The 288,358-nt window shown below is 51.9% G+C and overlaps 1 protein-coding gene across 2 annotated transcripts; it reads left to right on the top strand.

The window, feature by feature from the left end:
- Window positions 1-69,009: 69,009 nt before the first annotated feature.
- On the top strand, window positions 69,010-216,574 carry LOC132385640 (receptor activity-modifying protein 2-like). Of its 2 annotated transcripts, XM_059957825.1 has the most exons (5): window positions 69,032-69,112; window positions 74,270-74,344; window positions 76,695-76,775; window positions 84,843-84,957; window positions 215,866-216,574. In XM_059957825.1, exons 1-5 carry the CDS (start codon window positions 69,067-69,069, stop codon window positions 216,128-216,130), a joined length of 582 nt encoding a protein of 193 aa, XP_059813808.1. In that variant the 5' UTR covers window positions 69,032-69,066; the 3' UTR covers window positions 216,131-216,574. The 2 variants fall into 2 exon arrangements, with proteins under 2 accessions (XP_059813809.1, XP_059813808.1); XM_059957826.1 differs by lacking the exon at window positions 74,270-74,344 and having other exon boundaries at window positions 69,010-69,112.
- Window positions 216,575-288,358: the final 71,784 nt, after the last annotated feature.

Below are 288,358 nucleotides of genomic sequence, written 5' to 3'. Positions count from 1 at the left end.
TCACTGGGATTTCGAATCACCGACTGTACCACGGGGGTTCCGGGTACCAGACTGTCTCACTGTGATTTCGAGTCCCCGACTGAACCCCGGGGGTTCCGGGTACCAGACTGTCTCACTGGGGTTTCGAGTCCCCGACTGAACCACAGGGGTTCCGGGTACCAGACTGTCTCACTGGGGTTTCGAGTCCCCGACTGAACCACAGGGGTTCCGGGTACCAGACTGTCTCACTGGGATTTCCAGTCCCCGACTGTACCACAGGGGTTCCAGGTACCAGACTGTCTCACTGGGGTTTCGAATCCCCGACTGTACCACTGGGGTTCCGGGTACCAGACTGTCTCACTGGGATTTCGAATCCCCGACTGTACCACAGGGGTTCCAGGTACCAGACTGTCTCACTGGGATTTCGAGTCCCCGACTGAACCACGGGGGTTCCGGGTACCAGACTGTCTCACTGGGGTTTCGAGTCCCCGACTGAACCACAGGGGTTCCGGGTACCAGACTGTCTCACTGGGGTTTCGAGTCCCCGACTGAACCACAGGGGTTCCGGGTACCAGACTGTCTCACTGGGATTTCGAATCACCGACTGTACCACGGGGGTTCCGGGTACCAGACTGTCTCACTGGGATTTCGAATCCCCGACTGTACCACGGGGTTTCCGGGTACCAGACTGTCTCACTGGGATTTCGAATCACCGACTGTACCACGAGGGTTCCGGGTACCAGACTGTCTCACTGGGATTTCGAGTCCCCGACTGAACCCCGGGGGTTCCGGGTACCAGACTGTCTCACTGGGGTTTCGAGTCCCCGACTGAACCACAGGGGTTCCGGGTACCAGACTGTCTCACTGGGGTTTCGAGTCCCCGACTGAACCACAGGGGTTCCGGGTACCAGACTGTCTCACTGGGATTTCCAGTCCCCGACTGTACCACAGGGGTTCCGGGTACCATACTGTCTCACTGGGATTTCGAGTCCCCGACTGAACCACGGGGGTTCCGGGTACCAGACTGTCTCACTGGGATTTCGAATCCCTGACTGTACCACAGGGGTTCCGGGTACCAGACTTTCTCACTGGGATTTCGAGTCCCCAACTGAACCACGGGGGTTCCGGGTACCAGACTATCTCACTGGGATTTCGAATCCCCGACTGTACCACAGGGGTTCCGGGTACCAGACTGTCTCACTGGGATTTCGAGTTCCCGACTGAACCACGGGTGTTCCGGGTACCAGACTGTCTCACTGGGATTTCGAGTCCCCGACTGAACCACAGGGGTTTCAGGTACCAGACTGTCTCACTGGGATTTCGAGTCCCCGACTGTACCACAGGGGTTCCGGGTACCAGACTTTCTCACTGGGATTTCGAATCCCCGACTGTACCACAGGGGTTCCAGGTACCAGTCTGTCTCACTGGGGTTTTGAGCCCCCGACTGTACCACGGGGGTTCCGGGTACCGGACTGTCTCACTGGGATTTCGAGTCCCCGACTGTACCACAGGGGTTCCAGGTACCAGACTGTCTCACTGGGGTTTCGAATCCCCGACTGTACCACGGGGGTTCCGGGTACCAGACTGTCTCACTGGGATTTCGAATCCCCGACTGTACCACAGGGGTTCCAGGTACCAGACTGTCTCACTGGGATTTCCAGTCCCCGACTGTACCACGGGGGTTCCGGGTACCAGACTGTCTCACTGGGATTTTAAGTCCCCGACTGTACCACGGGGGTTCTGGGTACCAGACTGTCTCACTGGGATTTTGAGTTCCCGACTGTACCACAGGGGTTCCGGGTACCAGACTGTCTCACTGGGAATTCGAATCACCGACTGTACCCCGGGGGTTCCGGGTACCAGACTGTCTCACTGGGATTTCGAATCCCCGACTGTACCACAGGGGTTCCGGGTACCAGACTGTCTCACTGGGATTTCGAGTCCCCGACTGTACCACGGGAGTTCCGGGTACCAGACTGTCTCACTGGGATTTCGAGTCCCCGACTATACCACAGGGGTTCCGGGTATCAGACTGTCTCACTGGGATTTCGAGTCCCCGACTGAACCACAGGGGTTCCGGGTACCAGACTGTCTCACTGGGATTTCGAGTCCCCGACTGAACCACGGGGGTTCCGGGTACCAGACTGTCTCACTGGGATTTCGAATCCCCGACTGTACCACGGGGGTTCCGGGTACCAGACTGTCTCACTGGGATTTCGAATCACCGACTGTACCACGGGGGTTCCGGGTACCAGACTGTCTCACTGTGATTTCGAGTCCCCGACTGAACCCCGGGGGTTCCGGGTACCAGACTGTCTCACTGGGGTTTCGAGTCCCCGACTGAACCACAGGGGTTCCGGGTACCAGACTGTCTCACTGGGGTTTCGAGTCCCCGACTGAACCACAGGGGTTCCGGGTACCAGACTGTCTCACTGGGATTTCCAGTCCCCGACTGTACCACAGGGGTTCCAGGTACCAGACTGTCTCACTGGGGTTTCGAATCCCCGACTGTACCACTGGGGTTCCGGGTACCAGACTGTCTCACTGGGATTTCGAATCCCCGACTGTACCACAGGGGTTCCAGGTACCAGACTGTCTCACTGGGATTTCGAGTCCCCGACTGAACCACGGGGGTTCCGGGTACCAGACTGTCTCACTGGGGTTTCGAGTCCCCGACTGAACCACAGGGGTTCCGGGTACCAGACTGTCTCACTGGGGTTTCGAGTCCCCGACTGAACCACAGGGGTTCCGGGTACCAGACTGTCTCACTGGGATTTCGAATCACCGACTGTACCACGGGGGTTCCGGGTACCAGACTGTCTCACTGGGATTTCGAATCCCCGACTGTACCACGGGGTTTCCGGGTACCAGACTGTCTCACTGGGATTTCGAATCACCGACTGTACCACGAGGGTTCCGGGTACCAGACTGTCTCACTGGGATTTCGAGTCCCCGACTGAACCCCGGGGGTTCCGGGTACCAGACTGTCTCACTGGGGTTTCGAGTCCCCGACTGAACCACAGGGGTTCCGGGTACCAGACTGTCTCACTGGGGTTTCGAGTCCCCGACTGAACCACAGGGGTTCCGGGTACCAGACTGTCTCACTGGGATTTCCAGTCCCCGACTGTACCACAGGGGTTCCGGGTACCATACTGTCTCACTGGGATTTCGAGTCCCCGACTGAACCACGGGGGTTCCGGGTACCAGACTGTCTCACTGGGATTTCGAATCCCTGACTGTACCACAGGGGTTCCGGGTACCAGACTTTCTCACTGGGATTTCGAGTCCCCAACTGAACCACGGGGGTTCCGGGTACCAGACTATCTCACTGGGATTTCGAATCCCCGACTGTACCACAGGGGTTCCGGGTACCAGACTGTCTCACTGGGATTTCGAGTTCCCGACTGAACCACGGGTGTTCCGGGTACCAGACTGTCTCACTGGGATTTCGAGTCCCCGACTGAACCACAGGGGTTTCAGGTACCAGACTGTCTCACTGGGATTTCGAGTCCCCGACTGTACCACAGGGGTTCCGGGTACCAGACTTTCTCACTGGGATTTCGAATCCCCGACTGTACCACAGGGGTTCCAGGTACCAGTCTGTCTCACTGGGGTTTTGAGCCCCCGACTGTACCACGGGGGTTCCGGGTACCGGACTGTCTCACTGGGATTTCGAGTCCCCGACTGTACCACAGGGGTTCCAGGTACCAGACTGTCTCACTGGGGTTTCGAATCCCCGACTGTACCACGGGGGTTCCGGGTACCAGACTGTCTCACTGGGATTTCGAATCCCCGACTGTACCACAGGGGTTCCAGGTACCAGACTGTCTCACTGGGATTTCCAGTCCCCGACTGTACCACGGGGGTTCCGGGTACCAGACTGTCTCACTGGGATTTTAAGTCCCCGACTGTACCACGGGGGTTCTGGGTACCAGACTGTCTCACTGGGATTTTGAGTTCCCGACTGTACCACAGGGGTTCCGGGTACCAGACTGTCTCACTGGGAATTCGAATCACCGACTGTACCCCGGGGGTTCCGGGTACCAGACTGTCTCACTGGGATTTCGAATCCCCGACTGTACCACAGGGGTTCCGGGTACCAGACTGTCTCACTGGGATTTCGAGTCCCCGACTGTACCACGGGAGTTCCGGGTACCAGACTGTCTCACTGGGATTTCGAGTCCCCGACTATACCACAGGGGTTCCGGGTATCAGACTGTCTCACTGGGATTTCGAGTCCCCGACTGAACCACAGGGGTTCCGGGTACCAGACTGTCTCACTGGGATTTCGAGTCCCCGACTGAACCACGGGGGTTCCGGGTACCAGACTGTCTCAGTGGGGTTTCGAGTCCCCGACTGAACCACAGGGGTTCCGGGTACCAGACTGTCTCACTGGGGTTTCGAGTCCCCGACTGAACCACAGGGGTTCCGGGTACCAGACTGTCTCACTGGGATTTCGAATCACCGACTGTACCACGGGGGTTCCGGGTACCAGACTGTCTCACTGGGATTTCGAATCCCCGACTGTACCACGGGGGTTCCGGGTACCAGACTGTCTCACTGGGATTTCGAATCACGGACTGTACCACGGGGGTTCCGGGTACCAGACTGTCTCACTGTGATTTCGAGTCCCCGACTGAACCCCGGGGGTTCCGGGTACCAGACTGTCTCACTGGGGTTTCGAGTCCCCGACTGAACCACAGGGGTTCCGGGTACCAGACTGTCTCACTGGGGTTTCGAGTCCCCGACTGAACCACAGGGGTTCCGGGTACCAGACTGTCTCACTGGGATTTCCAGTCCCCGACTGTACCACAGGGGTTCCAGGTACCAGACTGTCTCACTGGGGTTTCGAATCCCCGACTGTACCACGGGGGTTCCGGGTACCAGACTGTCTCACTGGGATTTCGAATCCCCGACTGTACCACAGGGGTTCCAGGTACCAGACTGTCTCACTGGGATTTCCAGTCCCCGACTGTACCACGGGGGTTCCGGGTACCAGACTGTCTCACTGGGATTTTGAGTCCCCGACTGTACCACGGGGGTTCTGGGTACCAGACTGTCTCACTGGGATTTTGAGTTCCCGACTGTACCACAGGGGTTCCGGGTACCAGACTGTATCACTGGGAATTCGAATCACCGACTGTACCCCGGGGGTTCCGGGTACCAGACTGTCTCACTGGGATTTCGAATCCCCGACTGTACCACAGGGGTTCCGGGTACCAGACTGTCTCACTGGGATTTCGAGTCCCCGACTGTACCACGGGAGTTCCGGGTACCAGACTGTCTCACTGGGATTTCGAGTCCCCGACTATACCACAGGGGTTCCGGGTACCAGACTGTCTCACTGGGATTTCGAGTCCCCGACTGAACCACAGGGGTTCCGGATACCAGACTGTCTCACTGGGATTTCGAGTCCCCGACTGAACCACGGGGGTTCCGGGTACCAGACTGTCTCAGTGGGGTTTCGAGTCCCCGACTGAACCACAGGGGTTCCGGGTACCAGACTGTCTCACTGGGGTTTCGAGTCCCCGACTGAACCACAGGGGTTCCGGGTACCAGACTGTCTCACTGGGATTTCGAATCACCGACTGTACCACGGGGGTTCCGGGTACCAGACTGTCTCACTGGGATTTCGAATCCCCGACTGTACCACGGGGGTTCCGGGTACCAGACTGTCTCACTGGGATTTCGAATCACCGACTGTACCACGGGGGTTCCGGGTACCAGACTGTCTCACTGGGATTTCGAGTCCCCGACTGAACCCCGGGGGTTCCGGGTACCAGACTGTCTCACTGGGGTTTCGAGTCCCCGACTGAACCACAGGGGTTCCGGGTACCAGACTGTCTCACTGGGGTTTCGAGTCCCCGACTGAACCACAGGGGTTCCGGGTACCAGACTGTCTCACTGGGATTTCCAGTCCCCGACTGTACCACAGGGGTTCCGGGTACCATACTGTCTCACTGGGATTTCGAGTCTCCGACTGAACCACGGGGGTTCCGGGTACCAGACTGTCTCACTGGGATTTCGAATCCCCGACTGTACCACAGGGGTTCCGGGTACCAGACTTTCTCACTGGGATTTCGAGTCCCCGACTGAACCACGGGGGTTCCGGGTACCAGACTATCTCACTGGGATTTCGAATCCCCGACTGTACCAGAGGGGTTCCGGGTACCAGACTGTCTCACTGGGATTTCGAGTCCCCGACTGAACCACGGGGGTTCCGGGTACCAGACTGTCTCACTGGGATTTCGAGTCCCCGACTGAACCACAGGGGTTTCAGGTACCAGACTGTCTCACTGGGATTTCGAGTCCCCGACTGTACCACAGGGGTTCCGGGTACCAGACTTTCTCACTGGGATTTCGAGTCCCCGACTGAACCACGGGGGTTCCGGGTACCAGACTGTCTCACTGGGATTTCGAATCCCCGACTGTACCACAGGGGTTCCGGGTACCAGACTGTCCCACTGGGGTTTCGAGTCCCCGACTGTACCACAGGGTTTCCGGGTACCAGACTGTCTCACTGGGATTTCGAGTCCCTGACTGTACCACAGGGGTTCCGGGTACCAGACTGTCTCACTGGGATTTCGAATCCCCGACTGTACCACAGGGGTTCCGGGTACCAGACTGTCTCACTGGGATTTCCAATCCCCGACTGTACCACGGGGGTTCCGGGTACCAGACTGTCTCACTGGGATTTCGAGTTCCCGACTATACCACAGGGGTTCCGGGTACCAGACTGTCTCACTGGGATTTCGAATCCCCGACTGTACCACGGGGGTTCCGGGTACCAGACTGTCTCACTGGGATTTCGAGTCCCCAACTGTACCACGGGGGTTCCGGGTACCAGACTGTCTCACTGGGATTTCGAATCCCTGACTGTACCACGGGGGTTCCGGGTACCAGACTGTCTCACTGGGATTTCGAATCACCGACTGTACCACGGGGGTTCCGGGTCCCAGACTGTCTCACTGGGGATTTCGAATCCCCGACTGTACCACGGGGGTTCCGGGTACCAGACTGTCTCACTGGGATTTCGAATCCCTGACTGTACCACCGGGGTTCCGGGTACCAGACTGTCTCACTGGGATTTCGAATCACCGACTGTACCACGGGGGTTCCGGGTCCCTGACTGTCTCACTGGGATTTCGAATCCCCGAATGTGCCACAGAGGTTCCGGGTACCAGACTGTCTCACTGGGATTTCGAGTCCCCGACTGAACCCCGTGGGTTCCGGGTACCAGACTGTCTCACTGGGATTTTGAGTCCCCGACTGTACCACAGGGGTTCCAGGTACCAGACTGTCTCACTGGGGTTTCGAATCCCCGACTGTACCACGGGGGTTCCGGGTACCAGACTGTCTCACTGGGATTTCGAATCCCCGACTGTACCACAGGGGTTCCAGGTACCAGACTGTCTCACTGGGATTTCCAGTCCCCGACTGTACCACGGGGGTTCCGGGTACCAGACTGTCTCACTGGGATTTTAAGTCCCCGACTGTACCACGGGGGTTCTGGGTACCAGACTGTCTCACTGGGATTTTGAGTTCCCGACTGTACCACAGGGGTTCCGGGTACCAGACTGTCTCACTGGGAATTCGAATCACCGACTGTACCCCGGGGGTTCCGGGTACCAGACTGTCTCACTGGGATTTCGAATCCCCGACTGTACCACAGGGGTTCCGGGTACCAGACTGTCTCACTGGGATTTCGAGTCCCCGACTGTACCACGGGAGTTCCGGGTACCAGACTGTCTCACTGGGATTTCGAGTCCCCGACTATACCACAGGGGTTCCGGGTATCAGACTGTCTCACTGGGATTTCGAGTCCCCGACTGAACCACAGGGGTTCCGGGTACCAGACTGTCTCACTGGGATTTCGAGTCCCCGACTGAACCACGGGGGTTCCGGGTACCAGACTGTCTCAGTGGGGTTTCGAGTCCCCGACTGAACCACAGGGGTTCCGGGTACCAGACTGTCTCACTGGGGTTTCGAGTCCCCGACTGAACCACAGGGGTTCCGGGTACCAGACTGTCTCACTGGGATTTCGAATCACCGACTGTACCACGGGGGTTCCGGGTACCAGACTGTCTCACTGGGATTTCGAATCCCCGACTGTACCACGGGGGTTCCGGGTACCAGACTGTCTCACTGGGATTTCGAATCACCGACTGTACCACGGGGGTTCCGGGTACCAGACTGTCTCACTGTGATTTCGAGTCCCCGACTGAACCCCGGGGGTTCCGGGTACCAGACTGTCTCACTGGGGTTTCGAGTCCCCGACTGAACCACAGGGGTTCCGGGTACCAGACTGTCTCACTGGGGTTTCGAGTCCCCGAATGAACCACAGGGGTTCCGGGTACCAGACTGTCTCACTGGGATTTCCAGTCCCCGACTGTACCACAGGGGTTCCAGGTACCAGACTGTCTCACTGGGGTTTCGAATCCCCGACTGTACCACGGGGGTTCCGGGTACCAGACTGTCTCACTGGGATTTCGAATCCCCGACTGTACCACAGGGGTTCCAGGTACCAGACTGTCTCACTGGGATTTCCAGTCCCCGACTGTACCACGGGGGTTCCGGGTACCAGACTGTCTCACTGGGATTTTGAGTCCCCGACTGTACCACGGGGGTTCTGGGTACCAGACTGTCTCACTGGGATTTTGAGTTCCCGACTGTACCACAGGGGTTCCGGGTACCAGACTGTCTCACTGGGAATTCGAATCACCGACTGTACCCCGGGGGTTCCGGGTACCAGACTGTCTCACTGGGATTTCGAATCCCCGACTGTACCACAGGGGTTCCGGGTACCAGACTGTCTCACTGGGATTTCGAGTCCCCGACTGTACCACGGGAGTTCCGGGTACCAGACTGTCTCACTGGGATTTCGAGTCCCCGACTATACCACAGGGGTTCCGGGTATCAGACTGTCTCACTGGGATTTCGAGTCCCCGACTGAACCACAGGGGTTCCGGGTACCAGACTGTCTCACTGGGATTTCGAGTCCCCGACTGAACCACGGGGGTTCCGGGTACCAGACTGTCTCAGTGGGGTTTCGAGTCCCCGACTGAACCACAGGGGTTCCGGGTACCAGACTGTCTCACTGGGGTTTCGAGTCCCCGACTGAACCACAGGGGTTCCGGGTACCAGACTGTCTCACTGGGATTTCGAATCACCGACTGTACCACGGGGGTTCCGGGTACCAGACTGTCTCACTGGGATTTCGAATCCCCGACTGTACCACGGGGGTTCCGGGTACCAGACTGTCTCACTGGGATTTCGAATCACCGACTGTACCACGGGGGTTCCGGGTACCAGACTGTCTCACTGTGATTTCGAGTCCCCGACTGAACCCCGGGGGTTCCGGGTACCAGACTGTCTCACTGGGGTTTCGAGTCCCCGACTGAACCACAGGGGTTCCGGGTACCAGACTGTCTCACTGGGGTTTCGAGTCCCCGAATGAACCACAGGGGTTCCGGGTACCAGACTGTCTCACTGGGATTTCCAGTCCCCGACTGTACCACAGGGGTTCCAGGTACCAGACTGTCTCACTGGGGTTTCGAATCCCCGACTGTACCACGGGGGTTCCGGGTACCAGACTGTCTCACTGGGATTTCGAATCCCCGACTGTACCACAGGGGTTCCAGGTACCAGACTGTCTCACTGGGATTTCCAGTCCCCGACTGTACCACGGGGGTTCCGGGTACCAGACTGTCTCACTGGGATTTTGAGTCCCCGACTGTACCACGGGGGTTCTGGGTACCAGACTGTCTCACTGGGATTTTGAGTTCCCGACTGTACCACAGGGGTTCCGGGTACCAGACTGTATCACTGGGAATTCGAATCACCGACTGTACCCCGGGGGTTCCGGGTACCAGACTGTCTCACTGGGATTTCGAATCCCCGACTGTACCACAGGGGTTCCGGGTACCAGACTGTCTCACTGGGATTTCGAGTCCCCGACTGTACCACGGGAGTTCCGGGTACCAGACTGTCTCACTGGGATTTCGAGTCCCCGACTATACCACAGGGGTTCCGGGTACCAGACTGTCTCACTGGGATTTCGAGTCCCCGACTGAACCACAGGGGTTCCGGATACCAGACTGTCTCACTGGGATTTCGAGTCCCCGACTGAACCACGGGGGTTCCGGGTACCAGACTGTCTCAGTGGGGTTTCGAGTCCCCGACTGAACCACAGGGGTTCCGGGTACCAGACTGTCTCACTGGGGTTTCGAGTCCCCGACTGAACCACAGGGGTTCCGGGTACCAGACTGTCTCACTGGGATTTCGAATCACCGACTGTACCACGGGGGTTCCGGGTACCAGACTGTCTCACTGGGATTTCGAATCCCCGACTGTACCACGGGGGTTCCGGGTACCAGACTGTCTCACTGGGATTTCGAATCACCGACTGTACCACGGGGGTTCCGGGTACCAGACTGTCTCACTGGGATTTCGAGTCCCCGACTGAACCCCGGGGGTTCCGGGTACCAGACTGTCTCACTGGGGTTTCGAGTCCCCGACTGAACCACAGGGGTTCCGGGTACCAGACTGTCTCACTGGGGTTTCGAGTCCCCGACTGAACCACAGGGGTTCCGGGTACCAGACTGTCTCACTGGGATTTCCAGTCCCCGACTGTACCACAGGGGTTCCGGGTACCATACTGTCTCACTGGGATTTCGAGTCTCCGACTGAACCACGGGGGTTCCGGGTACCAGACTGTCTCACTGGGATTTCGAATCCCCGACTGTACCACAGGGGTTCCGTTTACCAGACTTTCTCACTGGGATTTCGAGTCCCCGACTGAACCACGGGGGTTCCGGGTACCAGACTATCTCACTGGGATTTCGAATCCCCGACTGTACCAGAGGGGTTCCGGGTACCAGACTGTCTCACTGGGATTTCGAGTCCCCGACTGAACCACGGGGGTTCCGGGTACCAGACTGTCTCACTGGGATTTCGAGTCCCCGACTGAACCACAGGGGTTTCAGGTACCAGACTGTCTCACTGGGATTTCGAGTCCCCGACTGTACCACAGGGGTTCCGGGTACCAGACTTTCTCACTGGGATTTCGAGTCCCCGACTGAACCACGGGGGTTCCGGGTACCAGACTGTCTCACTGGGATTTCGAATCCCCGACTGTACCACAGGGGTTCCGGGTACCAGACTGTCCCACTGGGGTTTCGAGTCCCCGACTGTACCACAGGGTTTCCGGGTACCAGACTGTCTCACTGGGATTTCGAGTCCCTGACTGTACCACAGGGGTTCCGGGTACCAGACTGTCTCACTGGGATTTCGAATCCCCGACTGTACCACAGGGGTTCCGGGTACCAGACTGTCTCACTGGGATTTCCAATCCCCGACTGTACCACGGGGGTTCCGGGTACCAGACTGTCTCACTGGGATTTCGAGTTCCCGACTATACCACAGGGGTTCCGGGTACCAGACTGTCTCACTGGGATTTCCAGTCCCCGACTGTACCACAGGGGTTCCAGGTACCAGACTGTCTCACTGGGATTTCGAATCCCCGACTGTACCACGGGGGTTCCGGGTACCAGACTGTCTCACTGGGATTTCGAGTCCCCGACTGTACCACGGGGGTTCCGGGTACCAGACTGTCTCACTGGGATTTCGAATCCCTGACTGTACCACGGGGGTTCCGGGTACCAGACTGTCTCACTGGGATTTCGAATCACCGACTGTACCACGGGGGTTCCGGGTCCCAGACTGTCTCACTGGGGATTTCGAATCCCCGACTGTACCACGGGGGTTCCGGGTACCAGACTGTCTCACTGGGATTTCGAATCCCTGACTGTACCACCGGGGTTCCGGGTACCAGACTGTCTCACTGGGATTTCGAATCTCCGACTGTACCACGGGGGTTCCGGGTCCCTGACTGTCTCACTGGGATTTCGAATCCCCGAATGTGCCACAGAGGTTCCGGGTACCAGACCGTCTCACTGGGATTTCGAGTCCCCGACTGAACCCCGGGGGTTCCGGGTAACAGACTGTCTCACTGGGATTTCGAGTCCCCGACTGTACCACGGGGGTTCCGGGTAACAGACTGTCTCACTGGGATTTCGAGTCCCCGACTGTACCACGGGGGTTCCGGGTAACAGACTGTCTCACTGGGATTTCGAGTCCCCAACTGTACCACGGGGGTTCCGGGTAACAGACTGTCTCACTGGGATTTCGAGTCCCCGACTGTACCACGGGGGTTCCGGGTAACAGACTGTCTCACTGGGATTTCGAGTCCCCGACTGTACCACGGGGGTTCCGGGTAACAGACTGTCTCACTGGGATTTCGAGTCCCCAACTGTACCACGGGGGTTCCGGGTACCAGACTGTCTCACTGGGATTTCGAATCCCTGACTGTACCACGGGGGTTCCGGGTACCAGACTGTCTCACTGGGATTTCGAATCACCGACTGTACCACGGGGGTTCCGGGTCCCAGACTGTCTCACTGGGGATTTCGAATCCCCGACTGTACCACGGGGGTTCCGGGTACCAGACTGTCTCACTGGGATTTCGAATCCCCGACTGTACCACAGGGGTTCCGGGTACCAGACTGTCTCACTGGGATTTCCAATCCCCGACTGTACCACGGGGGTTCCGGGTACCAGACTGTCTCACTGGGATTTCGAGTTCCCGACTATACCACAGGGGTTCCGGGTACCAGACTGTCTCACTGGGATTTCCAGTCCCCGACTGTACCACAGGGGTTCCAGGTACCAGACTGTCTCACTGGGATTTCGAATCCCCGACTGTACCACGGGGGTTCCGGGTACCAGACTGTCTCACTGGGATTTCGAGTCCCCAACTGTACCACGGGGGTTCCGGGTACCAGACTGTCTCACTGGGATTTCGAATCCCTGACTGTACCACGGGGGTTCCGGGTACCAGACTGTCTCACTGGGATTTCGAATCACCGACTGTACCACGGGGGTTCCGGGTCCCAGACTGTCTCACTGGGGATTTCGAATCCCCGACTGTACCACGGGGGTTCCGGGTACCAGACTGTCTCACTGGGATTTCGAATCCCTGACTGTACCACCGGGGTTCCGGGTACCAGACTGTCTCACTGGGATTTCGAATCTCCGACTGTACCACGGGGGTTCCGGGTCCCTGACTGTCTCACTGGGATTTCGAATCCCCGAATGTGCCACAGAGGTTCCGGGTACCAGACCGTCTCACTGGGATTTCGAGTCCCCGACTGAACCCCGGGGGTTCCGGGTAACAGACTGTCTCACTGGGATTTCGAGTCCCCGACTGTACCACGGGGGTTCCGGGTAACAGACTGTCTCACTGGGATTTCGAGTCCCCGACTGTACCACGGGGGTTCCGGGTAACAGACTGTCTCACTGGGATTTCGAGTCCCCAACTGTACCACGGGGGTTCCGGGTAACAGACTGTCTCACTGGGATTTCGAGTCCCCGACTGTACCACGGGGGTTCCGGGTAACAGACTGTCTCACTGGGATTTCGAGTCCCCGACTGTACCACGGGGGTTCCGGGTAACAGACTGTCTCACTGGGATTTCGAGTCCCCAACTGTACCACGGGGGTTCCGGGTACCAGACTGTCTCACTGGGATTTCGAATCCCTGACTGTACCACGGGGGTTCCGGGTACCAGACTGTCTCACTGGGATTTCGAATCACCGACTGTACCACGGGGGTTCCGGGTCCCAGACTGTCTCACTGGGGATTTCGAATCCCCGACTGTACCACGGGGGTTCCGGGTACCAGACTGTCTCACTGGGATTTCGAATCCCTGACTGTACCACCGGGGTTCCGGGTACCAGACTGTCTCACTGGGATTTCGAATCACCGACTGTACCACGGGGGTTCCGGGTCCCTGACTGTCTCACTGGGATTTCGAATCCCCGAATGTGCCACAGAGGTTCCGGGTACCAGACCGTCTCACTGGGATTTCGAGTCCCCGACTGAACCCCGGGGGTTCCGGGTAACAGACTGTCTCACTGGGATTTCGAGTCCCCGACTGTACCACGGGGGTTCCGGGTAACAGACTGTCTCACTGGGATTTCGAGTCCCCGACTGTACTACGGGGCTTCCGGGTAACAGACTGCCTCACTGGGATTTCGATCACCGACTGTACCACGGGGGTTCCGGGTACCAGACTGTCTCACTGGGATTTCGAATCCCCAACTATACCACGGGGGTTCCGGGTACCAGACTGTCTCACTGGGATTTCGAATCCCCGACTGTACCACGGGCGTTCCGGGTAACAGACTGTCTCACTGGGATTTCGAATCCCCGACTGTACCACAGGGGTTCCGGGTACCAGACTGTCTCACTGGGATTTTGAGTCCCCGACTGTACCACGGGCGTTCCGGGTAACAGACTGTCGCACTGGGATTTTGAGTCCCCGACTGTACCACGGGGGTTCTGGGTACCAGACTGTCTCACTGGGATTTCCAGTCCCCGACTGTACCACGGGGGTTCCGGGTACCAGACTGTCTCACTGGGATTTCGAATCCCCGACTGTACCACAGGGGTTCCAGGTACCAGACTGTCTCACTGGGATTTTGAGTCCCCGACTGTACCACAGGGGTTCTGGGTACCAGACTGTCTCACTGGGATTTCGAGTCCCCGACTGTACCACAGGGGTTCCGGGTAACAGACTGTCTCACTGGGATTTCGAATCCCCGACTGTACCACGGGGGTTCCGGGTACCAGACTGTCTCACTGGGATTTCGAGTCCCCGACTGTACCACAGGGGTTCCGGGTACCAGACTGTCTCACTGGGATTTTGAGTCCCCGACTGTACCACGGGGGTTCCGGGTACCAGACTGTCTCACTGGGATTTCAAGTCCCCGACTGTACCATGGGGGTTCCGGGTACCAGACTGTCTCACTGGGATTTCGAGTCCCCGACTGTACCACAGGGGTTCCGGGTACCAGACTGTCTCACTGGGATTTCCAATCCCCGACTGTACCACGGGAGTTCCGGGTACCAGACTGTCTCACTGGGATTTCGAGTCCCCGACTGTACCACGGGAGTTCCGGGTACCAGACTGTCTCACTGGGATTTCGAATCCCCGACTGTACCACAGAGGTTTCGGGTACCAGACTGTCTCACTGGGATTTCGAATCCCCGACTGTACCACAGGGGTTCCGGGTACCAGACTGTCTCACTGGGATTTCGAGTCCCCGACTGTACCACGGGAGTTCCGGGTACCAGACTGTCTCACTGGGATTTCGAGTCCCCGACTGTACCACAGGGTTTCCGGGTACCAGACTGTCTCACTGGGGTTTCGAGTCCCCGACTGAACCACAGGGGTTCCGGGTACTAGACTGTCTCACTGGGATTTCGAGTCCCCGACTGAACCACGGGAGTTCCGGGTCCCAGACTGTCTCACTGGGGTTTCGAGTCCCCGACTGTACCACAGGGGTTCCGGGTACCAGACTGTCTCACTGGGATTTCGAGTCCCCGACTGCACCACAGGGGTTCCGGGTACCTGACTGTCTCACTGGGATTTCGAATCCCCGACTGTACCACAGGGGTTCCGGGTACCAGACTGTCTCACTGGGATTTCGAGTCCCCGACTGTACCACAGGGGTTCCGGGTACCAGACTGTCTCACTGGGATTTCCAGTCCCCGACTGTACCACGGGGGTTCCGGGTAACAGACTGTCTCACTGGGATTTCCAGTCCCCGACTGTACCACGGGGGTTCCGGATACCAGACTGTCTCACTGGGATTTCGAGTCCCCGACTGAACCACAGGGGTTCCGGGTACCAGACTGTCTCACTGGGATTTCGAATCACCGACTGTACCACGGGGGTTCCGGGTACCAGACTGTCTCACTGGGATTTCCAGTCCCCAACTGTACCACAGGGGTTCCGGGTACCAGACTGTCTCACTGGGGTTTCGAGTCCCCGACTGAACCACAGGGGTTCCGGGTACCAGACTGTCTCACTGGGATTTCGAATCACCGACTGTACCACGGGGGTTCCGGGTACCAGACTGTCTCACTGGGATTTCGAATCCCCGACTGTACCACGGGGGTTCCGGGTACCAGACTGTCTCACTGGGATTTCGAATCACCGACTGTACCACGGGGGTTCCGGGTACCAGACTGTCTCACTGGGATTTCGAGTCCCCGACTGAACCCCGGGGGTTCCGGGTACCAGACTGTCTCACTGGGGTTTCGAGTCCCCGACTGAACCACAGGGGTTCCGGGTACCAGACTGTCTCACTGGGGTTTCGAGTCCCCGACTGAACCACAGGGGTTCCGGGTACCAGACTGTCTCACTGGGATTTCCAGTCCCCGACTGTACCACAGGGGTTCCGGGTACCAGACTGTCTCACTGGGATTTCGAGTCCCCGACTGAACCACAGGGGTTCCGGGTACCAGACTGTCTCACTGGGATTTCGAGTCCCCGACTGTACCACAGGGGTTCTGGGTACCAGACTGTCTCACTGGGATTTCGAATCCCCGACTGTACCACAGGGGTTCCGGGTACCAGACTTTCTCACTGGGATTTCGAGTCCCCGACTGAACCACGGGGGTTCCGGGTACCAGACTATCTCACTGGGATTTCGAATCCCCGACTGTACCAGAGGGGTTCCGGGTACCAGACTGTCTCACTGGGATTTCGAGTCCCCGACTGAACCACGGGGGTTCCGGGTACCAGACTGTCTCACTGGGATTTCGAGTCCCCGACTGAACCACAGGGGTTTCAGGTACCAGACTGTCTCAATGGGATTTCGAGTCCCCGACTGTACCACTGGGGTTCCGGGTACCAGACTTTCTCACTGGGATTTCGAGTCCCCGACTGAACCACGGGGGTTCCGGGTACCAGAATGTCTCACTGGGATTTCGAATCCCCGACTGTCCCACAGGGGTTCCGGGTACCAGACTGTCCCACTGGGGTTTCGAGTCCCCGACTGTACCACAGGGTTTCCGGGTACCAGACTGTCTCACTGGGATTTCCAATCCCCGACTGTACCACGGGGGTTCCGGTTACCAGACTGTCTCACTGGGATTTCGAGTTCCCGACTATACCACAGGGGTTCCCGGTACCAGACTGTCTCACTGGGATTTCCAGTCCCCGACTGTACCACAGGGGTTCCAGGTACCAGACTGTCTCACTGTGATTTTGAGTCCCTGACTGTACCACGGGGGTTCCGGGTACCAGACTGTCTCACTGGGATTTCGAATCACCGACTGTACCACGGGGGTTCCGGGTCCCTGACTGTCTCACTGGGATTTCGAATCCCCGACTGTGCCACAGAGGTTCCGGGTACCAGACTGTCTCACTGGGATTTCGAGTCCCCGACTGTACCACGGGGGTTCCGGGTAACAGACTGTCTCACTGGGATTTCGAGTCCCCGACTGTACCACGGGGCTTCCGGGTAACAGACTGCCTCACTGGGATTTCGATCACCGACTGTACCACGGGGGTTCCGGGTACCAGACTGTCTCACTGGGATTTCGAATCCCCAACTGTACCACGGGGGTTCCGGGTACCAGACTGTCTCACTGGGATTTCGAATCCCCGACTGTACCACGGGCGTTCCGGGTAACAGACTGTCTCACTGGGATTTCGAATCCCTGACTGTACCACGGGGGTTCCGGGTACCAGACTGTCTCACTGGGATTTCGAATCCCCGACTGTACCACAGGGGTTCCAGGTACCAGACTGTCTCACTGGGATTTCCAGTCCCCGACTGTACCACGGGGGTTCCGGGTACCAGACTGTCTCACTGGGATTTCGAATCCCCGACTGTACCACAGGGGTTCCAGGTACCAGACTGTCTCACTGGGATTTTGAGTCCCCGACTGTACCACGGGGGTTCTGGGTACCAGACTGTCTCACTGGGATTTCGAGTCCCCGACTGTACCACAGGGGTTCCGGGTAACAGACTGTCTCACTGGGATTTCGAATCCCCGACTGTACCACGGGGGTTCCGGGTACCAGACTGTCTCACTGGGATTTCGAGTCCCCGACTGTACCACAGGGGTTCCGGGTACCAGACTGTCTCACTGGGATTTCGAGTCCCCGACTGTACCACAGGGGTTCCGGGTACCAGACTGTCTCACTGTGATTTTGAGTCCCCGACTGTACCACGGGGGTTCCGGGTACCAGACTGTCTCACTGGGATTTCAAGTCCCCGACTGTACCACGGGGGTTCCGGGTACCAGACTGTCTCACTGGGATTTCGAGTCCCCGACTGTACCACAGGGGTTCCGGGTACCAGACTGTCTCACTGGGATTTCCAATCCCCGACTGTACCACGGGAGTTCCGGGTACCAGACTGTCTCACTGGGATTTCGAGTCCCCGACTGTACCACGGGAGTTCCGGGTACCAGACTGTCTCACTGGGATTTCGAATCCCCGACTGTACCACAGAGGTTTCGGGTACCAGACTGTCTCACTGGGATTTCGAATCCCCGACTGTACCACAGGGGTTCCGGGTACCAGACTGTCTCACTGGGATTTCGAGTCCCCGACTGTACCACGGGAGTTCCGGGTACCAGACTGTCTCACTGGGATTTCGAGTCCCCGACTGTACCACAGGGTTTCCGGGTACCAGACTGTCTCACTGGGGTTTCGAGTCCCCGACTGAACCACAGGGGTTCCGGGTACCAGACTATCTCACTGGGATTTCGAGTCCCCGACTGAACCACGGGAGTTCCGCGTCCCAGACTGTCTCACTGGGGTTTCGAGTCCCCGACTGTACCACAGGGGTTCCGGGTACCAGACTGTCTCACTGGGATTTCGAGTCCCCGACTGTACCACAGGGGTTCCGGGTACCTGACTGTCTCACTGGGATTTCGAATCCCCGACTGTACCACAGGGGTTCCGGGTACCAGACTGTCTCACTGGGATTTCGAGTCCCCGACTGTACCACAGGGGTTCCGGGTACCAGACTGTCTCACTGGGATTTCCAGTCCCCGACTGTACCACGGGGGTTCCGGGTACCAGACTGTCTCACTGGGATTTCCAGTCCCCGACTGTACCACAGGGGTTCCAGGTACCAGACTGTCTCACTGGGGTTTCGAATCCCCGACTGTACCACGGGGGTTCCGGGTACCAGACTGTCTCACTGGGATTTCCAGTCCCCGACTGTACCACGGGGGTTCCGGGTACCAGACTGTCTCACTGGGATTTCCAGTCCCCGACTGTACCACGGGGGTTCCGGATACCAGACTGTCTCACTGGGATTTCGAGTCCCCGACTGAACCACGGGGGTTCCGGGTACCAGACTGTCTCACTGGGATTTCGAATCACCGACTGTACCACGGGGGTTCCGGGTACCAGACTGTCTCACTGGGATTTCCAGTCTCCAACTGTACCACAGGGGTTCCGGGTACCAGACGGTCTCACTGGGATTTCGAATCCCCGCCTGTACCACAGGAGTTCCGTGTACCAGACTGTCCCACTGGGGTTTCGAGTCCCCGACTGTACCACGGGGGTTCCGGGTACCAGACTGTCTCACTGGGATTTCCAGTCCCCAACTGTACCACAGGGGTTCCGGGTACCAGACGGTCTCACTGGGATTTCGAATCCCCGCCTGTACCACAGGAGTTCCGTGTACCAGACTGTCCCACTGGGGTTTCGAGTCCCCGACTGTACCACAGGGATTCCGGGTACCAGACTGTCTCACTGGGATTTTGAGTCCCCGACTGTACCACAGGGGTTCCAGGTACCAGACTGCCTCACTGGGATTTCGAATCACCGACTGTACCACAGGGGTTCCGGGTTCCAGACTGTCTCACTGGGATTTCGAGTTCCCGACTGTACCACAGCTGTTCCGGGTACCAGACTGCCTCACTGGGATGTCGAGTTCCCGACTGTACCACAGGGGTTCCGGGTACCAGACTGTCTCACTGGGATTTCGAGTCCCCGACAGTACCACAGGGGTTCCGGGTACCCGACTGTCTCACTGGGATTTCCAGTCCCCGACTGTACCACGGGGGTTCCAGGTACCAGACTGCCTCACTGGGAATTCGAATCACCGACTGTACCACAGGGGTTCCGGGTACCAGACTGTCTCACTGGGATTTCGAGTCACCGACTGTACCACAGGGGTTCCGGGTACCAGACTGTCTCACTGGGATTTCGAGTCCCCGTCTGTACAACAGGGGTTCCGGGTACCAGACTGTCTCACTGGGGTTTCGAGTCCCCGACTGAACCACAGGGGTTCCGGGTACCAGACTGTCTCACTGGGATTTCCAGTCCCCAACTGTACCACAGGGGTTCCAGGTACCAGACTGTCTCACTGGGGTTTCGAATCCCCGACTGTACCACAGGGGTTCCGGGTACCGGACTGTCTCACTGGGATTTCGAGTCCCCGACTGTACCACAGGGGTTCCAGGTACCAGACTGTCTCACTGGGGTTTCGAATCCCCGACTGTACCACGGGGGTTCCGGGTACCAGACTGTCTCACTGGGATTTCGAATCCCCGACTGTACCACAGGGGTTCCAGGTACCAGACTGTCTCACTGGGATTTCCAGTCCCCGACTGTACCACGGGGGTTCCGGGTACCAGACTGTCTCACTGGGATTTTGAGTCCCCGACTGTACCACGGGGGTTCTGGGTACCAGACTGTCTCACTGGGATTTAGAGTTCCCGACTATACCACAGGGGTTCCGGGTACCAGACTGTCTCACTGGGATTTCGAATCACCGACTGTACCCCGGGGGTTCCGCGTACCAGACTGTCTCACTGGGATTTCGAGTCCCCGACTGTACCACGGGGGTTCCGGGTACCACACTGTCACACTGGGATTTCGAATCCCCGACTGTACCACAGGGGTTCCGGGTACCAGACTGTCTCACTGGGATTTCGAATCCCCGACTGTACCACGGGGGTTCCGGGTACCAGACTGTCTCACTGGGATTTCCAGTCCCCGACTGTACCACGGGGGTTCCGGGTACCAGACTGTCTCACTGGGATTTTGAGTCCCCGACTGTACCACGGCGGTTCTGGGTACCAGGCTGTCTCACTGGGATTTCGAGACCCCGACTGAACCCCGGGGGTTCCGGGTCCCAGACTGTCTCACTGGGGATTTCGAATCCCCGACTGTACCACAGGGGTTCCAGGTACCACACTGTCTCACTGGGGTTTCGAATCCCCGACTGTACCACAGGGGTTCCGGGTACCAGACTGTCTCACTGGGATTTCGAATCACCGACTGTACCACAGGGGTTCCGGGTACCAGACTGTCTCATTGGGATTTTGAGTCCCCGACTGTACCACAGGGGTTCCAGGTACCAGTCTGTCTCACTGGGGTTTTGAGCCCCCGACTGTACCACGGGGGTTCCGGGTACCGGACTGTCTCACTGGGATTTCGAGTCCCCGACTGTACCACAGGGGTTCCAGGTACCAGACTGTCTCACTGGGGTTTCGAATCCCCGACTGTACCACGGGGGTTCCGGGTACCAGACTGTCTCACTGGGATTTCGAATCCCCGACTGTACCACAGGGGTTCCAGGTACCAGACTGTCTCACTGGGATTTCCAGTCCCCGACTGTACCACGGGGGTTCCGGGTACCAGACTGTCTCACTGGGATTTTGAGTCCCCGACTGTACCACGGGGGTTCTGGGTACCAGACTGTCTCACTGGGATTTTGAGTTCCCGACTGTACCACTGGGGTTCCGGGTACGAGACTGTCTCACTGGGATTTCGAATCCCCGACTGTACCACAGGGGTTCCGGGTACCAGACTGTCTCACTGGGATTTCGAGTCCCCGACTGTACCACGGGAGTTCCGGGTACCAGACTGTCTCACTGGGATTTCGAGTCCCCGACTATACCACAGGGGTTCCGGGTACCAGACTGTCTCACTGGGATTTCGAGTCCCCGACTGAACCACGGGGGTTCCGGGTACCAGACTGTCTCACTGGGATTTCGAGTCCCCGACTGAACCACGGGGGTTCCGGGTACCAGACTGTCTCACTGGGATTTCCAGTCCCCAACTGTACCACAGGGGTTCCGGGTACCAGACGGTCTCACTGGGATTTCGAATCCCCGCCTGTACCACAGGAGTTCCGTGTACCAGACTGTCCCACTGGGGTTTCGAGTCCCCGACTGTACCACAGGGATTCCGGGTACCAGACTGTCTCACTGGGATTTTGAGTCCCCGACTGTACCACAGGGGTTCCAGGTACCAGACTGCCTCACTGGGATTTCGAATCACCGACTGTACCACAGGGGTTCCGGGTACCAGACTGTCTCACTGGGATTTCGAGTTCCCGACTGTACCACAGCTGTTCCGGGTACCAGACTGCCTCACTGGGATGTCGAGTTCCCGACTGTACCACAGGGGTTCCGGGTACCAGACTGTCTCACTGGGATTTCGAGTCCCCGACAGTACCACATGGGTTCCGGGTACCCGACTGTCTCACTGGGATTTCCAGTCCCCGACTGTACCACGGGGGTTCCAGGTACCAGACTGCCTCACTGGGAATTCGAATCACCGACTGTACCACAGGGGTTCCGGGTACCAGACTGTCTCACTGGGATTTCGAGTCACCGACTGTACCACAGGGGTTCCGGGTACCAGACTGTCTCACTGGGATTTCGAGTCCCCGTCTGTACAACAGGGGTTCCGGGTACCAGACTGTCTCACTGGGGTTTCGAGTCCCCGACTGAACCACAGGGGTTCCGGGTACCAGACTGTCTCACTGGGATTTCCAGTCCCCAACTGTACCACAGGGGTTCCAGGTACCAGACTGTCTCACTGGGGTTTCGAATCCCCGACTGTACCACAGGGGTTCCGGGTACCGGACTGTCTCACTGGGATTTCGAGTCCCCGACTGTACCACAGGGGTTCCAGGTACCAGACTGTCTCACTGGGGTTTCGAATCCCCGACTGTACCACGGGGGTTCCGGGTACCAGACTGTCTCACTGGGATTTCGAATCCCCGACTGTACCACAGGGGTTCCAGGTACCAGACTGTCTCACTGGGATTTCCAGTCCCCGACTGTACCACGGGGGTTCCGGGTACCAGACTGTCTCACTGGGATTTTGAGTCCCCGACTGTACCACGGGGGTTCTGGGTACCAGACTGTCTCACTGGGATTTTGAGTTCCCGACTATACCACAGGGGTTCCGGGTACCAGACTGTCTCACTGGGATTTCGAATCACCGACTGTACCCCGGGGGTTCCGCGTACCAGACTGTCTCACTGGGATTTCGAGTCCCCGACTGTACCACGGGGGTTCCGGGTACCACACTGTCACACTGGGATTTCGAATCCCCGACTGTACCACAGGGGTTCCGGGTACCAGACTGTCTCACTGGGATTTCGAATCCCCGACTGTACCACGGGGGTTCCGGGTACCAGACTGTCTCACTGGGATTTCCAGTCCCCGACTGTACCACGGGGGTTCCGGGTACCAGACTGTCTCACTGGGATTTTGAGTCCCCGACTGTACCACGGCGGTTCTGGGTACCAGGCTGTCTCACTGGGATTTCGAGACCCCGACTGAACCCCGGGGGTTCCGGGTCCCAGACTGTCTCACTGGGGATTTCGAATCCCCGACTGTACCACAGGGGTTCCAGGTACCACACTGTCTCACTGGGGTTTCGAATCCCCGACTGTACCACAGGGGTTCCGGGTACCAGACTGTCTCACTGGGATTTCGAATCACCGACTGTACCCCGGGGGTTCCGGGTACCAGACTGTCACACTGGGATTTCGAATCCCCGACTGTACCACCGGGGTTCCGGGTACCAGACTGTCTCATTGGGATTTTGAGTCCCCGACTGTACCACAGGGGTTCCAGGTACCAGTCTGTCTCACTGGGGTTTTGAGCCCCCGACTGTACCACGGGGGTTCCGGGTACCGGACTGTCTCACTGGGATTTCGAGTCCCCGACTGTACCACAGGGGTTCCAGGTACCAGACTGTCTCACTGGGGTTTCGAATCCCCGACTGTACCACGGGGGTTCCGGGTACCAGACTGTCTCACTGGGATTTCGAATCCCCGACTGTACCACAGGGGTTCCAGGTACCAGACTGTCTCACTGGGATTTCCAGTCCCCGACTGTACCACGGGGGTTCCGGGTACCAGACTGTCTCACTGGGATTTTGAGTCCCCGACTGTACCACGGGGGTTCTGGGTACCAGACTGTCTCACTGGGATTTTGAGTTCCCGACTGTACCACTGGGGTTCCGGGTACGAGACTGTCTCACTGGGATTTCGAATCCCCGACTGTAGCACAGGGGTTCCGGGTACCAGACTGTCTCACTGGGATTTCGAGTCCCCGACTGTACCACGGGAGTTCCGGGTACCAGACTGTCTCACTGGGATTTCGAGTCCCCGACTATACCACAGGGGTTCCGGGTACCAGACTGTCTCACTGGGATTTCGAGTCCCCGACTGAACCACGGGGGTTCCGGGTACCAGACTGTCTCACTGGGATTTCGAGTCCCCGACTGAACCACGGGGGTTCCGGGTACCAGACTGTCTCACTGGGGTTTCGAGTCCCCGACTGAACCACAGGGGTTCCGGGTACCAGACTGTCTCACTGGGGTTTCGAGTCCCCGACTGAACCACAGGGGTTCCGGGTACCAGACTGTCTCACTGGGATTTCGAATCACCGACTGTACCACGGGGGTTCCGGGTACCAGACTGTCTCACTGGGATTTCGAATCCCCGACTGTACCACGGGGGTTCCGGGTACCAGACTGTCTCACTGGGATTTCGAATCACCGACTGTACCACGGGGGTTCCGGGTACCAAACTGTTTCACTGGGATTTCGAGTCCCCGACTGAACCCCGGGGGTTCCGGGTACCAGACTGTCTCACTGGGGTTTCGAGTCCCCGACTGAACCACAGGGGTTCCGGGTACCAGACTGTCTCACTGGGGTTTCGAGTCCCCGACTGAACCACAGGGGTTCCGGGTACCAGACTGTCTCACTGGGATTTCCAGTCCCCGACTGTACCACAGGGGTTCCGGGTACCATACTGTCTCATTGGGATTTCGAGTCCCCGACTGAACCACGGGGGTTCCGGGTACCAGACTGTCTCACTGGGATTTCGAATCCCCGACTGTACCACAGGGGTTCCGGGTACCAGACTTTCTCACTGGGATTTCAAGTCCCCGACTGAACCACGGGGGTTCCGGGTACCAGACTATCTCACTGGGATTTCGAATCCCCGACTGTACCACAGGGGTTCCGGGTACCAGACTGTCTCACTGGGATTTCGAGTCCCCGACTGAACCACGGGGGTTCCGGGTACCAGACTGTCTCACTGGGATTTCGAGTCCCCGACTGAACCACAGGGGTTTCAGGTACCAGACTGTCTCACTGGGATTTCGAGTCCCCGACTGTACCACAGGGGTTCCAGGTACCAGACTTTCTCACTGGGATTTCGAGTCCCCGACTGTACCACAGGGGTTCCAGGTACCAGTCTGTCTCACTGGGGTTTTGAGCCCCCGACTGTACCACGGGGGTTCCGGGTACCGGACTGTCTCACTGGGATTTCGAGTCCCCGACTGTACCACAGGGGTTCCAGGTACCAGACTGTCTCACTGGGGTTTCGAATCCCCGACTGTACCACGGGGGTTCCGGGTACCAGACTGTCTCACTGGGATTTCGAATCCCCGACTGTACCACAGGGGTTCCAGGTACCAGACTGTCTCACTGGGATTTCCAGTCCCCGACTGTACCACGGGGGTTCTGGGTACCAGACTGTCTCACTGGGATTTTGAGTTGCCGACTGTACCACAGGGGTTCCGGGTACCAGACTGTCTCACTGGGAATTCGAATCACCGACTGTACCCCGGGGGTTCCGGGTACCAGACTGTCTCACTGGGATTTCGATTCTCCGACTGTACCACAGGGGTTCCGGGTACCAGACTGTCTCACTGGGATTTCGAGTCCCTGACTGTACCACGGGAGTTCCGGGTACCAGACTGTCTCACTGGGATTTCGAGTCCCCGACTATACCACAGGGGTTCCGGGTACCAGACTGTCGCACTGGGATTTCGAGTCCCCGACTGAACCACAGGGGTTCCGGGTACCAGACTGTCTCACTGGGATTTCGAGTCCCCGACTGAACCACGGGGGTTCCGGGTACCAGACTGTCTCAGTGGGGTTTCGAGTCCCCGACTGAACCACAGGGGTTCCGGGTACCAGACTGTCTCACTGGGGTTTCGAGTCCCCGACTGAACCACAGGGGTTCCGGGTACCAGACTGTCTCACTGGGATTTCGAATCACCGACTGTACCACGGGGGTTCCGGGTACCAGACTGTCTCACTGGGATTTCGAATCCCCGACTGTACCACGGGAATTCCGGGTACCAGACTGTCTCACTGGGATTTCGAATCACCGACTGTACCACGGGGGTTCCGGGTACCAGACTGTCTCACTGTGATTTCGAGTCCCCGACTGAACCCCGGGGGTTCCGGGTACCAGACTGTCTCACTGGGGTTTCGAGTCCCCGACTGAACCACAGGGGTTCCGGGTACCAGACTGTCTGACTGGGGTTTCGAGTCCCCGACTGAACCACAGGGGTTCCGGGTACCAGACTGTCTCACTGGGATTTCCAGTCCCCGACTGTACCACAGGGGTTCCAGGTACCAGACTGTCTCACTGGGGTTTCGAATCCCCGACTGTACCACGGGGGTTCCGGGTACCAGACTGTCTCACTGGGATTTCGAATCCCCGACTGTACCACAGGGGTTCCAGCTACCAGACTGTCTCACTGGGATTTCCAGTCCCCGACTGTACCACGGGGGTTCCGGGTACCAGACTGTCTCACTGGGATTTCGAGTCCCCGACTGTACCACGGGGGTTCTGGGTACCAGACTGTCTCAGTGGGGTTTCGAGTCCCCGACTGAACCACAGGGGTTCCGGGTACCAGACTGTCTCACTGGGGTTTCGAGTCCCCGACTGAACCACAGGGGTTCCGGGTACCAGACTATCTCACTGGGATTTCGAGTCCCCGACTGAACCACGGGAGTTCCGGGTCCCAGACTGTCTCACTGGGGTTTCGAGTCCCCGACTGTACCACAGGGGTTCCGGTTACCAGACTGTCTCACTGGGATTTCGAGTCCCCGACTGTACCACGGGGGTTCCGGGTACCAGACTGTCTCACTGGGGTTTCGAGTCACCGACTGTACCACGGGGGTTCCGGGTACCAGACTGTCTCACCGAGATTTCGAATCCCCGACTGTACCACGGGGGTTCCGGGTTCCAGATTGTCTCACTGGGATTTCGAGTCCCCGACTGTACCACAGGGGTTCCAGGTACCAGACTGTCTCACTGGGGTTTCGAATCCCCGACTGTACCACGGGGGTTCCGGGTACCAGACTGTCTCACTGGGATTTCGAATCCCCGACTGTACCACAGGGGTTCCAGGTACCAGACTGTCTCACTGGGATTTCCAGTCCCCGACTGTACCACGGGGGTTCTGGGTACCAGACTGTCTCACTGGGATTTTGAGTTGCCGACTGTACCACAGGGGTTCCGGGTACCAGACTGTCTCACTGGGAATTCGAATCACCGACTGTACCCCGGGGGTTCCGGGTACCAGACTGTCTCACTGGGATTTCGATTCTCCGACTGTACCACAGGGGTTCCGGGTACCAGACTGTCTCACTGGGATTTCGAGTCCCTGACTGTACCACGGGAGTTCCGGGTACCAGACTGTCTCACTGGGATTTCGAGTCCCCGACTATACCACAGGGGTTCCGGGTACCAGACTGTCGCACTGGGATTTCGAGTCCCCGACTGAACCACAGGGGTTCCGGGTACCAGACTGTCTCACTGGGATTTCGAGTCCCCGACTGAACCACGGGGGTTCCGGGTACCAGACTGTCTCAGTGGGGTTTCGAGTCCCCGACTGAACCACAGGGGTTCCGGGTACCAGACTGTCTCACTGGGGTTTCGAGTCCCCGACTGAACCACAGGGGTTCCGGGTACCAGACTGTCTCACTGGGATTTCGAATCACCGACTGTACCACGGGGGTTCCGGGTACCAGACTGTCTCACTGGGATTTCGAATCCCCGACTGTACCACGGGAATTCCGGGTACCAGACTGTCTCACTGGGATTTCGAATCACCGACTGTACCACGGGGGTTCCGGGTACCAGACTGTCTCACTGTGATTTCGAGTCCCCGACTGAACCCCGGGGGTTCCGGGTACCAGACTGTCTCACTGGGGTTTCGAGTCCCCGACTGAACCACAGGGGTTCCGGGTACCAGACTGTCTGACTGGGGTTTCGAGTCCCCGACTGAACCACAGGGGTTCCGGGTACCAGACTGTCTCACTGGGATTTCCAGTCCCCGACTGTACCACAGGGGTTCCAGGTACCAGACTGTCTCACTGGGGTTTCGAATCCCCGACTGTACCACGGGGGTTCCGGGTACCAGACTGTCTCACTGGGATTTCGAATCCCCGACTGTACCACAGGGGTTCCAGCTACCAGACTGTCTCACTGGGATTTCCAGTCCCCGACTGTACCACGGGGGTTCCGGGTACCAGACTGTCTCACTGGGATTTCGAGTCCCCGACTGTACCACGGGGGTTCTGGGTACCAGACTGTCTCAGTGGGGTTTCGAGTCCCCGACTGAACCACAGGGGTTCCGGGTACCAGACTGTCTCACTGGGGTTTCGAGTCCCCGACTGAACCACAGGGGTTCCGGGTACCAGACTATCTCACTGGGATTTCGAGTCCCCGACTGAACCACGGGAGTTCCGGGTCCCAGACTGTCTCACTGGGGTTTCGAGTCCCCGACTGTACCACAGGGGTTCCGGTTACCAGACTGTCTCACTGGGATTTCGAGTCCCCGACTGTACCACGGGGGTTCCGGGTACCAGACTGTCTCACTGGGGTTTCGAGTCACCGACTGTACCACGGGGGTTCCGGGTACCAGACTGTCTCACCGAGATTTCGAATCCCCGACTGTACCACGGGGGTTCCGGGTTCCAGATTGTCTCACTGGGATTTCGAATCCCTGACTTTACCACAGGGGTTCCGGTACCAGACTGTCTCACTGGGATTTCCAGCCCCGACTGTACCACGGGGGTTCCGGGTGCCAGACTGTCTCACTGGGATTTCGAATCCCCGACTGTACCACAGGAGTTCCGTGTACCAGACTGTCCCACTGGGGTTTCGAGTCCCCGACTGTACCACAGGGGTTCCGGGTACCAGACTGCCTCACTGGGATTTCGAATCACCGACTGTACCACAGGGGTTCCGGGTACCAGACTGTTTCACTGGGATTTCGAGTTCCCGACTGTACCACAGGGGTTCCGGGTACCAGACTGCCTCACTGGGATGTCGAGTTCCCGACTGTACCACAGGGGTTCAGGGTACCAGACTGTCTCACTGGGATTTCGAGTCCCCGTCTGTACCACAGGGGTTCCGGGTACCAGACTGTCTCACTGGGATTTCGAGTCCCCGACTGTACCACAGAGGTTCCGGGTACCAGACTGTCCCACTGGGATTTCGAGTCCCCGACTGTACCACAGGGGTTCCGGGTACCAGACTGTCTCACTGGGATTTCGAGTCCCCGACTGTACCACAGAGGTTCCGGGTACCAGACTGTCTCACTGGGATTTCGAATCCCCGACTGTACCACAGGGGTTCCGGGTACCAGACTGTCTCACTGGGATTTTGAGTCCCCGACTGTACCACAGGAGTTCCGGGTTCCAGACTTTCTCACTGGGATATCGAATCCCCGACTGTACCACAGGGGTTCCGGGTACCAGACTGTCTCACTGGGATTTTGAGTCCCCGACTGTACCACAGGAGTTCCGGGTTCCAGACTTTCTCACTGGGATATCGAATCCCCGACTGTACCACAGGGGTTCCGGGTACCAGACTGTCTCAATGGGATTTCCAGTCCCCGACTGTACCACAGGGGTTCCGGGTTCCACACTGTCTCACTGGGATTTCGAGTCCCCGACTGTACCACGGGGGTTCCGGGTGCCAGACTGTCTTACTGGGATTTTGAATCCCCGACTGTACCACGGGGGTTCCGGGTACCAGACTGTCTCACTGGGATTTCCAGTCCCCGACTGTACCACAGGGGTTCCGGGTACCAGACTGTCTCACTGGGGTTTCGAGTCACCGACTGTAACACGGGGGTTCCGGGTACCAGACTGTCTCACCGAGATTTCGAATCCCCGACTGTACCACGGGGGTTCCGGGTTCCAGACTGTCTCACTGGGATTTCGAATCCCTGACTTTACCACAGGGGTTCCGGTACCAGACTGTCTCACTGGGATTTCCAGTCCCCGACTGTACCACGGGGGTTCCGGGTGCCAGACTGTCTCACTGGGATTTCGAATCCCCGACTGTACCACAGGGGTTCCGGGTACCAGACGGTCTCACTGGGATTTCGAATCCCCGACTGTACCACAGGAGTTCCGTGTACCAGACTGTCCCACTGGGGTTTCGAGTCCCCGACTGTACCACAGGGGTTCCGGGTACCAGACTGCCTCACTGGGATTTCGAATCACCGACTGTACCACAGGGGTTCCGGGTACCAGACTGTTTCACTGGGATTTCGAGTTCCCGACTGTACCACAGGGGTTCCGGGTACCAGACTGCCTCACTGGGATGTCGAGTTCCCGACTGTACCACAGGGGTTCAGGGTACCAGACTGTCTCACTGGGATTTCGAGTCCCCGTCTGTACCACAGGGGTTCCGGGTACCAGACTGTCTCACTGGGATTTCGAGTCCCCGACTGTACCACAGAGGTTCCGGGTACCAGACTGTCCCACTGGGATTTCGAGTCCCCGACTGTACCACAGGGGTTCCGGGTACCAGACTGTCTCACTGGGATTTCGAGTCCCCGACTGTACCACAGAGGTTCCGGGTACCAGACTGTCTCACTGGGATTTCGAATCCCCGACTGTACCACAGGGGTTCCAGGTACCAGACTGTCTCACTGGGATTTCGAGTCCCCGACTGTACCACGGGAGTTCCGGGTACCAGACTGTCTCACTGGGATTTCGAATCCCCGACTGTACCACAGAGGTTTCGGGTACCAGACTGTCTCACTAGGATTTCGAATCCCCGACTGTACCACAGGGGTTCCGGGTACCAGACTGTCTCACTGGGATTTCGAGTCCCCGACTGTACCACAGGGGTTCCGGGTACCAGACTGTCTCACTGGGATTTCGAATCACCGACTGTACCACAGGGGTTCCGGGTACCAGACTGTCTCACTCGGATTTCGAGTCCCCGACTGAACCCCGGGGGTTCCGGGTACCAGACTGTCTCACTGGGGTTTCGAGTCCCCGACTGAACCACAGGGGTTCCGGGTACCAGACTGTCTGACTGGGGTTTCGAGTCCCCGACTGAACCACAGGGGTTCCGGGTACCAGACTGTCTCACTGGGATTTCCAGTCCCCGACTGTACCACAGGGGTTCCAGGTACCAGACTGTCTCACTGGGGTTTCGAATCCCCGACTGTACCACGGGGGTTCCGGGTACCAGACTGTCTCACTGGGATTTCGAATCCCCGACTGTACCACAGGGGTTCCAGCTACCAGACTGTCTCACTGGGATTTCCAGTCCCCGACTGTACCACGGGGGTTCCGGGTACCAGACTGTCTCACTGGGATTTCGAGTCCCCGACTGTACCACGGGGGTTCTGGGTACCAGACTGTCTCAGTGGGGTTTCGAGTCCCCGACTGAACCACAGGGGTTCCGGGTACCAGACTGTCTCACTGGGGTTTCGAGTCCCCGACTGAACCACAGGGGTTCCGGGTACCAGACTATCTCACTGGGATTTCGAGTCCCCGACTGAACCACGGGAGTTCCGGGTCCCAGACTGTCTCACTGGGGTTTCGAGTCCCCGACTGTACCACAGGGGTTCCGGTTACCAGACTGTCTCACTGGGATTTCGAGTCCCCGACTGTACCACGGGGGTTCCGGGTACCAGACTGTCTCACTGGGGTTTCGAGTCACCGACTGTACCACGGGGGTTCCGGGTACCAGACTGTCTCACCGAGATTTCGAATCCCCGACTGTACCACGGGGGTTCCGGGTTCCAGATTGTCTCACTGGGATTTCGAATCCCTGACTTTACCACAGGGGTTCCGGTACCAGACTGTCTCACTGGGATTTCCAGCCCCGACTGTACCACGGGGGTTCCGGGTGCCAGACTGTCTCACTGGGATTTCGAATCCCCGACTGTACCACAGGAGTTCCGTGTACCAGACTGTCCCACTGGGGTTTCGAGTCCCCGACTGTACCACAGGGGTTCCGGGTACCAGACTGCCTCACTGGGATTTCGAATCACCGACTGTACCACAGGGGTTCCGGGTACCAGACTGTTTCACTGGGATTTCGAGTTCCCGACTGTACCACAGGGGTTCCGGGTACCAGACTGCCTCACTGGGATGTCGAGTTCCCGACTGTACCACAGGGGTTCAGGGTACCAGACTGTCTCACTGGGATTTCGAGTCCCCGTCTGTACCACAGGGGTTCCGGGTACCAGACTGTCTCACTGGGATTTCGAGTCCCCGACTGTACCACAGAGGTTCCGGGTACCAGACTGTCCCACTGGGATTTCGAGTCCCCGACTGTACCACAGGGGTTCCGGGTACCAGACTGTCTCACTGGGATTTCGAGTCCCCGACTGTACCACAGAGGTTCCGGGTACCAGACTGTCTCACTGGGATTTCGAATCCCCGACTGTACCACAGGGGTTCCGGGTACCAGACTGTCTCACTGGGATTTTGAGTCCCCGACTGTACCACAGGAGTTCCGGGTTCCAGACTTTCTCACTGGGATATCGAATCCCCGACTGTACCACAGGGGTTCCGGGTACCAGACTGTCTCACTGGGATTTTGAGTCCCCGACTGTACCACAGGAGTTCCGGGTTCCAGACTTTCTCACTGGGATATCGAATCCCCGACTGTACCACAGGGGTTCCGGGTACCAGACTGTCTCAATGGGATTTCCAGTCCCCGACTGTACCACAGGGGTTCCGGGTTCCACACTGTCTCACTGGGATTTCGAGTCCCCGACTGTACCACGGGGGTTCCGGGTGCCAGACTGTCTTACTGGGATTTTGAATCCCCGACTGTACCACGGGGGTTCCGGGTACCAGACTGTCTCACTGGGATTTCCAGTCCCCGACTGTACCACAGGGGTTCCGGGTACCAGACTGTCTCACTGGGGTTTCGAGTCACCGACTGTAACACGGGGGTTCCGGGTACCAGACTGTCTCACCGAGATTTCGAATCCCCGACTGTACCACGGGGGTTCCGGGTTCCAGACTGTCTCACTGGGATTTCGAATCCCTGACTTTACCACAGGGGTTCCGGTACCAGACTGTCTCACTGGGATTTCCAGTCCCCGACTGTACCACGGGGGTTCCGGGTGCCAGACTGTCTCACTGGGATTTCGAATCCCCGACTGTACCACAGGGGTTCCGGGTACCAGACGGTCTCACTGGGATTTCGAATCCCCGACTGTACCACAGGAGTTCCGTGTACCAGACTGTCCCACTGGGGTTTCGAGTCCCCGACTGTACCACAGGGGTTCCGGGTACCAGACTGCCTCACTGGGATTTCGAATCACCGACTGTACCACAGGGGTTCCGGGTACCAGACTGTTTCACTGGGATTTCGAGTTCCCGACTGTACCACAGGGGTTCCGGGTACCAGACTGCCTCACTGGGATGTCGAGTTCCCGACTGTACCACAGGGGTTCAGGGTACCAGACTGTCTCACTGGGATTTCGAGTCCCCGTCTGTACCACAGGGGTTCCGGGTACCAGACTGTCTCACTGGGATTTCGAGTCCCCGACTGTACCACAGAGGTTCCGGGTACCAGACTGTCCCACTGGGATTTCGAGTCCCCGACTGTACCACAGGGGTTCCGGGTACCAGACTGTCTCACTGGGATTTCGAGTCCCCGACTGTACCACAGAGGTTCCGGGTACCAGACTGTCTCACTGGGATTTCGAATCCCCGACTGTACCACAGGGGTTCCAGGTACCAGACTGTCTCACTGGGATTTCGAGTCCCCGACTGTACCACGGGAGTTCCGGGTACCAGACTGTCTCACTGGGATTTCGAATCCCCGACTGTACCACAGAGGTTTCGGGTACCAGACTGTCTCACTAGGATTTCGAATCCCCGACTGTACCACAGGGGTTCCGGGTACCAGACTGTCTCACTGGGATTTCGAGTCCCCGACTGTACCACAGGGGTTCCGGGTACCAGACTGTCTCACTGGGATTTCGAATCACCGACTGTACCACAGGGGTTCCGGGTACCAGACTGTCTCACTCGGATTTCGAATCCCCGACTGTACCACAGGGGTTCCGGGTACCAGACTGTCTCACTGGGATTTCGAATCCCCGACTGTACCACAGGGGTTCCGGGTACCAGACTGTCTCACTGGGATTTCGAGTCCCCGACTGTACCACAGGGGTTCCGGGTACCAGACTGTCTCACTGGGATTTCGAGTCCCCGACTGTACCACGGGCGTTCCGGGTACCACACTGTCTCACTGGGATTTCGAATCACCGACTGTACCACAGGGGTTCCAGGTACCAGACTTTCTCACTGGGATTTCGAATCCCCAACTGTACCACGGGGGTTCCGGGTACCAGACTGTCTCACTGGGATTTCGAATCCCCGACTGTACCACAGGGGTTCCGGGTTCCAGACTGTCTCACTGGGATTTCGAGTCCCCGACTGTACCACAGGGGTTCCGGGTACCAGACTGTCTCACTGGGATTTCGAGTCCCCGACTGTACCACAGGGGTTCCGGGTACCAGACTGTCTCACTGGGATTTCGAATCCCCGACTGTACCACAGAGGTTCCGGGTACCAGACTGTCTCACTGGGATTTTGAGTACCCGACTGTACCACTGGGGTTCCGGGTACCAGACTGTCTCACTGGGATTTCAAGTCCCCGACTGTACCATGGGGTTTCCGGGTACCAGACTGTCTCACTGGGATTTTGAGTCCCCGACTGTACCACAGGGGTTCCGGGTACCAGACTGTCTCACTGGGATTTCCAGTCCCCGACTGTACCACGGGGGTTCCGGGTACCAGACTGTCTCACTGGGATTTCGAATCCCCGACGGTACCACAGGAGTTCCGGGTACCAGACTGTCTCACTGGGATTTCGAGACCCCGACTGTACCACGGGATTTCCGGGTACCAGACTGTCTCACTGGGATTTCGAATCCCCGACTGTACCACAGAGGTTTCGGGTACCAGACTGTCTCACTGGGATTTCGAATCCCCGACTGTACCACAGGGGTTCCGGGTACCAGACTGTCTCACTGGGATTTCCAGTCCCCGACTGTACCACGGGGGTTACGGGTACCAGACTGTCTCACTGGGATTTCCAGTCCCCGACTGTACCACATGGGTTCCGGGTACCAGACTGTCTCACTGGGGTTTCGAGTCACCGACTGTACCACGGGGGTTCCGGGTACCAGACTGTCTCACCGGGATTTCGAATCCCCGACTGTACCACGGGGGTTCCGGGTTCCAGACTGTCTCACTGGGATTTCGAGTCCCCGACTATACCACGGGAGTTCCGGGTACCAGACTGTCTCACTGGGATTTCGAATCCCCGACTGTACCACAGGGGTTCTGGGTACCAGACTGTCTCACTGGGATTTCGAATCCCTGACTGTACCACGGGGGTTCCGGGTACCAGACTGTCTCACTGGGATTTCGAATCCCCGACTGTACCACAGGGGTTCCGGGTACCAGACTGTCTCACTGGGATTTCGAATCCCCGACTGTACCACAGGGGTTCCGGGTACCAGACTGTCTCACTGGGATTTCGAATCCCCGACTGTACCACAGGGGTTCCGGGTACCAGACTGTCTCACTGGGATTTCGAGTCCCCGACTGTACCACAGGGGTTCCGGGTACCAGACTGTCTCACTGGGATTTCGAGTCCCCGACTGTACCACAGGGGTTCCGGGTAACAGACTGTCTCACTGGGATTTCGAATCCCCGACTGTACCACAGGGGTTCCGGGTACCAGACTGTCTCACTGGGATTTTGAGTACCCGACTGTACCACGGGGGTTCCGGGTACCAGACTGTCTCACTGGGATTTCCAGTCCCCGACTGTACCACGGGGGTTCCGGGTACCAGACTGTCTCACTGGGATTTCGAATCCCCGACTGTACCACGGGAGTTCCGGGTACCAGACTGTCTCACTGGGATTTCGAGTCCCCGACTGTACCACGGGAGTTCCGGGTACCAGACTGTCTCACTGGGATTTCGAATCCCCGACTGTACCACAGGGGTTCTGGGTACCAGACTGTCTCACTGGGATTTCGAATCCCTGACTGTACCACGGGGGTTCCGGGTACCAGACTGTCTCACTGGGATTTCGAATCCCCGACTGTACCACGGGGGTTCCGGGTACCAGACTGTCTCACTGGGATTTCCAGTCCCTGACTGTACCACGGGGGTTCCGGGTACCAGACTGTCTCACTGGGATTTCGAATCCCCGACTGTACCACAGGGGTTCCGGGTACCAGACTGTCTCACTGGGATTTCGAATCCCCGACTGTACCACAGGGGTTCCGGGTACCAGACTGCCTCACTGGGATGTCGAGTCCCCGACTGTGCCACAGAGGTTCCGGGTACCAGACTGTCTCACTGGGATTTCGAGTCCCCGACTGTACCACAGGAGTTCCGTGTACCAGACTGTCCCACTGGGGTTTCGAGTCCCCAACTGTACCACAGGGGTTCCGGGTACCAGACTGTCTCACTGGGATTTCGAATCACCGACTGTACCACAGGGGTTCCGGGTACCAGACTGTCTCACTGGGATTTCGAGTCCCCGACTGTACCACAGGGGTTCCGGGTACCAGACTGTCTCACTGGGATTTCGAATTCCCGACTGTACCACGGGGATTCCGGGTACCAGACTGTCTCACTGGGATTTCGAGTCCCCGACTGTACCACAGGGGTTCCGGGTACCAGACTGTCTCACTGGGATTTCGAATCCCCGACTGTACCACCGGGGTTCACGGGTACCAGACTGTCTCACTGGGATTTCGAATCCCCAACTGTACCACGGGTGTTCCGGGTACCAGACTGTCTCACTGGGATTTCGAATCCCCGACTGTACCACAGGGGTTCCAGGTACCAGACTTTCTCACTGGGATTTCGAATCCCCAACTGTACCACGGGGGTTCCGGGTACCAGACTGTCTCACTGGGATTTCGAATCCCCGACTGTACCACAGGGGTTCCGGGTACCAGACTGTCTCACTGGGATTTCGAGTCCCCGACTGTACCACAGGGGTTCCGGGTACCAGACTGTCTCACTGGGATTTCGAGTCCCCGACTGTACCACAGGGGTTCCGGGTACCAGACTGTCTCACTGGGATTTCGAATCCCCGACTGTACCACAGGGGTTCCGGGTACCAGACTGTCTCACTGGGATTTTGAGTACCCGACTGTACCACGGGGGTTCCGGGTACCAGACTGTCTCACTGGGATTTCAAGTCCCCGACTGTACCATGGGGGTTCCGGGTACCAGACTGTCTCACTGGGATTTCGAATCCCCGACGGTACCACAGGAGTTCCGGGTACCAGACTGTCTCACTGGGATTTCGAGTCCCCGACTGTACCACGGGAGTTCCGGGTACCAGACTGTCTCACTGGGATTTCGAATCCCCGACTGTACCACAGAGGTTTCGGGTACCAGACTGTCTCACTGGGATTTCGAATCCCCGACTGTACCACAGGGGTTCCGGGTACCAGACTGTCTCACTGGGATTTCCAGTCCCCGACTGTACCACGGGGGTTACGGGTACCAGACTGTCTCACTGGGATTTCCAGTCCCCGACTGTACCACAGGGGTTCCGGGTACCAGACTGTCTTTTTGGGGTTTCGAGTCACCGACTGTACCACGGGGGTTCCGGGTACCAGACTGTCTCACCGGGATTTCGAATCCCCGACTGTACCACGGGGGTTCCGGGTTCCAGACTGTCTCACTGGGATTTCGAATCCCTGACTTTACCACAGGGGTTCCGGTACCAGACTGTCTCACTGGGATTTCCAGTCCCCGACTGTACCACGGGGGTTCCGGGTGCCAGACTGTCTCACTGGGATTTCGAATCCCCGACTCTACCACAGGGGTTCCGGGTACCAGACGGTCTCACTGGGATTTCGAATCCCCGACTGTACCACAGGAGTTCCGTGTACCAGACTGTCCCACTGGGGTTTCGAGTCCCCGACTGTACCACAGGGGTTCCGGGTACCAGACTGCCTCACTGGGATTTCGAATCACCGACTGTACCACAGGGGTTCCGGGTACCAGACTGTTTCACTGGGATTTCGAGTTCCCGACTGTACCACAGGGGTTCCGGGTACCAGACTGCCTCACTGGGATGTCGAGTTCCCGACTGTACCACAGGGGTTCAGGGTACCAGACTGTCTCACTGGGATTTCGTGTCCCCGTCTGTACCACAGGGGTTCCGGGTACCAGACTGTCTCACTGGGATTTCGAGTCCCCGACTGTACCACAGAGGTTCCGGGTACCAGACTGTCTCACTGGGATTTCGAGTCCCCGACTGTACCACAGGGGTTCCGGGTACCAGACTGTCTCACTGGGATTTCGAGTCCCCGACTGTACCACAGAGGTTCCGGGTACCAGACTGTCTCACTGGGATTTCGAATCCCCGACTGTACCACAGGGGTTCCGGGTACCAGACTGTCTCACTGGGATTTCGAGTCCCCGACTGTACCACAGAGGTTCCGGGTACCAGACTGTCTCACTGGGATTTCGAATCCCCGACTGTACCACAGGGGTTCCGGGTACCAGACTGTCTCACTGGGATTTCGAGTCCCCGACTGTACCACAGAGGTTCCGGGTACCAGACTGTCTCACTGGGATTTCGAATCCCCGACTGTACCACAGTGGTTCCGGGTACCAGACTGTCTCACTGGGATTTCGAGTCCCCGACTGAACCCCGGGGGTTCCGGGTACCAGACTGTCTCACTGGGATTTCGAATCCCCGACTGTACCACAGGGGTTCCAGGTACCAGACTGTCTCACTGGGATTTCGAGTCCCCGACTGTACCACAGGTGTTCCGGGTACCAGACTGTCTCACTGGGATTTCGAGTCCCCGACTGTACCACAGGGGTTCCGGGTACCAGACTGTCTCACTGGGATTTCGAATCCCCGACTGTACCACAGGGGTTCTGGGTACCAGACTGTCTCACTGGGATTTCGAATCCCTGACTGTACCACTGGGGTTCCGGGTACCAGACTGTCTCACTGGGATTTCGAATCCCCGACTGTACCACAGGGGTTCCGGGTACCAGACTGTCTCACTGGGATTTCGAATCCCCGACTGTACCACAGGGGTTCCGGGTACCAGACTGTCTCACTGGGATTTCGAATCCCCGACTGTACCACAGGGGTTCCGGGTACCAGACTGTCTCACTGGGATTTCGAATCACTGACTGTACCACAGGGGTTCCGGGTACCAGACTGTCTCACTCGGATTTCGAATCCCCGACTGTACCACAGGGGTTCCGGGTACCAGACTGTCTCACTGGGATTTCGAATCCCCGACTGTACCACAGGGGTTCCGGGTACCAGACTGTCTCACTGGGATTTCGAGTCCCCGACTGTACCACAGGTGTTCCGGGTACCAGACTGTCTCACTGGGATTTCGAGTCCCCGACTGTACCACAGGGGTTCCGGGTACCAGACTGTCTCACTGGGATTTCGAATCCCCGACTGTACCACAGGGGTTCCGGGTACCAGACTGCCTCACTGGGATGTCGAGTTCCCGACTGTACCACAGGGGTTCAGGGTACCAGACTGTCTCACTGGGATTTCGTGTCCCCGTCTGTACCACAGGGTTTCCGGGTACCAGACTGTCTCACTGGGATTTCGAGTCCCCGACTGTACCACAGAGGTTCCGGGTACCAGACTGTCTCACTGGGATTTCGAGTCCCCGACTGTACCACAGGGGTTCCGGGTACCAGACTGTCTCACTGGGATTTCGAGTCCCCGACTGTACCACAGAGGTTCCGGGTACCAGACTGTCTCACTGGGATTTCGAATCCCCGACTGTACCACAGGGGTTCCGGGTACCAGACTGTCTCACTGGGATTTCGAGTCCCCGACTGTACCACAGAGGTTCCGGGTACCAGACTGTCTCACTGGGATTTCGAATCCCCGACTGTACCACAGGGGTTCCGGGTACCAGACTGTCTCACTGGGATTTCGTGTCCCCGACTGTACCACAGAGGTTCCGGGTACCAGACTGTCTCACTGGGATTTCGAATCCCCGACTGTACCACAGTGGTTCCGGGTACCAGACTGTCTCACTGGGATTTCGAGTCCCCGACTGAACCCCGGGGGTTCCGGGTACCAGACTGTCTCACTGGGATTTCGAATCCCCGACTGTACCACAGGGGTTCCAGGTACCAGACTGTCTCACTGGGATTTCGAGTCCCCGACTGTACCACAGGTGTTCCGGGTACCAGACTGTCTCACTGGGATTTCGAGTCCCCGACTGTACCACAGGGGTTCCGGGTACCAGACTGTCTCACTGGGATTTCGAATCCCCGACTGTACCACAGGGGTTCTGGGTACCAGACTGTCTCACTGGGATTTCGAATCCCTGACTGTACCACTGGGGTTCCGGGTACCAGACTGTCTCACTGGGATTTCGAATCCCCGACTGTACCACAGGGGTTCCGGGTACCAGACTGTCTCACTGGGATTTCGAATCCCCGACTGTACCACAGGGGTTCCGGGTACCAGACTGTCTCACTGGGATTTCGAATCCCCGACTGTACCACAGGGGTTCCGGGTACCAGACTGTCTCACTGGGATTTCGAATCACTGACTGTACCACAGGGGTTCCGGGTACCAGACTGTCTCACTCGGATTTCGAATCCCCGACTGTACCACAGGGGTTCCGGGTACCAGACTGTCTCACTGGGATTTCGAATCCCCGACTGTACCACAGGGGTTCCGGGTACCAGACTGTCTCACTGGGATTTCGAGTCCCCGACTGTACCACAGGTGTTCCGGGTACCAGACTGTCTCACTGGGATTTCGAGTCCCCGACTGTACCACAGGGGTTCCGGGTACCAGACTGTCTCACTGGGATTTCGAATCCCCGACTGTACCACAGGGGTTCTGGGTACCAGACTGTCTCACTGGGATTTCGAATCCCTGACTGTACCACGGGGGTTCCGGGTACCAGACTGTCTCACTGGGATTTCGAATCCCCGACTGTACCACGGGGGTTCCGGGTACCAGACTGTCTCACTGGGATTTCGAATCCCCGACTGTACCACAGGGGTTCCGGGTACCAGACTGTCTCACTGGGATTTCGAATCCCCGACTGTACCACAGGGGTTCCGGGTACCAGACTGTCTCACTGGGATTTCGAATCCCCGACTGTACCACAGGGGTTCCGGGTACCAGACTGTCTCACTGGGATTTCGAATCACCGACTGTACCACAGGGGTTCCGGGTACCAGACTGTCTCACTCGGATTTCGAATCCCCGACTGTGCCTCAGGGGTTCCGGGTACCAGACTGTCTCACTGGGATTTCGAATCCCCGACTGTACCACAGGGGTTCCGGGTACCAGACTGTCTCACTGGGATTTCGAGTCCCCGACTGTACCACAGGGGTTCCGGGTACCAGACTGTCTCACTGGGATTTCGAGTCCCCGACTGTACCACAGGGGTTCCGGGTACCACACTGTCTCACTGGGATTTCGAATCACCGACTGTACCACAGCGGTTCCGGGTACCAGACTGTCTCACTGGGATTTCGAATCACCGACTGTACCACAGGGGTTCCGGGTACCAGACTGTCTCACTGGGATTTCGAGTCCCCGACTGTACCACAGTGGTTCCGGGTACCAGACTGTCTCACTGGGATTTCGAGCCCCCGACTGTACCACAGGGGTTACGGGTACCAGACTGTCTCACTGGGATTTCGAATTCCCGACTGTACCACGGGGATTCCGGGTACCAGACTGTCTCACTGGGATTTCGAGTCCCCGACTGTACCACAGGGGTTCCGGGTACCAGACTGTCTCACTGGGATTTCGAATCCCCGACTGTACCACGGGGGTTCCGGGTACCAGACTGTCTCACTTGGATTTCGAATCCCCAACTGTACCACGGGCGTTCCGGGTACCAGACTGTCTCACTGGGATTTCGAATCCCCGACTGTACCACAGGGGTTCCAGGTACCAGACTTTCTCACTGGGATTTCGAATCCCCAACTGTACCACGGGGGTTCCGGGTACCAGACTGTCTCACTGGGATTTCGAATCCCCGACTGTACCACAGGGGTTCCGGGTACCAGACTGTCTCACTGGGATTTCGAGTCCCCGACTGTACCACAGGGGTTCCGGGTACCAGACTGTCTCACTGGGATTTCGAGTCCCCGACTGTACCACAGGGGTTCCGGGTACCAGACTGTCTCACTGGGATTTCGAATCCCCGACTGTACCACAGGGGTTCCGGGTACCAGACTGTCTCACTGGGATTTTGAGTACCCGACTGTACCACGGGGGTTCCGGGTACCAGACTGTCTCACTGGGATTTCAAGTCCCCGACTGTACCATGGGGGTTCCGGGTACCAGACTGTCTCACTGGGATTTTGAGTCCCCGACTGTACCACAGGGGTTCCGGGTACCTGACTGTCTCACTGGGATTTCGAATCCCCGACTGTACCACGGGAGTTCCGGGTACCAGACTGTCTCACTGGGATTTCGAGTCCCCGACTGTACCACGGGAGTTCCGGGTACCAGACTGTCTCACTGGGATTTCGAATCCCCGACTGTACCACAGAGGTTTCGGGTACCAGACTGTCTCACTGGGATTTCGAATCCCCGACTGTACCACAGGGTTTCCGGGTACCAGACTGTCTCACTGGGATTTCGAATCCCCGACTGTACCACGGGGGTTCCGGGTACCAGACTGTCTCACTGGGATTTCGAGTCCCCGACTGTACCACGGGGGTTCAGGGTACCAGACTGTCTCACTGGGATTTCGAGTCCCCGACTGTACCACAGGGGTTCCGGGTACCAGACTGTCTCACTGGGATTTCCAGTCCCCGACTGTACCACTGGCGTTCCGTGTACCAGACTGTCTCACTGGGATTTCCAGTCCCCGACTGTACCACGGGGGTTCCGGGTACCAGACTGTCTCACTGGGATTTTGAGTCCCCGACTGTACCACGGGGGTTCTGGGTACCAGACTGTCTCACTGGGATTTCGAGACCCCGACTGAACCCCGGGGGTTCCGGGTCCCAGACTGTCTCACTGGGATTTCGAGTCCCCGACTGTACCACGGGGGTTCCGGGTACCACACTGTCACACTGGGATTTCGAATCCCCGACTGTACCACAGGGGTTCCGGGTACCAGACTGTCTAATTGGGATTTTGAGTCCCCGACTGTACCACAGGGGTTCCAGGTACCAGTCTGTCTCACTGGGGTTTTGAGCCCCCGACTGTACCACGGGTGTTCCGGGTACCGGACTGTCTCACTGGGATTTCGAGTCCCCGACTGTACCACAGGGGTTCCAGGTACCAGACTGTCTCACTGGGGTTTCGAATCCCCGACTGTACCACGGGGGTTTCGGGTACCAGACTGTCTCACTGGGATTTCGAATCCCCGACTGTACCACAGGGGTTCCGGGTACCAGACTGTCTCACTGGGATTTCGAATCCCCGACTGTACCACGGGGGTTCCGGGTACCAGACTGTCTCACTGGGATTTCGAGTCCCCGACTGTACCACGGGGGTTCCGGGTACCAGACTGTCTCACTGGGATTTCGAGTCCCCGACTGTACCACAGGGGTTCCGGGTACCAGACTGTCTCACTGGGATTTCCAGTCCCCGACTGTACCACGGGTGTTCCGGGTACCAGACTGTCTCACTGGGATTTCCAGTCCCCGACTGTACCACGGGGGTTCCGGGTACCAGACTGTCTCACTGGGATTTTGAGTCCCCGACTGTACCACGGGGGTTCTGGGTACCAGACTGTCTCACTGGGATTTCGAGACCCCGACTGAACCCCGGGGGTTCCGGGTCCCAGACTGTCTCACTGGGGATTTCGAATCCCCGACTGTACCACAGGGGTTCCAGGTACCACACTGTCTCACTGGGGTTTCGAATCCCCGACTGTACCACAGGGGTTCCGGGTACCAGACTGTCTCATTGGGATTTTGAGTCCCCGACTGTACCACAGGGGTTCCAGGTACCAGTCTGTCTCACTGGGGTTTTGAGCCCCCGACTGTACCACGGGGGTTCCGGGTACCGGACTGTCTCACTGGGATTTCGAGTCCCCGACTGTACCACAGGGGTTCCAGGTACCAGACTGTCTCACTGGGGTTTCGAATCCTCGACTGTACCACGGGGTTTCCGGGTACCAGACTGTCTCACTGGGATTTCGAATCCCCGACTGTACCACAGGGGTTCCAGGTACCAGACTGTCTCACTGGGATTTCCAGTCCCCGACTGTACCACGGGGGTTCCGGGTACCAGACTGTCTCACTGGGATTTTGAGTCCCCGACTGTACCACGGGGGTTCTGGGTACCAGACTGTCTCACTGGGATTTTGAGTTCCCGACTGTACCACAGGGGTTCCGGGTACCAGACTGTCTCACTGGGAATTCGAATCACCGACTGTACCACGGGGGTTCCGGGTACCAGACTGTCTCACTGGGATTTCAAGTCCCCGACTGTACCATGGGGGTTCCGGGTACCAGACTGTCTCACTGGGATTTTGAGTCCCCGACTGTACCACAGGGGTTCCGGGTACCTGACTGTCTCACTGGGATTTCGAATCCCCGACTGTACCACGGGAGTTCCGGGTACCAGACTGTCTCACTGGGATTTCGAGTCCCCGACTGTACCACGGGAGTTCCGGGTACCAGACTGTCTCACTGGGATTTCGAATCCCCGACTGTACCACAGAGGTTTCGGGTATCAGACTGTCTCACTGGGATTTCGAATCCCCGACTGTACCACAGGGGTTCCGGGTACCAGACTGTCTCACTGGGATTTCGAATCCCCGACTGTACCACGGGGGTTCCGGGTACCAGACTGTCTCACTGGGATTTCGAGTCCCCGACTGTACCACGGGGGTTCAGGGTACCAGACTGTCTCACTGGGATTTCGAGTCCCCGACTGTACCACAGGGGTTCCGGGTACCAGACTGTCTCACTGGGATTTCCAGTCCCCGACTGTACCACTGGCGTTCCGTGTACCAGACTGTCTCACTGGGATTTCCAGTCCCCGACTGTACCACGGGGGTTCCGGGTACCAGACTGTCTCACTGGGATTTTGAGTCCCCGACTGTACCACGGGGGTTCTGGGTACCAGACTGTCTCACTGGGATTTCGAGACCCCGACTGAACCCCGGGGGTTCCGGGTCCCAGACTGTCTCACTGGGGATTTCGAATCCCCGACTGTACCACAGGGGTTCCAGGTACCACACTGTCTCACTGGGGTTTCGAATCCCCGACTGTACCACAGGGGTTCCGGGTACCAGTCTGTCTCACTGGGATTTCGAATCACCGACTGTACCCCGGGGGTTCCGGGTACCAGACTGTCTCATTGGGATTTTGAGTCCCCGACTGTACCACAGGGGTTCCAGGTACCAGTCTGTCTCACTGGGGTTTTGAGCCCCCGACTGTACCACGGGTGTTCCGGGTACCGGACTGTCTCACTGGGATTTCGAGTTCCCGACTGTACCACAGGGGTTCCAGGTACCAGACTGTCTCACTGGGGTTTCGAATCCCCGACTGTACCACGGGGGTTTCGGGTACCAGACTGTCTCACTGGGATTTCGAATCCCCGACTGTACCACAGGGGTTCCGGGTACCAGACTGTCTCACTGGGATTTCGAATCCCCGACTGTACCACGGGGGTTCCGGGTACCAGACTGTCTCACTGGGATTTCGAGTCCCCGACTGTACCACAGGGGTTCCGGGTACCAGACTGTCTCACTGGGATTTCCAGTCCCCGACTGTACCACGGGGGTTCCGGGTACCGGACTGTCTCACTGGGATTTCGAGTCCCCAACTGTACCACAGGGGTTCCAGGTACCAGACTGTCTCACTGGGGTTTCGAATCCCCGACTGTACCACGGGGGTTCCGGGTACCAGACTGTCTCACTGGGATTTCGAATCCCCGACTGTACCACGGGGGTTCCGGGTACCAGACTGTCTCACTGGGATTTCCAGTCCCCGACTGTACCACGGGGGTTCCGGGTACCAGACTGTCTCACTGGGATTTCGAGTCCCCGACTGTACCACAGGGGTTCCAGGTACCAGACTGTCTCACTGGGATTTCCAGTCCCCGACTGTACCACGGGGGTTCCGGGTACCAGACTGTCTCACTGGGATTTTGAGTCCCCGACTGTACCACGGGGGTTCTGGGTACCAGACTGTCTCACTGGGATTTTGAGTTCCCGACTGTACCACAGGGGTTCCGGGTACCAGACTGTCTCACTGGGAATTCGAATCACCGACTGTACCCCGGGGGTTCCGGGTACCAGACTGTCTCACTGGGATTTCGAATCCCCGACTGTACCACAGGGGTTCCGGGTACCAGACTGTCTCACTGGGATTTCGAGTCCCCGACTGTACCACGGGAGTTCCGGGTACCAGACTGTCTCACTGGGATTTCGAGTCCCCGACTATACCACAGGGGTTCCGGGTACCAGACTGTCTCACTGGGATTTCGAGTCCCCGACTGTACCACGGGGGTTCCGGGTACCAGACTGTCTCACTGGGATTTCGAGTCCCCGACTGAACCACGGGGGTTCCGGGTACCAGACTGTCTCACTGGGGTTTCGAGTCCCCGACTGTACCACAGGGGTTCCGGGTACCAGACTGTCTCACTGGGATTTCGAGTCCCCGATTGAACCACGGGGGTTCCGGGTACCAGACTGTCTCACTGGGATTTCGAGTCCCCGACTGTACCACAGGGGTTCCGGGTACCTGATTGTCTCACTGGGATTTCGAATCCCCGACTGTACCACGGGGGTTCCGGGTACCAGACTGTCTCACTGGGATTTCCAGTCCCCGACTGTACCACAGGGGTTCCGGGTACCAGACGGTCTCACTGGGATTTCGAATCCCCGACTGTACCACGGGGGTTCCGGGTACCAGACTGTCTCACTGGGATTTCCAGTCCCCGACTGTACCACAGGGGTTCCGGGTACCAGACTGTCTCACTGGGATTTCGAGTCCCCGTCTGTACCACAGGGGTTCCGGGTACCAGACTGTCTCACTGGGATTTCGAGTCCCCGACTGTACCACAGGGGTTCCGGGTACCAGACTGTCTCACTGGGATTTCCAGTCCCCGACTGTACCACGGGGGCATTCAACTGTATAACCAGGGGTTTTGGGGACCGGATTGTGTGTCTGTGGTCTCGGTGGGAGCAACGTGCTGCCGTGCCGTCTCGGATTTGTTGGGATTGGGGCTGTTTGCTGCAGGAATTGTGAGGAAGATCGTCGTCTCAAATACTCAACTCAGAGCCCCCAACCTCCTCACCCGTCCATTTCCGTTTGTAGTGGATAACCAACGTGTAGGGTCAAAGAAGTAAACCACCGCAGAGTGATACGGCCCTTCAGCCCTTCTCTTCTGCTTAGTCTGGTCTACCTGCCCCCTGGGCGCTCCCATCCCTACCATGTACCCATCCAGATCTCTCTCAAGTGTTGACCCCTCATCCACCAGTTCTGCTGGTGACTAGTACCACTTTCTCACCCCCCCCCCCCATCTGACGTCAGTGGTGCCTCATGAGTTTCCCCTTTCAGCTTTGTCCCATGACCTCTGACCCCACCTCAGTGGAAAACGTCTGCATGCGTTTGCCCTCTGTGTACCTCTCATTGCGCTGTCTCTGTGCCTTCTTATTCACCCGTCTATATCTCTCAACCCCTCCTCCTTACCCTGTCTGTGCCTCTCGTTTTTGCCCTCTCTGTAAGACAGTTTACAGTTTCGCCTGGGCTCGGGACCCCCGAAGCCTACTTAATGCTGGGCGGTGTTGCATGGCTCCCAGTTTCCTTCTGCTCCAGCTGCCAGAGACGCACACAAGATGCCGGAAATCAGGAGCAACGTTAGGCCAGCTGGCCCGTGGCGTCTGCTCCCCCAGTCGACCGTGGCTCCTCAGACCCACTGCTCCCCGTCACCTGTGATGCCACATCCAGTCAGGAACCTATCAATCTCTGCGTTAAATACGCCCGGCCTCCACAGCTCCCTGTGGCAACAAATTCCACAGATTCACCACCCTCTGGCTGAATGAAATTCCCTGTTTTAAATGGACGCCCCTCCATCCTCAGGCTGTGCCCTCTTGTGCTGGACTCCCCCACCGCGGAAAACATCCTTTCCGTACCGACTCTGTCTGGGCCTTTCAATGAGACCCCTCCTCATCCTTCCAGCCAGTGCAGACCCAAAGCCGTTAAATGCTCCTTGTGTGGTCACCCTCGAATTGGCAGTATCGTCCTTGTGCACGTTCACAACCCTCTCCAATCTTCCCTTCGGTAAGGACCCCAATAGTGAGTTCACAATACTCAAGGTCAGGCCCCCCACCAGTGCCTCATAAGCCTCACCATCACACACTGTGCTCAGATAGAGCACAGAAATCTACAGCACATCACAGGCCCTTCGGCCCACAATCTTGTACCGACCGTGTAACCTACTCATGAATCTCCCTACCGCACGCCCCTCTACTTTTCTAAGCTCCTCGTATCTAAAAACACCCCATTGCATCAGCCTCCACCACCGTCGCCAGCAGCCCATTCCACACACCCACCACTCTCTGCGTGAAAAACCCACCTCTGACATCCCCCTTGTACCTAGTCCCAAGCACCTTAAGAATATGCCCCCCTCGTGCTAGCCATTTCAGCCCTGGGGATAAGCCTCTGACTATCCACACGATCAATGCCTCTCATCATCTTATACACCTCTATCAGGTCACCTCTCATCCTCCGTCGCTCCGAGGAGAAAAGGCCGAGTTCACGCAACCAATTCTCGTAAGACATGCTCCCCAATCCAGGCAACACCCTTGTAAATCTCCTCTGCACCCTTTCTATACTATCCACATCCTCCCTGCAGTGAGGCGACCAAAAATGAACACAGTTCTCCAAGTGGGGTCTGACCAGGGTCTTTTATTGGCGAATCGATACCTCGCCGCTCTTGAACTCAACCCCATGGTGCATGAAGGACAATGCACATCACAGTCAACCTGCGCAGCAGCTTTTGAGTGTCCTATGTACAAGATCGCGCTGATCCTGCACATTGCCAGAAGTCTGACCGTTAATGTTATATTCCGTCTTCAAATCTGACCTACCAAAATGAACTCTTCCGCACTTATCTGGGTTGAACTCCATCTGCCACCTCTCAGCCCGGCTGTGCATCCTGTTCGTGTGATCCGCTGTAACCTCTGACAACCCTTCCAGACTAGCCACGACAAACCCAACTTTTGCGTCCGATGCACCATCAATAACCCTCGGAGACGGGAGGCAAAAGATAGGCTTTTATTAGCTGCAAACGTGACCACGACATCTTGGAGACTGAGGGGGGGAGCAGTGCCCCAATCGCCTTTATACCGGGGCCTGTGGGAGGAGCCACAGGAGCAGTCAGCAGGGGACGTGTCCAGACAGGTACACACATAGTTCACCACAGTATCATCAGCAAACTCACAAAGTTACCCTTCTATTTCCTTATTCACAAAGAGGAGGGGTCCCAGAACAGATCTCTGCGGACATCCCACATGAATCGCTGGGTGATCTGCAGGGACTCCTAAGTCTCTTTGCGTCTCTTTTCTCCCTGTTTAGGAAATACTCTGCACATTTATTTCTTCTACCAAAGTGTATGACCGTACATTTTCCAACATTGTCTTTTTGCCCATTCTCCTAATCTGTCCAAGTCCTTCTGCAGCCTATTTCCACTAGTCTTTGTACATTTGCAAACTTGGCAACAAAGCTATCTATTCCATCGACTAACTCATTGATTGTCCCAACACCGACCCCTGCAGAACACCGCTAGTCACCGGCAGCCAATCAGAAAAAGATCCTTTTATTCCCAGTCGCTGCCTCCAACCAACCAGCCAATGCTCGAACCATCCCAGTAACTTGCCTGTAATACCACGGGCTCTTAACTTGATAAGCAGCCTCATGTGTGGCACCTTGTCAAAGGTCTTCTGAAAGTCCAAATGCACAACATCCTTTATCTATCCTACCTGTGATCTCCTCAAAGAATTCCCACAGGTTCCTCAGGCAGGATTTTCCCTGAAGGAAACCATGCTGACTTTGTCCTGTCCTGTCCTGTGTCACCAAGTTCTCCACCACCTCATCCTTACCAATTGACTCCAACATCTTCCCAGCCACTGAGGTCAGGCTAACTGGTCTATAGTTTCCTTCCTGCTGCCCTCCTCCATTCTTAAAGAGTGGAGTGACATTTGCAATTTTCCTGACCTCTGGAAACATGCCAGAGTCCAATGATCTGTGAAAGACCATTGCTAATGCCCCCACAATCCCTACCGCTACCCCTTTCAGGGTGCAGTTACCCTGGTCCGGGTGACGTATGTAACTTTAGGTCTTCCAGCTGTTTGAGCACCTCCTCTCCTGCAACAGTAACTGCACCCACTTCTCTTCCTTCACGCACTGCAACATCTGACACACTGCTGGTGTCTTCCACAGTGAGGACTGGCGCAAAACACTCGTTTAGATCATCTGTCGTCTCCTTGGCCCCCGTTATTATTTCTCCAGCCTCACGGTCCTATGTGAATAAGATGCTGCCTGACTTGTTGAGTTCCTCCAGCATTTTGTGTGTGTTGCTCAGGATTTCCAGCACCGTGCGTTTAGGGATTGTCAGGACCAGAAGCAGTGTTGACCCTAAAAACATAAAAACCGTACAACTTACGAGCACAATTAGCCCACCGAACCTGCTCTTCCACTCCACCGAGGCCAATTGGTTATCTCTCTACCCGATTCTCCTGCCTTCACCTTTGAATAACCAAGGGCCCACCAGCCTCCACTTTAACTTGGGCTCCGCAGCCGTCTGTGGCACAGATTCACTAATCCATGGATAAAGAAACTGCTCCTCATTTCTGTTCTAAATGGACATCCTTCTCTCTGAGGCTGTGTCCTCTGGTCCCAGACTCCCCCACTATAGGAAACATCCTCTCCACATCCACTCTATCTGTGTCCTCTGGTCCTAGACTCCCCCACTATAGGAAACATCCTCTCCACATCCACTCAATCTGTGTCCTCTGGTCCTAGACTCCCCAACTACAGGAAACATCCTCTCCACATCCACTCTATCTGTGTCCTCTGGTCCTAGACTCCCCCACTACAGGAAACATCCTCTCCGCATCCACTCTATCTGTGTCCTCTGGTCCTAGACTCCCCCACTACAGGAAACATCCTCTCCACATCCACTCTATCTGTGTCCTCTGGTCCTAGACTCCCCCACTATAGGAAACATCCTCTCCACATTCACTCTATCTGTGTCCTCTAGTCCTAGACTCCCCCACTATAGGAAACATCCTCTCCACATCCACTCTATCTGTGTGCTCTGGTCCTAGACTTCCCCACTATAGGAAACATCCTCTCCACATCCACTCTATCTGTGTCCTCTGGTCCCAGACTCCCCCACTATAGGATACATCCTCTCCACATCCACTCTATCTGTGTCCTCTTGTCCTAGACTCCTCCACTATAGGAAACATCCTCTCCACATCCATTCTGTCTGTGTCCTCTGGTCCTAGACTCCCCCACTATAGGAAACATCCTCTCCACATCCACTCTATCTGTGTCCTCTGGTCCTAGACTCCCCCACTATAGGAAACATCCTCTCCACATCCACTCTATCTGTGTCCTCTGGTCCTAGACTTCCCCACTATTGGAAACATCCTCTCCACATCCACTCTATCTGTGGTCCTAGACTCCCCCACTATAGGAAACATCCTCTCCACATCCACTCTGTCTGTGTCCTCTGGTCCGAGACTCCCCCACTATAGGAAACATCCCCTCCACATCCACTCTGTCTGTGTCCTCTGGTCCCAGACTCCCCCACTATAGGAAACATCCTCTCCACATCCACTCTATCTGTGCCCTCTGGTCCTAGAATCCCCCACTATAGGATACATCCTCTCCACATCCACTCTATCTGTGTCCTCTGGTCCTAGACTCCCCCACTATAGGAAACATCCCCTCCACATCCACTCTGTCTGTGCCCTCTGGTCCTAGAATCCCCCACTATAGGAAACATCCTCTCCACACCCACTCTGTCTGTGTCCTCTGGTCCCAGACACCCCCACTATAGGAAACATACTCTCCACATCCACTCTATCTGTGTCCTCTGGTCCTAGACTCCCCCACTATAGGAAACATCCTCTCCACATCCACTCTATCTGTGTCCTCTGGTCCTAGACTCCCCCATTATAGGAAACATCCTCTCCACATCCACTCTGTCTGTGTCCACTGGTCCCAGACTTCCCCACTATAGGAAACATCCTCTCCACATCCACTCTATCTGTGTCCTCTGGTCCCAGACTCACCCACTATAGGATACATCCTCTCCACATCCACTCTATCTGTGTCCACTTGTCCTAGACTCCCCCACTACAGGAAACATCCTCTCCACATCCACTCTATCTGTGTCCTCTGGTCCCAGACTCCCCCAGCAAAAGAAACATCCTCTCCACATCCACTCTATCTGTGTCCTCTGGTCCTAGACTCCCCCACTATTGGAAACATCCTCTCCACATCCACTCTATCTGTGGTCCCAGACTCCCCCACTATAGGAAACATCCTCTCCACATCCACTCTATCTGTGTCCTCTGGTCCTAGACACCCCCACTATAGGAAACATCCTCTCCACATCCACTCTATCTGTGTCCTCTGGTCCTAGACTCCCCCACTATAGGAAACATCCTCTCCACATCCACTCTATCTGTGTCCTCTGGTCCTAGACTTCCCCACTATTGGAAACATCCTCTCCACATCCACTCTATCTGTGGTCCTAGACTCCCCCACTAAAGGAAACATCCTCTCCACATCCACTCTATCTGTGTCCTCTGGTCCTAGACTCCCCCACTATAGGAAACATCCTCTCCACATCCACTCTATCTGTGTCCTCTGGTCCTAGACTCCCCCACTATAGGAAACATCCTCTCCACATCCACTCTATCTGTGTCCTCTGGTCCTAGACTCCCCCACTATAGGAAACATCCTCTCCACATCCACTCTGTCTGTGTGCTCTGGTCCTAGACTTCCCCACTATAGGAAACATCCTCTCCACATCCACTCTATCTGTGTCCTCTGGTCCCAGACTCCCCCACTATAGGATACATCCTCTCCACATCCACTCTATCTGTGTCCTCTTGTCCTAGACTCCTCCACTATAGGAAACATCCTCTCCACATCCACTCTGTCTGTGTCCTCTGGTCCTAGACTCCCCCACTATAGGAAACATCCTCTCCACATCCACTCTGTCTGTGTCCTCTGGTCCTAGACTCCCCCACTATAGGAAACATCCTCTCCACATCCACTCTATCTGTGTCCTCTGGTCCTAGACTCCCCAACCACAGGAAACATCCTCTCCACATCCACTCTATGTGTGTCCTCTGCTCCTAGACTCCCCCATGTCTACTCTATTCTATCTCGGCCTTTCAGTATTCGTTAGGCTTCAATAAGATTCCACCCCACCCCACCCCATCAAACACTCCTTTAATTTCATTTCTGATATCATTCTCCGGGACTTCCCCTGGACCCCCTCCGACGCAGGCACATCCGTCCTTTCTTTCTTTAGACGTGGGGCTGAAAGCTTCTCTCAATTCAGTCAAAGTCCGGGTTGAAGTTGGGACAACGAGTTACCGGGCTGCCATCTCTGTAACGCTGGAGTCTGCAGACTCTGCAGGAGTTTGAGGGAAGGCGGGCAGAGTGAATGATCCGCTGAGGGAGTTGAGGCGATGAGATTCAGCTGGCTGTTTGGGGGGGGCGGGGTGGGGGGGTAGAGGGGTGAGTGGGTGGACCCTGTACTGACCCCGCCCGCTCTCTCCTTGCCCCTGCAGTGATCGTTGCCCTCGTCCTCTTCGCCCTGCTGGCCCTGGCCGTCCTGCTGTTCCTCTACAACCACCGTCACAAGGGCAGCTACCACACCAACGAGGCCAAGCCCCCCAGCGGGGTGCAGACCACCTCCCTGAAGAAGAATCTGCCGCAGATCGTGGAGGAGGCGAAGGGCGAATAGACGGAGGGGGCAGTGGGCGTGCCTGTGGGGTCCCTGCCCGATGAACACTTCCCTTGCGCGTGTTTTTTTTTGGGGAAAAAAAAAGACAAAAGCGGAGACGGAATGGCTGCCACCTGAGCGAATCCTTCACCGCCCCGCAATCAGCTAACCCCGCTAGTTAAGGCTAACTGTTCGTAGAAAGCGTATCTGAGCTGTCGCCGCCGCCTGCTGGGTGGAGTCTATAATCGGTGAACTACTCCGCCCTCCCTCCCTCCCACCCCCCCCAAATACCCCCGCTGTCCCAGTGCATGCACGCTGTTGCACACCGTCCCCGGTTAGACCCCTCGACGTGACATAATCACATCAAACTTGGTTTCTTTAAATGAGCCTAAGTCGACATTGTGTAATTTTTAAATATATATATACAGATAGATATATATATATATATGGTAATATTTTATAGTTTGCTGCAACAGTCTATAGGGTTAACCATGTGCGAAGTGGTCGCCCAGGGTGAGGGTTAGGGGTTAGGGGCTCAGTATACCCGGTGCCCTCTGGAGGGGCTGCGGCCCCCCACACTGTGGACGCGGGGGCAGGGGGGGTTGGTGGGGCAAACACGAGTGTACTTGCCAAGGACCAGGCTTCGACACTGCCATCAGCCGTTCACTTCCGGAGCGGTAGCCCCCTTCCGGGCACAGAGGGAGCAAGACGGGCCGAAGGAAGGGGCGGCGGGGTGTGGGGGGGGGGTGGTTGTCCCCGTCTCCCCTAGCGAGGGGTCAGCGTGGGTAACTGCATCTCCACCACCCCCGGCTAAGGACAGGTGCCACACCCGGTGCGAAAGTGAAAGGGTGTTTAGCCCCCCCCCCCCCACTACACTCCGCCTGGACGGGGGTGGGGCAAGCGCAGCAAACTAAGAGCCGGGAGAACCCAGGCGGTGCGAGGTCCCGAGCGGCGGAGAGGCACCGGCGATGGGGCGCAGATGGGCGTCTCCAGGGATCGTGGAGTCAGCTTTGAGAGTCACACATAGATCTGGTGTCTGTTTCTGCGCTGTAGCCCCCCCCCCCCCACGACGATGGCAGAGCCTTTCCAACTGGACCTGGGTTCACCGGTGTGGCTGGCCCGGACTGAGGGAATTGGAGTGAGATAAATTGCAGTCCAATCAGTCATTTGCTCAGGAAACTGGTGCTTCCTTTTTTTCTTTCTCTTTCACTCTCTCTCCCTTTCTCTCTGCCCCTGCCTCCCCCTTTTCTGTCTCTCACACACCCTCTCCCATTTCTCTCTTCCCCCTCTCTATCTCTCCCATGTCTCTCTCTTTTTCTGTCCCTCTCTTTCTCTCTCTTTCTGTCTCATGTCTTTCTAACTGTCGAACTCTCTCTTCCCCTTTCTCTCTCTATCTCTCTGCTTGTCTCTGTCAGTCTCTCTCTTCCTCTGCCTCTCCTACCTTCTTCTCCATCCCTTTTCCCAATATTCCTCCCCCTCCCCTCTCCGTGTCTCGTCGCTATCACAGACCAATTTGTTATATTGTTTAATTCACTGGAGATTCAAATATTAAACTCACTCTGCTAATGACGCTGGGTCTCTGTGGAATTCCTGTGTTTCTGTGCTTCTGAAGTCCACCATGTGCTGGGGTTGTGGGGGTGACCGCGGGGTGACCGGTCTGGGACACTCTGACCATGGAGTGACCGGTCTGGGACACTCTGACCATGGAGCGACCGGTCTGGGACACTCTGACCGCGGGGCGACCGGTCTCGGACACACTGACCACGGGGCGACCGGTCTCGGACACTCTGACCACGGGGTGACCGGTCTCGGACACTCTGACCGCGGGGCGACCGGTCTCGGACACTCTGACCGCGGAGTGACCGGTCTCGGACACTCTGACCGCGGGGCGACCGGTCTCGGACACTCTGACCGCGGGGTGACCGGTCTCGGACACTCTGACCGCGGGGTGACCGGTCTCGGACACTCTGACCGCGGGGTGACCGGTCTCGGACACTCTGACCGCGGGGTGACCGGTCTCGGACACTCTGACCGCGGGGCGACCGGTCTCGGACACTCTGACCGCGGGGTGACCGGTCTCGGACACTCTGACCGCGGGGCGACCGGTCTCGGACACTCTGACCGCGGGGTGACCGGTCTCGGACACTCTGACCGCGGGGCGACCGGTCTCGGACATTCTGACCGCGGGGCGACCGGTCTCGGACACTCTGACCGCGGGGCGACCGGTCTCGGACACTCTGACCGCGGGGCGACCGGTCTCGGACACTCTGACCGCGGGGTGACCGGTCTCGGACACTCTGACCGCGGGGCGACCGGTCTCGGACACTCTGACCGCGGGGTGACCGGTCTCGGACACTCTGACCGCGGGGCGACCGGTCTCGGACACTCTGACCGCGGGGCGACGGGTCTCGGACACTCTGACCGCGGGGCGACCGGTCTCGGACACTCTGACCGCGGGGCGACCGGTCTCGGACACTCTGACCGCGGGGCGACCGGTCTCGGACACTCTGACCGCGGGGTGACCGGTCTCGGACACTCTGACCGCGGGGCGACCGGTCTCGGACACTCTGACCGCGGGGCGACCGGTCTCGGACACTCTGACCGCGGGGCGACCGGTCTCGGACACTCTGACCGCGGGGTGACCGGTCTCGGACACTCTGACCGCGGGGTGACCGGTCTCGGACACTCTGACCGCGGGGCGACCGGTCTCGGACGCTCTGACCGCGGGGCGACCGGTCTCGGACACTCTGACCGCGGGGCGACCGGTCTCGGACACTCTGACCGCGGGGCGACCGGTCTCGGACACTCTGACCGCGGGGTGACCGGTCTCGGACACTCTGACCACGGGGTGACTGACCCAGGGAACAGAGTGACCACGGGATAGCCGTTCCTAGAGAGCAGTGACCACGGGTTGACCAGTCCGGAAAAGCAAACATGTGGGTGGACTGCCAGACGGCACCCCAGGGGTTTCTATACCAAGGGACAAAGCTGGTCCTCTCGTCCATCGACACACGGAGCCGAGAGAGAAGGGGCGGAGATCTTAAATGACTTCTGCATGCCTTGTCTCGGCGGACAGACGCAAACACGATGGAATTGGGGCAAAGGGTGGTGAGGTCACGGACTGTGTCTCCAGTGCGGAAGAGATTACGCCGCGTTAGGGTAGCAGTTAGCGCAACGCCTTTACGGCTCGGGGGAGTCGGGGGTTCGGAGTTCATCCCCAGCGTTGCCCGGAGGGAGTCCCAGTCTGCCCCCCCCCCCCCCGTGGCGTGCGTGGGTTTCCTCCGGCTGCTCCGGTTTCCTCCCCCGGAGTGGTTCATGGGACGCTGTAACTTGTCCTGTTATTGGCTTAGGGTTAAACTGGCGCGAGGGACTGGCTACCTTGAGGCGGGTAAATCCCTACGAGGAGTCGTGGAACAATACAGCACAGTACAGGCCCTTCGGCCCACTATGTTGTGCTGACCCTCAAACCCTGCCTCCCATATACCCCCCCCCCCCACACACCTTAAATTCCTCCATATACCTGTCTATTAGTCTCTTAAACTTCACTAGTGTATCTGCCTCCACCACTGATTCGGGCAGTGCATTCCATGCACCAACCACTCTCTCAGTTAAAAACCTTCCTCTAATATCCCCCTTTGAACTTCCCCCCCCTTACCTTAAAGCCGTGTCCTCTCGTATTGAGCAGTGGTGCCCTGGGGAAGAGGCGCTGGCTGTCCATTCTGTCTATTCCTCTTAATATCTTGTACACTTCTATCATGTCAGCCCTTCGGAACTCACAGGAAATCAGAGTAGAAAGGGGAGGGGCCCTAATTAAAAATCTGAAGTTCAAAGTTCAAATTAAATTCGTTATCAAAGTCCACATGTGTCACACGGTGCGAGCAGAGTCATCTGCAGCTTAATGTGAAAAGGACTAAGGAGCTGGTGGTGGACCTGAGGAGGGCTAAGGCACCAGTGACCCCTGTTTCCATCCAAGGGGTCAGTGTGGACATGGTGGAGGATTACAAATACCTGGGGATATGAATTGACAATAAACTGGACTGGTCAAAGAACACTGAGGCCGTCTCCAAGAAGGACCAGAGCCGTCTCTATTTCCAGAGGAGACTGAGGTCCTTTAACATCTGCCGGACGATGCTGAGGATGTTCTACGAGTCTGTGGTGGCCAGTGCTATTGTGTTTGCTGTTGTGTGCTGGGGCAGCAGGCTGAGGGTAGTGTTGTGGTTTTTTTGTGCCTCGCAAGTGACCAGGAGACGCAGAAGATTCTTCAAGAAGGGTTAAACTTTAATTTGCAAATCAAAGCTGAGACAGTCAGTGAGCTAGTCGCTGATTGCTCACCAATCTCTGGACACAGCATTTTTTATAGCAAAATCCTGGTCCAGTTTCACAGGTACGTCCCATTGACTTAAACATGTTCCAATCCACATCTCCCAGCTGTCTCTCACCAACACACCATCTTCTACATTCTTAAGATTTCATTCTCCTACTAAATTGGGTACATGCATAGCAAACAGCAAGTTCAAACTACATAATCTACTTCAAGGCTGACTACATCGTTTTGGTGACACAGCAAAGGAGTTCAAAGCAAAACATCTCTTTGCTACCTCCCATTACCACACCATTGTCTTCTACATTCAATTGGATACATGCATAGCAAATAGCAAACTTCAAAGCTGACTACATCTCTTAACTATCTCTCATTAACATATATTAACTCACCATTGTCTTTTACATTCCTAGCATTTCATCTTGGGTACATGCATAGCAGACTGACTGGTTACACAGCAAACGATACAAGTTTTATACTCCATAATATTTTTATACTCCAATAGTAGCGGACACCAACAGAATCAACGAACTCATTCGTAAGGCCAGTGATGTTGTTGGGGTGGAACTGGACTCTCTGATGGTGGTGTCTGAAAAAAGGATGCTGTCCAAGTTGCATGCCATCTTGGACAATGACTCCCATCCACTCCATAATGTACTGGTTAGGCACAGGAGTACATTCAGCCAGAGACTCATTCCACCGAGATGCAACGCTGTGTGTCATAGGAAGTCATTCCTGCCTGTGGCCATCAAACTTTACAACTCCTCCCTCGGAGGGTCAGACACCCGGAGCCAATAGACTGGTCCTGGACTTATTTCCACGGCATAATTTGCTTATTATCATTTAATTATTTATGGTTTTTTATATTGCTATACTTCGACACTATTCCTGGTTGGTGCAACTGTAACAAAACCCAATTTCCCTCAGGATCAATAAAGTATGTCTGGCTGTCCAACATCTAAAACAGGTTCAATACCGCCACCTGCTAACCGGGAGTGTGAGGGGGATTCAGGAGAGTGGTCCCAACATCTAAAACAGGTTCAATACCGCCCCCTGCTGACCGGGAGTGTGAGGGGGATTCAGGAGAGTGGTCCCAACATCTAAAACAGGTTCAATACCGCCCCCTACTGACCGGGAGTGTGAGGAGGATTCAGGAGAGTGGTCCCAACATCTAAAACAGGTTCAATACCGCCACCTGCTGACCGGGAGGATTCAGGAGAGTGGTCCCAACATCTAAAACTGGTTCAATACCGCCACCTGCTGACCGGGAGTGTGAGGAGGATTCAGGAGAGTGGTCCCAACATCTAAAACAGGTTCAATACCGCCCCCTGCTGACCGGGAGGATTCAGGAGAGTGGTCCCAACATCTAAAACAGGTTCAATACCGCCCCCTGCTGACCGGGAGGATTCAGGAGAGTGGTCCCAACATCTGAAACAGGTTCAATACCGCCCCCTGCTGACCGGGAGGATTCAGGAGAGTGGTCCCAACATCTAAAACAGGTTCAATACCGCCCCCTGTTGACCGGGAGTGTGAGGAGGATTCAGGAGAGTGGTCCCAACATCTAAAACAGGTTCAATACCGCCCCCTGCTGACCGGGAGTGTGAGGGGGATTCAGGAGAGTGGTCCCAACATCTAAAACAGGTTCAATACCGCCACCTGCTGACCGGGAGTGTGAGGAGGATTCAGGAGAGTGGTCCCAACATCTAAAACAGGTTCAATAACGCCCCCTGCTGACCGGGAGTGTGAGGGGGATTCAGGAGAGTGGTCCCAACATCTAAAACAGGTTCAATACTGCCCCCTGCTGACCGGGAGGATTCAGGAGAGTGGTCCCAACATCTAAAACAGGTTCAATACCGCCCCCTGCTGACCGGGAGGATTCAGGAGAGTGGTCCCAACATCGAAAACAGGTTCAATACCGCCCCCTGCTGACCGGGAGGATTCAGGAGAGTGGTCCCAACATCTAAAACAGGTTCAATACCACCCCCTGCTGACCGGGAGGATTCAGGAGAGTGGTCCCAACATCGAAAACAGGTTCAATACCGCCCCCTGCTGACCGGGAGGATTCAGGAGAGTGGTCCCAACATCTAAAACAGGTTCAATACCACCCCCTGCTGACCGGGAGTGTGAGGAGGATTCAGGAGAGTGGTCCCAACATCTAAAACAGGTTCAATACCGCCCCCTGCTGACCGGGAGGATTCAGGAGAGTGGTCCCAACATCTAAAACAGGTTCAATACCGCCCCCTGCTGACCGGGAGGATTCAGGAGAGTGGTCCCAACATCTGAAACAGGTTCAATACCGCCCCCTGCTGACCGGGAGGATTCAGGAGAGTGGTCCCAACATCTAAAACAGGTTCAATACCGCCCCCTGTTGACCGGGAGGATTCAGGAGAGTGGTCCCAACATCTAAACCAGGTTCAATACCGCCCCCTGTTGACCTGGAGTGTGAGGAGGATTCAGGAGAGTGGTCCCAACATCTAAAACAGGTTCAATACCGCCCCCTGTTGACCTGGAGTGTGAGGAGGATTCAGGAGAGTGGTCCCAACATCTAAAACAGGTTCAATACCGCCACCTGCTAACCGGGAGTGTGAGGGGGATTCAGGAGAGTGGTCCCAACATCTAAAACAGGTTCAATACCGCCCCCTGTTGACCTGGAGTGTGAGGAGGATTCAGGAGAGTGGTCCCAACATCTAAAACAGGTTCAATACCGCCACCTGCTGACCGGGAGTGTGAGGAGGATTCAGGAGAGTGGTCCCAACATCTAAAACAGGTTCAATACCGCCCCCTGCTGACCGGGAGTGTGAGGGGGATTCAGGAGAGTGGTCCCAACATCTAAAACAGGTTCAATACCGCCCCCTGCTGACCGGGAGGATTCAGGAGAGTGGTCCCAACATCTAAAACAGGTTCAATACCGCCCCCTGTTGACCGGGAGTGTGAGGAGGATTCAGGAGAGTGGTCCCAACATCTAAAACAGGTTCAATACCGCCCCCTGCTGACCGGGAGTGTGAGGAGGATTCAGGAGAGTGGTCCCAACATCTAAAACAGGTTCAATACCGCCACCTGCTGACCGGGAGTGTGAGGAGGATTCAGGAGAGTGGTCCCAACATCTAAAACAGGTTCAATAACGCCCCCTGCTGACCGGGAGTGTGAGGGGGATTCAGGAGAGTGGTCCCAACATCTAAAACAGGTTCAATACTGCCCCCTGCTGACCGGGAGGATTCAGGAGAGTGGTCCCAACATCTAAAACAGGTTCAATACCGCCCCCTGCTGACCGGGAGGATTCAGGAGAGTGGTCCCAACATCGAAAACAGGTTCAATACCGCCCCCTGCTGACCGGGAGGATTCAGGAGAGTGGTCCCAACATCTAAAACAGGTTCAATACCACCCCCTGCTGACCGGGAGGATTCAGGAGAGTGGTCCCAACATCGAAAACAGGTTCAATACCGCCCCCTGCTGACCGGGAGGATTCAGGAGAGTGGTCCCAACATCTAAAACAGGTTCAATACCACCCCCTGCTGACCGGGAGTGTGAGGAGGATTCAGGAGAGTGGTCCCAACATCTAAAACAGGTTCAATACCGCCCCCTGCTGACCGGGAGGATTCAGGAGAGTGGTCCCAACATCTAAAACAGGTTCAATACCGCCCCCTGCTGACCGGGAGGATTCAGGAGAGTGGTCCCAACATCTGAAACAGGTTCAATACCGCCCCCTGCTGACCGGGAGGATTCAGGAGAGTGGTCCCAACATCTAAAACAGGTTCAATACCGCCCCCTGCTGACCGGGAGGATTCAGGAGAGTGGTCCCAACATCTAAAACAGGTTCAATACCACCCCCTGCTGACCGGGAGTGTGAGGAGGATTCAGGAGAGTGGTCCCAACATCTAAAACAGGTTCAATACCGCCCCCTGCTGACCGGGAGGATTCAGGAGAGTGGTCCCAACATCTAAAACAGGTTCAATACCGCCCCCTGCTGACCGGGAGGATTCAGGAGAGTGGTCCCAACATCTAAAACAGGTTCAATACTGCCCCTGCTGACCGGGAGGATTCAGGAGAGTGGTCCCAACATCTAAAACAGGTTCAATACCGCCCCCTGCTGACCAGGAGGATTCAGGAGAGTGGTCCCAACATCTAACACAGGTTCAATACCGCCCCCTGCTGACCGGGAGGATTCAGGAGAGTGGTCCCAACATCTAACACAGGTTCAATACCGCCCCCTGCTGACTGGGAGTGTGAGGAGGATTCAGGAGAGTGGTCCCAACATCTAAAACAGGTTCAATACCGCCCCCTGCTGACCGGGAGTGTGAGGAGGATTCAGGAGAGTGGTCCCAACATCTAAAACAGGTTCAATACCGCCCCCTGTTGACCGGGAGTGTGAGGAGGATTCAGGAGAGTGCTCCCAACATCTAAAACAGGTTCAATACCGCCCCCTGCTGACCGGGAGTGTGAGGGGGATTCAGGAGAGTGGTCCCAACATCTAAAACAGGTTCAATACCGCCCCCTGCTGACCGGGAGGATTCAGGAGAGTGGTCTCAACATCTAAAACAGGTTCAATACCGCCCCCTGCTGACCGGGAGGATTCAGGAGAGTGGTCCCAACATCTAACACAGGTTCAATACCGCCCCCTGCTGACTGGGAGTGTGAGGAGGATTCAGGAGAGTGGTCCCAACATCTAAAACAGGTTCAATACCGCCCCCTGCTGACCGGGAGTGTGAGGAGGATTCAGGAGAGTGGTCCCAACATCTAAAACAGGTTCAATACCGCCCCCTGTTGACCGGGAGTGTGAGGAGGATTCAGGAGAGTGCTCCCAACATCTAAAACAGGTTCAATACCGCCCCCTGCTGACCGGGAGTGTGAGGGGGATTCAGGAGAGTGGTCCCAACATCTAAAACAGGTTCAATACCGCCCCCTGCTGACCGGGAGGATTCAGGAGAGTGGTTTCAACATCTAAAACAGGTTCAATACCGCCCCCTGCTGACCGGGAGTGTGAGGAGGATTCAGAAGGGTGGCCCCAACATTTAAAACAACAACGCACACAAAACGCTGGTGGAACGCAGCAGGCCAGGCAGCATCGACAGGGAGAAGCGCTGTCGACGTTTCAGGTCGAGACCCTTCGTCAGGACAATGCTGCCTGGCCTGCTGCGTTCCACCAGCGTTTTGTGTGTGTTGTTGTTTGAATTTCCAGTGTCTGCAGATTTCCTCATGTTTGCTCAGTGAATTGACTGGTGAGAGAGATACAGGGCTGGAGAAGGGGGAATCTGACCGGTGAGGATAGAAGGACATGGAGGAAAGAAAAAAAGGGTAAGGAGCCCCTGAGGGAGGTGACGAGTGGTCAGGGAGATAAGGTGAGAGGGGGAAAAGAGGATGGGGAATAGGAAAGCGGGTTGGGGGCATTTCCTGGAAGTTCAGTAAATTGATACTTATTATCCCTGTACCTAAAAAGACCAGGGTAACATGTCTGAGCGGCTGGCGCCCTGTCGCACTCGCCTCGGTAATAAGCAAATGCTTTGAGAGGCTGGTCAAGGATCACATCTGCAGCTTGCTACCACTCAAACTGGACCTCCTACAATTCGCCTACCGACACAACCGATCGACAGACGACGCAATAGCCACAGCCCTACACACCGTCCTTACACGTCTGGAGAGGAGGGAAGCTTATGTGAGAGTGCGGTTCTTGGACTACGGTTCAGCATTCGACACCATCATTCCCTCCAGGCTCGACAAGAAGCTCGGAGACCTTGGTTTTGTGTCCAGCTGGATCCTGGATTTCCTGTCAGATCACCAGCAGGTGGTAAGAGTGGGCTCCCTCACCTCTGCCCCTCTGACCTTCAACACAGGAGCCCCTCAGGGCCGTGTCCAAAGCCCCCTCCTTTACTCCCTGTATACCCATGACTGTGTCGCCACCCACAGCTCCAATCATCTAATTAAATTTGCTGACAACACGAACACTGATTGGCCTCATCTCAAAAAACAACGAGGCAGCCCACAGAGAGGAAGTCATCTCTCTGACACAGTGGTGTCAGGAAAACAACCTCTCCCTCAACGTCACAAAAGCAAAGGAGCTGGTTGTGGATTACAGGAGGAATGGAGACGGGCTAACCCCTACTGACATCAATGGATCTGGGGTTCAGAGGGTGAACAGCTTTAATTCCTCAATACACATCTCCGAGGACCTCACGTGGTCTGCACACACCAGCTGTGTGGTGAAAAAGACACAACAGCACCTCTTTCACCTCAGACGGTTGAGAAAGTTTGGTTTAGGCCCCCCAAGTGCTTAAGAACTTTCTACAGGGGCACAATTGAGAGCATCCTGACTGGCTGCATCACTGCCTGGTACGGGAACTGTACCTCCCTCAATCGCAGGACTCTGCAGAGAGTGGTGCGGACAGCCCAGCGCGTCTGTAGATGTGAACTTCCCGTGACTCAGGACATTTACAGTGACAGGTGTGTAAAAAGGGCCCGAAGGATCATTGGGGACCCGAGTCACATCAACCACAATCTATTCTACCCGCTACCACCCGAGAAACGGTACCGCAGCGTAAAAGCCAGGACCGACAGGCTCCGGGACAGCTTCTTCCACCAGGCCGTCAGACCGATTAATTCGTGCTGACGCAATTGTATTTCTATGTTATATTGACTGTTCTGTTGTACATAAAACATTTATTACAAATGACTGTAAATTGCACACAGTTGGTCAGATTTCAAGATGTTTAAAGTGAAGGATGTAAGAAATAAATTGAATTCATGCCTTCAGGTTGGAGCTGACGAAGATGGGATATAACCGGATGTCCCTCTAACCTGAGTGTGGCCTCATCGCGACGGTGGAGGAGGCTGTGGAACGGGAATGGAAACTGGAATTAAAATGGGTGGCCACTGGGAGATCCTGATTTTCCTGGTGGGATGGAGTGCGGGTGCTCGGTGAAGCGGTCTCCCAACCCACGTCGGTTCTCACCGATGTACAGGAGGCCACGCCGGGAGCACCGGATACGGTGAATGACCCCCCCCCCCCCCCAACGGACTCTCAGGTGGTCTCTGAATGGAAGTGAGGGAGGGAGGAGGAGTTGGGGCAGGTGTGGCACTTCTTCCGCTGGCGAGGATCCGTCCCGGGCGGGAGATCAGCGGGGAGGGACAGACGGACGGAAAAGGGAGCGACCCCTGCGGAGAGCAGAAAGTGGGGGAAAGGGGGAGGGAAAGACGTTGGAGATGGTGGAAGTCGTGGAGAATTATGTGCCGGACGCAGAGCCTGGTTGGGGTGGCAGGCGAGGGCAAGAGGAACCTCACCCCTGGTGGGGTGAGAGCAGAACTGCGTGAAATGGAAGAGACGCGGGTGAGGGCAGCGCTGATGGTGGGGGAAGGGAACCCTCTTTCTCTGAAGGAGGAGGACATCTCCTTCACCGTGCAATGAAAAGCCCCGTCCTGAGAGCAGACGGAGGAATCGAGAGAAGGAATGGTGTTTTCACAAGTAGCAGGGCAGGACAAGGTGCAGTCCAGGTATCTGTGAGAGCCCATGGGTTTCCCTGGGGATCAATAAAGTCTATAACAGACATCGGTGGATAAGCTGCCTCCAGAGATAGAGACAGTGGGTTGTGTGTGGGAAGGAGGGAGTTTGTATCAGGAGCCAACGGGCAGACTGGAACCGAATCTGAAGTGACCTGGCCACTGGTGTCACTCAACGTGAGATCGCGTCCCATGATAATTGGACAGAAAGCTTGGCTGAGAAATGGCAGACGGAATTTATCGCAGACATGGTGTTGAGCTTTTACAGGGTGGGTTTGACGCAGCGAACGGTCGGGCACCGAGGAGCGTGGGGGAGCAGAGTGATCTGGAAGAACCAGCCAGGGTGGGTTTGACGCAGTGAACGGTCGGGCACCGAGGAGCGTGGGGGAGCAGAGGGATCTGGAAGAACCAGCCAGGGTGGGTTTGACGCAGTGAACGGTCGGGCACCGAGGAGCGTGGGGGAGCAGAGTGATCTGGAAGAACCAGCCAGGGTGGGTTTGACGCAGCGAACGGTCGGGCACCGAGGAGCGTGGGGGAGCAGAGGGATCTGGAAGAACCAGCCAGGGTGGGTTTGACGCAGCGAACGGTCGGGCACCGAGGAGCGTGGGGGAGCAGAGGGATCTGGAAGAACCAGCCAGGGTGGGTTTGACGCAGTGAACGGTTGGGCACCGAGGAGCGTGGGGGAGCAGAGGGATCTGGAAGAACCAGCCAGGGTGGGTTTGACGCAGCGAACGGTCGGGCACCGAGGAGCGTGGGGGAGCAGAGGGATCTGGAAGAACCAGCCAGGGTGGGTTTGACGCAGTGAACGGTCGGGCACCGAGGAGCGTGGTGGAGCAGAGGGATCTGGAAGAACCAGCCAGGGTGGGTTTGACGCAGCGAACGGTCGGGCACCGAGGAGCGTGGGGGAGAATAGGGATCTGGAAGAACCAGCCAGGGTGGGTTTGACGCAGTGAACGGTCGGGCACCGAGGAGCGTGGGGGAGCAGAGGGATCTGGAAGAACCAGCCAGGGTGGGTTTGACGCAGCGAACGGTCGGGCACCGAGGAGCGTGGGGGAGCAGAGGGATCTGGAAGAACCAGCCAGGGTGGGTTTGACGCAGCGAACGGTCGGGCACCGAGGAGCGTGGGGGAGCAGAGGGATCTGGAAGAACCAGCCAGGGTGGGTTTGACGCAGCGAACGGTCGGGCACCGAGGAGCGTGGGGGAGCAGAGGGATCTGGAAGAACCAGCCAGGGTGGGTTTGACGCAGTGAACGGTCGGGCACCGAGGAGCGTGGTGGAGCTGAGGGATCTGGGAGTACGGGTTCTCTCATTACAGGTAGGCAGGGTCGGGAAGCTTTTGGCGCACTGGCCTTCATAGGTCAGTGCGCTGAGGACAGGAGCTGGGCTGCGGTTGAAATTGTGCCAGATGTTGGTGAGGCCTACCATTGTATTCCGTGTGGGACTGATCACGGTTTAGCCTGGACTAGATGGGCCAAAGGGCCAGATTCTGTGCTGTACTGCTTTTTGCCTCTGACATTAATAGTTTGGCATGGACTAGAAATATAGAATCATGGAAAACCTCCAGCACAATACAGGCCCTTCAGCCCACAATGCTGTGCCGAGCATGTCTCTACCGTAGAAGTTACTAGGCTTACCCATAGCCCTCTATTTTTCTAAGCTCCATGTACCTATCCAGGAGTCTCTTAAAAGTCCCTATCATATCAGCCTCCACCACCGTTGCCAGCAGCCCATTCCACACACTCACCACTCTCTGAGTAAAAAACTTACCCCCGACATCTCCTCTGTACCTCCTCCCCAGCACCTTAAACCTGTGTCCTCTTGTGGCAGCCATTTCAGCCCTGGGAAAAAGCCTCTGACTCTCCACACGATCAATGCCTCTCATCATCTTGTACCCCTCTATCAGGTCACCTCTCATCCTCCATCGCTCCAAGGAGAAAAGGCTGAGTTCACTCAACCTATTCTCCTAAGGCATGCTCCCCAATCCAGGCAACATCCTTGTGAATCTCCTCTGCACCCTTTCTATGGTTTCCACGTCCTTCCCGTAGTGAGGCGACCAGAACTGAGCACAGTACTCCGAGTGGGGTCGGACCAGGGTCCGATATAGCTGTAACATTAACTCTCGGTACCTAAATTCAGTTCCACATAGATGGGCCGAAGGGCCGGTTTCTGTGCTGAGGTAAGTTATGGCCCCAAGAGTAATAGTTTGGCATGGACGAGACTATTCCTGTGCTTTTGCTCTCTGTGAATCACTGGATCAATATCTCTCTCAAACACCAGCAGCTTCGTACTGACATCGGGGAGAGGCGGTTTGCTGCTCTGGGACCAGTCGACGCGCCTTCCACTGAGGCTGCCGTGAAAATCGAGTCTCCGATGTGGGGGATGTCCTGGGCAGGACATTCAGAGCGCGGTGCTCAGTTGTGGGAACGAGGTGGAAGCCATAGAAAGGGTGCAGAGGAGATTTACAAGGATGTTGCCTGGATTGGGGAGGATGCCTCAGGAGAATAGGTTGAGTGAACTCGGCCTTTTCTCCTCGGAGCGACGGAGGACGAGAGGTGACCTGACAGAGGTGTTCAAGATGATGAGAGGCACTGATCGTGTGGATAGTCAGAGGCTTTTCCCCAGGGCTGAAATGGCTAACATGAGAGGGCACAGGTTTAAAGTGCTGGGGAGTAGGTACAGAGGAGATGTCGGGGGTAAGTTTTTTACTCAGAGAGTGGTGAGTGTGTGGAATGGGCTGCCGGCAACGGTGGTGGAGGCGGATACGATAGGGTCTTTTAAGAGACTTTTAGATAGGTACATAGGTCTTAGCGAAATAGAGGGCGATGCAGTAGGGAAATTCTGGGCATTTTCTCGAGTAGGTTACAGGGTCGGTACAACATTGTGGGCCGAAGGGCCTGTAATGTGCTGTAGATTTCTAAGTTCAATTGCCCTGGAGAACGCGTTCTCCGGGCGATGGAAGGGTTAAAGCTGCTGGCTCCTCTGGGCGTGCGCTTGTCTCTTTGTGTGATTGGGAAGTTCCACGCCTAAAGTTTCCTGTTTCCTCACTGGTCACTGACTCGAGAGCAACTTCGACCCCACAGTCGGTGACGGGAGCGTCTGCGAGCATGTTGACCCGTGCCTGCTTCTTACTGACCCTGGCGTCTCTCTCAGGTGAGTCGCGGGCCCTGCCCGGCCACCCGGCCCCCGAGCTGGACGGTCCCGGGCTCGGGAGGTTGACACGCAGCAGAAATCCCCAAAACCAGTTGTTCCCCTGACTGAATGTGCACGCCCGGCACACGGGCAGGGTCTGCGTCTTACTGTGGCTGTCTTTGCATGCAGCCTGACCTTCCCCCGAACGCCACACAGGTTTCTGCAGAGGGGCATTTACCTGTAAACTCGGTGTTTCTGCACTTTATATGGGTCTCGCGTTTCTCAGAATGCCCTGTTTTTTCCTGCATGTCCTGTGTTTCCCCGTATCCTATGTTTTTCTGTGTCTGTCCGAGCCTTCCCTATAACTCTGGTCCTGGCCACATCGCAGTAAACCTACTCCGAACTCGTTCCATTTTAGCCGCGTCTTTCCGACCGCAGGCTGAACAAAGAGTATTCGGAGACCTCACCAATGACCTCGACGACTGCAACGTAAGGACCCCGCCTTCTCACCCCCCCCCCCCCCCACGGCCCGCGACGACGCTCACGGCATGCACTCGTACTCCCCGCTCGCGCTTCAAGCTGCTTCAACTTCACAAAACTCACACTCACACTCGGCTGCATTGAAATCCGTTTGCCGCGGTTCGGCCCACCTCCCTAACTGATCGAGATCACCCCCCGTGATCGAAGATAACCTTCTGCACTATCGACAAGGTCTTGTCACTTGCTGTCCTCCCAGAGGACAATGACATCCCAGATCTTTACAGAAACGACAATAACAATGCTGACCCGACCCTCCATTCTGAGAAAGAACCTTAAGGTGTGTTGACTAACCAGTGAATTTGGGTGGAAAATCCTATGAAAGGTGGTGGATTCGGCCCAGTACATCACGGGTCAATGACTTGGACTGCGGTATTAATGGATTATGTCAATGACTTGGACTGCGGTATTAATAGATTATGTCAATGACTTGGACTGCGGTATTAATGGATTATGTCAATGATTTGGACTGCGGTATTAATGGATTATGTCAATGACTTGGACTGCGGTATTAATGGATTATGTCAATGACTTGGACTGCGGTATTAATGGATTATGTCAATGACTTGGACTGCGGTATTAATGGATTATCTCAATGATTTGGACTGCGGTATTAATGGATTATGTCAATGACGGACTGCGGTATTAATGGATTATCTCAATGATTTGGACTGCGGTATTAATGGATTATCTCAATGACTTGGACTGCGGTATTAATGGATTATGTCAATGACTTGGACTGCGGTATTAATGGATTATCTCAATGATTTGGACTGCGGTATTAATGGATTATGTCAATGACTTGGACTGCGGTATTAATGGATTATGTCAATGATTTGGACTGCGGTATTAATGGATTATGTCAATGACTTGGACTGCGGTATTAATGGATTATCTCAATGATTTGGACTGCGGTATTAATGGATTATGTCAATGACGGACTGCGGTATTAATGGATTATCTCAATGACTTGGACTGCGGTATTAATGGATTATGTCAATGACTTGGACTGCGGTATTAATGGATTATCTCAATGACTTGGACTGCGGTATTAATGGATTATGTCAATGACTTGGACTGCGGTATTAATGGATTATCTCAATGACTTGGACTGCGGTATTAATGGATTATGTCAATGACTTGGACTGCGGTATTAATGGATTATGTCAATGATTTGGACTGCGGTATTAATGGATTATCTCAGTGATTTGGACTGCGGTATTAATGGATTATGTCAATGATTTGGACTGCGGTATTAATGGATTATCTCAATGACTTGGACTACGGTATTAATGGATTATCTCAATGATTTGGACTGCGGTATTAATGGATTATGTCAATGATTTGGACTGCGGTATTAATGGATTATCTCAATGATTTGGACTGCGGTATTAATGGATTATGTCAATGATTTGGACTGCGGTATTAATGGATTATCTCAATGACGGACTGCGGTATTAATGGATTATGTCAATGACTTGGACTGCGGTATTAATGGATTATCTCAATGATTTGGACTGCGGTATTAATGGATTATGTCAATGACTTGGACTGCGGTATTAATGGATTATCTCAATGACTTGGACTGCGGTATTAATGGATTATGTCAATGATTTGGACTACCGCGTTAATGGATTTGTGGCTAAATTTGCCGATGATACAAAGATAGGTGGAGGAGCGGGTAGTGTTGAGAAAACAGAGAGCCTGCAGAGAAACTTAGATAGTTTAGGGGAATGGGCAAAGAAGTGGCAAATGAAATACAATGTTGGAAAGTGTATGGTCATGCACTTTGGTGGAAGAAATAAATGGGCAGACTATTATTTAAATGGAGAAAGAATTCAAAATGCAGAGATGCAAAGGGACTTGGGTGTCTTTGTGCAGGACACCCTAAAGGTTAACCTCCAGGTTGAGTTGGCTGTGAAGGAGGCAAATGCAGTGTTAGCATTCATTTCTAGGGGTATAGAATATAAGATGTGATGTGATGTTGAGGCTCTATAAGGCACTCGTTAGACCACACTTGGAGTATTGTGTGCAGTTTTGGGCTCCTTATTTTAGAAAGGATGTACTGACATTGGAGAGGGTTCAGAGAAGATTCACGAGAATGATTCCAGGAATGAAAGGGTTACCGTGTGAGGAACGTCTGGCAGCTCTTGGGCTGTATTCCCTGGAGTTCAGGAGAATGAGGGGGGGATCTCATAGAAACATTCTACATGTTAGAAGGCCTGAACAGATTAGGTATGGAAAAATTATTTCCCGTGGTAGGGGATCCTAGGACAAGAGGACACGACTTCAGGATTGAAGGAGGTCCATTTAGAACTGAGATGTGGAGAAAGTCAGAGGGTGGTAAATCTGTGGTAGTTGTTGCCGCGAGCAGCTGCGGAGGCCAAGTCACTGGGTGAGATAGATGGGTTCTTGATTAGCCAGGGAATGGGGAGAAGGCAGGGGAGTGGGGATGACTGGAAGAATTGGATCAGCCCATGATTGAATGACGGAGCAGACTCGATGGGCTGAATGGCCTACTTCTGCTCCTATACCTTATGGGTCAAACCCTCCCCACCATTCAGCACCTCGACACGAAACGTCCTGGACCCCCCCCCGGACAGCAAAGCGACACACGACGGGATGCTCTTTGGCGATTACAGCTTGGCATTTAACCCCATCGGAGCTGACCAGCGAACTCCAAGACCAGGGCCTCAATCAGCCCTTGTGCAATCGGCTCCCGGATTTCCTCACTTGTGGACCCCAGTCAGCTTGGATCGGCCAAAAAAAAAATAATAATCTCGTCCACAATCTCGATCAGCGCAGGAGCACTGCTGGAATCTGTACTTCCTCCCGCCCCCCCCCCCCCCAGTCTAATCGCTTTGACCGTGTGGCTAAGCGCAGCTCCAACACCAGATGCCACCGCCGTATCAACGCCGGTGATGGATCAGCACACAGGACGGAGATTGAAAACCCGGCTGAGTGCTGTGATAACGACAACCTCTCTCTCAACGTCCAGGGAGCTGATTGTGGACTTCGGGAGAGGGAAACCAGGGGATCCGTGAGCCAGAAATCATCGGAGGATCAGAGGCGGAGAGGGTCAGTGAAATTTAAATTCCCGGGTGTCACTATCCCAGAGGACCTGTCCCGGCCCCGTCATGTAAACGTAATTGCAAAGGAAGTTTGATAGTTCCTCTATTCAGTCTGTGGAGGTTTGGTTTGTCGTCGAAAACTTTGACAAGCTTCTCTCGATGTGTGCTGGGAAGTGCCTGACTTGGCTGCATTTCGGCCCGGTACGGGGAACACCAACGGCTTTGAGTGGAAAATCCTAGAAAAGGTAGTGGACTCGGCCCAGTACATCACGGGTAGAAACCCTCCCAACCATTGAGCACATCTGCGTGAAACATTGCCGTAGAGAAGCAGCGTCCGACATAAAAAATCCTCACCACTCAGGCCGTGCTCTTTTATCGCTGCTGCCTCAGGACCCACACCACCAGGTTCAGGGACAGTTATTACCCCTCAACCATCAGGAAGGAGGTACAGAAGCCTCAGGACCCACACCACCAGGTTCAGGGACAGTTATTACCCCTCAACCATCAGGAAGGAGGTACAGGAGCCTCAGGACCCACACCACCAGGGTCAGGAACAGTTATTACCCCTCAACCATCAGGAAGGAGGTACAGGAGCCTCAGTTCCCACACCACCAGGTTCAGTTACAGTTATTACCCCTCAACCATCAGGAAGGAGGTACAGGAGCCTCAGGGCCCACACCACCAGGTTCAGGGACAGTTATTACCCCTCAACCATCAGGAAGGAGGTACAGGAGCCTCAGGACCCACACCACCAGGTTCAACAACTGTTACTACCCCTCAACCATCAGGAAGGAGGTACAGGAGCCTCAGGACCCACACCACCAGGTTCAACAACTGTTACTACCCCTCAACCATCAGGAAGGCGGTACAGGAGCCTCAGGACCCACACCACCAGGTTCAGGAACAGTTATTACCCCTCAACCATCAGGAAGGAGGTACAGGAGCCTCAGGACCCACACCACCAGGTTCAGGAACAGTTATTACCCCTCAACCATCAGGAAGGAGGTACAGGAGCCTCAGGACCCACACCACCAGGTTCAGGAACAGTTATTACCCCTCAACCATCAGGAAGGAGGTACAGGAGTCTCAGGACCCACACTACCATGTTCAGGAACAGTTATTACCCCCTCAACCATCAGGAAGGAGGTACCGGAGCCTCAGGACCCACGCCACCAGGTTCAGGAACAGTTATTACCCCTCAACCATCAGGAAGGAGGTACAGGAGCCTCAGGGCCCACACCACCAGGTTCAGAAATAGTTATTACCCCTCAACCATCAGGAAGGAGGTACAGGAGCCTCAGGACCCACACCACCAGGTTCAGGAACAGTTATTACCCCTCAACCATCAGGAAGGAGGTACAGGAGCCTCAGGACCCACACCGCCAGGTTCAGGAACAGTTATTACCCCTCAACCATCAGGCTCTTGACCGTCAGGGAGGACTGAACTTTTCTGAGGACCTTGTCGTCTCATCATTTCATGCTCGTTATTTATTGCTATTTACCCATATCTGCATTTGTGCAGCTTGTTTACAGTTCACAGTTCCTGGTGTGTACATCTCTTTGCTTACAGTTACTGTTTCTGGAGATGTGTGCCCACAGAGAGAGAATATCGGGGTTGCAGGTGGTGACCCTAACCCTAACCCTGGTAATAAGTTTTACCTTGAACTTTGAACTTTGAACTTTTGTGTTCTACACGCGTTCCTCCCGGTGTCGCTTCGAACAGCCTTTCAGCCCGGCGCAAGGCGAACCCGACGCTTCCCCCCCCACCCCCTCTCCGTTTCTCTGCCCCTACCACCACTCCTGGAGGGGCGTTCCACACACCCGGCACTCCCCATTTAAAAAAAAACTGAACTCCCCCACCTAAACTTTCCACCCATCACCTTACAACTACGCCCACCCACCCCCCTCGTATGAGCCATTTCTGCTCTGGGGGCAAAAGTCTCCAGCTCTTGTCATCTCTATCCAGTCAGCTGTCACCGGCCTTCGTGTTTCTGACACCCGTGGCGGTGCTACGAGATAGCTTTTTCACGGCCCCTGTGGCGATGAGCATAGGCGCCGTTCTGACTTTGGAGAAATCGGTTGTCACTGGGTCACATCCTGGCCCTGGTGGGACTGATGCACACCTGCGCACACATAAACACACACGCACACACACTGACATACACAACACACTGACACACGCACTCAAAATCACACACACTGCCACGCACAAACACACACACGCATCAACACAAACACTCACACTCTAACACACACGCACACACACTGACACACGCACGCAAAATCACACACACTGCCACGCACAAACACACACACGCATCAACACAAACACTCACACTCTAACACACACGCACTCACACTGACACACGCACGCAAAATCACACACACTGCCACGCACAAACACACATACGCATCAACACAAACACTCACACTCTAACACACACGTACACACACTGCCACGCACAAACACACTGACACACGCACTCAAAATCACACACACTGCCACGCACAAACACACACACGCATCAACACAAACACTCACACTCTAACACACACGTACACACACTGCCACGCACAAACACACTGACACACGCACTCAAAATCACACACACTGCCACGCACAAACACACATACGCATCAACACAAACACTCACACTCTAACACACACGTACACACACTGCCACGCACAAACACACTGACACACGCACTCAAAATCACACACACTGCCACGCACAAACACACTGACACACGCACTCAAAATCACACACACTGCCACGCACAAACACACACACGCATCAACACAAACACTCACACTCTAACACACACGTACACACACTGCCACGCACAAACACACTGACACACGCACTCAAAATCACACACACTGCCACGCACAAACACACTGACACACGCACTCAAAATCACACACACTGCCACGCACAAACACACATACGCATCAACACAAACACTCACACTCTAACACACACGCACACACACTGACATACACAACACACTGACACACGCACTCAAAATCACACACACTGCCACGCACAAACACACACACATATCAACACAAACACTCACACTCTAACACACACGTACACACACTGCCACGCACAAACACACTGACACACGCACTCAAAATCACACACACTGCCACGCACAAACACACACACATATCAACACAAACACTCACACTCTAACACACACGTACACACACTGCCACGCACAAACACACTGACACACGCACTCAAAATCACACACACTGCCACGCACAAACACACATACATATCAACACAAACACTCACACTCTAACACACACGCACTCACACTGACATACACAACACACTGACACACGCACTCAAAATCACACACACTGCCACGCACAAACACACATACGCATCAACACAAACACTCACACTCTAACACACACGCACACACACACAAACACACTCACACGCTCACACAAGCACACACACACAAACACACTCACACGCTCACACAAGCACACACACACAAACACACTCACACGCTCACACACAATTGCACACAGACTCACACACTCACAATCACACACAAGCGCACACACTCACAATCACACACAGGCGCACACACTCACTCAAGCACAAAGACACATAAACATACACGCACTCACAATCACACACCACACAATCTCTCGCACACACGCACTATAGTGTACTCACAGAGACAGACTCGCTGACATAATGCTGAATCAGGTCTCTGTGTTTTCTCCATTGTTCCACCATTTCCTGAGCTCGGTTTATCTGGGAACAGCAAGACACGCAGGAAATTGTCCTAAATGGAGAACACATCCTCACACCCGGTCCCACACCAAGCAAACCTTCCTTCCTCCCAGTCCCCTTATGACCACTGACCCGCAGTCTTTCGCACTCTCCCTCTCCCTACCCCCTCAGTGCCCATGGCCCCCGACGGCTGATATCTCTCGCTCCTGTCTCCCCACCCCTCCCCACCTCCAGCTGGCGGCGGCAATGAGACCCTCCTGCAGCAGAATGGAACGGGGATGTCTAACTCCGACCTCGATCCGTCATTCTTCACAGGTGAGTCCCCTCGATGCGGGGATACACGCGGCCAGAGACCCCGGAGGGAGGGCGGGAGAACGAGAGAGGGAGGCGGAGGGGGAGAGGGGCATTCTGGCTTTGCCAGCACTCAGTGAGGAGTCCAATGAGGGATGACTCATCGAGGTCAGTGTGGGAGGCTCCTGTGGAGTTGGACGGACTGTCCGTGGACCATGGGGTTGTCCCGCCGGGACGGGAGGATGGTGTTGGTATCAGTCCCTCAGTTGCGAGCAGAGTGCAGACCACAACACCATTAGAACTAGGCCACTCGGCCCATCAAGTCTGCTCCACGTTCCATCGCGGCTGATCCTCCTCCCCTTAACCTTCTATACCCTGACAAATCAACAATTAACCAAGGAGAATTAGGCCATTCGGCCCACTGTCCCTTACTATCTCTCTAGACCCCATTCTCCTGTCTTCTCCCCGTAACGTCTGACAGTCTGACTAAACAGGAACCTATCGACCTCCACATTCAATACACCCCAATGACTTGGAACCCCCCCCCCCCAGCCCCGTGTCACCTGCGGGAATCACTTTCACAGATTCACCTCCCTCTGGCCAAAGAAATTCCTCCTCATTTCCATTCTGAGGAAATGCCCATTAATCTAAACTCCCCCACTATTGCAAACATCCTCTCCACATCCACTCTATCTGTGTCCTCTGGTCCTAGACTCCCCCACTACAGGAAACATCCTCTCCACATCCACTCTATCAGTGTCCTCTGGTCCTAGACTCCCCCAGTATAGGAAACATCCTCTCCACATCCACTCTATCAGTGTCCTCTGGTCCTAGACTCCCCCAGTATAGGAAACATCCTCTCCACATCCACTCTATCTGTGTCCTCTGGTCCTGGACTCTCCCACTACAGGAAACATCCTCTCCACATCCACTCTATCTGTGTCCTCTGGTCCTAGACTCCCCCACTATAGGAAACATCCTCTCCACATCCACTCTATCTGTGTCCTCTGGTCCTAGACTCCCCCACTATAGGAAACATCCTCTCCATATCCACTCTATCTGTGTCCTCTGGTCCTAGACTCCCCCACTATAGGAAACATCCTCTCCACATCCACTCTATCTGTGCCCTCTGGTCCTAGACTCCCCCACTATAGGAAACATCCTCTCCACATCCACTCTATCTGTGTCCTCTGGTCTTAGACTCGCCCACTATAGGAAACATCCTCTCCACATCCACTCTATCTGTGTCCTCTGGTCCTAGACTCCCCCACTGAAGGAAACATCCTCTCCACATTCACTCTATCTGTGTCCTCTGGTCCTAGACTCACCCACTATAGGAAACATCCTGTCCACATCCACTCTATCTGTGTCCTCTGGTCCAAGACTCCCCCACTATAGGAAACATTCTCCACATCCAATCTGTCTGTGTCCTCTGGTCCTAGACTCCCCTTACTATAGGAAACATCCTCTCTACATCCACTCTATCTGTGTCCTCAGGTCCGAGACTCCCCCACTGTAGGAAACATCCTCTCCACATCCACTCTATCTGTGTCCTCTGGTCCGAGACTCCCCCACTGCAGGAAACATCCTCTCCACATCCACTCTATCTGTGTCCTCTGGTCCGAGACTCCCCCACTATAGGAAACATCCTCTCCACATCCACTCTATCTGTGCCCTCTGGTCCGAGACTCCCCCACTATAGGAAACATCCTCTCCACATCCACTCCATCTGTGTCCTCTGGTCCTAGACTCCCCCACTGTAGGAAACATCCTCTCCACACCCACTCTATCTGTGTCCTCTGTTCCTAGACTCTCCCACAATAGGAAACATCCTCTCCACACCCACTCTGTCTGTGGTCCGAGACTCTCCCACTATAGGAAATATCCTCTCCACATCCACTCTATCTGAGTCCTCAGGTCCGAGACTCCCCCACTGTAGGAAACATCCTCTCCACATCCACTCTATCAGTGTCCTCTGGTCCTAGACTCCCCCAGTATAGGAAACATCCTCTCCACATCCACTCTATCTGAGTCCTCTGGTCCTAGACTCCCCCACTAAATAACACAGGTCACACAGAATCGCTGAGCCTATCGAAATAAACTTCACGAAGGCATGAGACCGCCACTTGAGTCGCTTGAGAGAAACACAGGGAACTCTGAACGATTAACAACACTGTCACTGGCCCCAAACCATCAAATGCTCCTCATAAGTTAACCTTTTATTCTCGTCACCCTCCTCTGGAACCTCTCTAATGCCAGGACATCTTTTCTTCGATAAGAGCCCCAAACTGCTCACAATATTCCAACCGTTTTCGGACCAATGGCACAATGAACCTCAGCATCACATCCTCCCTTTTATACTCTCGTCCTCTCGATTCGAATGCCAGCGTTTCATTTGTTGTCCTCACCACTGGCTCAACCTGCAAGTTAGCAAATCCTGCAAATCCTGCACGAGGACTCCCGAGTCACTTTGCGCCCCTGATTTTTGAAATTTCTCCCCGTTTAGCGAATAGTCTATGCTTTTATTCCTTCGACCAAAGTGCATGACCACACTGTATTCCATTTGCCACTTCTTCATCCACTCTCTCAATCTAAGTTGTTCCTTAACACTATCTGCCCCTCCACCCATCTTTGTATCATCCTCAAACTTGGCCACAAAGCCATCGATTCCGTCATCCAAATCATTGACATACAACTCGGCCACAAAGCCATCGATTCTGTCATTCAAATCATTGACATACAACACGGCCACAAAGCCATCGATTCCGTCATTCAAATCATTGACATATAACGGCCACAAAGCCATCGATTCCATCATTCAAATCATTGACATACAACTCAGCCACAAAGCCATCGATTCCGTCGTCCACATCATTGACATACAACTCGGCCACAAAGCCATCGATTCCATCATTCAAATCATTGACATACAACACGGCCACAAAGCCATCGATTCCATTGTCCAAATCATTGACATATAACTCGGCCACAAAGCCATCGATTCCGTCGTCCAAATCATTGACATATAACTCAGCCACAAAGCCATTGATTCCGTCATCCAAATCATTGACATACAACTCAGCCACAAAGCCATCGATTCCGTCATCCAAATCATTGACATACAACTTGGCCACAAAGCCATCGATTCCGTCGTCCAAATCATTGACATATAACGGCCACAAAGCCATCGATTCCGTCATCCAAATCATTGACATACAACTCGGCCACAAAGCCATCGATTCCGTCATCCAAATCATTGACATACAACTCGGCCACAAAGCCATCGATTCCGTCATCCAAATCATTGACATACAACTCGGCCACAACGCCATCGATTCCGTCGTCCACATCATTGACATACAACTCGGCCACAAAGCCATCGATTCCGTCATCCAAATCATTGACATACAACTCGGCCACAAAGCCATCGATTCCGTCATCCAAATCATTGACATACAACTCGGCCACAAAGCCATCGATTCCGTCATCCACATCATTGACATACAACTCGGCCACAAAGCCATCGATTCCGTCGTCCACATCATTGACATACAACTCGGCCACAAAGCCATCGATTCCGTCGTCCAAATCATTGACATACAACTCGGCCACAAAGCCATCGATTCCGTCGTCCAAATCATTGACATACAACTCGGCCACAAAGCCATCGATTCCGTCGTCCAAATCATTGACATACAACTCGGCCACAAAGCCATCGATTCCGTCATCCACATCATTGACATACAACTCGGCCACAAAGCCATCGATTCCGTCGTCCACATCATTGACATACAACTCGGCCACAAAGCCATCGATTCCGTCGTCCAAATCATTGACATACAACTCGGCCACAAAGCCATCGATTCCGTCGTCCAAATCATTGACATACAACTCGGCCACAAAGCCATCGATTCCGTCATCCACATCATTGACATACAACTCGGCCACAAAGCCATCGATTCCGTCATCCAAATCATTGACATACAACTCGGCCACAAAGCCATCGATTCCATCGTCCAAATCATTGACATATAACTTGGCCTCAAAGCCATCGATTCCGTCATTCAAATCATTGACATATAACGGCCACAAAGCCATCGATTCCATCGTCCAAATCATTGACATACAACTCGGCCACAAAGCCATCGATTCCGTCATCCACATCATTGACATACAACTCGGCCACAAAGCCATTGATTCCGTCATCCAAATCATTGACATACAACTCGGCCACAAAGCCATCGATTCCATCGTCCAAATCATTGACATATAACTTGGCCTCAAAGCCATCGATTCCGTCATTCAAATCATTGACATATAACGGCCACAAAGCCATCGATTCCATCGTCCAAATCATTGACATACAACTCGGCCACAAAGCCATCGATTCCGTCATCCAAATCATTGACATACAACTCGGCCACAAAGCCATCGATTCCGTCGTCCAAATCATTGACATACAACTCGGCCACAAAGCCATCGATTCCATCGTCCAAATCATAGACATACAACTCGGCCACAAAGCCATCGATTCCGTCATCCAAATCATTGACATACAACTCGGCCACAAAGCCATCGATTCCGTCATCCAAATCATTGACATACAACTCGGCCACAACGCCATTGATTCTGTCATCCAAATCATTGACATACAACTCGGCCACAAAGCCATCGATTCCATCGTCCACATCATTGACATACAACTCGGCCACAAAGCCATCGATTCCGTCATCCAAATCATTGACATACAACTCGGCCACAAAGCCATCGATTCCGTCATCCAAATCATTGACATACAACTCGGCCACAAAGCCATCGATTCCGTCGTCCACATCATTGACATACAACTCGGCCACAAAGCCATCGATTCCGTCATCCAAATCATTGACATACAACTCGGCCACAAAGCCATCGATTCCGTCATCCAAATCATTGACATACAACTCGGCCACAAAGCCATCGATTCCGTCGTCCACATCATTGACATACAACTCGGCCACAAAGCCATCGATTCCGTCGTCCAAATCATTGACATACAACTCGGCCACAAAGCCATCGATTCCGTCGTCCAAATCATTGACATACAACTCGGCCACAAAGCCATCGATTCCGTCGTCCAAATCATTGACATATAACGGCCACAAAGCCATCGATTCCGTCATTCAAATCATTGACATATAACTCGGCCACAAAGCCATCGATTCCGTCATTCAAATCATTGACATACAACTCGGCCACAAAGCCATCGATTCCGTCGTCCAAATCATTGACATATAACGGTCACAAAGCCATCGATTCCGTCATTCAAATCATTGACATACAACTCGGCCACAAAGCCATCAATTCCATCGTCCAAATCATTGACATACAACTTGAAAAGAAGTGGTTCCGACATGGTTCACTGTGGAACACCACTCATCACTGACAGACAACCACAAAAGGCTCCATTTCTTCCCACTCTTTGCCTCTCAGTCAGCAAATGCTGGACGTGCTGGAATCTTCCCTGTAATCGTTTCTAATTCCGTTTTGTTGCCTGGTGTGCGGCGCCTTATCGAAGGCCCTCTGAAAATCCGTACACAACCTTCACTGATTCTCCTTTATCAGTCCTGCTCATTATTTCTTCAAGGAATCCCAACAGGTTGTTCAGCTCACTTCGCCCTATTCTCAAGCGCCCTGAAGCCTCATCCTTAAAAATGGCCTCCAAACATCTCACTGAGGTCAGGCTCCATCGGCCTATCATTTCCTTTCTTCTGCCTCCCTCCCTTCTTGAGAAGTGGAGTTATGTTTGCAATTTTCCAGTTCTCCGGAATCCATTGCCAGAATCCAGTGATTCTTATAGCCATATAACAATTACAGCGCAGAAACAGGCCGTCTCAGCCCTTCCAGTCTGTGCTGAACGCTTACTCTCACCTAGTCCCACCGACCCGCACTCAGCCCATAACCCTCCAATCCTTTCCTGTCCATATACCTATCCAATTTTATTTTAAATGACAATACCGAACCTGCCTCTACACACTTCTACTGGAAGCTCGTTCCATACAGCTACCATTCTCTGAGTAAAGAAATTCCCCCTCGTGTTATCCCTAAACTTTTGCCCCCTAACTCTCAACTCATGTCCTCTTGTTTGAATCTCCCCTGCTCTCAATGGAAAAAGCCTATCCACGTCAACTCTATCTATCCCTCTCATAATTTTAAATACCTCTATCAAGTCCCCCCTCAACCTTCAACGCTCCAAAGAATAAAGACCTAACTTGTTCAACCTTTCTCTGTAACTTAGGTGCTGAAACCCAGGTAACATTCTAGTAAATCTCCTCTGTACTCTCTCTATTTTGTTGACATCTCTCCTATAGTTTGGTGACCAGAACTGTACACAATACTCCAAATTCGGCCTCACCAATGTCTTGTACAATTTTAACATTACATCCCAACTCCTATACTCAATGCTCTGATTTATAAAGGCCAGCATACCAAAAGCTTTCTTCACCACCCTACCCACATGAGATTCCACCTTCAGGGAACTATGCACCATTATTCCTTGGTCACTCTGTTCTACTGCATTCCTCAATGCCCTCCCATTTACCATGTATGTCCTATTTTGATTATTCCTACCAAAATGTAGCATCTCACACTTATCAGCATTAAACTCCATCTGCCATCTTTCAGCCCACTCTTCGAACTGGCCTAAATCTCTCTGCAAGGTTTGAAAACCTACTTCATTATCCACAACGCCACCTATCATCTGCATACTTACTAAATTACTTACTTGGGGTGGCAGCGACCCCAGGGTTCAATTCCCGGATGTTCTCCCCGTGACCGCCTGGGCTTCCACCCACATTCCAAACGTGTACCGGTTAGTAGATTGATTGGGTGTAATTTACTTACTAAATTATCTTGAAAGATCATTACACACGCCTCCACAATTTCTACAGCCACCCCTTTCATAACCCTAGTCCAGCTGACTTATCCACCAGATCTTTCAGCTTCCCAAGCGCCTTCTCCTTAGTAACGGCAACAATGAGTGTCTGCTGCCCGACACTCTCATGTCTTCAGTGAACGTGGATGCAAAATACCTGTTACATTTGTCCACCATTCTTTTCTCCCCCCCTCTTCCGCCATTAGTACCCCTCCAGATGTCAGCTTCCAGTGGTCCAATATCCACTCTCTTCTCTCCTTTACTCTTTCTATATCTAAAAACAAAAGCTTTTGTCACCCCCTCTGATACTATAGGCCTTCTCACTTTCATATTTCATAGTTTTTCTCCTAATGGCCTTATTGTTGCCTTTTGTTGGTATTTAAAAGCTTCTAACTTCCGGCTAATTTTTACTCTATTACATACCCTCCCTTTTCTTTGTATGTTTGGCTTTGACTTCCCTTGTCAGCCACAGTTGTGTCACCCTGTCTTTAGAATATTTCTTCTTTGGGACGTATCTGTCCTGCACCTTACGAGTTTCTCCCAGAAACTCCATCCACTGCTGCTCCACCATCATCCCTGCTAGTGATCCCTTCCAGTCAACTTCCTCTCTCTTCCAGTTCCTCTCTCACGCCTCTGTAATTCCCTTCCCCTCCACTGTAATACTGTTACATCTGACTTTTATCTTCTTCCTCTCAAACCGCAGGGGTGAATTCCGTCATGTTATGATCACTGTCTCCTAATGGTTCCTTTACCTTAAGCTCCATAATCAAATCTGGCTCATTACACGACACCCAACCCAGAATTGCCTTTTCCCCTAGTGGGTGTCCTGGTGGGGGGGGGGGTGGAGGATTTCTGATTCCTGACACAGCGGAGCGACAGTGGGTCCCCCTCCTGCTCGCCTCTGACAAGGTGAGGCGGCACGGTTTGGGGCGACAGCGACCCCGGGGTTCAATCCCCCGGATGTTCTCCCCGCGCCCGCGTGGGTTTCCTCCCGGTGCTCCGGTTTCCTCCCACGTTCCAAAGACGTACTGGTTAGTAGGTCAGTCGGGTGCAATCGGGCTCGCTCGGCCGGGACGGTTTGCTGCTGCATTGTACCTCTGAACGAAAAGTACACTCTTTAAGAAGTCCGATCCCGGAGCGAAGATCTCAAGTGCTTCTCTGTTCACTTGATTCAACAGGAAGTTTAGAGCTACAGCTGCTCTTCGCAACCAGGAAATGGTGCAGGAACGCTTTCGATGAAAAGATGAGGCAAATTGGACCCCAGCAGTGGTGCAACTGGACAGCGGTGGCCAGGTATGTGGCCCACGGGCAGGCAGTCAGCTTCAATTTGAATCCTCACTCGGCCTCACGCCTGCGTACAGCTAAACGAGACGGCATTCCTCGGGGGAACACCCTGTTAAAAAATAGTCACCCAACTCAGAAAACAGCCCTTCATGGTCCAAGGTAGAGAGCATTAGATACGGGGACTACACTTCGAAGGTTACGCGGATTATCAGAGTCATTAATGCAGAACACAAGTCTTTGGCCTGGTAGGGGCCGAGTTGAACGCATAAGAAGGAGGGTTTCTTTGGATCCCGAGGCGCCAGGGGTGGGGAGGGAGGCTCGGTAGGTCGGGCAACGGCTGCGGAGGTGAACCAGCGCTCGACTTTTCAGGCCGGGACCCTTCTTCGGGGCTGGGAAGGTGTCCGGATGTCAGGGTATAGCTGGGGCGTGGTGGGTGAAACCGGGCGTGAGGGAGGTGATAGGCAGCTGAGAGGAGGCAAGGTGCCTCCCAGTGTCCCATTTCCCTTCCCTCCCACGGTCCACTCACGGGAGATTCCTTCCTCCCCAGCCCTTTGCCTATCACCTCCCCCTGGTGCCCGTCCTCCTTCCCCCCCCCCCATGTCCCACACTCTCTCCCAGAGCAGACTCCTTCCTCTCCTGCCCTTGACCTTTCCCACCTACCCCCTTCCAGCTAGCCTCCTTTCCCCCCTCCCCCGCCACCTTTTCATTCTGGTGTCTAACCTCCCCCCCACAACTTCACAGTCCCGAAGAAGGGTTTCAGCCCAAAACACCAACTATTTATTAATTTCCATAGATGCTGCCTGATCCTCTGAGATCCTCCAGCACTTTGTGTGCGTTGCTTTGGATTTCCAGCATCTGCAGACTTGTCAGTGCTTATCGTACACGTTGGTCATTCTATCGTATTATGATCACTGCCTCCTAAGGGTTCCTTCACCTTAAGCTCCCTAATCTAATTTGGTCCATCACGCAACACCCGATCCAGAACTGCCTTTTCCCCATAGTGGGTATCGTGGGGGGGGGGAGGTGGGTGTAGGGGGAGAAGGGGGCAGTTTTCTGATCCCTAGGGCAACAGTGGTTCTCCTTTCCCAACTGCACAGCCACCCTCCCCCCCCCCAGCTTCTCAGCAACCCACACGAAATGCTGGAAGAACTCGGCGGGTCAGAAAGCATCTCTGGAGGGAATTGTTTCGGGTCCCCCCCCCCCGTCCCAGAATCGGTCTCCCAGTGACCCAGGAACTCCAGAGCACCGGCCTGACCTCCTTTCGCAAAGGCTCCTCACTTTGGAGCGACGGAGGATGAGAGGTGACTTGATTCAGGTGTCCAGGATGGTAAGGGGCACAGATCGAGTGGACAGCCAGAGACTTCTCCCCAAGTGGAAATGAGGGGGGCATAATTTCAAGGTGATTGGGGAAAGTATACCGGGGGGGGGGGAGGAAGAATGTCCATAGGACGCTAAGACATAGGAACAGAATGAGACCATTTGGCCCATCGAGTCTGCTCCGCTATTCCGTCATGGATGAATATTTTTTCCCTCCTCAGCCCCACTCCCCGGCTTTCTCCCCATAACCTTTGATGCCACGTCCAATCAAGAACCTATCAATCTCTGCCTTAAGTACCCCCAACGACCCAGCCTGTGGTAACAAACTCCACAAGTTCACCACCCTCCAGCTAAAGAAATCTCCACCCACCTCTCATCTAACTGGACACCCGTCTATCCTGAGCCTGCGCATCTCCTCGCGACTTACTGTGGCCAACGCCTCTCTCATACCACCGTAATTCCCCTTCCGCCACTGAAATCCGGCTACGTCGGACTGTACTTTCTCAAGTTGAACTCAAATCACGGTGCGACCACTGCCTCCCAAGGGTTCCTTTACCTTAAGCTCCCTGATCGCCTCCGGTTCACTACGTAACACCCAGTCCGGTACAGCTGATCCCCCGGTGGGCTCAACGCCAAGATACTCCGAAAAACCACCCTGTCCGCATTCGCTCTCTTGAGATCCACTTCCAACCTGGTTTTCACAATCGACTGCACGTTAAAATCCCCCGTGACTATCATAGATAGATAGATACTTTATTCATCCCCAAGGGGAAATTCAACATTTCTCCAGTGTCCCATACACTTATCGTAGCAAAACTAATTACATGCAGTATTTAACTCAGTATAAATATGATATGCATCTAAAATCACCCTCCCAAAAAGCATTAATAAATAGCTTTTAAAAAGTTCTTAAATAGTTTACTAAAGTACGTTGGGTACTTAACATCACCCTTTGGTCATGCCTTTTCTATTTCCTGTTGCAATCTCCGGTTTACACCCCAGCTGCTGTAGGGAGGCCTGTATAAAATGGCTACCAGGGTCCTTTGACCTTTGCAGTTTCCTACCTCAACCCACAGGGATTCCGATCCTGTGTCACACCTTTCTACTGATTTGATGCCCAGCACAACCCCACCACCCCCTCTGCCGACGTACCTGCCCCTATGCCGGGGGTAACTCTCCAGGCACGGAGACCGCTGGGTGTGTGGGATGCCCTGCCGGGGACCGGGGTGACGGAGGCAGATACATTAGGGACGTTGCAGAGACTCTCAGACAGGCACACGGTTGAAAGAAAAATGGAGGCTTTAGTGGGAAGGAACGGTTCGATTGATCTTGAAGTAGGTTAAACGGTTAGCACAAAGCTGTGGGGCCGAATGGCCTGCACTCTGCTGTGCTGTTCTACTTTCTCTGTTTGTAAGGTAGGTGACGGCAAGGCCCACGGTGACCACACTCCTCGAACCCGGTGCCGGGCGTCAGGTCCCTTGTCATTTTCCCCTTGTAGAATTTCCCTGCCCCGGGCACCGTCCCATCCCCTGGTTAGTGCACACTCACACACACAGACACACTCACACATACACACTCACACATACACACACTCACAGACACACACACTCACACATACACACTCACACATACACACTCACACACTCACACACACAGACACACTCACACATACACACTCACACATACACACTCACACATACACACACTCACAGACACACACACACAGACACACTCACACACACAGACACACTCACACATACACACTCACAGACACACACACACTCACACATACACACACTCACACACACAGACACACTCACACATACATACACACTCACACATACACACACACAGACACACACACTCACACACACAGACACACTCACACATACACACTCACACATACACACACAGACACACACACTCACACACACAGACACACTCACACATACACACTCACACATACACACACAGACACACACACTCACACACACACTCACACATACACACACACAGACACACACACTCACACACACAGACACACTCACACATACACACTCACACATACACACACTCACAGACACACACACAGACACACTCACACACACACTCACACATACACACACACACAGACACACTCACACATACACACACACTCACTCTTATGCATACACACACTGACTCACACAGACACACGCACAGACACACACACAGACACACACAAACACACAAATGGACACACAAACAGACACACACTCACATGGACACACACTCACACACTGACACACATGCACACACTCACACACACATACACACACACATACACACACAGACACTCACACACAGATACACACACACATACACACACAGACACTCACACACACACACACACATGGACACACACACAGACACACACTCACACACACAGAAAGATACACACACACACTCACACAGACACACATTCGCATATACACACAGACACACACTCACACACACAGAGAGATACACACACACTCACACAAACACACATTCGCATATACACACAGACACACACACACTCACACAGACACACACTCGCATATACACACACAGACACACACACACACTCATACACACACAGAGATACACAGACACACACACTCACACAAACACACACACACAGACACACACACACATGGACACACAAACACACACACAGACACACACAGAGACACTCACACACACACACAGACACACGCAGACACACACACTCAAACACATATACACACACACAGACGCACACACTCAAACACATACACACACACACACAGACACTCACAGACACACACACACACTCACACATACACACACACACACACACACACACACACACACACACACACACACACACACACACACACACACACACACACACACACCATGCCAGGCAGCATCTATGGACAAAAGTACCATCGACATTTCAGGCTGAAACCTTTCATCAGGACTGGAAAGGTGATGGGTGGGGGGGGGGGGGTAGCAGAAGCCGTAATAAGAAGGGGGGAAGAGGACAAGCAGGAAGATGAAAGGTGAATCCAGGTAGGTGTGGGAAGGGGCGGTGAAGTGAGAAGCTGACAGCTGACAGGTGAAAAAGTAAAGAGCCAAGGAGGAAGGAATCTGACAGCGGAGTGGACCGTGGGAGAAAGGGGAGGAGGACGGGACCTGGGGGAGGTGAAAGGTGGGAAAGGTAAAGGGTAAGAGAGGAAGGAATCTGACAGCGGAGCAGACGGTGGGAGAAAGGGGAGGAGGACGGGACCTGGGGGAGGTGAAAGGTGGGAAAGGTAAAGGGTAAGAGAGGAAGGAATCTGACAGCGGAGTGGACCGTGGGAGAAAGGGGAGGAGGACGGGACCTGGGGGAGGTGAAAGGTGGGAAAGGTAAAGGGTAAGAGAGGAAGGAATCTGACAGCGGAGCAGACGGTGGGAGAAAGGGGAGGAGGACGGGACCTGGGGGAGGTGAAAGGTGGGAAAGGTAAAGGGTAAGAGAGGAAGGAATCTGACAGCGGAGTGGACCATGGGAGAAAGGGAAGGAGGACAGAGTCACGGTTTATTCAGAGTGACGGTCACTCACTGTGTAACTGTACAGAGTCTCTGTATATTCAGAGTGAGGGTGATTCACTGTGTAACTGTACAGAGTCACTGTTTACTCAGGGTGAGGGTCACTCACTGTGTAACTGTACAGAGTCACTGTTTACTCAGGGTGAGGGTCACTCACTGTGTAACTGTAGAGTCACTGTTTATTCAGGGTGACGGTCACTCACTGTGCAACTGTACAGAGTCACTGTTTATTCAGAGTGAGGGTCACTCACAGTGTAACTGTACAGAGTCTCTGTTTATTCAGGGTCAGGGTCGCACACTGTGTAACTGTACAGAGTCACTGCTTATTCAGAGTGACGGGCACTCACTGTGTAATTGTACAGAGTCTCTGTTTATTCAGGGTGAGGGACACTCACTGTGTGACTTTACAGAGTCACTCACTGTGGAACTGTACAGAGCCACTGCTTATTCAGAGTGACGGTCACTCTGTGTAACTGTACAGAGTCACTGTTTATTCAGGGTGAGGGTCACTCACTGTGAAACTGTACAGAGTCTCTGTTTATTCAGGGTGATGGTCACTCACTGTGTAACTGTACAGAGTCACTGTGTATTCAGGGTGATGGTCACTCACTGTGTGACTGTACAGAGTCACTCACTGTGTAACTGTACAGAGTCACTGCTTATTCAGAGTGACGGTCACTCACTGTGTAACTGTACAGAGTCTCTGTTTATTCAGGGTGAGGGTCAATCAATGTGTATCTCTACAGAGTCACTGTTTATTCAGGGTCAGGGTCAATCACTGTGTAACTGTACAGAGTCACTGTTTATTCAGAGAGAGGGTCACTGACTGTGTAACTGTACACAGTCACTGTTTATTCAAAGTGAGGGTCACTGACTGTGTAACTGTATAGAGGCACTGTTTATTCAGAGTGAGGGTCAATCACTGTGTAACTGTACAGAGTCACTGTTTATTCAGGGTCAGGGTCATTCACTGTGCAACTGTACAGAGTCACTGTTTATTCAGAGAGAGGGTCACTGACTGTGTAACTGTACAGAGTCACTGTTTATTCAGGGTGAGGGTCACTCACTGTGTAACTGTACAGAGTCACTGTTTATTCAGAGTGACGGTCACTCACTGTGTAACTGTACAGAGTCACTGTTTATTCAGAGTGAGGGTGATTCACTGTGTAACTGTACAGAGTCACTGTTTACTCAGGGTGAGGGTCACTGACTGTGCAACTGTACAGAGTCACTGTTTACTCAGGGTGAGGGTCACTCACTGTGTAACTGTAGAGTCACTGTTTATTCAGGGTGACGGTCACTCACTGTGCAACTGTACAGAGTCACTGCTTATTCAGAGTGACGGTCACTCTGTGTAACTGTACAGAGTCACTGTTTATTCAGTGTGAGGGTCACTCACTGTGAAACTGTACAGAGTCTCTGTTTATTCAGGGTGATGGTCACTCACTGTGTAACTGTTCAGAGTCACTGTGTATTCAGGGTGATGGTCACTCACTGTGTGACTGTACAGAGTCACTCACTGTGTAACTGTACAGAGTCACTGCTTATTCAGAGTGAGGGTCAATCAATGTGTATCTGTACAGAGTTACAGTTTATTCCAGGTGAGGGTCACTGACTGTGTAACTGTGCAGATTCACTGTGTATTCAGACTGACGGTCACTCACTGTGCAACTGTACAGAGTCACTGTTTATTCAGGGTGAGGGTCACTCACTGTGAAACTGTGCAGATTCACTGTGTATTCAGAGTGACGGTCACTCACTGTGTAACTGTACAGAGTCACTGTTTATTCAGGGTGAGGGTCACTCACTGTTTAACTGTACAGAGTCTCTGTTTATTCAGGGTGAGGGTCAATCACTGTGCAACTGTACAGAGTCTCTGTTTATTCAGAGTGAGGGTCACTCACTGTGTAAATATACAGAGTCACTTTTTTTTCAGGCTGAGGGTCAATCACTGTGTAACTGTACAGAGTCTCTGTTTCTTCAGGGTGAGGGTCACTCACTGTGTAACTGTACAGAGTCACTGTTTATTCAGGGTGAGGGTCACTCACTGTGTAACTGTACAGAGTCACTGTTTATTCAGAGAGAGGGTCACTGACTGTGTAACTGTACAGAGTCACTGTTTATTCAGGGTGAGGGTCACTCACTGTGTAACTGTACAAAGTCACTGTTTATTCAGAGAGAGGGTCACTGACTGTGTAACTGTACAGAGTCACTGTTTATTCAGAGTGACGTTCACTCACTGTGTAACTGTACAGAGTCACTGTTTATTCAGAGTGAGGGTCACTGACTGCGTAACTGTACAGAATCACTGTTTATTCAGAGTGAGGGTCACTCGCTGTGTAGCTGTACAGAGTCACTGTTTATTCAGGGTGCGGGTCAATCACTGTAACTGTACAGAGTCTCTGTTTATTCAGGGTGAGGGTCAATCACTGTGTAACTGTACAGAGTCACTGTTTATTCAGGGTGCGGGTCAATCTCTGTAACTGTACAGAGTCTCTGTTTATTCAGGGTGAGGGTCAATCACTGTGTAACTGTACAGAGTCACTGTTTATTCAGAGTGAGGGTCACTCACTGTGTAACTGTACAGAGTCACTGCTTATTCAGAGTGACGGGCACTCACTGTGTAACTGTACAGAGTCTCTGTTTATTCAGGGTGAGGGTCAATCACTGTGTAACTGTACAGAGTCAATGTTTATTCAGGGTGATGGTCACTCACTGTGTGACTGTACAGAGTCACTCACTGTGTAACTGTACAGAGTCACTGCTTATTCAGAGTGACGGTCACTCACTGTGTCACTGTACAGAGTCTCTGTTTATTCAGGGTGAGGGTCAATCAATGTGTATCTGTACAGAGTTACAGTTTATTCCAGGTGAGGGTCACTCACTGTGTAACTGTACATAGTCTCTGCTTATTCAGGCGGAGTGTCACTCACTGTGAAACTGTGCAGATTCACTGTGTATTCAGAGTGAGGGCCACTCACTGTGTAACTGTACAGAGTCACAGTTTATTCAGGGTGAGGTTCACTCACTGTGTAACTGTTCAGAGTCACTGTGTATTCAGGGTGATGGTCACTCACTGTGTGACTGTACAGAGTCACTCACTGTGTAACTGTACAGAGTCACTGCTTATTCAGAGTGAGGGTCAATCAATGTGTATCTGTACAGAGTTACAGTTTATTCCAGGTGAGGGTCACTGACTGTGTAACTGTGCAGATTCACTGTGTATTCAGACTGACGGTCACTCACTGTGCAACTGTACAGAGTCACTGTTTATTCAGGGTGAGGGTCACTCACTGTGAAACTGTGCAGATTCACTGTGTATTCAGAGTGACGGTCACTCACTGTGTAACTGTACAGAGTCACTGTTTATTCAGGGTGAGGGTCACTCACTGTTTAACTGTACAGAGTCTCTGTTTATTCAGGGTGAGGGTCAATCACTGTGCAACTGTACAGAGTCTCTGTTTATTCAGAGTGAGGGTCACTCACTGTGTAAATATACAGAGTCACTTTTTTTTCAGGGTGAGGGTCAATCACTGTGTAACTGTACAGAGTCTCTGTTTCTTCAGGGTGAGGGTCACTCACTGTGTAACTGTACAGAGTCACTGTTTATTCAGGGTGAGGGTCACTCACTGTGTAACTGTACAGAGTCACTGTTTATTCAGAGAGAGGGTCACTGACTGTGTAACTGTACAGAGTCACTGTTTATTCAGGGTGAGGGTCACTCACTGTGTAACTGTACAAAGTCACTGTTTATTCAGAGAGAGGGTCACTGACTGTGTAACTGTACAGAGTCACTGTTTATTCAGAGTGACGTTCACTCACTGTGTAACTGTACAGAGTCACTGTTTATTCAGAGTGAGGGTTACTGACTGCGTAACTGTACAGAATCACTGTTTATTCAGAGTGAGGGTCACTCGCTGTGTAGCTGTACAGAGTCACTGTTTATTCAGGGTGCGGGTCAATCACTGTAACTGTACAGAGTCTCTGTTTATTCAGGGTGAGGGTCACTCACTGTGTAACTGTACAGAGTCACTGATTATTCAGGGTCAGGGTCAATCGCTGTGTAACTGTACAGAGTCACTGTTTATTCAGAGTGAGGGTCACTCGCTGTGTAGCTGTACAGAGTCACTGTTTATTCAGGGTGCGGGTCAATCACTGTAACTGTACAGAGTCTCTGTTTATTCAGGGTGAGGGTCAATCACTGTGTAACTGTACAGAGTCACTGTTTATTCAGGGTGCGGGTCAATCTCTGTAACTGTACAGAGTCTCTGTTTATTCAGGGTGAGGGTCAATCACTGTGTAACTGTACAGAGTCACTGTTTATTCAGAGTGAGGGTCACTCACTGTGTAACTGTACAGAGTCACTGCTTATTCAGAGTGACGGGCACTCACTGTGTAACTGTACAGAGTCTCTGTTTATTCAGGGTGAGGGTCAATCACTGTGTAACTGTACAGAGTCAATGTTTATTCAGGGTGATGGTCACTCACTGTGTGACTGTACAGAGTCACTCACTGTGTAACTGTACAGAGTCACTGCTTATTCAGAGTGACGGTCACTCACTGTGTCACTGTACAGAGTCTCTGTTTATTCAGGGTGAGGGTCAATCAATGTGTATCTGTACAGAGTTACAGTTTATTCCAGGTGAGGGTCACTCACTGTGTAACTGTACATAGTCTCTGCTTATTCAGGCGGAGTGTCACTCACTGTGAAACTGTGCAGATTCACTGTGTATTCAGAGTGAGGGCCACTCACTGTGTAACTGTACAGAGTCACAGTTTATTCAGGGTGAGGTTCACTCACTGTGTAACTGTTCAGAGTCACTGTGTATTCAGGGTGATGGTCACTCACTGTGTGACTGTACAGAGTCACTCACTGTGTAACTGTACAGAGTCACTGCTTATTCAGAGTGAGGGTCAATCAATGTGTATCTGTACAGAGTTACAGTTTATTCCAGGTGAGGGTCACTGACTGTGTAACTGTGCAGATTCACTGTGTATTCAGACTGACGGTCACTCACTGTGCAACTGTACAGAGTCACTGTTTATTCAGGGTGAGGGTCACTCACTGTGAAACTGTGCAGATTCACTGTGTATTCAGAGTGACGGTCACTCACTGTGTAACTGTACAGAGTCACTGTTTATTCAGGGTGAGGGTCACTCACTGTTTAACTGTACAGAGTCTCTGTTTATTCAGGGTGAGGGTCAATCACTGTGCAACTGTACAGAGTCTCTGTTTATTCAGAGTGAGGGTCACTCACTGTGTAAATATACAGAGTCACTTTTTTTTCAGGGTGAGGGTCAATCACTGTGTAACTGTACAGAGTCTCTGTTTCTTCAGGGTGAGGGTCACTCACTGTGTAACTGTACAGAGTCACTGTTTATTCAGGGTGAGGGTCACTCACTGTGTAACTGTACAGAGTCACTGTTTATTCAGAGAGAGGGTCACTGACTGTGTAACTGTACAGAGTCACTGTTTATTCAGGGTGAGGGTCACTCACTGTGTAACTGTACAAAGTCACTGTTTATTCAGAGAGAGGGTCACTGACTGTGTAACTGTACAGAGTCACTGTTTATTCAGAGTGACGTTCACTCACTGTGTAACTGTACAGAGTCACTGTTTATTCAGAGTGAGGGTTACTGACTGCGTAACTGTACAGAATCACTGTTTATTCAGAGTGAGGGTCACTCGCTGTGTAGCTGTACAGAGTCACTGTTTATTCAGGGTGCGGGTCAATCACTGTAACTGTACAGAGTCTCTGTTTATTCAGGGTGAGGGTCAATCACTGTGTAACTGTACAGAGTCACTGTTTATTCAGGGTGCGGGTCAATCTCTGTAACTGTACAGAGTCTCTGTTTATTCAGGGTGAGGGTCAATCACTGTGTAACTGTACAGAGTCACTGTTTATTCAGAGTGAGGGTCACTCACTGTGTAACTGTACAGAGTCACTGCTTATTCAGAGTGACGGGCACTCACTGTGTAACTGTACAGAGTCTCTGTTTATTCAGGGTGAGGGTCAATCACTGTGTAACTGTACAGAGTCAATGTTTATTCAGGGTGATGGTCACTCACTGTGTGACTGTACAGAGTCACTCACTGTGTAACTGTACAGAGTCACTGCTTATTCAGAGTGACGGTCACTCACTGTGTCACTGTACAGAGTCTCTGTTTATTCAGGGTGAGGGTCAATCAATGTGTATCTGTACAGAGTTACAGTTTATTCCAGGTGAGGGTCACTCACTGTGTAACTGTACATAGTCTCTGCTTATTCAGGCGGAGTGTCACTCACTGTGAAACTGTGCAGATTCACTGTGTATTCAGAGTGAGGGCCACTCACTGTGTAACTGTACAGAGTCACAGTTTATTCAGGGTGAGGTTCACTCACTGTGTAACTGTTCAGAGTCACTGTGTATTCAGGGTGATGGTCACTCACTGTGTGACTGTACAGAGTCACTCACTGTGTAACTGTACAGAGTCACTGCTTATTCAGAGTGAGGGTCAATCAATGTGTATCTGTACAGAGTTACAGTTTATTCCAGGTGAGGGTCACTGACTGTGTAACTGTGCAGATTCACTGTGTATTCAGACTGACGGTCACTCACTGTGCAACTGTACAGAGTCACTGTTTATTCAGGGTGAGGGTCACTCACTGTGAAACTGTGCAGATTCACTGTGTATTCAGAGTGACGGTCACTCACTGTGTAACTGTACAGAGTCACTGTTTATTCAGGGTGAGGGTCACTCACTGTTTAACTGTACAGAGTCTCTGTTTATTCAGGGTGAGGGTCAATCACTGTGCAACTGTACAGAGTCTCTGTTTATTCAGAGTGAGGGTCACTCACTGTGTAAATATACAGAGTCACTTTTTTTTCAGGGTGAGGGTCAATCACTGTGTAACTGTACAGAGTCTCTGTTTCTTCAGGGTGAGGGTCACTCACTGTGTAACTGTACAGAGTCACTGTTTATTCAGGGTGAGGGTCACTCACTGTGTAACTGTACAGAGTCACTGTTTATTCAGAGAGAGGGTCACTGACTGTGTAACTGTACAGAGTCACTGTTTATTCAGGGTGAGGGTCACTCACTGTGTAACTGTACAAAGTCACTGTTTATTCAGAGAGAGGGTCACTGACTGTGTAACTGTACAGAGTCACTGTTTATTCAGGGTGAGGGTCACTCACTGTGTAACTGTACAAAGTCACTGTTTATTCAGAGAGAGGGTCACTGACTGTGTAACTGTACAAAGTCACTGTTTATTCAGAGAGAGGGTCACTCACTGTGTAACTGTACAGAGTCACAGTTTATTCAGGGTGAGGTTCACTCACTGTGTAACTGTACAGAGTCTCTGTTTATTCAGGGTGAGGGTCACTCACTGTGTAACTGTACAGAGTCACTGTTTATTCAGGGTGAGGGTCACTCACAGTGTAACTGTACAGAGTCTCTGTTTATTCAGGGTGAGGGTCACTCACTGTGTAACTGTACAGAGTCTCCGTTTGTTCAGAGTGATGGTCACTCACTGTGCAACTGTACAGAGTCTCTGTTTATTCAGGGTCAGGGTCACTCACTGTGTGACTGTACAGAGTCACTGTTTATTCAGAGTGAGGGTCACTCACTGTGTAAATATACAGAGTCACTTTTTTTTCAGGGTGAGGGTCAATCACTGTGTAACTGTACAGAGTCACTGTTTATTCAGGGAGAGGGTCACTGACAGTGTAACTGTACAGAGGCATTGTTTATTCAGGGTGAGGGTCAATCACTGTGTAACTGCAAAGAGTCTTTATTCAAAGTGAGGGTCACTCACTGTGTAACTGGATAGCGTCTCTGTTTATTCAGGGTGATGGTCACTCACTGTGTAATTGTACAGAGTCACTGTGTGTTCAGAGTGAGGGTCACTGACTGTGTAACTGTACAGACTCACTGCTTATTCAGGGTGAGGGTCACACACTGTGTAACTGTACAGAGTCTCTGTTTATTCAGAGGGAGAGTCACTCACTGTGTAACTGTACAGAGTTACTGCTTATTCAGAGCGGCGGTAACTCACTGTGTCACTGTACAGAGTCTCTGTTTATTCAGGGTGAGGGTCAATCACTGTGTAACTGCACAGAGTCTCCGTTTGTTCACGGTGAGGGTCACTCACTGTGTAACTGTACAGAGTCACTCCTTATTCAGAGTGACTGTCACTCACTGTGCAACTGTACAGAGTCTCTGTTTATTCAGGGTCAGGGTCACTCACTGTGTGACTGTACAGAGTCACTGTTTATTCAGGGTGAGGGTCACTCACTGTATAACTGTACAGAGTCTCTGTTTCTTCAGGGTGAGGGTCACTCACTGTGTAACTGTACAGAGTCACTGTTTATACAGAGAGAGGGTCACTGACAGTATAACTGTACAGAGTCACTGTTTATTCAGGGTGAGGGTCACTTACTGTGTAACTGTACAAAGTCACTGTTTATTCAGAGAGAGGGTCACTGACTGTGTAACTGTACAGAGTCACTGTTTATTCAGAGTGACGTTCACTCACTGTGTAACTGTACAGAGTCACTGCTTATTCAGGGTGAGGGTCACTCACTGTGTAACTGTACAGAGTCTCCGTTTGTTCAGGGTAAGGGTCACTCACTGTGTAACTGTACAGAGTCTCTGTTTATTCAGAGTGATGGTCACTCACTGTGCAACTGTACAGAGTCTCTGTTTATTCAGGGTCAGGTTCACTCACTGTGTGACTGTACAGAGTCACTGTTTATTCAGAGTGAGGGTCACTCACTGTGTAAATATACAGAGTCACTTTTTTTTCAGGGTGAGGGTCTATCACTGTGTAACTGTACAGAGTCACTGTTTATTCAGGGAGAGGGTCACTGACAGTGTAACTGTACAGAGTCTCTGTTTATTCAGGGTGAGGGTTACTCACAGTGTAACTGTACAGAGTCACTGATTATTCAGGGTGAGGGTCACTCACTGTGTAACTGTACAGAGTCTCTGTTTATTCAGGGTGAGGGTCAATCACTGTGTAACTGTACAGATCAACTGTTTATTTAGGGTGAGGGTCACTGACCGTGTAACTGTACAAAGTCACTGTTAATTCAGGGTGAGTGTCACTCACAGTGTAACTGTACAGAGCCACTGTTTATTCAGGGTGAGGGTCAATCACTGTGTAACTGTACAGAGTCACTGTTTATTCAGGGTCAGGGTCAATAACTGTGTAACTGTACAGAGGCAATGATTATTCAGGGTGAGGGTCACTCACTGGGTAACTGTACAGAGTCACTGTTTATTCAGAGTGAGGGTCACTGACTGCGTAACTGTACAGAATCACTGTATATTCAGAGTGAGGGTCACTCGCTGTGTAGCTGTACAGAGTCACTGTTTATTCAGGGTGCGGGTCAATCACTGTAACTGTACAGAGTCACTGTTTATTCAGGGTCAGGGTCAATCACTGTGAAACTGTACAGAGTCACTGTTTATTCAGAGAGAGGGTCACTGACTGTGTAACTGTACAGAGTCACTGTTTATTGAGAGAGAGGGTCACTGACTGTGTAACTGTACAGAGGCACTGTTTATTCAGGGTGAGGGTCAATCACTGTGTAACTGTACAGAGTCTTTATTCAGAGTGAGGGTCACCCAATGTGTAACTGTATAGAGTCTCTGTTTATTCAGGGTGATGGTCACTCACTTTGTAACTGTACAGTTTCTCTGTTTATTCAGGGTGAGGGTCACTCACTGTGTAATTGTACAGAGTCACTATGTGTTCAGAGTGAGGGTCACTGACTGTGGAACTGTACAGAGTCACAGTTTATTCAGGGTGAGGGTCACTCACTGTGTAACTGTACAGAGTCTGTTTATTCAGTGTGAGGGTCACTCACTGTGTAACTGTACAGAGTCACTGTTTATTCAGAGTCAGGGTCACTGACAGTGTAACTGTACAGAGGCACTGTTTATTCAGGGTGAGGGTCAATCACTGTGTAACTGTACTGAGTCTTTATTCAGAGTGAGGGTCACTCACTGTGTAACTGTACAGCGTCTCTGTTTATTCAGGGTGATGGTCACTCACTGTGTAATTGTACAGAGTCACTGTGTGTTCCGAGTGAGGGTCACTGACTGTGTAACTGTACAGACTCACTGCTTATTCAGGGTGAGGGTCACACACTGTGTAACTGTACAGAGTCTCTGTTTATTCAGAGGGAGAGTCACTCACTGTGTAACTGTACAGAGTTACTGCTTATTCAGAGCGACGGTCACTCACTGTGTCACTGTACAGAGTCACTGTTTATTCAGTTAGAGGGTCACTGACTGTGTAACTGTACAGAGTCACTGTTTATTCAGAGAGAGGGTCACTGACTGTGTAACTGTACAGAGTCACTGTTTATTCAGGGAGAGGGTCAATCACTGTGTAACTGCACAGAGTCACTGTTTATTCAGAGTGATGGTCACTCACTGTGCAACTGTACAGAGTCGCTGTTTATTCAGGGTGAGGGTCAATCACTATGTAACTGTACGGAGTCACTGTTTATTCAGGGTGAGGGTCAATCACTGTGTAACTGTACAGAGTCTCCGTTTATTCAGGGTGAGGGTCAATCACTGTGTAACTGTACAGAGTCTCCGTTTGTTCACGGTGAGGGTCACTCACTGTGTAACTGTAAAGAGTCACTGTTTATTCAGTGTGCCGGTCACTCACTGTGTAACTGTACAGAGTCACTCTTTATTCAGAGTGACGGTCACTCACTGTGCAACTGTACAGAGTCTCTGTTTATTCAGGGTCAGGGTCACTCACTGTGTGACTGTACAGAGTCACTGTTTATTCAGAGTGAGGGTCACTCACTGTGTAAATATACAGAGTCACTTTTATTTCAGGGTGAGGGTCACTCACTGTGTAACTGCACAGAGTCACTGTTTATTCAGAGTGACGTTCACTCACTGTGTAACTGTACAGAGTCACTGCTTATTCAGGAAGAGGGTCACTCACTGTGTAACTGTACAGAGTCTCCGTTTGTTCAGGGTAAGGGTCACTCACTGTGTAACTGTACAGAGTCACTGTTTATTCAGAGTGATGGTCACTCACTGTGCAACTGTACAGAGTCTCTGTTTATTCAGGGTCAGGGTCACTCACTGTGTGACTGTACAGAGTCACTGTTTATTCAGAGTGATGGTCACTCACTGTGCAACTGTACAGAGTCTCTATTTATTCAGGGTCAGGGTCAATCACTGTGTAACTGTACACAGTCACTGTTTATTCAGGGTGAGGGTCAATCACTGTGTAACTGTACAAAGTCACTGTTTATTCAGGGAGAGGGTCACTGACTGTGTAACTGTACAGAGTCTCTGTTTATTCAGGGTGAGGGTTACTCACAGTGCAACTGTACAGAGTCACTGATTATTCAGGGTGAGGGTCACTCACTGTGTAACTGTACAGAGTCACTGTTTATTCAGAGTGATGGTCACTCACTGTGCAACTGTACAGAGTCTCTGTTTATTCAGGGTCAGGGTCACTCACTGTGTGACTGTACAGAGTCACTGTTTATTCAGAGTGATGGTCACTCACTGTGCAACTGTACAGAGTCTCTGTTTATTCAGGGTCAGGGTCAATCACTGTGTAACTGTACACAGTCACTGTTTATTCAGGGTGAGGGTCAATCACTGTGTAACTGTACAAAGTCACTGTTTATTCAGGGAGAGGGTCACTGACTGTGTAACTGTACAGAGTCTCTGTTTATTCAGGGTGAGGGTTACTCACAGTGCAACTGTACAGAGTCACTGATTATTCAGGGTGAGGGTCACTCACTGTGTAACTGTACAGAGTCTCTGTTTATTCAGGGTGAGGGTCAATCACTATGTAACTGTACGGAGTCACTGTTTATTCAGGGTGAGGGTCAATCACTGTGTAACTGTACAGAGTCTCCGTTTATTCAGGGTGAGGGTCAATCACTGTGTAACTGTACAGAGTCACTGTTTATTCAGGGTGAGGGTCACTCACTGTGTAACTGTACAGAGTCACTGATTATTCAGGGTGAGGGTCAATCGCTGTGTAACTGTACAGAGTCACTGTTGATTCAGAGTGGGAGTCACTCACTGTGTAACTGTACAGAGTCACTGCTTATTCAGAGTGACGGGCACTCACTGTGTAACTGTACAGAGTCACTGTTTATTCAGAGAGAGGGTCACTGACTGTGTAACTGTACAGAGTCACTGTTTATTCAGAGAGAGGGTCACTGACTGTGTAAATGTACAGAGTCACTGTTTATTCAGGGTGAGGGTCACTCACTGTGTAAATGTACAGAGTCTCCGTTTGTTCAGGGTAAGGGTCACTCACTGTGTAACTGTACAGAGTCACTGTTTATTCAGAGTGATGGTCACTCACTGTGCAACTGTACAGAGTCTCTGTTTATTCAGGTTCAGGGTCACTCACTGTGTGACTGTACAGAGTCACTGTTTATTCAGAGTGAGGGTCACTCACTGTGTAACTATACAGAGTCACTTTTTTTTCAGGGTGAGGGTCAATCACTGTGTAACTGTACACAGTCACTGTTTATTCAGGGTGAGGGTCAATCACTGTGTAACTGTACAGAGTCACTGTTTATTCTCGGTGAGGGTCACTGACTGTGTAACTGTACAGAGTCTCTGTTTATTCAGGGTGAGGGTTACTCACAGTGTAACTGTACAGAGTCTCTGTTTATTCAGGGTGAGGGTCACTCACAGTGTAACTGTACAGAGTCACTGATTATTCAGGGTGAGGGTCACTCACTGTGTAACTGTACAGAATCACTGTTTATTCAGGGAGAGGGTCAATCACTGTGTAACTGTACAGAGTCTCTGTTTATTCAGGGTGAGGGTCACTCACTGTGTAACTGTACAGAGTCACTGATTATTCAGGGTCAGGGTCAATCGCTGTGTAACTGTACAGAGTCACTGTTTATTCAGGGTGAGGGTCAATCACTGTGTAACTGTACAGAGTCAGTGTTTATTCAGGGTGAGGGTCACTCACTGTGTAACTGTACAGAGTCACTGATTATTCAGGGTGAGGGTCACACACTGTGTAACTGTACAGAGTCACTGTTTATTCAGAGTGAGGGTCACTCACTGTGTAACTGTAAAGAGTCTCTGTTTATTCAGGGTGAGGGTCAATCACTGTGTAACTGTACAAAGTCACTGTTTATTCAGGGTGAGGGTCACTCACTGTGTGACTGAACAGAGTCTCTGTTTATTCAGGGTGAGGGTCACTCACTGTGTAACTGTACAGAGTCACTGCTTATTCAGAGTGACGGGCACTCACTGTGTAACTGTACAGAGTCTCTCTTTATTCAGGGTGAGGGTCAATCACTGTGTAACTGTACAGAGTCTCTGTTTATTCAGGGTGAGGGTCAATCACTGTGTACCTGTACAAAGTCACTGTTTATTCAGGGTGAGGGTCACTCACTGTGTGACTGTACAGAGTCTCTGTTTATTCAGGGTGAGGGTCACTCACTGTGTAACTGTACAGAGTGACAGTTTATTCAGAATGAGGGTCACTCACTGTGTAACTGTACAGAGTCTCTGTTTATTCAGGGTGAGGGTCAATCACTGTGTAACTGTACAGAGTCACTTTTTATTCAGAGTGAGGGTCACTCACTGTGTAACTGTACAGAGTATCTGTTCATTCAGGGTGAGGGTCAATCACTGTGTAACTGTACAGAGTCACTGTTTATTCAGGGTGAGGGTCACTGACTGTGTAACTGTACAAAGTCACTGTTTATTCAGGGTGAGGGTCACTCACTATGTAACTGTACAGAGTCATTTTTTATTCAGGGTGAGGGTCACTGACTGTGTAACTGTACAGAGTCACTGTTTATTCAGAGTGAGGGTCACTCACTGCGTAACTGTACAGAGTCACTGATTATTCAGGGTGAGGGTCACACACTGTGTAACTGTACAGAGTCACTGTTTATTCAGAGTGAGGGTCACTCACTGTGTAACTGTACAGAGTCTCTGTTTATTCAGGGTGAGGGTCAATCACTGTGTAACTGTACAAAGTCACTGTTTATTCAGGGTGAGGGTCACTCACTGTGTGACTGTACAGAGTCTCTGTTTACTCAGGGTGAGGGTCAATCACTGTGTAACTGTACAAAGTCACTGTTTATTCAGGGTGAGGGTCACTCACTGTGTGACTGTACAGAGTCTCTGTTTATTCAGGGTGAGGGTCACTCACTGTGTAACTGTACAGAGTCACTGCTTATTCAGAGTGACGGGCACTCACTGTGTAACTGTACAGAGTCTCTCTTTATTCAGGGTGAGGGTCAATCACTGTGTAACTGTACAGAGTCTCTGTTTATTCAGGGTGAGGGTCAATCACTGTGTACCTGTACAAAGTCACTGTTTATTCAGGGTGAGGGTCACTCACTGTGTGACTGTACAGAGTCTCTGTTTATTCAGGGTGAGGGTCACTCACTGTGTAACTGTACAGAGTGACAGTTTATTCAGAATGAGGGTCACTCACTGTGTAACTGTACAGAGTCTCTGTTTATTCAGGGTGAGGGTCAATCACTGTGTAACTGTACAGAGTCACTTTTTATTCAGAGTGAGGGTCACTCACTGTGTAACTGTACAGAGTATCTGTTCATTCAGGGTGAGGGTCAATCACTGTGTAACTGTACAGAGTCACTGTTTATTCAGGGTGAGGGTCACTGACTGTGTAACTGTACAAAGTCACTGTTTATTCAGGGTGAGGGTCACTCACTATGTAACTGTACAGAGTCATTTTTTATTCAGGGTGAGGGTCACTGACTGTGTAACTGTACAGAGTCACTGTTTATTCAGAGTGAGGGTCACTCACTGCGTAACTGTACAGAGTCACTGATTATTCAGGGTGAGGGTCACACACTGTGTAACTGTACAGAGTCACTGTTTATTCAGAGTGAGGGTCACTCACTGTGTAACTGTACAGAGTCTCTGTTTATTCAGGGTGAGGGTCAATCACTGTGTAACTGTACAAAGTCACTGTTTATTCAGGGTGAGGGTCACTCACTGTGTGACTGTACAGAGTCTCTGTTTACTCAGGGTGAGGGTCAATCACTGTGTAACTGTACAAAGTCACTGTTTATTCAGGGTGAGGGTCACTCACTGTGTGACTGTACAGAGTCTCTGTTTATTCAGGGTGAGGGTCACTCACTGTGTAACTGTACAGAGTCACTGCTTATTCAGAGTGACGGGCACTCACTGTGTAACTGTACAGAGTCTCTCTTTATTCAGGGTGAGGGTCAATCACTGTGTAACTGTACAGAGTCTCTGTTTATTCAGGGTGAGGGTCAATCACTGTGTACCTGTACAAAGTCACTGTTTATTCAGGGTGAGGGTCACTCACTGTGTGACTGTACAGAGTCTCTGTTTATTCAGAGTGAGGGTCACTCTCTGTGTAACTGTACAGATTCACTGTGTATTCAGAGTGGGTTACTCACTGTGTAACTGTACAAAGTCACTGTTTATTCAGGGTGAGGGTCACTCACTATGTAACTGTACAGAGTCATTTTTTATTCAGGGTGAGGGTCACTGACTGTGTAACTGTACAGAGTCACTGTTTATTCAGAGTGAGGGTCACTCACTGCGTAACTGTACAGAGTCACTGATTATTCAGAGTGAGGGTCACTCACTGTGTAACTGTACAGAGTCTCTGTTTATTCATGGTGAGGGTCAATCACTGTGTGACTGTACAGAGTCTCTGTTTACTCAGGGTGAGGGTCACTCACTGTGTAACTGTACAGAGTCTCTGTTTATTCAGGGTGAGGGTCAATCACTGTGTAACTGCACAGAGTCACTTTTTATTCAGAGTGAGGGTCACTCACTGTGTAACTGTACAGAGTCTCTATTTATTCACGGTGAGGGTCACTCACTGTGTAACTGTACTGAGTCATTGCTTATTCAGGGTGAGGGTCACTGACCGTGTAACTGTACAGATTCACTGTGTATTCAGAGTGAGGGTTACTCACTGTGTAACTCTACAGAGTCACTGTTTATTCAGGGTGAGGGTCAATCACTATGTAACAGTACAGAGTCACTGTTTATTCAGGGTGAGGGTCACTGACTGTGTAACTGTACAGAGTCACTGTTTATTCAGAGTGAGGGTCACCCACTGCGTAAATCTGCAGATTCACTGAGTATTCAGAGTGAGGGTCACTCACTGTGTAACTCTACAGAGTCACTGTTTATTCAGGGTGAGGGTCAATCACTATGTAACAGTACAGAGTCATTGTTTATTCAGGGTGAGGGTCACTGACTGTGTAACTGTACAGAGTCACTGTTTATTCAGAGTGAGGGTCACCCACTGCGTAAATCTGCAGATTCACTGAGTATTCAGAGTGAGGGTCACTCACTGTGTAACTGTACAGAGTCTCTGTTTATTCAGAGTCAGGGTAACTCACAGTGTAACTGTACAGAGTCACTGTTTATTCACGGTGAGGGTCAATGACTGTGTAACTGTACAGATGCACTGTTTATTCAGGGTGAGGGTCAATCACTGTGTAACTGTACAGAGTCACTGTTTATTCAGAGTGAGGGTCTCTGACTGTGTAACTGTACAGAGTCACTGTTTATTCAGTATGAGGGTCATTCACTGTGTATCTGTACAGAGTCACTGTTTATTCAGGGTGAGGGTCAATCACTGTGTAACTGTACAGAGTCACTGTTTATTCAGGGTGAGGGTCACTCACTGTGTAATTGTACAGAGTCACTATGTGTTCAGAGTGAGGGTCTCTGACTGTGTAACTGTACAGAGTCACTGATTATTCAGGGTGAGGGTCAATCGCTGTGTAACTGTACAGAGTCACTGTTTATTCAGGGTGAGGGTCAATCACTGTGTAACTGTACAGAGTCACTGTTTATTCAGGGTGAGGGTCACTCACTGTGTAACTGTACAGAGTCACTGATTATTCAGGGTGAGGGTCACACACTGTGTAACTGTACAGAGTCACTGTTTATTCAGAGTGAGGGTCACTCACTGTGTAACTGTAAAGAGTCTCTGTTTATTCAGGGTGAGGGTCAATCACTGTGTAACTCTACAAAGTCACTGTTTATTCAGGGTGAGGGTCACTCACTGTGTGAATGTACAGAGTCTCTGTTTATTCAGGGTGAGGGTCACTCACTGTGTAACTGTACAGAGTCACTGCTTATTCAGAGTGACGGGCACTCACTGTGTAACTGTACAGAGTCTATCTTTATTCAGGGTGAGGGTCAATCACTGTGTAACTGTACAGAGTCTCTGTTTATTCAGGGTGAGGGTCAATCACTGTGTACCTGTACAAAGTCACTGTTTAATCAGGGTGAGGGTCACTCACTGTGTGACTGTACAGAGTCTCTGTTTATTCAGGGTGAGGGTCACTCACTGTGTAACTGTACAGAGTGACAGTTTATTCAGAATGAGGGTCACTCACTGTGTAACTGTACAGAGTCTCTGTTTATTCAGGGTGAGGGTCAATCACTGTGTAACTGTACAGAGTCACTTTTTATTCAGAGTGAGGGTCACTCACTGTGTAACTGTACAGAGTCACTGTTTATTCAGAGTGAGGGTCACTGACTGTGTAACTGTACAGAGTCTCTGTTTATTCAGGGTGAGGGTCAATCACTGTGTAACTGTACAGTGTCACTGTTTATTCAGAGTGAGGGTCACTCACTGTGTAACTGTATAGAGTCACTGTTTATTCAGAGTGAGGGTCACTCACCGTGTAACTGTACAGATTCACTGTGTATTCAGAGTGAGGGTTACTCACTGTGTAACTGTACAAAGTCACTGTTTATTCAGGGTGAGGGTCACTCACTATGTAACTGTACAGAGTCATTGTTTATTCAGGGTGAGGGTCACTGACTGTGTAACTGTACAGAGTCACTGTTTATTCAGGGTGAGGGTCACTCACTATGTAACTGTACAGAGTCATTGTTTATTCAGGGTGAGGGTCACTGACTGTGTAACTGTACAGAGTCTCTGTTTACTCAGGGTGAGGGTCACTCACTGTGTAACTGTACAGAGTGACAGTTTATTCAGAATGAGGGTCACTCACTGTGTAACTGTACAGAGTCTCTGTTTATTCAGGGTGAGGGTCAATCACTGTGTAACTGCACAGAGTCACTTTTTATTCAGAGTGAGGGTCACTCACTGTGTAACTGTACAGAGTCTCTATTTATTCACGGTGAGGGTCACTCACTGTGTAACTGTACTGAGTCATTGCTTATTCAGGGTGAGGGTCACTGACCGTGTAACTGTACAGATTCACTGTGTATTCAGAGTGAGGGTTACTCACTGTGTAACTCTACAGAGTCACTGTTTATTCAGGGTGAGGGTCAATCACTATGTAACAGTACAGAGTCATTGTTTATTCAGGGTGAGGGTCACTGACTGTGTAACTGTACAGAGTCACTGTTTATTCAGAGTGAGGGTCACCCACTGCGTAAATCTGCAGATTCACTGAGTATTCAGAGTGAGGGTCACTCACTGTGTAACTGTACAGAGTCACTGTTTATTCAGAGTGAGGGTCACTCTCTGTGTATCTGTACAGAGTCTCTGTTTATTCAGAGTCAGGGTCACTCACAGTGTAACTGTACAGAGTCACTGTTTATTCACGGTGAGGGTCAATGACTGTGTAACTGTACAGATGCACTGTTTATTCAGGGTGAGGGTCAATCACTGTGTAACTGTACAGAGTCACTGTTTATTCAGAGTGAGGGTCTCTGACTGTGTAACTGTACAGAGTCACTGTTTATTCAGTATGAGGGTCATTCACTGTGTATCTGTACAGAGTCACTGTTTATTCAGGGTGAGGGTCAATCACTGTGTAACTGTACAGAGTCACTGTTTATTCAGGGTGAGGGTCACTCACTGTGTAATTGTACAGAGTCACTATGTGTTTAGAGTGAGGGTCACTGACTGTGTAACTGTACAGAGTCACTGTTTATTCAGTGTGAGGGTCACTCACTGTGTAACTGTACAGATTCACTGTTTATTCAGAGTCAGGGTCACTGACAGTGTAACTGTACAGAGGCATTGTTTATTCAGGGTGAGGGTCAATCACTGTAACTGTACAGAGTCTTTATTCAGAGTGAGGGTCACTCACTGTGTAACTGTACAGCGTCTCTGTTTATTCAGGGTGATGGTCACTCACTGTGTAATTGTACAGAGTCACTGTGTGTTCAGAGTGAGGGTCACTGACTGTGTAAATGTACAGACTCACTGCTTATTCAGGGTGAGGGTCACACACTGTGTAACTGTACAGAGTCTCTGTTTATTCAGAGGAATAGTCACTCACTGTGTAACTGTACAGAGTTACTGCTTATTCAGTATGAGGGTCATTCACTGTGTATCTGTACAGAGTCACTGTTTATTCAGGGTGAGGGTCAATCACTGTGTAACTGTACAGAGTCACTGTTTATTCAGGGTGAGGGTCACTCACTGTGTAATTCTACAGAGTCACTATGTGTTCAGAGTGAGGGTCTCTGACTGTGTAACTGTACAGAGTCACTGTTTATTCAGTATGAGGGTCATTCACTGTGTATCTGTACAGAGTCACTGTTTATTCAGGGAGAGGGTCAATCACTGTGTAACTGTACAGAGTCACTGTTTATTCAGGGTGAGGGTCACTCACTGTGTAATTGTACAGAGTCACTATGTGTTCAGAGTGAGGGTCTCTGACTGTGTAACTGTACAGAGTCACTGTTTATTCAGTATGAGGGTCATTCACTGTGTATCTGTACAGAGTCACTGTTTATTCAGGGAGAGGGTCAATCACTGTGTAACTGTACAGAGTCACTGTTTATTCAGGGTGAGGGTCACTCACTGTGTAACTGTACAGAGTCACTGTTTATTCAGTGTGAGGGTCACTCACTGTGTAACTGTACAGATTCACTGTTTATTCAGAGTCAGGGTCACTGACAGTGTAACTGTACAGAGGCATTGTTTATTCAGGGTGAGGGTCAATCACTGTAACTGTACAGAGTCTTTATTCAGAGTGAGGGTCACTCACTGTGTAACTGTACAGCGTCTCTGTTTATTCAGGGTGATGGTCACTCACTGTGTAATTGTACAGAGTCACTGTGTGTTCAGAGTGAGGGTCACTGACTGTGTAAATGTACAGACTCACTGCTTATTCAGGGTGAGGGTCACACACTGTGTAACTGTACAGAGTCTCTGTTTATTCAGAGGAAGAATCACTCACTGTGTAACTGTACAGAGTTACTGCTTATTCAGAGTGACGGTCACTCTCTGTGTCACTGTACAGAGTCTCTGTTTATTCAGGGTGAGGGTCACTCACTGTGTAACTGTACAGACTCACTGCTTTTTCAGGGTGAGGGTCACACACTGTGTAACTGTACAGAGTCTCCGTTTGTTCAGGGTGAGGGTCACTCTGTGTGTAACTGTACAAAGTCACTGTTTATTCAGTGTGCCGGTCACTCACTGTGTAACTGTACAGAGTCACTCTTTATTCAGAGTGACGGTCACTCACTGTGCAACTGTACAGAGTCTCTGTTTATTCAGGGTGAGGGTCAATCACTGTGTAACTGTACAGTCACTGTTTATTCAGAGTGAGGTCACTGTCTGTGTAACTGTACAGGGGCATTGTTTATTCAGGGTGAGGGTCAATCACTGTGTAACTGTACAGAGTCTTTATTCAGAGTGAGGGTCACTCACTGTGTAACTGTACAGGGTCTCTGTTTATTCAGGGTGATGGTCACTCACTGTGTAACTGTACAGAGTCACTATGTGTTCAGAGTGAGGGTCACTGACTGTGTAACTGTACAGAGTCACTGTTTATTCAGGGTGAGGGTCACTCACTGTGTAACTGTACAGAGTCACTGTTTATTCAGTGTGAGGGTCACTCACTGTGTAACTGTACAGAGTCACTGTTTATTCAGAGTCAGGGTCACTGACTGTGTAACTGTACAGAGGCATTGTTTATTCAGGGTGAGGGTCAATCACTGTGTAACTGTACAGAGTCACTGTTTATTCAGAGAGAGGGTCACTGACTGTGTAACTGTACAGAGGCACTGTTTATTCAGGGTGAGGGTCAATCACTGTTTAACTGTACAGAGTCTTTATTCAGAGTGAGGGTCACTCACTGTGTAACTCTACAGCGTCTCTGTTTATTCAGGGTGATGGTCACTCACTGTGTAATTGTACAGAGTCACTGTGTGTTCAGAGTGAGGGTCACTGACTGTGTAACTCTACAGACTCACTGCTTATTCAGGGTGAGGGTCACACACTGTGTAACTGTACAGACTCACTGCTTTTTCAGGGTGAGGGTCACACACTGTGTAACTGTACAGAGTCTCCGTTTGTTCAGGGTGAGGGTCACTCACTGTGTAACTGTACAGAGTCACTCTTTATTCAGAGTGACAGTCACTCACTGTGCAACCGTACAGAGTCTCTGTTTATTCAGGGTCAGTGTCACTCACTGTCTGACTGTACAGAGTCACTGCTTATTCAGAGTGACGGGCACTCACTGTGTAACTGTACAGAGTCTCTGTTTATTCAGGGTGAGGGTCACTCACTGTGTAACTGTACAGTCACTGTTTATTCAGAGTGAGGTCACTGTCTGTGTAACTGTACAGGGGCATTGTTTATTCAGGGTGAGGGTCAATCACTGTGTAACTGTACAGAGTCTTTATTCAGAGTGAGGGTCACTCACTGTGTAACTGTACAGAGTCACTGTTTATTCAGGGTGAGGGTCACTCACTGTGTAACTGTGCAGATTCACTGTATTCAGAGTGAGGGTCACTCACTGTGTAACTGTACAGAGTCACTGTTTATTCAGAGTGAGGGTCACTCTCTGTGTAACTGTACAGAGTCTCTGTTTATTCAGAGTCAGGGTCACTCACAGTGTAAATGTACAGAGTCACTGTTTATTCAGAGTCAGGGTCACTGACTGTGTAACTGTACAGAGGCACTGTTTATTCAGGGTGAGGGTCAATCACTGTGTAACTGTACAGAGTCACTGTTTATTCAGAGTGAGGGTCTCTGATTGTGTAACTGTACAGAGTCACTGTTTATTCAGTATGAGGGTCATTCACTGTGTAACTGTACAGAGTCACTGTTTATTCAGGGTGAGGGTCAATCACTGTGTAACTGTACACAGTCACTGTTTATTCAGGGTCAGGGTCAATCACTGTGTAACTGTACAGAGTCACTCTTTATTCAGAGTGACGGTCACTCACTGTGCAACTGTACAGAGTCTCTGTTTATTCAGGGTCAGTGTCACTCACTGTCTGACTGTACAGAGTCACTGCTTATTCTGAGTGACGGGCACACACTGTGTAACTGTACAGAGTCTCTGTTTATTCAGGGTGAGGGTCAATCACTGTGTAACTGTACAGTGTCACTGTTTATTCAGGGTCAGGATCAATCACTGTGTAACTGTACAAAGGCACTGTTTATTCAGAGTGAGGTCACTGTCTGTGTAACTGTACAGGGGCATTGTTTATTCAGGGTGAGGGTCAATCACTGTGTAACTGTACAGAGTCTTTATTCAGAGTGAGGGTCACTCACTGTGTAACTGTACAGAGTCACTGTGTGTTCAGAGTGAGGGTCACTGACTGTGTAACTGTACAGAGTCACTGTTTATTCAGGGTGATGGTCACTCACTGTGTAACTGTACAGAGTCACTGTGTGTTCAGAGTGAGGGTCACTGACTGTGTAACTGTACAGAGTCACTGTTTATTCAGGGTGAGGTTCACACTCTGTGTAACTGTACAGAGTCACTGTTTATTCAGAGAGAGGGTCACTGACTATGTAACTGTACAGAGTCTCTGTTTATTCAGAGTCAGGGTCACTCACAGTGTAACTGTACAGAGTCACTGTTTATTCAGGGTGAGGGTCACTGACTGTGTAACTGTACAGTGTGACAGTTTATTCAGAATGAGGGTCACTCTCTGTGTAACTGTACAGAGTCACTTTTTATTCAGACTGAGGGTCACGCACTGTGTAACTGTACAGAGTCTCTATTTATTCAGGGTGTGGGTCACTCACTATGTAACTGTACTGAGTCATTGCTTATTCAGTGTGAGGGTCACTCACCGTGTAACTGTACAGATTCACTGTGTATTCAGAGTGAGGGTTACTCACTGTGTAACTGTACAGAGTCACCGTTTATTCAGGGTGAGGGTCAATCACTATGTAACTGTACAGAGTCATTGTTTATTCAGGGTGAGGGTCACTGACTGTGCAACTGTACAGAGTCACTGTTTATTCAGAGTGAGGGTCACTCACTGCGTAAATGTGCAGATTCACTGAGTATTCAGAGTGAGGGTCACTCACTGTGTAACTGTACAGAGTCACTGTTTATTCAGAGTGAGGGTCAATCACTGTGTAACTGTACAGAGTCACTGTTTATTCAGGGTGAGGGTCAATCACTGTGTAACTGTACAGAGTCTTTATTCAGAGTGAGGGTCACTCACTGTGTAACTGTACAGCGTCTCTGTTTATTCAGGGTGAGGGTCACTCACTGTGTAATTGTACAGAGTCACTGTGTGTTTAGAGTGAGGGTCACTGACAGTGTAACTGTACAGACTCACTGCTTATTCAGGGTGAGGGTCACACACTGTGTAACTGTACAGAGTCTCTGTTTATTCAGAGGGAGAGTCACTCACTGTGTAACTGTACAGAGTTACTGCTTATTCAGAGTGACGGTCACTCACTGTGTCACTGTACAGGGTCACTGTTTATTCAGTGTGCCGGTCACTCACTGTGTAACTGTACAGAGTCTCAGTTTATTCAGGGTGAGGGTCAATCACTGTGTAACTGTACAGGGGCATTGTTTATTCAGGGTGAGGGTCAATCACTGTGTAACTGTACAGAGTCTTTATTCAGAGTGAGAGTCACTCACTGTGTAACTGTACAGGGTCTCTGTTTATTCAGGGTGATGGTCACTCACTGTGTAACTGTACAGAGTCACTGTGTGTTCAGAGTGAGGGTCACTGACTGTGTAACTGTACAGAGTCACTGTTTATTCAGTGTGAGGTTCACTCTCTGTGTAACTGTACAGAGTCACTGTTTATTCAGAGAGAGGGTCACTGACTGTGTAACTGTACAGAGTCACTGTTTATTCAGAGAGAGGGTCACTGACTGTGTAACTGTACAGAGTCTCTGTTTATTCAGAGTCAGGGTCACTCACAGTGTAACTGTACAGAGTCACTGTTTATTCAGGGTGAGGGTCACTGACTGTGTAACTGTACAGAGTCACTGTTTATTCAGGGTGAGGGTCAAACACTGTGTAACTGTACAGAGTCACTGTTTATTCAGAGTGAGGGTCTCTGACTGTGTAACTGTACAGAGTCACTGTTTATTCAGTATGAGGGTCATTGACTGTGTAACTGTACAGAGTCACTGTTTATTCAGGGTCAGGGTCAATCACTGTGTAATTGTACAGAGTCTTTATTCAGAGTGATGGTCACTCACTGTGTAATTGTACAGAGTCACTATGTGTTCAGAGTGAGGGTCACTGACTGTGTAACTGTACAGAGTCACTGTTTATTCAGTGTGAGGGTCACTCACTGTGTAACTGTACAGAGTCACTGTTTATTCAGAGTCAGGGTCACTGTCTGTGTAACTGTACAGAGGCATTGTTTATTCAGGGTGAGGGTCAATCACTGTGTAACTGTACAGTGTCACTGTTTATTCAGAGTCAGGGTCACTGACAGTGTAACTGTACAGAGGCATTGTTTATTCAGGGTCAGGATCAATCACTGTGGAACTGTACAGTCACTGTTTATTCAGAGTGAGTTCACTGTCTGTGTAACTGTACAGAGTCACTGTGTGTTCAGAGTGAGGGTCACTGACTGTGTAACTGTACAGAGTCACTGATAATTCAGGGTGAGGTTCACACTCTGTGTAACTGTACAGAGTCACTGTTTATTCAGAGAGAGGGTCACTGACTGTGTAACTGTACAGAGTCTCTGTTTATTCAGAGTCAGGGTCACTCACAGTGTAACTGTACAGAGTCACTGTTTATTCAGGGTGAGGGTCACTGACTGTGTAACTGTACAGAGGCACTATTTATTCAGGGTGAGGGTCAATCACTGTGTAACTGTACTGAGTCATTGCTTATTCAGGGTGAGGTTCACTCACTGTGTAACTGTACAGAGTGACAGTTTATTCAGAATGAGGGTCACTCTCTGTGTAACTGTACAGAGTCACTTTTTATTCAGAGTGAGGGTCACTCACTGTGTAACTGTACAGAATCTCTATTTATTCAGGGTGTGGGTCACTCACTGTGTAACTGTACTGAGTCATTGCTTATTCAGGGTGAGGGTCACTCACCGTGTAACTGTACAGATTCACTGTGTATTCAGAGTGAGGGTTACTCACTGTGTAACTGTACAGAGTCACCGTTTATTCAGGGTGAGGGTCAATCTCTATGTAACTGTACAGAGTCATTGTTTATTCAGGGTGAGGGTCACTGACTGTGTAACTGTACAGAGTCACTGTTTATTCAGAGTGAGGGTCACTCACTGCGTAAATGTGCAGATTCACTCAGTATTCAGAGTGAGGGTCACTCACTGTTTAACTGTACAGAGTCACTGTTTATTCAGGGTGAGGGTCACTCACTGTGTAACTGTGCAGATTCACTCTGTATTCAGAGTGAGGGTCACTCACTGTGTAACTGTACAGAGTCACTGTTTATTCAGAGTGAGGGTCAATCACTGTAACTGTACAGAGTCAGTGTTTGTTCAGGGTCAGGGTCAATCACTGTGTAACTGTACAGAGTCACTGTTTATTCAGAGAGAGGGTCACTGACTGTGTAACTGTACAGAATCACTGTTTATTCAGAGTGAGGGTCACTCACTGTGTAGCTGTACAGACTCAATGTTTATTCAGGGTGTGGGTCAATCACTGTAACTGTATAGAGTCTCTGTTTATTCAGGGTGATGGTCACTCACTGTGTAACTGCACAGAGTCACTGTTTATTCAGCGTGAGAGTCACTCACTGTGTAACTGTACAGAGTCACTGTTTATTCAGGGTGAGGGTCATTCACTGTGGAACTGTACAGACTCTTTATTCAGAGTGAGGGTCACTCACTGTGCAACTGTACAGCGTCTCTGTTTATTCAGGGTGATGGTCACTCACTGTGTAACTGTACAGAGTCACTGTGTGTTCAGAGTGAGGGTCACTGAATGTGTAACTGTACAGAGTCACTGTTTATTCAGGGTGAGGGTCACTCTCTGTGTAACTGTACAGAGTCACTGTTTATTCAGAGTGAGAGTCACTCACTGTGTAACCGTACAGTGTCTCTGTTTATTCAGGGTGAGGGTCACTCGCTGTGTAACTGTACAGAGTCACTGCTTATTCAGGTTGAGGGTCACTCACTGTGTAACTGTACAGAGTCACTGTTTATTCAGAGTGACTCTCACTCACTGTGTAACTGTACAGAGTCACTGTTTATTCAGAGAGAGGGTCACTGACTGTGCAACTGTACAGAGTCACTGTTTATTCAACGTGAGGGTCACTGACTGTGTAACTGTATAGAGGCACTGTTTATTCAGAGTGAGGGTCAATCACTGTGTAACTGTACAGAGTCACTGTTTATTCAGGGTCAGGGTCAATCACTGTGTAACTGTACAGAGTCACTGTTTATTCAGAGTGAGGGTCACTGTCTGTGTAACTATACAGAGGCATTGTTTATTCAGGGTGAGGGTCAATAACTGTGTAATTGTACAGAGACACTGTTTATTCAGAGAGGTTCACTGACTGTGTAACTGTACAGAGTCACTGTTTATTCAGAGTGAGGGTCACTGACTGTGTAACTGTACAGAGGCACTGTTTATACAGGGTGAGGGTCAATCACTGTGTAACTGTACAGAGTCTATTCAGAGTGAGGGTCACTCACTGTGTAACTGTACAGATTCTCTGTTTATTCAGGGTGAGGGTCACTCACTGTGTAACTGTACAGAGTCACTGTGTGTTCAGAGTGAGGGTCACTGACTGTGTAACTGTACGGAGTCACTGTTTATTCAGGGTGAGGGTCACTCACTGTGTAACTGTACAGAGTCACTGTTTATTCAGTGTGAGGGTCACTCACTGTGTAACTGTACAGAGTCACTCTTTATTCTGAGTGACGGTCACTCACTGTGCAACTGTACAGAGTCACTCTTTATTCTGAGTGACGGTCACTCACTGTGCAACTGTACAGATTCTCTGTTTATTCAGGGTCAGGTTCACTCACTGTGTGACTGTAGAGAGTCACTGTTTATTCAGAATGAGGGTCACTCACTGTGTAACTGTACAGAGTCACTGCTTATTCAGGTTGAGGGTCACTCACTGTGTAACTGTACAGAGTCACTGTTTATTCAGAGTGACTCTCACTCACTGTGTAACTGTACAGAGTCACTGTTTATTCAGAGAGAGGGTCACTGACTGTGCAACTGTACAGAGTCACTGTTTATTCAAAGTGAGGGTCACTGACTGTGTAACTGTACAGAGGCATTGTTTATTCAGTGTGAGGGTCAATCACTGTGTAATTGTACAGAGACACTGTTTATTCAGAGAGGTTCACCTTCTGTGTAACTGTACAGAGTCACTGTTTATTCAGAGTGAGGGTCACTGACTGTGTAACTGTACAGAGGCACTGTTTATGCAGGGTGAGGGTCAATCACTGTGTAACTGTACAGAGTCTTTATTCAGAGTGAGGGTCACTCACTGTGTAACTGTACAGATTCTCTGTTTATTCCGGGTGAGGGTCACTCACTGTGTAACTGTACAGAGTCACTGTGTGTTCAGAGTGAGGGTCACTGACTGTGTAACTGTACAGAGTCACTGTTTATTCAGGGTGAGGGTAACTCACTGTGTAACTGTACAGAGTCACTGTTTATTCAGTGTGAGGGTCACTCACTGTGTAACTGTATAGAGTCACTCTTTATTCTGAGTGACGGTCACTCACTGTGCAACTGTACAGAGTCACTCTTTATTCTGAGTGACGGTCACTCACTGTGCAACTGTACAGATTCTCTGTTTATTCAGGGTCAGGTTCACTCACTGTGTGACTGTAGAGAGTCACTGTTTATTCAGAATGAGGGTCACTCACTGTATAACTGTACAGAGTCACTGTTTATTCAGGGTGAGGGTCAATCACTGTGTAACTGTACAGAGGCACTGATTATTCAGAGTGAGGGTCACTCACTGTGTAACTGTACAGAGTCTCTGTTTATTCAGGGTGTGGGTCACTGACTGTGTAACTGTACAGAGTCACTGTGTGTTCAGAGTGAGGGTCACTCACAGTGTAACTGTACAGAGTCACTGTTTATTCAGAGAGAGGGTCACTGACTGTGTAACTGTACAGAATCACTGTTTATTCAGAGTGAGGGTCACTCACTGTGTAGCTGTACAGAGTCACTGTTTATTCAGGGTGAGGGTCAATCACTGTAACTGTACAGAGTCAGTGTTTATTCAGGGTCAGGGTCAATCACTGTGTAACTGTACAGAGTCACTGTTTATTCAGAGAGAGGGTCACTGACTGTGTAACTGTACAGAGGCACTGTTTATTCAGGGTGAGGGTCAATCACTGTGTGACTGTACAGAGTCTTTATTCAGAGTGAGGGTCACTCAATGTGTAACTGTATAGAGTCTCTGTTTATTCAGGGTGATGGTCACTCACTGTGTAACTGTACTGAGTCACTGTTTATTCAGTGTGAGAGTCACTCACTGTGTAACTGTACAGACTCTTTATTCAGAATGAGGGTCACTCACTGTACAACTGTACAGAGTCTCTGTATATTCAGGGTCAGGGTCACTCACTGTGTGACTGTAGAGAGTCACTGTTTATTCAGAGTGAGGGTCACTCCCTGTGTAACTGTACAGAGTCACTGTTTATTCAGGGTGAGGGTCAATCACTGTGTAACTGTACAGAGTCACTGTTTATTCAGAGAGAGGGTCACTGACTGTGTAACTGTACAGAATCACTGTTTATTCAGAGTGAGGGACACTCACTGTGTAGCTGTACAGAGTCACTGTTTATTCAGGGTGAGGGTCAATCACTGTAACTGTACAGAGTCAGTGTTTATTCAGGGTCAGGGTCAATCACTGTGTAACTGTACAGAGTCACTGTTTATTCAGAGAGAGGGTCACTGACTGTGTAACTGTACAGAGGCACTGTTTATTCAGGGTGAGGGTCAATCACTGTGTGACTGTACAGAGTCTTTATTCAGAGTCAGGGTCACTCAATGTGTAACTGTATAGAGTCTCTGTTTATTCAGGGTGATGGTCACTCACTGTGTAACTGTACAGAGTCACTGTTTATTCAGGGTGAGGGTCAATCACTGTGTAATTGTACAGAGACACTGTTTATTCAGAGAGGTTCACTGACTGTGTAACTGTACAGAGTCACTGTTTATTCAGAGTGAGGGTCACTGACTGTGTAACTGTACAGAGGCACTGTTTATACAGGGTGAGGGTCAATCACTGTGTAACTGTACCGAGTCTGTTTATTCAGGGTGAGGGTCACTCACTGTGTAACTGTACAGAGTCACAGTGTGTTCAGAGAGAGGGTCACTGACTGTGTAACTGTACAGATTCACTGTTTATTCAGGGTGAGGGTCACTCACTGTGTAACTGTACAGAGTCACTGTTTATTCAGAGTGAGGGTCACTGTCTGTGTAACTGGACAGAGGCATTGTTTATTCAGGGTGAAGGTCAATCACTGTGTAACTGTACAGACTCTTTATTCAGAGTGAGGGTCACTCACTGTGCAAATGTACAGCGTCTCTGTTTATTCAGGGTCATGGTCACTCACTGTGTAACTGTACAGAGTCACTGTGTGTTCAGAGTGAGGGTCACTGACTGTGTAACTGTACAGAGTCACTGTTTATTCAGGGTGAGGGTCACTCTCTGTGTAACTGTACAGTGTCACTGTTTATTCAGAGTGAGAGTCACTCACTGTGTAACTGTACAGTGTCTCTGTTTATTCAGGGTGAGGGTCACTCACTGTGTAACTGTACAGAGTCACTGCTTATTCAGGTTGAGGGTCACTCACTGTGTGACTGTACAGAGTCTTTATTCAGAGTGAGGGTCACTCAATGTGTAACTGTATAGTCTCTGTTTATTCAGGGTGATGGTCACTCACTGTGTAACTGTACAGAGTCACAGTTTATTCAGTGTGAGGGTCACTCACTGTGTAACTGTACAGAGTCACTGTTTATTCAGAGTCAGGGTCACTGTCTGTGTAACTGTACAGAGGCATTGTGTATTCAGGGTGAAGGTCAATCACTGTGTAACTGTACAGACTCTTTATTCAGAGTGAGGGTCACTCACTGTGCAAATGTACAGCGTCTCTGTTTATTCAGGGTGATGGTCACTCACTGTGTAACTGTACAGAGTCACTGTGTGTTCAGAGTGAGGGTCACTGACTGTCTAACTGTACAGAGTCACTGTTTATTCAGGGTGAGGATCACTCACTGTGTAACTGTACAGTGCCTCTGTTTATTCAGGGTGAGGGTCACTCACTGTGTAACTGTACAGAGTCACTGCTTATTCAGGTTGAGGGTCACTCACTGTGTGACTGTACAGAGTCTTTATTCAGAGTGAGGGTCACTCAATGTGTAACTGTATAGTCTCTGTTTATTCAGGGTGATGGTCACTCACTGTGTAACTGTACAGAGTCACTGTTTATTCAGAGTGAGAGTCACTCACTGTGTAACTGTACAGAGTCACTGTTTATTCAGGGTGAGGGTCAATCACTGTGTAATTGTACAGAGACACTGTTTATTCAGGGTGATGGTCACTCACTGTGTAACTGTACAGAGTCACAGTTTATTCAGTGTGAGGGTCACTCACTGTGTAACTGTACAGAGTCACTGTTTATTCAGAGTCAGGGTCACTGTCTGTGTAACTGTACAGAGGCATTGTGTATTCAGGGTGAAGGTCAATCACTGTGTAACTGTACAGACTCTTTATTCAGAGTGAGGGTCACTCACTGTGCAAATGTACAGCGTCTCTGTTTATTCAGGGTGATGGTCACTCACTGTGTAACTGTACAGAGTCACTGTGTGTTCAGAGTGAGGGTCACTGACTGTCTAACTGTACAGAGTCACTGTTTATTCAGGGTGAGGATCACTCACTGTGTAACTGTACAGTGCCTCTGTTTATTCAGGGTGAGGGTCACTCACTGTGTAACTGTACAGAGTCACTGCTTATTCAGGTTGAGGGTCACTCACTGTGTGACTGTACAGAGTCTTTATTCAGAGTGAGGGTCACTCAATGTGTAACTGTATAGTCTCTGTTTATTCAGGGTGATGGTCACTCACTGTGTAACTGTACAGAGTCACTGTTTATTCAGAGTGAGAGTCACTCACTGTGTAACTGTACAGAGTCACTGTTTATTCAGGGTGAGGGTCAATCACTGTGTAATTGTACAGAGACACTGTTTATTCAGGGTGATGGTCACTCACTGTGTAACTGTACAGAGTCACAGTTTATTCAGTGTGAGGGTCACTCACTGTGTAACTGTACAGAGTCACTGTTTATTCCGGGTGAGGGTCAATCACTGTGTAATTCTACAGAGTCACTGTTTATTCAGGGTGAGGGTCACTCACTGTGTAGCTGTACAGAGTCACTGTTTATTCAGTGTGAGGGTCACTCACTGTGTAACTGTACAGAGTCACTGTTTATTCAGAGTGAGGGTCACTGACTGTGTAACTGTACAGAGGCACTGTTTATACAGGGTGAGGATCAATCACTGTGTAACTGTACAGAGTCTTTATTCAGAGTGAGGGTCACTCACTGTGTAACTGTACAGCGTCTCTGTTTATTCAGGGTGATGGTCACCCACTGTGTAACTGTACAGATTCTCTGTTTGTTCAGGGTGAGGGTCACTCACTGTGTAACTGTACAGAGTCACTGTTTATTCAGGGTGAGCGTCAATCACTGTGTAACTGTACAGAGTCCCTGTTTATTCAGGGTCAGGGTCAATCACTGTGTAACTGTACAGAGTCCCTGTTTATTCAGGGTCAGGGTCAATCACTGTGTAACTGTACAGAGTCACTGTTTATTCAGAGAGAGGGTCACTGACTGTGTAACTGTACAGAGTCACTGTTTATTCAGAGAGAGGGTCACTGACTGTGTAACTGTATAGAGGCACTGTTTATTCAGAGTGAGGGTCAATCACTGTGTAACTGTACAGAGTCACTGTTTATTCAGGGTCAGGGTCAATCACTGTGTAACTGTACAGAGTCACTGTTTATTCAGGGTGAGGGTCAATCACTGTGTAACTGTACAGAGTCCCTGTTTATTCAGGGTCAGGGTCAATCACTGTGTAACTGTACAGAGTCACTGTTTATTCAGAGAGAGGGTCACTGACTGTGTAACTGTACAGAGTCACTGTTTATTCAAAGTGAGGGTCACTGACTGTGTAACTGTATAGAGGCACTGTTTATTCAGAGTGAGGGTCAATCACTGTGTAACTGCACAGAGTCACTGTTTATTCAGAGAGAGGGTCACTGACTGTGTAACTGTACAGAATCACTGTTTATTCAGAGTGAGGGACACTCACTGTGTAGCTGTACAGAGTCACTGTTTATTCAGGGTGAGGGTCAATCACTGTAACTGTACAGAGTCAGTGTTTATTCAGGGTCAGGGTCAATCACTGTGTAACTGTACAGAGTCACTGTTTATTCAGAGAGAGGGTCACTGACTGTGTAACTGTACAGAGGCACTGTTTATTCAGGGTGAGGGACAATCACTGTGTGACTGTACAGAGTCTTTATTCAGAGTCAGGGTCACTCAATGTGTAACTGTATAGAGTCTCTGTTTATTCAGGGTGATGGTCACTCACTGTGTAACTGTACAGAGTCACTGTTTATTCAGGGTGAGGGTCAATCACTGTGTAATTGTACAGAGACACTGTTTATTCAGAGAGGTTCACTGACTGTGTAACTGTACAGAGTCACTGTTTATTCAGAGTGAGGGTCACTGACTGTGTAACTGTACAGAGGCACTGTTTATACAGGGTGAGGGTCAATCACTGTGTAACTGTTGCAGAGTCTTTATTCAGAGTGAGGGTCACTCACTGTGTAACTGTACCGAGTCTGTTTATTCAGGGTGAGGGTCACTCACTGTGTAACTGTACAGAGTCACAGTGTGTTCAGAGAGAGGGTCACTGACTGTGTAACTGTACAGATTCACTGTTTATTCAGGGTGAGGGTCACTCACTGTGTAACTGTACAGAGTCACTGTTTATTCAGAGTGAGGGTCACTGTCTGTGTAACTGGACAGAGGCATTGTTTATTCAGGGTGAAGGTCAATCACTGTGTAACTGTACAGACTCTTTATTCAGAGTGAGGGTCACTCACTGTGCAAATGTACAGCGTCTCTGTTTATTCAGAGTGATGGTCACTCACTGTGTAACTGTACAGAGTCACTGTGTGTTCAGAGTGAGGGTCACTGACTGTGTAACTGTACAGTGTCTCTGTTTATTCAGGGTGAGGGTCACTCACTGTGTAACTGTACAGAGTCACTGTGTGTTCAGAGTGAGGGTCACTCACTGTGTAACTGTACAGAGTCACTGTGTGTTCAGAGTGAGGGTCACTGACTGTGTAACTGTACAGAGTCACTGTTTATTCAGTGTGAGAGTCACTCACTCTGTAACTGTACAGAGTCACTGTTTATTCAGGGTGAGGGTCAATCACTGTGTAGTTGTACAGAGACATTGTTTATTCAGGGTGATGGTCACTCACTGTGTAACTGTACAGAGTCATTATTCAGAGTGAGGGTCACTCAATGTGTAACTGTATAGTCTCTGTTTATTCAGGGTGATGGTCAGTCACTGTGTAACTGTACAGAGTCACTGTTTATTCAGTGTGAGGGTCACTCACTGTGTAACTGTACAGAGTCACTGTTTATTCAGGTTGAGGGTCACTCACTGTGTGACTGTACAGAGTCTTTATTCAGAGTGAGGGTCACTCAATGTGTAACTGTATAGTCTCTGTTTATTCAGGGTGATGGTCACTCACTGTGTAACTGTACAGAGTCACTGTTTATTCAGTGTGAGGGTCACTCACTGTGTAACTGTACAGAGTCACTGTTTATTCAGAGTCAGGGTCACTGTCTGTGTAACTGTACAGAGGCATTGTTTATTCAGGGTGAAGGTCAATCACTGTGTAACTGTACAGACTCTTTATTCAGAGTGAGGGTCACTCTCTGTGTAACTGTACAGTGTCACTGTTTATTCAGAGTGAGAGTCACTCACTGTGTAACTGTACAGAGTCACTGTTTATTCAGTGTGAGGGTCACTCACTGTGTAACTGTACAGAGTCACTGTTTATTCAGTGTGAGAGTCACTCACTCTGTAACTGTACAGCTTCTCTGTTTATTCAGGGTGATGGTCACTCACTGTGTAACTGTACAGAGTCACTGTGTGTTCAGAGTGAGGGTCACTGACTGTGTAACAGTACAGAGTCACTGTTTATTCAGGGTGAGGGTCACTCTCTGTGTAACTGTACAGAGTCTCTGTTTATTCAGGGTGAGGGTCACTCACTGTGTAACTGTACAGTGTCTCTGTTTATTCAAGGTGAGGGTCACTCACTGTGTAACTGTACAGAGTCACTGCTTATTCAGGTTGAGGGTCACTCACTGTGTGACTGTACAGAGTCTTTATTCAGAGTGAGGGTCACTCAATGTGTAACTGTATAGTCTCTGTTTATTCAGGGTGATGGTCACTCACTGTGTAACTGTACAGAGTCACTGTTTATTCAGAGTGAGGCTCACTCACTGTGTAACTGTACAGAGTCACTGTTTGTTCAGGGTGAGGGTCACTCACTGTGTAACTGTACAGATTCACTGTTTATTCAGGGTGAGGGTCAATCACTGTGTAACTGTACAGAGTCCCTGTTTATTCAGGGTGAGGGTCACTCACTGTGTAACTGTACAGCGTCACTGCTCATTCAGGTTGAGGGTCACTCACTGTGTGACTGTACAGAGTCTTTATTCAGAGTGAGGGTCACTCAATGTGTAACTGTATAGTCTCTGTTTATTCAGGGTGATGGTCACTCACTGTGTAACTGTACAGAGTCACTGTTTATTCAGTGTGAGAGTCACTCACTCTGTAACTGTACAGAGTCACTGTTTATTCAGGGTGAGGGTCAATCACTGTGTAATTGTACAGAGACATTGTTTATTCAGGGTGATGGTCACTCACTGTGTAACTGTACAGAGTCACAGTTTATTCAGTGTGAGGGTCACTCACTGTGTAACTGTACAGAGTCACTGTTTATTCCGGGTGAGGGTCAATCACTGTGTAATTCTACAGAGTCACTGTTTATTCAGGGTGAGGGTCACTCACTGTGTAGCTGTACAGAGTCACTGTTTATTCAGTGTGAGGGTCACTCACTGTGTAACTGTACAGAGTCACTGTTTATTCAGAGTGAGGGTCACTGACTGTGTAACTGTACAGAGGCACTGTTTATACAGGGTGAGGATCAATCACTGTGTAACTGTACAGAGTCTTTATTCAGAGTGAGGGTCACTCACTGTGTAACTGTACAGCGTCTCTGTTTATTCAGGGTGATCGTCACCCACTGTGTAACTGTACAGATTCTCTGTTTGTTCAGGGTGAGGGTCACTCACTGTGTAACTGTACAGATTCACTGTTTATTCAGGGTGAGGGTCAATCACTGTGTAACTGTACAGAGTCCCTGTTTATTCAGGGTCAGGGTCAATCACTGTGTAACTGTACAGAGTCACTGTTTATTCAGAGAGAGGGTCACTGACTGTGTAACTGTACAGAGTCATTATTCAGAGTGAGGGTCACTCAATGTGTAACTGTATAGTCTCTGTTTATTCAGGGTGATGGTCAGTCACTGTGTAACTGTACAGAGTCACTGTTTATTCAGTGTGAGGGTCACTCACTGTGTAACTGTACAGAGTCACTGTTTATTCAGGTTGAGGGTCACTCACTGTGTGACTGTACAGAGTCTTTATTCAGAGTGAGGGTCACTCAATGTGTAACTGTATAGTCTCTGTTTATTCAGGGTGATGGTCACTCACTGTGTAACTGTACAGAGTCACTGTTTATTCAGTGTGAGGGTCACTCACTGTGTAACTGTACAGAGTCACTGTTTATTCAGAGTCAGGGTCACTGTCTGTGTAACTGTACAGAGGCATTGTTTATTCAGGGTGAAGGTCAATCACTGTGTAACTGTACAGACTCTTTATTCAGAGTGAGGGTCACTCTCTGTGTAACTGTACAGTGTCACTGTTTATTCAGAGTGAGAGTCACTCACTGTGTAACTGTACAGAGTCACTGTTTATTCAGTGTGAGGGTCACTCACTGTGTAACTGTACAGAGTCACAGTTTATTCAGTGTGAGGGTCACTCACTGTGTAACTGTACAGAGTCACTGTTTATTCCGGGTGAGGGTCAATCACTGTGTAATTCTACAGAGTCACTGTTTATTCAGGGTGAGGGTCACTCACTGTGTAGCTGTACAGAGTCACTGTTTATTCAGTGTGAGGGTCACTCACTGTGTAACTGTACAGAGTCACTGTTTATTCAGAGTGAGGGTCACTGACTGTGTAACTGTACAGAGGCACTGTTTATACAGGGTGAGGATCAATCACTGTGTAACTGTACAGAGTCTTTATTCAGAGTGAGGGTCACTCACTGTGTAACTGTACAGCGTCTCTGTTTATTCAGGGTGATCGTCACCCACTGTGTAACTGTACAGATTCTCTGTTTGTTCAGGGTGAGGGTCACTCACTGTGTAACTGTACAGATTCACTGTTTATTCAGGGTGAGGGTCAATCACTGTGTAACTGTACAGAGTCCCTGTTTATTCAGGGTCAGGGTCAATCACTGTGTAACTGTACAGAGTCACTGTTTATTCAGAGAGAGGGTCACTGACTGTGTAACTGTACAGAGTCATTATTCAGAGTGAGGGTCACTCAATGTGTAACTGTATAGTCTCTGTTTATTCAGGGTGATGGTCAGTCACTGTGTAACTGTACAGAGTCACTGTTTATTCAGTGTGAGGGTCACTCACTGTGTAACTGTACAGAGTCACTGTTTATTCAGGTTGAGGGTCACTCACTGTGTGACTGTACAGAGTCTTTATTCAGAGTGAGGGTCACTCAATGTGTAACTGTATAGTCTCTGTTTATTCAGGGTGATGGTCACTCACTGTGTAACTGTACAGAGTCACTGTTTATTCAGTGTGAGGGTCACTCACTGTGTAACTGTACAGAGTCACTGTTTATTCAGAGTCAGGGTCACTGTCTGTGTAACTGTACAGAGGCATTGTTTATTCAGGGTGAAGGTCAATCACTGTGTAACTGTACAGACTCTTTATTCAGAGTGAGGGTCACTCTCTGTGTAACTGTACAGTGTCACTGTTTATTCAGAGTGAGAGTCACTCACTGTGTAACTGTACAGAGTCACTGTTTATTCAGTGTGAGGGTCAGTCACTGTGTAACTGTACAGAGTCACTGTTTATTCAGTGTGAGAGTCACTCACTCTGTAACTGTACAGCTTCTCTGTTTATTCAGGGTGATGGTCACTCACTGTGTAACTGTACAGAGTCACTGTGTGTTCAGAGTGAGGGTCACTGACTGTGTAACAGTACAGAGTCACTGTTTATTCAGGGTGAGGGTCACTCTCTGTGTAACTGTACAGAGTCTCTGTTTATTCAGGGTGAGGGTCACTCACTGTGTAACTGTACAGTGTCTCTGTTTATTCAAGGTGAGGGTCACTCACTGTGTAACTGTACAGAGTCACTGCTTATTCAGGTTGAGGGTCACTCACTGTGTGACTGTACAGAGTCTTTATTCAGAGTGAGGGTCACTCAATGTGTAACTGTATAGTCTCTGTTTATTCAGGGTGATGGTCACTCACTGTGTAACTGTACAGAGTCACTGTTTATTCAGTGTGAGGCTCACTCACTGTGTAACTGTACAGAGTCACTGTTTGTTCAGGGTGAGGGTCACTCACTGTGTAACTGTACAGATTCACTGTTTATTCAGGGTGAGGGTCAATCACTGTGTAACTGTACAGAGTCCCTGTTTATTCAGGGTGAGGGTCACTCACTGTGTAACTGTACAGCGTCACTGCTCATTCAGGTTGAGGGTCACTCACTGTGTGACTGTACAGAGTCTTTATTCAGAGTGAGGGTCACTCAATGTGTAACTGTATAGTCTCTGTTTATTCAGGGTGATGGTCACTCACTGTGTAACTGTACAGAGTCACTGTTTATTCAGTGTGAGAGTCACTCACTCTGTAACTGTACAGAGTCACTGTTTATTCAGGGTGAGGGTCAATCACTGTGTAATTGTACAGAGACATTGTTTATTCAGGGTGATGGTCACTCACTGTGTAACTGTACAGAGTCACAGTTTATTCAGTGTGAGGGTCACTCACTGTGTAACTGTACAGAGTCACTGTTTATTCCGGGTGAGGGTCAATCACTGTGTAATTCTACAGAGTCACTGTTTATTCAGGGTGAGGGTCACTCACTGTGTAGCTGTACAGAGTCACTGTTTATTCAGTGTGAGGGTCACTCACTGTGTAACTGTACAGAGTCACTGTTTATTCAGAGTGAGGGTCACTGACTGTGTAACTGTACAGAGGCACTGTTTATACAGGGTGAGGATCAATCACTGTGTAACTGTACAGAGTCTTTATTCAGAGTGAGGGTCACTCACTGTGTAACTGTACAGCGTCTCTGTTTATTCAGGGTGATCGTCACCCACTGTGTAACTGTACAGATTCTCTGTTTGTTCAGGGTGAGGGTCACTCACTGTGTAACTGTACAGATTCACTGTTTATTCAGGGTGAGGGTCAATCACTGTGTAACTGTACAGAGTCCCTGTTTATTCAGGGTCAGGGTCAATCACTGTGTAACTGTACAGAGTCACTGTTTATTCAGAGAGAGGGTCACTGACTGTGTAACTGTACAGAGTCACTGTTTATTCAAAGTGAGGGTCACTGACTGTGTAACTGTATAGAGGCACTGTTTATTCAGAGTGAGGGTCAATCACTGTGTAACTGCACAGAGTCACTGTTTATTCAGAGAGAGGGTCACTGACTGTGTAACTGTACAGAATCACTGTTTATTCAGAGTGAGGGACACTCACTGTGTAGCTGTACAGAGTCACTGTTTATTCAGGGTGAGGGTCAATCACTGTAACTGTACAGAGTCAGTGTTTATTCAGGGTCAGGGTCAATCACTGTGTAACTGTACAGAGTCACTGTTTATTCAGAGAGAGGGTCACTGACTGTGTAACTGTACAGAGGCACTGTTTATTCAGGGTGAGGGTAAATCACTGTGTGACTGTACAGAGTCTTTATTCAGAGTCAGGGTCACTCAATGTGTAACTGTACAGACTCTTTATTCAGAGTGAGGGTCACTCACTGTGCAAATGTACAGCGTCTCTGTTTATTCAGGGTGATGGTCACTCACTGTGTAACTGTACAGAGTCACTGTGTGTTCAGAGTGAGGGTCACTGACTGTGTAACTGTACAGAGTCACTGTTTATTCAGGGTGAGGGTCACTCTCTGTGTAACTGTACAGTGTCACTGTTTATTCAGAGTGAGAGTCACTCACTGTGTAACTGTACAGTGTCTCTGTTTATTCAGGGTGAGGGTCACTCACTGTGTAACTGTACAGAGTCACTGCTTATTCAGGTTGAGGGTCACTCACTGTGTGACTGCACAGAGTCTTTATTCAGGGTGAGGGTCACTCACTGTGTAACTGTACAGCGTCACTGCTCATTCAGGTTGAGGGTCACTCACTGTGTGACTGTACAGAGTCTTTATTCAGAGTGAGGGTCACTCAATGTGTAACTGTATAGTCTCTGTTTATTCAGGGTGATGGTCACTCACTGTGTAACTGTACAGAGTCACTGTTTATTCAGTGTGAGAGTCACTCACTCTGTAACTGTACAGAGTCACTGTTTATTCAGGGTGAGGGTCAATCACTGTGTAATTGTACAGAGACATTGTTTATTCAGGGTGATGGTCACTCACTGTGTAACTGTACAGAGTCACAGTTTATTCAGTGTGAGGGTCACTCACTGTGTAACTGTACAGAGTCACTGTTTATTCCGGGTGAGGGTCAATCACTGTGTAATTCTACAGAGTCACTGTTTATTCAGGGTGAGGGTCACTCACTGTGTAGCTGTACAGAGTCACTGTTTATTCAGTGTGAGGGTCACTCACTGTGTAACTGTACAGAGTCACTGTTTATTCAGAGTGAGGGTCACTGACTGTGTAACTGTACAGAGGCACTGTTTATACAGGGTGAGGATCAATCACTGTGTAACTGTACAGAGTCTTTATTCAGAGTGAGGGTCACTCACTGTGTAACTGTACAGCGTCTCTGTTTATTCAGGGTGATCGTCACCCACTGTGTAACTGTACAGATTCTCTGTTTGTTCAGGGTGAGGGTCACTCACTGTGTAACTGTACAGATTCACTGTTTATTCAGGGTGAGGGTCAATCACTGTGTAACTGTACAGAGTCCCTGTTTATTCAGGGTCAGGGTCAATCACTGTGTAACTGTACAGAGTCACTGTTTATTCAGAGAGAGGGTCACTGACTGTGTAACTGTACAGAGTCACTGTTTATTCAAAGTGAGGGTCACTGACTGTGTAACTGTATAGAGGCACTGTTTATTCAGAGTGAGGGTCAATCACTGTGTAACTGCACAGAGTCACTGTTTATTCAGAGAGAGGGTCACTGACTGTGTAACTGTACAGAATCACTGTTTATTCAGAGTGAGGGACACTCACTGTGTAGCTGTACAGAGTCACTGTTTATTCAGGGTGAGGGTCAATCACTGTAACTGTACAGAGTCAGTGTTTATTCAGGGTCAGGGTCAATCACTGTGTAACTGTACAGAGTCACTGTTTATTCAGAGAGAGGGTCACTGACTGTGTAACTGTACAGAGGCACTGTTTATTCAGGGTGAGGGTAAATCACTGTGTGACTGTACAGAGTCTTTATTCAGAGTCAGGGTCACTCAATGTGTAACTGTACAGACTCTTTATTCAGAGTGAGGGTCACTCACTGTGCAAATGTACAGCGTCTCTGTTTATTCAGGGTGATGGTCACTCACTGTGTAACTGTACAGAGTCACTGTGTGTTCAGAGTGAGGGTCACTGACTGTGTAACTGTACAGAGTCACTGTTTATTCAGGGTGAGGGTCACTCTCTGTGTAACTGTACAGTGTCACTGTTTATTCAGAGTGAGAGTCACTCACTGTGTAACTGTACAGTGTCTCTGTTTATTCAGGGTGAGGGTCACTCACTGTGTAACTGTACAGAGTCACTGCTTATTCAGGTTGAGGGTCACTCACTGTGTGACTGCACAGAGTCTTTATTCAGAGTGAGGGTCACTCAATGTGTAACTGTATAGTCTCTGTTTATTCAGGGTGATGGTCACTCACTGTGTAACTGTACAGAGTCACTGTTTATTCAGTGTGAGGGTCACTCACTGTGTAACTGTACAGAGTCACTGTTTATTCAGAGTCAGGGTCACTGTCTGTGTAACTGTACAGAGGCATTGTTTATTCAGGGTGAAGGTCAATCACTGTGTAACTTTACAGACTCTTTATTCAGAGTGAGGGTCACTCACTGTGCAAATGTACAGCGTCTCTGTTTATTCAGGGTGATGGTCACTCACTGTGTAACTGTACAGAGTCACTGTGTGTTCAGAGTGAGGGTCACTGACTGTGTAACTGTACAGAGTCACTGTTTATTCAGGGTGAGGGTCACTCTCTGTGTAACTGTACAGTGTCACTGTTTATTCAGAGTGAGGGTCACTCTCTGTGTAACTGTACAGTGTCTCTGTTTATTCAGGGTGAGGGTCACTCACTATGTAACTGTACAGAGTCACTGCTTATTCAGTTTGAGGGTCACTCACTGTGTGACTGTACAGAGTCTTTATTCAGAGTGAGGGTCACTCAATGTGTAACTGTATAGTCTCTGTTTATTCAGGGTGATGGTCACTCACTGTGTAACTGTACAGAGTCACTGTTTATTCAGTGTGAGAGTCACTCACTGTGTAACTGTACAGAGTCACTGTTTATTCAGTGTGAGGGTCAATCACTGTGTAATTGTACAGAGACACTGTTTATTCAGGGTGATGGTCACTCACTGTGTAACTGTACAGAGTCACAGTTTATTCAGTGTGAGGGTCACTCACTGTGTAACTGTACAGAGTCACTGTTTATTCCGGGTGAGGGTCAATCACTGTGTAATTCTACAGAGTCACTGTTTATTCAGGGTGAGGGTCACTCACTGTGTAGCTGTACAGAGTCACTGTTTATTCAGTGTGAGGGTCACTCACTGTGTAACTGTACAGAGTCACTGTTTATTCAGAGTGAGGGTCACTGACTGTGTAACTGTACAGAGGCACTGTTTATACAGGGTGAGGATCAATCACTGTGTAACTGTACAGAGTCTTTATTCAGAGTGAGGGTCACTCACTGTGTAACTGTACAGCGTCTCTGTTTATTCAGGGTGATGGTCACCCACTGTGTAACTATACAGATTCTCTGTTTGTTCAGGGTGAGGGTCACTCACTGTGTAACTGTACAGAGTCACTGTTTATTCAGGCTGAGGGTCACTCTCTGTGTAACTGTACAGTGTCACTGTTTATTCAGAGTGAGAGTCACTCACTGTGTAACTGTACAGTGTCTCTGTTTATTCAGTGTGAGGGTCACTCACTGTGTAACTGTACAGAGTCACTGCTTATTCAGGTTGAGGGTCACTCACTGTGTGACTGCACAGAGTCTTTATTCAGAGTGAGGGTCACTCAATGTGTAACTGTATAGTCTCTGTTTATTCAGGGTGATGGTCACTCACTGTGTAACTGTACAGAGTCACTGTTTATTCAGTGTGAGGGTCACTCACTGTGTAACTGTACAGAGTCACTGTTTATTCAGAGTCAGGGTCACTGTCTGTGTAACTGTACAGAGGCATTGTTTATTCAGGGTGAAGGTCAATCACTGTGTAACTTTACAGACTCTTTATTCAGAGTGAGGGTCACTCACTGTGCAAATGTACAGCGTCTCTGTTTATTCAGGGTGATGGTCACTCACTGTGTAACTGTACAGAGTCACTGTGTGTTCAGAGTGAGGGTCACTGACTGTGTAACTGTACAGAGTCACTGTTTATTCAGGGTGAGGGTCACTCTCTGTGTAACTGTACAGTGTCACTGTTTATTCAGGGTGAGGGTCACTCACTGTGTAACTGTACAGAGTCACTGCTTATTCAGGTTGAGGGTCACTCACTGTGTGACTGTACAGAGTCTTTATTCAGAGTGAGGGTCACTCAATGTGTAACTGTATAGTCTCTGTTTATTCAGGCTGATGGTCACTCACTGTGTAACTGTACAGAGTCACTGTTTATTCAGTGTGAGAGTCACTCACTGTGTAACTGTACAGAGTCACTGTTTATTTAGGGTGAGGGTCAATCACTGTGTAATTGTACAGAGACACTGTTTATTCAGGGTGATGGTCACTCACTGTGTAACTGTACAGAGTCACAGTTTATTCAGTGTGAGGGTCACTCACTGTGTAACTGTACAGAGTCACTGTTTATTCCGGGTGAGGGTCAATCACTGTGTAATTCTACAGAGTCACTGTTTATTCAGGGTGAGGGTCACTCACTGTGTAGCTGTACAGAGTCACTGTTTATTCAGTGTGAGGGTCACTCACTGTGTAACTGTACAGAGTCACTGTTTATTCAGAGTGAGGGTCACTGACTGTGTAACTGTACAGAGGCACTGTTTATACAGGGTGCGGATCAATCACTGTGTAACTGTACAGAGTCTTTATTCAGAGTGAGGGTCACTCACTGTGTAACTGTACAGCGTCTCTGTTTATTCAGGGTGATCGTCACCCACTGTGTAACTATACAGATTCTCTGTTTGTTCAGGGTGAGGGTCACTCACTGTGTAACTGTACAGAGTCACTGTTTATTCAGGGTGAGGGTCAATCACGGTGTAACTGTACAGAGTCCCTGTTTATTCAGGGTCAGGGTCAATCACTGTGTAACTGTACAGAGTCACTGTTTATTCAGAGAGAGGGTCACTGACTGTGTAACTGTACAGAGTCACTGTTTATTCAAAGTGAGGGTCACTGACTGTGTAACTGTATAGAGGCACTGTTTATTCAGAGTGAGGGTCAAAAACTGTGTAATTGTACAGAGTCACTGTTTATTCAGAGTCAGGGTCAATCACTGTGTAACTGTACAGAGTCACTGTTTATTCAGAGAGAGTGTCACTGACTGTGTAACTGTACAGAGTCACTGTTTATTCAAAGTGAGGGTCACTGACTGTGTAACTGTTTAGAGGCACTGTTTATTCAGAGTGAGGGTCAATCACTGCGTAACTGCACAGAGTCACTGTTTATTCAGGGTCAGGGTCAATCACTGTGTAACTGTACAGAGTCACTGTTTATTCAGAGTGAGGGTCACTGACTGTGTAACTGTACAGAGTCTCTGTTTATTCAGGGTGTGGGTCACTCAATGTGTAACTGTACAGAGTCACTATTTATTCAGCGTGAGAGTCACTCACTGTGTAACTGTACAGAGTCACTGTTTATTCAGGGTGAGGGTCATTCACTGTGTAACTGTACAGACTCTTTATTCAGAGTGAGGGTCACTCACTGTGCAACTGTACAGCGTCTCTGTTCATTCAGTGTGATGGTCACTCACTGTGTAACTGTACAGAGTCACTGTGTGTTCAGAGTGAGGGTCACTGACTGTGTAACTGTACAGAGTCACTGTTTATTCAGGGTGATGGTCACTCTCTGTGTAACTGTACAGAGTCACTGTTTATTCAGAGTGAGAGTCACTCACTGTGTAACTGTACAGTGTCTCTGTTTATTCAGGGTGAGGGTCACTCAGTGTGTAACTGTACAGAGTCACTGCTTATTCAGGTTGAGGGTCACTCACTGTGTAACTGTACATAGTCAGTGTTTATTCAGAGTGACTCTCACTCACTGTGCAACTGTACAGAGTCTCTGTTTATTCAGGGTGAGGGTCACTGACTGTGTAACTGTACAGAATCACTGTTTATTCAGAGTGAGGGTCTCTGACTGTGTAACTGTACAGAGGCACTGTTTATACAGGGTGAGGATCAATCACTGTGTAACTGTACAGAGTCTTTATTCAGAGTGAGGGTCACTCACTGTGTAACTGTACAGCGTCTCTGTGTGTTCAGAGTGAGGGTCACTGACTGTGTAACTGTACAGTGTCACTGTTTATTCAGTGTGAGGGTCACTCACTGTTTAACTGTACAGAGTCACTGTTTATTCAGAGTGAGGGTCACTGTCTGTCTAACTGTACAGAGGCATTGTTTATTCAGGGTGAAGGTCAATCACTGTGTAACTGTACAGACTCTTTATTCAGAGTGAGGGTCACTCACTGTGCAAATGTACAGCGTCTCTGTTTATTCAGGGTGATGGTCACTCACTGTGTAACTGTACAGAGTCACTGTTTATTCAGGGTGATGGTCACTCTCTGTGTAACTGTACAGTGTCTCTGTTTATTCAGGGTGAGGGTCACTCACTGTGTAACTGTACAGAGTCACTGCTTATTCAGGTTGAGGGTCACTCACTGTGTGACTGTACAGAGTCTTTATTCAGAGTGAGGGTCACTCAATGTGTAACTGTATAGTCTCTGTTTATTCAGGGTGATGGTCACTCACTGTGTAACTGTACATAGTCACTGTTTATTCAGTGTGAGAGTCACTCACTGTGTAACTGTACAGAGTCACTGTTTATTCAGGGTGAGGGTCACTCTCTGTGTAACTGTACAGTGTCACTGTTTATTCAGAGTGAGAGTCACTCACTGTGTAACTGTACAGTGTCTCTGTTTATTCAGGGTGAGGGTCACTCACTGTGTAACTGTACAGAGTCACTGCTTATTCAGGTTGAGGGTCACTCACTGTGTGACTGTACAGAGTCTTTATTCAGAGTGAGGGTCACTCAATGTGTAACTGTATAGTCTCTGTTTATTCAGGGTGATGGTCACTCACTGTGTAACTGTACAGAGTCACTGTTTATTCAGTGTGAGAGTCACTCACTGTGTAACTGTACAGAGTCACTGTTTATTCAGGGTGAGGGTCAATCACTGTGTAATTGTACAGAGACACTGTTTATTCAGGGTGATGGTCACTCACTGTGTAACTGTACAGAGTCACAGTTTATTCAGTGTGAGGGTCACTCACTGTGTAACTGTACAGAGTCACTGTTTATTCCGGGTGAGGGTCAATCACTGTGTAATTCTACAGAGTCACTGTTTATTCAGGGTGAGGGTCACTCACTGTGTAGCTGTACAGAGTCACTGTTTATTCAGTGTGAGTGTCACTCACTGTGTTACTGTACAGAGTCACTGTTTATTCAGAGTGAGGGTCACTGACTGTGTAACTGTACAGAGGCACTGTTTATACAGGGTGAGGATCAATCACTGTGTAACTGTACAGAGACTTTATTCAGAGTGAGGGTCACTCACTGTGTAACTGTACAGCGTCTCTGTTTATTCAGGGTGATCGTCACCCACTGTGTAACTGTACAGATTCTCTGTTTGTTCAGGGTGAGGGTAACTCACTGTGTAACTGTACAGAGTCACTGTTTATTCAGGGTGAGGGTCAATCACTGTGTAACTGTACAGAGTCCCTGTTTATTCAGGGTCAGGGTCAATCACTGTGTAACTGTACAGAGTCACTGTTTATTCAGAGAGAGGGTCACTGACTGTGTAACTGTACAGAGTCACTGTTTATTCAAAGTGAGGGTCACTGACTGTGTAACTGTATAGAGGCACTGTTTATTCAGAGTGAGGGTCAATCACTGTGTAACTGTACAGAGTCACTGTTTATTCAGGGTCAGGGTCAATCACTGTGTAACTGTACAGAGTCACTGTTTATTCAGGGTGAGGGTCAATCACTGTGTAACTGTACAGAGTCCCTGTTTATTCAGGGTCAGGGTCAATCACTGTGTAACTGTACAGAGTCACTGTTTATTCAGAGAGAGGGTCACGGACTGTGTAACTGTACAGAGTCACTGTTTATTCAAAGTGAGGGTCACTGACTGTGTAACTGTATAGAGGCACTGTTTATTCAGAGTGAGGGTCAATCACTGTGTAACTGCACAGAGTCACTGTTTATTCAGAGAGAGGGTCACTGACTGTGTAACTGTACAGAATCACTGTTTATTCAGAGATAGGGTCACTGACTGTGTAACTGTACAGAGACACTGTTTATTCAGGGTGAGGGTCAATCACTGTGTAACTGTACAGAGTCTTTATTCAGAGTGAGGGTCACTCAATGAGTAACAGTATAGAGTCTCTGTTTATTCAGGGTGATGGTCACTCACTGTGTAACTGTACAGAGTCACTGTTTATTCAGGGTGAGGGTCAATCACTGTAACTGTACAGAGTCAGTGTTTATTCAGGGTCAGGGTCAATCACTGTGTAACTGTACAGAGTCACTGTTTATTCAGAGAGAGGGTCACTGACTGTGTAACTGTACAGAGCAACTGTTTATTCAGGGTGAGGGTCAATCACTGTGTGACTGTACAGAGTCTTTATTCAGAGTCAGGGTCACTCAATGTGTAACTGTACAGACTCTTTATTCAGAGTGAGGGTCACTCACTGTGCAAATGTACAGCGTCTCTGTTTATTCAGGGTGATGGTCACTCACTGTGTAACTGTACAGAGTCACTGTGTGTTCAGAGTGAGGGTCACTGACTGTGTAACTGTACAGAGTCACTGTTTATTCAGGGTGAGGGTCACTCTCTGTGTAACTGTACAGTGTCACTGTTTATTCAGAGTGAGAGTCACTCACTGTGTAACTGTACAGTCTCTCTGTTTATTCAGGGTGAGGGTCACTCACTGTGTAACTGTACAGAGTCACTGCTTATTCAGGTTGAGGGTCACTCACTGTGTGACTGTACAGAGTCTTTATTCAGAGTGAGGGTCCCTCAATGTGTAACTGTATAGTCTCTGTTTATTCAGGGTGATGGTCACTCACTGTGTAACTGTACAGAGTCACTGTTTATTCAGTGTGAGGGTCACTCACTGTGTAACTGTACAGAGTCACTGTTTATTCAGAGTCAGGGTCACTGTCTGTGTAACTGTACAGAGGCATTGTTTATTCAGGGTGAAGGTCAATCACTGTGTAACTGTACAGACTCTTTATTCAGAGTGAGGGTCACTCACTGTGCAAATGTACAGCGTCTCTGTTTATTCAGGGTGATGGTCACTCACTGTGTAACTGTACAGAGTCACTGTGTGTTCAGAGTGACGGTCACTGACTGTGTAACTGTACAGAGTCACTGTTTATTCAGGGTGAGGGTCACTCTCTGTGTAACTGTACAGTGTCACTGTTTATTCAGAGTGAGAGTCACTCACTGTGTAACTGTACAGTGTCTCTGTTTATTCAGGGTGAGGGTCACTCACTGTGTAACTGTACAGAGTCACTGCTTATTCAGGTTGAGGGTCACTCACTGTGTGACTGTACAGAGTCTTTATTCAGAGTGAGGGTCACTCAATGTGTAACTGTATAGTCTCTGTTTATTCAGGGTGATGGTCACTCACTGTGTAACTGTACAGAGTCACTGTTTATTCAGTGTGAGAGTCACTCACTGTGTAACTGTACAGAGTCACTGTTTATTCAGGGTGAGGGTCAATCACTGTGTAATTGTACAGAGACACTGTTTATTCAGGGTGATGGTCACTCACTGTGTAACTGTACAGAGTCACAGTTTATTCAGTGTGAGGGTCACTCACTGCGTAACTGTACAGAGTCACTGTTTATTCCGGGTGAGGGTCAATCACTGTGTAATTCTGCAGAGTCACTGTTTATTCAGGGTGAGGGTCACTCACTGTGTAGCTGTACAGAGTCACTGTTTATTCAGTGTGAGGGTCACTCACTGTGTAACTGTACAGAGTCACTGTTTATTCAGAGTGAGGGTCACTGACTGTGTAACTGTACAGAGGCACTGTTTATACAGGGTGAGGATCATTCACTGTGTAACTGTACAGACTCTTTATTCAGAGTGAGGGTCACTCACTGTGCAACCGTACAGCGTCTCTGTTTATTCAGGGTGATGGTCACTCACTGTGTAACTGTACAGATTCACTGTTTATTCAGAGTGAGAGTCACTCACTGTGTAACTGTACAGTGTCTCTGTTTATTCAGGGTGAGGGCCACTCACTGTGTAACTGTACAGAGTAACGGCTTATTCAGGTTGAGGGTCACTCACTGTGTAACTGTACAGAGTCACTGTTTATTCAGAGTGACTCTCACTCACTGTGCAACTGTACAGAGTCTCTGTTTATTCAGGGTCAGGGTCACTCACTGTGTGACTGTAGAGAGTCACTGTTTATTCAGAGTGAGGGTCACTCCCTATGTAACTGTACAGAGTCACTGTTTATTCAGGGTGAGGGTCAATCACTGTGTAACTGTACAGTCACTGTTTATTCAGAGTGAGGTCACTGTCTGTGTAACTGTACAGGGGCATTGTTTATTCAGGGTGAGGGTCAATCACTGTGTAACTGTACAGAGTCTTTATTCAGAGTGAGGGTCACTCACTGTGTAACTGTACAGCGTCTCTGTTTATTCAGGGTGATGGTCACCCACTGTGTAACTGTACAGATTCTCTGTTTGTTCAGGGTGAGGGTCACTCACTGTGTAACTGTACAGAGTCACTGTTTATTCAGGGTGAGGGTCAATCATGGTGTAACTGTACAGAGTCCCTGTTTATTCAGGGTCAGGGTCAATCACTGTGTAACTGTACAGAGTCACTGTTTATTCAGAGAGAGGGTCACTGACTGTGTAACTGTACAGAGTCACTGTTTATTCAAAGTGAGGGTCACTGACTGTGTAACTGTATAGAGGCACTGTTTATTCAGAGTGAGGGTCAATCACTGTGTAACTGTACAGAGTCACTGTTTATTCAGGGTCAGGGTCAATCACTGTGTAACTGTACAGAGTCACTGTTTATTCAGAGAGAGGGTCACTGACTGTGTAACTGTACAGAGTCACTGTTTATTCAAAGTGAGGGTCACTGACTGTGTAACTGTACAGAATCACTGTTTATTCAGAGTGAGGGTCACTGACTGTGTAACTGTACAGAGGCACTGTTTATACAGGGTGAGGATCAATCACTGTGTAACTGTACAGAGTCTTTATTCAGAGTGAGGGTCACTCACTGTGTAACTGTACAGCGTCACTGTGTGTTCAGAGTGAGGGTCACTGACTGTGTAACTGTACAGATTCACAGTTTATTCAGTGTGAGGGTCACTCACTGTGTAACTGTACAGAGTCACTGTTTATTCAGAGTCAGGGTCACTGTCTGTGTAACTGTACAGAGGCATTGTTTATTCAGGGTGAAGGTCAATCACTGTGTAACTGTACAGACTCTTTATTCAGAGTGAGGGTCACTCACTGTGCAAATGTACAGCGTCTCTGTTTATTCAGGGTGATGGTCACTCACTGTGTAACTGTACAGAGTCACTGTGTGTTCAGAGTGAGGGTCACTGACTGTGTAACTGTACAGAGTCACTGTTTATTCAGGGTGAGGGTCACTCTCTGTGTAACTGTACAGTGTCACTGTTTATTCAGAGTGAGAGTCACTCACTGTGTAACAGTACAGTGTCTCTGTTTATTCAGGGTGAGGGCCACTCACTGTGTAACTGTACAGAGTCACTGCTTATTCAGGTTGAGGGTCACTCACTGTGTGACTGTGCAGAGTCTTTATCCAGAGTGAGGGTCACTCAATGTGTAACTGTATAGTCTCTGTTTATTCAGGGTGATGGTCACTCACTGTGTAACTGTACAGAGTCACGGTTTATTCAGTGTGAGAGTCACTCACTGTGTAACTGTACAGAGTCACTGTTTATTCAGGGTGAGGGTCAATCACTGTGTAATTGTACAGAGACACTGTTTATTCAGGGTGATGGTCACTCACTGTGTAACTGTACAGAGTCACAGTTTATTCAGTGTGAGGGTCACTCACTGTGTAACTGTACAGAGTCACTGTTTATTCAGGGTGAGGGTCAATCACTGTGTAATTCTACAGAGTCACTGTTTATTCAGGCTGAGGGTCACTCACTGTGTAGCTGTACAGAGTCACTGTTTATTCAGTGTGAGGGTCACTCAGTGTGTAACTGTACAGAGTCACTGTTTATTCAGGGTGATGGTCACTCTCTGTGTAACTGTACAGTGTCTCTGTTTATTCAGGGTGAGGGTCACTCAGTGTGTAACTGTACAGAGTCACTGCTTATTCAGGTTGAGGGTCACTCACTGTGTCACAGTACATAGTCACTGTTTATTCAGAGTGACTCTCACTCACTGTGCAACTGTACAGAGTCTCTGTTTATTCAGGGTGAGGGTCACTGACTGTGTAACTGTACAGAATCACTGTTTATTCAGAGTGAGGGTCACTGACTGTGTAACTGTACAGAGGCACTGTTTATACAGGGTGAGGATCAATCACTGTGTAACTGTACAGAGTCTTTATTCAGAGTGAGGTTCACTCACTGTGTAACTGTACAGCGTCACTGTGTGTTCAGAGTGAGGGTCACTGACTGTGTAACTGTACAGATTCACTGTTTATTCAGGGTGAGGGTCACTCACTGTGTAACTGTACAGTGTCACTGTTTATTCAGTGTGAGGGTCACTCACTGTGTAACTGTACAGAGTCACTGTTTATTCAGAGTGAGGGTCACTGTCTGTGTAACTGTACAGAGGCATTGTTTATTCAGGGTGAAGGTCAATCACTGTGTAATTGTACAGACTCTTTATTCAGAGTGAGGGTCACTCACTGTGCAAATGTACAGCGTCTCTGTTTATTCAGGGTGATGGTCACTCACTGTGTAACTGTACAGAGTCACTGTGTGTTCAGAGTGAGGGTCACTGACTGTGTAACTGTACAGAGTCACTGTTTATTCAGGGTGAGGGTCACTCTCTGTGTAACTGTACAGTGTCACTGTTTATTCAGAGTGAGAGTCACTCACTGTGTAACAGTACAGTGTCTCTGTTTATTCAGGGTGAGGGTCACTCACTGTGTAACTGTACAGAGTCACTGCTTATTCAGGTTGAGGGTCATTCACTGTGTGACTGTACAGAGTCTTTATCCAGAGTGAGGGTCACTCAATGTGTAACTGTATAGTCTCTGTTTATTCAGGGTGATGGTCACTCACGGTGTAACTGTACAGAGTCACGGTTTATTCAGTGTGAGAGTCACTCACTGTGTAACTGGACAGAGTCACTGTTTATTCAGGGTGATGGTCACTCTCTGTGTAACTGTACAGAGTCACTGTTTATTCAGAGTGAGAGTCACTCACTGTGTAACTGTACAGTGTCTCTGTTTATTCAGGGTGAGGGTCACTCAGTGTGTAACTGTACAGAGTCACTGCTTATTCAGGTTGAGGGTCACTCACTGTGTAACTGTACAGAGTCACTCTTTATTCTGAGTGACGGTCACTCACTGTGCAACTGTACAGAGTCTCTGTTTATTCAGGGTCAGGGTCACTCACTGTGTGACTGTAGAGAGTCACTGTTTATTCAGAGTGGGGGTCACTCACTGTGTAACTGTACAGAGTCACTGCTTATTCAGGTTGAGGGTCACTCACTGTGTAACTGTACAGAGTCACTGTTTATTCAGAGTGACTCTCACTCACTGTGCAACTGTACAGAGTCTCTATTTATTCAGGGTGAGGGTCAATCACTGTGTAATTGTACAGAGACACTGTTTATTCAGGGTGATGGTCACTCACTGTGTAACTGTACAGAGTCACAGTTTATTCAGTGTGAGGGTCACTCACTGTGTAACTGTACAGAGTCACTGTTTATTCAGGGTGAGGGTCACTCACTGTGTAATTCTACAGAGTCACTGTTTATTCATGGTGAGGGTCACTCACTGTGTAGCTGTACAGAGTCACTGTTTATTCAGTTTGAGGGTCACTCACTGTGTAACTGTACAGAGTCACTGTTTATTCAGAGTGAGGGTCACTGACTGTGTAACTGTACAGAGGCACTGTTTATACAGGGTGAGGATCAATCACTGTGTAACTGTACAGTGTCTTTATTCAGAGTGAGGGTCACTCACTGTGTAACTGTACAGCGTCTCTGTTTATTCAGGGTGATGGTCACCCACTGTGTAACTGTACAGAGTCTCCGTTTGTTCAGGGTGATGGTCACTCACTGTGTAACTGTACAGAGTCACTGTTTATTCAGGGTGAGGGTCAATCACTGTGTAACTGTACAGAGTCCCTGTTTATTCAGGGTCAGGGTCAATCACTGTGTAACTGTACAGAGTCACTGTTTATTCAGAGAGAGGGTCACTGACTGTGTAACTGTACAGAGTCACTGTTTATTCAAAGTGAGGGTCACTGACTGTGTAACTGTATAGAGGCACTGTTTATTCAGAGTGAGGGTCAATCACTGTGTAACTGTACAGAGTCACTGTTTATTCAGGGTCAGGGTCAATCACTGTGTAACTGTACAGAATCACTGTTTATTCAGGGTGAGGGTCAATCACTGTGTAACTGTACAGAGTCCCTGTTTATTCAGGGTCAGGGTCAATCACTGTGTAACTGTACAGAGTCACTGTTTATTCAGAGAGAGGGTCACTGACTGTGTAACTGTACAGAGTCACTGTTTATTCAAAGTGAGGGTCACTGACTGTGTAACTGTATAGAGGCACTGTTTATTCAGAGTGAGGGTCAATCACTGTGTAACTGTACAGAGTCACTGTTTATTCAGGGTCAGGGTCAATCACTGTGTAACTGTACAGAGTCACTGTTTATTCAGAGTGAGGGTCACTGACTGTGTAACTGTACAGAGGCGCTGATTATTCAGAATGAGGGTCACTCACTGTGTAACTGTACAGAGTCTCTGTTTATTCAGGGTGTGGGTCACTCAATGTGTAACTGTACAGAGTCACTGTGTGTTCAGAGTGAGGGTCACTCACAGTGTAACTGTACAGAGTCACTGTTTATTCAGAGGGAGGGTCACTGACTGTGTAACTGTACAGAATCACTGTTTATTCAGAGTGAGGGTCACTCACTGTGTAGCTGTACAGACTCACTGTTTATTCAGGGTGAGGGTCAATCACTGTAACTGTACAGATTCAGTGTTTATTCAGGGTGAGGGTCAATCACTGTGTAACTGTACAGAGTCTTTATTCAGAGTGAGGGTCACTCAATGAGTAACTGTATAGAGTCTCTGTTTATTCAGGGTGATGGTCACTCACTGTGTAACTGTACAGAGTCACTGTTTATTCAGCGTGAGAGTCACTCACTGTGTAACTGTACAGAGTCACTGTTTATTCAGGGTGAGGGTCATTCACTGTGTAACTGTACAGACTCTTTATTCAGAGTGAGGGTCACTCACTGTGCAACTGTACAGCGTCTCTATTTATTCAGGGTGATGGTCACTCACTGTGTAACTGTACAGAGTCACTGTGTGTTCAGAGTGAGGGTCACTGACTGTGTAACTGTACAGAGTCACTGTTTATTCAGGGTGAGGGTCACTCTCTGTGTAACTGTACAGAGTCACTGTTTATTCAGAGTGAGAGTCACTCACTGTGTAACTGTACAGTGTCTCTGTTTATTCAGGGTGAGGGTCACTCACTGTGTAACTGTACAGAGTCACTGCTTATTCAGGTTGAGGGTCACTCACTGTGTAACTGTACAGAGTCACGGTTTATTCAGAGTGACTCTCTCTCACTGTGCAACTGTACAGAGTCTCTATTTATTCAGTGTGAGGGTCAATCACTGTGTAATTGTACAGAGACACTGTTTATTCAGGGTGATGGTCACTCACTGTGTAACTGTACAGAGTCACAGTTTATTCAGTGTGAGGGTCACTCACTGTGTAACTGTACAGAGTCACTGTTTATTCAGGGTGAGGGTCAATCACTGTGTAATTCTACAGAGTCACTGTTTATTCATGGTGAGGGTCACTCACTGTGTAGCTGTACAGAGTCACTGTTTATTCAGTGTGAGGGTCACTCACTGTGTAACTGTACAGAGTCACTGTTTATTCAGAGTGAGGGTCACTGACTGTGTAACTGTACAGAGGCACTGTTTATACAGGGTGAGGATCAATCACTGTGTAACTATACAGTGTCTTTATTCAGAGTGAGGGTCACTCACTGTGTAACTGTACAGCGTCTCTGTTTATTCAGGGTGATGGTCACCCACTCTGTAACTGTACAGAGTCTCCGTTTGTTCAGGGTGATGGTCACTCACTGTGTAACTGTACAGAGTCCCTGTTTATTCAGGGTCAGGGTCAATCACTGTGTAACTGTACAGAGTCACTGTTTATTCAGAGAGAGGGTCACTGACTGTGTAACTGTACAGAGTCACTGTTTATTCAAAGTGAGGGTCACTGACTGTGTAACTGTATAGAGGCACTGTTTATTCAGAGTGAGGGTCAATCACTGTGTAACTGTACAGAGTCACTGTTTATTCAGGGTCAGGGTCAATCACTGTGTAACTGTACAGAATCACTGTTTATTCAGAGTGAGGGTCAATCACTGTGTAACTGTACAGAGTCACTGTTTATTCAGAGTCAGGGTCAATCACTGTGTAACTGTACAGAGTCACTGTTTATTCAGAGTGAGGGTCACTGACTGTGTAACTGTACAGAGGCACTGATTATTCAGAATGAGGGTCACTCACTGTGTAACTGTACAGAGTCTCTGTTTATTCAGGGTGTGGGTCACTCAATGTGTAACTGTACAGGGTCACTGTGTGTTCAGAGTGAGGGTCACACACAGTGTAACTGTACAGAGTCCCTGTTTATTCAGAGGGAGGGTCACTGACTGTGTAACTGTACAGAATCACTGTTTATTCAGAGTGAGGGTCACTCACTGTGTAGCTGTACAGACTCACTGTTTATTCAGGGTGAGGGTCAATCACTGTAACTGTACAGAGTCAGTGTTTATTCAGGGTCAGGGTCAATCACTGTGTAACTGTACAGAGTCACTGTTTATTCAGAGAGCGGTTCACTGACTGTGTAACTGTACAGAGGCACTGTTTATTCAGGGTGAGGGTCACTCACTGAGTAACTGTACAGAGTCACTGCTTATTCAGGTTGAGGGTCACTCACTGTGTAACTGTACAGAGTCTCCGTTTGTTCAGGGTGAGGGTCACTCACTGTGTAACTGTACAGAGTCACTGTTTATTCAGTGTGCCGATCACTCACTGTGTAACTGTACAGAGTCACTCTTTATTCTGAGTGACGGTCACTCACTGTGCAACAGTACAGAGTCTCTGTTTATTCAGGGTCAGGGTCACTCACTGTGTGACTGTAGAGAGTCACTGTTTATTCAGAGTGAGGGTCACTCCCTGTGTAACTGTACAGAGTCACTGTTTATTCAGGGTGAGGGTCAATCACTGTGTAACTGTACAGAGTCACTGTTTATTCAGAGAGAGGGTCACTGACTGTGCAACTGTACAGAGTCACTGTTTATTCAAAGTGAGGGTCACTGACTGTGTAACTGTATAGAGGCACTGTTTATTCAGAGTGAGGGTCAATCACTGTGTAACTGTACAGAGTCACTGTTTATTCAGGGTCAGGGTCAATCACTGTGTAACTGTACAGAGTCACTGTTTATTCAGAGAGCGGGTCACTGACTGTGTAACTGTACAGAGGCACTGTTTATTCAGGGTGAGGGTCAATCACTGTGTAACTGTACAGAGTCTTTATTCAGAGTGAGGGTCACTCAATGAGTAACTGTATAGGGTCTCTGTTTATTCAGGGTGATGGTCACTCACTGTGTAACTGTACAGAGTCACTCTTTATTTTGAGTGACGGTCACTCACTGTGCAACAGTACAGAGTCTCTGTTTATTCAGGGTCAGGGTCACTCACTGTGTGACTGTAGAGAGTCACTGTTTATTCAGAGTGAGGGTCACTCCCTGTGTAACTGTACAGAGTCACTGTTTATTCAGGGTGAGGGTCAATCACTGTGTAACTGTACAGAGTCACTGTTTATTCAGAGAGAGGGTCACTGACTGTGCAACTGTACAGAGTCACTTTTTATTCAAAGTGAGGGTCACTGACTGTGTAACTGTATAGAGGCACTGTTTATTCAGAGTGAGGGTCAATCACTGTGTAACTGTACAGAGTCACTGTTTATTCAGGGTCAGGGTCAATCACTGTGTAACTGTACAGAGTCACTGTTTATTCAGAGAGAGGGTCACTGACTGTATAACTGTAGAGAGGCACTGTTTATTCAGGGTCAGGGTCAATCACTGTGTAACTGTACAGAGTCACTGTTTATTCAGAGAGAGGGTCACTGACTGTGCAACTGTACAGAGTCACTGTTTATTCAAAGTGAGGGTCACGGACTGTGTAACTGTATAGAGGCACTGTTTATTCAGAGTGAGGGTCAATCACTGTGTAACTGTACAGAGTCACTGTTTATTCAGGGTCAGGGTCAATCACTGTGTAACTGTACAGAGTCCCTGTTTATTCAGGGTCAGGGTCAATCACTGTGTAACTGTACAGAGTCACTGTTTATTCAGAGAGAGGGTCACTGACTGTGTAACTGTATAGAGGCACTGTTTATTCAGAGTGAGGGTCAATCACTGTGTAACTGTACAGAGTCACTGTTTATTCAGGGTCAGGGTCAATCACTGTTTAACTGTACAGAGTCTCTGTTTATTCAGGGTGTGGGTCACTCAATGTGTAACTGTACAGGGTCACTGTGTGTTCAGAGTGAGGGTCACTCACAGTGTAACTGTACAGAGTCACTGTTTATTCAGAGGGAGGGTCACTGACTGTGTAACTGTACAGAATCACTGTTTATTCAGAGTGAGGGTCAATCACTGTGCAGCTGTACAGACTCACTGTTTATTCAGGGTGAGGGTCAATCACTGTAACTGTACAGAGTCAGTGTTTATTCAGGGTCAGGGTCAATCACTGTGTAACTGTACAGAGTCACTGTTTATTCAGAGAGCGGGTCACTGACTGTGTAACTGTACAGAGGCACTGTTTATTCAGGGTGAGGGTCAATCACTGTGTAACTGTACAGAGTCTTTATTCAGAGTGAGGGTCACTCAATGAGTAACTGTATAGGGTCTCTGTTTATTCAGGGTGATGGTCACTCACTGTGTAACTGTACAGAGTCACTGTTTATTCAGCGTGAGAGTCACTCACTGTGTAACTGTACAGAGTCACTGTTTATTCAGGGTGAGGGTCATTCACTGTGTAACTGTACAGACTCTTTATTCAGAGTGAGGGTCACTCACTGTGCAACCGTACAGCGTCTCTGTTTATTCAGGGTGATGGTCACTCACTGTGTAACTGTACAGATTCACTGTTTATTCAGAGTGAGAGTCACTCACTGTGTAACTGTACAGTGTCTCTGTTTATTCAGGGTGAGGGCCACTCACTGTGTAACTGTACAGAGTAACGGCTTATTCAGGTTGAGGGTCACTCACTGTGTAACTGTACAGAGTCACTGTTTATTCAGAGTGACTCTCACTCACTGTGCAACTGTACAGAGTCTCTGTTTATTCAGGGTCAGGGTCACTCACTGTGTGACTGTAGAGAGTCACTGTTTATTCAGAGTGAGGGTCACTCCCTGTGTAACTGTACAGAGTCACTGTTTATTCAGGGTGAGGGTCAATCACTGTGTAACTGTACAGAGTCACTGTTTATTCAGAGAGAGGGTCACTGACTGTGCAACTGTACAGAGTCACTGTTTATTCAAAGTGAGGGTCACTGACTGTGTAACTGTATAGAGGCACTGTTTATTCAGAGTGAGGGTCAATCACTGTGTAACTGTACAGAGTCACTGTTTATTCAGGGTCAGGGTCAATCACTGTGTAACTGTACAGAGTCACTGTTTATTCAGAGAGAGGGTCACTGACTGTATAACTGTAGAGAGGCACTGTTTATTCAGGGTCAGGGTCAATCACTGTGTAACTGTACAGAGTCACTGTTTATTCAGAGAGAGGGTCACTGACTGTGCAACTGTACAGAGTCACTGTTTATTCAAAGTGAGGGTCACGGACTGTGTAACTGTATAGAGGCACTGTTTATTCAGAGTGAGGGTCAATCACTGTGTAACTGTACAGAGTCACTGTTTATTCAGGGTCAGGGTCAATCACTGTGTAACTGTACAGAGTCCCTGTTTATTCAGGGTCAGGGTCAATCACTGTGTAACTGTACAGAGTCACTGTTTATTCAGAGAGAGGGTCACTGACTGTGTAACTGTATAGAGGCACTGTTTATTCAGAGTGAGGGTCAATCACTGTGTAACTGTACAGAGTCACTGTTTATTCAGGGTCAGGGTCAATCACTGTGTAACTGTACAGAGTCACTGTTTATTCAGAGTGAGGGTCACTGACTGTGTAACTGTACAGAGGCACTGATTATTCAGAATGAGGGTCACTCACTGTGTAACTGTACAGAGTCTCTGTTTATTCAGGGTGTGGGTCACTCAATGTGTAACTGTACAGGGTCACTGTGTGTTCAGAGTGAGGGTCACTCACAGTGTAACTGTACAGAGTCACTGTTTATTCAGAGGGAGGGTCACTGGCTGTGTAACTGTACAGAATCACTGTTTATTCAGAGTGAGGGTCAATCACTGTGTAGCTGTACAGACTCACTGTTTATTCAGGGTGAGGGTCAATCACTGTAACTGTACAGAGTCAGTGTTTATTCAGGGTCAGGGTCAATCACTGTGTAACTGTACAGAGTCACTGTTTATTCAGAGAGCGGGTCACTGACTGTGTAACTGTACAGAGGCACTGTTTATTCAGGGTGAGGGTCAATCACTGTGTAACTGTACAGAGTCTTTATTCAGAGTGAGGGTCACTCAATGAGTAACTGTATAGGGTCTCTGTTTATTCAGGGTGATGGTCACTCACTGTGTAACTGTACAGAGTCACTCTTTATTTTGAGTGACGGTCACTCACTGTGCAACAGTACAGAGTCTCTGTTTATTCAGGGTCAGGGTCACTCACTGTGTGACTGTAGAGAGTCACTGTTTATTCAGAGTGAGGGTCACTCCCTGTGTAACTGTACAGAGTCACTGTTTATTCAGGGTGAGGGTCAATCACTGTGTAACTGTACAGAGTCACTGTTTATTCAGAGAGAGGGTCACTGACTGTGCAACTGTACAGAGTCACTTTTTATTCAAAGTGAGGGTCACTGACTGTGTAACTGTATAGAGGCACTGTTTATTCAGAGTGAGGGTCAATCACTGTGTAACTGTACAGAGTCACTGTTTATTCAGGGTCAGGGTCAATCACTGTGTAACTGTACAGAGTCACTGTTTATTCAGAGAGAGGGTCACTGACTGTATAACTGTAGAGAGGCACTGTTTATTCAGGGTCAGGGTCAATCACTGTGTAACTGTACAGAGTCACTGTTTATTCAGAGAGAGGGTCACTGACTGTGCAACTGTACAGAGTCACTGTTTATTCAAAGTGAGGGTCACGGACTGTGTAACTGTATAGAGGCACTGTTTATTCAGAGTGAGGGTCAATCACTGTGTAACTGTACAGAGTCACTGTTTATTCAGGGTCAGGGTCAATCACTGTGTAACTGTACAGAGTCCCTGTTTATTCAGGGTCAGGGTCAATCACTGTGTAACTGTACAGAGTCACTGTTTATTCAGAGAGAGGGTCACTGACTGTGTAACTGTATAGAGGCACTGTTTATTCAGAGTGAGGGTCAATCACTGTGTAACTGTACAGAGTCACTGTTTATTCAGGGTCAGGGTCAATCACTGTTTAACTGTACAGAGTCACTGTTTATTCAGAGTGAGGGTCACTGACTGTGTAACTGTACAGAGGCACTGATTATTCAGAATGAGGGTCACTCACTGTGTAACTGTACAGAGTCTCTGTTTATTCAGGGTGTGGGTCACTCAATGTGTAACTGTACAGGGTCACTGTGTGTTCAGAGTGAGGGTCACTCACAGTGTAACTGTACAGAGTCACTGTTTATTCAGAGGGAGGGTCACTGACTGTGTAACTGTACAGAATCACTGTTTATTCAGAGTGAGGGTCAATCACTGTGTAGCTGTACAGACTCACTGTTTATTCAGGGTGAGGGTCAATCACTGTAACTGTACAGAGTCAGTGTTTATTCAGGGTCAGGGTCAATCACTGTGTAACTGTACAGAGTCACTGTTTATTCAGAGAGCGGGTCACTGACTGTGTAACTGTACAGAGGCACTGTTTATTCAGGGTGAGGGTCAATCACTGTGTAACTGTACAGAGTCTTTATTCAGAGTGAGGGTCACTCAATGAGTAACTGTATAGGGTCTCTGTTTATTCAGGGTGATGGTCACTCACTGTGTAACTGTACAGAGTCACTGTTTATTCAGCGTGAGAGTCACTCACTGTGTAACTGTACAGAGTCACTGTTTATTCAGGGTGAGGGTCATTCACTGTGTAACTGTACAGACTCTTTATTCAGAGTGAGGGTCACTCACTGTGCAACCGTACAGCGTCTCTGTTTATTCAGGGTGATGGTCACTCACTGTGTAACTGTACAGATTCACTGTTTATTCAGAGTGAGAGTCACTCACTGTGTAACTGTACAGTGTCTCTGTTTATTCAGGGTGAGGGCCACTCACTGTGTAACTGTACAGAGTAACGGCTTATTCAGGTTGAGGGTCACTCACTGTGTAACTGTACAGAGTCACTGTTTATTCAGAGTGACTCTCACTCACTGTGCAACTGTACAGAGTCTCTGTTTATTCAGGGTCAGGGTCAATCACTGTGTAACTGTACAGAGTCACTGTTTATTCAGAGAGAGGGTCACTGACTGTGTAACTGTACAGAGTCACTGTTTATTCAAAGTGAGGGTCACTGACTGTGTAACTGTATAGAGGCACTGTTTATTCAGAGTGAGGGTCAATCACTGTGTAACTGTACAGAGTCACTGTTTATTCAGGGTCAGGGTCAATCACTGTGTAACTGTACAGAATCACTGTTTATTCAGAGTGAGGGTCAATCACTGTGTAACTGTACAGAGTCACTGTTTATTCAGAGTCAGGGTCAATCACTGTGTAACTGTACAGAGTCACTGTTTATTCAGAGTGAGGGTCACTGACTGTGTAACTGTACAGAGGCACTGATTATTCAGAATGAGGGTCACTCACTGTGTAACTGTACAGAGTCTCTGTTTATTCAGGGCGTGGGTCACTCAATATGTAACTGTACAGGGTCACTGTGTGTTCAGAGTGAGGGTCACTCACAGTGTAACTGTACAGAGTCACTGTTTATTCAGAGGGAGGGTCACTGACTGTGTAACTGTACAGAATCACTGTTTATTCAGAGTGAGGGTCACTCACTGTGTAGCTGTACAGACTCACTGTTTATTCAGGGTGAGGGTCAATCACTGTAACTATACAGAGTCAGTGTTTATTCAGGGTCAGGGTCAATCACTGTGTAACTGTACAGAGTCACTGTTTATTCAGAGAGCGGGTCACTGACTGTGTAACTGTGCAGAGGCACTGTTTATTCAGGGTGAGGGTCAATCACTGTGTAACTGTACAGAGTCTTTATTCAGAGTGAGGGTCACTCAATGAGTAACTGTATAGAGTCTCTGTTTATTCAGGGTGATGGTCACTCACTGTGTAACTGTACAGAGTCACTGTTTATTCAGCGTGAGAGTCACTCACTGTGTAACTGTACAGAGTCACTGTTTATTCAGGGTGAGGGTCATTCACTGTGTAACTGTACAGACTCTTTATTCAGAGTGAGGGTCACTCACTGTGCAACTGTACAGCGTCTCTGTTTATTCATAGTGAGGGTCACTGACTGTGTAACTGTATAGAGGCACTGTTTATTCAGAGTGAGGGTCAATCACTGTGTAACTGTACAGAGTCACTGTTTATTCAGGGTCAGGGTCAATCACTGTGTACCTGTACAGAGTCACTGTTTATTCAGTGTGAGGGTCACTGACAGTGTAACTGTACAGAGGCACTGATTATTCAGAGTGAGGGTCACTCACTGTGTAACTGTACAGAGTCACTGTTTATTCAGGGTGAGGGTCAATCACTGTGTAACTGTACAGAGTCTTTATTCAGAGTGAGGGTCACTGAATGTGAAACTGTATAGAGTCTCTGTTTATTCAGGGTGATGGTCACTCACTGTGTAACTGTACAGAGTCACTGTTTATTCAGCGTGAGAGTCACTCACTGTGTAACTACAGAGTCCCTGTTTATTCAGGGTCAGTGTCAATCACTGTGTAACTGTACAGAGTCACTGTTTATTCAGAGAGAGGGTCACTGACTGTGTAACTGTACAGAGTCACTGTTTATTCAAAGTGAGGGTCACTCACTGTGTAACTGTACAGAGTCTCTGTTTATTCAGGGTGTGGGTCACTCAATGTGTAACTGTACAGAGTCACTGTGTGTTCAGAGTGAGGGTCACTCACAGTGTAACTGTACAGAGTCACTGTTTATTCAGAGGGAGGGTCACTGACTGTGTAACTGTACAGAATCACTGTTTATTCAGAGTGAGGGTCACTCACTGTGTAGCTGCACAGAGTCACTGTTTATTCACGGTCAGGGTCAATCACTGTGTAACTGTACAGAGTCACTGTTTATTCAGAGAGAGGGTCACTGACTGTGTAACTGTACAGAGGCACTGTTTATTCAGGGTGAGGGTCAATCACTGTGTAACTGTACAGAGTCTTTATTCAGAGTGAGGGTCACTCAATGAGTAACTGTATAAAGTCTCTCTTTATTCAGGGTGATGGTCACTCACTGTGTAACTGTACAGAGTCACTGTTTATTCAGCGTGAGAGTCACTCACTGTGTAACTGTACAGAGTCACTGTTTATTCAGGGTGAGGGTCATTCACTGTGTAACTGTACAGACTCTTTATTCAGAGTGAGGGTCACTCACTGTGCAACTGTACAGCGTCTCTGTTTATTCAGGGTGATGGTCACTCACTGTGTAACTGTACAGAGTCACTGTGTGTTCAGAGTGAGGGTCACTGACTGTGTAACTGTACAGAGTCACTGTTTATTCAGGGTGAGGGTCACTCACTGTGTAACTGTACAGTGTCTCTGTTTATTCAGGGTGAGGGTCACTCACTGTGTAACTGTACAGAGTCACTGCTTATTCAGGTTGAGGGTCACTCACTGTGTAACTGTACAGAGTCTCCGTTTGTTCAGGGTGAGGGTCACTCACTGTGTAACTGTACAGAGTCACTGTTTATTCAGTGTGCCGATCACTCACTGTGTAACTGTACAGAGTCACTCTTTATTCTGAGTGACGGTCACTCACTGTGCAACTGTACAGAGTCTCTGTTTATTCAGGGTCAGGGTCACTCACTGTGTGACTGTACAGAGTCACTGTTTATTCAGAGTGAGGGTCAATCACTGTGTAACTGTACAGAGTCACTGTTTATTCAGAGAGAGGGTCACTGACTGTGCAACTGTACAGAGTCACTGTTTATTCAAAGTGAGGGTCACTGACTGTGTAACTGTATAGAGGCACTGTTTATTCAGAGTGAGGGTCAATCACTGTGTAACTGTACAGAGTCACTGTTTATTCAGGGTCAGGGTCAATCACTGTGTAACTGTACAGAGTCACTGTTTATTCAGAGAGAGGGTCACTGACTGTATAACTGTAGAGAGGCACTGTTTATTCAGGGTCAGGGTCAATCACTGTGTAACTGTACAGTGTCACTGTTTATTCAGAGAGAGGGTCACTGACTGTGTAACTGTACAGAGTCACTGTTTATTCAAAGTGAGGGTCACTGACTGTGTAACTGTATAGAGGCACTGTTTATTCAGAGTGAGGGTCAATCAATGTGTAACTGTACAGAGTCACTGTTTATTCAGGGTCAGGGTCAATCACTCTGTAACTGTACAGAGTCCCTGTTTATTCAGGGTCAGGGTCAATCACTGTGTAACTGTACAGAGTCACTGTTTATTCAGAGAGAGGGTCACTGACTGTGTAACTGTATAGAGGCACTGTTTATTCAGAGTGAGGGTCAATCACTGTGTAACTGTACAGAGTCACTGTTTATTCAGGGTCTGGGTCAATCACTGTGTAACTGTACAGAGTCACTGTTTATTCAGAGTGAGGGTCACTGACTGTGTAACTGTACAGAGGCGCTGATTATTCAGAATGAGGGTCACTCACTGTGTAACTGTACAGAGTCTCTGTTTATTCAGGGTGTGGGTCACTCAATGTGTAACTGTACAGAATCACTGTGTGTTCAGAGTGAGGGTCACTCACAGTGTAACTGTACAGAGTCACTGTTTATTCAGAGGGAGGGTCACTGACTGTGTAACTGTACAGAATCACTGTTTATTCAGAGTGAGAGTCACTCACTCTGTAGCTGTACAGATTCACTGTTTATTCAGGGTGAGGGTCAATCACTGTAATTGTACAGAGTCAGTGTTTATTCAGGGTCAGGGTCAATCACTGTGTAACTGTACAGAGTCACTGTTTATTCAGAGAGCGGGTCACTGACTGTGTAACTGTACAGAGGCACTGTTTATTCAGGGTGAGGGTCAATCACTGTGTAACTGTACAGAGTCTTTATTCAGAGTGAGGGTCACTCAATGAGTAACTGTATAGAGTCTCTGTTTATTCAGGGTGATGGTCACTCACTGTGTAACTGTACAGAGTCACTGTTTATTCAGCGTGAGAGTCACTCACTGTGTAACTGTACAGAGTCACTGTTTATTCAGGGTGAGGGTCATTCACTGTGTAACTGTACAGACTCTTTATTCAGAGTGAGGGTCACTCACTGTGCAACTGTACAGCGTCTCTGTTTATTCAGGGTGATGGTCACTCACTGTGTAACTGTACAGGGTCACTGTGTGTTCAGAGTGAGGGTCACTGACTGTGTAACTGTACAGAGTCACTGTTTATTCAGGGTGAGGGTCACTCACTGTGTAACTGTACAGTGTCTCTGTTTATTCAGGGTGAGGGTCACTCACTGTGTAACTGTACAGAGTCACTGCTTATTCAGGTTGAGGGTCACTCACTGTGTAACTGTACAGAGTCTCCGTTTGTTCAGGGTGAGGGTCACTCACTGTGTAACTGTACAGAGTCACTCTTTATTCTGAGTGACGGTCACTCACTGTGCAACTGTACAGAGTCTCTGTTTATTCAGGGTCAGGGTCACTCACTGTGTGACTGTAGAGAGTCACTGTTTATTCAGAGTGAGGGGTACTGACTGTGTAACTGCACAGAGGCACTGATTATTCAGAATGAGGGTCACTCACTGTGTAACTGTACAGAGTCTCTGTTTATTCAGGGTGTGGGTCACTCAATGTGTAACTGTACAGGGTCACTGTGTGTTCAGAGTGAGGGTAACTCACAGTGTAACTGTACAGAGTCACTGTTTATTCAGAGGGAGGGTCACTGACTGTGTAACTGTACAGAATCACTGTTTATTCAGAGTGAGGGTCACTCACTGTGTAGCTGTACAGACTCACTGTTTATTCAGGGTGAGGGTCAATCACTGTAACTGTACAGAGTCAGTGTTTATTCAGGGTCAGGGTCAATCACTGTGTAACTGTACAGAGTCACTGTTTATTCAGCGTGAGAGTCACTCACTGTGTAACTGTACAGAGTCACTGTTTATTCAGGGTGAGGGTCATTCACTGTGTAACTGTACAGACTCTTTATTCAGAGTGAGGGTCACTCACTGTGCAACTGTACAGCGTCTCTGTTTATTCAGGGTGATGGTCACTCACTGTGTAACTGTACAGAGTCACTGTTTATTCAGAGTGAGAGTCACTCACTGTGTAACTGTACAGTGTCTCTGTTTATTCAGGGTGAGGGCCACTCGCTGTGTAACTGTACAGAGTAACGGCTTATTCAGGTTGAGGGTCACTCACTGTGTAACTGTACAGAGTCACTGTTTATTCAGAGTGCATCTCACTCACTGTGCAACTGTACAGAGTCTCTGTTTATTCAGGGTGAGGGTCACTGACTGTGTAACTGTACAGAATCACTGTTTATTCAGAGTGAGGGTCACTGACTGTGGAACTGTACAGAGGCACTGTTTATACAGGGTGAGGATCAATCACTGTGTAACTGTACAGAGTCTTTATTCAGAGTGAGGGTCACTCACTGTGTAACTGTACAGCGTCTCTGTTTATTCAGGGTGATGGTCACTCACTGTGTAACTGTACAGAGTCTCCGTTTGTTCAGGGTGTGGGTCACTCACTGTGTAACTGTACAGAGTCACTGTTTATTCAGTGTGCCGATCACTCACTGTGTAACTGTACAGAGTCACTCTTTATTCTGAGTGACGGTCACTCACTGTGCAACTGTACAGAGTCTCTGTTTATTCAGGGTCAGGGTCACTCACTGTGTGACTGTAGAGAGTCACTGTTTATTCAGAGTGAGGGTCACTCACTGTGTAACTGTACAGAGTCACTGTGTGTTCAGAGTGTGGGTCAATCACTGTGTAACTGTACAGAGTCACTGTTTATTCAGGGTCAGGGTCAATCACTGTGTAACTGTACAGAGTCACTGTTTATTCAGAGAGAGGGTCACTGACTGCGTAACTGTACCTAGTCACTGTTTATTCAAAGTGAGGGTCACTCACTGTGTAACTGTATAGAGGCACTGTTTATTCAGAGTGAGGGTCAATCACTGTGTAACTGTACAGAGTCACTGTTTATTCAGGGTCAGGGTCAATCACTCTGTAACTGTACAGAGTCACTGTTTATTCAGAGTGAGGGTCACTGACTGTGTAACTGTACAGAGGCACTGATTATTCAGAATGAGGGTCACTCACTGTGTAACTGTACAGAGTCTCTGTTTATTCAGTGTGTGGGTCACTCAATGTGTAACTGTACAGAGTCACTGTGTGTTCAGAGTGAGGGTCACTCACAGTGTAACTGTACAGAGTCACTGTTTATTCAGAGGGAGGGTCACTGACTGTGTAACTGTACAGAATCACTGTTTATTCAGAGTGAGGGTCACTCACTGTGTAGCTGTACAGACTCACTGTTTATTCAGGGTGAGGGTCAATCACTGTAACTGTACAGATTCAGTGTTTATTCAGGGTCAGGGTCAATCACTGTGTAACTGTACAGAGTCACTGTTTATTCAGGGTGAGGGTCACTCACTGTGTAACTGTACAGTGGCACTGTTTATTCAGGGTGAGGGTCAATCACCGTGTAACTGTACAGAGTCTTTATTCAGAGTGAGGGTCACTCAATGAGTAACTGTATAGAGTCTCTGTTTATTCAGGGTGATGGTCACTCACTGTGTAACTGTACAGAGTCACTGTTTATTCAGCGTGAGAGTCACTCACTGTGTAACTGTACAGAGTCACTGTTTATTCACGGTGAGGGTCATTCACTGTGTAACTGTACAGACTCTTTATTCAGAGTGAGGGTCACTCACTGTGCAACTGTACAGCGTCTCTGTTTATTCAGGGTGATGGTCACTCACTGTGTAACTGTACAGAGTCACTGTGTGTTCAGAGTGAGGGTCACTGACTGTGTAACTGTACAGAGTCACTGTTTATTCAGGGTGAGGGTCACTCTCTGTGTAACTGTACAGAGTCACTGTTTATTCAGAGTGAGAGTCACTCACTGTGTAACTGTACAGTGTCTCTGTTTATTCAGGGTGAGGGTCACTCACTGTGTAACTGTACAGAGTCACTGCTTATTCAGGTTGAGGGTCACTCACTGTGTAACTGTACAGAGTCTCTGTTTATTCAGGGTGTGGGTCACTCAATGTGTAACTGTACAGAGTCACTGTGTGTTCAGAGTGAGGGTCACTCACAGTGTAACTGTACAGAGTCACTGTTTATTCAGAGGGAGGGTCACTGACTGTGTAACTGTACAGAATCACTGTTTATTCAGAGTGAGGGTCACTCACTGTGTAGCTGTACAGACTCACTGTTTATTCAGGGTGAGGGTCAATCACTGTAACTGTACAGATTCAGTGTTTATTCAGGGTCAGGGTCAATCACTGTGTAACTGTACAGAGTCTCTGTTTATTCAGGGTGAGGGTCAATCACCGTGTAACTGTACAGAGTCTTTATTCAGAGTGAGGGTCACTCAATGAGTAACTGTATAGAGTCTCTGTTTATTCAGGGTGATGGTCACTCACTGTGTAACTGTACAGAGTCACTGTTTATTCAGCGTGAGAGTCACTCACTGTGTAACTGTACAGAGTCACTGTTTATTCACGGTGAGGGTCATTCACTGTGTAACTGTACAGACTCTTTATTCAGAGTGAGGGTCACTCACTGTGCAACTGTACAGCGTCTCTGTTTATTCAGGGTGATGGTCACTCACTGTGTAACTGTACAGAGTCACTGTGTGTTCAGAGTGAGGGTCACTGACTGTGTAACTGTACAGAGTCACTGTTTATTCAGGGTGAGGGTCACTCTCTGTGTAACTGTACAGAGTCACTGTTTATTCAGAGTGAGAGTCACTCACTGTGTAACTGTACAGTGTCTCTGTTTATTCAGGGTGAGGGTCACTCACTGTGTAACTGTACAGAGTCACTGCTTATTCAGGTTGAGGGTCACTCACTGTGTAACTGTACAGAGTCACTGTTTTTTCTGAGTGACTCTCTCTCACTGTGCAACTGTACAGAGTCTCTATTTATTCAGAGTGAGGGTCAATCACTGTGTAATTGTACAGAGACACTGTTTATTCAGGGTGATGGTCACTCACTGTGTAACTGTACAGAGTCACAGTTTATTCAGTGTGAGGGTCACTCACTGTGTAACTGTACAGAGTCACTGTTTATTCAGGGTGAGGGTCAATCACTGTGTAATTCTACAGAGTCACTGTTTATTCATGGTGAGGGTCACTCACTGTGTAGCTGTACAGAGTCACTGTTTATTCAGTGTGAGGGTCACTCACTGTGTAACTGTACAGAGTCACTGTTTATTCAGAGTGAGGGTCACTGACTGTGTAACTGTACAGAGGCACTGTTTATACAGGGTGAGGATCAATCACTGTGTAACTGTACAGTGTCATTATTCAGAGTGAGGGTCACTCACTGTGTAACTGTACAGCGTCTCTGTTTATTCAGGGTGATGGTCACCCACTGTGTAACTGTACAGAGACTCCGTTTGTTCAGGGTGATGGTCACTCACTGTGTAACTGTACAGAGTCACTGTTTATTCAGGGTGAGGGTCAATCACTGTGTTACTGTACAGAGTCCCTGTTTATTCAGGGTCAGGGTCAATCACTGTGTAACTGTACAGAGTCACTGTTTATTCAGAGAGAGGGTCACTGACTGTGTAACTGTACAGAGTCACTGTTTATTCAAAGTGAGGGTCACTGACTGTGTAACTGTATAGAGGCACTGTTTATTCAGAGTGAGGGTCAATCACTGTGTAACTGTACAGAGTCACTGTTTATTCAGGGTCAGGGTCAATCACTGTGTAACTGTACAGAATCACTGTTTATTCAGAGTGAGGGTCAATCACTGTGTAACTGTGCAGAGTCACTGTTTATTCAGAGTCAGGGTCAATCACTGTGTAACTGTACAGAATCACTGTTTATTCAGAGTGAGGGTCACTCACTGTGTAGCTGTACAGACTCACTGTTTATTCAGGGTGAGGGTCAATCACTGTAACTGTACAGAGTCAGTGTTTATTCAGGGTCAGGGTCAATCACTGTGTAACTGTACAGAGTCACTGTTTATTCAGAGAGCGGTTCACTGGCTGTGTAACTGTACAGAGGCACTGTTTATTCAGGGTGAGGGTCAATCACTGTGTAACTGTACAGAGTCTTTATTCAGAGTGAGGGTCACTCAATGAGTAACTGTATAGAGTCTCTGTTTATTCAGGGTGATGGTCACTCACTGTGTAACTGTACAGAGTCACTGTTTATTCAGCGTGAGAGTCACTCACTGTGTAACTGTACAGAGTCAATGTTTATTCAGGGTGAGGGTCATTCACTGTGTAACTGTACAGACTCTTTATTCAGAGTGAGGGTCACTCACTGTGCAACTGTACAGCGTCTCTGTTTATTCAGGGTGATGGTCACTCACTGTGTAACTGTACAGAGTCACTGTGTGTTCAGAGTGAGGGTCACTGACTGTGTAACTGTACAGAGTCACTGTTTATTCAGGGTGAGGGTCACTCACTGTGTAACTGTACAGTGTCTCTGTTTATTCAGGGTGAGGGTCACTCACTGTGTAACTGTACAGAGTCACTGCTTATTCAGGTTGAGGGTCACTCACTGTGTAACTGTACAGAGTCTCCGTTTGTTCAGGGTGAGGGTCACTCACTGTGTAACTGTACAGAGTCACTGTTTATTCAGTGTGCCGATCACTCACTGTGTAACTGTACAGAGTCACTCTTTATTCTGAGTGACGGTCACTCACTGTGCAACTGTACAGAGTCTCTGTTTATTCAGGGTCAGGGTCACTCACTGTGTGACTGTAGAGAGTCACTGTTTATTCAGAGTGAGGGTCACTCCCTGTGTAACTGTACAGAGTCACTGTTTATTCAGGGTGAGGGTCAATCACTGTGTAACTGTACAGAGTCACTGTTTATTCAGAGAGAGGGTCACTGACTGTGCAACTGTAAAGAGTCACTGTTTATTCAAAGTGAGGGTCACTGACTGTGTAACTGTATAGAGGCACTGTTTATTCAGAGTGAGGGTCAATCACTGTGTAACTGTACAGAGTCACTGTTTATTCAGGGTCAGGGTCAATCACTGTGTAACTGTACAGAGTCACTGTTTATTCAGAGAGAGGGTCACTGACTGTATAACTGTAGAGAGGCACTGTTTATTCAGGGTCAGGGTCAATCACTGTGTAACTGTACAGAGTCACTGTTTATTCAGAGAGAGGGTCACTGACTGTGTAACTGTACAGAGTCACTGTTTTTTTCAAAGTGAGGGTCACCGACTGTGTAACTGTATAGAGGCACTGTTTATTCAGAGTGAGGGTCAATCACTGTGTAACTGTACAGAGTCACTGTTTATTCAGGGTCAGGGTCAATAACTGTGTAACTGTACAGAGTCCCTGTTTATTCAGGGTCAGGGTCAATCACTGTGTAACTGTACAGAGTCACTGTTTATTCAGAGAGAGGGTCACTGACTGTGTAACTGTATAGAGGCACTGTTTATTCAGTGTGAGGGTCAATCACTGTGTAACTGTACAGAGTCACTGTTTATTCAGGGTCAGGGTCAATCACTGTGTAACTGTACAGAGTCACTGTTTATTCAGAGTGAGGGTCACTGACTGTGTAACTGTACAGAGGCACTGATTATTCAGAATGAGGGTCACTCACTGTGTAACTGTACAGAGTCTCTGTTTATTCAGGGTGTGAGTCACTCAATGTGTAACTGTACAGGTTCACTGTGTGTTCAGAGTGAGGGTCACTCACAGTGTAACTGTACAGAGTCACTGTTTATTCAGAGGGAGGGTCACTGACTGTGTAACTGTACAGAATCACTGTTTATTCAGAGTGAGGGTCACTCACTGTGTAGCTGTACAGACTCACTGTTTATTCAGGGTGAGGGTCAATCACTGTAACTGTACAGAGTCAGTGTTTATTCAGGGTCAGGGTCAATCACTGTGTAACTGTACAGAGTCACTGTTTATTCAGAGAGCGGGTCACTGACTGTGTAACTGTACAGAGGCACTGTTTATTCAGGGTGAGGGTCAATCACTGTGTAACTGTACAGAGTCTTTATTCAAAGTGAGGGTCACTGACTGTGTAACTGTATAGAGGCACTGTTTATTCAGAGTGAGGGTCAATCACTGTGTAACTGTACAGAGTCACTGTTTATTCAGGGTCAGGGTCAATCACTGTGTAACTGTACAGAGTCCCTGTTTATTCAGGGTCAGGGTCAATCACTGTGTAACTGTACAGAGTCACTGTTTATTCAGAGAGAGGGTCACTGACTGTGTAACTGTATAGAGGCACTGTTTATTCAGAGTGAGGGTCAATCACTGTGTAACTGTACAGAGTCACTGTTTATTCAGAGTGACTCTCACTCACTGTGCAACTGTACAGAGTCTCTGTTTATTCAGGGTCAGGGTCAATCACTGTGTAACTGTACAGAGTCATTGTTTATTCAGAGAGAGGGTCACTGACTGTGTAACTGTACAGAGTCACTGTGTGTTCAGAGTGAGGGTCACTGACTGTGTAACTGTACAGAGTCACTGTTTATTCAGGGTGAGGGTCACTCACTGTGTAACTGTACAGTGTCTCTGTTTATTCAGGGTGAGGGTCACTCACTGTGTAACTGTACAGAGTCACTGCTTATTCAGGTTGAGGGTCACTCACTGTGTAACTGTACAGAGTCTCCGTTTGTTCAGGGTGAGGGTCACTCACTGTGTAACTGTACAGAGTCACTGTTTATTCAGTGTGCCGATCACTCACTGTGTAACTGTACAGAGTCACTCTTTATTCTGAGTGACGGTCACTCACTGTGCAACTGTACAGAGTCTCTGTTTATTCAGGGTCAGGGTCACTCACTGTGTGACTGTAGAGAGTCACTGTTTATTCAGAGTGAGGGTCACTCCCTGTGTAACTGTACAGAGTCACTGTTTATTCAGGGTGAGGGTCAATCACTGTGTAACTGTACAGAGTCACTGTTTATTCAGAGAGAGGGTCACTGACTGTGCAACTGTAAAGAGTCACTGTTTATTCAAAGTGAGGGTCACTGACTGTGTAACTGTATAGAGGCACTGTTTATTCAGAGTGAGGGTCAATCACTGTGTAACTGTACAGAGTCACTGTTTATTCAGGGTCAGGGTCAATCACTGTGTAACTGTACAGAGTCACTGTTTATTCAGAGAGAGGGTCACTGACTGTATAACTGTAGAGAGGCACTGTTTATTCAGGGTCAGGGTCAATCACTGTGTAACTGTACAGAGTCACTGTTTATTCAGAGAGAGGGTCACTGACTGTGTAACTGTACAGAGTCACTGTTTTTTTCAAAGTGAGGGTCACCGACTGTGTAACTGTATAGAGGCACTGTTTATTCAGAGTGAGGGTCAATCACTGTGTAACTGTACAGAGTCACTGTTTATTCAGGGTCAGGGTCAATAACTGTGTAACTGTACAGAGTCCCTGTTTATTCAGGGTCAGGGTCAATCACTGTGTAACTGTACAGAGTCACTGTTTATTCAGAGAGAGGGTCACTGACTGTGTAACTGTATAGAGGCACTGTTTATTCAGTGTGAGGGTCAATCACTGTGTAACTGTACAGAGTCACTGTTTATTCAGGGTCAGGGTCAATCACTGTGTAACTGTACAGAGTCACTGTTTATTCAGAGTGAGGGTCACTGACTGTGTAACTGTACAGAGGCACTGATTATTCAGAATGAGGGTCACTCACTGTGTAACTGTACAGAGTCTCTGTTTATTCAGGGTGTGAGTCACTCAATGTGTAACTGTACAGGTTCACTGTGTGTTCAGAGTGAGGGTCACTCACAGTGTAACTGTACAGAGTCACTGTTTATTCAGAGGGAGGGTCACTGACTGTGTAACTGTACAGAATCACTGTTTATTCAGAGTGAGGGTCACTCACTGTGTAGCTGTACAGACTCACTGTTTATTCAGGGTGAGGGTCAATCACTGTAACTGTACAGAGTCAGTGTTTATTCAGGGTCAGGGTCAATCACTGTGTAACTGTACAGAGTCACTGTTTATTCAGAGAGCGGGTCACTGACTGTGTAACTGTACAGAGGCACTGTTTATTCAGGGTGAGGGTCAATCACTGTGTAACTGTACAGAGTCTTTATTCAAAGTGAGGGTCACTGACTGTGTAACTGTATAGAGGCACTGTTTATTCAGAGTGAGGGTCAATCACTGTGTAACTGTACAGAGTCACTGTTTATTCAGGGTCAGGGTCAATCACTGTGTAACTGTACAGAGTCCCTGTTTATTCAGGGTCAGGGTCAATCACTGTGTAACTGTACAGAGTCACTGTTTATTCAGAGAGAGGGTCACTGACTGTGTAACTGTATAGAGGCACTGTTTATTCAGAGTGAGGGTCAATCACTGTGTAACTGTACAGAGTCACTGTTTATTCAGAGTGACTCTCACTCACTGTGCAACTGTACAGAGTCTCTGTTTATTCAGGGTCAGGGTCAATCACTGTGTAACTGTACAGAGTCATTGTTTATTCAGAGAGAGGGTCACTGACTGTGTAACTGTACAGAGTCACTGTTTATTCAAAGTGAGGGTCACTGACTGTGTAACTGTATAGAGGCACTGTTTATTCAGAGTGAGGGTCAATCACTGTGTAACTGTACAGAGTCACTGTTTATTCAGGGTCAGGGTCAATCACTGTGTAACTGTACAGAATCACTGTTTATTCAGAGTGAGGGTCAATCACTGTGTAACTGTACAGAGTCACTGTTTATTCAGAGTGAGGGTCACTGACTGTGTAACTGTACAGAGGCACTGATTATTCAGAATGAGGGTCACTCACTGTGTAACTGTACAGAGTCTCTGTTTATTCAGGGTGTGGGTCACTCAATGTGTAACTGTACAGGGTCACTGTGTGTTCAGAGTGAGGGTCACTCACAGTGTAACTGTACAGAGTCACTGTTTATTCAGAGGGAGGGTCACTGACTGTGTAACTGTACAGAATCACTGTTTATTCAGAGTGAGGGTCACTCACTGTGTAGCTGTACAGACTCACTGTTTATTCAGGGTGAGGGTCAATCACTGTAACTGTACAGAGTCAGTGTTTATTCAGAGTGAGGGTCACTCACTGTGTAGCTGTACAGACTCACTGTTTATTCAGGGTGAGGGTCAATCACTGTGTAACTGTACAGAGTCTTTATTCAAAGTGAGGGTCACTGACTGTGTAACTGTATAGAGGCACTGTTTATTCAGAGTGAGGGTCAATCACTGTGTAACTGTACAGAGTCACTGTTTATTCAGGGTCAGGGTCAATAACTGTGTAACTGTACAGAGTCCCTGTTTATTCAGGGTCAGGGTCAATCACTGTGTAACTGTACAGAGTCACTGTTTATTCAGAGAGAGGGTCACTGACTGTGTAACTGTATAGAGGCACTGTTTATTCAGTGTGAGGGTCAATCACTGTGTAACTGTACAGAGTCACTGTTTATTCAGGGTCAGGGTCAATCACTGTGTAACTGTACAGAGTCACTGTTTATTCAGAGTGAGGGTCACTGACTGTGTAACTGTACAGAGGCACTGATTATTCAGAATGAGGGTCACTCACTGTGTAACTGTACAGAGTCTCTGTTTATTCAGGGTGTGAGTCACTCAATGTGTAACTGTACAGGTTCACTGTGTGTTCAGAGTGAGGGTCACTCACAGTGTAACTGTACAGAGTCACTGTTTATTCAGAGGGAGGGTCACTGACTGTGTAACTGTACAGAATCACTGTTTATTCAGAGTGAGGGTCACTCACTGTGTAGCTGTACAGACTCACTGTTTATTCAGGGTGAGGGTCAATCACTGTAACTGTACAGAGTCAGTGTTTATTCAGGGTCAGGGTCAATCACTGTGTAACTGTACAGAGTCACTGTTTATTCAGAGAGCGGGTCACTGACTGTGTAACTGTACAGAGGCACTGTTTATTCAGGGTGAGGGTCAATCACTGTGTAACTGTACAGAGTCTTTATTCAAAGTGAGGGTCACTGACTGTGTAACTGTATAGAGGCACTGTTTATTCAGAGTGAGGGTCAATCACTGTGTAACTGTACAGAGTCACTGTTTATTCAGGGTCAGGGTCAATCACTGTGTAACTGTACAGAGTCCCTGTTTATTCAGGGTCAGGGTCAATCACTGTGTAACTGTACAGAGTCACTGTTTATTCAGAGAGAGGGTCACTGACTGTGTAACTGTATAGAGGCACTGTTTATTCAGAGTGAGGGTCAATCACTGTGTAACTGTACAGAGTCACTGTTTATTCAGAGTGACTCTCACTCACTGTGCAACTGTACAGAGTCTCTGTTTATTCAGGGTCAGGGTCAATCACTGTGTAACTGTACAGAGTCATTGTTTATTCAGAGAGAGGGTCACTGACTGTGTAACTGTACAGAGTCACTGTGTGTTCAGAGTGAGGGTCACTGACTGTGTAACTGTACAGAGTCACTGTTTATTCAGGGTGAGGGTCACTCACTGTGTAACTGTACAGTGTCTCTGTTTAATCAGGGTGAGGGTCACTCACTGTGTAACTGTACAGAGTCACTGCTTATTCAGGTTGAGGGTCACTCACTGTGTAACTGTACAGAGTCTCCGTTTGTTCAGGGTGAGGGTCACTCACTGTGTAACTGTACAGAGTCACTGTTTATTCAGTGTGCCGATCACTCACTGTGTAACTGTACAGAGTCACTCTTTATTCTGAGTGACGGTCACTCACTGTGCAACTGTACAGAGTCTCTGTTTATTCAGGGTCAGGGTCACTCACTGTGTGACTGTAGAGAGTCACTGTTTATTCAGAGTGAGGGTCACTCCCTGTGTAACTGTACAGAGTCACTGTTTATTCAGGGTGAGGGTCAATCACTGTGTAACTGTACAGAGTCACTGTTTATTCAGAGAGAGGGTCACTGACTGTGCAACTGTAAAGAGTCACTGTTTATTCAAAGTGAGGGTCACTGACTGTGTAACTGTATAGAGGCACTGTTTATTCAGAGTGAGGGTCAATCACTGTGTAACTGTACAGAGTCACTGTTTATTCAGGGTCAGGGTCAATCACTGTGTAACTGTACAGAGTCACTGTTTATTCAGAGAGAGGGTCACTGACTGTATAACTGTAGAGAGGCACTGTTTATTCAGGGTCAGGGTCAATCACTGTGTAACTGTACAGAGTCACTGTTTATTCAGAGAGAGGGTCACTGACTGTGTAACTGTACAGAGTCACTGTTTTTTTCAAAGTGAGGGTCACCGACTGTGTAACTGTATAGAGGCACTGTTTATTCAGAGTGAGGGTCAATCACTGTGTAACTGTACAGAGTCACTGTTTATTCAGGGTCAGGGTCAATAACTGTGTAACTGTACAGAGTCCCTGTTTATTCAGGGTCAGGGTCAATCACTGTGTAACTGTACAGAGTCACTGTTTATTCAGAGAGAGGGTCACTGACTGTGTAACTGTATAGAGGCACTGTTTATTCAGTGTGAGGGTCAATCACTGTGTAACTGTACAGAGTCACTGTTTATTCAGGGTCAGGGTCAATCACTGTGTAACTGTACAGAGTCACTGTTTATTCAGAGTGAGGGTCACTGACTGTGTAACTGTACAGAGGCACTGATTATTCAGAATGAGGGTCACTCACTGTGTAACTGTACAGAGTCTCTGTTTATTCAGGGTGTGAGTCACTCAATGTGTAACTGTACAGGTTCACTGTGTGTTCAGAGTGAGGGTCACTCACAGTGTAACTGTACAGAGTCACTGTTTATTCAGAGGGAGGGTCACTCACTGTGTAGCTGTACAGACTCACTGTTTATTCAGGGTGAGGGTCAATCACTGTAACTGTACAGAGTCAGTGTTTATTCAGGGTCAGGGTCAATCACTGTGTAACTGTACAGAGTCACTGTTTATTCAGAGAGCGGGTCACTGACTGTGTAACTGTACAGAGGCACTGTTTATTCAGGGTGAGGGTCAATCACTGTGTAACTGTACAGAGTCTTTATTCAAAGTGAGGGTCACTGACTGTGTAACTGTATAGAGGCACTGTTTATTCAGAGTGAGGGTCAATCACTGTGTAACTGTACAGAGTCACTGTTTATTCAGGGTCAGGGTCAATCACTGTGTAACTGTACAGAGTCCCTGTTTATTCAGGGTCAGGGTCAATCACTGTGTAACTGTACAGAGTCACTGTTTATTCAGAGAGAGGGTCACTGACTGTGTAACTGTATAGAGGCACTGTTTATTCAGAGTGAGGGTCAATCACTGTGTAACTGTACAGAGTCACTGTTTATTCAGAGTGACTCTCACTCACTGTGCAACTGTACAGAGTCTCTGTTTATTCAGGGTCAGGGTCAATCACTGTGTAACTGTACAGAGTCATTGTTTATTCAGAGAGAGGGTCACTGACTGTGTAACTGTACAGAGTCACTGTTTATTCAAAGTGAGGGTCACTGACTGTGTAACTGTATAGAGGCACTGTTTATTCAGAGTGAGGGTCAATCACTGTGTAACTGTACAGAGTCACTGTTTATTCAGGGTCAGGGTCAATCACTGTGTAACTGTACAGAATCACTGTTTATTCAGAGTGAGGGTCAATCACTGTGTAACTGTACAGAGTCACTGTTTATTCAGAGTGAGGGTCACTGACTGTGTAACTGTACAGAGGCACTGATTATTCAGAATGGGGGTCACTCACTGTGTAACTGTACAGAGTCTCTGTTTATTCAGGGTGTGGGTCACTCAATGTGTAACTGTACAGGGTCACTGTGTGTTCAGAGTGAGGGTCACTCACAGTGTAACTGTACAGAGTCACTGTTTATTCAGAGGGAGGGTCACTGACTGTGTAACTGTACAGAATCACTGTTTATTCAGAGTGAGGGTCACTCACTGTGTAGCTGTACAGACTCACTGTTTATTCAGGGTGAGGGTCAATCACTGTAACTGTACAGAGTCAGTGTTTATTCAGGGTCAGGGTCAATCACTGTGTAACTGTACAGAGTCACTGTTTATTCAGAGAGCAGGTCACTGACTGTGTAACTGTACAGAGGCACTGTTTATTCAGGGTGAGGGTCAATCACTGTGTAACTGTACAGAGTCTTTATTCAAAGTGAGGGTCACTGACTGTGTAACTGTATAGAGGCACTGTTTATTCAGAGTGAGGGTCAATCACTGTGTAACTGTACAGAGTCACTGTTTATTCAGGGTCAGGGTCAATCACTGTGTAACTGTACAGAGTCCCTGTTTATTCAGGGTCAAGGTCAATCACTGTGTAACTGTACAGAGTCACTGTTTATTCAGAGAGAGGGTCACTGACTGTGTAACTGTATAGAGGCACTGTTTATTCAGAGTGAGGGTCAATCACTGTGTAACTGTACAGAGTCACTGTTTATTCAGGGTCAGGGTCAATCACTGTGTAACTGTACAGAGTCACTGTTTATTCAGAGTGAGGGTCACTGACTGTGTAACTGTACAGAGGCACTGATTATTCAGAATGAGGGTCACTCACTGTGTAACTGTACAGAGTCTCTGTTTATTCAGGGTGTGGGTCACTCAATGTGTAACTGTACAGGGTCACTGTGTGTTCAGAGTGAGGGTCACTCACAGTGTAACTGTACAGAGTCACTGTTTATTCAGAGGGAGGGTCACTGACTGTCTAACTGTACAGAATCACTGTTTATTCAGAGTGAGGGTCACTCACTGTGTAGCTGTACAGACTCACTGTTTATTCAGGGTGAGGGTCAATCACTGTAACTGTACAGAGTCAGTGTTTATTCAGGGTCAGGGTCAATCACTGTGTAACTGTACAGAGTCACTGTTTATTCAGAGAGCGGGTCACTGACTGTGTAACTGTACAGAGGCACTGTTTATTCAGGGTGAGGGTCAATCACTGTGTAACTGTACAGAGTCTTTATTCAGAGTGAGGGTCACTCAATGAGTAACTGTATAGAGTCTCTGTTTATTCAGGGTGATGGTCACTCACTGTATAACTGTACAGAGTCACTGTTTATTCAGCGTGAGAGTCACTCACTGTGTAACTGTACAGAGTCACTGTTTATTCAGGGTGAGGGTCATTCACTGTGTAACTGTACAGACACTTTATTCAGAGTGAGGGTCACTCACTGTGCAACTGTACAGCGTCTCTGTTTATTCAGGGTGATGGTCACTCACTGTGTAACTGTACAGAGTCACTGTTTATTCAGAGTGAGAGTCGCTCACTGTGTAACTGTACAGTGTCTCTGATATTCAGGGTGAGGGTCACTCACTGTGTAACTGTACAGAGTAACGGCTTATTCAGGTTGAGGGTCACTCACTATGTAACTGTACAGAGTCACTGTTTATTCAGAGTGACTCTCACTCACTGTGCAACTGTACAGAGTCTCTGTTTATTCAGGGTCAGGGTCAATCACTGTGTAACTGTACAGAGTCACTGTTTATTCAGAGAGAGGGTCACTGACTGTGTAACTGTACAGAGTCACTGTTTATTCAAAGTGAGGGTCACTGACTGTGTAACTGTACAGAGTCACTGTTTATTCAGCGTGAGGGTTATTCACTGTGTAACTGTACAGACTCTTTATTCAGAGTGAGGGTCACTCACTGTGCAACTGTACAGCGTCTCTGTTTATTCAAAGTGAGGGTCACTGACTGTGTAACTGTATAGAGGCACTGTTTATTCAGAGTGAGGGTCAATCACTGTGTAAATGTACAGAGTCACTGTTTATTCAGGGTCAGGGTCAATCACTGTGTACCTGTACAGAGTCACTGTTTATTCAGAGTGAGGGTCACTGACAGTGTAACTGTACAGAGGCACTGATTATTCAGTGTGAGGGTCACTCACTGTGTAACTGTACAGAGTCTCTGTTTATTCAGGGTGAGGGCCACTCACTGTGTAACTGAACAGAGTCACTGTTTATTCAGGGTGAGGGTCAATCACTGTGTAACTGTACAGAGTCTTTATTCAGAGTGAGGGTCACTCAATGAGTAACTGTATAGAGTCTCTGTTTATTCAGGGTGATGGTCACTCACTGTGTAACTGTACAGAGTCACTGTTTATTCAGCGTGAGAGTCACTCACTGTGTAACTACAGAGTCCCTGTTTATTCAGGGTCAGGGTCAATCACTGTGTAACTGTACAGAGTCACTGTTTATTCAGAGAGAGGGTCACTGACTGTGTAACTGTACAGAGTCACTGTTTATTCAAAGTGAGGGTCACTGACTGTGTAACTGTATAGAGGCACTGTTTATTCAGAGTGAGGGTCAATCACTGTGTAACTGTACAGAGTCACTGTTTATTCAGGGTCAGGGTCAATCACTGTGTACCTGTACAGAGTCACTGTTTATTCAGAGTGAGGGTCACTGACAGTGTAACTGTACAGAGGCACTGATTATTCAGAGTGAGGGTCACTCACTGTGTAACTGTACAGAGTCTCTGTTTATTCAGGGTGTGGGTCACTCAATGTGTAACTGTACAGAGTCACTGTGTGTTCAGAGTGAGGGTCACTCACAGTGTAACTGTACAGAGTCACTGTTTGTTCAGAGGGAGGGTCACTGACTGTGTAACTGTACAGAATCACTGTTTATTCAGAGTGAGGGTCACTCACTGTGTAGCTGTACAGAGTCACTGTTTATTCAGGGTCAGGGTCAATCACTGTGTAACTGTACAGAGTCACTGTTTATTCAGAGATAGGGTCACTGACTGTGTAACTGTACAGAGGCACTGTTTATTCAGGGTGAGGGTCAATCACTGTGTAACTGTACAGAGTCTTTATTCAGAGTGAGGGTCACTCAATGAGTAACTGTATAGAGTCTCTGTTTATTCTGGGTGATGGTCACTCACTGTGTGACTGTACAGAGTCACTGTTTATTCAGCGTGAGAGTCACTCACTGTGTAACTGTACAGAGTCACTGTTTATTCAGGGTGAGGGTCATTCACTGTGTAACTGTACAGACTCTTTATTCAGAGTGAGGGTCACTCACTGTGCAACTGTACAGCGTCTCTGTTTATTCAGGGTGATGGTCACTCACTGTGTAACTGTACAGAGTCACTGTGTGTTCAGAGTGAGGGTCACTGACTGTGTAACTGTACAGAGTCACTGTTTATTCAGTGTGCCGATCACTCACTGTGTAACTGTACAGTGTCTCTGTTTATTCAGGGTGAGGGTCACTCACTGTGTAACTGTACAGAGTCACTGCTTATTCAGGTTGAGGGTCACTCACTGTGTAACTGTACAGAGTCTCCGTTTGTTCAGGGTGAGGGTCACTCACTGTGTAACTGTACAGAGTCACTGTTTATTCAGTGTGCCGATCACTCACTGTGTAACTGTACAGAGTCACTCTTTATTCTGAGTGACGGTCACTCACTGTGCAACTGTACAGAGTCTCTGTTTATTCAGGGTCAGGGTCACTCACTGTGTGACTGTAGAGAGTCACTGTTTATTCAGAGTGAGGGTCACTCCCTGTGTAACTGTACAGAGTCACTGTTTATTCAGGGTGAGGGTCAATCACTGTGTAACTGTACAGAGTCACTGTTTATTCAGAGAGAGGGTCACTGACTGTGCAACTGTACAGAGTCACTGTTTATTCAAAGTGAGGGTCACTGACTGTGTAACTGTATAGAGGCACTGTTTATTCAGAGTGAGGGTCAATCACTGTGTAACTGTACAGAGTCACTGTTTATTCAGGGTCAGGGTCAATCACTGTGTAACTGTACAGAGTCACTGTTTATTCAGAGAGAGGGTCACTGACTGCATAACTGTAGAGAGGCACTGTTTATTCAGGGTCAGGGTCAATCACTGTGTAACTGTACAGTGTCACTGTTTATTCAGAGAGAGGGTCACTGACTGTGTAACTGTACAGAGTCACTGTTTATTCAAAGTGAGGGTCACTGACTGTGTAACTGTATAGAGGCACTGTTTATTCAGAGTGAGGGTCAATCACTGTGTAACTGTACAGAGTCACTGTTTATTCAGGGTCAGGGTCAATCACTGTGTAACTGTACAGAGTCCCTGTTTATTCAGGGTCAGGGTCAATCACTGTGTAACTGTACAGAGTCACTGTTTATTCAGAGAGAGGGTCACTGACTGTGTAACTGTATAGAGGCACTGTTTATTCAGAGGGAGGGTCACTGACTGTGTAACTGTACAGAATCACTGTTTATTCAGAGTGAGGGTCACTCACTGTGTAGCTGTACAGACTCACTGTTTATTCAGGGTGAGGGTCAATCACTGTAACTGTACAGATTCAGTGTTTATTCAGGGTCAGGGTCAATCACTGTGTAACTGTACAGAGTCACTGTTTATTCAGAGAGAGGGTCACTGACTGTGTAACTGTACAGTGGCACTGTTTATTCAGGGTGAGGGTCAATCACTGTGTAACTGTACAGAGTCTTTATTCAGAGTGAGGGTCACTCAATGAGTAACTGTATAGAGTCTCTGTTTATTCAGGGTGATGGTCACTCACTGTGTAACTGTACAGAGTCACTGTTTATTCAGCGTGAGAGTCACTCACTGTGTAACTGTACAGAGTCACTGTTTATTCAGGGTGAGGGTCATTCACTGTGTAACTGTACAGACTCTTTATTCAGAGTGAGGGTCACTCACTGTGCAACTGTACAGCGTCTCTGTTTATTCAGGGTGATGGTCACTCACTGTGTAACTGTACAGAGTCACTGTGTGTTCAGAGTGAGGGTCACTGACTGTGTAACTGTACAGAGTCACTGTTTATTCAGGGTGAGGGTCACTCTCTGTGTAACTGTACAGAGTCACTGTTTATTCAGAGTGAGAATCACTCACTGTGTAACTGTACAGTGTCTCTGTTTATTCAGGGTGAGGGTCACTCACTGTGTAACTGTACAGAGTCACTGCTTATTCAGGTTGAGGGTCACTCACTGTGTAACTGTACAGAGTCACTGTTTATTCAGAGTGACTCTCACTCACTGTGCAACTGTACAGAGTCTCTGTTTATTCAGGGTGAGGGTCACTGACTGTGTAACTGTACAGAATCACTGTTTATTCAGAGTGAGGGTCACTGACTGTGTAACTGTACAGAGGCACTGTTTATACAGGGTGAGGATCAATCACTGTGTAACTGTACAGAGTCTTTATTCAGAGTGAGGGTCACTCACTGTGTAACTGTACATCGTCTCTGTTTATTCAGGGTGATGGTCACTCACTGTGTAACTGTACAGAGTCTCCGTTTGTTCAGGGTGAGGGTCACTCACTGTCTAACTGTACAGAGTCACTGTTTATTCAGTGTGCCGATCACTCACTGTGTAACTGTGCAGAGTCACTCTTTATTCTGAGTGACGGTCACTCACTGTGCAACTGTACAGAGTCTCTGTTTATTCAGGGTCAGGGTCACTCACTGTGTGACTGTAGAGAGTCACTGTTTATTCAGAGTGAGGGTCACTCACTGTGTAACTGTACAGAGTCACTGTTTATTCAGGGTGAGGGTCAATCACTGTGTAACTGTATAGAGTCACTGTTTATTCAGAGAGAGGGTCACTGACTGTGCAACTGTACAGAGTCACTGTTTATTCAAAGTGAGGGTCACAGACTGTGTAACTGTATAGAGGCACTGTTTATTCAGAGTGAGGGTCAATCACTGTGTAACTGTACAGAGTCACTGTTTATTCAGGGTCAGGGTCAATCACTGTGTAACTGTACAGAGTCACTGTTTATTCAGAGAGAGGGTCACTGACTGTGCAACTGTACAGAGTCACTGTTTATTCAAAGTGAGGGTCACTGACTGTGTAACTGTATAGAGGCACTGTTTATTCAGAGTGAGGGTCAATCACTGTGTAACTGTACAGAGTCACTGTTTATTCAGGGTCAGGGTAAATCACTGTGTAACTGTACAGAGTCACTGTTTATTCAGAGAGAGGGTCACTGACTGTATAACTGTAGAGAGGCACTGTTTATTCAGGGTCAGGGTCAATCACTGTGTAACTGTACAGAGTCACTGTTTATTCAGAGAGAGGGTCACTGACTGTGTAACTGTACAGAGTCACTGTTTATTCAAATTGAGGGTCACTGACTGTGTATCTGTATAGAGCCACTGTTTATTCAGAGTGAGGGTCAATCACTGTGTAACTGTACAGAATCACTGTTTATTCAGGGTCAGGGTCAATCACTGTGTAACTGTACAGAGTCACTGTTTATTCAGAGAGAGGGTCACTGACTGTATAACTGTATAGAGGCACTGTTTATTCAGGGTCAGGGTCAATAAATGTGTAACTGTACAGTGTCTTTATTCAGAGTGAGGGTCACTGAATGTGTAACTGTATAGAGTCTCTGTTTATTCAGGGTGATGGTCACTCACTGTGTAACTGTAAAGAGTCACTGTTTATTCAGAGTGAGAGTCACTCACTGTGTAACTGTACAGAGTCACTCTATATTCTGAGTGACGGTCACTCACTGTGCAACTGTACAGAGTCTCTGTTTATTCAGGGTCAGGGTCACTCACTGTGTGACTGTAGAGAGTCACTGTTTATTCAGAGTGAGGGTCACTCACTGTGTATCTGTATAGAGGCACTGTTTATTCAGAGTGAGGGTCAGTCACTGTGTAACTGTACAGAGTCACTGTTTATTCAGGGTCAGGGTCAATCACTGTGTAACTGTACAGAGTCACTGTTTATGCAGAGAGAGGGTCACTGACTGTATAACTGTACAGTGGAACTGTTTATTCAGGGTCAGGGTCAATCAATGTGTAACTGTACAGTGTCTTTATTCAGAGAGGTTCACTGACTGTGTAACTGTACAGAGTCACTGTGTGTTCAGAGTGAGGGTCACTGACTGTGTAACTGTACAGAGTCACTGTTTATTCAGGGTGAGGGTCACTCACTGTGTAACTGTACAGAGTCACTGTTTATTCAGTGTGAGGGTCACTCACTGTGTAACTGTACAGAGTCACTGTTTATTCAGAGAGACGGTCACTCACTGTGTAACTGTACAGAGTCACTGTTTATTCAGGGTCAGGTTCAATCACTGTGTAACTGTACAGAGTCACTGTTTATTCAGAGTGAGGGTCACTAACTGTGCAACTGTACAGAGGCACTGTTTATTCAGAGAGACTTTCACTGACTGTTTAACTGTACAGAATCACTGTTTATTCAGTGTGAGGGTCACTCACTGTGTAACTGTACAGAGTCACTGTTTATTCAGAGTGAGGTTCACTGACTGTTTAACTGTACAGAGGCACTGTTTATACAGGGTGCGGATCAATCACTGTGTAACTGTGCAGAGTCTTTGTTCAGAGTGAGGGTCACTCACTGTGTAACTGTACAGCGTCTCTGTTTATTCAGGGTGATGGTCACCCACTGTGTAACTGTACAGAGTCTCCGTTTCTTCAGGGTGATGGTCACTCACTGTGTAACTGTACAGAGTCACTGTTTATTCAGTGTGCCGATCACTCACTGTGTAACTGTACAGAGTCACTCTTTATTCTGAGTGACGGTCACTCACTGTGCAACTGTACAGAGTCTCTATTTATTCAGGGTCAGGGTCACTCACTGTGTGACTGTACAGAGTCACTGTTTATTCAGAGTGAGAATCACTCACTGTGTAACTGTACAGTGTCTCTGTTTATTCAGGGTGAGGGTCACTCACTGTGTAACTGTACAGAGTCACTGCTTATTCAGGTTGAGGGTCACTCACTGTGTAACTGTACAGAGTCACTGTTTATTCAGAGTGACTCTCACTCACTGTGCAACTGTACAGAGTCTCTGTTTATTCAGGGTGAGGGTCACTGACTGTGTAACTGTACAGAATCACTGTTTATTCAGAGTGAGGGTCACTGACTGTGTAACTGTACAGAGGCACTGTTTATACAGGGTGAGGATCAATCACTGTGTAACTGTACAGAGTCTTTACAGAGTGAGGGTCACTCACTGTGTAACTGTACATCGTCTCTGTTTATTCAGGGTGATGGTCACTCACTGTGTAACTGTACAGAGTCTCCGTTTGTTCAGGGTGAGGGTCACTCACTGTCTAACTGTACAGAGTCACTGTTTATTCAGTGTGCCGATCACTCACTGTGTAACTGTACAGAGTCACTCTTTATTCTGAGCGACGGTCACTCACTGTGCAACTGTACAGAGTCTCTGTTTATTCAGGGTCAGGGTCACTCACTGTGTGACTGTAGAGAGTCACTGTTTATTCAGAGTGAGGGTCACTCACTGTGTAACTGTACAGAGTCACTGTTTATTCAGGGTGAGGGTCAATCACTGTGTAACTGTACAGAGTCACTGTTTATTCAGAGAGAGGGTCACTGACTGTGCAACTGTACAGAGTCACTGTTTATTCAGAGTGAGGGTCACTCACTGTGTGACTGTAGAGCGTCACTGTTTATTCAGAGTGAGGGTCACTCACTGTGTAACTGTACAGAGTCACTGTTTATTCAGGGTGAGGGTCAATCACTGTGTAACTACAGAGTCCCTGTTTATTCAGGGTCAGGGTCAATCACTGTGTAACTGTACAGAGTCACTGTTTATTCAGAGAGAGGGTCACTGACTGTGTAACTGTACAGAGTCACTGTTTATTCAAAGTGAGGGTCACTGACTGTGTAACTGTATAGAGGCACTGTTTATTCAGAGTGAGGGTCAATCACTGTGTAACTGTACAGAGTCACTGTTTATTCAGGGTCAGGGTCAATCACTGTGTACCTGTACAGAGTCACTGTTTATTCAGAGTGAGGGTCACTGACAGTGTAACTGTACAGAGGCACTGATTATTCAGAGTGAGGGTCACTCACTGTGTAACTGTACAGAGTCTCTGTTTATTCAGGGTGTGGGTCACTCAATGTGTAACTGTACAGAGTCACTGTGTGTTCAGAGTGAGGGTCACTCACAGTGTAACTGTACAGAGTCACTGTTTATTCAGAGAGAGGGTCACTGACTGTGCAACTGTACAGAGTCACTGTTTATTCAGAGAGAGGGTCACTGACTGTATAACTGTAGAGAGGCACTGTTTATTCAGGGTCAGGGTCAATCACTGTGTAACTGTACAGAGTCACTGTTTATTCAGAGAGAGGGTCACTGACTGTGTAACTGTACAGAGTCACTGTTTATTCAAAGTGAGGGTCACTGACTGTGTAACTGTATAGAGCCACTGTTTATTCAGAGTGAGGGTCAATCACTGTGTAACTGTACAGAGTCACTGTTTATTCAGGGTCAGGGTCAATCACTGTGTAACTGTACAGTGTCTTTATTCAGAGTGAGGGTCACTGAATGTGTAACTGTATAGAGTCTCTGTTTATTCAGGGTGACGGTCACTCACTGTGTAACTGTACAGAGTCACTGTTTATTCAGGGTGAGGGTCACTATCTGTGTAACTGTACAGAGTCACTGTTTATTCAGAGTGAGAGTCACTCACTGTGTAACTGTACAGTGTCTCTGGTTATTCAGGGTGAGGGTCACTCACTGTGTAACTGTACAGAGTCACTGCTTATTCAGGTTGAGGGTCACTCACTGTGTAACTGTACAGAGTCTCTGTTTATTCAGAGTGACTCTCACTCACTGTGCAACTGTACAGAGTCTCTGTTTATTCAGGGTGAGGGTCACTCACTGTGTAACTGTACAGAGTCACTGTTTATTCAGAGTGAGGGTCACTGACTGTGTAACTGTACAGAGGCACTGTTTATACAGGGTGAGGATCAATCACTGTGTAACTGTACAGAGTCTTTATTCAGAGTGAGGGTCACTCACTGTGTAACTGTACAGCGTCTCTGTTTATTCAGGGTGATGGTCACTCACTGTGTAACTGTACAGAGTCACTGTTTATTCAGAGAGACGGTCACTGACTGTATAACTGTACAGTGGCACTGTTTATTCAGGGTCAGGGTCAATCAATGTGTAACTGTACAGTGTCTTTATTCAGAGAGGTTCACTGACTGTGTAACTGTACAGAGTCACTGTGTGTTCAGAGTGAGGGTCACTGACTGTGTAACTGTACAGAGTCACTGTTTATTCAGGGTGAGGGTCACTCACTGTGTAACTGTACAGAGTCACTGTTTATTCAGTGTGAGGGTCACTCACTGTGTAACTGTACAGAGTCACTGTTTATTCAGAGAGACGGTCACTCACTGTGTAACTGTACAGAGTCACTGTTTATTCAGGGTCAGGTTCAATCACTGTGTAACTGTACAGAGTCACTGTTTATTCAGAGTGAGGGTCACTAACTGTGCAACTGTACAGAGGCACTGTTTTTTCAGAGAGACTTTCACTGACTGTTTAACTGTACAGAATCACTGTTTATTCAGTGTGAGGGTCACTCACTGTGTAACTGTACAGAGTCACTGTTTATTCAGAGTGAGGGTCACTGACTGTTTAACTGTACACAGGCACTGTTTATACAGGGTGCGGATCAATCACTGTGTAACTGTGCAGAGTCTTTGTTCAGAGTGAGGGTCACTCACTGTGTAACTGTACAGCGTCTCTGTTTATTCAGGGTGATGGTCACCCACTGTGTAACTGTACAGAGTCTCCGTTTCTTCAGGGTGAGGGTCACTCACTGTGTAACTGTACAGAGTCACTGTTTATTCAGTGTGCCGATCACTCACTGTGTAACTGTACAGAGTCACTCTTTATTCTGAGTGACGGTCACTCACTGTGCAACTGTACAGAGTCTCTATTTATTCAGGGTCAGGGACACTCACTGTGTGACTGTAGAGCGTCACTGTTTATTCAGAGTGAGGGTCACTCACTGTGTAACTGTACAGAGTCACTGTTTATTCAGGGTGAGGGTCAATCACTGTGTAACTACAGAGTCCCTGTTTATTCAGGGTCAGGGTCAATCACTGTGTAACTGTACAGAGTCACTGTTTATTCAGAGAGAGGGTCACTGACTGTGTAACTGTACAGAGTCACTGTTTATTCAAAGTGAGGGTCACTGACTGTGTAACTGTATAGAGGCACTGTTTATTCAGAGTGAGGGTCAATCACTGTGTAACTGTACAGAGTCACTGTTTATTCAGGGTCAGGGTCAATCACTGTGTACCTGTACAGAGTCAATGTTTATTCAGAGTGAGGGTCACTGACAGTGTAACTGTACAGAGGCACTGATTATTCAGAGTGAGGGTCACTCACTGTGTAACTATACAGAGTCTCTGTTTATTCAGGGAGTGGGTCACTCAATGTGTAACTGTACAGAGTCACTGTGTGTTCAGAGTGAGGGTCACTCACAGTGTAACTGTACAGAGTCACTGTTTATTCAGAGGGAGGGTCACTGACTGTGTAACTGTACAGAATCACTGTTTATTCAGAGTGAGGGTCACTCACTGTGTAGCTGTAGAGAGTCACTGTTTATTCAGGGTCAGGGTCAATCACTGTGTAACTGTACAGAGTCACTGTTTATTCAGAGAGAGGGTCACTGACTGTGTAACTGTACAGAGGCACTGTTTATTCAGGGTGAGGGTCAATCACTGTGTAACTGTACAGAGTCTTTATTCAGAGTGAGGGTCACTCAATGAGTAACTGTATAGAGTCTCTGTTTATTCAGGGTGATGGTCACTCACTGTGTAACTGTACAGAGTCACTGTTTATTCAGCGTGAGAGTCACTCACTGTGTAACTGTACAGAGTCACTGTTTATTCAGGGTGAGGGTCATTCACTGTGTAACTGTACAGACTCTTTATTCAGAGTGAGGGTCACTCACTGTGCAACTGTACAGCGTCTCTGTTTATTCAGGGTGATGGTCACTCACTGTGTAACTGTACAGAGTCACTGTGTGTTCACGGTGAGGGTCACTGACTGTGTAACTGTACAGAGTCACTGTTTATTCAGGGTGAGGGTCACTCTCTGTGTAACTGTACAGAGTCACTGTTTATTCAGATTGAGAGTCACTCACTGTGTAACTGTACAGTGTCTCTGTTTATTCAGGGTGAGGGTCACTCACTGTGTAACTGTACAGAGTCACTGCTTATTCAGGTTGAGGGTCACTCACTGTGTAACTGTACAGAGTCACTGTGTATTCAGAGTGACTGTCACTCACTGTGCAACTGTACAGAGTCTCTGTTTATTCAGGGTGCGGGTCACTGACTGTGTAACTGTACAGAATCAATGTTTATTCAGAGTGAGGGTCACTGACTGTGTAACTGTACAGAGGCACTGTTTATACAGGGTGAGGATCAATCACTGTGTAACTGTACAGAGTCTTTATTCAGAGTGAGGGTCACTCACTGTGTAACTGTACAGCGTCTCTGTTTATTCGGGGTGATGGTCACTCACTGTGTAACTGTACAGAGTCTCCGTTTATTCAGAGTGAGGGTCACTCACTGTGTAACTGTACAGAGTCACTGTGTGTTCAGAGTGAGGGTCACTGACTGTGCAACTGTACAGAGTTACTCTTTATTCTGAGTGACGGTCACTCACTGTGCCACTGTACAGAGTCACTGTTTATTCAGGGTGAGGGTCAATCACTGTGTAACTGTACAGAGTCACTGTTTATTCAGAGAGAGGGTCACTGACTGTGTAACTGTACAGAGGCACTGTTTATTCAGGGTGAGGGTCAATCACTGTGTAACTGTACAGGGTCACTGTTTATTCAGGGTGAGGGTCAATCACTGTGTAATTGTACAGAGTCACTGTTTATTCAGAGTGAGGGTCACTCACTGTGTAACTGTATAGAGGCACTGTTTATTCAGAGTGATGGTCAGTCACTGTGTAACTGTACAGAGTCACTATTTATTCAGGGTCAGGGTCAATCACTGTGTAACTGTACAGAGTCACTGTTTATTCAGAGAGAGGGTCACTGACTGTATAACTGTACAGTGGCACTGTTTATTCAGGGTCAGGGTCAATCAATGTTTAACTGTACAGTGTCTTTATTCAGAGTGAGGGTCACTGAATGTGTAACTGTATAGAGTCTCTGTTTATTCAGGGTGATGGTCACTCACTGTGTAACTGTACAGAGTCACTGTTTATTCAGGGTGAGGGTCAATCACTGTGTAATTGCACAGAGTCACTGTTTATTCAGAGAGGTTCACTGACTGTGTAACTGTACAGAGTCACTGTGTGTTCAGAGTGAGGGTCACTGACTGTGTAACTGTACAGAGTCACTGTTTATTCAGGGTGAGGGTCACTCACTGTGTAACTGTACAGAGTCACTGTTTATTCAGTGTGAGGGTCACTCACTGTGTAACTGTACAGAGTCACTGTTTATTCAGAGAGACGGTCACTCACTGTGTAACTGTACAGAGTCACTGTTTATTCAGGGTCAGGTTCAATCACTGTGTAACTGTACAGAGTCACTGTTTATTCAGAGTGAGGGTCACTAACTGTGCAACTGTACAGAGGCACTGTTTATTCAGAGAGACTTTCACTGACTGTTTAACTGTACAGAATCACTGTTTATTCAGTGTGAGGGTCACTCACTGTGTAACTGTACAGAGTCACTGTTTATTCAGAGTGAGGGTCACTCACTGTGTAACTGTACAGCGTCTCTGTTTATTCAGGGTGATGGTCACCCACTGTGTAACTGTACAGAGTCTCCGTTTGTTCAGGGTGAGGGTCACTCACTGTGTAACTGTACAGAGTCACTGTTTATTCAGTGTGCCGATCACTCACTGTGTAACTGTACAGAGTCACTCTTTATTCTGAGTGACGGTCACTCACTGTGCAACTGTACAGAGTCTCTATTTATTCAGGGTCAGGGTCACTCACTGTGTGACTGTAGAGCGTCACTGTTTATTCAGAGTGAGGGTCACTCACTGTGTAACTGTACAGAGTCACTGATTATTCAGGGCGAGGGTCAATCACTGTGTAACTACAGAGTCCCTGTTTATTCAGGGTCAGGGTCAATCACTGTGTAACTGTACAGAGTCACTGTTTATTCAGAGAGAGGGTCACTGACTGTGTAACTGTACAGAGTCACTGTTTATTCAAAGTGAGGGTCACTGACTGTGTAACTGTATAGAGGCACTGTTTATTCAGAGTGAGGGTCAATCACTGTGCAACTGTACAGAGTCACTGTTTATTCAGGGTCAGGGTCAATCACTGTGTACCTGTACAGAGTCACTGTTTATTCAGAGTGAGGGTCACTGACAGTGTAACTGTACAGAGGCACTGATTATTCAGAGTGAGGGTCACTCACTGTGTAACTGTACAGAGTCTCTGTTTATTCAGGGTGTGGGTCACTCAATGTGTAACTGTACAGAGTCACTGTGTGTTCAGAGTGAGGGTCACTCACAGTGTAACTGTACAGAGTCACTGTTTATTCAGAGGGAGGGTCACTGACTGTGTAACTGTACAGAATCACTGTTTATTCAGAGTGAGGGTCACTCACTGTGTAGCTGTACAGAGTCACTGTTTATTCAGGGTCAGGGTCAATCACTGTGTAACTGTACAGAGTCACTGTTTATTCAGAGAGAGGGTCACTGACTGTGTAACTGTACAGAGGCACTGTTTATTCAGGGCGAGGGTCAATCACTGTGTAACTGTACAGAGTCTTTATTCAGAGTGAGGGTCACTCAATGAGTAACTGTATAGAGTCTCTGTTAATTCAGGGTGATGGTCAGTCACTGTGTAACTGTACAGAGTCACTGTTTACTCAACGTGAGAGTCACTCACTGTGTAACTGTACAGAGTCACTGTTTTTTCAGGGTGAGGGTCATTCACTGTGTAACTGTACAGACTCTTTATTCAGAGTGAGGGTCACTCACTGTGCAACTGTACATTGTCTCTGTTTATTCAGGGTGATGGTCACTCACTGTGTAACTGTACAGAGTCACTGTGTGTTCAGAGTGAGGGTCACTGACTGTGTAACTGTACAGAGTCACTGTTTATTCAGGGTGAGGGTCACTCTCTGTGTAACTGTACAGAGTCACTGTTTATTCAGTGTGCCGATCACTCACTGTGTAACTGTACAGGGTCACTCTTTATTCTGAGTGACGGTCACTCACTGTGCAACTGTACAGAATCTCTGTTTATTCAGGGTCAGGGTCACTCACTGTGTGACTGTACAGAGTCACTGCTTATTCAGGTTGAGGGTCACTCACTGTGTAACTGTACAGAGTCACTGTTTATTCAGAGTGACTGTCACTCACTGTGCAACTGTACAGAGTCTCTGTTTATTCAGGGTGCGGGTCACTGACTGTGTAACTGTACAGAATCAATGTTTATTCAGAGTGAGGGTCACTGACTGTGTAACTGTACAGAGGCACTGTTTATACAGGGTGAGGATCAATCACTGTGTAACTGTACAGAGTCTTTATTCAGAGTGAGGGTCACTCACTGTGTAACTGTACAGCGTCTCTGTTTATTCAGGGTGATGGTCACTCACTGTGTAACTGTACAGATTCTCCGTTTGTTCAGGGTGAGGGTCACTCACTGTGTAACTGTACAGAGTCACTGTTTATTCAGTGTGCCGCTCACTCACTGTGTAACTGTACAGACTCTTTATTCAGAGTGAGGGTCACTCACTGTGCAACTGTACAGCGTCTCTGTTTATTCAGGGTGATGGTCATTCACTGTGTAACTGTACAGACTCTTTATTCAGAGTGAGGGTCACTCACTGTGCAACTGTACAGCGTCTCTGTTTATTCAGGGTGATGGTCACTCACTGTGTAACTGTACAGATTCACTGTTTATTCAGGGTGAGGGTCACTCACAGTGTAACTGTTCAGAGTCACTGTTTATTCAGATTGAGGGTCACTCACTGTGTAACTGTACAGAGTCTCTGTTTATTCAGTGTGAGGGTCACTCACTGTGTAACTGTACAGTCACTGTTTATTCAGAGTGAGGGTCACTAACTCTGCAACTGTACAGAGGCACTGTTTATTCAGAGAGACTTTCACTGACTTTTTAACTGTACAGAATCTGTTTATTCAGGGTGAGGGTCTCTCACAGTGTAACTGTACAGAGTCACTGCTTATTCAGGGTCAGGGTCAATCACTGTGTAACTGTACAGAGTCACTGTTTATTCAGAGAGAGGGTCACTGACTGTGTAACTGTACAGAGGCACTGTTTATTCAGAGTGAGGGTCAATCACTGTGTAACTGTACAGAGTCACTGTTTATTCAGGGTCAGGGTCAATCACTGTGTAACTGTACAGAGTCTTTATTCAGAGTGAGGGTCACTCAATGTGTAACTGTATAGAGTCTCTGTTTATTCAGGGTGATGGTCACTCACTGTGTAACTGTACAGAGTCACTGTTTATTCAGGGTGAGGGTCATTCACCGTGTAACCGTACAGACTCTTTATTTAGAGTGAGGGTCACTCAAAGTGTAACTGTATAGTGTCTCTGTTTATTCAGGGTGATGGTCACTCACTGTGTAACTGTACAGAGTCACTGTTTATTCAGGGTGAGGGTCAATCACTGTGTAATTGTACAGAGTCACTGTTTATTCAGAGAGGTTCACTGACTGTGTAACTGTACAGAGTCACTGTTTATTCAGATTGAGGGTCACTCACTGTGTAACTGTACAGAGTCTCTGTTTATTCAGTGTGAGGGTCACTCACTGTGTAACTGTACAGAGTCACTGTTTATTCAGTGTGAGGGTCACTCACTGTGTAACTGTACAGAGTCACTGTTTATTCAGAGAGACGGTCACTCACTGTGTAACTGTACAGAGTCACTGTTTATTCAGAGTGAGGGTCACTCACTGTGTAACTGTACAGATTCACTATTTATTCAGAGTGAGGGTCACTCACTGTGTAACTGTACAGAGTCTCTGTTTATTCAGTGTGAGCGTCACTCACAGTGTAACTGTACAGAGTCACTGTTTATTCAGAGAGAGGGCCACTCACTGTGTAACTCTACAGAGGCACTGTTTATTCAGAGTGAGGGTCAATCACTGTGTAACTGTACAGAGTCACTGTTTATTCAGGGTGAGGGTCATTCACTGTGTAACTGTACAGACTCTTTATTCAGAGTGAGGGTCACTCACTGTGCAACTGTACAGCGTCTCTGTTTATTCAGGGTGATGGTCACTCACTGTGTAACTGTACAGAGTCACTGTGTGTTCAGAGTGAGGGTCACTGACTGTGCAACTGTACAGAGTCACTGTTTATTCAGGGTGAGGGTCACTCACAGTGTAACTGTACAGAGTCACTGTTTATTCAGATTGAGGGTCACTCACTGTGTAACTGTACAGAGTCTCTGTTTATTCAGTGTGAGGGTCACTCACTGTGTAACTGTACAGAGTCACTGTTTATTCAGAGTGAGGGTCACTAACTATGCAACTGTACAGAGGCACTGTTTATTCAGAGAGACTTTCACTGACTGTTTAACTGTACAGAATCTGTTTATTCAGGGTGAGTGTCACTCACAGTATAACTGTACAGAGTCACTGTGTGTTCAGAGTGAGGGTCAATGACGGTGTAACTGTACAGAGTCACTGTTTATTCAGGGTGAGGGTCACTCACTGTGTAACTGTACAGAGTCACTGTTTATTCAGTGTGAGGGTCACTCACTGTGTAACTGTACAGAGTCACTGTTTATTCAGAGAGACGGTCACTCACTGTGTAATTGTACAGAGTCACTGTTTATTCAGGGTCAGGTTCAATCACTGTGTAACTGTACAGAGTCACTGTTTATTCAGAGTGAGGGTCACTCACTGTGTAACTGTACAGAGGCACTGTTTATTCAGAGTGAGGGTCAATCACTGTGTAACTGTACAGAGTCACTGTTTATTCAGGGTCAGGGTCAATCACTGTGTAACTGTACAGAGTCTTTATTCAGAGTGAGGGTCACTCAATGTGTAACTGTATAGAGTCTCTGTTTATTCAGGGTGATGGTCACTCACTGTGTAACTGTACAGAGTCACTGTTTATTCAGGGTGAGGGTCATTCACCGTGTAACTGTACAGACTCTTTATTCAGAGTGAGGGTCACTCACTGTGCAACTGTACAGCGTCTCTGTTTATTCAGGGTCAGGGTCAATCACTGTGTAACTGTACAGAGTCACTGTTTATTCAAAGTGAGGGTCACTGACTGTGTAACTGTATAGAGGCACTGTTTATTCAGAGTGAGGGTCAATCACTGTGTAACTGTACAGAGTCACTGTTTATTCAGGTTCAGGGTCAATCACTGTGTAACTGTACAGAGTCACTGTTTATTCAGAGAGAGGGTCACTGACTGTGTAACTGTACAGAGGCACTGTTTATTCAGGGTGAGGGTCAATCACTGTGTAACTGTACAGAGTCTTTATTCAGAGTGATGGTCACTCAATGTGTAACTGTATGGAGTCTCTGTTTTTTTCAGGGTGATGGTCACTCACTGTGTAACTGTACAGAGTCACTGTTTATTCAGGGTGAGGGTCAATCACTGTTAATTGTACAGAGTCATTGTTTATTCAGAGAGGTTCACTGACTGTGTAACTGTACAGAGTCACTGTGTGTTCAGAGTGAGGGTCACTGACTGTGTAACTGTACAGAGTCGCTGTTTATTCAGGGTGAGGGTCACTCACTGTGTAACTGTACAGAGTCACTGTTTATTCAGTGTGAGGGTCACTCACTGTGTAACTGTACAGAGTCACTGTTTATTCAGGGTGAGGGTCACTCACTGTGTAACTGTACAGAGTCACTGTTTATTCAGTGTGAGGGTCACTCACTGTGTAACTGTACAGAGTCACTGTTTATTCAGAGAGACGGTCACTGACTGTGTAACTGTACAGAGGCACTGTTTATTCAGGGTGAGGGTCAATCACTGTGTAACTGTACAGAGTCTTTATTCAGAGTGATGGTCACTCAATGTGTAACTGTATGGAGTCTCTGTTTTTTTCAGGGTGATAGTCACTCACTGTGTAACTGTACAGAGTCACTGTTTATTCAGGGTCAGGTTCAATCACTGTGTAACTGTACAGAGTCACTGTTTATTCAGAGTGAGGGTCACTAACTGTGCAACTGTACAGAGGCACTGTTTATTCAGAGAGACTTTCACTGACTGTTTACCTGTACAGAATCACTGTTTATTCAGGGTGAGGGTCACTCACAGTGTAACTGTACAGAGTCACTGCTTATTCAGGGTCAGGGTCAATCACTGTGTAACTGTACAGAGTCACTGTTTATTCAGAGAGAGGGTCACTGACTGTGCAACTGTACAGAGTCACTGTTTATTTAGAGAGAGGGTCACTGACTGTGTAACTGTACAGAGGCACTGTTTATTCAGGGTGAGGGTCAATCACTGTGTAACTGTACAGAGTCTTTATTCAGAGTGAGGGTCACTAACTGTGCAACTGTACAGAGGCACTGTTTATTCAGAGAGACTTTCACTGACTGTTTAACTGTACAGAATCACTGTTTATTCAGGGTGAGTGTCACTCACAGTGTAACTGTACAGAGTCACTGTTTATTCAGATTGAGGGTCACTCACTGTGTAACTGTACAGAGTCTCTGTTTATTCAGTGTGAGGGTCACTCACTGTGTAACTGTACAGAGTCACTGTTTATTCAGAGTGAGGGTCACTAACTGTGCAACTGTACAGAGGCACTGTTTATTCAGAGAGACTTTCACTGACTGTTTATCTGTACAGAATCACTGTTTATTCAGGGTGAGGGTCACTCAAAGTGTAACTGTACAGAGTCACTGCTTATTCAGGGTCAGGGTCAATCACTGTGTAACTGTACAGAGTCACTGTTTATTCAGAGAGAGGGTCACTGACTGTGCAACTGTACAGAGTCACTGTTTATTCAGAGTGAGGGTCAAACGCTGTGTAACTGTACAGAGTCACTGTTTATTCAGGGTCAGGGTCAATCACTGTGTAACTGTACAGAGTCACTGTTTATTCAGAGAGAGGGTCACTGACTGTGTAACTGTACAGAGGCACTGTTTATTCAGGGTGAGGGTCAATCACTGTGTAACTGTACAGAGTCTTTATTTAGAGTGAGGGTCACTCAATGTGTAACTGTATAGTGTCTCTGTTTATTCAGGGTGATGGTCACTCACTGTGTAACTGTACAGAGTCACTGTTTATTCAGGGTGAGGGTCAATCACTGTGTAATTGTACAGAGTCACTGTTTATTCAGAGAGGTTCACTGACTGTGTAACTGTACAGAGTTACTGTGTGTTCAGAGTGAGGGTCACTGACTGTGTAACTGTACAGAGTCACTGTTTATTCAGGGTGAGGGTCACTCACTGTGTAACTGTACAGAGTCACTGTTTATTCAGTGTGAGGGTCACTCACTGTGTAACTGTACAGAGTCACTGTTTATTCAGAGAGACGGTCACTCACTGTGTAACTGTACAGAGTCACTGTTTATTCAGGGTCAGGTTCAATCACTGTGTAACTGTACAGAGTCACTGTTTATTCAGAGTGAGGGTCACTCACTGTGTAAGTGTACAGATTCACTATTTATTCAGAGTGAGGGTCACTCACTGTGTAACTGTACAGAGTCTCTGTTTATTCAGTGTGAGCGTCACTCACCGTGTAACTGTACAGAGTCACTGTTTATTCAGATTGAGGGTCACTCACTGTGTAACTGTACAGAGTGTCTGTTTATTCAGTGTGAGGGTCACTCACTGTGTAACTGTACAGAGTCACTGTTTATTCAGAGTGAGGGTCACTAACTGTGCAACTGTACAGAGGCACTGTTTATTCAGAGAGACTTTCACTGACTGTTTAACTGTACAGAATCACTGTTTATTCAGGGTGAGGGTCACTCACAATGTAACTGTACAGAGTCACTGCTTATTCAGGGTCAGGGTCAATCACTGTGTAACTGTACAGAGTCACTGTTTATTCAGAGAGAGGGTCACTGACTGTGTAACTGTACAGCGGCACTGTTTATTCAGAGTGAGGGTCAATCACTGTGTAACTGTACAGAGTCACTGTTTATTCAGGGTGAGGGTCAATCACTGTGTAACTGTACAGAGTCTTTATTTAGAGTGAGGGTCACTCAATGTGTAACTGTATAGTGTCTCTGTTTATTCAGGGTGATGGTCACTCACTGTGTAACTGTACAGAGTCACTGTTTATTCAGGGTGAGGGTCAATCACTGTGTAATTGTACAGAGTCACTGTTTATTCAGAGAGGTTCACTGACTGTGTAACTGTACAGAGTCACTGTGTGTTCAGAGTGAGGGTCACTGACTGTGTAACTGTACAGAGTCACTGTTTATTCAGGGTGAGGGTCACTCACTGTGTAACTGTACAGAGTCACTGTTTATTCAGTGTGAGGGTCACTCACTGTGTAACTGTACAGAGTCACTGTTTATTCAGAGAGACGGTCACTCACTGTGTAACTGTACAGAGTCACTGTTTATTCAGGGTCAGGTTCAATCACTGTGTAACTGTACAGAGTCACTGTTTATTCAGAGTGAGGGTCACTCACTGTGTAACTGTACAGATTCACTATTTATTCAGAGTGAGGGTTACTCACTGTGTAACTGTACAGAGTCTCTGTTTATTCAGTGTGAGCGTCACTCACAGTGTAACTGTACAGAGTCACTGTTTATTCAGATTGAGGGTCACACTGTGTAACTGTACAGAGTCTCTGTTTATTCAGTGTGAGGGTCACTCACTGTGTAACTGTACAGAGGCACTGTTTATTCAGGGTGAGGGTCAATCACTGTGTAACTGTACAGAGTCACTGTTTATTCATAGAGAGGGTCACTGACTGTGCAACTGTACAGAGTCACTGTTTATTCAGAGTGAGGGTCAAACGCTGTGTAACTGGACAGAGTCACTGTTTATTCAGGGTCAGGGTCAATCACTGTGTAACTGTACAGAGTCACTGTTTATTCAGAGAGAGGGTCACTGACTGTGTAACTGTACAGAGGCACTGTTTATTCAGGGTGAGGGTCAATCACTGTGTAACTGTACAGAGTCTTTATTTAGAGTGAGGGTCACTCAATGTGTAACTGTATAGTGTCTCTGTTTATTCAGGGTGATGGTCACTCACTGTGTAACTGTACAGAGTCACTGTTTATTCAGGGTGAGGGTCAATCACTGTGTAATTGTACAGAGTCACTGTTTATTCAGAGAGGTTCACTGACTGTGTAACTGTACAGAGTCACTGTGTGTTCAGAGTGAGGGTCACTGACTGTGTAACTGTACAGAGTCACTGTTTATTCAGGGTGAGGGTCACTCACTGTGTAACTGTACAGAGTCACTGTTTATTCAGTGTGAGGGTCACTCACTGTGTAACTGTACAGAGTCACTGTTTATTCAGAGAGACGGTCACTCACTGTGTAACTGTACAGAGTCACTGTTTATTCAGGGTCAGGTTCAATCACTGTGTAACTGTACAGAGTCACTGTTTATTCAGGGTGAGGGTCAATCACTGTAACTGTACAGAGTCAGTGTTTATTCAGGGTCAGGGTCAATCACTGTGTAACTGTACAGAGTCACTGTTTATTCAGAGAGAGGGTCACTGACTGTGTAACTGTACAGAGGCACTGTTTATTCAGAGTGAGGGTCAATCACTGTGTAACTGTACAGAGTCACTGTTTATTCAGGGTGAGGGTCAATCACTGTGTAACTGTACAGAGTCTTTATTTAGAGTGAGGGTCACTCAATGTGTAACTGTATAGTGTCTCTGTTTATTCAGGGTGATGGTCACTCACTGTGTAACTGTACAGAGTCACTGTTTATTCAGGGAGAGGGTCAATCACTGTGTAATTGTACAGAGTCACTGTTTATTCAGAGAGGTTCACTGACTGTGTAACTGTACAGAGTCACTGTGTGTTCAGAGTGAGGGTCACTGACTGTGTAACTGTACAGAGTCACTGTTTATTCAGGGTGAGGGTCACTCACTGTGTAACTGTACAGAGTCACTGTTTATTCAGTGTGAGGGTCACTCACTGTGTAACTGTACAGAGTCACTGTTTATTCAGAGAGACAGTCACTCACTGTGTAACTGTACAGAGTCACTGTTTATTCAGGGTCAGGTTCAATCACTGTGTAACTGTACAGAGTCACTGTTTATTCAGAGTGAGGGTCACTCACTGTGTAACTGTACAGATTCACTATTTATTCAGAGTGAGGGTTACTCACTGTGTAACTGTACAGAGTCTCTGTTTATTCAGTGTGAGCGTCACTCACAGTGTAACTGTACAGAGTCACTGTTTATTCAGATTGAGGGTCACTCACTGTGTAACTGTACAGAGTCTCTGTTTATTCAGTGTGAGGGTCACTCACTGTGTAACTGTACAGAGGCACTGTTTATTCAGGGTGAGGGTCAATCACTGTGTAACTGTACAGAGTCACTGTTTATTCAGAGAGAGGGTCACTGACTGTGCAACTGTACAGAGTCACTGTTTATTCAGAGTGAGGGTCAAACGCTGTGTAACTGTACAGAGTCACTGTTTATTCAGGGTCAGGGTCAATCACTGTGTAACTGTACAGAGTCACTGTTTATTCAGAGAGAGGGTCACTGACTGTGTAACTGTACAGAGGCACTGTTTATTCAGGGTGAGGTTCAATCACTGTGTAACTGTACAGAGTCTTTATTTAGAGTGAGGGTCACTCAATGTGTAACTGTATAGTGTCTCTGTTTATTCAGGGTGATGGTCACTCACTGTGTAACTGTACAGAGTCACTGTTTATTCAGGGTGAGGGTCAATCACTGTGTAATTGTACAGAGTCACTGTTTATTCAGAGAGGTTCACTGACTGTGTAACTGTACAGAGTCACTGTGTGTTCAGAGTGAGGGTCACTGACTGTGTAACTGTACAGAGTCACTGTTTATTCAGGGTGAGGGTCACTCACTGTGTAACTGTACAGAGTCACTGTTTATTCAGTGTGAGGGTCACTCACTGTGTAACTGTACAGAGTCACTGTTTATTCAGAGAGACGGTCACTCACTGTGTAACTGTACAGAGTCACTGTTTATTCAGGGTCAGGTTCAATCACTGTGTAACTGTACAGAGTCACTGTTTATTCAGAGTGAGGGTCACTCACTGTGTAAGTGTACAGATTCACTATTTATTCAGAGTGAGGGTCACTCACTGTGTAACTGTACAGAGTCTCTGTTTATTCAGTGTGAGCGTCATTCACAGTGTAACTGTACAGAGTCACTGTTTATTCAGATTGAGGGTCACTCACTGTGTAACTGTACCGAGTGTCTGTTTATTCAGTGTGAGGGTCACTCACTGTGTAACTGTACAGAGTCACTGTTTATTCAGAGTGAGGGTCACTAACTGTGCAACTGTACAGAGGCACTGTTTATTCAGAGAGACTTTCACTGACTGTTTAACTGTACAGAATCACTGTTTATTCAGGGTGAGGGTCACTCACAATGTAACTGTACAGAGTCACTGCTTATTCAGGGTCAGGGTCAATTACTGTGTAACTGTACAGAGTCACTGTTTATTCAGAGAGAGGGTCACTGACTGTGTAACTGTACAGAGGCACTGTTTATTCAGAGTGAGGGTCAATCACTGTGTAACTGTACAGAGTCACTGTTTATTCAGGGTGAGGGTCAATCACTGTGTAACTGTACAGAGTCTTTATTTAGAGTGAGGGTCACTCAATGTGTAACTGTATAGTGTCTCTGTTTATTCAGGGTGATGGTCACTCACTGTGTAACTGTACAGAGTCACTGTTTATTCAGGGTGAGGGTCAATCACTGTGTAATTGTACAGAGTCACTGTTTATTCAGAGATGTTCACTGACTGTGTAACTGTACAGAGTCACTGTGTGTTCAGAGTGAGGGTCACTGACTGTGTAACTGTACAGAGTCACTGTTTATTCAGGGTGAGGGTCACTCACTGTGTAACTGTACAGAGTCACTGTTTATTCAGTGTGAGGGTCACTCACTGTGTAAGTGTACAGAGTCACTGTTTATTCAGAGAGACGGTCACTCACTGTGTAACTGTACAGAGTCACTGTTTATTCAGGGTCAGGTTCAATCACTGTGTAACTGTACAGAGTCACTGTTTATTCAGAGTGAGGGTCACTCACTGTGTAACTGTACAGATTCACTATTTATTCAGAGTGAGGGTCACTCACTGTGTAACTGTACAGAGTCTCTGTTTATTCAGTGTGAGCGTCACTCACAGTGTAACTGTACAGAGTCACTGTTTATTCAGATTGAGGGTCACTCACTGTGTAACTGTACAGAGTCTCTGTTTATTCAGTGTGAGGGTCACTCACTGTGTAACTGTACAGAGGCACTGTTTATTCAGGGTGAGGGTCAATCACTGTGTAACTGTACAGAGTCTTTATTCAGAGTGATGGTCACTCAATGTGTAACTGTATGGAGTCTCTGTTTTTTTCAGGGTGATGGTCACTCACTGTGTAACTGTACAGAGTCACTGTTTATTCAGGGTCAGGTTCAATCACTGTGTAACTGTACAGAGTCACTGTTTATTCAGAGTGAGGGTCACTAACTGTGCAACTGTACAGAGGCACTGTTTATTCAGAGAGACTTTCACTGACTGTTTAACTGTACAGAATCACTGTTTATTCAGGGTGAGTGTCACTCACAGTGTAACTGTACAGAGTCACTGTTTATTCAGATTGAGGGTCACTCACTGTGTAACTGTACAGAGTCTCTGTTTATTCAGTGTGAGGGTCACTCACTGTGTAACTGTACAGAGTCGCTGTTTATTCAGAGTGAGGGTCACTAACTGTGTAACTGTACAGAGTCTCTGTTTATTCAGTGTGAGGGTCACTCACTGTGTAACTGTACAGAGTCACTGTTTGTTCAGGGTGAGGGTCAATCACTGTGTAATTGTACAGAGTCACTGTTTATTCAGAGAGGTTCACTGACTGTGTAACTGTACAGAGTCACTGTGTGTTCAGAGTGAGGGTCACTGACTGTGTAACTGTACAGAGTCACTGTTTATTCAGGGTGAGGGTCACTCACTGTGTAACTGTACAGAGTCACTGTTTATTCAGTGTGAGGGTCACTCACTGTGTAACTGTACAGAGTCACTGTTTATTCAGAGAGACGGTCACTCACTGTGTAACTGTACAGAGTCACTGTTTATTCAGGGTCAGGTTCAATCACTGTGTAACTGTACAGAGTCACTGTTTATTCAGAGTGAGGGTCACTCACTGTGTAAGTGTACAGATTCACTATTTATTCAGAGTGAGGGTCACTCACTGTGTAACTGTACAGAGTCTCTGTTTATTCAGTGTGAGCGTCACTCACAGTGTAACTGTACAGAGTCACTGTTTATTCAGATTTAGGGTCACTCACTGTGTAACTGTACAGAGTGTCTGTTTATTCAGTGTGAGGGTCACTCACTGTGTAACTGTACAGAGTCACTGTTTATTCAGGGTCACTAACTGTGCAACTGTACAGAGGCACTGTTTATTCAGAGAGACTTTCACTGACTGTTTAACTGTACAGAATCACTGTTTATTCAGGGTGAGGGTCACTCACAATGTAACTGTACAGAGTCACTGCTTATTCAGGGTCAGGGTCAATCACTGTGTAACTGTACAGAGTCACTGTTTATTCAGAGAGAGGGTCACTGACTGTGTAACTGTACAGAGGCACTGTTTATTCAGAGTGAGGGTCAATCACTGTGTAACTGTACAGAGTCACTGTTTATTCAGGGTGAGGGTCAATCACTGTGTAACTGTACAGAGTCTTTATTTAGAGTGAGGGTCACTCAATGTGTAACTGTATAGTGTCTCTGTTTATTCAGGGTGATTGTCTCTCACTGTGTAACTGTACAGAGTCACTGTTTATTCAGGGTGAGGGTCAATCACTAAGTAAGTGTACAGAGTCACTGTTTATTCAGAGAGGTTCACTGACTGTGTAACTGTACAGAGTCACTGTGTGTTCAGAGTGAGGGTCACTGACTGTGTAACTGTACAGAGTCACTGTTTATTCAGGGTGAGGGTCACTCACTGTGTAACTGTACAGAGTCACTGTTTATTCAGTGTGAGGGTCACTCACTGTGTAACTGTACAGAGTCACTGTTTATTCATAGAGACGGTCACTCACTGTGTAACTGTACAGAGTCACTTTTTATTCAGGGTCAGGTTCAATCACTGTGTAACTGTACAGAGTCACTGTTTATTCAGAGTGAGGGTCACTCACTGTGTAACTATACAGATTCACTATTTATTCAGAGTGAGGGTCACTCACTGTGTAACTGTACAGAGTCTCTGTTCATTCAGTGTGAGCGTCACTCACAGTGTAACTGTACAGAGTCACTGTTTATTCAGACTGAGGGTCACTCGCTGTGTAACTGTACAGAGTCTCTGTTTATTCAGTGTGAGGGTCACTCACTGTGTAACTGTACAGAGTCACTGTTTATTCAGAGTGAGGGTCACTAACTGTGCAACTGTACAGAGGCACTGTTTATTCAGAGAGACTTTCACTGACTGTTTAACTGTACAGAATCACTGTTTATTCAGGGTGAGGGTCACTCACAATGTAACTGTACAGAGTCACTGCTTATTCAGGGTCAGGGTCAATCACTGTGTAACTGTACAGAGTCACTGTTTATTCAGAGAGAGGGTCACTGACTGTGCAACTGTACAGAGTCACTGTTTATTCAGAGTGAGTGTCAATCGCTGTGTAACTGTACAGAGTCACTGTTTATTCAGGGTCAGGGTCAATCACTGTGTAACTGTACAGAGTCTCTGTTCATTCAGTGTGAGCGTCACTCACAGTGTAACTGTACAGAGTCACTGTTTATTCAGATTGAGGGTCACTCGCTGTGTAACTGTACAGAGTCTCTGTTTATTCAGTGTGAGGGTCACTCACTGTGTAACTGTACAGAGTCACTGTTTATTCAGAGTGAGGGTCACTAACTGTGCAACTGTACAGAGGCACTGTTTATTCAGAGAGACTTTCACTGACTGTTTAACTGTACAGAATCACTGTTTATTCAGGGTGAGGGTCACTCACAATGTAACTGTACAGAGTCACTGCTTATTCAGGGTCAGGGTCAATCACTGTGTAACTGTACAGAGTCACTGTTTATTCAGAGAGAGGGTCACTGACTGTGCAACTGTACAGAGTCACTGTTTATTCAGAGTGAGTGTCAATCGCTGTGTAACTGTACAGAGTCACTGTTTATTCAGGGTCAGGGTCAATCACTGTGTAACTGTACAGAGTCACTGTTTATTCAGAGAGAGGGTCACTGACTGTGTAACTGTACAGAGGCACTGTTTATTCAGGGTGAGGGTCAATCACTGTGTAACTGTACAGAGTCTTTATTTAGAGTGAGGGTCACTCAATGTGTAACTGTATAGTGTCTCTGTTTATTCAGGGTGAGGGTCACTCACTGTGTAACTGTACAGAGTCACTGTTTATTCAGTGTGAGGGTCACTCACTGTGTAACTGTACAGAGTCACTATTTATTCAGAGAGACGGTCACTCACTGTGTAACTGTACAGAGTCACTGTTTATTCAGGGTCAGGTTCAATCACTGTGTAACTGTACAGAGTCACTGTTTATTCAGAGTGAGGGTCACTCGCTGTGTAACTGTACAGAGTCTCTGTTTATTCAGTGTGAGCGTCACTCACAGTGTAACTGTACAGAGGCACTGTTTATTCAGAGTGAGGGTCAATCACTGTGTAACTGTACAGAGTCACTGTTTATTCAGGGTCAGGGTCAATCACTGTGTAACTGTACGGAGTCTTTATTCAGAGTGAGGGTCACTCAATGTGTAACTGTATAGAGTCTCTGTTTATTCAGGGTGATGGTCACTCACTGTGTAACTGTACAGAGTCACTGTTTATTCAGGGTGAGGGTCATTCACTGTGTAACTGTACAGACTCTTTATTCAGAGTGAGGGTCACTCACTGTGCAACTGTACAGCGTCTCTGTTTATTCAGGGTGATGGTCACTCACTGTGTAACTGTACAGATTCACTGTTTATTCAGGGTGAGTTTCACTCACAGTGTAACTGTACAGAGTCACTGTTTATTCAGATTGAGGGTCACTCACTGTGTAACTGTACAGAGTCTCTGTTTATTCAGTGTGAGGGTCACTCACTGAGTAACTGTACAGTCACTGTTTATTCAGAGTGAGGGTCACTAACTGTGCAACTGTACAGAGGCACTGTTTATTCAGAGAGACTTTCACTGACTTTTTAACTGTACAGAATCTGTTTATTCAGGGTGAGGGTCACTCACAGTGTAACTGTACAGAGTCACTGCTTATTCAGGGTCAGGGTCAATCACTGTGTAACTGTACAGAGTCACTGTTTATTCAGAGAGAGGGTCACTGACTGTGTAACTGTACAGAGGCACTGTTTATTCAGAGTGAGGGTCAATCACTGTGTAACTGTACAGAGCCACTGTTTATTCAGGGTCAGGGTCAATCACTGTGTAACTGTACAGAGTCTTTATTCAGAGTGAGGGTCACTCAATGTGTAACTGTATAGAGTCTCTGTTTATTCAGGGTGATGGTCACTCACTGTGTAACTGTACAGAGTCACTGTTTATTCAGGGTGAGGGTCATTCACCGTGTAACTGTACAGACTCTTTATTCAGAGTGAGGGTCACTCACTGTGCAACTGTACAGCGTCTCTGTTTATTCAGGGTCAGGGTCAATCACTGTGTAACTGTACAGAGTCACTGTTTATTCAAAGTGAGGGTCACTGACTGTGTAACTGTATAGAGGCACTGTTTATTCAGAGTGAGGGTCAATCACTGTGTAACTGTACAGAGTCACTGTTTATTCAGATTGAGGGTCACTCACTGTGTAACTGTACAGAGTCTCTGTTTATTCAGTGTGAGGGTCACTCACTGTGTAACTGTACAGTCACTGTTTATTCAGAGTCAGGGTCACTAACTGTGCAACTGTACAGAGGCACTGTTTATTCAGAGAGACTTTCACTGACTTTTTAACTGTACAGAATCTGTTTATTCAGGGTGAGGGTCACTCACAGTGTAACTGTACAGAGTCACTGCTTATTCAGGGTCAGGGTCAATCACTGTGTAACTGTACAGAGTCACTGTTTATTCAGAGAGAGGGTCACTGACTGTGTAACTGTACAGAGGCACTGTTTATTCAGAGTGAGGGTCAATCACTGTGTAACTGTACAGAGTCACTGTTTATTCAGGGTCAGGGTCAATCACTGTGTAACTGTACAGAGTCTTTATTCAGAGTGAGGGTCACTCAATGTGTAACTGTATAGAGTCTCTGTTTATTCAGGGTGATGGTCACTCACTGTGTAACTGTACAGAGTCACTGTTTATTCAGGGTGAGGGTCATTCACCGTGTAACTGTACAGACTCTTTATTCAGAGTGAGGGTCACTCACTGTGCAACTGTACAGCGTCTCTGTTTATTCAGGGTCAGGGTCAATCACTGTGTAACTGTACAGAGTCACTGTTTATTCAAAGTGAGGGTCACTGACTGTGTAACTGTATAGAGGCACTGTTTATTCAGAGTGAGGGTCAATCACTGTGTAACTGTACAGAGTCACTGTTTATTCAGGTTCAGGGTCAATCACTGTGTAACTGTACAGAGTCACTGTTTATTCAGAGAGAGGGTCACTGACTGTGTAACTGTACAGAGGCACTGTTTATTCAGGGTGAGGGTCAATCACTGTGTAACTGTACAGTGTCTTTATTCAGAGTGATGGTCACTCAATGTGTAACTGTATGGAGTCTCTGTTTTTTTCAGGGTGATGGTCACTCACTGTGTAACTGTACAGAGTCACTGTTTATTCAGGGTGAGGGTCAATCACTGTGTAATTGTACAGAGTCATTGTTTATTCAGAGAGGTTCACTGACTGTGTAACTGTACAGAGTCTCTGTGTGTTCAGAGTGAGGGTCACTGACTGTGTAACTGTACAGAGTCGCTGTTTATTCAGGGTGAGGGTCACTCACTGTGTAACTGTACAGAGTCACTGTTTATTCAGTGTGAGGGTCACTCACTGTGTAACTGTACAGAGTCACTGTTTATTCAGAGAGACGGTCACTCACTGTGTAACTGTACAGAGTCACTGTTTATTCAGGGTCAGGTTCAATCACTGTGTAACTGTACAGAGTCACTGTTTATTCAGAGAGAGGGTCACTGACTGTGTAACTGTACAGAGGCACTGTTTATTCAGAGTGAGGGTCAATCACTGTGTAACTGTACAGAGTCACTGTTTATTCAGGGTCAGGGTCAATCACTGTGTAACTGTACAGAGTCTTTATTCAGAGTGAGGGTCACTCAATGTGTAACTGTATAGAGTCTCTGTTTATTCAGGGTGATGGTCACTCACTGTGTAACTGTACAGAGTCACTGTTTATTCAGGGTGAGGGTCATTCACCGTGTAACTGTACAGACTCTTTATTCAGAGTGAGGGTCACTCACTGTGCAACTGTACAGCGTCTCTGTTTATTCAGGGTCAGGGTCAATCACTGTGTAACTGTACAGAGTCACTGTTTATTCAAAGTGAGGGTCACTGACTGTGTAACTGTATAGAGGCACTGTTTATTCAGAGTGAGGGTCAATCACTGTGTAACTGTACAGAGTCACTGTTCATTCAGGTTCAGGGTCAATCACTGTGTAACTGTACAGAGTCACTGTTTATTCAGAGAGAGGGTCACTGACTGTGTAACTGTACAGAGGCACTGTTTATTCAGGGTGAGGGTCAATCACTGTGTAACTGTACAGAGTCTTTATTCAGAGTGATGGTCACTCAATGTGTAACTGTATAGAGTCTCTGTTTATTCAGGGTGATGGTCACTCACTGTGTAACTGTACAGAGTCACTGTTTATTCAGGGTGAGGGTCAATCACTGTGCAATTGTACAGAGTCACTGTTTATTCAGAGAGGTTCACTGACTGTGTAACTGTACAGAGTCACTGTGTGTTCAGAGTGAGGGTCACTGACTGTGTAACTGTACAGAGTCGCTGTTTATTCAGGGTGAGGGTCACTCACTGTGTAACTGTACAGAGTCACTGTTTATTCAGTGTGAGGGTCACTCACTGTGTAACAGTACAGAGTCACTGTTTATTCAGAGAGACGGTCACTCACTGTGTAACTGTACAGAGTCACTGTTTATTCAGGGTCAGGTTCAATCACTGTGTAACTGTACAGAGTCACTGTTTATTCAGAGTGAGGGTCACTAACTGTGCAACTGTACAGAGGCACTGTTTATTCAGAGAGACTTTCACTGACTGTTTAATTGTACAGAATCACTGTTTATTCAGGGTGAGGGTCACTCACAGTGTAACTGTACAGAGTCACTGTTTATTCAGATTGAGGGTCACTCACTGTGTAACTGTACAGAGTCTCTGTTTATTCAGTGTGAGGGCCACTCACTGTGTAACTGTACAGAGTCACTGTTTATTCAGAGAGAGGGTCACTGACTGTGTAACTGTACAGAGGCACTGTTTATTCAGAGTGAGGGTCAATCACTGTGTAACTGTACAGAGTCACTGTTTATTCAGAGTGAGGGTCACTGACTGTGTAACTGTACAGAGACACTGTTTATACAGGGTGAGGATCAATCACTGTGTAACTGTACAGAGTCTTTATTCAGAGTGAGGGTCACTCACTGTGTAACTGCACAGCGTCTCTGTTTATTCAGGGTGAGGGTCACTAACTGTGCAACTGTACAGAGTCTCTGTTTATTCAGAGAGACTTTCACTGACTGTTTAACTGTACAGAATCACTGTTTATTCAGGGTGAGGGTCACTCACAGTGTAACTGTACAGAGTCTCTGTTTATTCAGTGTGAGGGTCACTCACTGTGTAACTGTACAGAGTCACTGTTTATTCAGAGTGTGGGTCACTAACTGTGCAACTGTACAGAGGCACTGTTTATTCAGAGAGACTTTCACTGACTGTTTAACTGTATAGAATCACTGTTTATTCAGGGTGAGGGTCACTCACAGTGTAACTGTACAGAGTCACTGCTTATTCAGGGTCAGGGTCAATCACTGTGTAACTGTACAGAGTCACTGTTTATTCAGAGAGAGGGTCACTGACTGTGTAACTGTACAGAGGCATTGTTTATTCAGAGTGAGGGTCAATCACTGTGTAACTGTACAGAGTCACTGTTTATTCAGGGTCAGGGTCAATCACTGTGTAACTGTACAGAGTCTTTATTCAGAGTGAGGGTCACTCAATGTGTAACTGTATAGAGTCACTGTTTATTCAGGGTGAGGGTCATTCACTGTGTAACTGTACAGACTCTTTATTCAGAGTGAGGGTCACTCACTGTGCAACTGTACAGCGTCTCTGTTTATTCAGGGTCAGGGTCAATCACTGTGTAACTGTACAGAGTCACTGTTTATTCAAAGTGAGGGTCACTGACTGTGTAACTGTATAGAGGCACTGTTTATTCAGAGTGAGGGTCAATCACTGTGTAACTGTACAGAGTCACTGTTTATTCAGGGTCAGGGTCAATCACTGTGTAACTGTACAGAGTCACTGTTTATTCAGAGAGAGTGTCACTGACTGTGTAACTGTACAGAGGCACTGTTTATTCAGGGTGAGGGTCAATCACTGTGTAACTGTACAGAGTCTTTATTCAGAGTGAGGGTCACTCAATGTGTAACTGTATAGAGTCTCTGTTTATTCAGGGTGATGGTCACTCACTGTGTAACTGTACTGAGTCACTGTTTATTCAGTGTGAGGGTCAATCACTGTGTAATTGTACAGAGTCACTGTTTATTCAGAGAGGTTCACTGACTGTGTAACTGTACAGAGTCACTGTGTGTTCAGAGTGAGGGTCACTGACTGTGTAACTGTACAGAGTCGCTGTTTATTCAGGGTGAGGGTCACTCACTGTGTAACTGTACAGAGTCACTGTTTATTCAGTGTGAGGGTCACTCACTGTGTAACTGTACAGAGTCACTGTTTATTCAGAGAGACCGTCACTCACTGTGTAACTGTACAGCGTCACTGTTTATTCAGAGTTAGGGTCACTAACTGTGCAACTGTACAGAGGCACTGTTTATTCAGAGAGACTTTCACTGACTGTTTAACTGTACAGAATCACTGTTTATTCAGGGTGAGGGTCACTCACAGTGTAACTGTACAGAGTCACTGTTTATTCAGATTGAGGGTCACTCACTGTGTAACTGTACAGAGTCTCTGTTTATTCAGTGTGAGGGTCACTCACTGTGTAACTGTACAGAGTCACTGTTTATTCAGAGTGAGGGTCACTAACTGTGCAACTGTACAGAGGCACTGTTTATTCAGAGAGACTTTCACTGACTGTTTAACTGTACAGAATCACTGTTTATTCAGGGTGAGGGTCACTCACAGTGTAACTGTACAGAGTCACTGCTTATTCAGGGTCAGGGTCAATCACTGTGTAACTGTACAGAGTCACTGTTTATTCAGAGAGAGGGTCACTGACTGTGTAACTGTACAGAGGCACTGTTTATTCAGAGTGAGGGTCAATCACTGTGTAACTGTACAGAGTCACTGTTTATTCAGGGTCAGGGTCAATCACTGTGTAACAGTACAGAGTCACTGTTTATTCAGAGAGAGGGTCACTGACTGTGTAACTGTACAGAGGCACTGTTTATTCAGGGTGAGGGTCAATCACTGTGTAACTGTACAGAGTCTTTATTCAGAGTGAGCGTCACTCAATGTGTAACTGTATAGAGTCTCTGTTTATTCAGGGTGATGGTCACTCACTGTGTAACTGTACAGAGTCACTGTTTATTCATGGTGAGGGTCAATCACTGTGTAATTGTACAGAGTCACTGTTTATTCAGAGAGGTTCACTGACTGTGTAACTGTACAGAGTCACTGTTTATTCAGAGTGAGGGTCACTAACTGTGCAACTGTACAGAGGCACTGTTTATTCAGAGAGACTTTCACTGACTGTTTAACTGTACAGAATCACTGTTTATTCAGGGTGAGGGTCACTCACAGTGTAACTGTACAGAGTCACTGTTTATTCAGATTGAGGGTCACTCACTGTGTAACTGTACAGAGTCTCTGTTTATTCAGTGTGAGGGTCACTCACTGTGTAACTGTACAGAGTCACTGTTTATTCAGAGTGAGGGTCACTAACTGTGCAACTGTACAGAGGCACTGTTTATTCAGGGTGAGGGTCACTCACTGTGTAACTGTACAGAGTCACTGTTTATTCAGTGTGAGGGTCACTCACTGTGTAACAGTACAGAGTCACTGTTTATTCAGAGAGACGGTCACTCACTGTGTAACTGTACAGAGTCACTGTTTATTCAGGGTCAGGTTCAATCACTGTGTAAATGTACAGAGTCACTGTTTATTCAGAGTGAGGGTCACTAACTGTGCAACTGTACAGAGGCACTGTTTATTCAGAGAGACTTTCACTGACTGTTTAATTGTACAGAATCACTGTTTATTCAGGGTGAGGGTCACTCACAGTGTAACTGTACAGAGTCACTGTTTATTCAGATTGAGAGTCACTCACTGTGTAACTGTACAGAGTCTCTGTTTATTCAGTGTGAGGGCCACTCACTGTGTAACTGTACAGAGTCACTGTTTATTCAGAGAGAGGGTCACTGACTGTGTAACTGTACAGAGGCACTGTTTATTCAGAGTGAGGGTCAATCACTGTGTAACTGTACAGAGTCACTGTTTATTCAGAGTGAGGGTCACTGACTGTGTAACTGTACAGAGGCACTGTTTATTCAGAGTGAGGGTCAATCACTGTGTAACTGTACAGAGTCACTGTTTATTCAGAGTGAGGGTCACTGACTGTGTAACTGTACAGAGACACTGTTTATTCAGAGTGAGGATCAATCACTGTGTAACTGTACAGAGTCTTTATTCAGAGTGAGGGTCACTCACTGTGTAACTGCACAGCGTCTCTGTTTATTCAGAGTGAGGGTCACTAACTGTGCAACTGTACAGAGGCACTGTTTATTCAGAGAGACTTTCACTGACTGTTTAACTGTACAGAATCACTGTTTATTCAGGGTGAGGGTCACTCACAGTGTAACTGTACAGAGTCTCTGTTTATTCAGTGTGAGGGTCACTCACTGTGTAACTGTACAGAGTCACTGTTTATTCAGAGTGTGGGTCACTAACTGTGCAACTGTACAGAGGCACTGTTTATTCAGAGAGACTTTCACTGACTGTTTAACTGTATAGAATCACTGTTTATTCAGGGTGAGGGTCACTCACAGTGTAACTGTACAGAGTCACTGCTTATTCAGGGTCAGGGTCAATCACTGTGTAACTGTACAGAGTCACTGTTTATTCAGAGAGAGGGTCACTGACTGTGTAACTGTACAGAGGCACTGTTTATTCACAGTGAGGGTCAATCACTGTGTAACTGTACAGAGTCACTGTTTATTCAGGGTCAGGGTCAATCACTGTGTAACTGTACAGAGTCTTTATTCAGAGTGAGGGTCACTCAATGTGTAACTGTATAGAGTCACTGTTTATTCAGGGTGAGGGTCATTCACTGTGTAACTGTACAGACTCTTTATTCAGAGTGAGGGTCACTCACTGTGCAACTGTACAGCGTCTCTGTTTATTCAGGGTCAGGGTCAATCACTGTGTAACTGTACAGAGTCACTGTTTATTCAAAGTGAGGGTCACTGACTGTGTAACTGTATAGAGGCACTGTTTATTCAGAGTGAGGGTCAATCACTGTGTAACTGTACAGAGTCACTGTTTATTCAGGGTCAGGGTCAATCACTGTGTAACTGTACAGAGTCACTGTTTATTCAGAGAGAGTGTCACTGACTGTGTAACTGTACAGAGGCACTGTTTATTCAGGGTGAGGGTCAATCACTGTGTAACTGTACAGAGTCTTTATTCAGAGTGAGGGTCACTCAATGTGTAACTGTATAGAGTCTCTGTTTATTCAGGGTGATGGTCACTCACTGTGTAACTGTACTGAGTCACTGTTTATTCAGTGTGAGGGTCAATCACTGTGTAATTGTACAGAGTCACTGTTTATTCAGAGAGGTTCACTGACTGTGTAACTGTACAGAGTCACTGTGTGTTCAGAGTGAGGGTCACTGACTGTGTAACTGTACAGAGTCGCTGTTTATTCAGGGTGAGGGTCACTCACTGTGTAACTGTACAGAGTCACTGTTTATTCAGTGTGAGGGTCACTCACTGTGTAACTGTACAGAGTCACTGTTTATTCAGAGAGACGGTCACTCACTGTGTAACTGTACAGAGTCACTGTTTATTCAGGGTCAGGTTCAATCACTGTGTAACTGTACAGCGTCACTGTTTATTCAGAGTTAGGGTCACTAACTGTGCAACTGTACAGAGGCACTGTTTATTCAGAGAGACTTTCACTGACTGTTTAACTGTACAGAATCACTGTTTATTCAGGGTGAGGGTCACTCACAGTGTAACTGTACAGAGTCACTGTTTATTCAGATTGAGGGTCACTCACTGTGTAACTGTACAGAGTCTCTGTTTATTCAGTGTGAGGGTCACTCACTGTGTAACTGTACAGAGTCACTGTTTATTCAGAGTGAGGGTCACTAACTGTGCAACTGTACAGAGGCACTGTTTATTCAGAGAGACTTTCACTGACTGTTTAACTGTACAGAATCACTGTTTATTCAGGGTGAGGGTCACTCACAGTGTAACTGTACAGAGTCACTGCTTTTTCAGGGTCAGGGTCAATCACTGTGTAACTGTACAGAGTCACTGTTTATTCAGAGAGAGGGTCACTGACTGTGTAACTGTACAGAGGCACTGTTTATTCAGAGTGAGGGTCAATCACTGTGTAACTGTACAGAGTCAGTGTTTATTCAGGGTCAGGGTCAATCACTGTGTAACTGTACAGAGTCACTGTTTATTCAGAGAGAGGGTCACTGACTGTGTAACTGTACAGAGGCACTGTTTATTCAGGGTGAGGGTCAATCACTGTGTAACTGTACAGAGTCTTTATTCAGGGTGATGGTCACTCACTGTGTAACTGTACAGAGTCACTGTTTATTCATGGTGAGGGTCAATCACTGTGTAATTGTACAGAGTCACTGTTTATTCAGAGAGGTTCACTGACTGTGTAACTGTACAGAGTCACTGTTTATTCAGAGTGAGGGTCACTAACTGTGCAACTGTACAGAGGCACTGTTTATTCAGAGAGACTTTCACTGACTGTTTAACTGTACAGAATCACTGTTTATTCAGGGTGAGGGTCACTCACAGTGTAACTGTACAGAGTCACTGTTTATTCAGATTGAGGGTCACTCACTGTGTAACTGTACAGAGTCTCTGTTTATTCAGTGTGAGGGTCACTGTGTAACTGTACAGAGTCACTGTTTATTCAGAGTGAGGGTCACTAACTGTGCAACTGTTCAGAGGCACTGTTTATTTAGGGTGAGGGTCACTCACTGTGTAACTGTACAGAGTCACTGTTTATTCAGTGTGAGGGTCACTCACTGTGTAACAGTACAGAGTCACTGTTTATTCAGAGAGACGGTCACTCACTGTGTAACTGTACAGAGTCACTGTTTATTCAGGGTCAGGTTCAATCACTGTGTAACTGTACAGAGTCACTGTTTATTCAGAGTGAGGGTCACTAACTGTGCAACTGTACAGAGGCACTGTTTATTCAGAGAGACTTTCACTGACTGTTTAATTGTACAGAATCACTGTTTATTCAGGGTGAGGGTCACTCACAGTGTAACTGTACAGAGTCACTGTTTATTCAGATTGAGGGTCACTCACTGTGTAACTGTACAGAGTCTCTGTTTATTCAGTGTGAGGGCCACTCACTGTGTAACTGTACAGAGTCACTGTTTATTCAGAGAGAGGGTCACTGACTGTGTAACTGTACAGAGGCACTGTTTATTCAGAGTGAGGGTCAATCACTGTGTAACTGTACAGAGTCACTGTTTATTCAGAGTGAGGGTCTCTGACTGTGTAACTGTACAGAGGCACTGTTTATACAGGGTGAGGATCAATCACTGTGTAACTGTACAGAGTCTTTATTCAGAGTGAGGGTCACTCACTGTGTAACTGCACAGCGTCTCTGTTTATTCAGGGTGAGGGTCACTAACTGTGCAACTGTACAGAGGCACTGTTTATTCAGAGAGACTTTCACTGACTGTTTAACTGTACAGAATCACTGTTTATTCAGGGTGAGGGTCACTCACAGTGTAACTGTACAGAGTCTCTGTTTATTCAGTGTGAGGGTCACTCACTGTGTAACTGTACAGAGTCACTGTTTATTCAGATTGAGGGTCACTCACTGTGTAACTGTACAGAGTCTCTGTTTATTCAGTGTGAGGGTCACTCACTGTGTAACTGTACAGAGTCACTGTTTATTCAGAGTGAGGGTCACTAACTGTGCAACTGTACAGAGGCACTGTTTATTCAGAGAGACTTTCACTGACTGTTTAACTGTACAGAATCACTGTTTATTCAGAGTGACGGTCACTCACTGTGTAACTGTACAGAGTCACTGTTTATTCAGGGTGAGGATCACTGACTGTGTAACCGTACAGAGTCACTGTTTATTCAGAGTGAGGGTCACTCACTGTGTAACTGTACAGAGTCACTGTTTATTCAGAGTGAGGGTCACTCACTGTGTAACTGTACAGAGTCACTGTTTATTCAGAGTGAGGGTCACTCACAGTGTAACTGTACAGAGGCACTGTTTATTCAGAGAGACTTTCACTGACTGTTTAACTGTACAGAATCACTGTTTATTCAGGGTGAGGGTCACTCACAGTGTAACTGTACAGAGTCTCTGTTTATTCAGTGTGAGGGTCACTCACTGTGTAACTGTACAGAGTCACTGTTTATTCAGATTGAGGGTCACTCACTGTGTAACTGTACAGAGTCTCTGTTTATTCAGTGTGAGGGTCACTCACTGTGTAACTGTACAGAGTCACTGTTTATTCAGAGTGAGGGTCACTAACTGTGCAACTGTACAGAGGCACTGTTTATTCAGAGAGACTTTCACTGACTGTTTAACTGTACAGAATCACTGTTTATTCAGAGTGACGGTCACTCACTGTGTAACTGTACAGAGTCACTGTTTATTCAGGGTGAGGATCACTGACTGTGTAACCGTACAGAGTCACTGTTTATTCAGAGTGAGGGTCACTCACTGTGTAACTGTACAGAGTCACTGTTTATTCAGAGAGAGGGTCACTGACTGTGTAACTGTACAGAGGCACTGTTTATTCAGAGTGAGGGTCAATCACTGTGTAACTGTACAGAGTCAGTGTTTATTCAGGGTCAGGGTCAATCACTGTGTAACTGTACAGAGTCACTGTTTATTCAGAGAGAGGGTCACTGACTGTGTAACTGTACAGAGGCACTGTTTATTCAGGGTGAGGGTCAATCACTGTGTAACTGTACAGAGTCTTTATTCAGGGTGATGGTCACTCACTGTGTAACTGTACAGAGTCACTGTTTATTCAGAGTGAGGGTCACTAACTGTGCAACTGTACAGAGGCACTGTTTATTCAGAGAGACTTTCACTGACTGTTTAACTGTACAGAATCACTGTTTATTCAGAGTGACGGTCACTCACTGTGTAACTGTACAGAGTCACTGTTTATTCAGGGTGAGGATCACTGACTGTGTAACCGTACAGAGTCACTGTTTATTCAGAGTGAGGGTCACTCACTGTGTAACTGTACAGAGTCACTGTTTATTCAGAGTGAGGGTCACTCACTGTGTAACTGTACAGAGTCACTGTTTATTCAGAGTGAGGGTCACTCACAGTGTAACTGTACAGAGGCACTGTTTATTCAGAGAGACTTTCACTGACTGTTTAACTGTACAGAATCACTGTTTATTCAGGGTGAGGGTCACTCACAGTGTAACTGTACAGAGTCTCTGTTTATTCAGTGTGAGGGTCACTCACTGTGTAACTGTACAGAGTCACTGTTTATTCAGATTGAGGGTCACTCACTGTGTAACTGTACAGAGTCTCTGTTTATTCAGTGTGAGGGTCACTCACTGTGTAACTGTACAGAGTCACTGTTTATTCAGAGTGAGGGTCACTAACTGTGCAACTGTACAGAGGCACTGTTTATTCAGAGAGACTTTCACTGACTGTTTAACTGTACAGAATCACTGTTTATTCAGAGTGACGGTCACTCACTGTGTAACTGTACAGAGTCACTGTTTATTCAGGGTGAGGATCACTGACTGTGTAACCGTACAGAGTCACTGTTTATTCAGAGTGAGGGTCACTCACTGTGTAACTGTACAGAGTCACTGTTTATTCAGAGAGAGGGTCACTGACTGTGTAACTGTACAGAGGCACTGTTTATTCAGAGTGAGGGTCAATCACTGTGTAACTGTACAGAGTCAGTGTTTATTCAGGGTCAGGGTCAATCACTGTGTAACTGTACAGAGTCACTGTTTATTCAGAGAGAGGGTCACTGACTGTGTAACTGTACAGAGGCACTGTTTATTCAGGGTGAGGGTCAATCACTGTGTAACTGTACAGAGTCTTTATTCAGGGTGATGGTCACTCACTGTGTAACTGTACAGAGTCACTGTTTATTCATGGTGAGGGTCAATCACTGTGTAATTGTACAGAGTCACTGTTTATTCAGAGAGGTTCACTGACTGTGTAACTGTACAGAGTCACTGTTTATTCAGAGTGAGGGTCACTAACTGTGCAACTGTACAGAGGCACTGTTTATTCAGAGAGACTTTCACTGACTGTTTAACTGTACAGAATCACTGTTTATTCAGGGTGAGGGTCACTCACAGTGTAACTGTACAGAGTCACTGTTTATTCAGATTGAGGGTCACTCACTGTGTAACTGTACAGAGTCTCTGTTTATTCAGTGTGAGGGTCACTCACTGTGTAACTGTACAGAGTCACTGTTTATTCAGAGTGAGGGTCACTAACTGTGCAACTGTTCAGAGGCACTGTTTATTTAGGGTGAGGGTCACTCACTGTGTAACTGTACAGAGTCACTGTTTATTCAGTGTGAGGGTCACTCACTGTGTAACAGTACAGAGTCACTGTTTATTCAGAGAGACGGTCACTCACTGTGTAACTGTACAGAGTCACTGTTTATTCAGGGTCAGGTTCAATCACTGTGTAACTGTACAGAGTCACTGTTTATTCAGAGTGAGGGTCACTAACTGTGCAACTGTACAGAGGCACTGTTTATTCAGAGAGACTTTCACTGACTGTTTAACTGTACAGAATCACTGTTTATTCAGGGTGAGGGTCACTCACAGTGTAACTGTACAGAGTCTCTGTTTATTCAGTGTGAGGGTCACTCACTGTGTAACTGTACAGAGTCACTGTTTATTCAGATTGAGGGTCACTCACTGTGTAACTGTACAGAGTCTCTGTTTATTCAGTGTGAGGGTCACTCACTGTGTAACTGTACAGAGTCACTGTTTATTCAGAGTGAGGGTCACTAACTGTGCAACTGTACAGAGGCACTGTTTATTCAGAGAGACTTTCACTGACTGTTTAACTGTACAGAATCACTGTTTATTCAGAGTGACGGTCACTCACTGTGTAACTGTACAGAGTCACTGTTTATTCAGGGTGAGGATCACTGACTGTGTAACCGTACAGAGTCACTGTTTATTCAGAGTGAGGGTCACTCACTGTGTAACTGTACAGAGTCACTGTTTATTCAGAGTGAGGGTCACTCACTGTGTAACTGTACAGAGTCACTGTTTATTCAGAGTGAGGGTCACTCACAGTGTAACTGTACAGAGGCACTGTTTATTCAGAGAGACTTTCACTGACTGTTTAACTGTACAGAATCACTGTTTATTCAGGGTGAGGGTCACTCACAGTGTAACTGTACAGAGTCTCTGTTTATTCAGTGTGAGGGTCACTCACTGTGTAACTGTACAGAGTCACTGTTTATTCAGATTGAGGGTCACTCACTGTGTAACTGTACAGAGTCTCTGTTTATTCAGTGTGAGGGTCACTCACTGTGTAACTGTACAGAGTCACTGTTTATTCAGAGTGAGGGTCACTAACTGTGCAACTGTACAGAGGCACTGTTTATTCAGAGAGACTTTCACTGACTGTTTAACTGTACAGAATCACTGTTTATTCAGAGTGACGGTCACTCACTGTGTAACTGTACAGAGTCACTGTTTATTCAGGGTGAGGATCACTGACTGTGTAACCGTACAGAGTCACTGTTTATTCAGAGTGAGGGTCACTCACTGTGTAACTGTACAGAGTCACTGTTTATTCAGAGAGAGGGTCACTGACTGTGTAACTGTACAGAGGCACTGTTTATTCAGAGTGAGGGTCAATCACTGTGTAACTGTACAGAGTCAGTGTTTATTCAGGGTCAGGGTCAATCACTGTGTAACTGTACAGAGTCACTGTTTATTCAGAGAGAGGGTCACTGACTGTGTAACTGTACAGAGGCACTGTTTATTCAGGGTGAGGGTCAATCACTGTGTAACTGTACAGAGTCTTTATTCAGGGTGATGGTCACTCACTGTGTAACTGTACAGAGTCACTGTTTATTCAGAGTGAGGGTCACTAACTGTGCAACTGTACAGAGGCACTGTTTATTCAGAGAGACTTTCACTGACTGTTTAACTGTACAGAATCACTGTTTATTCAGAGTGACGGTCACTCACTGTGTAACTGTACAGAGTCACTGTTTATTCAGGGTGAGGATCACTGACTGTGTAACCGTACAGAGTCACTGTTTATTCAGAGTGAGGGTCACTCACTGTGTAACTGTACAGAGTCACTGTTTATTCAGAGTGAGGGTCACTCACTGTGTAACTGTACAGAGTCACTGTTTATTCAGAGTGAGGGTCACTCACAGTGTAACTGTACAGAGGCACTGTTTATTCAGAGAGACTTTCACTGACTGTTTAACTGTACAGAATCACTGTTTATTCAGGGTGAGGGTCACTCACAGTGTAACTGTACAGAGTCTCTGTTTATTCAGTGTGAGGGTCACTCACTGTGTAACTGTACAGAGTCACTGTTTATTCAGATTGAGGGTCACTCACTGTGTAACTGTACAGAGTCTCTGTTTATTCAGTGTGAGGGTCACTCACTGTGTAACTGTACAGAGTCACTGTTTATTCAGAGTGAGGGTCACTAACTGTGCAACTGTACAGAGGCACTGTTTATTCAGAGAGACTTTCACTGACTGTTTAACTGTACAGAATCACTGTTTATTCAGAGTGACGGTCACTCACTGTGTAACTGTACAGAGTCACTGTTTATTCAGGGTGAGGATCACTGACTGTGTAACCGTACAGAGTCACTGTTTATTCAGAGTGAGGGTCACTCACTGTGTAACTGTACAGAGTCACTGTTTATTCAGAGAGAGGGTCACTGACTGTGTAACTGTACAGAGGCACTGTTTATTCAGAGTGAGGGTCAATCACTGTGTAACTGTACAGAGTCAGTGTTTATTCAGGGTCAGGGTCAATCACTGTGTAACTGTACAGAGTCACTGTTTATTCAGAGAGAGGGTCACTGACTGTGTAACTGTACAGAGGCACTGTTTATTCAGGGTGAGGGTCAATCACTGTGTAACTGTACAGAGTCTTTATTCAGGGTGATGGTCACTCACTGTGTAACTGTACAGAGTCACTGTTTATTCATGGTGAGGGTCAATCACTGTGTAATTGTACAGAGTCACTGTTTATTCAGAGAGGTTCACTGACTGTGTAACTGTACAGAGTCACTGTTTATTCAGAGTGAGGGTCACTAACTGTGCAACTGTACAGAGGCACTGTTTATTCAGAGAGACTTTCACTGACTGTTTAACTGTACAGAATCACTGTTTATTCAGGGTGAGGGTCACTCACAGTGTAACTGTACAGAGTCACTGTTTATTCAGATTGAGGGTCACTCACTGTGTAACTGTACAGAGTCTCTGTTTATTCAGTGTGAGGGTCACTCACTGTGTAACTGTACAGAGTCACTGTTTATTCAGAGTGAGGGTCACTAACTGTGCAACTGTTCAGAGGCACTGTTTATTTAGGGTGAGGGTCACTCACTGTGTAACTGTACAGAGTCACTGTTTATTCAGTGTGAGGGTCACTCACTGTGTAACAGTACAGAGTCACTGTTTATTCAGAGAGACGGTCACTCACTGTGTAACTGTACAGAGTCACTGTTTATTCAGGGTCAGGTTCAATCACTGTGTAACTGTACAGAGTCACTGTTTATTCAGAGTGAGGGTCACTAACTGTGCAACTGTACAGAGGCACTGTTTATTCAGAGAGACTTTCACTGACTGTTTAATTGTACAGAATCACTGTTTATTCAGGGTGAGGGTCACTCACAGTGTAACTGTACAGAGTCACTGTTTATTTAGATTGAGGGTCACTCACTGTGTAACTGTACAGAGTCTCTGTTTATTCAGTGTGAGGGCCACTCACTGTGTAACTGTACAGAGTCACTGTTTATTCAGAGAGAGGGTCACTGACTGTGTAACTGTACAGAGGCACTGTTTATTCAGAGTGAGGGTCAATCACTGTGTAACTGTACAGAGTCACTGTTTATTCAGAGTGAGGGTCACTGACTGTGTAACTGTACAGAGACACTGTTTATACAGGGTGAGGATCAATCACTGTGTAACTGTACAGAGTCTTTATTCAGAGTGAGGGTCACTCACTGTGTAACTGTACAGCGTCTCTGTTTATTCAGATTGAGGGTCACTCACTGTGTAACTGTACAGAGTCTCTGTTTATTCAGTGTGAGGGTCACTCACTGTGTAACTGTACAGAGTCACTGTTTATTCAGAGTGAGGGTCACTAACTGTGCAACTGTACAGAGGCACTGTTTATTCAGAGAGACTTTCACTGACTGTTTAACTGTACAGAATCACTGTTTATTCAGAGTGACGGTCACTCACTGTGTAACTGTACAGAGTCACTGTTTATTCAGGGTGAGGATCACTGACTGTGTAACCGTACAGAGTCACTGTTTATTCAGAGTGAGGGTCACTCACTGTGTAACTGTACAGAGTCACTGTTTATTCAGAGTGAGGGTCACTCACTGTGTAACTGTACAGAGTCACTGTTTATTCAGAGTGAGGGTCACTCACAGTGTAACTGTACAGAGGCACTGTTTATTCAGAGAGACTTTCACTGACTGTTTAACTGTACAGAATCACTGTTTATTCAGGGTGAGGGTCACTCACAGTGTAACTGTACAGAGTCTCTGTTTATTCAGTGTGAGGGTCACTCACTGTGTAACTGTACAGAGTCACTGTTTATTCAGATTGAGGGTCACTCACTGTGTAACTGTACAGAGTCTCTGTTTATTCAGTGTGAGGGTCACTCACTGTGTAACTGTACAGAGTCACTGTTTATTCAGAGTGAGGGTCACTAACTGTGCAACTGTACAGAGGCACTGTTTATTCAGAGAGACTTTCACTGACTGTTTAACTGTACAGAATCACTGTTTATTCAGAGTGACGGTCACTCACTGTGTAACTGTACAGAGTCACTGTTTATTCAGGGTGAGGATCACTGACTGTGTAACCGTACAGAGTCACTGTTTATTCAGAGTGAGGGTCACTCACTGTGTAACTGTACAGAGTCACTGTTTATTCAGAGTGAGGGTCACTCACTGTGTAACTGTACAGAGTCACTGTTTATTCAGAGTGAGGGTCACTCACAGTGTAACTGTACAGAGTCACTGTTTATTCAGAGTGAGGGTCACTCACTGTGTAACTGTACAGAGTCACTGTTTATTCAGAGTGAGGGTCACTCACTGTGTAACTGTACAGAGTCTCTGTTTATTCAGGGTGAGGGTCAGTGTGTGTCTGTAGAGTCTCTATTTAATCTAGTGTTCCATTCACCTCTTCTCTTTCCCCACAGACCCTACAGTGACCTGACCCACTGCACCGAGCGATTGTTGGAACATATCGGCCTTTACTGGCCGAATGAATTTGGCGAGTCGATGTTCGTCGAGGTCCATCACTATTTCTTCCATTCCTGCCTGAGGGAGTTTGCGCCGCTGCTGTCTGACCCTCCGTACGTCACCGTGCTGGGTCTGACCCTGGCGCCCATCGGGATCATTCCCATCATCGTCACCCTGGTTGTCTGGTGCAGCAAGATCAATGAGAGCCACGTCAAGAAATAGGACCCCCCCCCCATCCTTCACCTTCGCAGAACATTGATCCTCTTGTCCCTCAACGTTTGCCCCCCCACCCTTCACAGAATATTGATCCTCTCGTCCCACAACGTTTGCCCTCCCCCACCCTTCACAGAACATTGGTCCTCTTGCCCCACAACGTTTGCCCCCCCACCCTTCACAGAATATTGATCCTCTCGTTCCACGTTTGCCCCCCCACCCTTCACAGAATATTGATCCTCTCGTCCCACAACGTTTGCCCCCCCCACCCTTCACAGAATATTGATCCTCTCGTCCCACAACGTTTGCCCCCCCCACCCTTCACAGAATATTGATCCTCTCGTTCCACAACGTTTGCCCCCCCCCACCCTTCACAGAATATTGATCCTCTCGTCCCACAACGTTTGCCCCCCCCCACCCCACCCTTTGCTTTGAGTTAACCTTCCACCTGCCTGTCTCAGGGTCTCTTAAATGTCCCTAATCTGTCTGCCTGCACCTCTACCCCCGGCAGGGCGTTCCACACACCCACTAGTCTGTGTAAAGTGATGCCCCCTCCCAACCCGGGACAAAATCTCTGACTGTCCACACTCGATCTGCGCCTCTTATCATCTTGGATACCTCTATCAAGTCTCCTCTCATCCTCCATCGCTCCCGAGAGAAAAGCCCCAGCTCACTCAACCTCTGCTCATGAGACACCCTCTCTAATCCAGTCAGCATCCTGGTGAATCTCCTCTGCACCCTCTCTAATCCAGGCAGCATCCTGGTGAATCTCCTCTGCACCTTCTCTAATCCAGGCAGCATCCTGGTGAATCTCCTCTGCACCCTCTCTAATCCAGGCAGCATCCTGGTGAATCTCCTTTGCACCCTCTCTAATCCAGGCAGCATCCTGGTGAATCTCCTCTGCACCCCCTCTAATCCGGGCAGCATCCTGGTGAATCTCCTCTGCACCCTCTCTAATCCAGGCAGCGTCCTGGTGAATCTCCTCTGCACCCTCTCTAATACATGCAGCATCCTGGTGAGTCTCCTCTGCACCCTCTCTAATCCAGGCAGCATCCTGGTGAATCTCCTCTGCACCCTCTCTAATCCAGGCAGCATCCTGGTGAGTCTCCTCTGCACCCTCTCTAATCCAGGCAGCATCCTGGTGAATCTCCTCTGCACCCTCTCTAATCCAGGCAGCATCCTGGTGAATCTCCTCTGCACCCCCTCTAATCCAGGCAGCATCCTGGTGAATCTCCTCTGCACCCTCTCTAATCCAGGCAGCATCCTGGTGAATCTCCTCTGCACCCTCCGTAATCCAGACAGCATCCTGGTGAATCTCCTCTGCACCCTCTCTAATCCAGACAGCATCCTGGTGAATCTCCTCTGCACCCTCTCTAATCCGGGCAGCATCCTGGTGAATCTCCTCTGCACCCCCTCTAATCCAGGCAGCATCCTGGTGAATCTCCTCTGCACCCTCTCTAATCCAGACAGCATCCTGGTGAATCTCCTCTGCACCCTCCGTAATCCAGACAGCATCCTGGTGAATCTCCTCTGCACCCTCTCTAATCCGGGCAGCATCCTGGTGAATCTCCTCTGCATCCTCTCTAATCCAGGCAGCATCCTGGTAAATCTCCTCTGCACAGTCTCTAATCCAGGCAGCATCCTGGTAAATCTCCTCTGCACCCTCTCTAATCCAGACAGCATCCTGGTGAATCTCCTCTGCACCCTCTCTAATCCAGGCAGCATCCTGGTAAATCTCCTCTGCACCCTCTCTAATCCAGGCAGCATCCTGGTGAATCTCCTCTGCACAGTCTCTAATCCAGGCAGCATCCTGGTGAATCTCCTCTGCACCCTCTCTAATCCAGACAGCATCCTGGTGAATCTCCTCTGCACCCTCTCTAATCCAGGCAGCATCCTGGTGAATCTCCTCTGCACCCTCTCTAATCCAGGCAGCATCCTGGTGAATCTCCTCTGCACCCTCTCTAATCCAGGCAGCATCCTGGTGAATCTCCTCTGCACCCTCTCTAATCCAGGCAGCATCCTGGTGAATCTCCTCTGCACCCTCTCTAATCCAGGCAGCATCCTGGTGAATCTCCTCTGCACCCTCTCTAATCCAGGCAGCATCCTGGTGAATCTCCTCTGCACCCTCTCTAATCCAGGCAGCATCCTGGTAAATCTCCTCTGCACCCTCTCTAATCCAGGCAGCATCCTGGTAAATCTCCTCTGCACCCTCTCTAATCCAGGCGGCATCCTGGTGAATCTCCTCTGCACCCTCTCTAATCCAGGCAGCATCCTGGTGAATCTCCTCTGCACCCTCGCTAATCCAGGCATCGTCCTGGTGAATCTCCTCTGCACCCTCTCTAATCCAGGCAGCATCCTGGTGAATCTCCTCTGCACCCTCTCTAATCCAGGCAGCATCCTGGTGAATCTCCTCTGCACCCTCTCTAATCCAGACAGCGTCCTGGTGAATCTCCTCTGCACCCTCTCTAATCCAGGCAGCATCCTGGTCAATCACCTCTGCACCCTCTCTAATCCAGGCAGCATCCTGGGGAATCTCCTCTGCACCCTCTCTAATCCAGGCAGCATCCTGGTGAATCTCCTCTGCACCCTCTCTAATCCAGGCAGCATCCTGGTGAATCTCCTCTGCACCCTCGCTAATCCAGGCAGCGTCCTGGTGAATCTCCTCTGCACCCTCTCTAATCCAGACAGCGTCCTGGTGAATCTCCTCTGCACCCTCTTTAATCCAGGCAGCATCCTGGTCAATCACCTCTGCACCCTCTCTAATCCAGGCAGCATCCTGGTAAATCTCCTCTGCACCCTCTCTAATCCAGGCAGCATCCTGGTAAATCTCCTCTGCACCCTCCGTAAACTTTCCACATCCTTCCTACAATGAGGCGACCGGAACTGAACACAGTGTGGTCCACCCGGAGTTTTATCGAGCTGTAACATTACATGGCGGCTCTTGAACTCGATCTCCCGACTCCTGGGGCCAACACATCGAACACCCTCTTAACAACCCTGTCAACTCGTTTGAGGGATTTCTGGAGGTAGAGCAGCAGACCCCTCTGTCCCCCCAGACTGCTGAGAAACGCCCTCCGGCCCAGCTTGCGTGATACACCATCCTCCCAGTGCCCCCCTCTCCCACGTCTCGCCCCGCCACTACCCGTATTCTCCCGACAGGATCTTCCGCCTTCTGTCACTGCGCCCTCCCCTCGGGCTGCGCGGTGGGGGGAGCAAGTGTACTCACAAGTGTGGTCAATAAATGAAATGGCACGTTCCACAAGTGTGCATGTCAGTCAGTGCTGGGTGTGCCTGTGCAGGTGAGTGTGTAAGTGTGTCAGCAGGCAACGTGAGCATGTCAGTTCACACTTGGCACCGAGTGTGTTGTGAGCCCCACCCCTCCGTGGGGGGGGGGGGGTGGGTGGGTTCGGTCTCCCTCAGACCCTCAGGTCCCACAAACCCTCCTTCATCCCGTCTTGCCTCGGGTCACATTCCGACCCTCCCCTCCAGCTCCTCCCTCCCTCGATGAAACCAGGCGGTGATGGCTGTGAATAAGGAGAGCAACAGTGACGGAGCCCGCTCCAACTCTGCGGGAAGAGGGGGAGTGGGGGAGACGGTGAGAGGGGTAAGATGCCCCGACTCTGCGGCTTCTACAGGACCAACCGAAGGCATCATTGTTAAACACAATCTTCTCGGTGCTAAGACTCTGCGAGATATCGAGATGTTAACGTACTGCGGGTCTACCCCGTAGTGAACTGACCGCTGGAGGGAGAGAGGGAGAGGGGAAAGTGAATGAGTGGGGCAGGGGGGAGAGAGGAGTGGGGAAAGGGGGGAGAGTGAGAAAGAGTGGAGAGGGGAAAGAGAGGGTGAGAGGGGAAAGAGAGGGTGAGAGGGGAGTGGAGAGGGGAAGAGGGGGTGAGGGAGAGGGTGTGGGGCAGAGGGGTAGTGAGGGAAGGGGAGTGAGGGCTAGGGAGCGGGGCAGAGGGGTAGTGAGGGAGGGGGAGCGAGGGAGCCATTGGTGTGTGGCGGAGGTGTAACAGCGAGTCACTGCTCTGCTGATCCGGAGACGCCAGTGGACATTGTAGATGTTGAAAGCAAGTTCACTGATTTACAGGTCAGACGGTGGGGGGTCTGCGTGGCCTTGTTCGTCTTGAGGTCTGGGTTTCGAGCCGCTGCGTCGCCTGTTTGCAGCCGTTAGTGTCGGAGTCGGTGTGGGACGGGAGTCAGACTGGTGGAGTCGGTGTGGGACGGGGGTCAGACTGGTGGAGTCGGTGTGGGACGGGGGTCAGACCGGTGGAGTCGGTGTGGGACGGGGTCAGACTGGTGGAGTCGGTGTGGGACGGGGTCAGACTGGTGAAGTCGGTGTGGGATGGGGTCAGACTGGTGAAGTCGGTGTGGGATGGGGTCAGACTGGTGGAGTCGGTGTGGGACGGGGTCAGACTGGTGGAGTCGATGTGGGACAGGGTCAGACTGGTGGAGTCGGTGTGGGACGGGGTCAGACTGGTGGAGTCGGTGTGGGACGGGGGTCAGACTGGTGGAGTCGGTGTGGGACGGGAGTCAGACTGGTGGAGTCGGTGTGGGACGGGGGTCAGACCGGTGGAGTCGGTGTGGGACGGGGGTCAGACCGGTGGAGTCGGTGTGGGACGGGGTCAGACTGGTGAAGTCGGTGTGGGATGGGGGTCAGATTGGTGGAGTCGGTGTGGGACGAGGGTCAGACTGGTGGAGTCGGTGTGGGACGGGGTCAGACTGGTGAAGTCGGTGTGGGATGGGGTTCTGGACCGGTGGAGTCGGTGTGGGACGGGGGTCAGACTGGTGGAATCGGTGTGGGACGGGGTCAGACTGGTGGAGTCGGTGCGGGACGGGGGTCCGGACTGGTGGAGTCGGAGTGGGACAGGGTCAGACTGGTGGAGTCGGTGCGGGACGGGGGTCCGGACTGGTGGAGTCGGTGTGGGACAGGGGTCAGGACTGGTGGAGTCGGTGTGGGACGGGGGTCAGACTGGTGGAGTCGGTGTGGGACGGGGTCCAGACTGGTGGAGTCGGTGTGGGACGGGGTCAGAATGGTGGAGTCGGTGTGGGACGGGGGTCAGACTGGTGGAATCGGTGTGGGATGGGGGTCAGGGTGGTGGAATCGGTGTGGGTCGGGGATCAGACCGGTGGAGTCGGTGTGGGACGGGGTCAGACTGGTGGAGTCGGTGTGGGACGGGGATCAGACTGGTGGAATCGGTTTGGGACGGGGGTCAGGCTGGTGGAGTCGGTGTGGGACGGGGTCAGAATGGTGGAGTCGGTGTGGGACGGGGATCAGACCGGTGGAGTCGGTGTGGGACGGGGGTCAGACTGGTGGAATCGGTTTGGGACGGGGGTCAGGCTGGTGGAGTCGGTGTGGGACGGGGTCAGAATGGTGGAGTCGGTGTGGGACGGGGGTCAGATTGGTGGAGTCGGTGTGGGACGGGGGTCAGACTGGTGGAGTCGGTGTGGGACGGGGGTCAGACTGGTGGAGTCGGTGTGGGACGGGGGGTCAGAATGGTGGTGTCGGTGTGGGACGGGGGTCAGACTGGTGGAGTCGGTGTGGGACGGGGGTCAGACTGGTGGAGTCGGTGTGGGACGGGGGTCAGACTGGTGGAGTCGGTGTGGGACGGGGGTCAGACTGGTGGAGTCGGTGTGGGTCGGGGGTCAGACTGGTGGAATCGGTGTGGGACGGGGGTCAGATTGGTGGAGTCGGTGTGGGACGGGGGTCAGACTGGTGGAGTCGATGTGGGACGGGGGTCAGACTGGTGGAGTCGGTGTGGGACGGGGGTCAGATTGGTGGAGTCGGTGTGGGACGGGGGTCAGACTGGTGGAGTCGGCGTGGGACGGGGTCAGAATGGTGGAGTCGGTGTGGGACGGGGGTCAGACTGGTGGAATCGGTGTGGGATGGGGGTCAGACCGGTGGAGTCGGTGTGGGACGGGGGTCAGACTGGTGGAATCGGTGTGGGATGGGGGTCAGACTGGTGGAGTCGGTGTGGGACGGGGGTCAGACCGGTGGAGTCGGTGTGGGACGGGGGTCAGATTGGTGGAGTCGGTGTGGGACGGGGGTCAGACTGGTGGAGTCGGCGTGGGACGGGGTCAGAATGGTGGAGTCGGTGTGGGACGGGGGTCAGACTGGTGGAATCGGTGTGGGATGGGGGTCAGGGTGGTGGAATCGGTGTGGGTCGGGGATCAGACCGGTGGAGTCGGTGTGGGACGGGGTCAGACTGGTGGAGTCGGTGTGGGACGGGGGTCAGACTGGTGGAGTCGGTGTGGGACGGGGTCAGAATGGTGGAGTCGGTGTGGGACGGGGTCAGACTGGTGGAATCAGTGTGGGACGGGGGTCAGACCGGTGGAGTCGGTGTGGGACGGGGGTCAGACTGGTGGAATCGGTGTGGGATGGGGGTCAGACTGGTGGAGTCGGTGTGGGACGGGGGTCAGACCGGTGGAGTCGGTGTGGGACGGGGGTCAGAATGGTGGAGTCGGTGTGGGACGGGGGTCAGACAGGTGGAATCGGTGTGGGACGGGGGTCAGACTGGTGGAGTCGGTGTGGGACGGGGGTCAGACCGGTGGAGTCGGTGTGGGACGGGGGTCAGAATGGTGGAGTCGGAGTGGGACGGGGGTCAGACTGGTGGAATCGGTGTGGGACGGGGGTCAGATTGGTGGAGTCGGTGTGGGACGGGGGTCAGACTGGTGGAGTCGATGTGGGACGGGGGTCAGACTGGTGGAGTCGGTGTGGGACGGGGGTCAGACTGGTGGAGTCGTTGTGGGACGGGGGTCAGACTGGTGGAATCGGTGTGGGACGGGGGTCAGACTGGTGGAATCGGTGTGGGACGGGGGTCAGATTGGTGGAGTCGGTGTGGGACGGGGGTCAGACTGGTGGAGTCGGCGTGGGACGGGGTCAGAATGGTGGAGTCGGTGTGGGACGGGGGTCAGACTGGTGGAATCGGTGTGGGATGGGGGTCAGGGTGGTGGAATCGGTGTGGGTCGGGGATCAGACCGGTGGAGTCGGTGTGGGACGGGGTCAGACTGGTGGAGTCGGTGTGGGACGGGGGTCAGACTGGTGGAGTCGGTGTGGGACGGGGTCAGAATGGTGGAGTCGGTGTGGGACGGGGGTCAGACTGGTGGAATCGGTGTGGGACGGGGGTCAGACCGGTGGAGTCGGTGTGGGACGGGGGTCAGACTGGTGGAATCGGTGTGGGATGGGGGTCAGACTGGTGGAGTCGGTGTGGGACGGGGGTCAGACCGGTGGAGTCGGTGTGGGACGGGGGTCAGAATGGTGGAGTCGGTGTGGGACGGGGGTCAGACAGGTGGAATCGGTGTGGGACGGGGGTCAGACTGGTGGAGTCGGAGTGGGACGGGGGTCAGACCGGTGGAGTCGGTGTGGGACGGGGGTCAGAATGGTGGAGTCGGAGTGGGACGGGGGTCAGACTGGTGGAATCGGTGTGGGACGGGGGTCAGACTGGTGGAGTCGGTGTGGGACGGGGGTCAGACTGGTGGAGTCGGTGTGGGACGGGGTCAGAATGGTGGAGTCGGTGTGGGACGGGGGTCAGACTGGTGGAATCGGTGTGGGACGGGGGTCAGACTGGTGGAGTCGGTGTGGGACGGGGGTCAGACTGGTGGAGTCGGTGTGGGACGGGGTCAGAATGGTGGAGTCGGTGTGGGACGGGGGTCAGACTGGTGGAATCGGTGTGGGATGGGGGTCAGGGTGGTGGAATCGCTGTGGGTCGGGGATCAGACTGGTGGAGTCGGTGTGGGACGGGGTCAGAATGGTGGAGTCGGTGTGGGACGGGGGTCAGACTGGTGGAATCGGTGTGGGACGGGGGTCAGACTGGTGGAGTCGGTGTGGGACGGGGGTCAGACTGGTGGAGTCGGTGTGGGACGGGGGCCAGATTGGTGGAGTCGGTGTGGGACGGGGGTCAGATTGGTGGAGTCGGTGTGGGACGGGGGTCAGACTGGTGGAGTCGGTGTGGGACGGGGGTCAGACTGGTGGAATCGCTGTGGGTCGGGGATCAGACCGGTGGAGTCGGTGTGGGACGGGGTCAGAATGGTGGAGTCGGTGTGGGACGGGGGTCAGATTGGTGGAGTCGGTGTGGGACGGGGGTCAGACTGGTGGAGTCGGTGTGGGACGGGGGTCAGACTGGTGGAGTCGGTGTGGGACGGGGGTCAGACCGGTGGAGTCGGTGTGGGACGGGGTTAAGGCTGGTGGAGTCGGTGTGGGACGGGGTCCAGACCGGTGGAGTCGGTGTGGGATGGGGGTCAGACTGGTGGAGTCGGTGTGGGACGAGGGTCAGACTGGTGAAGTCGGTGTGGGACGGTGGTCAGGCTGGTGGAATCGGTGTGGGACGAGGGTCAGACTGGTGGAGTCGGTGTGGGACGGGGGTCAGACAGGTGGAGTCGGTGTGGGATGGGGGTCAGACTGGTGGAGTCGGTGTGGGACGGGGGTCAGACAGGTGGAGTCGGTGTGGGACGGGAGTCAGACTGGTGGAGTCGGTGTGGGACGGGGGTCAGACTGGTGGAGTCGGTGTGGGACGTGGTCAGACTGGTGGAATCGGTGTGGGACGGGGGTCAGACTGGTGAAGTCGGTGTGGGACGGTGGTCAGGCTGGTGGAATCGGTGTGGGTCGGGGATCAGACTGGTGGAGTTGGTGTGGGACGGGGTCAGAATGGTGGAGTCGGTGTGGGACGGGGGTCAGATTGGTGGAGTCGGTGTGGGACGGGGGTCAGACTGGTGGAGTCGGTGTGGGACGGGGGTCAGACCGGTGGAATCGGTGTGGGACGGGGTCAGAATGGTGGAGTCGGTGTGGGACGGGGGTCAGACTGGTGGAATCGGTGTGGGATGGGGGTCAGGGTGGTGGAATCGGTGTGGGTCGGGGATCAGACTGGTGAAGTCGGTGTGGGACGGTGGTCAGGCTGGTGGAATCGGTGTGGGTCGGGGATCAGACTGGTGGAGTTGGTGTGGGACGGGGTCAGAATGGTGGAGTCGGTGTGGGACGGGGGTCAGATTGGTGGAGTCGGTGTGGGACGGGGGTCAGACTGGTGGAGTCGGTGTGGGACGGGGGTCAGACTGGTGGAATCGGTGTGGGACGGGGGTCAGACTGGTGGAGTCGGTGTGGGTCGGGGGTCAGACTGGTGGAATCGGTGTGGGACGGGGGTCAGATTGGTGGAGTCGGTGTGGGACGGGGGTCAGACTGGTGGAGTCGATGTGGGACGGGGGTCAGACTGGTGGAGTCGGTGTGGGACGGGGGTCAGACTGGTGGAGTCGTTGTGGGACGGGGGTCAGACTGGTGGAATCGGTGTGGGACGGGGGTCAGACTGGTGGAATCGGTGTGGGACGGGGGTCAGACTGGTGGAATCGGTGTGGGACGGGGGTCAGACTGGTGGAGTCGGTGTGGGTCGGGGATCAGACTGGTGGAGTTGGTGTGGGACGGGGTCAGAATGGTGGAGTCGGTGTGGGACGGGGGTCAGATTGGTGGAGTCGGTGTGGGACGGGGGTCAGACTGGTGGAGTCGGCGTGGGACGGGGTCAGAATGGTGGAGTCGGTGTGGGACGGGGGTCAGACTGGTGGAATCGGTGTGGGATGGGGGTCAGGGTGGTGGAATCGGTGTGGGTCGGGGATCAGACCGGTGGAGTCGGTGTGGGACGGGGTCAGACTGGTGGAGTCGGTGTGGGACGGGGGTCAGACTGGTGGAGTCGGTGTGGGACGGGGTCAGAATGGTGGAGTCGGTGTGGGACGGGGGTCAGACTGGTGGAATCGGTGTGGGACGGGGGTCAGACCGGTGGAGTCGGTGTGGGACGGGGGTCAGACTGGTGGAATCGGTGTGGGATGGGGGTCAGACTGGTGGAGTCGGTGTGGGACGGGGGTCAGACCGGTGGAGTCGGTGTGGGACGGGGGTCAGAATGGTGGAGTCGGTGTGGGACGGGGGTCAGACAGGTGGAATCGGTGTGGGACGGGGGTCAGACTGGTGGAGTCGGTGTGGGACGGGGGTCAGACCGGTGGAGTCGGTGTGGGACGGGGGTCAGAATGGTGGAGTCGGAGTGGGACGGGGGTCAGACTGGTGGAATCGGTGTGGGACGGGGGTCAGACTGGTGGAGTCGGTGTGGGACGGGGGTCAGACTGGTGGAGTCGGTGTGGGACGGGGTCAGAATGGTGGAGTCGGTGTGGGACGGGGGTCAGACTGGTGGAATCGGTGTGGGACGGGGGTCAGACTGGTGGAGTCGGTGTGGGACGGGGGTCAGACTGGTGGAGTCGGTGTGGGACGGGGTCAGAATGGTGGAGTCGGTGTGGGACGGGGGTCAGACTGGTGGAATCGGTGTGGGATGGGGGTCAGGGTGGTGGAATCGCTGTGGGTCGGGGATCAGACTGGTGGAGTCGGTGTGGGACGGGGTCAGAATGGTGGAGTCGGTGTGGGACGGGGGTCAGACTGGTGGAATCGGTGTGGGACGGGGGTCAGACTGGTGGAGTCGGTGTGGGACGGGGGTCAGACTGGTGGAGTCGGTGTGGGACGGGGGTCAGATTGGTGGAGTCGGTGTGGGACGGGGGTCAGATTGGTGGAGTCGGTGTGGGACGGGGGTCAGACTGGTGGAGTCGGTGTGGGACGGGGGTCAGACTGGTGGAATCGCTGTGGGTCGGGGATCAGACCGGTGGAGTCGGTGTGGGACGGGGTCAGAATGGTGGAGTCGGTGTGGGACGGGGGTCAGATTGGTGGAGTCGGTGTGGGACGGGGGTCAGACTGGTGGAGTCGGTGTGGGACGGGGGTCAGACTGGTGGAGTCGGTGTGGGACGGGGGTCAGACCGGTGGAGTCGGTGTGGGACGGGGTTAAGGCTGGTGGAGTCGGTGTGGGACGGGGTCCAGACCGGTGGAGTCGGTGTGGGATGGGGGTCAGACTGGTGGAGTCGGTGTGGGACGAGGGTCAGACTGGTGAAGTCGGTGTGGGACGGTGGTCAGGCTGGTGGAATCGGTGTGGGACGAGGGTCAGACTGGTGGAGTCGGTGTGGGACGGGGGTCAGACAGGTGGAGTCGGTGTGGGATGGGGGTCAGACTGGTGGAGTCGGTGTGGGACGGGGGTCAGACAGGTGGAGTCGGTGTGGGACGGGAGTCAGACTGGTGGAGTCGGTGTGGGACGGGGGTCAGACTGGTGGAGTCGGTGTGGGACGGGGTTAGACTGGTAGAATCGGTGTGGGACGGGGGTCAGACTGGTGAAGTCGGTGTGGGACGGTGGTCAGGCTGGTGGAATCGGTGTGGGTCGGGGATCAGACTGGTGGAGTTGGTGTGGGACGGGGTCAGAATGGTGGAGTCGGTGTGGGACGGGGGTCAGATTGGTGGAGTCGGTGTGGGACGGGGGTCAGACTGGTGGAGTCGGTGTGGGACGGGGGTCAGACCGGTGGAATCGGTGTGGGACGGGGTCAGAATGGTGGAGTCGGTGTGGGACGGGGGTCAGACTGGTGGAATCGGTGTGGGATGGGGGTCAGGGTGGTGGAATCGGTGTGGGTCGGGGATCAGACTGGTGAAGTCGGTGTGGGACGGTGGTCAGGCTGGTGGAATCGGTGTGGGTCGGGGATCAGACTGGTGGAGTTGGTGTGGGACGGGGTCAGAATGGTGGAGTCGGTGTGGGACGGGGGTCAGATTGGTGGAGTCGGTGTGGGACGGGGGTCAGACTGGTGGAGTCGGTGTGGGACGGGGGTCAGACTGGTGGAGTCGGTGTGGGACGAGGGTCAGACTGGTGAAGTCGGTGTGGGACGGTGGTCAGGCTGGTGGAATCGGTGTGGGACGAGGGTCAGACTGGTGGAGTCGGTGTGGGACGGGGGTCAGACAGGTGGAGTCGGTGTGGGATGGGGGTCAGACTGGTGGAGTCGGTGTGGGACGGGGGTCAGACAGGTGGAGTCGGTGTGGGACGGGAGTCAGACTGGTGGAGTCGGTGTGGGACGGGGGTCAGACTGGTGGAGTCGGTGTGGGACGGGGTTAGACTGGTAGAATCGGTGTGGGACGGGGGTCAGACTGGTGAAGTCGGTGTGGGACGGTGGTCAGGCTGGTGGAATCGGTGTGGGTCGGGGATCAGACTGGTGGAGTTGGTGTGGGACGGGGTCAGAATGGTGGAGTCGGTGTGGGACGGGGGTCAGATTGGTGGAGTCGGTGTGGGACGGGGGTCAGACTGGTGGAGTCGGTGTGGGACGGGGGTCAGACCGGTGGAATCGGTGTGGGACGGGGTCAGAATGGTGGAGTCGGTGTGGGACGGGGGTCAGACTGGTGGAATCGGTGTGGGATGGGGGTCAGGGTGGTGGAATCGGTGTGGGTCGGGGATCAGACTGGTGAAGTCGGTGTGGGACGGTGGTCAGGCTGGTGGAATCGGTGTGGGTCGGGGATCAGACTGGTGGAGTTGGTGTGGGACGGGGTCAGAATGGTGGAGTCGGTGTGGGACGGGGGTCAGATTGGTGGAGTCGGTGTGGGACGGGGGTCAGACTGGTGGAGTCGGTGTGGGACGGGGGTCAGACTGGTGGAGTCGGTGTGGGACGGGGGTCAGACTGGGGGAGTCGGTGTGGGACGGGGTCAGAATGGTGGAGTCGGTGTGGGACGGGGGTCAGACTGGTGGAATCGGTGTGGGACGGGGTCAGACTGGTGGAGTCGGTGTGGGACGGGACGGGGGTCAGACTGGTGGAATCGGTGTGGGACGGGGGTCAGACTGGTGGAATCGGTGTGGGACGGGGGTCAGACTGGTGGAGTCGGTGTGGGACGGGGGTCAGACTGGTGGAGTCGGTGTGGGACGGGGGTCAGACTGGTGGAGTCGGTGTGGGACGGGGGTCAGATTGGTGGAGTCGGTGTGGGACGGGGTCAGAATGGTGGAGTCGGTGTGGGACGGGGGTCAGACTGGTGGAATCGGTGTGGGACGGGGGTCAGACTGGTGGAGTCGGTGTGGGATGGGGGTCAGACTGGTGGAGTCGGTGTGGGACGGGGTCAGAATGGTGGAGTCGGTGTGGGACAGGGGTCAGACCGGTGGAGTCGGTGTGGGACGGGGTCAGAATGGTGGAGTCGGTGTGGGACGGGGGTCAGACTGGTGGAGTCGGTGTGGGACGGGGGTCAGACTGGTGGAGTCGGTGTGGGACCGGGTCAGAATGGTGGAGTCGGTGTGGGACGGGGGTCAGACTGGTGGAGTCGGTGTGGGACGGGGGTCAGACTGGTGGAGTCGTTGTGGGTCGGGGATCAGACTGGTGGAGTCGGTGTGGGACGGGGGTCAGACTGGTGGAGTCGGTGTGGGACGGGGGTCAGAATGGTGGAGTCGGTGTGGGACGGGGTCAGAATGGTGGAGTCGGTGTGGGACGGGGGTCAGACTGGTGGAGTCGGTGTGGGACGGGGGTCAGATTGGTGGAGTCGGTGTGGGACGGGGTTCAGACTGGTGGAATCGGTGTGGGACGGGGGTCAGACCGGTGGAGTCGGTGTGGGACGGGGGTCAGACCGGTGGAATCGGTGTGGGTCGGGGATCAGACTGGTGGAGTTGGTGTGGGACGGGGGTCAGACTGGTGGAGTCGGTGTGGGACGGGGTCAGAATGGTGGAGTCGGTGTGGGACGGGGGTCAGACTGGTGAAGTCGGTGTGGGACGGGGGTCAGACTGGTGGATTCGGTGTGGGACGGGGTCAGAATGGTGGAGTCGGTGTGGGACGGGGGTCAGACTGGTGGAATCGGTGTGGGATGGGGGTCAGGGTGGTGGAATCGGTGTGGGACGGGGGTCAGACTGGTGGAGTCGGTGTGGGACGGGGGTCAGACTGGTGGAGTCGGTGTGGGACGGGGGTCAGACTGGTGGAGTCGGTGTGGGACGGGGGTCAGACTGGTGGAATCGGTGTGGGATGCGGGTCAGGGTGGTGGAATCGGTGTGGGTCGGGGATCAGACCGGTGGAGTCGGTGTGGGACGGGGGTCAGGGTGGTGGAGTCGGTGTGGGACGGGGGTCAGGGTGGTGGAGTCGGTGTGGGACGGGGGTCAGACTGGTGGAGTCGGTGTGGGACGGGGGTCAGACTGGTGGAGTCGGTGTGGGACGGGGGTCAGACTGGTGGAGTCGGTGTGGGACGGGGTCAGAATGGTGGAGTCGGTGTGGGACGGGGGTCAGAATGGTGGAGTCGGTGTGGGTTGGGGGTCAGACCGGTGGAGTCGGTGTGGGACGGGGGTCAGAATGGTGGAGTCGGTGTGGGATGGGGGTCAGACTGGTGGAATCGGTGTGGGATGGGGGTCAGGGTGGTGGAATCGCTGTGGGTCGGGGATCAGACCGGTGGAGTCGGTGTGGGACGGGGGTCAGACCGGTGGAGTCGGTGTGGGACGGGGGTCAGACTGGTGGAGTCGGTGTGGGACGGGGGTCAGGGTGGTGGAATCGGTGTGGGTCGGGGATCAGACTGGTGGAGTCGGTGTGGGACGGGGGTCAGACCGGTGGAGTCGGTGTGGGACGGGGGTCAGACCGGTGGAGTCGGTGTGGGACGGGGGTCAGACCGGTGGAGTCGGTGTGGGACGGGGGTCAGACCGGTGGAGTCGGTGTGGGACGGGGGTCAGACCGGTGGAGTCGGTGTGGGACGGGGGTCAGACCGGTGGAGTCGGTGTGGGACGGGGGTCAGACCGGTGGAGTCGGTGTGGGACGGGGGTCAGACCGGTGGAGTCGGTGTGGGACGGGGGTCAGACTGGTGGAGTCGGTGTGGGACGGGGGTCAGACCGGTGGAGTCGGTGTGGGACGGGGGTCAGACCGGTGGAGTCGGTGTGGGACGGGGGTCAGACCGGTGGAGTCGGTGTGGGACGGGGGTCAGACTGGTCGAATCGGTGTGGGTCGGGGGTCAGACCGGTGGAGTCGGTGTGGGACGGGGGTCAGACTGGTCGAATCGGTGTGGGACGGGGGTCAGACTGGTGGAGTCGGTGTGGGACGGGGGTCAGACTGGTCGAATCGGTGTGGGTCGGGGGTCAGACCGGTGGAGTCGGTGTGGGACGGGGGTCAGACTGGTGGAGTCGGTGTGGGACGGGGGTCAGGGTGGTGGAATCGGTGTGGGTCGGGGATCAGACTGGTGGAGTCGGTGTGGGACGGGGGTCAGACCGGTGAAGTCGGTGTGGGACGGGGGTCAGACCGGTGGAGTCGGTGTGGGACGGGGGTCAGACCGGTGGAGTCGGTGTGGGACGGGGGTCAGACCGGTGGAGTCGGTGTGGGACGGGGGTCAGACCGGTGGAGTCGGTGTGGGACGGGGGTCAGACCGGTGGAGTCGGTGTGGGACGGGGGTCAGACTGGTGGAGTCGGTGTGGGACGGGGGTCAGACTGGTCGAATCGGTGTGGGTCGGGGGTCAGACCGGTGGAGTCGGTGTGGGACGGGGGTCAGACCGGTGGAGTCGGTGTGGGACGGGGGTCAGACTGGTCGAATCGGTGTGGGACGGGGGTCAGACCGGTGGAGTCGGTGTGGGACGGGGGTCAGACCGGTGGAGTCGGTGTGGGACGGGGGTCAGACTGGTGGAGTCGGTGTGGGACGGGGGTCAGACTGGTGGAGTCGGCGTGGGACGGGGGTCAGACCGGTGGAGTCGGTGTGGGACGGGGGTCAGACCGGTGGAGTCGGTGTGGGACGGGGGTCAGACTGGTCGAATCGGTGTGGGTCGGGGGTCAGACCGGTGGAGTCGGTGTGGGACGGGGGTCAGACTGGTCGAATCGGTGTGGGATGGGGGTCAGACTGGTGGAATCGGTGTGGGATGGGGGTCAGGGTGGTGGAATCGCTGTGGGTCGGGGATCAGACCGGTGGAGTCGGTGTGGGACGGGGGTCAGACTGGTCGAATCGGTGTGGGTCGGGGATCAGACCGGTGGAGTCGGTGTGGGACGGGGGTCAGACCGGTGGAGTCGGTGTGGGTCGGGGTTAAGGCTGGTCGAATCGGTGTGGGTCGGGGGTCAGACCGGTGGAGTCGGTGTGGGACGGGGGTCAGACTGGTGGAGTCGGTGTGGGACGGGGGTCAGACTGGTGGAGTCGGTGTGGGACGGGGGTCAGACCGGTGGAGTCGGTGTGGGACGGGGGTCAGACTGGTCGAATCGGTGTGGGTCGGGGGTCAGACCGGTGGAGTCGGTGTGGGTCGGGGGTCAGACCGGTGGAGTCGGTGTGGGACGGGGGTCAGACCGGTGGAGTCGGTGTGGGACGGGGGTCAGACCGGTGGAGTCGGTGTGGGACGGGGGTCAGACCGGTGGAGTCGGTGTGGGACGGGGGTCAGACCGGTGGAGTCGGTGTGGGACGGGGGTCAGACCGGTGGAGTCGGTGTGGGACGGGGGTCAGACCGGTGGAGTCGGTGTGGGACGGGGGTCAGACCGGTGGAGTCGGTGTGGGACGGGGGTCAGACCGGTGGAGTCGGTGTGGGACGGGGGTCAGACTGGTGGAGTCGGTGTGGGACGGGGGTCAGACTGGTCGAATCGGTGTGGGTCGGGGGTCAGACCGGTGGAGTCGGTGTGGGACGGGTGTCAGACTGGTGGAGTCGGTGTGGGACGGGGGTCAGACTGGTCGAATCGGTGTGGGTCGGCGGTCAGACCGGTGGAGTCGGTGTGGGACGGGGGTCAGACTGGTGGAGTCGGTGTGGGTCGGGGGTCAGACTGGTCGAATCGGTGTGGGTCGCGGGTCAGACCGGTGGAGTCGGTGTGGGACGGGGGTCAGACCGGTGGAGTCGGTGTGGGACGGGGGTCAGACTGGTGGAGTCGGTGTGGGACGGGGGTCAGACCGGTGGAGTCGGTGTGGGACGGGGGTCAGACCGGTGGAGTCGGTGTGGGACGGGGGTCAGACCGGTGGAGTCGGTGTGGGACGGGGGTCAGACCGGTGGAGTCGGTGTGGGACGGGGGTCAGACCGGTGGAGTCGGTGTGGGACGGGGGTCAGACCGGTGGAGTCGGTGTGGGACGGGGGTCAGACTGGTGGAGTCGGTGTGGGACGGGGGTCAGACCGGTGGAGTCGGTGTGGGACGGGGGTCAGACTGGTGGAGTCGGTGTGGGACGGGGGTCAGACTGGTCGAATCGGTGTGGGTCGGGGGTCAGACCGGTGGAGTCGGTGTGGGACGGGTGTCAGACTGGTGGAGTCGGTGTGGGACGGGGGTCAGACTGGTCGAATCGGTGTGGGTCGGGGGTCAGACCGGTGGAGTCGGTGTGGGACGGGGGTCAGACTGGTGGAGTCGGTGTGGGTCGGGGGTCAGACTGGTCGAATCGGTGTGGGTCGGGGGTCAGACTGGTCGAATCGGTGTGGGACGGGGGTCAGACCGGTGGAGTCGGTGTGGGACGGGGGTCAGACCGGTGGAGTCGGTGTGGGACGGGGGTCAGACTGGTGGAGTCGGTGTGGGACGGGGGTCAGACCGGTGGAGTCGGTGTGGGACGGGGGTCAGACCGGTGGAGTCGGTGTGGGACGGGGGTCAGACTGGTCGAATCGGTGTGGGTCGGGGGTCAGACCGGTGGAGTCGGTGTGGGTCGGGGGTCAGACTGGTCGAATCGGTGTGGGTCGGGGGTCAGACCGGTGGAGTCGGTGTGGGTCCGGGGTCAGACTGGTCGAATCGGTGTGGGACGGGGGTCAGACCGGTGGAGTCGGTGTGGGACGGGGGTCAGACTGGTGGAATCGGTGTGGGACGGGGGTCAGACTGGTGGAATCGGTGTGGGTCGGGGGTCAGACTGGTGGAGTCGGTGTGGGACGGGGTCAGACTGGTGGAGTCGGTGTGGGACGGGGGTCAGGGTGGTGGAATCGGTGTGGGTCGGGGATCAGACTGGTGGAGTCGGTGTGGGACGGGGGTCAGACCGGTGAAGTCGGTGTGGGACGGGGGTCAGACCGGTGGAGTCGGTGTGGGACGGGGGTCAGACCGGTGGAGTCGGTGTGGGACGGGGGTCAGACCGGTGGAGTCGGTGTGGGACGGGGTCAGAATGGTGGAGTCGGTGTGGGACGGGGATCAGACCGGTGGAGTCGGTGTGGGACGGGGTCAGACTGGTGGAGTCGGTGTGGGACGGGGTCAGACTGGTGGAGTCGGTGTGGGACGGGGTCAGACTGGTGGAGTCGGTGTGGGACGGGGTCAGACTGGTGGAGTCGGTGTGGGACGGGGGTCAGACCGGTGGAGTCGGTGTGGGACGGGGGTCAGACCGGTCGAATCGGTGTGGGTCGGGGGTCAGACCGGTGGAGTCGGTGTGGGACGGGGGTCAGACCGGTGGAGTCGGTGTGGGATGGGGGTCAGGGTGGTGGAATCGCTGTGGGTCGGGGATCAGACCGGTGGAGTCGGTGTGGGACGGGGGTCAGACTGGTCGAATCGGTGTGGGTCGGGGATCAGACCGGTGGAGTCGGTGTGGGACGGGGGTCAGACCGGTGGAGTCGGTGTGGGTCGGGGTTAAGGCTGGTCGAATCGGTGTGGGTCGGGGGTCAGACCGGTGGAGTCGGTGTGGGACGGGGGTCAGACTGGTGGAGTCGGTGTGGGACGGGGGTCAGACTGGTGGAGTCGGTGTGGGACGGGGGTCAGACCGGTGGAGTCGGTGTGGGACGGGGGTCAGACTGGTCGAATCGGTGTGGGTCGGGGGTCAGACCGGTGGAGTCGGTGTGGGTCGGGGGTCAGACTGGTGGAGTCGGTGTGGGACGGGGTCAGAATGGTGGAGTCGGTGTGGGACGGGGGTCAGACTGGTGGAGTCGGTGTGGGACGGGGGTCAGGGTGGTGGATTCGGTGTGGGTCGGGGATCAGACCGGTGGAGTCGGTGTGGGACGGGGGTCAGACCGGTGGAGTCGGTGTGGGACGGGGGTCAGACTGGTGGAGTCGGTGTGGGACGGGGTCAGAATGGTGGAATCGGTGTGGGATGGGGGTCAGGGTGGTGGAGTCGGTGTGGGACGGGGGTCAGACCGGTGGAGTCGGTGTGGGATGGGGGTCAGGGTGGTGGAATCGGTGTGGGTCGGGGGTCAGACTGGTGGAATCGGTGTGGGACGGGGGTCAGACTGGTGGAATCGGTGTGGGATGGGGGTCAGGGTGGTGGAATCGGTGTGGGTCGGGGATCAGACCGGTGGAGTCGGTGTGGGACGGGGGTCAGACTGGTCGAATCGGTGTGGGACGGGGTCAGAATGGTGGAGTCGGTGTGGGACGGGGGTCAGACTGGTGGAGTCGGTGTGGGACGGGGGTCAGACTGGTGGAGTCGGTGTGGGTCGGGGGTCAGACTGGTGGAGTCGGTGTGGGACGGGGGTCAGACCGGTGGAGTCGGTGTGGGACGGGGTCAGACTGGTGAAGTCGGTGTGGGATGGGGGTCAGAATGGTGGAGTCGGTGTGGGACGGGGGTCAGACTGGTGGAATCAGTGTGGGATGCGGGTCAGGGTGGTGGAATCGGTGTGGGTCGGGGATCAGACCGGTGGAGTCGGTGTGGGTCGGGGTTAAGGCTGGTGGAGTCGGTGTGGGACGGGGGTCAGACTGGTGGAGTCGGTGTGGGATGGGGGTCAGACTGGTGGAATCGGTGTGGGATGGGGGTCAGGGTGGTGGAATCGGTGTGGGTCGGGGGTCAGACCGGTGGAGTCGGTGTGGGACGGGGGTCAGACTGGTGGAGTCGGTGTGGGATGGGGGTCAGACTGGTGGAGTCGGTGTGGGTCGGGGATCAGACCGGTGGAGTCGGTGTGGGTCGGGGTTAAGGCTGGTGGAGTCGGTGTGGGACGGGGGTCAGACAGGTGGAGTCGGTGTGGGACGGGGGTCAGACAGGTGGAGTCGGTGTGGGACGGGGGTCAGACAGGTGGAGTCGGTGTGGGACGGGGTCAGACTGGTGGAGTCGGTGTGGGATGGGGGTCAGACTGGTGGAATCGGTGTGGGATGGGGGTCAGGGTGGTGGAATCGGTGTGGGTCGGGGGTCAGACCGGTGGAGTCGGTGTGGGACGGGGGTCAGACTGGTGGAGTCGGTGTGGGATGGGGGTCAGACTGGTGGAGTCGGTGTGGGTCGGGGATCAGACTGGTGGAGTCGGTGTGGGATGGGGGTCAGACCGGTGGAGTCGGTGTGGGACGGGGGTCAGACTGGTGGAGTCGGTGTGGGACGGGGGTCAGACCGGTGGAGTCGGTGTGGGATGGGGGTCAGACCGGTGGAGTCGGTGTGGGATGGGGGTCAGACTGGTGGAGTCGGTGTGGGATGGGGGTCAGGGTGGTGGAATCGGTGTGGGTCGGGGGTCAGACTGGTGGAGTCGGTGTGGGACGGGGTCAGACTGGTGGAGTCGGTGTGGGATGGGGGTCAGGGTGGTGGAATCGGTGTGGGACGGGGGGTCCAGACTGGTGGAGTCGGTGTGGGACGGGGGTCAGACTGGTGGAGTCGGTGTGGGACGGGGGTCAGACCGGTGGAGTCGGTGTGGGTCGGGGTTAAGGCTGGCCTCGAGTGTGCTGACCCCAGTGGTCGCTCGGCAGAAGACAGGCTGTATTGTGTTTGACTATAAACTGCTGTTACAGGCAGGGACTGCGGGACTCGGTCCATGTTTGTGTGTGACTATGTGTACTGCTATCTGATACGTGCCTGGGGCTGTGCGTGACTGTCGGTTCCGTCTTTTTCGCCTCGGGCCCCGGAGGGACGTTTCGTTTGGCTGGATTCGCGAACCAACGACCGCAAGAAAGCTCAGAGGCTTTTGCAGACACGTCTCGGAGCATCCTGGAAAGCCGCCCCAGAACAGGCAGGAGAGACAACAGCCAAAAGGCACATGGCCTCTGGCTCAGAGATCCCTTCCACCCTGCTGTAATAAGAGAATTAAGTCGTCCAATAGCATGATAATTTACCCACCTGGCCCACAGCGCCTCCTCCTGGCCGCACCTTCTGACTGCGGGGCTGCAGGCGCCGGGTAACAGTGCCGCCACGAGGCCAGGAGGGGCTTCTGCAGCCACCGCGACCCGAATGGTGAACGAGGGGAGAGCCCCGCAGGCGTGGCGGCCTCTGCAGAAAGGAGCAGCATCGCCTTCATGGGCCGAGGCCGTGCGGCTGGACCGGAGAAGTCAGAGTAAGGAGGGGGGGTGGGGGTGGGGGTAGGTGATGGGTGACACCGGGAGGAGGGTGAAGTAAAGAGCCAGGGTTGATTGGTGAAAGGGGAACAGTGCTGGAGAAGGGGGAATCAGACAGGGGAGGACAGGAGGGCCGTGGTGAGGGGGCGGGGAGGGTGGTTGGCAGAACCGGCAGTTCGAGAAGTCGGTGGTCATAGATAGATAGAATAGTACAGCACAGTACTGGCCCTTTGGCCCACAATGTTCTGCCGACCCTCAAACCCTGCCTCCCATATACACCCCCCCCCAACCTTAAATTCCTCCATCTACCTGTCCAGTTGTCTCTTAAACTTCACTAGTGTACATGCCTCCAGCACTGACTCAGGCAGGGCATTCCACGCACCAACCACTCTCTGAGTGAAAAACCTTCCTCTAATATCCCCCTTGAACTTCCCTCCCCTTACCTTAAAGCCATGTCCTCTTGTACTGAGCAGTGGTGCCCTGGGGAAGAGGCACTGGCTGTCCACTCTGTCTATTCCTCTTAATATCTTGTACACCTCTATCATGTCTTCTCTCATCCTCCTTCTCTGCAGAGCGTAAAGCCCTAGCTCCCTTTATCTCTGATCATAATCCATACTCCCTAAACCAGGCAGCATCCTGGTAAATCTCCTCTGTTCCCTTTCCAATGCTTCCACATCCTTCCTATAGTGAGGCGAACAGAACTGGGCACAGTACTCCAAGTGTGGCCTAACAAGAGTTTTACAGAGCTGGACAGTCTGGGCTACGGGGACAGAGACCGGTCAGTCTGGGTTACGGGGACAGAGATTGGACAGTCTGGGCTACGGGGACAGAGACCGGACAGTCTGGGTTACGGGGACAGAGACCAGACAGTCTGGGCTACGGGGACAGAGACCGGACAGTCTGGGCTACAGGGACCGAGACCGGACAGTCTGGGTTACGGGGACAGAGACCGGACGGTCTGGGTTACGGGGACAGAGACCGGACAGTCTGGGTTACGGGGACAGAGAACGGACAGTCTGGCTTACGGGGACAGAGACCGGACAGTCTGGGTTACGGGGACAGAGACTGGACAGTCTGGGTTACGGGGACAGAGACCGGACAGTCTGGGATACGGGGACAGAGACCGGACAGTCTGGCTTACGGGGACAGAGACCGGACTGTCTGGGCTACGGGGACAGAGACCGAAAAGTCTGGGCTACGGGGATAGAGAATACACAGTCTGGGCTACGGGGACAGAGAATATACAGTCTGGGCTACGGGAACAGAGATTGGACAGTCTGGGTTACGGGGACAGAGACCGGACAGTCTGGGTTACGGGGACAGAGACTGGACAGTCTGGGTTACGGGGACAGAGACCGGACAGTCTGGCTTACGGGGACAGAGACCGGAATGTCTGGGTTACGGGGAAAGAGACCGGACTGTCTGGGTTACGGGGACAGAGACCGAACAGTCTGGGCTATGGGGACAGAGACCGGACAGTCTGGGCTACGTGGACAGAGACCGGACAGTCTGGGTTACGGGACAGAGACCGGACAGTCTGCATTACGGGGACAGAGACCGCACAGTCTGGGCTACGGGGACATAGACCGGACAGTCTGGGTTACGGGGACAGAGACCGGACTGTCTGGGTTACGGAGACAGAGACCGGACAGTCTGGGCTACGGGGACAGAGACCGGACTGTCTGGGTTACGGAGACAGAGACCGGACAGACTGGGTTACGGGGACAGAGACCTGACAGTCTGCGCTACGGGGACAGAGACCGAACAGTCTGGGCTACGGGGACAGAGAATACACAGTCTGGGCTACGGAGACAGAGACCGGACAGTCTGGGCTACGGGGACAGAGAATACACAGTCTGGGCTACGGGGACAGAGACTGGACAGTCTGGGTTACGGGTTCAGAGACCGGACAGTCTGGGTTACGGGGACAGAGACTGGACAGTCTGGGTTACGGAGACAGAGACCGGACAGTCTGGGTTACGGGGACAGAGAACGGACAGTCTGGGTTACGGGACAGAGACCGGACAGACTGGATTACGGGGACAGAGACCGGACAGTCTGGGCTACGGGGACAGAGACCGGACAGTCTGGGCTACGGGGACCGAGACCGGACAGTCTGGGTTACGGGGACAGAGACCGGACGGTCTGGTTTACGGGGACAGAGACCGGACGGTCTGGGTTACGGGGACAGAGACCGGACAGTCTGGCTTACGGGGACAGAGACCGGACAGTCTGGCTTACGGGGACAGAGACCGGACTGTCTGGGCTACGGGGACAGAGACCGAACAGTCTGGGCTACGGGGATAGAGAATACACAGTCTGGGCTAGGGGACAGAGACCGGACAGTCTGGGCTACGGGGACAGAGAATACACAGTCTGGGCTACGGGGACAGAGACTGGACAGTCTGGGTTACGGGGACAGAGATCGGACAGTCTGGGTTACGGGGACAGAGACTGGACAGTCTGGGTTACGAGGACAGAGACCGGACAGTCTGGCTTACGGGGACAGAGACCGGACTGTCTGGGTTACGGGGAAAGAGACCGGACTGTCTGGGTTACGGGGACAGAGACCGAACAGTCTGAGCTACGGGGACAGAGACCGGACAATCTGGGCTATGGGGACAGAGACTGGACAGTCTGGGTTACGGGGACAGAGACCGGACAGTCTGGGTTACGGGGACAGAGACTGGACAGTCTGGTCTACGGGGACAGAGACCGGACAGTCTGGGTTACGGGGACAGAGTCCGGACACTCTGGGCTACGGGGACAGAGACCGGACTGTCTGGGCTACGGGGACAGAGACTGGACAGTATGGGCTACGGGGACAGAGACCGGACAGTCTGGGCTACGTGGACAGAGACCGGACAGTCTGGGTTACGGGACAGAGACCGGACAGTCTGGATTACGGGGACAGAGACCGCACAGTCTGGGCTACGGGAACATAGAACGGACAGTCTGGGTTACGGGGAAAGAGACCGGACTGTCTGGGTTACGGAGACAGAGACCGGACAGTCTGGGCTACGGGGACAGAGACCGGACTGTCTGGGTTACGGAGACAGAGACCGGACAGTCTGGGTTACGGGGACAGAGACCTGACAGTCTGCGCTACGGGGACAGAGACCGAACAGTCTGGGCTACGGGAACAGAGAATACACAGTCTGGGCTACGGGGACAGAGACCGGACAGTCTGGGCTACGGGGACAGAGAATACACAGTCCGGGCTACGGGGACAGAGACTGGACAGTCTGGGTTACGGGTTCAGAGACCGGACAGTCTGGGTTACGGGTTCAGAGACCGGACAGTCTGGGTTACGGGGACAGAGACCGGACAGTCTGGGTTACGGGGACAGAGACCGGACAGTCTGGGTTACGGGGACAGAGACCTGACAGTCTGGGTTACAGGAACAGAGACCGGACTGTCTGGGTTACGGAGACAGACACCGGACAGTCTGGGTTACGGGGACAGAGACCGGACAGTCTGGATTACGGGGACAGAGACCGGACAATCTGGGCTACGGGGACAGAGACCGGACAGTCTGGGCTACGGGGACCGAGACAGGACAGTCTGGGCTACGGGGACAGAGAATAAACAGTCTGGGCTACGGGGACAGAGAATAAATAGTCTGGGCTACGGGGACAGAGACCGGACAGTCTGGGTTACGGGTTCAGAGACCGGACAGTCTGGGTTACGGGGACAGAGACCGGACAGTCTGGGTTACGGGGACAGAGACCGGACAGTCTGGGTTACGGGGACAGAGACCGGACAGTCTGGGTTACGGGGACAGAGACCGGACAGTCTGGGTTAATGGGACCGAGACCGGACAGTCTGGGTTGCGGGGACAGAGACCGAACAGTCTGGGCTATGGGGACAGAGACCGGACAGTCTGGGTTACGGGGACAGAGACTGGACAGTCTGGGTTACGGGGACAGAGACCGGACAGTCTGGGATACGGGGACAGAGACCGGACAGTCTGGCTTACGGGGACAGAGACCGGACTGTCTGGGCTACGGGGACAGAGACCAAACAGTCTGGGCTACGGGGATAGAGAATACACAGTCTGGGCTACGGGGACAGAGACTGGACAGTCTGGGCTATGGGGACAGAGAATACACAGTCTGGGCTACGGGGACAGAGACTGGACAGTCTGGGTTACGGGGACAGAGACTGGACAGTCTGGGTTACGGGGACAGAGACCGGACAGTCTGGCTTACGGGGAAAGAGACCGGACTGTCTGGGTTACGGGGAAAGAGACCGAACTGTCTGGGTTACGGGGACAGAGACCGAACAGTCTGAGCTACGGGGACAGAAACCGGACAATCTGGGCTACGGGGACAGAGACTGGACAGTCTGGGTTACGGGGACAGAGACCGGACAGTCTGGGTTACGGGGACAGAGTCCGGACACTCTGGGCTACGGGGACAGAGTCCGGACTGTTTGGGCTACGGGGACAGAGACCGGACAGTCTGGGCTACGTGGACAGAGACCGGACAGTCTGGATTGCGAGGACAGAGACCGGACAGTCTGGCTTACGGGGACAGAGACCGGACTGACTGGGTTACGGGAAAAGAGACCGGACTGTCTGGGTTACGGGGACAGAGACCGAACTGTCTGAGCTACGGGGACAGAGACCGGACAATCTGGGCTACGGGGACAGAGACTGGACAGTCTGGGTTACGGGGACAGAGACCGGACAGTCTGGGTTACGGGGACAGAGACTGGACAGTCTGGTCTACGGGGACAGAGACCGGACAGTCTGGGTTACGGGGACAGAGTCCGGACACTCTGGGCTACGGGGACAGAGACCGGACTGTCTGGGCTACGGGGACAGAGACTGGACAGTATGGGCTACGGGGACAGAGACCGGACAGTCTGGGCTACGTGGACAGAGACCGGACAGTCTGGGTTACGGGACAGAGACCGGACAGTCTGGATTACGGGGACAGAGACCGCACAGTCTGGGCTACGGGAACATAGAACGGACAGTCTGGGTTACGGGGACAGAGACCGGACTGTCTGGGTTACGGAGACAGAGACCGGACAGTCTGGGCTACGGGGACAGAGACCGGACTGTCTGGGTTACGGAGACAGAGACCGGACAGTCTGGGTTACGGGGACAGAGACCTGACAGTCTGCGCTACGGGGACAGAGACCGAACAGTCTGGGCTACGGGAACAGAGAATACACAGTCTGGGCTACGGGGACAGAGACCAGACAGTCTGGGCTACGGGGACAGAGAATACACAGTCCGGGCTACGGGGACAGAGACTGGACAGTCTGGGTTACGGGTTCAGAGACCGGACAGTCTGGGTTATGGGGACAGAGACTGGACAGTCTGGGTTACGGGGACAGAGACCGGACAGTCTGGGTTACGGGGACAGAGACCTGACAGTCTGGGTTACAGGAACAGAGACCGGACTGTCTGGGTTACGGAGACAGACACCGGACAGTCTGGGTTACGGGGACAGAGACCGGACAGTCTGGATTACGGGGACAGAGACCGGACAGTCTGGGCTACGGGGACAGAGACCGGACAGTGTGGGCTACGGGGACCGAGACCGGACAGGCTGGGCTACGGGGACAGAGAATAAACAGTCTGGGCTACGGGGACAGAGAATAAACAGTCTGGGCTACGGGGACAGAGACCGGACAGTCTGGGTTACGGGGACAGAGACCGGACAGTCTGGGTTACGGGGACAGAGACCGGACAGTCTGGGTTACGGGGACAGAGACCGGACAGTCTGGGTTACGGGGACAGAGACCGGACAATCTGGGTTACGGGGACAGAGACCGGACAGTCTGGGTTACGGGGACCGAGACCGGACAGTCTGGGTTACGGGGACAGAGACCGGACGGTCTGGGTTACGGGGACAGAGACCGGACAGTCTGGGTTACGGGGACAGAGACCGGACAGTCTGGCTTACGGGGACAGAGACCGGAATGTCTGGGTTACGGGGACAGAGACCGAACAGTCTGGGCTATGGGGACAGAGACCGGACAGTCTGGGTTAAGGGGACAGAGACTGGACAGTCTGGGTTACGGGGACAGAGACCGGACAGTCTGGGATACGAGGACAGAGACCGGACAGTCTGGCTTACGAGGACAGAGACCGGACTGTCTGGGCTACGGGGACAGAGACCAAACAGTCTGGGCTACAGGGATAGAGAATACACAGTCTGGGCTACGGGGACAGAGACTGGACAGTCTGGGCTATGGGGACAGAGAATACACAGTCTGGGCTACGGGGACAGAGACTGGACAGTCTGGGTTACGGGGACAGAGACTGGACAGTCTGGGTTACGGGGACAGAGACCGGACAGTCTGGCTTACGGGGAAAGAGACCGGACTGTCTGGGTTACGGGGAAAGAGACCGAACTGTCTGGGTTACGGGGACAGAGACCGAACAGTCTGAGCTACGGGGACAGAAACCGGACAATCTGGGCTACGGGGACCGAGACTGGACAGTCTGGGTTACGGGGACAGAGACCGGACAGTCTGGGTTACGGGGACAGAGTCCGGACACTCTGGGCTACGGGGACAGAGACCGGACTGTTTGGGCTACGGGGACAGAGACCGGACAGTTTGGGCTACGGGGACAGAGACCGGACAGTATGGGCTACGGGGACAGAGACCGGACAGTCTGGGCTACGTGGACAGAGACCGGACAGTCTGGGTTACGGGACAGAGACAGGACAGTCTGGATTACGGGGACAGAGACCGCACAGTCTGGGCTACGGGGACATAGAACGGACAGTCTGGGTTACGGGGACAGAGACCGGACTGTCTGGATTACGGAGACAGAAACCGGACAGTCTGGGCTACGGGGACAGAGACCGGACTGTCTGGGTTACGGAGACAGAGACCGGACAGTCTGGGTTACGGGGACAGAGACCTGACAGTCTGCGCTACGGGGACAGAGACCGAACAGTCTGGGCTACGGGGACAGAGAATACACAGTCTGGGCTATGGGGACAGAGGCCGGACAGTCTGGGCTACGGGGACAGAGAATACACAGTCTGGGCTACGGGGACAGAGACTGGACAGTCTGGGTTACGGGTTCAGAGACCGGACAGTCTGTGTTACGGGGACAGAGACCGGACAGTCTGGGTTACAGGGACAGAGACCGGACTGTCTGGGTTACGGAGACAGAGACCGGACAGTCTGGGTTACGGGGACAGAGACCGGACAGTCTGGATTAAGGGGACAGAGACCGGACAGTCTGGGCTACGGGGACAGAGACCGGACAGTCTGGGCTACGGGGACCGAGACCGGACAGTCTGGGTTACGGGGACAGAGACCGGACAGTCTGGCTTACGGGGACAGAGACCGGACTGTCTGGGTTACGGGGACAGAGACCGAACAGTCTGGGCTACGGGGACAGAGACCGAACAGTCTGGGTTACTGGGACAGAGACCGGACAGTCTGGGATACGGGGACAGAGACCGGACAGTCTGGCTTACGGGAACAGAGACCGGACAGTCTGGGCTACGGGGACAGAGACCGGACAGTCTGGGCTACGGGGACAGAGACCGGACAGTCTGGGCTACGGGGACAGAGAATACACAGTCTGGGCTACGGGGACAGAGACCGGACAGTCTGGGTTACGGGGACAGAGACCGGACAGTCTGGGTTACGGGGACAGAGACCGGACAGTCTGGGCTACGTGGACAGAGACCGGACAGTCTGGGTTACGGGACAGAGACCGGACAGTCTGGATTACGGGGACAGAGACCGGACAGTCTGGTCTACCGGGACAGAGACCGGACAGTCTGGGCTACGGGGACATAGACCGGACAGTCTGGGTTACGGGGACAGAGACCGGACTGTCTGGGTTACCGAGACAGAGACCGGACTGTCTGGGCTACGGAGACAGAGTCAGGACAGTCTGGGATACGGGGACAGAGACCGGACAGTCTGCGCTACGGGGACAGAGGCAGGACAGTCTGGGTTACGGGGACAGAGACCGGACTGTCTGGGTTACGGGGACATAGACCTGACAGTCTGGGTTACGGGGACAGAGACCGGACTGTCTGGGCTACGGGGACAGAGACCGGACGGTCTGGGTTACGGGGACAGAGACCGGACAGTCTGGATTACGGGGACAGAGACCGGACAGTCTGGGCTACGGGGACAGAGACCGGACAGTCTGGCTACGGGGACCGAGACCGGACAGTCTGGGCTACGGGGACAGAGAATAAACAGTCTGGGCTACGGGGACAGAGAATAAATAGTCTGGGCTACGGGGACAGAGACCGGACAGTCTGGGTTACGGGTTCAGAGACCGGACAGTCTGGGTTACGGGGACAGAGTCCGGACAGTCTGGGTTACGGGGACAGAGACCGGACAGTCTGGGTTACGGGGACAGAGACCGGACAGTCTGGGTTACAGGGACAGAGACCGGACAGTCTGGGTTACGGGGACAGAGACCGGACAGTCTGGGTTACGGGGACAGAGACCGGACAGTCTGGGTTACGGGGACCGAGACCGGACAGTCTGGGTTGCGGGGACAGAGACTGGACGGTCTGGGTTACGGGGACAGAGACCGGACAGTCTGGGTTACGGGGACAGAGACCGGACCGTCTGGCTTACGGGGACAGAGACCGGACTGTCTGGGTTACGGGGACAGAGACCGAACAGTCTGGGCTATGGGGACAGAGACCGGACAGTCTGGGTTACGGGGACAGAGACTGGACAGTCTGGGTTACGGGACAGAGACCGGACAGTCTGGATACGGGGACAGAGACCGGACAGTCTGGCTTACGGGGACAGAGACCGGACTGTCTGGGCTACGGGGACAGAGACCAAACAGTCTGGGCTACGGGGATAGAGAATACACAGTCTGGGCTACGGGGACAGAGACTGGACAGTCTGGGCTATGGGGACAGAGAATACACAGTCTGGGCTACGGGGACAGAGACTGGACAGTCTGGGTTACGGGGACAGAGACTGGACAGTCTGGGTTACGGGGACAGAGACCGGACAGTCTGGCTTACGGGGAAAGAGACCGGACTGTCTGGGTTACGGGGAAAGAGACCGAACTGTCTGGGTTACGGGGACAGAGACCGAACAGTCTGAGCTACGGGGACAGAAACCGGACAATCTGGGCTACGGGACAGAGACTGGACAGTCTGGGTTACGGGGACAGAGACCGGACAGTCTGGGTTACGGGGACAGAGTCCGGACTGTTTGGGCTACGGGGACAGAGACCGGACAGTCTGGGCTACGTGGACAGAGACCGGACAGTCTGGATTGCGAGGACAGAGACCGGACAGTCTGGCTTACGGGACAGAGACGGACTGTCTGGGTTACGGGAAAAGAGACCGGACTGTCTGGGTTACGGGGACAGAGACCGAACTGTCTGAGCTACGGGGACAGAGACCGGACAATCTGGGCTACGGGGACAGAGAATACACAGTCTGGGCTACGGGGACAGAGACCGGACTGTCTGGGTTACGGGGACAGAGACCGAACAGTCTGGGCTACGGGGACAGAGACCGAACAGTCTGGGTTACTGGGACAGAGACCCGGACAGTCTGGGATACGGGGACAGAGACCGGACAGTCTGGCTTACGGGAACAGAGACCGGACAGTCTGGGCTACGGGGACAGAGACCGGACAGTCTGGGCTACGGGGACAGAGACCGGACAGTCTGGGCTACGGGGACAGAGAATACACAGTCTGGGCTACGGGGACAGAGACCGGACAGTCTGGGTTACGGGGACAGAGACCGGACAGTCTGGGTTACGGGGACAAAGAGACCGGACAGTCTGGGCTACGTGGACAGAGACCGGACAGTCTGGGTTACGGGGACAGAGACCGGACAGTCTGGATTACGGGGACAGAGACCGGACAGTCTGGTCTACCGGGACAGAGACCGGACAGTCTGGGCTACGGGGACATAGACCGGACAGTCTGGGTTACGGGGACAGAGACCGGACTGTCTGGGTTACCGAGACAGAGACCGGACTGTCTGGGCTACGGAGACAGAGTCAGGACAGTCTGGGCTACGGGGACAGAGACCGGACAGTCTGCGCTACGGGGACAGAGGCAGGACAGTCTGGGTTACGGGGACAGAGACCGGACTGTCTGGGTTACGGGGACATAGACCTGACAGTCTGGGCTATGGGGACAGAGGCCGGACAGTCTGGGCTACGGGGACAGAGAATACACAGTCTGGGCTACGGGACAGAGACTGGACAGTCTGGGTTACGGGTTCAGAGACCGGACAGTCTGTGTTACGGGGACAGAGACCGGACAGTCTGGGTTACAGGGACAGAGACCGGACTGACTGGGTTACGGAGACAGAGACCGGACAGTCTGGGTTACGGGGACAGAGACCGGACAGTCTGGATTAAGGGGACAGAGACCGGACAGTCTGGGCTACGGGACAGAGACCGGACAGTCTGGGTTACGGGGACAGAGACCGGACAGTCTGGCTTACGGGGACAGAGACCGGACTGTCTGGGTTACGGGACAGAGACCGAACAGTCTGGGCTACGGGGACAGAGACCGAACAGTCTGGGTTACTGGGACAGAGACCGGACAGTCTGGGATACGGGGACAGAGACCGGACAGTCTGGCTTACGGGAACAGAGACCGGACAGTCTGGGCTACGGGGACAGAGACCGGACAGTCTGGGCTACGGGGACAGAGACCGGACAGTCTGGGCTACGGGGACAGAGAATACACAGTCTGGGCTACGGGGACAGAGACCGGACAGTCTGGGTTACGGGGACAGAGACCGGACAGTCTGGGTTACGGGGACAGAGACCGGACAGTCTGGGCTACGTGGACAGAGACCGGACAGTCTGGGTTACGGGGACAGAGACCGGACAGTCTGGATTACGGGGACAGAGACCGGACAGTCTGGTCTACCGGGACAGAGACCGGACAGTCTGGGTTACGGGGACAGAGACCGGACTGTCTGGGTTACCGAGACAGAGACCGGACTGTCTGGGCTACGGAGACAGAGTCAGGACAGTCTGGGATACGGGGACAGAGACCGGACAGTCTGCGCTACGGGGACAGAGGCAGGACAGTCTGGGTTACGGGGACAGAGACCGGACTGTCTGGGTTACGGGGACATAGACCTGACAGTCTGGGTTACGGGGACAGAGACCGGACTGTCTGGGCTACGGGGACAGAGACCGGACGGTCTGGGTTACGGGGACAGAGACCGGACAGTCTGGATTACGGGGACAGAGACCGGACAGTCTGGGCTACGGGACAGAGACCGGACAGTCTGGGCTACGGGGACCGAGACCGGACAGTCTGGGCTACGGGGACAGAGAATAAACAGTCTGGGCTACGGGGACAGAGAATAAATAGTCTGGGCTACGGGGACAGAGACCGGACAGTCTGGGTTACGGGTTCAGAGACCGGACAGTCTGGGTTACGGGGACAGAGTCCGGACAGTCTGGGTTACGGGGACAGAGACCGGACAGTCTGGGTTACGGGGGACAGAGACCGGACAGTCTGGGTTACAGGGACAGAGACCGGACAGTCTGGGTTACGGGGACAGAGACCGGACAGTCTGGGTTACGGGGACAGAGACCGGACAGTCTGGGTTACGGGGACCGAGACCGGACAGTCTGGGTTGCGGGGACAGAGACTGGACGGTCTGGGTTACGGGGACAGAGACCGGACAGTCTGGGTTACGGGACAGAGACCGGACCGTCTGGCTTACGGGGACAGAGACCGGACTGTCTGGGTTACGGGGACAGAGACCGAACAGTCTGGGCTATGGGGACAGAGACCGGACAGTCTGGGTTACGGGGACAGAGACTGGACAGTCTGGGTTACGGGGACAGAGACCGGACAGTCTGGGATACGGGGACAGAGACCGGGACAGTCTGGCTTACGGGACAGAGACCGGACTGTCTGGGCTACGGGGACAGAGACCAAACAGTCTGGGCTACGGGGATAGAGAATACACAGTCTGGGCTACGGGGACAGAGACTGGACAGTCTGGGCTATGGGGACAGAGAATACACAGTCTGGGCTACGGGGACAGAGACTGGACAGTCTGGGTTACGGGGACAGAGACTGGACAGTCTGGGTTACGGGGACAGAGACCGGACAGTCTGGCTTACGGGGAAGAGACCGGACTGTCTGGGTTACGGGGAAAGAGACCGAACTGTCTGGGTACGGGGACAGAGACCGAACAGTCTGAGCTACGGGGACAGAAACCGGACAATCTGGGCTACGGGGACAGAGACTGGACAGTCTGGGTTACGGGGACAGAGACCGGACAGTCTGGGTTACGGGGACAGAGTCCGGACTGTTTGGGCTACGGGGACAGAGACCGGACAGTCTGGGCTACGTGGACAGAGACCGGACAGTCTGGATTGCGAGGACAGAGACCGGACAGTCTGGCTTACGGGGACAGAGACCGGACTGTCTGGGTTACGGGAAAAGAGACCGGACTGTCTGGGTTACGGGGACAGAGACCGAACTGTCTGAGCTACGGGGACAGAGACCGGACAATCTGGGCTACGGGGACAGAGAATACACAGTCTGGGCTACGGGGACAGAGACCGGACTGTCTGGGTTACGGGGACAGAGACCGAACAGTCTGGGCTACGGGGACAGAGACCGAACAGTCTGGGTTACTGGGACAGAGACCGGACAGTCTGGGATACGGGGGACAGAGACGGACAGTCTGGCTTACGGGAACAGAGACCGGACAGTCTGGGCTACGGGGACAGAGACCGGACAGTCTGGGCTACGGGGACAGAGACCGGACAGTCTGGGCTACGGGGACAGAGAATACACAGTCTGGGCTACGGGGACAGAGACCGGACAGTCTGGGTTACGGGGACAGAGACCGGACAGTCTGGGTTACGGGGACAGAGACCGGACAGTCTGGGCTACGTGGACAGAGACCGGACAGTCTGGGTTACGGGGACAGAGACCGGACAGTCTGGATTACGGGGACAGAGACCGGACAGTCTGGTCTACCGGGACAGAGACCGGACAGTCTGGGCTACGGGGACATAGACCGGACAGTCTGGGTTACGGGGACAGAGACCGGACTGTCTGGGTTACCGAGACAGAGACCGGACTGTCTGGGCTACGGAGACAGAGTCAGGACAGTCTGGGCTACGGGGACAGAGACCGGACAGTCTGCGCTACGGGGACAGAGGCAGGACAGTCTGGGTTACGGGGACAGAGACCGGACTGTCTGGGTTACGGGGACATAGACCTGACAGTCTGGGTTACGGGGACAGAGACCGGACTGTCTGGGCTACGGGGACAGAGACCGGACGGTCTGGGTTACGGGGACAGAGACCGGACAGTCTGGATTACGGGACAGAGACCGGACAGTCTGGGCTACGGGGACAGAGACCGGACAGTCTGGGCTACGGGGACCGAGACCGGACAGTCTGGGCTACGGGGACAGAGAATAAACAGTCTGGGCTACGGGGACAGAGAATAAATAGTCTGGGCTACGGGGACAGAGACCGGACAGTCTGGGTTACGGGTTCAGAGACCGGACAGTCTGGGTTACGGGGACAGAGACCGGACAGTCTGGGTTACGGGGACAGAGACCGGACAGTCTGGGTTACGGGGACAGAGACCGGACAGTCTGGGTTACAGGGACAGAGACCGGACAGTCTGGGTTACGGGGACAGAGACCGGACAGTCTGGGTTACGGGGACAGAGACCGGACAGTCTGGGTTACGGGGACCGAGACCGGACAGTCTGGGTTGCGGGGACAGAGACTGGACAGTCTGGGTTACGGGGACAGAGACCGGACAGTCTGGGATACGGGGACAGAGACCGGACAGTCTGGCTTACGGGGACAGAGACCGGACTGTCTGGGCTACGGGGACAGAGACCAAACAGTCTGGGCTACGGGGATAGAGAATACACAGTCTGGGCTACGGGGACAGAGACTGGACAGTCTGGGCTATGGGGGACAGAGAATACACAGTCTGGGCTACGGGGACAGAGACTGGACAGTCTGGGTTACGGGGACAGAGACTGGACAGTCTGGGTTACGGGGACAGAGACCGGACAGTCTGGCTTACGGGGAAAGAGACCGGACTGTCTGGGTTACGGGGAAAGAGACCGAACTGTCTAGGTTACGGGGACAGAGACCGAACAGTCTGAGCTACGGGGACAGAAACCGGACAATCTGGCTACGGGGACAGAGACTGACAGTCTGGGCTACGGGGACAGAGACCGGACAGTCTGGGTTACGGGGACAGAGTCCGGACACTCTGGGCTACGGGGACAGAGACCGGACTGTTTGGGCTACGGGGGACAGAGACCGGACAGTCTGGGCTACGTGGACAGAGACCGGACAGTCTGGATTGCGAGGACAGAGACCGGACAGTCTGCTTACAGGGACAGAGACCGGACTGTCTGGGTTACGGGAAAAGAGACCGGACTGTCTGGGTTACGGGGACAGAGACCGAACTGTCTGAGCTACGGGGACAGAGACTGGACAATCTGGGCTACGGGGACAGAGACTGGACAGTCTGGGTTACGGGGACAGAGACCGGACAGTCTGGGTTACGGGGACAGAGACCGGACTGTCTGGGCTACGGGGACAGAGACTGGACAGTATGGGCTACGGGGACAGAGACCGGACAGTCTGGGCTACGTGGACAGAGACCGGACAGTCTGGGTTACGGGACAGAGACCGGACAGTCTGGATTACGGGGACAGAGACCGCACAGTCTGGGCTACGGGAACATAGAACGGACAGTCTGGGTTACGGGGACAGAGACCGGACTGTCTGGGTTACGGAGACAGAGACCGGACAGTCTGGGCTACGGGGACAGAGACCGGACTGTCTGGGTTACGGAGACAGAGACCGGACAGTCTGGTTACGGGGACAGAGACCTGACAGTCTGCGCTACGGGGACAGAGACCGAACAGTCTGGGCTACGGGAACAGAGAATACACAGTCTGGGCTACGGGGACAGAGACCAGACAGTCTGGGCTACGGGGACAGAGAATACACAGTCCGGGCTACGGGGACAGAGACTGGACAGTCTGGGTTACGGGTTCAGAGACCGGACAGTCTGGGTTATGGGGACAGAGACTGGACAGTCTGGTTTACGGGGACAGAGACCGGACAGTCTGGGTTACGGGGACAGAGACCGGACAGTCTGGGCTACGGGGACAGAGACCGGACAGTCTGGGCTACGGGGACCGAGACCGGACAGGCTGGGCTACGGGGACAGAGAATAAACAGTCTGGGCTACGGGGACAGAGAATAAACAGTCTGGGCTACGGGGACAGAGACTGGACAGTCTGGGTTACGGGTTCAGAGACCGGACAGTCTGGGTTACGGGGACAGAGACCGGACAGTCTGGGTTACGGGGACAGAGACCGGACAGTCTGGGTTACGGGGACAGAGACCGGACAGTCTGGGTTACGGGGACAGAGACCGGACAATCTGGGTTACGGGGACAGAGACCGGACAGTCTGGGTTACGGGGACCGAGACCGGACAGTCTGGGTTACCGGGACAGAGACCGGACGGTCTGGGTTACGGGGACAGAGACCGGACAGTCTGGGTTACGGGGACAGAGACCGGACAGTCTGGCTTACGGGGACAGAGACCGGACTGTCTGGGTTACGGGGACAGAGACCGAACAGTCTGGGCTATGGGGACAGAGACCGGACAGTCTGGGTTATGGGGACAGAGACTGGACAGTCTGGGTTACGGGGACAGAGACCGGACAGTCTGGGATACGGGGACAGAGACCGGACAGTCTGGCTTACGAGGACAGAGACCGGACTGTCTGGGCTACGGGGACAGAGACCAAACAGTCTGGGCTACAGGGATAGAGAATACACAGTCTGGGCTACGGGGACAGAGAATACACAGTCTGGGCTACGGGGACAGAGACTGGACAGTCTGGGTTACGGGGACAGAGACTGGACAGTCTGGGCTACGGGGACAGAGACCGGACAGTCTGGGCTATGGGGACAGAGAATACACAGTCTGGGCTACGGGGACAGAGACTGGACAGTCTGGGTTACGGGGACAGAGACTGGACAGTCTGGGTTACGGGGACAGAGACCGGACAGTCTGGCTTACGGGGAAAGAGTCCGGACTGTCTGGGTTACGGGGAAAGAGACCGAACTGTCTGGGTTACGGGGACAGAGACCGAACAGTCTGAGCTACGGGGACAGAAACCGGACAATCTGGGCTACGGGGACCGAGACTGGACAGTCTGGGTTACGGGGACAGAGACCGGACAGTCTGGGTTACGGGGACAGAGTCCGGACACTCTGGGCTACGGGGACAGAGACCGGACAGTTTGGGCTACGGGGACAGAGACCGGACAGTATGGGCTACGGGGACAGAGACCGGACAGTCTGGGCTACGTGGACAGAGACCGGACAGTCTGGGTTACGGGACAGAGACAGGACAGTCTGGATTACGGGGACAGAGACCGCACAGTCTGGGCTACGGGGACATAGAACGGACAGTCTGGGTTACGGGGACAGAGACCGGACTGTCTGGATTACGGAGACAGAAACCGGACAGTCTGGGCTACGGGGACAGAGACCGGACTGTCTGGGTTACGGAGACAGAGACCGGACAGTCTGGGTTACGGGGACAGAGACCTGACAGTCTGCGCTACAGGGACAGAGACCGAACAGTCTGGGCTACGGGGACAGAGAATACACAGTCTGGGCTATGGGGACAGAGGCCGGACAGTCTGGGCTACGGGGACAGAGAATACACAGTCTGGGCTACGGGGACAGAGACCGAACAGTCTGGGCTATGGGGACAGAGACCGGACAGTCTGGGTTACGGGGACAGAGACTGGACAGTCTGGGTTACGGGGACAGAGACCGGACAGTCTGGGATACGGGGACAGAGACCGGACAGTCTGGCTTACGAGGACAGAGACCGGACTGTCTGGGCTACGGGGACAGAGACCAAACAGTCTGGGCTACAGGGATAGAGAATACACAGTCTGGGCTACGGGGACAGAGACTGGACAGTCTGGGCAATGGGGACAGAGAATACACAGTCTGGGCTACGGGGACAGAGACTGGACAGTCTGGGTTACGGGGACAGAGACTGGACAGTCTGGGTTACGGGGACAGAGACCGGACAGTCTGGCTTACGGGGAAAGAGACCGGACTGTCTGGGTTACGGGGAAAGAGACCGAACTGTCTGGGTTACGGGGACAGAGACCGAACAGTCTGAGCTACGGGGACAGAAACCGGACAATCTGGGCTACGGGGACAGAGACTGGACAGTCTGGGTTACGGGGACAGAGACCGGACAGTCTGGGTTACGGGGACAGAGGCCGGACAGTCTGGGCTACGGGGACAGAGAATACACAGTCTGGGCTACGGAGACAGAGACTGGACAGTCTGGGTTACGGGTTCAGAGACCGGACAGTCTGTGTTACGGGGACAGAGACCGGACAGTCTGGGTTACAGGGACAGAGACCGGACTGTCTGGGTTACGGAGACAGAGACCGGACAGTCTGGGTTACGGGGACAGAGACCGGACAGTCTGGATTAAGGGGACAGAGACCGGACAGTCTGGGCTACGGGGACAGAGACCGGACAGTCTGGGCTACGGGGACCGAGACCGGACAGTCTGGGTTACGGGGACAGAGACCGGACAGTCTGGCTTACGGGGACAGAGACCGGACTGTCTGGGTTACGGGGACAGAGACCGAACAGTCTGGGCTACGGGGACAGAGACCGGACAGTCTGGGTTACGGGGACAGAGACCGGACAGTCTGGGATACGGGGACAGAGACCGGACAGTCTGGCTTACGGGAACAGAGACCGGACAGTCTGGGCTACGGGGACAGAGACCGGACAGTCTGGGCTACGGGGACAGAGACCGGACAGTCTGGGCTACGGGGACAGCGAATACACAGTCTGGGCTACGGGGACAGAGACCGGACAGTCTGGGTTACGGGGACAGAGACCGGACAGTCTGGGTTACGGGGACAGAGACTGGACAGTCTGGGTTACGGGGACAGAGACCAGACAGTCTGGCTTACGGGGACAGAGACCGGACTGTCTGGGTTACGGGGAAAGAGACCGGACTGTCTGGGTTACGGGGACAGAGACCGAACAGTCTGGGCTACGGGGACAGAGACCGGACAATCTGGGCTACGGGGACAGAGACCGGACAGTCTGGGTTACGGGGACAGAGACCGGACAGTCTGGGTTACGGGGACAGAGACCGGACAGTCTGGTCTACGGGGACAGAGACCGGACAGTCTGGGTTACGGGGAAAGAGTCCGGACACTCTGGGCTACGGGGAAAGAGTCCAGACACTCTGGGCTACGGGGACAGAGACCGGACTGTCTGGGCTACGGGGACAGAGACCGGACAGTATGGGCTACGGGGACAGAGACCGGACATTCTGGGCTACGTGGACAGACACCGGACAGTCTGGTTTACGGGACAGACACCGGACAGTCTGGTTTACGGGACAGAGACCGGACAGTCTGGTTTACGGGACAGAGACCGGACTGTCTGGGCTACGGGGACAGAGACCGGACTGTCTGGGTTACGGACACAGTGACCGGACAGTCTGCGCTGCGGGGACAGAGAATACACAGTCTGGGCTACGGGGACAGAGACCGGACAGTCTGGGCTACGGGGACAGAGAATACACAGTCTGGGCTACGGGGACAGAGACCGGACAGTCTGGGCTACGGGGACAGAGACCGGACAGTCTGGGTTACGGGTTCAGAGACCGGACAGTCTGGGTTACGGGGACAGAGACCGGAGAGTCTGGGTTACAGGGACAGAGACCGGACTGTCTGGGTTACGGAGACAGAGACCGGACAGTCTGGGTTACGGGGACAGAGACCGGACAGTCTGGATTACGGGGACAGAGACCGGACAGTCTGGATTACGGGGACAGAGACCGGACAGTCTGGGCTACGGGGACAGAGACCGGACAGTCTGGGCTACGGGGACCGAGACCGGACAGTCTGGGTTACGGGGACAGAGACCTGACGGTCTGGGTTACGGGGACAGAGACGGGACGGTCTGGCTTACGGGGACAGAGACCGGACTGTCTGGGTTACGGGGACAGAGACCGAACAGTCTGGGCTACGGGGACAGAGACCGGACAGTCTGGGCTACGGGGACCGAGACCGGACAGTCTGGGTTACGGGGACAGAGACCGGACGGTCTGGGTTACGGGGACAGAGACCGGACGGTCTGACTTACGGGGACAGAGACCGGACTGTCTGGGTTACGGGGACAGAGACCTAACAGTCTGGGCTACGGGGACAGAGACCGGACAGTCTGGGTTACGGGGACAGAGACCGGACAGTCTGGCTTACGGGGACAGAGACCGGACAGTCTGGGCTACGGGGACAGAGACCGGACAGTCTGGGCTACGGGGATAGAGAATACACAGTCTGGGCTACGGGGACAGAGACCGGACAGTCTGGGCTACGGGGACAGAGAATACACAGTCTGGGCTACGGGGACAGAGACCGGACAGTCAGGGTTACGGGGACAGAGACCGGACAGTCTGGGCTACGGGGACAGAGACCGGACAATCTGGGCTACGGGGACAGAGACCGGACAGTCTGGGCTACGTGGACAGACACCGGACAGTCTGGTTTACGGGACAGAGACCGGACAGTCTGCATTACGGGGACAGAGACCGTACAGTCTGGGCTACGGGGACAGAGACCGGACTGTCTGGGTTACGGACACAGAGACCGGACAGTCTGGGTTGCGGGGACAGTGACCGGACAGTCTGCGCTACGGGGACAGAGACCGAACAGTCTGGGCTACGGGGACAGAGAATACACAGTCTGGGCTACGGGGACAGAGACCGGACAGTCTGGGCTACGGGGACAGAGAATACACAGTCTGGGCTACGGGGACAGAGACGGGACAGTCAGGGTTTCGGGGACAGAGACCGGACAGTCTGGGCTACGGGGACAGAGACCGGACAATCTGGGCTACGGGGACAGAGACCGGACAGTCTGGGTTACGGGGACAGAGACCGGACAGTCTGGGTTACGGGGACAGAGACCGGACAGTCTGGTCTACGGGGAAAGAGACCGGACAGTCTGGGTTACGGGGACAGAGTCCGGACACTCTGGGCTACGGGGACAGAGACCGGACTGTCTGGGCTACGGGGACAGAGACTGGACAGTATGGGCTACGGGGACAGAGACCGGACATTCTGGGCTACGTGGACAGACACCGGACAGTCTGGTTTACGGGACAGAGACCGGACAGTCTGCATTACGGGGACAGAGACCGGACAGTCTGGGCTACGGGGATAGAGAATACACAGTCTGGGCTACGGGGACAGAGACCGGACAGTCTGGGCTACGGGGACAGAGAATACACAGTCTGGGCTACGGGGACAGAGACCGGACAGTCAGGGTTACGGGGACAGAGACCGGACAGTCTGGGCTACGGGGACAGAGACCGGACAATCTGGGCTACGGGGACAGAGACCGGACAGTCTGGGCTACGTGGACAGACACCGGACAGTCTGGTTTACGGGACAGAGACCGGACAGTCTGCATTACGGGGACAGAGACCGTACAGTCTGGGCTACGGGGACAGAGACCGGACTGTCTGGGTTACGGACACAGAGACCGGACAGTCTGGGTTGCGGGGACAGTGACCGGACAGTCTGCGCTACGGGGACAGAGACCGAACAGTCTGGGCTACGGGGACAGAGAATACACAGTCTGGGCTACGGGGACAGAGACCGGACAGTCTGGGCTACGGGGACAGAGAATACACAGTCTGGGCTACGGGGACAGAGACGGGACAGTCAGGGTTTCGGGGACAGAGACCGGACAGTCTGGGCTACGGGGACAGAGACCGGACAATCTGGGCTACGGGGACAGAGACCGGACAGTCTGGGTTACGGGGACAGAGACCGGACAGTCTGGGTTACGGGGACAGAGACCGGACAGTCTGGTCTACGGGGAAAGAGACCGGACAGTCTGGGTTACGGGGACAGAGTCCGGACACTCTGGGCTACGGGGACAGAGACCGGACTGTCTGGGCTACGGGGACAGAGACTGGACAGTATGGGCTACGGGGACAGAGACCGGACATTCTGGGCTACGTGGACAGACACCGGACAGTCTGGTTTACGGGACAGAGACCGGACAGTCTGCATTACGGGGACAGAGACCGTACAGTCTGGGCTACGGGGACAGAGACCGGACTGTCTGGGTTACGGACACAGAGACCGGACAGTCTGGGTTGCGGGGACAGTGACCGGACAGTCTGCGCTACGGGGACAGAGGCCGAACAGTCTGGGCTACGGGGACAGAGAATACACAGTCTGGGCTACGGGGACAGAGACCGGACAGTCTGGGCTACGGGGACAGAGAATACACAGTCTGGGCTACGGGGACAGAGACGGGACAGTCTGGGTTACGGGGACAGAGACCGGACAGTCTGGGTTACGGGGACAGAGACTGGACAGTCTGGGTTACGGGGACAGAGACCGGACAGTCTGGGTTACGGGGACGGAGACCGGACATTATGGGCTACGTGGACAGAGACCGGACAGTCTGGGTTACGGGACAGACACCGGACAGTCTGGTTTACGGGACAGAGACCGGACAGTCTGCATTACGGGGACAGAGACCGGACAGTCTGGGCTACGGGGACAGAGACCGGACTGTCTGGGTTACGGACACAGAGACCGGACAGTCTGGGTTGCGTGGACAGTGACCGGACAGTCTGCGCTACGGGGACAGAGACCGAACAGTCTGGGCTACGGGACAGAGACCGGACAATCTGGGCTACGGGGACAGAGAATACACAGTCTAGGCTACGGGGACAGAGACCGGACAGTCTGGGTTACGGGGACAGAGACCGGACAGCCTGGGTTACGGGGACAGAGACCGAACTGTCTGGGTTACGGGGACAGAGACCGAACTGTCTGGGTTACGGGGAAAGTGACCGGACAGTCTGGGTTACGGGGAAAGAGACCGGACTGTCTGGGTTACGGGGACAGAGACCGAACAGTCTGGGCTACGGGGACAGAGACCGGACAGTCTGGGCTACGGGGACAGAGACCGGACAGTCTGGGTTACGGGTCAGAGACCGGACAGTCTGGGTTACGGGTCAGAGACCGGACAGTCTGGGTTACGGGGACAGAGACCGGACAGTCTGGGTTATGGGGACAGAGTCCGGACAGTCTGGGCTACGGGGACAGAGACCGGACTGTCTGGGCTACGGGGAAAGAGACCGGACAGTATGGGCTACGGGGACAGAGACCGGACAGTCTGGGCTACGTGGACAGAGACCGGACAATCTGGGTTACGGGACAGAGACCGGAGAGTCTGGGTTACGGAGACAGAGACCGGACAGTCTGGTCTACGGGGACAGAGACCGGACAGTCTGGGCTACGGGGACATAGACCGGACAGTCTGGGTTACGGGGACAGAGACCGGACTGTCTGGGTTACGGAGACAGAGACCGGACTGTCTGGGCTACGGAGACAGAGACCGGACAGTCTGGGCTACGGGGACAGAGACCGGACAGTCTGCGCTACGGGGACAGAGGCAGGACAGTCTGGGTTACAGGGACAGAGACCGGACTGTCTGGGTTACGGGGACAGAGACCTGACAGTCTGGGTTACGGGGACAGAGACCGGACTGTCTGGGCTACGGGGACAGAGACCGGACGGTCTGCGCTACGGGACAGAGACCGGACGGTCTGGGTTACGGGGACAGAGACCGGACGGTCTGGTTTACGGTCTGGGCTAAGGGGACAGAGACCGGACGGTCTGGGTTATGGGGACAGAGACCGGACAGTCTGGGTTACGCGGACAGAGACCGGACTGTCTGGACTACGTGGACAGTGACCGGACTGTCTGGGTTACAGGACAGTGACCGGACATTCTGGGTTACGGGGAGAGAGACCGGACAGTCTAGGTTACGGGGACAGATACCGGACGGTTTGGGTTACGGGGACAGAGACCGGACAGTCTGGGTTACGTGGACAGAGACCGGACTGTCTGGGCTACGTGGACAGAGACCGGACAGTCTGGGTTACAGGACAGAGACCGGACATTCTGGGTTACGGGGAGAGAGACCGGACAGTCTAGGTTACGGGGACAGAGACCGCACAGTCTCGGCTACAGGGACATAGACCGGACAGTCTGGGTTACGGGGACAGAGACCGGACTGTCTGGGTTACGGAGACAGAGACCGGACATTCTGGGTTACGGGGACCGAGACCGGACAGTCTGGGTTACGGCGACAGAGAACGGACAGTCTGGGTTACGGGGACAGAGACCGGACAGTCTGGGTTACGGGGACAGAGACCGGACAGTCTGGGCTAGGGACAGAGACCGGACAGTCTGGGTTACAGGACAGAGACCGGACATTCTGGGTTACGGGGACAGAGACCGGACAGTCTAGGTTACGGGGACAGAGAATACACAGTCTGCGCTACGGGGACAGAGACCGGACAGTCTGGTTTACGGGGACATAGACCGGACAGTCTGTGTTACGGGGACAGAGACCGGACTGTCTCGGTTACAGAGACAGAGACCGGACAGTCTGCGCTACGGGGACAGAGACCGACCGTCTGGGTTACGGGGACAGAGACCTGACAGACTGGGTTACGGGGACAGAGACCGGACTGTCTGGACTACGGGGACAGAGACCGGACGGTCTGCGCTACGGGGACAGAGACAGGACGGTCTGGGCTACGGGGACAGAGACCGGACGGTCTGGGTTACGGGGACAGATACCGGACGGTCTGGGTTACGCGGACAGAGACTGGACTGTCTGGGCTACGTGGACAGAGACCGGACAGTCTGGGCTAGGGACAGAGACCAGAGAGTCTGGGCTAGGGACAGAGACCGGACATTCTGGGTTACGGGGACAGAGACCGGACGGTCTGGGTTACGGGGACAGAGACCGGACGGTCTGGGTTACGGGGACAGAGACCGGACTGTCTGGGTTACGGGGACAGAGACCGGACTGTCTGGGTTACGGGGACAGAGACCGGACTGTCTGGGCTACCGAGACAGAGACCGGACAGTCTGGGTTACGGGGACCGAGACCGGACTGTCTGGGTTACGGGGACAGAGACCGGACGGTCTGGGTTACGGGGACAGAGACCGGACGGTCTGGGTTACGGGGACAGACACCGGACAGTCTGGCTTACGGGGACAGAGACCGGACTGTCTGGGTTACGGGGACAGAGACCGAACAGTCTGGGCTATGGGGACAGAGACCGGACAGTCTGGGTTACGGGGACAGAGACTGGACAGTCTGGGTTACGGGGACAGAGACCGGACAGTCTGGGATACGGGGACAGAGACCGGACAGTCTGGCTTACGAGGACAGAGACCGGACTGTCTGGGCTACGGGGACAGAGACCGGACTGTCTGGGCTACAGGGATAGAGAATACACAGTCTGGGCTACGGGGACAGAGACTGGACAATCTGGGCTACGGGGACAGAGACTGGACAGTCTGGGCTATGGGGACAGAGAATACACAGTCTGGGCTACGGGGACAGAGACCGGACGGTCTGGGTTACGGGGACAGAGACCGGACGGTCTGGGTTACGGGGACAGAGACCGGACTGTCTGGGTTACGGGGACAGAGACCGGACTGTCTGGGCTACCGAGACAGAGACCGGACAGTCTGGGTTACGGGGACCGAGACCGGACAGTCTGGGTTACGGGGACAGAGACCGGACGGTCTGGGTTACGGGGACAGAGACCGGACAGTCTGGGTTACGGGGACAGAGACCGGACAGTCTGGCTTACGGGGACAGAGACCGGACTGTCTGGGTTACGGGGACAGAGACCGAACAGTCTGGGCTATGGGGACAGAGACCGGACAGTCTGGGTTACGGGGACAGAGACTGGACAGTCTGGGTTACGGGGACAGAGACTGGACAGTCTGGGCTACGGGGACAGAGACTGGACAGTCTGGGCTATGGGGACAGAGAATACACAGTCTGGGCTACGGGGACAGAGACTGGACAGTCTGGGTTACGGGGACAGAGACTGGACAGTCTGGGTTACGGGGACAGAGACCGGACAGTCTGGGTTACGGGGACAGAGACCGGACAGGCTGGCTTACGGGGAAAGAGACCGGACTGTCTGGGTTACGGGGAAAGAGACCGAACTGTCTGGGTTACGGGGACAGAGACCGAACAGTCTGAGCTACGGGGACAGAAACCGGACAATCTGGGCTACGGGGACAGAGACTGGACAGTCTGGGTTACGGGGACAGAGACCGGACAGTCTGGGTTACGGGGACAGAGTCCGGACACTCTGGGCTACGGGGACAGAGACCGGACTGTTTGGGCTACGGGGACAGAGACCGGACAGTATGGGCTACGGGGACAGAGACCGGACAGTCTGGGCTACGTGGACAGAGACCGGACAGTCTGGGTTACGGGACAGAGACAGGACAGTCTGGATTACGGGGACAGAGACCGCACAGTCTGGGCTACGGGGACATAGAACGGACAGTCTGGGTTACGGGGACAGAGACCGGACTGTCTGGATTACGGAGACAGAAACCGGACAGTCTGGGCTACGGGGACAGAGACCGGACTGTCTGGGTTACGGAGACAGAGACCGGACAGTCTGGGTTACGCGGACAGAGACCTGACAGTCTGCGCTACGGGGACAGAGACCGAACAGTCTGGGCTACGGGGACAGAGAATACACAGTCTGGGCTATGGGGACAGAGGCCGGACAGTCTGGGCTACGGGGACAGAGAATACACAGTCTGGGCTACGGGGACAGAGACCGGACAGTCTGGGTTACGGGTTCAGAGACCGGACAGTCTGTGTTACGGGGACAGAGACCGGACAGTCTGGATTAAGGGGACAGAGACCGGACAGTCTGGGCTACGGGGACAGAGACCGGACAGTCTGGGCTACGGGGACCGAGACCGGACAGTCTGGGTTACGGGGACAGAGACCGGACAACCTGGCTTACGGGGACAGAGACCGGACTGTCTGGGTTACGGGGACAGAGACCGAACAGTCTGGGCTACGGGGACAGAGACCGGACAGTCTGGGTTACGGGGACAGAGACCGGACAGTCTGGGATACGGGGACAGAGACCGGACAGTCTGGCTTACGGGAACAGAGACCGGACAGTCTGGGCTACGGGGACAGAGACCGGACAGTCTGGGCTACGGGGACAGAGACCGGACAGTCTGGGCTACGGGGACAGAGAATACACAGTCTGGGCTACGGGGACAGAGACCGGACAGTCTGGGTTACGGGGACAGAGACCGGACAGTCTGGGTTACGGGGACAGAGACTGGACAGTCTGGGTTACGGGGACAGAGACCAGACAGTCTGGCTTACGGGGACAGAGACCGGACTGTCTGGGTTACGGGGAAAGAGACCGGACTGTCTGGGTTACGGGGACAGAGACCGGACAGTCTGGTTTACGGGACAGACACCGGACAGTCTGGTTTACGGGACAGAGACCGGACAGTCTGGTTTACCGGACAGAGACCGGACTGTCTGGGCTACGGGGACAGAGACCGGACTGTCTGGGTTACGGACACAGTGACCGGACAGTCTGCGTTGCGGGGACAGTGACCGGACAGTCTGCGCTGCGGGGACAGAGACCGAACAGTCTGGGCTACGGGGACAGAGAATACACAGTCTGGGCTACGGGGACAGAGACCGGACAGTCTGGGCTACGGGGACAGAGAATACACAGTCTGGGCTACGGGGACAGAGACCGGACAGTCTGGGCTACGGGGACAGAGACCGGACAGTCTGGGTTACGGGTTCAGAGACCGGACAGTCTGGGTTACGGGGACAGAGACCGGACAGTCTGGGTTACAGGGACAGAGACCGGACTGTCTGGGTTACGGAGACAGAGACCGGACAGTCTGGGTTAAGGGGACAGAGACCGGACAGTCTGGATTACGGGGACAGAGACCGGACAGTCTGGATTACGGGGACAGAGACCGGACAGTCTGGGCTACGGGGACAGAGACCGGACAGTCTGGGCTACGGGGAAAGAGACCGGACAGTCTGGGTTACGGGGACAGAGACCGGACGGTCTGGGTTACGGGGACAGAGACCGGACGGTCTGGCTTACGGGGACAGAGACCGGACTGTCTGGGTTACGGGGACAGAGACCGAACAGTCTGGGCTACGGGGACAGAGACCGGACAGTCTGGGTTACGGGGACAGAGACCGGACAGTCTGGCTTACGGGGACAGAGACCGGACAGTCTGGGCTACGGGGACAGAGAGCGGACAGTCTGGGCTACGGGGATAGAGAATACACAGTCTGGGCTACGGGGACAGAGACCGGACAGTCTGGGCTACGTGGACAGAGAATACACAGTCTGGGCTACGGGGACAGAGACCGGACAGTCAGGGTTACGGGGACAGAGACCGGACAGTCTGGGCTACGGGGACAGAGACCGGACAATCTGGGCTACGGGGACAGAGACCGGACAGTCTGGGTTACGGGGACAGAGACCGGACAGTCTGGGTTACGGGGACAGAGACCGGACAGTCTGGTCTACGGGGACAGAGACCGGACAGTCTGGGTTACGGGGACAGAGTCCGGACACTCTGGGCTACGGGGACAGAGACCGGACAGTCTGGGTTACGGGGACAGAGACCGACCGTCTGGGTTACGGGGACAGAGACCTGACAGACTGGGTTACGGGGACAGAGACCGGACTGTCTGGGCTACGGGGACAGAGACCGGACGGTCTGCGCTACGGGGACAGAGACCGGACGGTCTGCGCTACGTGGACAGAGACCGGACGGTCTGGGCTACGGGGACAGAGACCGGACAGTCTGGGTTACGTGGACAGAGACCGGACTGTCTGGACTACGTGGACAGAGACCGGACAGTCTGGGTTACGGGGACAGAGACCGGAGAGTCTGGGTTACAGGACAGAGACCGGACATTCTGGGTTACGGGGACAGAGACCGGACAGTCTGGGTTACGGGGACAGAGACCGGACGGTCTGGGCTAGGGACAGACACCGGAGAGTCTGGGTTACAGGACAGAGACCGGACATTCTGGGTTACGGGGACAGAGACCGGACGGTCTGGGTTACGGGGACAGAGACCGGACGGTCTGGGTTACGGGGACAGAGACCGGACAGTCTGGGTTACGGGGACAGAGACCGGACTGTCTGGGTTACGGAGACAGAGACCGGACTGTCTGGGCTACGGAGACAGAGACCGGACAGTCTGGGCTACGGGGACAGAGGCCGGACAGTCTGCGCTACGGGGACAGAGACAGGACAGTCTGGGTTACGGGGACAGAGACCGGACAGTCTGGGTTACGGGGACAGAGAATACACAGTCTGCGCTACGGGGTCAGAGACCGTACAGTCTGGGTTACGGGGACAGAGACCGGACTGTCGGTGCTACGTGGACAGAGACCGGACAGTCTGTGCTACGGAGACAGAGACCGGACAGTCTGGGTTACGGGGACAGAGACCGGACAGTCTGGGTTACGGGGACAGAGAATACACAGTCTGCGCTACGGGTTCAGAGACCGTACAGTCTGGGTTACGGGGACATAGACCGGACAGTCTGGGTTACGGGGACAGAGACCGGACAGTCTGGGCTACGGGGACAGAGACCGGACAGTCTGGGCTACGGAGACAGAGACCGGACAGTCTGCGCTACGGGGACAGAGACCGGACAGTCTGCGCTACGGGGACAGAGGCAGGACAGTCTGGGTTACGGGGACAGAGACCTGACAGTCTGGGTTACGGGGACAGAGACCTGACAGTCTGGGTTACGGGGACAGAGACCGGACTGTCTGGGCTACGGGGACAGAGACCGGACGGTCTGGGCTACGGGGACAGAGACGGGACGGTCTGGGTTACGGGGACAGAGACGGGACAGTCTGGGTTACGGGGACAGAGACCGGACAGTCTGGGTTACGCGGACAGAGACTGGACTGTCTGGGCTACGTGGACAGAGACCGGACAGTCTGGGCTAGGGACAGAGACCGGAGAGTCTGGGTTACAGGGAGAGAGACCGGACATTCTGGGTTACGGGGACAGAGACCGCACAGTCTAGGTTACGGGGACAGAGAATACACAGTCTGCGCTACGGGGACAGAGAATACACAGTCTGCGCTACGGGGACACCGTACAGTCTGGGTTACGGGGACAGAGACCGGACGGTCTGGGTTACGGGGACAGAGACCGGACTGTCTGGGTTACGGAGACAGAGACCGGACTGTCTGGGCTACGGAGACAGAGACCGGACAGTCTGGGCTACGGAGACAGAGACCGGACAGTCTGCGCTACGGGGACAGAGACCGGACAGTCTGCGCTACGGGGACAGAGACCGGACAGTCTGGGTTACGGGGACAGAGACCGGACTGTCTGGGTTACGGGGACCGGTGACCGGACAGTCTGAGTTACGGGGACAGAGACCGGACAGTCTGAGTTACGGGGACAGAGACCGGACAGTCTGGGTTACGGGGACAGAGACCGGACAGTCTGGGTTACGGGGACAGAGACCGGACAGTCTGGGTTACGGGGACAGAGACCGGACAGTCTGGGTTACGGGGACAGAGACCGGACAGTCTGGGTTACGGGGACAGAGACCTGACAGACTGGGTTACGGGGACAGAGACCGGACTGTCTGGGCTACGGGGACAGAGACCGGACGGTCTGCGCTACGTGGACAGAGACCGGACAGTCTGCGCTACGTGGACAGAGACCGGACGGTCTGGGCTACGGGGACAGAGACCGGACAGTCTGGGTTACGTGGACAGAGACCGGACTGTCTGGGCTACGTGGACAGAGACCGGACAGTCTGGTCTAGGGACAGAGACCGGAGAGTCTGGGTTACAGGACAGAGACCGGACATTCTGGGTTACGGGGACAGAGACCGGACGGTCTGGGTTACGGGGACAGAGACCGGAGAGTCTGGGTTACAGGACAGAGACCGGAGAGTCTGGGTTACGGGGACAGAGACCGGACAGTCTGGGTTACGGGGACAGAGACCGGACAGTCTGGGTTACAGGGACAGAGACCGGACGGTCTGGGTTACCGGGACAGAGACCGGACGGTCTGGGTTACGGGGACAGAGACCGGACTGTCTGGGTTACGGGGACAGAGACCGGACTGTCTGGGCTACGGAGACAGAGACCGGACTGTCTGGGCTACGGGGACAGAGGCCGGACAGTCTGCGCTACGGGGACAGAGGCCGGACAGTCTGCGCTACGGGGACAGAGACAGGACAGTCTGGGTTACGGGGACAGAGACCGGACAGTCTGGGTTACGGGGACAGAGAATACACAGTCTGCGCTACGGGGTCAGAGACCGTACAGTCTGGGTTACGGGGACAGAGACCGGACTGTCTGTGCTACGTGGACAGAGACCGGACAGTCTGGGTTACGGGGACAGAGACCGGACAGTCTGGGCTACGGGGACAGAGACCGGACAGTCTGGGTTACGGGGACAGAGAATACACAGTCTGGGTTACGGGGACAGAGACCGGACAGTATGGGTTACGGGGACAGAGACCGGACAGTCTGGGCTACGTGGACAGAGACCGGGCAGTATGGGTTACGGGGACAGAGACCGGACAGTCTGGGTTACGGGGACAGAGACCGGACAGTCTGGTCTACGGGGACAGAGACCGGACAGTCTGGGTTACGGGGACATAGACCGGACAGTCTGGGTTACGGGGACATAGACCGGACAGTCTGGGTTACGGGGACAGAGACCGGACTGTCTGGGTTACGGAGACAGAGACCGGACTGTCTGGGCTACGGAGACAGAGACCGGACAGTCTGGGCTACGGGGACAGAGACCGGACAGTCTGCGCTACGGGGACAGAGGCAGGACAGTCTGGGTTACGGGGACAGAGACCGGACAGTCTGCGCTACGGGGACAGAGGCAGGACAGTCTGGGTTACGGGGACAGAGACCGGACTGTCTGGGTTACGGGGACAGAGACCGGACTGTCTGGGTTACGTGGACAGAGAATACACAGTCTGGGTTACGGGGACAGAGACCGGACAGTATGGCTTACGGGGACAGAGACCGGACAGTCTGGGCTACGTGGACAGAGACCGGACAGTCTGGGTTACGGGGACAGAGACCGGACTGTCTGGATTACGGGGACAGAGACCGGACAGTCTGGTCTACCGGGACAGAGACCGGACAGTCTGGGCTACGGGGACATAGACCGGACAGTCTGGGTTACGGGGACAGAGACCGGACTGTCTGGGTTACCGAGACAGAGACCGGACTGTCTGGGTTACCGAGACAGAGACCGGACTGTCTGGGCTACGGAGACAGAGTCAGGACAGTCTGGGCTACGGGGACAGAGACCGGACAGTCTGCGCTACGGGGACAGAGGCAGGACAGTCTGGGTTACGGGGACAGAGACCGGACTGTCTGGGTTACGGGGACATAGACCTGACAGTCTGGGTTACGGGGACAGAGACCGGACTGTCTGGGCTACGGGGACAGAGTCCGGACGGTCTGCGCTACGGGGACAGAGACCGGACGGTCTGCGCTACGGGGACAGAGACCGGACGGTCTGGGCTAAGGGGACAGAGACCGGACGGTCTGGGTTACGGGGACAGAGACCGGACCGTCTGTGCTACGGAGACAGACCGGACAGTCTGGGTTACGGGGACAGAGACCGGACAGTCTGTGTTACGGGGACAGAGTATACACAGTCTGCGCTACGGGGTCAGAGACCGTACAGTCTGGGTTACGGGGACAGAGACCGGACAGTCTGTGCTACGTGGACAGAGACCGGACAGTCTGGGTTACGGGGACAGAGACCAGACAGTCTGGGCTACGGGGACATAGACCGGACAGTCTGGGTTACGGGGACAGAGACCGTACAGTCTGGGTTACGGGGACAGAGACCGGACTGTCTGGGTTACGGGGACAGAGACCGGACAGTATGGGTTACGGGGACAGAGACCGGACAGTCTGGGCTACGTGGACAGAGACCAGACAGTCTGGGTTACGGGGACAGAGACCGGACAGTCTGGATTACGGGGACAGAGACCGGACAGTCTGGTCTACCGGGACAGAGACCGGACAGTCTGGGCTACGGGGACATAGACCGGACAGTCTGGGTTACGGGGACAGAGACCGGACTGTCTGGGTTACCGAGACAGAGACAGGACTGTCTGGGCTACGGAGACAGAGTCAGGACAGTCTGGGCTACGGGGACAGAGACCGGACAGTCTGCGCTACGGGGACAGAGGCAGGACAGTCTGGGTTACGGGGACAGAGACCGGACTGTCTGGGTTACGGGGACAGAGACCGGACGGTCTGCGCTACGGGGACAGAGACCGGACGGTCTGCGCTACGGGGACAGAGACCGGACGGTCTGGGCTAAGGGGACAGAGACCGGACGGTCTGGGTTACGGGGACAGAGACCGGACCGTCTGTGCTACGGAGACAGAGACCGGACAGTCTGGGTTACGGGGACAGAGACCGGACAGTCTGTGTTACGGGGACAGAGTATACACAGTCTGCGCTACGGGGTCAGAGACCGTACAGTCTGGGTTACGGGGACAGAGACCGGACTGTCTGGGTTACGGGGACAGAGACTGGACAGTCTGTGCTACGTGGACAGAGACCGGACAGTCTGGGTTACGGGGACAGAGACCAGACAGTCTGGGCTACGGGGACATAGACCGGACAGTCTGGGTTACGGGGACAGAGACCGTACAGTCTGGGTTACGGGGACAGAGACCGGACTGTCTGTGTTACGGGGACAGAGACCGGACAGTATGGGTTACGGGGACAGAGACCGGACAGTCCGGGCTACGTGGACAGAGACCGGACAGTCTGGGTTACGGGGACAGAGACCGGACAGTCTGGGTTACGGGGACAGAGAATACACAGTCTGGGTTACGGGGACAGAGACCGGACAGTATGGGTTACGGGGAGAGAGACCGGACAGTCTGGGCTACGTGGACAGAGACCGGACAGTCTGGGTTACGGGGACAGAGACCGGACAGTCTGGGTTACGGGGACAGAGGCCGGACAGTCTGCGCTACGGGGACAGAGACAGGACAGTCTGGGTTACGGGGACAGAGACCGGACAGTCTGGGTTACGGGGACAGAGAATACACAGTCTGCGCTACGGGGTCAGAGACCGTACAGTCTGGGTTACGGGGACAGAGACCGGACTGTCTGTGCTACGTGGACAGAGACCGGACAGTCTGTGCTACGGAGACAGAGACCGGACAGTCTGGGTTACGGGGACAGAGACCGGACAGTCTGGGTTACGGGGACAGAGAATACACAGTCTGCGCTACGGGTTCAGAGACCGTACAGTCTGGGTTACGGGGACATAGACCGGACTGTCTGGGTTACGGGGACAGAGACCGGACAGTCTGGGCTACGGGGACAGAGACCGGACTGTCTGGGCTACGGAGACAGAGACCGGACAGTCTGCGCTACGGGGACAGAGACCGGACAGTCTGCGCTACGGGGACAGAGGCAGGACAGTCTGGGTTACGGGGACAGAGACCTGACAGACTGGGTTACGGGGACAGAGACCTGACAGTCTGGGTTACGGGGACAGAGACCGGACTGTCTGGGCTACGGGGACAGAGACCGGACGGTCTGCACTACGGGGACAGAGACCGGACGGTCTGGGCTACGGGGACAGAGACGGGACGGTCTGGGTTACGGGGACAGATACCGGACAGTCTGGGTTACGGGGACAGAGACCGGACAGTCTGGGTTACGCGGACAGAGACTGGACTGTCTGGGCTACGTGGACAGAGACCGGACAGTCTGGGCTAGGGACAGAGACCGGAGAGTCTGGGTTACAGGGAGAGAGACCGGACATTCTGGGTTACGGGGACAGAGACCGCACAGTCTAGGTTACGGGGACAGAGAATACACAGTCTGCGCTACGGGGACACCGTACAGTCTGGGTTACGGGGACAGAGACCGGACGGTCTGGGTTACGGGGACAGAGACCGGACTGTCTGGGTTACGGAGACAGAGACCGGACTGTCTGGGCTACGGAGACAGAGACCGGACAGTCTGGGCTACGGAGACAGAGACCGGACAGTCTGCGCTACGGGGACAGAGACCGGACAGTCTGCGCTACGGGGACAGAGACCGGACAGTCTGGGTTACGGGGACAGAGACCGGACTGTCTGGGTTACGGGGACCGGTGACCGGACAGTCTGAGTTACGGGGACAGAGACCAAACAGTCTGAGTTACGGGGACAGAGACCGGACAGCCTGGGTTACGGGGACAGAGACCGGACAGTCTGGGTTACGGGGACAGAGACCGGACAGTCTGGGTTACGGGGACAGAGACCGGACAGTCTGGGTTACGGGGACAGAGACCTGACAGACTGGGTTACGGGGACAGAGACCGGACTGTCTGGGCTACGGGGACAGAGACCGGACGGTCTGCGCTACGTGGACAGAGACCGGACAGTCTGCGCTACGTGGACAGAGACCGGACGGTCTGGGCTACGGGGACAGAGACCGGACAGTCTGGGTTACGTGGACAGAGACCGGACTGTCTGGGCTACGTGGACAGAGACCGGACAGTCTGGTCTAGGGACAGAGTCCGGAGAGTCTGGGTTACAGGACAGAGACCGGACATTCTGGGTTACGGGGACAGAGACCGGACGGTCTGGGTTACGGGGACAGAGACCGGACGGTCTGGGCTAGGGACAGAGACCGGAGAGTCTGGGTTACAGGACAGAGACCGGACATTCTGGGTTACGGGGACAGAGACCGGACAGTCTGGGTTACAGGGACAGAGACCGGACAGTCTGGGTTACGGGGACAGAGACCGGACGGTCTGGGTTACCGGGACAGAGACCGGACAGTCTGGGTTACGGGGACAGAGACCGGACTGTCTGGGTTACGGAGACAGAGACCGGACTGTCTGGGCTACGGAGACAGAGACCGGACAGTCTGGGCTACGGGGACAGAGGCCGGACAGTCTGCGCTATGGGGACAGAGACAGGACAGTCTGGGTTACGGGGACAGAGACCGGACAGTCTGGGTTACGGGGACAGAGAATACACAGTCTGCGCTACGGGGTCAGAGACCGTACAGTCTGGGTTACGGGGACAGAGACCGGACTGTCTGTGCTACGTGGACAGAGACCGGACAGTCTGGGTTACGGGGACAGAGACCGGACAGTCTGGGCTACGGGGACAGAGACCGGACAATCTGGGTTACGGGGACAGAGAATACACAGTCTGGGTTACGGGGACTGAGACCGGACAGTATGGGTTACGGGGACAGAGACCGGACAGTCTGGGCTACGTGGACAGAGACCGGGCAGTATGGGTTACGGGGACAGAGACCGGACAGTCTGGGTTACGGGGACAGAGACCGGACAGTCTGGTCTACGGGGACAGAGACCGGACAGTCTGGGTTACGGGGACATAGACCGGACAGTCTGGGTTACGGGGACAGAGACCGGACTGTCTGGGTTACGGAGACAGAGACCGGACTGTCTGGGCTACGGAGACAGAGACCGGACAGTCTGGGCTACGGGGACAGAGACCGGACAGTCTGCGCTACGGGGACAGAGGCAGGACAGTCTGGGTTACGGGGACAGAGACCGGACAGTCTGCGCTACGGGGACAGAGGCAGGACAGTCTGGGTTACGGGGACAGAGACCGGACTGTCTGGGTTACGGGGACAGAGACCGGACTGTCTGGGTTACGGGGACAGAGAATACACAGTCTGGGTTACGGGGACAGAGACCGGACAGTATGGCTTACGGGGACAGAGACCGGACAGTCTGGGCTACGTGGACAGAGACCGGACTGTCTGGGCTACGTGGACAGAGACCGGACAGTCTGGTCTAGGGACAGAGACCGGAGAGTCTGGGTTACAGGACAGAGACCGGACATTCTGGGTTACGGGGACAGAGACCGGACGGTCTGGGTTACGGGGACAGAGACCGGACGGTCTGGGCTAGGGACAGAGACCGGAGAGTCTGGGTTACAGGACAGAGACCGGACATTCTGGGTTACGGGGACAGAGACCGGACAGTCTGGGTTACAGGGACAGAGACCGGACAGTCTGGGTTACGGGGACAGAGACCGGACGGTCTGGGTTACCGGGACAGAGACCGGACAGTCTGGGTTACGGGGACAGAGACCGGACTGTCTGGGTTACGGAGACAGAGACCGGACTGTCTGGGCTACGGAGACAGAGACCGGACAGTCTGGGCTACGGGGACAGAGGCCGGACAGTCTGCGCTATGGGGACAGAGACAGGACAGTCTGGGTTACGGGGACAGAGACCGGACAGTCTGGGTTACGGGGACAGAGAATACACAGTCTGCGCTACGGGGTCAGAGACCGTACAGTCTGGGTTACGGGGACAGAGACCGGACTGTCTGTGCTACGTGGACAGAGACCGGACAGTCTGGGTTACGGGGACAGAGACCGGACAGTCTGGGCTACGGGGACAGAGACCGGACAATCTGGGTTACGGGGACAGAGAATACACAGTCTGGGTTACGGGGACTGAGACCGGACAGTATGGGTTACGGGGACAGAGACCGGACAGTCTGGGCTACGTGGACAGAGAACGGGCAGTATGGGTTACGGGGACAGAGACCGGACAGTCTGGGTTACGGGGACAGAGACCGGACAGTCTGGTCTACGGGGACAGAGACCGGACAGTCTGGGTTACGGGGACATAGACCGGACAGTCTGGGTTACGGGGACAGAGACCGGACTGTCTGGGTTACGGAGACAGAGACCGGACTGTCTGGGCTACGGAGACAGAGACCGGACAGTCTGGGCTACGGGGACAGAGACCGGACAGTCTGCGCTACGGGGACAGAGGCAGGACAGTCTGGGTTACGGGGACAGAGACCGGACAGTCTGCGCTACGGGGACAGAGGCAGGACAGTCTGGGTTACGGGGACAGAGACCGGACTGTCTGGGTTACGGGGACAGAGACCGGACTGTCTGGGTTACGGGGACAGAGAATACACAGTCTGGGTTACGGGGACAGAGACCGGACAGTATGGCTTACGGGGACAGAGACCGGACAGTCTGGGCTACGTGGACAGAGACCGGACAGTCTGGGTTACGGGGACAGAGACCGGACTGTCTGGATTACGGGGACAGAGACCGGACAGTCTGGTCTACCGGGACAGAGACCGGACAGTCTGGGCTACGGGGACATAGACCGGACAGTCTGGGTTACGGGGACAGAGACCGGACTGTCTGGGTTACCGAGACAGAGACCGGACTGTCTGGGCTACGGAGACAGAGTCAGGACAGTCTGGGCTACGGGGACAGAGACCGGACAGTCTGCGCTACGGGGACAGAGGCAGGACAGTCTGGGTTACGGGGACAGAGACCGGACTGTCTGGGTTACGGGGACATAGACCTGACAGTCTGGGTTACAGGGACAGAGACCGGACTGTCTGGGCTACGGGGACAGAGACCGGACGGTCTGCGCTACGGGGACAGAGACCGGACGGTCTGCGCTACGGGGACAGAGACCGGACGGTCTGGGCTAAGGGGACAGAGACCGGACGGTCTGGGTTACGGGGACAGAGACCGGACCGTCTGTGCTACGGAGACAGAGACCGGACAGTCTGGGTTACGGGGACAGAGACCGGACAGTCTGTGTTACGGGGACAGAGTATACACAGTCTGCGCTACGGGGTCAGAGACCGTACAGTCTGGGTTACGGGGACAGAGACCGGACTGTCTGGGTTACGGGGACAGAGACTGGACAGTCTGTGCTACGTGGACAGAGACCGGACAGTCTGGGTTACGGGGACAGAGACCAGACAGTCTGGGCTACGGGGACATAGACCGGACAGTCTGGGTTACGGGGACAGAGACCGTACAGTCTGGGTTACGGGGACAGAGACCGGACTGTCTGGGTTACGGGGACAGAGACCGGACAGTATGGGTTACGGGGACAGAGACCGGACAGTCTGGGCTACGTGGACAGAGACCGGACAGTCTGGGTTACGGGGACAGAGACCGGACAGTCTGGGTTACGGGGACAGAGAATACACAGTCTGGGTTACGGGGACAGAGACCGGACAGTATGGGTTACGGGGACAGAGACCGGACAGTCTGGGCTACGTGGACAGAGACCGGACAGTCTGGGTTACGGGGACAGAGACCTGACAGTCTGGGTTACGGGGACAGAGACCGGACAGTCTGGTCTACTGGGACAGAGACCGGACAGTCTGGGCTACGGGGACATAGACCGGACAGTCTGGGTTACGGGGACAGAGACCGGACGGTCTGGGCTAAGGGGACAGAGACCGGACGGTCTGGGTTACGGGGACAGAGACCGGACGGTCTGGGTTACGGGGACAGAGACCGGACAGTCTGGGTTACGGGGACAGAGACCGGACAGTCTGGGTTATGCGGACAGAAACTGGACTGTCTGGGCTACGTGGACAGAGACCGGTCAGTCTGGGCTAGGGACAGAGACCGGACAGTCTGGGTTACAGGACAGAGACCGGACATTCTGGGTTACGGGGAGAGAGACTGGACAGTCTAGGTTACGGGGACAGAGACCGCACAGTTCGGGCTACGGGGACATAGACCGGACAGTCTGGGTTACGGGGACAGAGACCGGACTGTCTGTGTTACGGAGACAGAGACCGGACAGTCTGGGCTATGGGGACAGAGACGGGACTGTCTGGGTTACGGAGACAGAGACCGGACAGTCTGGGTTACGGGGACAGAGACCGGACAGTCTGGGTTACGGGGACAGAGACCGGACAGTCTGGGTTACGGGGACAGAGACCGGACAGTCTGGGTTACGGGGACAGAGACCGGACAGTCTGGGTTACGGGGACAGAGACCGGACAGTCTGGGCTACGGGGACAGAGACCGGACAGTCTGGGTTACGGGGACAGAGAATACACAGTCTGCACTACGGGGACAGAGACCGTACAATCTGAGTTACGGGGACAGAGACCGCACAGTCTGGGCTACGGGGACATAGACCGGACAGTCTGGGTTACGGGGACAGAGACCGACCGTCTGGGTTACGGGGACAGAGACCTGACAGACTGGGTTACGGGTACAGAGACCGGACTGTCTGGGCTACGGGGACAGAGACCGGACGGTCTGCGCTACGGGGACAGAGACCGGACGGTCTGCGCTGCGGGGACAGAGACCGGACGGTCTGGGCTACGGGGACAGAGACCGGACGGTCTGGGTTACGGGGACAGAGACCGGACGGTCTGGGTTACGGGGACAGAGACCGGACAGTCTGGGTTATGCGGACAGAAACTGGACTGTCTGGGCTACGTGGACAGAGACCGGACAGTCTGGGCTAGGGACAGAGACCGGAGAGTCTGGGTTACAGGACAGAGACCGGACATTCTGGGTTACGGGGACAGAGACCGGACAGTCTAGGTTACGGGGACAGAGAATACACAGTCTGCGCTACGGGGACACCGTACAGTCTGGGTTACGGGGACAGAGAATACACAGTCTGCACTACGGGGACAGAGACCGTACAGTCTGGGTTACGGGGACAGAGACCGGACTGTCTGGGTTACGGAGACAGAGACCGGACAGTCTGGGTTACGGGGACAGAGACCGGACTGTCTGGGTTACGGGGACAGAGACCTGACAGTCTGGGCTAGGGACAGAGACCGGACAGTCTGGGTTACTGGACAGAGACCGGACAGTCTGGGTTACGGGGACAGAGACCGGACAGTCTGGGTTACGGGGACAGAGACCGGACAGTCTGGGTTACGGGGACAGAGACCGGACAGTCCGGGTTACGGGGACAGAGACCGGACAGTCCGGGCTACGGGGACAGAGACCGGACAGTCTGGGATATGGGGACAGAGAATACACAGTCTGCACTACGGGGACAGCGACCGTACAATCTGAGTTACGGGGACAGAGACCGCACAGTCTGGGCTACGGGGACATAGACCGGACAGTCTGGGTTACGGGGACAGAGACCGACCGTCTGGGTTACGGGGACAGAGACCTGACAGACTGGGTTACGGGGACAGAGACCGGACTGTCTGGGCTACGGGGACAGAGACCGGACGGTCTGCGCTACGGGGACAGAGACCGGACAGTCTGGGTTACTGGGACAGAGAATACACAGTCTGCGCTACGGGGTCAGAGACCGTACAGTCTGGGTTACGGGGACAGAGACCGGACTGTCTGGGTTACGGGGACAGAGACCGGACAGTCTGTGCTACGTGGACAGAGACCGGACAGTCTGGGTTACGGGGACAGAGACTGGACAGTCTGGGCTACGGGGACAGAGACCGGACAGTCTGGGTTACGGGGACAGAGAATACACAGTCTGGGTTACGGGGACAGAGACCGGACAGTATGGGTTACGGGGACAGAGACCGGACAGTCTGGGCAACGTGGACAGAGACCGGACAGTCTGGGTTACGGGGACAGAGACCGGACAGTCTGGGTTACGGGGACAGAGACCGGACAGTCTGGTCTACCGGGACAGAGACCGGACAGTCTGGGCTACGGGGACATAGACCGGACAGTCTGGGTTACGGGGACAGAGACCGGACTGTCTGGGTTACCGAGAAAGAGACCGGACTGTCTGGGCTACGGAGACAGAGACCGGACAGTCTGGGCTACGGGACAGAGACAGGACAGTCTGCGCTACGGGGACAGAGGCAGGACAGTCTGGGTTACGGGGACAGAGACCGGACTGTCTGGGTTACGGGGACAGAGACCTGACAGTCTGGGTTACGGGGACAGAGAATACACAGTCTGCACTACGGGGACAGAGACCGTACAGTCTGGGTTACGGGGACAGAGACCGGACTGTCTGGGTTACGGAGACAGAGACCGGACAGTCTGGGTTACGGGGACAGAGACCGGACTGTCTGGGTTACGGGGACAGAGACCTGACAGTCTGGGCTAGGGACAGAGACCGGACAGTCTGGGTTACTGGACAGAGACCGGACAGTCTGGGTTACGGGGACAGAGACCGGACAGTCTGGGTTACGGGGACAGAGACCGGACAGTCTGGGTTACGGGGACAGAGACCGGACAGTCCGGGTTACGGGGACAGAGACCGGACAGTCCGGGCTACGGGGACAGAGACCGGACAGTCTGGGTTATGGGGACAGAGAATACACAGTCTGCACTACGGGGACAGCGACCGTACAATCTGAGTTACGGGGACAGAGACCGCACAGTCTGGGCTACGGGGACATAGACCGGACAGTCTGGGTTACGGGGACAGAGACCGACCGTCTGGGTTACGGGGACAGAGACCTGACAGACTGGGTTACGGGGACAGAGACCGGACTGTCTGGGCTACGGGGACAGAGACCGGACGGTCTGCGCTACGGGGACAGAGACCGGACAGTCTGGGTTACTGGGACAGAGAATACACAGTCTGCGCTACGGGGTCAGAGACCGTACAGTCTGGGTTACGGGGACAGAGACCGGACTGTCTGGGTTACGGGGACAGAGACCGGACAGTCTGTGCTACGTGGACAGAGACCGGACAGTCTGGGTTACGGGGACAGAGACTGGACAGTCTGGGCTACGGGGACAGAGACCGGACAGTCTGGGTTACGGGGACAGAGAATACACAGTCTGGGTTACGGGGACAGAGACCGGACAGTATGGGTTACGGGGACAGAGACCGGACAGTCTGGGCAACGTGGACAGAGACCGGACAGTCTGGGTTACGGGGACAGAGACCGGACAGTCTGGGTTACGGGGACAGAGACCGGACAGTCTGGTCTACCGGGACAGAGACCGGACAGTCTGGGCTACGGGGACATAGACCGGACAGTCTGGGTTACGGGGACAGAGACCGGACTGTCTGGGTTACCGAGACAGAGACCGGACTGTCTGGGCTACGGAGACAGAGACCGGACAGTCTGGGCTACGGGACAGAGACAGGACAGTCTGCGCTACGGGGACAGAGGCAGGACAGTCTGGGTTACGGGGACAGAGACCGGACTGTCTGGGTTACGGGGACAGAGACCTGACAGTCTGGGTTACGGGGACAGAGACCGGACTGTCTGGGCTACGGGGACAGAGACCGGACGGTCTGCGCTACGGGGACAGAGACCGGACGGTCTGCGCTACGGGGACAGAGACTGGACGGTCTGGGCTAAGGGGACAGAGACCGGACGGTCTGGGTTACGGGGACAGATACCGTACAGTCTGGGTTATGGGGACAGAGACCGGACTGTCTGGGCTACGTGGACAGAGACCGGACAGTCTGGGCTAGGGACAGAGACCGGACAGTCTGGGTTACAGGACAGAGACCGGACATTCTGGGTTACGGGGAGAGAGACCGGACAGTCTAGGTTACGGGGACAGAGACCGCACAGTTCGGGCTACGGGGACATAGACCGGACAGTCTGGGTTACAGGGACAGAGACCGGACTGTCTGGGTTACGGAGACAGAGACCGGACAGTCTGGGCTCCGGGGACAGAGACCGGACTGTCTGGGTTACGGATACAGAGACCGGACAGTCTGGGTTACGGGGACAGAGACCGGACAGTCTGGGTTACGGGGACAGAGACCGGACAGTCTGGGTTACGGGGACAGAGACCGGACAGTCTGGGCTACGTGGACAGAGACCGGACAGTCTGGGTTACGGGGACAGAGACCGGACAGTCTGGGTTACGGGGACAGAGACCGGACAGTCTGGGTTACGGGGACAGAGACCGGACAGTCTGGGCTACGGGGACAGAGACCGGACAGTCTGGGTTACGGGGACAGAGAATACACAGTCTGCACTACGGGGACAGAGACCGTACAATCTGAGTTACGGGGACAGAGACCGCACAGTCTGGGCTACGGGGACATAGACCGGACAGTCTGGGTTACGGGGACAGAGACAGACCGTCTGGGTTACGGGGACAGAGACCTGACAGACTGGGTTACGGGAACAGAGACCGGACTGTCTGGGCTACGGGGACAGAGACCGGACGGTCTGCGCTACGGGGACAGAGACCGGACAGTCTGCGCTGCGGGGACAGAGACCGGACGGTCTGGGCTACGGGGACAGAGACCGGACGGTCTGGGTTACGGGGACAGAGACCGGACGGTCTGGGTTACGGGGACAGAGACCGGACAGTCTGGGTTACGCGGACAGAGACTGGACTGTCTGGGCTACGTGGACAGAGACCGGACAGTCTGGGCTAGGGACAGAGACTGGAGAGTCTGCGTTACAGGACAGAGACCGGACATTCTGGGTTACGGGGACAGAGACCGGACAGTCTAGGTTACGGGGACAGAGAATACACAGTCTGCGCTATGGGGACACAGTACAGTCTGGGTTACGGGGACAGAGAATACACAGTCTGCGCTACGGGGACAGAGACCGTACAGTCTGGGTTACGGGGACAGAGACAGGACTGTCTGGGTTACGGAGACAGAGACCGGACAGTCTGGGTTACGGGGACAGAGACCGGACTGTCTGGGTTACGGGGACAGAGACCTGACAGTCTGGGTTACGGGGACAGAGACCGGACGGTCTGGGCTACGGGGACAGAGACCGGACGGTCTGCGCTACGGGGACAGAGACCGGACGGTCTGCGCTACGGGGACAGAGACTGGACGGTCTGGGCTAAGGGGACAGAGACCGGACGGTCTGGGTTACGGGGACAGATACCGTACAGTCTGGGTTATGGGGACAGAGACCGGACTGTCTGGGCTACGTGGACAGAGACCGGACAGTCTGGGCTAGGGACAGAGACCGGACAGTCTGGGTTACAGGACAGAGACCGGACATTCTGGGTTACGGGGAGAGAGACTGGACAGTCTAGGTTACGGGGTCAGAGACCGCACAGTTCGGGCTACGGGGACATAGACCGGACAGTCTGGGTTACGGGGACAGAGACCGGACTGTCTGGGTTACGGAGACAGAGACCGGACAGTCTGGGCTACGGGGACAGAGACCGGACTGTCTGGGTTACGGAGACAGAGACCGGACAGTCTGGGTTACGGGGACAGAGACCGGACAGTCTGGGTTGCGGGGACAGAGACCGGACAGTCTGGGCTACGTTGACAGAGACCGGACAGTCTGGGTTACGGGGACAGAGACCGGACAGTCTGGGTTACGGGACAGAGACCGGACAGTCTGGGTTACGGGGACAGAGACCGGACAGTCTGGGTTACGGGGACAGAGACCGGACAGTCTGGGCTACGGGGACAGAGACCGGACAGTCTGGGTTACGGGGACAGAGAATACACAGTCTGCACTACGAGTACAGAGACCGTACAATCTGAGTTACGGGGACAGAGACTGCACAGTCTGGGCAACGGGGACATAGACCGGACAGTCTGGGTTACGGGGACAGAGACCGACCGTCTGGGTTACGGGGACAGAGACCTGACAGACTGGGTTACGGGGACAGAGACCGGACTGTCTGGGCTACGGGGACAGAGACCGGACGGTCTGCGCTACGGGGACAGAGACCGGACAGTCTGCGCTGCGGGGACAGAGACCGGACGGTCTGGGCTACGGGGACAGAGACCGGACGGTCTGGGTTACGGGGACAGAGACCGGACGGACTGGGTTACGGGGACAGAGACCGGACAGTCTGGGTTACGCGGACAGAGACTGGACTGTCTGGGCTACGTGGACTGAGACCGGACAGTCTGGGCTAGGGACAGAGACCGGAGAGTCTGGGTTACAGGACAGAGACCGGACATTCTGGGTTACGGGGACAGAGAATACACAGTCTGCGCTACGGGGACAGAGACCGTACAGTCTGGGTTACGGGGACAGAGACCGGACAGTCTGGGTTACGGGGACAGAGACCGGACAGTCTGGGTTACGGGGACAGAGACCGGACAGTCTGGGTTACGGGGACAGAGACCGGACAGTCTGGGCTACGGGGACAGAGACCGGACAGTCTGGGTTACGGGGACAGAGAATACACAGTCTGCACTACGGGGACAGAGACCGTACAATCTGAGTTACGGGGACAGAGACCGCACAGTCTGGGCTACGGGGACATAGACCGGACAGTCTGGGTTACGGGGACAGAGACAGACCGTCTGGGTTACGGGGACAGAGACCTGACAGACTGGGTTACGGGGACAGAGACCGGACTGTCTGGGCTACGGGGACAGAGACCGGACGGTCTGCGCTACGGGGACAGAGACCGGACAGTCTGCGCTGCGGGGACAGAGACCGGACGGTCTGGGCTACGGGGACAGAGACCGGACGGTCTGGGTTACGGGGACAGAGACCGGACGGTCTGGGTTACGGGGACAGAGACCGGACAGTCTGGGTTACGCGGACAGAGACTGGACTGTCTGGGCTACGTGGACAGAGACCGGACAGTCTGGGCTAGGGACAGAGACTGGAGAGTCTGCGTTACAGGACAGAGACCGGACATTCTGGGTTACGGGGACAGAGACCGGACAGTCTAGGTTACGGGGACAGAGAATACACAGTCTGCGCTACGGGGACACAGTACAGTCTGGGTTACGGGGACAGAGAATACACAGTCTGCGCTACGGGGACAGAGACCGTACAGTCTGGGTTACGGGGACAGAGACAGGACTGTCTGGGTTACGGAGACAGAGACCGGACAGTCTGGGTTACGGGGACAGAGACCGGACTGTCTGGGTTACGGGGACAGAGACCTGACAGTCTGGGTTACGGGGACAGAGACCGGACTGTCTGGGCTACGGGGACAGAGACCGGACGGTCTGCGCTACGGGGACAGAGACCGGACGGTCTGCGCTACGGGGACAGAGACTGGACGGTCTGGGCTAAGGGGACAGAGACCGGACGGTCTGGGTTACGGGGACAGATACCGTACAGTCTGGGTTATGGGGACAGAGACCGGACTGTCTGGGCTACGTGGACAGAGACCGGACAGTCTGGGCTAGGGACAGAGACCGGACAGTCTGGGTTACAGGACAGAGACCGGACATTCTGGGTTACGGGGAGAGAGACCGGACAGTCTAGGTTACGGGGACAGAGACCGCACAGTTCGGGCTACGGGGACATAGACCGGACAGTCTGGGTTACGGGGACAGAGACCGGACTGTCTGGGTTACGGAGACAGAGACCGGACAGTCTGGGCTACGGGGACAGAGACCGGACTGTCTGGGTTACGGAGACAGAGACCGGACAGTCTGGGTTACGGGGACAGAGACCGGACAGTCTGGGTTGCGGGGACAGAGACCGGACAGTCTGGGCTACGTTGACAGAGACCGGACAGTCTGGGTTACGGGGACAGAGACCGGACAGTCTGGGTTACGGGGACAGAGACCGGACAGTCTGGGTTACGGGGACAGAGACCGGACAGTCTGGGTTACGGGGACAGAGACCGGACAGTCTGGGCTACGGGGACAGAGACCGGACAGTCTGGGTTACGGGGACAGAGAATACACAGTCTGCACTACGAGTACAGAGACCGTACAATCTGAGTTACGGGGACAGAGACTGCACAGTCTGGGCAACGGGGACATAGACCGGACAGTCTGGGTTACGGGGACAGAGACCGACCGTCTGGGTTACGGGGACAGAGACCTGACAGACTGGGTTACGGGGACAGAGACCGGACTGTCTGGGCTACGGGGACAGAGACCGGACGGTCTGCGCTACGGGGACAGAGACCGGACAGTCTGCGCTGCGGGGACAGAGACCGGACGGTCTGGGCTACGGGGACAGAGACCGGACGGTCTGGGTTACGGGGACAGAGACCGGACGGTCTGGGTTACGGGGACAGAGACCGGACAGTCTGGGTTACGCGGACAGAGACTGGACTGTCTGGGCTACGTGGACAGAGACCGGACAGTCTGGGCTAGGGACAGAGACCGGAGAGTCTGGGTTACAGGACAGAGACCGGACAATCTGGGTTACGGGGACAGAGACCGGACAGTCTAGGTTACGGGGACAGAGAATACACAGTCTGCGCTACGGGGACACAGTACAGTCTGGGTTACGGGGACAGAGAATACACAGTCTGCGCTACGGGGACAGAGACCGTACAGTCTGGGTTACGGGGACAGAGACAGGACTGTCTGGGTTACGGAGACAGAGACCGGACAGTCTGGGTTACGGGGACAGAGACCGGACTGTCTGGGTTACGGGGACAGAGACCTGACAGTCTGGGTTACGGGGACAGAGACCGGACTGTCTGGGCTACGGGGACAGAGACCGGACGGTCTGCGCTACGGGGACAGAGACCGGACGGTCTGCGCTACGGGGACAGAGACTGGACGGTCTGGGCTAAGGGGACAGAGACCGGACGGTCTGGGTTACGGGGACAGATACCGTACAGTCTGGGTTATGGGGACAGAGACCGGACTGTCTGGGCTACGTGGACAGAGACCGGACAGTCTGGGCTAGGGACAGAGACCGGACAGTCTGGGTTACAGGACAGAGACCGGACATTCTGGGTTACGGGGAGAGAGACCGGACAGTCTAGGTTACGGGGACAGAGACCGCACAGTTCGGGCTACGGGGACATAGACCGGACAGTCTGGGTTACGGGGACAGAGACCGGACTGTCTGGGTTACGGAGACAGAGACCGGACAGTCTGGGCTACGGGGACAGAGATCGGACTGTCTGGGTTACGGAGACAGAGACCGGACAGTCTGGGTTACGGGGACAGAGACCGGACAGTCTGGGTTGCGGGGACAGAGACCGGACAGTCTGGGCTACGTTGACAGAGACCGGACAGTCTGGGTTACGGGGACAGAGACCGGACAGTCTGGGTTACGGGGACAGAGACCGGACAGTCTGGGTTACGGGGACAGAGACCGGACAGTCTGGGTTACGGGGACAGAGACCGGACAGTCTGGGCTACGGGGACAGAGACCGGACAGTCTGGGTTACGGGGACAGAGAATACACAGTCTGCACTACGAGTACAGAGACCGTACAATCTGAGTTACGGGGACAGAGACTGCACAGTCTGGGCAACGGGGACATAGACCGGACAGTCTGGGTTACGGGGACAGAGACCGACCGTCTGGGTTACGGGGACAGAGACCTGACAGACTGGGTTACGGGGACAGAGACCGGACTGTCTGGGCTACGGGGACAGAGACCGGACGGTCTGCGCTACGGGGACAGAGACCGGACAGTCTGGGTTACGCGGACAGAGACTGGACTGTCTGGGCTACGTGGACTGAGACCGGACAGTCTGGGCTAGGGACAGAGACCGGAGAGTCTGGGTTACAGGACAGAGACCGGACATTCTGGGTTACGGGGACAGAGACCGGACAGTCTAGGTTACGGGGACAGAGAATACACAGTCTGCGCTACGGGGACACCGTACAGTCTAGGTTACGGGGACAGAGAATACACAGTCTGCGCTACGGGGACAGAGACCGTACAGTCTGGGTTACGGGGACAGAGACCGGACTGTCTGGGTTACGGAGACAGAGACCGGACAGTCTGGGTTACGGGGACAGAGACCGGACTGTGTGGGTTACGGGGACAGAGACCGGACAGTCTGTGCTATGGAGACAGAGACCGGACAGTCTGGGTTACGGGTTCAGAGACCGGACAGTCTGGGTTACGGAGACAGAGAATACACAGTCTGCGGTACGGGGTCAGAGACCGTACAGTCTGGGTTACGGGGACAGAGACCGGACTGTCTGGGTTACGGGGACAGAGACTGGACAGTCTGTGCTACGTGGACAGAGACCGGACAGTCTGGGTTACGGGGACAGAGACCGGACAGTCTGGGCTACGGGGACAGAGACCGGACAGTCTGGGTTACGGGGACAGAGAATACACAGTCTGGGTTACGGGGACAGAGACCGGACAGTATGGGTTACGGGGACAGAGACCGGACAGTCTGGGCTACGTGGACAGAGACCGGACAGTCTGGGTTACGGGGACAGAGACCGGACAGTCTGGGTTACGGGGACAGAGACCAGACAGTCTGGGTTACGGGGACAGAGACTGGACAGTCTGGGCTACGTGGACAGAGACCGGACAGTCTTGGTTACGGGGACCGAGACCGGACTGTCTGGGTTACGGAGACAGTGACCGGACAGTCTCCGTTACGGGGACAGAGACCGGACTGTGTGGGTTACGGGGACAGAGACCGGACGGTCTGGATTACTGGGACAGAGACCGGACAGTCTGGGTTACGGGGACAGAGACCGGACAGTCTGGGCTACGGGGACAGAGACCGGACAGTCTGGGCTACCGGGACCCAGACCCGACCGTCTGGATTACGGGGACAGAGACCGGACAGTCTTGGTTACGGGGACAGAGACCGGACAGTCTGCTACCGGGACAGAGACCGGACAGTCAGCTACGGGGACAGAGACCGGACAGTCTGGATTACGGGGACAGAGACAGGACAGTCTGGGCAACGGGGACAGAGACCGGACGGTCTGCTACGGGGACAGAGACAGGACAGTCTGGGCTACGGGGACAGAGACCGGACAGTCTGGGCTACGGGGACAGAGACCGGACAGTCTGGGCTACGGGGACAGAGACCGGACAGTCTGGGTTACGGGGACAGAGACCGGACGGTCTGGGTTACCGGGACAGAGACCGGACAGTCTGGGCTACGGGGACAGAGACCGGACAGTCTGGATTACGGGGACAAAGACCGGACTGTCTGCTACGGGGACAAAGACCGGACAGTCTTGGTTACGGGGACAGAGACCGGACGGTCTGGGCTACCGGGACAGAGACCGGACAGTCTGGGCTACCATGACCGAGACCGGACAGTCTGGGCGACAGGGACAGCGACCGGACAGTCTGGGCTTGGGACAGAGACCGGACAGTCTGGGTTACGGGGACAGAGACCGAACAGTCTGGGCTATGGGGACAGAGACCGGACAGTCTGGGTTACGGGGACAGAGACCGGACAGTCTGCTACGGGGACAAAGACCGGACAGTCTGGGTTACGGGGACAGAGACCGGACGGTCTGGGCTACCGGGACGGAGACCGGACAGTCTGGGTTACGGGGACAGAGACCGGACTGTCTGGGTTACGGAGACAGAGACCGGACAGTCTGGGCTACGGGGACAGAGACCGGACTGTCTGGGTTACGGAGACAGAGACCGGACAGTCTGGGTTACGGGGACAGAGACCGGACAGTCTGGGTTGCGGGGACAGAGACCGGACAGTCTGGGCTACGTTGACAGAGACCGGACAGTCTGGGTTACGGGGACAGAGACCGGACAGTCTGGGTTACGGGGACAGAGACCGGACAGTCTGGGTTACGGGGACAGAGACCGGACAGTCTGGGTTACGGGGACAGAGACCGGACAGTCTGGGCTACGGGGACAGAGACCGGACAGTCTGGGTTACGGGGACAGAGAATACACAGTCTGCACTACGAGTACAGAGACCGTACAATCTGAGTTACGGGGACAGAGACTGCACAGTCTGGGCAACGGGGACATAGACCGGACAGTCTGGGTTACGGGGACAGAGACCGACCGTCTGGGTTACGGGGACAGAGACCTGACAGACTGGGTTACGGGGACAGAGACCGGACTGTCTGGGCTACGGGGACAGAGACCGGACGGTCTGTGCTACGGGGACAGAGACCGGACAGTCTGGGTTACGCGGACAGAGACTGGACTGTCTGGGCTACGTGGACTGAGACCGGACAGTCTGGGCTAGGGACAGAGACCGGAGAGTCTGGGTTACAGGACAGAGACCGGACATTCTGGGTTACGGGGACAGAGACCGGACAGTCTAGGTTACGGGGACAGAGAATACACAGTCTGCGCTACGGGGACACCGTACAGTCTAGGTTACGGGGACAGAGAATACACAGTCTGCGCTACGGGGACAGAGACCGTACAGTCTGGGTTACGGGGACAGAGACCGGACTGTCTGGGTTACGGAGACAGAGACCGGACAGTCTGGGTTACGGGGACAGAGACCGGACTGTGTGGGTTACGGGGACAGAGACCGGACAGTCTGTGCTATGGAGACAGAGACCGGACAGTCTGGGTTACGGGGACAGAGACCGGACAGTCTGGGTTACGGGGACAGAGAATACACAGTCTGCGGTACGGGGTCAGAGACCGTACAGTCTGGGTTACGGGGACAGAGACCGGACTGTCTGGGTTACGGGGACAGAGACTGGACAGTCTGTGCTACGTGGACAGAGACCGGACAGTCTGGGTTACGGGGACAGAGACCGGACAGTCTGGGCTACGGGGACAGAGACCGGACAGTCTGGGTTACGGGGACAGAGAATACACAGTCTGGGTTACGGGGACAGAGACCGGACAGTATGGGTTACGGGGACAGAGACCGGACAGTCTGGGCTACGTGGACAGAGACCGGACAGTCTGGGTTACGGGGACAGAGACCGGACAGTCTGGGTTACGGGGACAGAGACCAGACAGTCTGGGTTACGGGGACAGAGACTGGACAGTCTGGGCTACGTGGACAGAGACCGGACAG

This window comes from Hypanus sabinus (genome assembly GCF_030144855.1).
Source record: "Hypanus sabinus isolate sHypSab1 chromosome X1 unlocalized genomic scaffold, sHypSab1.hap1 SUPER_X1_unloc_22, whole genome shotgun sequence".
NCBI lineage: Eukaryota > Metazoa > Chordata > Chondrichthyes > Myliobatiformes > Dasyatidae > Hypanus > Hypanus sabinus.
The sequence above is the reverse complement of the archived record's forward strand: the minus strand, read 5'-3'. Positions and strand labels throughout refer to the sequence as shown.

Bases quoted from the DNA above. Each gene is read 5' to 3' on its own strand.
- LOC132385640 (XM_059957825.1), top strand. From the start codon at position 69,067: ATGTTGACCCGTGCCTGCTTCTTACTGACCCTGGCGTCTCTCTCAG. The intron at 69,113-74,269 runs GTGAGTCGCGGG...CTTTGCTTACAG, and splicing joins GACCCTGGCGTCTCTCTCAG to TTACTGTTTCTGGAGATGTG. The intron at 84,958-215,865 runs GTATGTGGCCCA...CTTTCCCCACAG, and splicing joins AACTGGACAGCGGTGGCCAG to ACCCTACAGTGACCTGACCC.